Here is a 288,358-nt window from a genome sequence, read left to right on the forward strand (position 1 = left end):
GGCTTTTGATCTACCTTTACTTTGGGAATGGTCTTAGCAATGTACCTTCCTAAGAGCATTGAATAAGGCAGCCCATCTCACTATGTCTCAACCATCAGTGTGATTTCAAGCAAATGCCCCAGCTTTCCTCTCTGACAGCTTCCTGGGATATTACAAATTCCACCTTAGAATCATTAAAGTTTCTATTTTCTGAGGACAAATGTTTCATTTGAAGGAAAAGGATGTCAGCCTTCATGCACTCCCCAGTGCATTGGAACAGAGGAGTTACCAAATTGTTACCAAACTCAGGTTCGGCTGCTCGTCACTCAAGAATACAATACTGAGAGACATATGTTGGGTAAAAGATAGCTTTATTGAGGAAGCCGGCAATCCTAGGAAGAAGGTGGACTCATGTCCCGAAGAACCAACTTCCCATTGTCAATCAGAGGGCAAGAGCTTTTAAAGGGGATTTTAAAGGTGGAGGGAGGGGGCTACACTCAGAACAGCACAGTTAGTTCTGACAGTCATCTTGAAATTGGTCATGCAGTGGTCCGATCAGCATTATCTTATTGTTTTATGTAAAATTAATCTTTAGTTCCAGGATCCATTTGTTCCTATTTTTTTTGAAGATGGTTCTCAGAAATGTGTAAGACGGAGCAGCTTCTGTCATGGCTACAGTCTGGTCCTCATGTAGTTAATTTCTTCCACCTGGTGGGGGTTTCAGTATCTACAAAACAGCTCAAAGGATGCGGCTCAGAATATTATCTATAGTCCTTGAGGAGGAACTAAAAGTTCTTGACTTTGTTTAATGACTAAACTATGATTTTTTCGTGTTAGACTGCTTTTCTTTGCTTCTGCATTTTTTTTTTCATTTCTCTGATTGAATATATTCTTTGGCTGAAGTTTTTCTACAGGCAAAAGGTAGGTGGAGGATATGAGGTGGGGTGTCTTCCTGGGAAGACCCCATAGGGTCCAGCTCCATTACATAATCAGCTAACACACAGCTGAGAACTTGAATGCAACATAGTCCCATTATTCATGGTGGCATAGGGAACTATCAAAATTTCTAGGCAGAGGAAAGAGCACTGACAAGGAAAGGGTTAATTATGGACTCTGGCAACTAGGAAAAGCTTAGAGATTTAGGTATAACATAGCAAGGGGCACAGTGGAAAATCAGTCTCCTTCAGATATCTTCCTAGGGTTTATTGGGTCCCTAAGCCTGGAAAAGAATGAACTTGTAAATCCTTATGCAGGATCTTAGCAATCTGTGGACACTCATACCCACAGAAGATAACTGGCTTGTTTGTCATCAAACGTACAGTCAGCAAAAATACGAAAATGAAAGCCTTGGTACAGAGCTGCCTCTTTCTGTTTCATTTAACTATATCTGTTGGGCTAACCATTCTGAAGCTTTTGACACAACTCTGTTGTTAAAGCAAATTTTCTGTACAAAGGCACAGATGTAAACTAATTCCAGGGACCCAGAGTAAAGTATTGATGGTGGGTTTTTGCTTTTTTTTGGAGGTAAAATGTCTAAAAGAGTCAGTGGTAGCATGAGAGAGTTTGTATTTTCACAGAAATCTGATGAAATATTTTCCACCTTTGCAAGCTGAGCACCTGCATATTAGAGGATGGCTACAGAGAAGAAATGCAAGAATATCTCTTGCAAACCCGTGCTCAAATCTGTTCAACATTATTTTTTTTCCTCCTCAATTCCCTTATTGATGAAATATTCCCAGTGCCTTTTTCCTCCATTGAAAAGTAAAACTTTTATTCTAACCTTTGAGGCTGCAAACGCAAGTGCAAATGTTCCTTCAGGTCACTGGTCTAAGCCTACTCTATTTAAACAGCTGTATATCAAATGAAAGGAGCACTAAGACTCTTGCCTTGTTAGCAAGGAGCCTTCTGAAGAGCAAGTCCCTAAATGTCACAACATTTCATACTTAATCTACACACTAGCCAAAAAAAAAAAAAAAAAAAAATGTTGGGAAGTTATCTGTCTTCTAGTGTTTTTAAAATGTTTCCCTCTTGTGTTAAAGAATCACATTACTCAGATAAGTACCTGAACTCCCCACGCTTTTTCTACTATGAATGTTTTATTCTAGAATATTCTATTGCAGGGAATGCCCCCTTGGCAACACACACATCCACTGAAATATTTCAAGGTTTAAAGTTCTGAAGAGGCTTTCACTGAGTCATGCTTTAAAATTCTATATTTTCATGCGGAATGGATTCTAAAATTAAACCTGATGCTCTGTTTGCATTCTGAGATATTGCATAAATTTATTGGCCTATCTGCTTCTGAGAAGGGCATCCCAGGAGCCCCAAAGCATTAAGTCTATGCCTTGAGTCATGCACAGAAGGGGAGTGGAGATGTCAGACCCAGAGAAATTGTAGATCATAGAAGTGTGTTGATATTCCGTGAAAATTAGTTTATGTTGGCCAAGCACTGTTGGGTTTTTAATATCTGCTCTGGCTGTTCACAAATCTGGAAAGTCAAGCGATGAAGAGCTAGAACTCTAAAGGCAAAAGAGTCAAAGAAAAAAGCCTTCCAAAGGCTTCACAGATCCAACTGCAAGAGTCTCTGTAGATGTAGAGGAAAGCAAGTCCAGGATAGTAGAGGAAACAGTGAGATGTTCAATAAGCTTTTAACACTTTTCTACATCAAAGAGCTGATTAAATATGAAATCATTCTGGCCAGGATCTGCCTAGGATGGCATAATTGCAAGCTCCTTACAGGGAAATGGAGATCAATAATTAGAAGTATTACACTGAAGATTAATATTTAGAAGTTTTGATTTCTCCTTGTGGAAATGTCTATGAGGCCCAAAGGCCCAAATCTTGGATGTCTTTTCTACTTTTTTTTTTCTTTTTCTTCTTCTACTGAGAATGGAATATGCTGTTGAAAACAAAACTTTACTGCTTGGAAACCACCATTTTGGCTGCCAGTAAAGTTAGCAACAGGAGGCAAATAATGGGGAATTTGTTTATGAATCTTCTCCCCACTTACATCACCTATGGGAATTTGCCAAACACTGAACATGTGGCTTCTGATTAGAGATAGTAGAAATGTATCTACAAGAGTCTAAATCCGTTGGAAAGTAAACCTTCTCTTCCAAAAATATATTCAGGCTTTAAATGAAATATGGACACACACACACTGGCACCCACACAATTCCTGATTGTCACATGGAACAAAATTTTTCTCTTCTTTTAAGTAAATTTTGCTACTTTGTTGAGATAAGCATAGCTTTAAATACATCTCTTGCTGCCTTGTTTTCTTATCACCATGACTGTGAAGCTGTCTGAAACGATTGAAGTATATAGAAGATTTTCTCTCCTTTTTTTGGTTTTCCTATCTCCCAGCAATAAGTCTATCTCACGTGTCTAGGGATGGAATATGGTGATTTTGAAAGTAGTAAAGCTTGGTTAGCTATTCAGAAATGACTGAGCTCATATGTTGTACTCAATAACTTTTTCAATGTGAAAAGACCACAGCAAGTCCTTCACCTATTTTCCAGGCAAGGAATGATGGCATTTGCCCTAAAATCCTCTGGGCTCCACCCTCTTTGCTATATGAATCCTTTACCCATCAACCTAGCTGCCAGTGGTCCTTTATTTCTGATGCCTAAGAGCCTAGCTTGACACTTACGTTCTACTTGTTCAATTTGTGTCCACATTTTATTTTCTTAAATACATTGTTATTTTTCCAAAGGCAATACATATTTATATTTATATTTTTTATCTAGCACTCAGTAGATTCTCAAATTTAAAAAGACTTAAAATCACAAATGAATAGACCAAGGCATTAAATTCTCAAGAAGCATTTCCTCAGCTTCCATTAACTTTAATTTTAGCATTAGTATAGTTTTAACTAGTTGGCTCAGTGAATGTTTTAAAATTGGGCCAAAACGTAGTATTAAAAGTCATCCAAAATACTCTCATGTAATTATAAGTGGTTGTATATTCCCCCCCAAAAAAATGTTTTGGAGAAGAAAAAAAAAATGCCTGACTTGCCTATAGGAACAAAGCCAGGATTTACAGAAATCTGGTGTGTTCCCCTTGTTCAAAAGCCATGGCTATGAGAAAATCAGATTTTCCTATGTAAGGCAGCAAAGATGGCTTTACTTTTTAATAGAAGGGAGTGTTTTTGTAGTTCAGAAATTTCTCAAGACATGTTACTCAAACCAGGAGCAAAACAAACAAACAAACAACAAAATACCCTATGAGATAAAAAAGCCTTTATCTAAACAGGCTTGGTTAACTGAGCTGCCCTTGCTCCTTGGTATATCAAAAAAGAAAAATGATGACTGTGGCCTTGTCTTCGTTATGTCTTCTAAAGCCAGAAACACCTGTTACTACAGCGCGGATAACGGAGGTAAGAGGAGTGAATTTTGAGACCAATTGTGTTAAGACAGTACATGACGGCTCCATCTATTTTGAAGCCCCTGCCCCATGACCACCAGGTACACAGCCTGCCTGCTATTCTTCCTTCCTTTTTTCCTTCTTACCTTCCTTCCGTCCATATGGTCATGCATTCTGCCACTAACAGGACTACAAAGACAAGCAATCCATGGGCTCTATCCTGGAGGATTTCTTACTCCAGCTAGACCTATATTTTTCAAACTTTAATGTGCATAAGCATCATCTGCAGATGTTTTTAAAGTTCAGAGACAATAGGCCTGGAAGGGGAACCTGAGAATCTGCATTCCTAACAAGCTCCCACTCTGCAGGTCCATGACTACACTCTTAAACACAAGCCTCTAGTATGGATCCTTTGAACCTGTGGTTGGTGGCATCTGAAAGTTCCAGGATATGGGTTGTATCCCCAACTCCAGTTTTGAAATCCAAAGAAAACAATGTTAACAGATTATCTCCATTACCAAGAAAATATCACAAATCATTGACTACCAAAGAAAGTGAATGGGTATTATCATCCTGATAAGCAATGAAGAAATCATTAGTAAACGTAGCACATGGATTATGAAGTTGTAACAAAATAAATAAGCAGGAATACCTTGAACCGGATTCAGACCTTAGTGAAGTTTTAATAATGAGCAACATTTTCCCAGGTGTCTTGACCATTCTCTTTTTGCACAACATAAATTGCACAGGATCATAGGACAATAATATGTGGTGATAAACTTGTTTGATTACACTTCCCAGGTGCTGCTGGGTCCAATTATCTTGGTGCTAAAATACCCTCTAATTGGGTGTGAAACACACATCAGAGTTAATTATACTGTACACCACTATATGGGCTTGAAATAATTAAGAATGTTTTCATTTCTCAACTGGCCTAGTAAAAAAAAGTAAGGCATTTCAAGTTTCAATCCTTAGAGATTTCTTTGAAACTCCTGAGATCAGCTACATATGAATATATGTAGATTTCTAACCGTAGGATCTTTTGAGACCATAAGCCTCTTATCATAACCTAGATGCTTTGATCTACAAAAGTATAGCTATCTGTGTCTTACGAGGAGCATGTGCCCTTTGAAACTTTAGAAATCAAAATACTATGGGAAGGTGTGTTATAGTAAAAAAATGATTGTATTATGTTATACTATACTATATTTGTCCCTTAAAAGTACTAATTGTTTAAAAGTATTGTTTCTGGAAGCTCATCTTCACAGTAAATATTATCAAGGTCAACTACTTTGCAGAATATTGGCTATATAATACATGAACAGTATTGAGAGAGTTAAAAGATTAAAACTAAAATGATACCCAAATCCAAAAAGAAAATCATGAAAATACATTTGGAATTATCTATCCCAAGGAGATCTAGTAACCTATCCTTAGAGCAAAAAATGAAAGACATGCTCTTGACTAAAGTCCTCTGTGTTATTTAACCTAAAATATAAATATATATACATGTATGTGTGTGTGTGTGTGTGTGTGTGTGTATTCAGCAGCTAGTAAATTTGAAATTAACATGAGTAGTTAATCTTCTGAAAGGGCAAATAGATGGCAAAAGGTGATAATGAGTTAAAATGTCAGCAACTTGTCTCCCAAATCCTCTTGATCCATTGTCCTGGAAGTTTATGGCCATATTGACCCTTCCTTTGTTGGATTATCTCTTGGCCTTGGTGGACTGACTCATGATATCTACAAAGTTTTTCCTGATGTGACTCTCTCTCTGGTCACTAGCTCATCCATGCTGTCATTGGTTTCTTTTGTTACATTTTACCTCTCCAGGCTTCATTCATCGCCTCTACTATCTTACTGTGCAAATAGTTCATGCTCCTTTGAGCCAGTACTTTCAGCTATTACTCATCCTACGCATGGCATGGCATTGCTTAGCAATTAAATGTTAAATCATGATAACTCATCTCAAAATATGGTACATTCTACAGCTGCTATAAAATAAAGATCACAAGATGTCTTAGATTCTTCTGTCTGTTAAATCATTTCATAGGTCAAGATTTTTGATAAGGATTTCTTTAACTTATCTTCTCTGCCCAGAATAATTTGATTAATCCTAAATATCTGAGTGACACATTTTTTACCCACCAGCACTGGAATCTGATTTTCATCAGTTTTCCCATACCATTTCAATGAACCAGCTCACTAACCTGGGTCCAAAAATCTGAAAGTAACCAGTGATTATGATTTTTCAAACTTTTAATTGTCGTTTGCACCACTGTCACTTTAGGAACAGAAAGTATTTACAGAAGGCATGTCATTTTGATAAATATATTCTTGACTCAATAGTTTTACAACATACCATTAGCAAGAATTAATGTACCTGTACTTTACCCAGTCTGTAGGTAAAGATTAAAGTATTTAGAATACTTACTGACTTTTTACTTGTTATTTCTGCAAATTTAGTCTAAATCCAAGGGAAATTGGGATTCCCTCAGCTCCTTTACGAACACAAGTAGAGGACAAAAGATGAACCTGCACTAATGCCCTCATTCATCTTAAAAGCCAGATAATTAAGCTTTTAAAAATTTTTTATTTTATACTGGAGTTTAGATGATCAACCATGTGTTAGTTTCAGATGTACAGCAAAGTGATTCTGTTATACATATACATGTATCTATTCTTTTTCAAATTCTTTTCCCATTTAGGTTGTTATATAAAATTGAGCAGAGTTCCCTGTGCTATATAGTAAGTCCTTATTGGTTATCCATTTTAAATATAGCAGTGGTACACGTTAATCCCAAACTCCCAATCTATCCCACCCCCCGCCCTTCCCCCTGGTAACCATAAATTCGTCTTCTAAGTCTGTGAGTCTGTTTCTGTTTTGTAAATAAGTTCATTTGTATAATTTTTTTAGATTCCACATATAAGCAATATCATACAATATTTCACTTTGTCTGACTTACTTCACTCAGTATGACAATCTCTAGGTTTATCCTTTTTGCTGCAAATGGCATCATTTCATGCTTTCTAATGACTAATAGACCATTATATATATGTACCACATCTCCCTTATCCATTCCTCTGTCAATGGACATTTAAGTTGCTTCTGTGTCTTGGCTATTGTAAACAGTGCTGCAATGAACATTGGGGTGCATGTATCCTTTCGGACCATGTTTTTCTCTGGATAACAGGAGTGGGATTGCAGGATCATATGGTAGCTCTATTTTTTGTTTTTTAAGGAAACTCCATGCTGTTCTCCATAGTGGGAAAGCCAGATAATTAAACTTTTATGATGAAAAGAATAAGTACTACTGCTTAAATTGGTTTTAACCTTATTAATTAGTTATTAATTAGATTAGTATTGTAATCACAAGCAGAGTCACTTTTCTGAAATAAAATATTTTCATTTCATTTTATACTGTATCCAAAATTCCTGAAATTTCTAAGATCTAGTTAAATCATGTAACATTTTACATAACTAGAAAAAGTCAACATAAGTATTTAATGACTTGTAATTCTTTTTTCTGTAAATGCTACTAGATCTATCTTCTTTAATTCATCCCATAAGCATTTATTGAGCATCTTCAACATGCCAAGTATTTGTGACACAAAGCCAAGGAGACTTAAGACCTGGGCCATGAGAACTTCTACTCTACCGGATGAAACAAGAATTCATTAAATAATCATATTAATATACCATAACAAAGTATGGAACAACACAAGAATACCAGATTTAGTCTGAAGATCAAGAGAGTCCTCTTTAATTAATGAAAATTGAAAAGGAGAGTTATCTAACCAAGTGAAAGGGAAGGCTTGCTTTGCAGACTCAGAGGAACATGTCAAAGAGCTCATGGTAGAAGGAAGTGTGTCACGTTGGGGACCACTGAGAAAGAGGGTGAGGGAAGCTGTGATCTCACTGTGTTGACCTTGTGCTCCCCAACCCTATATTCTATCTGCCCCACTCCTACCCCACCTCCCAAAAGACAGCTGGCTCTGGAAAGACAGGTACCAGATCTCCTGTGGATGGAAGACTTGCCCAGTTTGGCCTGGCTAATTCAGGTTCAGACCTGAAAACTACTGTCTATCCACACAGGTGCCCTGTCCTTGCCCAGACTCACTTCCTCAGTGTCTGCAGGGTCCTTATTATATCCAGAGTGAAGCTGACAGCACACAATTTCATAATGGGACCTGTTCTGGAAAAAATAACTCTGAATGAAAATCTGAGGGCCAAAACAGATCTGATTATCCCAAATTCTGTGGTAAAGCAAATTGCGTTGTAGCTGGCCTTCGATGTATTCTCAGAATCTAATAATAACTTACAAATGAAGACAAGCATCTTCTAGAAGATCTTTTTAAGGGTCTTATTTAAAATGCTTTGCAATGACAAATTATCAGAGTTGTGATTTAAATTGCCTTCTTCCACTTTTACTGTAGGGATGAATAGTAAGGTTCAGAAAACACATTCTTTTATATTTTGGCAGAAACCTCTGCGTTATAATCCTTGTAAGTGCAATTATAAGACACAGGTCTGGTAGAAGTGTGCTCCACATGGGTGGTAGAATAGCATGCCCTTTACAGAAGTGAATTAAACATAATAGATTTTAGATAAAAATGATAAACACTAGATTATAAACCCCTTACAGACCTAGATCATATCTTATTAGCACAATAAATGTCACAGTTTAGGGAAAAGTAAATTTGCTAAATAGAAACAATAATAAATAATTGAATGAATGGCTAGATACCACTGAGATTGTACTCAACACCCTAAAAATTTAATCAGGAGTGAACTTTAACATAAACTATGGACTCTGAGTGATAATGATGTGTCAGTGTAAGCTCATCAGCTGTAACAAATGTACCACTCTGGTAGGAGATGTTGATAATGGAGGAAGCTATGCATGTATAGGGGCAGGGGGCTTATGGGAAATCTCTTTACCTTCTACTCAATTTTCCTGTAAACCTAAAAATGGTCTAAAGGTAATGTCTATTAGAAAAAGTTTTTAAAATTTAATCTGGTGAAATAATCTTAATTAATATAGAAACCATGTTATTTTTGCCATAGTGTAAATTTGAGTTTAGAATATCCACAGCATAAGGCAGTTCATCTACCTCTAGGTCAATGGATCTGCTAGACAGGTACTGCATGGTGGGTACAGCTGGGCCATTTATACAGTGCTTCCTGTATTCTAAGCACCATGTGAGGCATCTCTGCATGAATTTTCATTGATTCCACACAAGAACCCCATGAAATAGGTCCTACCTTTATTCTCAATTTATACATGGAGAACAAGTGCAGTTCAGAGAGATTAAATAAATTCCCTGAAGTCACATAGATAGCTTCTGTCACAGAAATAAAAATGGTTCTTGCACACATCTGGGTAGCTAACTCCTAGGCTTGGCTTTTCTTAGGGCAGGATAAATGAGAAGTTGGCAGAAAGAATCTCTTCTTATTCAAATATACTTTGCTGTCCTGGAAAAATGGAATGTGGGTACTACTTATGAAACTAGATCTGAAGATAACCAGAAATTGTAACACCAGATGGGACCATTAGATCATAAAGTAAGTCCAAATTGGGTTAGGAAAGATGTACAAAAATCTCCCATCAATTGTCTCGCTGCTGTCGAAGACCTAGGCATGTTCCTCTTCTGGATATGCTTTGGGGTGAATCCAGTTTCATGGCAATGTAGACAGAAATAGAATAATATTCTAGGCACAGGGAAGCACATGAACAAAAGTACAGAGGTGTGACCATGCATATTCAGGGCACAGCAAATTGTTGTTCAGAATAAGTCTTCACTATCACCTGGAAAAGTTCCAATTCTGTTTTTTACTACAATTAAATTTACAGATCAATTTCATAAGATAGTTCTTATGAAATCCCCTTCAAAAGTTTCTGACTCTTGTGTGACTTGGTATGATCACATCAGGACAAAAGAAAGATTTTGTCAGTGTTCTCTAGGAGTTTGAAATCAGAAGAGAAATCAGGCCAATGTGAACCAAAACAGACAAATGTTTTAATTGCCTAGGTCAGTTTATGAACTACAGCAAAGCATGGCATTTACAGGAAAATCTTGGGGAAAAAAGAAAAACCACAGTAATCTAAATTATCTTCCCCACTTCCTAGGGCATCTGGGCCAAGTTCCACATCTGATCAAAAGAAGTCCAATTCTGTAATGTCTGCTCTTGGGATAATAGACTAAGAAGTAGGTGAAAAAAAACAAGCAAAGAAATTCTTTTTCATCTTCTTTTTAACAGCCAGAAATAAAGATTATTTCATCCTATCTAGGAGCTGTAGTTATTTTTCAAAATCAATTTTTAAAGATACTGTTGTCTTATGTTTACCTTCCAGGTGTCTACTTTCTCAAGGTAACAAAAAGGTTCACAGGATTCTTATCTCAGACTGATAAACAGATGCAAACAGAGCCAGACCTATCTGGGCTACCACAAGGCCTGTTTGACTAATTGCCCTGATAGATCATTCTCTGGTGCCTGATGTTGTTATTGCACCCAGCATAGCTGAGATAGCACATGTTTAACCCTTGACCTTCCAGCTGCCTCCACCACATCGCTCTGGAACTGACCGTTCTCCATCATCACTTCCTCCCCATGGCAGCCAGGGAAAGAGATCTGTTTCTAAGAAAATAGCAAAGGCTCTGACCCCATCATGAGTCACCAGTCTGTCTACCCACTTCCAAGATTCCCCCTTTATATATTTATTCAGCTTGTCAGTGTTCCTGGCGAAGAGGGTAATGATATTTGAGGTAAACAGGATTCATGCTAACTCTGGGGACAATAATTTCATAAATGGCTTCTATAAGCTTCATATGAACCAATCCATTTCATTCTATCCCCTTTTAAGGCAACTTTTTTGTTTTTTTTAACAAAAACGATAAAATAGCAAAAGGCACAGAATGAACAGAAGAAAAATATGCCAGGGCCTTTTGTTACGATGTAGGGAAATACCTAATTATTCAGTGCCTTAGGGCACTGATTTAAATTACTGTAAGATAGGCTAAATTCTATTAGTAACAGCAGAAGTGAGAAGTAAATGTATTTTATCTAGGATAGGTCATCTTTCTTTTATTACATGCTTCACACATCTTATTCACAGGATGTACACTGATCGAGTTTTAACAGATACTGCCAACACATGGTAATTCAGCTGTTGACAGTCCTGGCTGAGTATTGCTGTGCAAAAATTTCACATTACGCAACATTATAGAAACATTAAATGGGAATAACACTCTGGCAAGTGGTGTGTTTTATGACCATTTGTGTTAATAAATGAAATTATGTTGTCTTTACGGAGAGGCAGAGAATATATGGAGAAAAAGAAAAACATAATCATTATGGAGTATATTTGCATTTCTGTTCATTTTCTTTCAATGCCTCAAAGTTAAACAGACATGAAATATGATAGGCTATAGCACTGGGAAAAAAGATTCATTTTGGTACATATTGCATTTCAGTTTTCACTAAACCATTTAACATAAAATCAAAGCACTATGGCTTGATTATAAAAACGTTTTTATCTTTCCAACATTTTGTTCAGCAAGGCCTTTCAATTTCTAATAACTTTTCAACCAAAAGGAAAAAGTATACTTGTTTTGTGAAATCAACTCCTGAATACTAATATTATCAATCATTATTATCCTTCCCATGTAATAAACTCTTGGTATTTGCCTCTGTCTATTAAGAAAGCAAGATTGCAATGCTTGAAGTACTGAGTGGATTGACAAGACATTGAAAAGGCCCAAGGGACAAAAAGATAAATAATCTAAGATATATGTGTCTTTGGGTTTGCTTTGAAGGAGAACATGAGACAGAAGGGGCCCCACTATCAGATGATCTTGGTTTAGCTTCATGTAAGCAGCTTCAAGCCTATTTTTCTGAATCTAAGTTTTCTCTTGAATGGGATTCACGTAGCCATTCTAACCAGCTTTTTCTGCAGTTTAAATAAATTGCCCAGCACAATGAATGGAACTGAAGAAGAGCAAATAGTTGATTGATCCGAAGCCCCTTCCTGCCTTATCTTGTAAAATTAACCAGAGATCCCACTTTACTCCAATTTACCTTCAGGCTACTTTGAGAATAATTTAACTGACCTCACATAAATTTTGGAAAGCTTGACTCCCCAGTCAGATAACTTATCTTCTGAAAAGAAAGGACACTAATGTTAAACATTAACAAGAATTGTTTCATTTAAAAATATAAAGACTCCTAGGTGAATTTCTAGAAGCAACAACAAAAGTTAAACCACTTTTGTTTATTAGAAAAATTTGGAAAAAATGCCAAACAACAGGATCATGTGGGGATGAACCTCAGAGGCCAAAGATGTGGCAGGACAACAATTAACAACTCAGGCTCTGCTGAGGAGCAACTCTGGCCTTCTCCATTGAGAAGCAAACCTACACCTGAAACTAACACAACATTGTAAATCAACGATACTCCAATAAAATTTTTTTTAAAAATAGTTCAACTTATCAATTGTTTCTTTCATAAATCATGCTTTTAGTTTTGTATCTGAAAAGTCATCACCAAACCCAAGGTCACCTAAATTTTCTCCAATGTTATCTTCTAGGAATTTTATAGTTTTACACTTTACATTTATATCTATGATCTATTTGGAATTGATTTTTGTGAGAAGTATAAGGTCTGTGACTAGATTCATTTTTTTTTGCATGTGGATGTCCAGATTCATTTATTGAAAAGTCTGTGCTTTTAGACAGGCTCACAGATACAGAAAACAAAACTACTGGATACAGTGAGGAGAGGGAAAGGGGAGGGGCAAAATAAGGGTATGGAATTAAGAGATACAAACTATTATGAAGCAAATAGATAACCAACAAGGTTATATTGTACAGTACAGGGAAATATAGCCATTATTTTGTAATAACTTTAAATGGAGTATAATCTATAAAAATACTGAATCGCTATGCTGTACACTGGAAACTAATATAATATTGTAAATCAACTACACTTCAATTTAAAGAGTAAAAATAAATAAAAAATTTAAAAAGAAAAAAAAAGAAGCAAACCTATGGAGAATGATTTATAGAAATGTAAGACTTCGTCCGTTCACTGCAAAATGGGAGAATAATATTTGTTTTATTGAATTATTTACTAGGATTAAATGAGATAATGCAAGTAAAGTACTTAGCCTAACAGAGAAGACAGACTTAACAAAGGATATTTTAATGTATGTAGTATTAATATTAATTAATAATGTGAAATAATTCTGAAGTAATTGAAAATACTTTCTTTTTAGTGTTAGTCCTCTCACATTCTGACAGATTTGTCTCTTCGTAACCATCTCTTAAATATTAATTCATGACAATGAAGATCTCTTTGCCAATTTCCCCTTTCCCATTTCTTATCTAACTCCCAACCAGTGGCACCCATTCAAGTTAATGTCAATACAGCATCCCATGTTAGGATGAGATCCAGAATGTTGGATTAACAAGAAAATACTCCTTTCATGTATTTTATGATTTATATACGCAAAGCCTAAAATTAATCACATCTCCAAACATTTGGATCCAATAATGTAGAGCATTCGGCAAATAATTTACCTGATTTTCAGTGAATCCAAATAAGGTTTGACAAATATGGAAAAATTGTTTTCCTATTTTAAAATAATAGGTTCACAAGTGAAAAGTTTGTTGTTTGTCCTGTCCAGTTTTCTTTGCAATAAAAATAAGTTAACTATTTAGTTCTGTGATGCATTTAACAAACGTGCCCATTACCTTGCTAATTCCTGTACAAATTCATTGTGGAGATACTTCTTTTTAATGTACTAACAACCAACAGACACCACATCCCTCAGAGACAACTGTACCGTTGGGTTCAAGGGTTTAATATCCCAGTGAAGATATTTTAAACCACGGCTCTCTTTTAAATACATGTAAATAACTGGATTTTCTTCTATACAAAAAACAGTGTCAGATAAATGCTATAAATCTGAGAGCAGAAAAGTAGGGAAGAAATAATAATTTATATGCCACAATGGAGTGTTTCACAATTTTTGTTTAACAAAACATATTTTATCCTTCTTACACCTTGATCTATAGGACCCCACTGATTACAAGGCTGTAAATTGTGTGAAGAGCTTTGCAGAAAATCATAAAAGGGCAGCAAGGGGGCCTTATATCACGGAGTCACTTGGTCCCTAAAACTCAACCAGGACTTTGATATTTAGTTTAAACACATCCATATATTTTTATTAATAATGAATAGAGCCACTTGTTTCAATTTCATAAGCCCAATGCACCAAAGCTGGTGAGATTTCTATTACCCATGACCTGGATATTAATCCTTTGAATTAAAAAAAAAAAAAAAAGTATCCGATTTTCAAATGTTGACTTAATGCTGAAACAATGAGAAAAAAACTTTCCCAGCAATTCTGGCACATTGGACTGGGAAATAAAACTGACCATTCTGTTTTCACTAGAAGAGCTACTAAAAATGCTTTTGATACAGGAAATACTTTTTTTCCCCAGATAGTAGAGGATATCTTCAGGAAACTCAGCAGATTAATTACATGAGTCCTGGCTCAACTTTATTTAGAAGTAAAGCAGAAGCTTTAACACTCATCCCAGAATGTAAAATCCCTTCTTTAGTATTTCATAATGCTGATATTCCTTGTTTGAGTATTCTTCTGTTGGCTCAGAAACTGGTAGCAAGGAGTTTTTTTTCTTTTCTTTTCTTTTAATTTAAAAAATTTTTTCTCTTTTTAGTAGTGGGCCAGGGGGAGACAAAAGGAGAAAGTTGATTAAATTTGCCTGGATTTTTAACATAAAAGAAGATTAAAAATGGTAATGAATTTTCTAAATTCACAAAGTGATAGACTTAAGCCCAGAAGTTTTGAAAATCTTCGATTCGTGTTGACTTAATGACTTTGTACACGTTGTTTTTCAATAGGTTTCTGAATAAGAAGACTGTTCCAAAAAAGCAGGTGCCTCTTCATTCTTTGTTGGGTGGAGAGTATTCTGTCTTTGGCAGAGTTTCCACAAAAGCCAGAACATTGCCTGACTTTTCTAAAAGATCATCTAAGATGTGTTATTTCCTTACACTTCCAATGGAAAAATTAAATTATAGCACATATTCATTTTGCCAGAAGTCAAACCCATTCCTTTTGGCTGAGACTTAGAATAATCACACAGAAGAAAGTACGTATTTCACAATTACTGCTCTAATTCCAGGGCTAAGCATTGGGGAGAGTGGTCGGGGGCAGGCGAAGGCAATGGAAATAGAAGATCTGACATCTACTCTTAAAGAACATATTTTCTGACTGCAAAATTAGAAGTGATGTAAACTAAACAAGAACCTGTTTCTGAAGCCACACACCAAGTATAGTTTGAGGCTATGGTTCAAACAAGGCAGGTGCAGAGTAGAGAGAGTTGAGTTGATGAGGCAGTGAATTCTCCTGAACGATGCTAGCCTGAGACCAGTCTAAAAAAATGTGTGGGAGATGAGTTGTCTAGCTGGGAGGAGCTGGAGGGGAGGCAGAGCATGTAGAGAACTGAGGCCACAGCTCTCTCTGCCTACCTTGCTCTCCATATTTTCCCACTCATTCTCCATGCTCCTAGAAGCCTTCAGAAATATGAATGGAAAAAATGGTGTCAGTATATATTTGTGCTGAGACATGCAACTTCTTCCGGCCTCAACTCGAGCACAAAAGTCAAAAGTATATATGTCAAAGTCTCTTCTGGTCTACCTCCTGGGTGGAGGATACCCACATGATATTCACTTCCCTGAACTTCAGTTTCCTCATCTGTGAAATGGTACTATTGATAATAGAATTGTGAGGATTAATTTATTTTATGCATACAAAGAATTGAGTAAGTGCCAGGTACCAAAAAAAGCACTCGATACATGCTCACTGTCAGTATTAAAATTATGAAGTTTATTCCCAAAACAGAGATGCCTTGGGCAACCTACATGATGACTTGCACAATATTTTACCTCCAACTATCTGCACCATGAATGGAGTAAATGCAAAGGAGGGGTGAAGCATTTACTAACAAAAAGAGGGTATGTTAACTTAGAGATGTTTGTGTAATTTGGGCTGTGATGTCTGGGTTCTGAAATTTCATATTTTATCTCTATCCACCTTCTCCCTTCGTTACCATTACAATACTAAGTTATAACAGAAGCACGGGGTTTTACTTGGGTCCTTGATGTGTGACTCAATTCCTTGATAATTTGAGGGAATTGAAAGACCGAAATCACTCAAGATCTTCTCAAAGATCCCACAAAAAAAATCAAAGGACAAACAGATGCAAGGGTTAACCATGAACTATTTTACTGGCTAAGATAGCTTGTTTTCTAATGAAGAGCAAATGTGATATAAAAATGATAATCCTGGTGCGTGAGAATGTACTTTATCACTCCTGATTTTAGCCTTTTTTAAATTTCAGATGAAAAGCTTGAAATTTCACATCGTCTGATGCATTTATAAGAGAATTCACCACAAATGTTTAGATCCAATGGCAGTGTTTTAAATGAACTGGATATGAGAATACTAAAAACATTTTTTTAAATGTTTAAACCTCCTAGGGTCTTGGCCTGTACATCCATTTCTCAAACATTTACTTAGCTACCTGGTCTCCTACAAGCACCAGCCCAAGCCGAGAAACTTGAAAAGTAGCATTTCAAATAAAATGCCCTCAATCTGTTTATCTCCATGGGTAATTTGTAACAAATCTGGAAGAGCTATTTTCTGCAAATGAAACCACTGCGAAAGTGCAAAAGATGATTTTTTTTTTTTTTTTAAAGAACAGGTCCTAGTTATGAAACTATAAAGAGGTTCTACTAGTCAAAGAAATTGCCTGCAGTCCTTTGGGTCCTATAATTCCTGAAAGATCAGGTGCTCTGTCCCTAAAAATGTCAGCTGATGCAGGGGAAAACCAAGGAGGAGGGAATTTTCAAAGCACTCAGCTCAGTTCTAGCTGCATGTTTCCCCTTAGCCTGGCCACATTGTTTAGACACCAAATTTACATTCCCCTGGAGGAAAGAAGAGCAAATTTGGAATACATTGGTTCCTGCTCCCCAGAAAACAAACCTGTTTTTAAGTAGAAAGAGTAAGAACTGATCAGTTGTTACCTTATTTTTCTAAGCCAAACAAGTTCATTTTTCAAAAAAACCCATATTTGTGAGAGGAAAGAGAACTCAGAAAAGTGAGTGTAGGCTCTGAAACTAGATTAGACTACAAAGGGGAATTTTTATTGATACCTTTAGAGTCAAATGTTTTTTACTAGCTAATTAAAGTAATCACAAATGTCATTGCATAGCTTCCCTTGAATCAGCAGAGGTGAAAATGGCCATTCTCTAAATGCTGTTTTGGTTTCAATTTTGAGGGTGGAAATTTAGTTTTGTCATGAATGGAGAAAATATATAGTGTTTCTGAAGCATAGGTCTGCTTGTGGTCCAAGTCTAAATTTTAAGCCATCACTGACAAAATGAAAACAATAAAACAGTGTTCTGAAAGTCAAATGCATTTACTTTAAACAATTATTATTGTGTATTTCCTACCATTTTTGGTATAAAAATGTCCCATCTTTTTTTTTTTTTTTTTTAGTTTCCACATATAAGCAATATCATATGATATTTGTTGTTCTCTGTCTGACTTACTGCACTTAGTATGATAATCTCCAGGTCCATCCATGTTGCTGAAATGGGATTATTTCATTCTTTTTAGTGGCTGAGTAATATTCCATTGTATATATGTACCAGATACATGTATATGTGTAACTGAATCACTTTGCTGTATACCTGAAACTAACACAACATAGTTAATTAACTCTGCTCCAATATAAAATAAAAATTTAAATAAATAAATAAATGTTTTATAAAAGAAAAAAAAGTCCCATCTTTAGGAAATATTAGTGATAGTAAATGTCAGTTGTTTTCTCTCCTAATGTCTTTAATGCACACAATTTGAAGTTGGCTGCTATATATTAATCTCTAAATCTCTCATTTTTCTTATTTACAAAATTCAAATGTCAAGAAATTTCCAGTGTATACTGGAGACATTGGTCTTACCATCATTTAGAATGGCTTAATTCTCACACACACACACACACACACACACACACACACACACACACAAGTGCTTTTTTAAAATCTGCATTTGGGATGAAACTGTAGCAAGTACACTTAGATAATATTGCTTATCCTGTGTTTTGGTAGGTGGAAATCATCATCTGTGTATGTACAACATAGAATCATGCTGTGACATTTTGATCTTGTGAAGCTTTGAAAATTTGAGATGCTCCCAATGATGACCACTGAATCCAAGGACAATTTTCTCCTGAGATCTGCTTTTCTCCGAGGTTGTTTTGGCAGTTGCTCTTTCCTGAACAGGCAGTCTTAGTACTGTTATTTTTCCACGTCACACACACATACACGTACACACACGCACAAAACAAAACAAAACCTAACACAGACAGACACTTGCCCAGGAACCCAAAAGAGATGAGAGCCATGCTTTAACAAAGAACTAAAAGGTACCTCCAGGGAACTCATGCTTAGTCAATAGATGTGTCATCTGCCTGACACCCAGAAGTGAGGGAAGAGCTGGTCAAAGGATTACAGATTGGAAATAAAATGTTGTGGGCTGACAGGTTTGAAGTCTGATTGTCTGGTATTCCTGTCACAGTTCATAATAATGTGAAAATGATCAAAGCCTGGAAGAAAATGGAAGTCTACTTATTGTGAGTATAAGCAAATACAGGGGATTGAATGACAGAAGTTGACAATATTCCATTGCAGTTGGCCAGAGAGTATAGTGAGAAAATGTTTGTGGCACTTAGCTTGGGTATGCGGCTTCTTGCCTCTTCCTGCCAGCTTGCGGACTTTTCTATCAGGATTATGGATCAGACAGAACAAACAGGATAGGTGAAATTTAGAACCTGATGGTTTCAAGTCCCAAGAGGCACCGAGAGAGGAGTCTGACAATTGGGTTCACACCGTACAGCATCTGGTAGAAGTTAGGGTGATGTCACCCATTTATCACTATTTCCATCTCCAGTGATGGAGAACACTCTGGGTTCTGACTCTCAGACTCCTTGGAACTGCATAAATCTTTTGGTACCCACAGATAAGTGAGGGTGTTTCACCTAACTGTCTTACAGTTGTGGACATTTCCCAGAGACATAAAGGTAATATAAATGCCCAGCATGGTAGGAATTTTGAATCAAAGGTCATATACAAGTCTCTCTGCTACTCATCTAAAACACTGTATTGAAAATATATCAGCTCCTGCGGTCTGAGAAACGGCAAGACCTCTGTTAACTTATATCCCGTGCATTGTTTTGATTTTCCTAATGACAAAATGGAGGCCAATGGCTTTAAATTATTGTATAATTATCCCTAGTATGATCCTATAAAAGAAAAGAATCCACATTCTAGGGACAAACCTGTTTGTGAATTCAATAGTCTGGCTGACTTCCAATGATGTTCATTCAAGTGTTTGATCTGTAAATCCTAGTGTCTTGGGTGGGGGTGATCAGGGGACATTTCTCATCTGTCCGACAAAAGGAATTTCTACACTGTGTTGACTTTGGCTTTGGCAATGGTAAAATCTGGGGAGAGAGTTCTGGGATTCTTCCTCACTCATCAGGGATGCCACGTTCCTCTGCCTCTGCTGCTGTTTTAACCACAGGATAAAGGTTTAAGCACAAAATCATGGGAAAGCATTAGACTAGGATGGAATATTCTAGTGTCTCAGCCCAATTCCAGACTTTCTGATTTGTGTGACTATCAGAAGTTGCTTAATATCTGTGGACCTAAGATTCTTAAACGAGGGCATTGTAGTAAATATTGTCAGGTATTAATAACTTCCAGGACTGAATCTCTATAATGCTATAAAACCTCAGACCCCGTCACTGTTATCCTTCCTCTGTCCCTTGAGATGAAGGACAGGACGGTCATTAAAGACTCTTCCAGGTCTGAGAAGAGCCTTTAGTGACTCCTTCTGATGTCTTATTTAACTAATATGTATTGAGGATTTATACATGCAATTCACTTTCACGTGGACTATTTTCCTATAAGAGATAATGCTGTTCCAATTTGACAGATTTTAAAAAGTAGTAAAGCTGAGGTTAGTTAAGGAAGCTGCTCAGGGTTACATACTTACCTAGTGGCTGAGTTGGCATTTCAACTCATCAAGGAATAACTCCAAATCCATGACTCAGTCTATTATAGTGAAGTGCCCTAATTTGCATGGAAGTTGTCAGGATTCGATCTTGAGACCTCTTTTTCCTTAAAAACATTTAGAGGTGCCTGTGGCCTCCATCACTCAGAAGATAAGTAGATCAGCCCTCTCAACCTTCAAAGTTCTGCACTCAAACCAGATTTTTATTGGAATTCTCTTAGAAGGTAGCAACGTGGTTATAAATTGTCATGGAAGCTGGGAAACAAGGCAAGCAAAGATGGCAATGCCCTGTAACGGTTACCATTCCTGAAAACCCAAAGCTAAGTTTATTTTTAAATTTCTGGAGATGTTAGAATAAACGTACACAACGTTGATTTTTTTCTCAAAACTTTTCAAAACCTTCCAAGGTACAGACACTACAGAAACCCCAATGCCTTCCCTCTCCCTCCCTCAAGTTTACCTTCTCCTGGTATACATGGGAAAGGAGAGGTTTTAGCTTACAAACTTCATGAACTATTGACCATGAATTATTGCTTCTTTACCCTGCCTCTCTCGGCTTGGCCAAGGACCACCACTAACTCCTAGTAGGAAGCTGCCCTCTGCACAGGAGTCAGTGGACAGAGACATGTGAGGCCAGAATCGCAACACCTTGACACGGTTTATTGCCCGTGCATCCCACCTCAGTGAGTTACAATAAAAATGAGTAAAATAACATAAAACTACATGTGAAACATAACTTTTCCTATACGGCTAGTTAGCTGTGGCCCAGTAAGTAATATTTTTCCTGCCCAATTTTGAAACAATTGAGATAAACAAGGAAGCCAGGCATGTGGAGATCAAAATAGCTGCTTTATGCTGACAAAAATTAGACTGGAGGATGTGGCTTAGAGGTGTGATCACAGTGGATTTCCTATCAGTGAACCCCAGAATGAGCCTTACACCCCCAAGCCCTGGCAGCACTGAACAGCCACAAGCTTCCTGACATCGGGGGTCTGTCCCTGTCAAACGTGGCGCATGAGGACCAGGCCGAATGCATCCTCTTGTGAACAGGCTAATTGTCAAGAGGAAGAGCCGGAGGGGGCTGTTCTGTACTTATGGATTTCCTTACCCCAGCTCAGCATCCTGACAATTCCTTCCCTTCTCTGGAGGAAGAGTAAGGGAGTGAGTGGCTCAAGAGGCCAGGAACGTTTAGGGAAAATCTTTCCTTGTTAGAAACCAGAGAAGGGAGGAAGAAGTGAACATCCAAAAGCAGATGCTAGGTATCCTAGGAATTAAGCATCTTACAGGAGGTTCCCTCGTATAGATGTCCCCAGTTTCCAATTTTGCTTAAGTATTTGTTTTCATATCAAGCTCTGAAAATGCTACCTTCTTCTAGGCTTCTTTTAGTCTCTATTGCAAAATCAGTTGCCCCCTATTTGGAAAACCCTAGCCCTTTGGACAATAGATGGTTTACACCATGATCTACCCTATGCTCTGCCTGAGTATACTTTCCCATGTGAGTTTCTCAGACTTTAATATCTTCAAAGGGACTCATTCCAGGTAGTCAGTGGTGGCATTCGGCAATTCAGCTTCCGCAGCATAATCCAGAGGAATGGGCAATGCTTTGGGGTGAAATCTTGGCACTCGAAGGCCTTCCTGGGAGGCCAAGACGGATCCTCTCTCTGACTTCCCCCTCCATCTGTGCCCTGAGTGGTCTGTAGATACACCTTCCTATTCTTTTCTGCTGCTAGTTGCCTAGCAGTAAATATTGACTTTCTCACAGTCAGCATCCAAGGACAGATTCTTCCAGGTAAAATGTCATAGGTATAGTTTACCATTAACAGACATAATGACCAGGCAGGTGAGAGTAATAATCTTTCAAAATTTCTACAGCTAGTAGACTGTGGTCTACTGACTTAAGAGTGTTCTTTCCACACTACATTATTTTTTTTCTCTTTTGAGAACCAAATCACAGCTTCCTGGACTTTTGTATAGAATATCCAAGTAGAACTTTCCAACGGTTTAAACCCAGTTACTTCATTTGAAGTCTGCTTTGATGATGTCGTTTCAGACAACCCTTGCTGAGGACTGACTGATCTCATATAGTGCTTGTGTGTATTAACCGTTTCAGCATTCTATTATTTATCTTGGCTTCAATGAAATTTATTTTCAAAAGGCAGATGGTAAGCTCTTGAAAACACTGACCTTGTCTTATCCATTTCTCACATCTCCCACATGATGTGTTCACTGAATGCTAATTGATTGGCTGAAGAATCTTTCCTCATCTGACACTGTGTTTGTGAAAAATGCTGCCTAATTACTCATCTTTCTTTATCAGAGTGTCATGTTTTGATACAACTTAATGGGGATAGTTGGAGGAGGAGGCAGATGGAGAGGACTGAGAAACTGAAGCCAGATAATTAAAATGATTCAGCCTAAAGACACCCTGCTAGTTAGCTGCCTATGTGGGGCTGAATATTTAGTTCTCCTGGAACTTTGTAAGATGAGGTTTCCATGTCACCATGCTGAATCTTTCAAGGGTACATCCTCATTTTCCCTAGTCTGGGAAGCCACTCCTATAATGAAAATGCATATTTTGGATTATGAATCCCTGCAGTTGAGATTGAGATTTTAGGTGGGACATCAAAATCTACATTTTTAGCAAGGACCCAGGGTAATTTTAAGGAGGTAGTTTCGAAGCTTCAATCTGAGAAACACAGCTCTAGGCTTACCATCAATCTCTTTTACTATCACCTACTTATGTGTTAATTTTTTCCCCAGGCCTAACTCCAACATATATGTTGTTTTGAGTAAGAATGTTTAGAAATGGCCAAGGAACAGTCATGTTTTCAGAAAAAACAGTCTTCTATTGCAGCAAAAGGAACTCTGGTCTACCATGACCACAGCTATCACCAACACCAGCAAGAGTAACTCAAAATTACAGGCCCTTTTTCCTCCTCTCATTCATAGTGAACCCCAGGAACTAATGTGTAACAATACTCCCTATGAACTTTACAAGCGTTTACTCAGCAGCGGGAACAATTAGGATGCACTAATTTGAATGAATTTCTTGCAGACCTAATAAAAGAAATGACAACACATTCTCCAAAAGTGGTGGAGTTCAAAGAAAACAACTCCGTTTGTTCCTGTCCATTGAATAGCAGCATACGATAACTTTGACCTAGCCTCACAGCTTGAAATATCAACTTGTCCATACATTCACACTCACATTACATGCTGTGTTTCACCCCAATTAGAATATAAGCTACTTGAGGGTGGGAACAGTGCCTATCTTGCTCACTTTCATAATCTAGAACCCAGCACCATGTCTAAAAGACAGTAGATACTCAATAAAAGTTAAGAGAATAAGAGTCCTGGCGAAAACCACCATACCACCTGGAGGTTTCAACTATCCAATGGAGACACTACCATAGATGTGTGTGTGTCTTATTATACCAGCAATCAACTTCTGTTAAAAAGAAGGAAATTCAATGCCATTCTTGCCTAAGTCTGAGGAAGCAATTGCTGAATGATATTATGGCATATAGAAAGGATTGCATATAATACTGAGATGTTTAGCATTGAACCTGGCACATAGCAGGTGCTCAATAAAAAGCTACTATGATAATTATCACTGCTATTATTATAAATAGTGGGTCTTAATTACAAGGAAACACTTGGGAACTGACTTGCAATTATATGTGGTTCCTGAACCAGAGAAGCTGTCTAAGGATTAAAATCCCCAGGAATTCTGCCTCTGAAGATAATACAGATAGGGTTCTCTGGTAAGTAATTACAAGGTTTTCTCTGAGTTAACAGAACCTATGGGCCTCTGATCATTTTTAAATAAATCTGTCTCCCTATAAATCACATATACTAAGAACACTTTAAAAACATAATGAATAATTCTGTGGCACTTTATCAGAGAATATGTATTTTAGGAAAAAAGGCTGTATATGTGTGTGTGTTTATATGTGTGTTTGTACTGGAAGAAAAGAAATTTCTTTTTAATTGATATGATCTAGAGTTGTCTCTCTTAATATTTTTATGTCCTCACATTCTTTTAAAGAGAAGTATACAGTCAGAGACATACACTCCACCCATAAATTCCCAAGGTCTTAATTTTAGACCAATATTACACTGCAATAAATTCCTGTTTACCGCAGTCCAGACCACTAGGATAGGGAAATACCACTAATGGATTTTATGGGATTTTTGTGAATGCTGCCCTCCAGTTTTATGCTAAAGGCAAGGGAAGTTGTAAGTAAATACACCATTAAAGTTTTGGCCAGATGAAAACAACTTCCAGGATGTGTCAAGGATCTGCCCATGTTTTCATAACCAGTGGTTCCTAACTTTTTCTTTCTTAGGAATCACTAGGAGAACCTCATGAAAACCATGGGATTTCTCTGAAGAAATATGTTTTTACACATGTGCATAAAATCTAGCATACAATTTCAGGGTGTTTACAACTCCTGGAGAAACTGAGTTTAAGAAAAGGCTCACGCACAAGTTATTTAAAAGATATCCAGCTGAGGTTGAGTGCCATTTCAGGGGGCAACCTTTTATTGCCAAACACTACATGTTTCCACTCATGCACTCTCTCGCTAAAGAGCCAACACAGGAGCCCAGATGTGAGCAGGGATACCAGCAAGGAGACACTCCTTTCTTGGAGACCATGGAAACAGAACTGAACACATGACTCTGGCTTTCCTTAGGGGTGATGTCCCATGACCTCTTTTTCTCTTGGAAAATCCCAAGAACTATCTTTTTACTAAATTGGGATAAGTAGAATTTTCTTTATAAATGCTCTTTAATTAGCAGCATGTCAATAATATGAGATGTTAATTACAAGTCTCTACTCCATGCCTGGTGTATCTCTGGCACCGTGATAGACTCTAAGGCAGTCGTGCACAGACAGCATAAGATAGGATCTTAGCCCCTGAGGAAGTTTGAAGTTGAGTACTTTGAAACAAGAACGTAGATAATAAAAATATAGCATGCACTGAACAAATCTCAAGACATTTGGCAGTATTATGTATGTCACTAGAGGAATATTCTAGGTTGCCAAAATAGGGTATCATATGTAGGGACTTAATTACCATGGTAACATGGGGCTTAGCCAGGTATCGCCCACCGTTTTACAACAGAAGAGAACAGACTTGGAAGGTCTGAACTAGGACTGGAGCAGGGGGGACACTGCAGGAGTGAGCCCTTCTCCTCTCCCTCCTCCCCATGATAGTGGCTAACTTTGGGTGCTCGTGCCAGGCACTGTCTTAAGGCCTTTACATATATTAACCTGGTTATTCCTCATGAGCCCACTATGAGGTGGAGTCTACCTGCATTTTACCACTATTACCGTTGAGGCACACCTCATCAAAGATCCCAGGGCTAGGAAAGTGGAAGAGCCTGGATACCAGCCCAGGCAGATCTGGCTCCAGAGGCCATGCCTTTAATCAGCATATTATTCTGTTTAGGGGACAGTTAGCACTTACTGTGTGCCAGGCACAGTGCTTAACGCTGGGAAGACAGAGCTCAAAGTTAACATCCCACTGTGGTGGATGGTGTTTCCCAAGATGGTCACAGCAACATCTCTCATCCCACGTGTTCTGTGGCAATGTGATCTTGCCACACCCATCAGTGGGTGGAATCCACTCTTTCTCCCTGAAATCTGGGTGGGCTCTGTGACTGCTTTGACCACTAGAATACAGCAGACGTTCTGGAACTTCTGAGTCCAGATCTTCAGGGGACCAGAAGCTTCTGCTTGGGCCTCTTGGAATGTTCACTCTTGGATGGCTCTTGCTAAGAACTCTGCTGCCATGCTGAGAGAAGCCCAAGCCACATGGATGGGACACATGGAGGTGCTCTGGTAGACAGACCCAGCTGAGCTCACAGCCAGCAGCCAGCATCACTAGCAAAGATGGGAAGGAGCATCTTACATCTGGTCCAGTATAGCCTTCACATGACGCAAACTGTCATCTGACTACATCCAAAACAGACCTCAAGGGAGAATGTTCCAGCTGAGCGCAGTCAACCCACAGAACCATGAGAGAGAATAGTAAATGTTTGGTCATTTTAAATGACTGAGTTTGCAGTGATTTGTTAGACAGACATATAAAACTAAAGTATCTTCCTACAAGAAGCTGTACTGGGAGACAGGCGAGTGGTAATCAAATATAACCTAGAAATGCAGTACCAATTACAGTAAACATAAGAGATTCTGGAAGCACAAAGCAGCAACACCTACCTCAGCTCTAAGTGTGGTAAAGGCCCCTTAGAAGTGGCAACAGCTGAGAAAGATAAAGGGGAAGAAGGAAGGAGAAGTGGGAAAGAGGGAGATGGGAGAAGGTGGCAGGGAGAGGGATGGGAGAGAAAGGGAGGGGGTGAGAAGGAAGGAGAGAAAGGAAGCTACTGCAAAGGAGTGCACAGGAGGAAACGACTCATTCTGGGCCAGGTGAGGGGGTTGACGTGGCTGAAGAAAAGAGTGCAGTGGGTGTGTGTTGGGGAGGACGCTGATGAGTGAGAAGGAGGCTGGGGTTAGAGCAGGCCTGGGTGAGATCAAACAAGGTCTTCGCCTGGGTATGCTGAGGGTTTGGGACTTTACGCTGAAGGTAATATGGAGCCACTGAATCTCTATATAACGAAGCACAAACAGAGCATATGTGGGACTTAGGAAGACAAGTCTGCTGGCAGCAGTGTGGAATGGGTGATAGGAGAAGGCGGCTACACCGAAGGCAGGGCATTCTGGAAGCGGGTAGACCCAGAAACACCAGGAAGGACAGATGAGGAGCAAACCTAAATTTGCAGTTGTGAGGATGTGGGCGGGGTGATTTAGAAGCAATTTAAAAGAGATGGAAGCCACGGTTCCTGCAGACTGAGGAGTTGGAAGGATAAAGGGCAGGATGCGTCATGGATGAGGCCTAATTTTCAGGTTTGGGCAGCTATTGCCTGGGGCTGCTATTCATCAGGATAAGCAATAGAGACTAAGGAGCAGAAATGAGGGGAAATAGAAAGAATTAATTTTGAACACGCAGAGTCTGGTGTCTTGGTGGTATCTATGCAGAGATATCACGTGGGTTGATGAGCAGAACTCTTCTGAAGTTCAAGACAGGGGTTTTCCCAGACACAGAGGGCTGGGAGTCATGAGAACGCAAGTGCTTATTAAATTGCAGGCGGGATTGAGAACTCCTAGAGATAGTATGTATAGTGCTAAAAAAGTTGCTTAGGGAATGATTTTAAAGGATATCTGTTAATGCAAAGATTCCAAAGATACATACTGACATTTTAACATCTCTGACATCAGAAAATTTAATTGCTTCTTAAAATTAATGGAAGATCATAGTTCAATGGACAGTGCTTTTTCTTAGTGTTACCAAAAATAATTGTGTCATAAAATCAATGACATCTTAGACTCAGTGAAATAAGATGGTTTATCAAAGTAACCTAGATTACTTAAAATTTTTATTTAAAAAATTTTTAAGCCAATGAAAAATATATATTTAAAAATTATAGTGCAGAAAGTCTGCCAGTGGGGCAAAATCATGCCATGACTCAAGTGAGAAGTTCAGAAAAACTGCTCCAAGAACTTCAACAGCAGCAACAACAAGAATAACTACTATTTATTGGGCACCTGTGAGCAGTGGTTGTGCAGGCATTCCACTAGGTATTTATGTGGATTAATTCATTTCAACCTCACTTCACTCTCATCAGATAAATACTATTATTGGCCTCATTTCACAGATGAGAAAACTTAGGCAATGTGATATAACATCAAGTTCCGGTCCTGGCAAAACAGTCCGCAACAGGAAACCAGAGCAACGTGACAGAGCACATGACTGAAGTACAGCCATGGAGAAATTTGGGGAAATCAATATCCAGAAGTGGAGGCACCAGAGCCTGTCGAAAAAGACAGGAATTATCTTAGCAGATGGCAGGATTCTAGCCACGTGGCTTGAATTCATGAGCAAGACACAAATACTCTAGAAAGAAAACTTGCAAGAATCAAGACCTCAGTTCCAGGAGGGAAATGGGGCACCTAGGAAAGTTACTTCGATGAGAATAGGAAGAAGACCAAAGTGGACATCCAGATGCAAATATGATGGACCTGAATAGGGTCCTCTGGGGAAAGGCTTTGGGGATAGTGAAAGAGTAATTGTTCGGTAGACTCCAGGCCAAGAACCAAGAAGTGGCTTGGAACTGCTTCAAATTTAGTCAACTTCAGGTTCAAACTGATCCTGGAAATGGGAAAAGGAACTAACTTATAGGAGCAGGAGGAAGAAGCTACAGTTGTGAGGAATGAGAGGTTCCAGAGACCAGAGGATCAGTCAAGACTTGAAATCAGCCAGAAATGTGTTCAGGAATCCCTTGGCCATTTGATTCAATCAGGAAGGGGGGAAAGGACTCGGTACGCAGGAGAACAGCTTTCCTCTTCCCAGACAATAGTGATCAAGATGGAGGTCACTAGTAAGTTTAAATAGCTAGATTATTTGGCTTTCCAGGTTATGGATCAAAAATAATAAAGCATGGAAAATTCTTTAAAAATCTTTTGCTATATAGCCAAATCTCTCTGTTGATTAAAATAAAAAATTAGAAGTACTCATACAAATACTGTTAATGTTAATAATTGAAATATGTGTTTTTATCATGTGGCACATGCTATACATTTTGCATCCATTGTCTCGACTCTCACAACAACCCAACAAAGAAAGCCTATTATTATCACATCTATTATTACCCACAAGGAAACTGAGGCCCAGTGACATGATGTAATTTGCCCAAAGACTGAGTAGTAGAGATAAGAATCAAACTCTAGTCATTGACTTTGAAGCCCAGGTCATTCCATTATATTATATTGTTCAAATGCATTTTTAAATGCTCAGATAAAATTTTAGATGCTGACTACATAGGATAAAAAGCTGTTTAATTCAAAATGCAAGTGGTTAAGGAGAATAAAGTCTTTCAGTAGATTTCTTCTACAATGAGGAAGGACTTCAGTATTGCTTTCCTATACAGAAGCATCAATAAGTAAATAAGATTTAAGTCTTTTAAAATGAAAAACAAACTTACGTTCCACAGAGTCCTGGTTCTTATGCAACTCTGATGTTAAGAGGGAAGAAAAAAGCTGGATTCATGAGGTTCCATGTAGTCTGAGCTCAGACTTTAAATCCAGGGTAAGCAAACTAAGACCACGGACCAAATGCTGCCCACTGCCAGTTTTGTACAATCTGTGAACTAAGAATGATTTACACATTTTTAAAAAGTTGGAATAAAAACAAGCACACACACACACACACAAGTAATACCTTGTGACATGTGAATATTATATGAAATTCAAAATTTAATGTCTGTAAATAAAGTTTTATTGAAACAGTGCTTTGTTCATTTATTTACATATTGCCTATTGCTGCTTTCAGGCTTTAGGAGCAGAGTTGAGTAGTTGCAACAGAGTTTGATATCTAAAATATTTACTATCCTGCCATTTACAGAAAATGTTTGCAATCCTTGCGGTAAATGAAAAATGGAAAATTATAATTCAAACCAATCATTCATAACTCCCTTAGAAAGGTAGACCCTAGTGGTAAATGAATAAAATTCAGCTTTCAAATTAATGGGGAAAACCCCTCCCATTTCCCCTTCTACATCCTTTTTCTCCTTTAGCAACTCATATTCTCAATCCTGGTTACATTCAGTTATTTCTAGAACCTAGAACAAGATGTCTTCTTTGTCTCTACTTTGAGCTTCTGGTCCTGATGCTGCCTGCCTGGAACAATTTCCCCTTCCCCCCACCGTACCCACCCACTTATTAGCAAAATCCCGCTCACCACCTCTATTAAGAGACTGTCCCTTACCCTGTAAATATGGAGCTTCGCACCATGCCAATGCACTCTTACACTCACTGTGGCTAACTCCTTACCCTAAACCCCATCGCATGTATGGAAACTGATTATTCATTTGTCTGTGTTTTCTTTCCGGTGGTGGTCTTCTAATCTTTTGCTCTTGAACCCCCTTAAATAATTTGTAAAGCCATATAAACCTCACACAATTTTAAGATGGCATCCAAAATTTTCATCATGCATTTATATAGTTGTAAAGTGTGTAATTTGTGTGTATTATAATGTACCTTTTAAACGTATACAGTGGAACCCAAATAACAGAAATTTGACAACCCCCAACATTCATTATAAATCATTCCATCATCTATCCTAAAACTCAAAATTCCATTTCTCTTCCTTTGCAGATTTTAATCCTAATGTAATATTTTATGAGCGAAAGTCTTTTATTCATTGCCCAATAGCCTACAACAAAAATATGTAGATAAATTGAAATTTATTTTTAAATTTCCATGAACTGTAAATATATAAATATTACATTATTTTTTTCTTCTGTATTGAGGTATCATTACAATTATTAATAATGTTCAATTAGCCAAATAAGGTGATTAATTTATAAATTTTGATTAAAATAAAAGGGGAAATGTTATTGTACAAATATCCATAATGAGATGGCCTGAGGTTTTTTTTTTTTTTTTTTTTGGCTGCATTGGGTCTTCGTTGCTGTGCTCAGGCTTCTCATCGTGGTAGCTTCTCTTGCTGTGGAGTACGGGTTCTAGGCACACAGTCTTCAGTAGTTGCAGAACGCAGGCTCAGTAGTTGTGGTGCACAGGCTTAATTGCTCCGCAGCATGTGGGATCTTCCTGGACCAGGGTTCGAATCCGTGTCCCCTGCACTGGCAGGTGGATTCTCAACCACTGCGCCACCAGGGAAGTCCCAGACTGAGATGGTTTTTTTTTTTGTTTGTTTGTTTGTTTTATTTCTGAGATATACATTTTAAAGTAATAACTAGAATTATGACTTATAACATTATATCAGAACATATAAGATTTTTAGAAATTTCATGTAATGTCTGAAACATTTATATTAACATATTTCCATACAAATAACCCAACAGACTGAGATGTTTTAATATATGATTTCCCTAGGTTCATGTGTCATGAATGAATGCTAATTATTGATAAAATAACAGGGTTCACCATCAAGTTTTTCCCCACTCTTTTTCATTATTGTCTTTGATTTTAGATCTAGAACTGAGAAAACATGTTACTGTAAATAAGTAGTTGGGAATGAAAGAGATTTGGGAGACAATTCATAGACCCATCTTTTGAGTTTCATAACAAAAATTACATGGTGATTTACCATCTAAAAATATTTCTTATGATCCATCAGTCTTCAACTCAATCAGATTTTATTCATTTTTTTAATTAAGCAAATAATTGAAAACCACCAGACTTGCAAAGGGATTTGTTACATAGTTCTTATTCATTTTCCTGTTATTGTTTGGTACCTGGGAGATCTTACACCTCCAGGCAAAACTGTAGAGTCTCTTGTAACATGGAAGAATGGCTACTATGAATGGGGAGGGGGGAAATTCCATCTCATGCTGGTTAATTTTAGGAAAATGTGCAGATGAAGTAAACTGTCCACACACTGGTATCTGTAGAACTCTCCAGTCCCCCTTATCTACCATGGACGTCTACAAGTCCCCAAGGTACACAGAGCCTGATTTAAGACCACTGCTCTAATAGACACCACTATACTCATTACACTCACTGTATTCATCACTGTATCCCCAAGTGTATGGCACAAAATGTGTGAAATTGTGTTCCATAAATAGAACTTAGAGGAATGACTTATCTAGTTATAGCTTAAGATTCTAGCATTCATCAACATACAGCATTTTCTTCCTTGTCATTCACATATAAGCCAGAAACCTTTAGATTTCTCCATCTTTTAAAACATTCCAAATTTTTCAGCTTTCAAAGACACAATTATTCTTTAACAAAACCCTATGAAGAAATGCAGTGCAATGCTTCCAACCCTTTTGAGAAAGAGAAACAAGGAGCCTTGTGCTCTGTGACAATACACTAACCTCATCTTTTAAAAACGTGAAGTGGATAGCTGGTGGGAAGCAGCCGTGTAGCACAGGGAGATCAGCTCGGTGCTTTGTGACCACCTAGAGGGGTGGGATGCCGAGGGTGGGAGGGAGGGAGACGCAAGAGGGAAGAGATATGGGAACATGTGTATATGTATAACTGATTCACTTTGTTATAAAGTAGAAACTAACACACCATTGTAGAGCAATTGTGCTCCAATGAAGATGTTAAAAAAAAAAAAAAATTTAAGGGTAAGCTGGGACAAAGAGAGTGGCATGGACATATATACACTACCAAATGTAAAATAGCTAGCTAGTGGGAAGCAGCCGCATAGCACAGGGAGATCAGCTCGGTGCTTTGTGATCACCTGGAGGGTGGGATAGGGAGGGTGGGAGGGAGGGAGACACAAGAGGGAAGAGATATGGGAACATATGTATATGTATAACTGATTCACTTTGTTATAAAGCAGAAACTAACACACCATTGTAAAGCAATTATACTCCAATAAAGATGTTAAAAAAAAAAAAGATATGGCTGTTGAAAGAACAGACTCATTAACACTCCTAGAGTAGGTTATACTCACAAGGTAGAGAGCTCAATAGAGGTGGTTTCTGACCTAAATATGAGTGATAAATTGCTATTCAGCTTTGCCTACTATTTGTAGGAAGAAGTTTATTCTGTATATAAGAATAAAGCATATATTTGAGCTACCTAAATAATTAAGAAACTTGGTGCATTGCAACTTGCTAAAAATAATGATGGAATAATAGAAACACCTGAATAATTTCATTCTCTAAAAGAACTTTAATTTATGTTCTGCTTTTTTTCTCTGGAGTTACCTATTTCTATAACCAAAAACTGAAGGAGGGATAAATCGCAATACAATTCTCTTTGTTATATAGCATTTTCCCAGGGATTTTTTTCCCCCGCCAAGCGCCCTTTTGTCTATAAAAGCAAGAGTAAAATTGATTTCATTCAATTTCTTCTAAATCTGCTAGTGTAGTTTTGTAAGATGGCAAAACCAAGGTCAAAACTGTCCAGGTTTCCTGCCCTACAGTGGTAGAATTAGCTGAAGTCTCTGGCTTACTTTGTCTTTATAGGTCTACCATAAATTTCAAGACTGGCCTTTCTATATTTCTTTATTGGCACTTAAAGGCTAAAATCTCTGATCCCCATTAGATCTCTGTTCATAAAGTAAGCACTGAGCTTTTTGCTTTTCCTTTTTCTTTTAAATGGCAACTTCTGCTTTGAGGACCTTGGTTTACATTCTTGAGATGATCAGTAATTCACAGGAAATCCCAGACCATATTACTGACAAATGGGTCTAGAATGCTGAGACCCACATATGTTAAGGCTGGTTTCATTTCAGGGAAAAGTCGGCCTAAGTGTGGGCCAGACAAGCACAGTTTCAAATAATATTTATAATAATGTGTAATATTATTATGTGTAATATCTCTGTTGTATACATGTGAAACCTGAAGGCAAGAGATATAGCAAGATAACCAGAGTTATAAGTCTGGTAAAATGCAGATCGGGATTTGCTGACTCCAAATTCAATGGTCTTCTTCATATACTGTTACAAAAGCACTTTACCTCCAGAGAGGAGCACTCATGGAGAACAGTCAGTATCCAGCTCCGGGTAAGCAGACACTTCCCTTCCCTTCAGAGTAGTATAAAAAGTGCCACACAGCAATATTAGTTTGGAATTCTCCAAGGATATGTAATCAATTGAGTAAATCAAGTATTGATGCATTCATTACCCATCATGAATGAATACAATTTAAACACCTAAACATAAGGCAATTATTTACATTTGAGTTGTAGTGACTATACATAACAAACAACCTGTACAAACATTTCAAAGACGTTCATCATTTAGGATCCCCAATAACAAAAAAGCAAAAGGGCGATGTTTATACCAATAAATGCTACATTATAAATCAATTAACAGACGTGTATATTATAATGTCTTAAAGTGTCCTATAAATAACATACATTTGAAATAATCGAAAGAATTATAAAACCCATCACTTATCCTCCACTCACCTCCCAGCCCTCATCTCAGTTTCTCTGTAGCCTTCAGCAGCTCTGTTGGTCCCTCCAATGTCAAGACAGAATAAAAACAGAAAATTCTCCAACACAAGAGGCAGCTCACCCAAGATAAACAAACATCAGCTGTATCTTTTCTTCCTAGCTTTATATAAGTAGCAATATATATAATAAATTAATAGAAAAGATATATATATGTATTTGTACATATGTAAAATCTCTCCCTTCCTTCCACTTCTCTCTCCATGTCCATCCCCACTTCTAGACCTCCCTTACTGGCAGAATTCCTTGCAGATGCTGTCTGTATCCACTGTCTCTTATTCTCTCCTCCATTCTTTCTTGAAGCCACTCAAGTCAGGTTCTCTTTAACAGAATCCCATGTCACCAAATCTATAGCTATCAATTCATCAATGACCTCTCTTGTGGACTGAATTGCAGAACCCTGCCAAAATCCATATGTTGAAGTCCTAACCAACAATGTGACTGTATTTGGAGATAAAACCTTAAGGAAGTAATCAAGGTTAAATGAGATTAGAAGGCTGGGGCCCCAATCCAATGTGACTGGTGTCCTTATAAGGAGCTACTAGGAGTGTGAGAGCACACAGGCTATATGAGGACACAGCAAGTAGGCTCCATCTGTAAGCCAAGGAGAGAGGTCTCAGGTAAAACCAACCCTACCAGCACCTTGATTTATGACTTCTAGCCTCAAGAACTGTGAGAAAAATAAAAAAACTATGGTTTAATCTACCCAGTCTGGGGTTTGTTATGGAAGCCCAAGCTGACTAATATAACCTCCAGATTACTAAATTCAATGATCATTTTTTTCTTTGTCTACATCTTACTTTATGTGTCAGCATCATTCAATACAGTTGAACATTCTCTTAAAGTGCATCTCTTGGGATACCACAGTCAACAAGTTTTTCTCTCATCTTCCTACCCACTCTCTCTCAGTCTCCTTTTCTCATTCATTTCTCTACTTTTAAATGTTGATGTGCTCCACATCAACTAATCCACTCTCTTTACTAACTAACATCAGTCCCTAGGTGATCTCACTGGTCTCCTGGCTTTAGTTACCACCTGTATGCTGATGGTCACCAAATTTATATCACCAGCCTGGAACTCTCCCCTGACCTCCAGACCTAAATATCCAATTTTCTGTAAGATATTTGCACCTGAATGTTTAACAGGCAGCTGAAATGTAACATATTCCAAACTGAGCTTCTAATAAACCACCACCCCTCAACTACTCTATACCTCCTGCAGTTTTCCTACCTCAATTAATAAAAACTCAGTTCTGCTGAAGCCAATTATATTTTACTCACAACCCAGATCCTGTCCATTAGCAAGTCTCTTGGTTCTCCACTGTCTGGGGAGGCCCACTTTCTAGTTTGCAGATGGCCATTTAATGCTCACATGGCAGAAAGCAGAGAAAAAGACATAAGCAAGTTCTCTTGTGTCTCTTCTCATAAGGTCACTAATCCCATTCATGAGGGCTCCACCTTTATGGTCTCCTAAAAGCCCCATCATCTCCAAATACCATCACATTGGGAATCAGGCTTCAACCTATGAATTTGCAGGAGGACACAAATATTTAGCCGATAGCACCATCCATATTAGGATCCCTCTTCTAAGGGGACGTCTCTTACCCACACAGCTCTAAAGAGTTGGCTAAGGAAGCCATGTTTTATTCTACATGATGATGTGCCTCTTGGACCTAAATGATTAGACCAAGAATGAGCCATAACTCAAGAGCAGTTAAATCCACTATCCTGTTAACTAACCTCTCATCACGGCAGCCTCATTTTACAAAGTGAGGTGAACCAGTAAGAATCTTCTCCTCAGCAGTTGGTTTTGAGAAGCTGAGAGGTTGAGCAGCCTGATGGAGTTAAGGCAGAGAATAACCCAGAGATGATAATGATGGTCCACATGGATAGCAAAGATAGGAGGGCGCAGAGAACAATGTACAAAAGCAGAGGAAGTTAGTTTACAGGGAAATGAAACAAGGGCCAAGAGCACAGAAGCTGTGATAGTAAAACAAGGGGCTTCCTAAACATACCAGTCTGTCTGTAAGCTACTGTCTTTAAGGTGACTTGAATAGGTCTCTTTACCTTGCGTGCAACTAAGCCAGTCTAACAAATTTATCAGCTAAGTGCATAATGAGGTTATATTTATATTAACTATATAAAAAATGTATCTTACTCATGCATTTGAGCAAATGGTTGGGGTTTTTTATTTGTTTTGTTTTGAGCAAATGTTTGTTAATCAGGTGTATTTGCTTGAGGGTGTTGACAAACAACAATGTACAGAACCACAGTTAAACGCCTAAATGTTTAGGTCAATTAGAGAAAACAGTGTTTTGTTGAATGGCATTTTGTTGAAACAAGTATAATACATTTAATGAACTCTGCAAGTGATCTTCTCTGTGTAAAAACCTAGTGAAGCTCAGAATTATGCAGCCATAATTTAAATTGAACTGGCAGTAGTAAATATAGCACCTTTCTGGTCTTTCCTTTTTGTTCTTAATTTTCAAATACACTAAGCTAAAGATCAACCATAAAAAGAGAAGATGGAGGGTGATTTGGGGAGAGTGCATGAAAGCTACATTTTGATCGGTAGTGCTGATTTTGTGGCATCTTTTGTGTGAAGGGGACAAAGGGAAAATAATACTAGAGACATTAATCACACAAAATCTGTCACTAAGGAGGGGCACAACCAACAATTTTACCATCAAAATGCAATCCATAATCAGGAGAAAAGGGAATTGCTTCTCTGTGGGATTCCACCCCTGATAACGAATTAATTAGATGCCAACTGCTAAATACTAGAGCCAAGGCAGACTAAGGGTCTATTTTCTCTGTTTACAACAAAGGCATTTATCAATGGACTATATTCATTTCTTCAATTTTTCCTTTTCTTTTCTTTTTTTTTGGTCAGTTTGAGTTTGGAAATGAATCATTTTTAAAACTCTAGCAATTAAAATGCCCAAGCCTTGGGTATAAATTTGCTAGTTGAAATTTTTGAAATATTATTTATTCTATACATCTTTGAAACAGCATGGTGTGCTGCTTGGAAAATTCTGAACATTTGTTGTTACCTTGAGTTAAAAGTTAAATAAGTTTTAGACCAAGAGAAACAAGTTTAAAGTAAAGGCCAAATTATATGTATTTTTTTGTGTACACACGGTTTACATTTCCTGCTGAGAGTAACGAAGGAAGTAGAATATGAAAAAAAATGGAATAAAAAAGTTGTCCTTGGGCTTCAGACTTCAAATCCATTAAAAGATAGGTTTTAGGGAGGTGGTTGTTTTATCTGAATTTTTTTCTTTCTATTTCTATCCTAGCTATTAACTAAATTAGAGTTATTACCCAGAGAATAGAGGTCCTAGAATTAGGCGCAGAGGGAATTCAGGGGGAGCAGCTTTTGTGTATGAATTTGTGCTGTTCTGTTCAAAGCAAGCCATTCAGGCTTTCAACACTTTATCAATGTTTCAGGAGGAACAACCAAAAAAAAAAAAAAAAAGGATTAATATTGTGTGTGCATAAGGGAGGGTGGGGGTAGGTTAGTTGGGATATGAGTGGTCTGAAAGCAAAGGAAGAGGCATTGGTGGAATTTATACTCAGTGGTTTCTAGGGAAATGTTAGACCTAGTGAGATGATGTAGCACCTAGTTCATACAACTCAAAGCCTAATCTGATAAATCTGCAAATCAATTGCCACTAACCACTACCTACACTGACCCACATACTTTCTGTGATTCCTGTACTGTCTGCATCTTGAACTAAATTAAAGCCTCTTCAATCAAAAACATTAGTCATTTCTCACTGAACACAAATCATCACAACCCTCTTTGGCCCAAGCCACTGCTTTTTCTTATTGAGGATTTACCACATAACTATCCTGTGCAGTGCCTTCTGGGGGAGCTAATGTTTGTAAGGCCTATTTCCTGTCCTCAAAGAGGCCTGTAATCTACAGAAATACGCAAGAAGTAAAGTGGGGGGCGGGGGCTGGAAAGGGACAAATTGTGATGCTGACTTAAAAAGCAAAAGAGATTCCCTCATTATCGATCCCTTGATGAATTACATAAGATAATTCATATGTAAGTGACTATGGGGTGTTATGGTAAAATATAAGCTAATCATGCCCATGTTTTCAGTACTCATTAGAAAAGCTAAAAAAAAAAAAAAAATTTTTTAAATAAAATTACAGAACCTGTTCCATAGCTAGTCAGTGCTAGCCAGTTTTTCTTGATATGCCACCTTCTGTAAAGGTCTCCAATATTAGTTTAATTTTAACGATGTGGTAATGTTGTTAAGCATGAATAAACCTCACTTTGAATCCTTTTTTATTGCTCCATTCTCAGTTTCCAAGAGGCCATCAAACTGCTTAGGTTTCCATTGAAATCTTTTCTATGGTTTAAAGTAAATATTTGATTAAAAATTTATTTTTCTTCATAATATAATACATGGTGGCATATTCGAATAGACTTTTAAAAACATACCTGCATCATCTTTACTTCTCAGAACAAGGAAGTTTTACATTGTTTTTATGGTATTTTAGTACACTCCATGCTTGGGTACACAAACATCATTTGTGTTTTCAAATGTATGCAGACAGCATTTGGGTTTATTATTATACCAGTTCATTCATTAAGAGCACTATAGCCTTCATACTTTTGATATTAGTGGGCCCTTTAAAACATTGTAATAAATGGCCAGTTTTTACAAAGTTGTTTTTAATACATTTATTTGTTTCCACAACATGTTAAAAGCCCATTCCTATGCTTGAAATCAGGAAACCTAAGTCTCTACTCTCCACTATGTGGCTCACCTGTTTCCTGACATTGGGCAAATCACATCAAAATCTTTAATGATTTCTCATTTTAAAATAATAACATCAACAATAACCATAAAAGTTAACATTTATTGAATGCTTATTCCACACCAGATGCTGCATGTCTTAACTGATTTAATTTTCACTTAACTCTAATGAGGTCAGCACCATCATAATCCCCATTTACCAATGAGGAAACTAAAGCACAGAGAGACTCAACATCCCCCAACTAATAAGTGACAGAGTCAGGATATGGGCAGTTTGACTTGAGAGCCCCTGCTTTCAACTAGCATGCTATACGACCTCTGAAAACTAAACTGGCGAACGGGCCATCGATGTCTTTCTACCTCTTGCTTTATCCATATTCTCCAATAGCTCTTTCCAGAGAACTTTGACTCTAGACAAATGAAATTCTTCCTATTCCCAATATATCTTCTAATCTTTGGAGGCTGTGGGTTTTCACTAAGATTTGTCCTCTGACTAGAATGCTCTTTGCCCATCTCTACCATTCCAAGTCCTGCTCACCCATCAAGAACTAGGCTTTACTAGAAATAACCAATTAGAAGATAAATGCTCTTTATGATAACACCATAACTTTTAGCTACCATCTAAACAAAGAAGACATTTACAGAATCATAGGAGAAATTTTGAATAAAAAATGATAAACTATTTATATAGAGGATGCAATATATCATGATAATGATGTTAATTCTTCCCAAATTGTTCTACAAATTCAAGGGAAATGATAAAAAATTTCAGCTACTGTTTTTAGAAAATTGATAAAATGCCTTTTAATGTTAATATATAATAATAATGGTCTATATGTAATTATGTCAGTTTTGAAAAAAGAGAACCAAGGCTGGATTAGGTTGAATTACTTCACCACATATTAAGATATGTTACATGGTTATAATAAGACAAACAGTATTGTGCAGGAACAAAAATGTAAATGAAACAGAATGTATAGCTTATAAATAGACCTATTTATACAAAGAAATTTATGTCATGCAAAGAAATGTGTGATAAAGATGGTGCTTCAAAGCAAAGGGGACAAGATAAATTGTTTAATACATGGTGTTGGGAAAATAGTCACCTTCTATAGAGAAAAACTGGATATAGTTCTTTACCTTATGCAAAACGCAAGATCATACTCCATAAAGACTATAAAAAACAATTGAGGTAGTACCATTAAGTTATCAGAAGAAAATGTTCATGAAAAGATGAGAAAAACATCTTAAGAATTTTTCTAGTAAGAGGCAATGTAAACAAAGTTAACAGACATATAAAGAGACTGGAGAAAGGTATGTGAAATATCTAAAATAAACACACCATTACTATCTTTAATATACAAAGAACTCCCCCTTTTAATGAAAGACAGAAATACAAATGTTTTAAAGGTAAAAAATATTAAAATAGGCAATTCACAAAAGAGGAAGTTCAAATACTAATTCTGAAAAGAGAGATCCAAACTCATTAGGAAGTCATCAGATAAATTCATATTATAATGAAAAATCATGTTACTTTATAGTCATTCAAATTGCAAAATTTAGTAAGTGTTGGTAAGTGGTGTAGAGACACACTGTCAGGTGCAGAAACCAGAACAGCCAATCTGGAAAGCAGTCTGTGAATACTTAATGAAATAAGCTGAGCACATACCCTTCGACCTGCAGTCCCCCCTATTCCTTCCCAGAGGTCTGTAGAGGTTCAGCTATATAGATATTCCTTATGGCATCATTTGAGGTCATGAATTGGGAGACACAACTAGGGAAGTGAACATCAAAATGTCAAGGAAGCATGCTACGGGATACTACATATTGGAAGCAATAAACAGACATCTTTGCCAATTTTTTTGCCATTATTTTGTGTTTAGGTTAAAATTACATCTGTATATCTGCTGGGGCAAAATCGAATGAAATGGTAAGTGTCTTATTATCAAATCTCACAGATTGTCAAATGTCAGCCTGAGTCTGGAGAGTCAAGTTGGAGGAGTAGAAAATATTTTTAAGCCTTTTTCTTTTACACTTGATTTTCATCTTTTTTTTTTTAAAGTGCAAACTACTTAATGCCTCTTGACCAGGGTTTCCCCATTTGTGGATTGCAGACTCTCAAATGGATCTTAAATTAAGATTCTTTCTGGGGCCAAAATATGTCATGCTAAACAAAGCCAAGTGACAAGGTGTCTGTTGTCACTTTAACTAAATACCATCAGCCCACATACAGAAGTTCCTTGCATGTGCCAGTTTCCCCTGAATTAGCTAGTTTTCTTAAAAGCAGGACGTCTAGTGAGAGAGGTTGCTCTCTAATTTCTAGCACAATATTTGAGATTCAAGATTCAGGAAGCCCAGATAAAGCCCTTATCATTCAGATAAGGTTCAGATAAAGATCCAAACATTTGGATGCATTTGAACCTCTTAAATTCATCCCCTTCATCTAAAGTAGGAGTTGGGTATTTGTGAATAAATACGGAAATTGCCAGTGCAGATGGAGTATACAGATAAACATCAAGTTTAATGACAAGTGATGTCTTTTAGCAATTTTTTTTTAGCAATTTTTACAAATAAAAATACAAATAACATCATCATTATTTTGCTTGGGGACAGCTAGAAAATTATAAACAACCTTGTTATGTGGCCAGGAAAATTAAAGGCAGAGAATGCCAAAAGTAGCTTATACTGACTAACGAATCACCTCAGATGGTAAGTAAGTTGAAAAAATGTAGTACAAATGCAGAAAGACACACGCGTGCCAGGCTCAAATGCTTACACATGACAGACAGTTCAATGCAGACAACCAAATGTAATTATTACTTTGATGAGTCTTCATGTCACAAAACAACTCTGTAAGAAATAAAATATGAGATTTTTTTTCCTAAAGGATAAAAAAAAAAAAATCCCTGGAGACAAATCACTATGTATCATTAATGAAAGAGAAACAGAAAGAAAAAGATAAATCAATGTAGTTAAGGACTCTTAATGGCTCAATTGTATATTCGCTTCACCAAATGTGAACACTTGAGAGAACAGAAAACAAAAGACAACTTTTGCATAACAAAATCCTAGATATGAGAAAGGTCTGGGTAACCTTTGAATGGGGAGAATCCATTCTGCATCCACTCAGGTTTGACTGATAAATCTAAAATTAGGAAATAATGATGCTCACAAGATTTCCCAAATGACAGCATGTTTAGAACATCTTATTTCCTTCTTTTTTTTTTTTTTTAACATTTTTCCTTTTTTTTTCCCCTTGTCAACTACAATCAAACCCTCAAGGGACAAATAAGAACAATTCAATTAAGTTGAACTCAGTGGCTCTTTGGTGGGCATGAGACAAAGACTAGTAAATGCAAAAGTTTGATCTAGAACAGTGGTTCCTAACCTCAGGTAATTTTGCCCCCCAGGAGACATTTTTGATGGCCAAGGCTGCGGGGAGGGTATGGGTACTATTGGCATCTTGTGGGTAGAGGCCAAGATGGTGATAAACATCATACAATGCACATGACAAAGAGTCATCCAGTCCAAAATGTCAATAGCACCAAGGCTGAGAAACTCTGGACTAATACTTTATAGAAATTTCTGTCTATGTACAAGGAGCAAAACAGGTGGAAAAGGATATTCTGAGTACAGTGGGAACATATCTGAGGGAATTTTCTTTAGGATATGGAGAAGGTAAAAGAGGTATTTCCCACCAATAGTGATCTCTGAGCTATACTTTAAATAAGAATTTGGGATGACAGAGATAAAGAAAAAGGCTACTCTACGCTGAGGGAATGAATTAATCCAAAGCAGAGAGACATAAACATGAACGAGAATATCAGTGATTGCTGAATGACAATCAGGAAGACTGGGGATTGAGGAGAGGCAGATTCATTCAAAAGGTGCCTTCTGGGCTTCCCTGGTGGCGCAGTGGTTGAGAATCTGCCTGCCATTGCAGGGGACACGGGTTCGAGCCCTGGTCTGGGAAGATCCCACATGCCGCGGAGCAACTAGGCCCGTGAGTCACAACTACTGAGCCTGCGCGTCTGGAGCCTGTGCTCCGCAACAAGAGAGGCCACGATAGTGACAGGCCCGCACACCGCGATGAAGAGTGGCCCCCACTTGCCGCAACTAGAGAAAGCCCTCGCACAGAAACGAAGACCCAACACAGCCATAAATAAATAAATAAATAAATAATTTAAAAAAAAAAAGATTGTTTAAAAAAAAAAAAAAAGGTGCCTTCTATGTGCAAAGAAATACTCTCTGTCTTGCCACTAAAACTGATAAAGATAAATTGCAAAGGAAGCCTCAGGCTTTGAACACAGTAGTCAAGAGCTTGGATTTATTTTATAGCTAAAGTGAAACCATTTAGGGTTTTTGAAATCAGGGATGATATGATTAAACACATAATTTTAGAAAGATAATTTCAGTGGCAGAAAATAAGATAGCTTGAAGGTAGAAGTTTTAGTGAAGAAGTTGACCAAGTAATTGGAGCGTTTGCAAAAATGTGTTCCCGGACTTGTTAAAAAGTGTCATTGGATAAAAGTTGTCCATGGCCAGATAAGTTTGGGAAATGCTTGTTTAAACTACATCAGACAGGGTTCTCTACTATAGCACTTAGAATCTTAGTGATTACACAACATTGCTCTTCACAAGGGCTATTGTATGTAGCATTTTCCAAGTATATTTGCCTAAGGAATATTTTTCATGGCACATGCAACAGGTATCATATTCCAAAGAACACTTCATAAGAAATGTAAGGTACTATTCAGAAAAAAAAATTAATGACAATAGATTCATCTAAATATTATCTATATTTCAATAATAGAACTAAGTTTTAGACTTCCAGCTTAAGACACTGAGCAGAGAATGATACCTTAACTCTTAGGAATCAAGACGTTCTTACACAAATCAAGAAAGGCCTGGAGCTAGGAAGTAAAGAACTCTAAGAAAGGGCTAGATCAGGGGTGATGGTGCTTTGGTTTAAACTAACGTGCCAACACTGACCAACTATTGTAGCTGTCTGAAATGCTAGGTTGAGAAAGATTCTGAGGCTCCTCAGGAATCAATGAGGATGACATGAATTTAGTGATAACTTCCATGGAAGGAAGCGACATAATAAGCAGTCCTTGTGTCATGTTTGTCACACATGAATCGGAAAGTAGCTGACTCAATGTGATTTGTGTGATGGTTGTAAAAATTTTTTAGCTTGTGAAAATCTTCTTCAAAAGAAACCTCACCTAGAAATGTAAATAAACAGAATAGGTAAAATCAAAACTGTCTAAGGAATGCCTAGTAACTCCACCCACTCTATTCTCCCTCTTGACCTTCCTCTCCATTGAGATCACTACCCAGGATAGTTTCTAGAGCTAATTAACCTAGAATAAGAGAAGGCCAGCAGATGCTAAAGGAAGCTAGCTACAGTGGACACAGATACTTCTCTCTTATCAAGGGAAATACTTCTCTTTTTCTTTTATTCTCTACATTTAGTTCCTATGTGCTCTCTTTTAATATTCAGTAAAGATTTGAGAACTTCCAGAGTAATTCAGTTTTACCAATAGACCATCAAAAGGAGGGACTTTTGGTTTACATGGGGACATTATGGTAAAAGGTTAGAGTTCACAGCTGAGGGACCCAGTGGGAGTTAGGGAGTAAATTGGCAGCAGTAATTGAAAGTAGGAAAACCCAAGAGATAGCTATATCTCTGGTAGGCACCGTGGGCTCCTCTCTCCCTGACAATTACCCTTGTTGAACCTTAGAGGTTTTCAGACTTACTAAATTACTAGGGAATGATTTCTTTGTAGCTTCAGTTGTTAACTTAATGGTTTGTCTTATAAACTCACAGTGAAGTACAAAGCACAGGAACAACATATTTTAAAAGCATATTTTGTTTTGGGATCAACAGAAAAGTGCTATGAGAATAATGTGTCACTTTGACAAGCTTTAGATAGCTAATGAAATTAGGAGATACCTGTTTTAAAAAAGATTAGATCTAGAACAAAAGCCAACTGATAATTTGGAGTTGGACATTCATTGATGGGCTTTATCTGATACTTAACCTACGATTCTTGTCAACTAAAGCAACTTAATGTTCTCTCTTCCAGTTTCAACCAAACTCTGAAGCATCACAGCTAGGAGAGCTTCCTATTCAGCTTTGCATCTCCAGCACCAATCGTAGATGTCTGGCACATGCATAGTAAATTCTCAGCTATTATTTGCTGAGGTAAAGTTATTGCTTTATGAGTATCTAGATCATGTGCAATAGCAATAGGTATGTTACATCTGAGAGACTTGAACAGGAAGGAGACTGAAAAGCTCTGCTCTTCTTTTTGGAGACATTGTAGATACCTCTAAGGGCACAAGATCTATGTTCAAGTAGATGCAAAGTCTGGGTCGCATGCAGGCTATGCTTTCTGATGGCTTTTGAGCTATGGGGCTAGAGATTGCTAGGAGTGCTTTCCATTTATAGATTGATATAATTAGCAAAATTGACATGCTTGGGGTGATTTTTGCTACATTAAAAATTTCAACTACTGTAATATCGATTAATAAGCATATTTTAAGGAGTGAATCTCTGAACGTTGTCCAATGACTTGGGTAGTATCTTCCTGAGACATAACTTTAAAAAAGAACTTTTTAAGCATTGATTTTGCATTTTGAATTGTCTAAAATGTATTCCATGCACTGTGGCTACGAACTTTTGAAGAGTTACAATCTTGATCACCTATTGTGGATTTGTTTCAGCCAAAGGTAATAAGTTTTTACAACTAATTGTAAATATCGCCTTTCAGTGGCTTTAATGAACCTAATAAAGAAATATGGTAATTTGCCTGCTCTCTGCAGACACTTAGCTGTGAGAAAATTAAATTAGGATTAAGCCACATTAACTCTCATTACTTAGAGCAATGGATATTTTAGTATAACTTAAGACAATAAAACAATGTTATATATGAATCTTCAGAAATTTTCAACTCAACATATATGATATTCTTTATAGTTATATTTTAGATGTGATAGAATGGAAATATTCTTTACACTTTGAATGCAATGAACAATCTTCGGGGAACTTGGAGTTAAAACTGGATAGAATCAGCCTCATTCTAACAATATACTTGGTAGAAAGCTGGCACTTTTCTTCCTTTAAAAAAAAAACAAACTATTCTCTATTTTATTAAAATGAATCATATCATTAAAGAGAAGCAAGGATGTGTTGTGAGACCTGTGTACTTGTTTCCACATGACAGTATAACTGGGAAGATCTTTTGACGTTGATGAAAATTTTTTAAAAAGTAAGCATTAGGATCTGCTTTTTGGAACACAGAGAATCCATGCATTTTTCTTTATTTTTTGGACAATGGATTTTTCCCTCTGGAGATGTAAACTATATATATATACACACACACACATATACCTATACACATGTATATGTCTATATATACATATACATACATATAGGCTCTAAATAAACAGCCTTCAGTTGTAATCCTCCAAGTTCTTTTTCTGGGCAAGTTAAATGAAACTTTATCCGCAGACATCTGGACATACTCAGGGCTTGTCATGTTGGAATTAAGAACTTGGGATGGCATCAACCCTGCTGTCACTGGTTTTTGACATTTGTATCAATGCCCTCCTTTAAAATTGTGGCGTTTAGACAGTTCTGGGAGGGGTTCTCAAGATCTAAAGCACATTGACGTGACTCAGTGTACGTGAAAAGGAAATGTTTCATTGCTTGGTGGTGGTTTCCACGCCAAAAGTTTCCAGACGCTGAAGACACTGACACCAAGTTTCCAGAGAATGGGGATTGGTGAACTGGCAAGGAGGAGGGATACAGGCAGGATATCTGGATTTGGGATGCTAAAACCAATGGAAGGTTGAAGTACCAAGTTATATTTGCCAAGAATTTAAAAGCTACATCTTCTCCCATTGATGGTCTGTGATTGCCCAAGAGAAGCATGCCAAAAAGGAGGGGTGAAAGGATTTCCTTTACCCATAATATATAATATTTCCCAAATGTCTTTCAGAAACCAGCAATTAGGAGTTGCCAAAATATTTTAACGTCATATTACGGTGCAGCCTCACCGACTTCATGTTCATCTGAAGAACACGAAGGATGCAAGCAAAAATGGAGATGGAGAGGGTAAGAAAAAAAAATGGCGTGAGAATCCTAGGTCTTTAAAGTGACAGCAGTGACATTATATGGGATATTGGTAAAATTCCAATCTTGAAGAAAGATAAATTACAGATGAAACCACTCCCAAGAGGAAATAAATGGAATACAAAATAACTTTTTAAGGAGAAAAGGCAGATTCTTCACTCGTCTTATCTCTTAAGAATGAGATATTGCACCATCTGTTCCCCAAACACTTATTTCAGCTGACTCTGGATTTCTCCTTGGTCTCCTCGCTACGTTTCTTCGAATTTTCAGATTGGCTCTCTTCCTGTGAGCCACGTCCTTTCTTTAACTGTTTCCATATTTATTCCCCTCTCTGCAGCTTATGTGTGACTCTTTGTTAAGCTTTTCAAAATATTACGTTACTGCGTCATAATACTTTGCCTGTATCTAGCACCTTTTATTCTTAGAACTCACTGGCATTCAAATACTGTCTTCCTAACTCCTATGTTTACAAAATGATTATTCATTTTACAGGTATAAACTTGTATCACAATTTTTTAAAAAGATAGAATTACTAGCTTACGTTCTGATTCTACAGTGCTTAATCTAACTCATGATTTTATGGCCATTTAAAGATACCCTCCAAATTGTAATCACTTCTCTTACTGTGTCCTTGCTTTCTTCTACAATATTCTACGTGATATATAATTACATTTGCTTTTAATGAGTTTTAGGGTCATCCATTGGTAGTTTTCTCTCACACATTGACTGAGCCAAAAACTTGGCATCTCCCTCACCCTTATTTGTAGCCAGTGACCAAACCCTTGCAATTTTACCTCAGCAGCAGCTCTCTAATTTTGCAGACTGTGGCCTGTGGGTCAATTCCTGCCAGCTGCCTTGTTTTGTAAATAAAGCTTTATAGAAACACACACTTTCATTTGTTTGCATATTGTCTACAGCAGAGTTGAGTAGCAAAAACACAAATTGGATCTTATGACATTTAAAAACCTTCAACGACTCCCTGCTTCCTTCAGTATAAAGCTCAACTTATTAAACATGAGTTGCAAGCCCTGCTACTAATTCTGTCTCTTCTCTTTTTCCTCTCCTAGACAATAGATATTCCAAGCAAAGTGAACAACTTTACATTTCTGTCATATTTCATATCCTACCAGAAAGGACACTTGACTCCAAAAGACTGAGTTAGGTGTCTCTCCTATGCTCTTCCACAGAACTTTGTTTCCCCAATCTAGCACTCACCACAATTGCACTATAATTTCACTTACTTGTCTGAATCCTCTGCAATAATTTACTTCTTGCTGCCAACTTTGCCAGCATCAAATACAGTGCCTGGCACACTGTAGGGTTTCAGAAGTATTTAATAACGTAAGCAATAAAACAAGGATACCATGCACATGCTTCATATGAAGTTTGTAAAAGTACAAACAGAACAACCAAATTTAGAGAGATGTAGACAAGGCCCAAGAATAGTGGAAAGAATATAAATTTTTTTTCCTTTGGAAATTAGCTAAATTTGCATAGGTAGGATGCTATAGCTATGAGAAATTATGATGGAACAACTAGACATATTTACTGGATTATAATACACAAGGACCAGAAGAAAATTCCATAGCTGTAATTCACAATGCTCAGTTCATTATTCTAAGTATGTTGACATTATCACATCCATTTATCTTGTTATTAATGATTCTAACTTACCCACTGCAATTTTTCAATATACATTTTGATTAATTATTATTATTCTTAGTAATTATTTAGTTTGAGTCTCACTATTTGGAAATAATGCAGAGTATTAGTACGAAAGGAAAAAACATTTAGAAGATAGAGAATGAGAGATAGTAGGATCACTGATGAATTTGAAGAAAATCACTGTTATGGGTATAGCAAATACATGATTCATTTTTCATAAACATTATATTAATTGTGACCTATTGTTGGAATGTCTTCTATCTTGAGCTGTGGTTATGGATTATCTTAGATCAAGCAAAGAGCTCTTTTCTTGTGAAAAATGTCATCCTACTGTGAGACTCATATAAAGTTTTCCATGTTATCTATAAAGAGGGATGATAGCTTGCTTATTATATAAACTCCAACATTTACCTTATTAGACCAATGTCTAACCATCATAGCCTGGCTTTTCGTGGGGTGTAAAAGAATGGAGGGGGTCAAAAGCAAGAAAAGAAGCCAAGAAGTGAATGTTTTTACTCAACTTACTGTATCTGGACCTCCCAAAACAACTTGGAAACTGGGACTTAATATACCCCTCTTCAACTAAGTTGTAAACTTAATAGTATTAAAGTGTTCATTGACATGTTTCTGTACCAATTTCACACACAGAGCTATTTAAATGGCCTTGTTTGCATTAATTCTGTTGGGATCTGTAGCTAAAAAGAACTACATTCCAATTGATAGATGTGCTTTAAAACATTTCCATGAAGGAAATTATTAATAAAATATTAATGTATAAATAAATAATAAAATCTTGTAAAAACAAACAAGAGGATTTTAGAGACTTTGGAAGCTAAGTGTAACCAAAATATAACAAGGAACTTTGAGCAGATGAGTCCTAGTGCATACCCAGTGTTCTCTGATTCCCAAAGGTGGCCTGACTTTCTATATTGTTTCATAGTAGCTCATTCATTTGAGAAAAGACTTTGCCAATAGACTCTCTAAATCTGTAAGAAATAACACTTGCCTTTTAATCTCACCCAAAATATCCATAAGAAGGATTGTCAGCATTCTTTTTCTAACTATAACTTTATGGCATGAGTTTCCAAAGGCAAAAATAATGTGGAATATTATGGGATTCATATAAATGATTTGACTTATCCTGAGAAAGGAAACCCTCCTACTGTTCTTAATGGCGATGTGACTAGGACAAGCCATGTTTGTACTGTTTGAATACATATCCCCTTACTCCTGCCTGGTGGGATTCCTAGTCACCCACTAGGCAGGGTTAACTAATGACTGAAACGAAATCCAGTCATTTGAGGAAATCTCAAAGGCTTCCTGGAGTTAGGTTGGAAAGATGTCACTAATGACGGGCTGTGCTTTATACTTTTGCAATGTTTACAGAACCTATAACACAATGGAGCGTGATTAATGAGGCTCTCCAAATTCTAGGCCAAGCATAGGACTTTGTACTTGTCACTTCTAAAGATCAGCCCTTTATCCCCTTTATAACGTAAGAAACGTAAACCAGAAACTGACCATTTCCTAGAGGATTTACCCTGGATTTCATCCTCAAGCAAACTAAGGGGGTAAAGAGGAAACATTCTCATTTTTAATAAGAATGACACCTTTGCTTAGGGAAATGCTTTTCTCTTAGATACTCTTACATTTATCATTTTATTCTATGCTTACAAAATGATGTAAAGCAAGTTTGCCAGAAATTATTATCACCTCTGAGATGAGACGTCTGGGACCTATGAAAACTGAGTGGCTTTCCTAAATACTCAGCTAGTTGGGAACATATTTGATACCAGAACTCAGCCTGATTCTATTCCAAATAGACTGCAACCTGCTCTTATACTTAAACACCTCCTATAATGCATTGGCAAAGAACTTAGCCAATTAAGAAATTTTCTCAATACCTTCAAAACCTAGTCTTTTTCTAAAGCCTGAGAGTACATGATGTGAAAAATGAAAAATAAATGTGGTTTATATCTATGATAAAATCTTTTAAATATTTTTCATTGCATCAATTCAAGAAGTTGATCTCAAAGCCTTCAGACTTGTGTTTTTCTGTCCCTTCAGAGCTCACACCTCATTAAATGTGCTCATCCTCATCTCTCTTCCATCTGGGATACAGTTGTGAATAGGTGATGGATGACCTACAGGTCCTGCAAATCTAGTCACAGTTGTAACCTCCTTCACTCTATCAACAGTTACCCAAGGCCTGAAAAACAAGGTCTTCCTGGCTGTAAAAAGGCCATTAGAGAGCACACAAACTCGATTTCACCACATCTAGTGGGCAAACTCCTGTTTGAGAAAAATGAATGCAGAATACCAATCAGGACCCATTTTCAAGTGAGAGCAACTATGTCAGTTGTCCTGAAGCTCCTCATGTGAAGATTATAAATCTGTCCTTTAGATCCTTTTATATTGTTGAGGATAGATTATTCTTCCTGAACATGTTCATCAGCAGTACCCAGAAAAGCATGATGACAGTTTATCCCAGTGTAATAGACGTGCCGTGCCCTTATTCAATTTTCTTCTTTTTTTCTTTGTGTGCTACAGATAATTTTTTTTTCAGGTAATCCTCCTAGTAAAATGACATGTTTATCTATTCCAGACATTTCAGTGGAAACCATGGAGAAACACCTTCAGTGGTTTTGCTTATTTATTTTCTGGTTGCTCACAGGTCTGGAGCTGTTATCATTTGAGAAAAGAAAGACTCTTGATCTGAGCTACTTGATGGACAAGATGCTGTCTTTATGTTTTTTTTTCCTTTGGCAACTGATACTGTGTCTGACTTTCTTCTTAACCCATCTGTCTTATGCTTTCTTGTTTTGCCAGAAAAAAGAAAAAATTGACATCCTCACAAAATGTTATTTATATTGCCATAACTGGACAGAGAGAAAGAAGGTTCCTGATTGATGAATATCTGAAGGAAGTAAACTGTTAAAGGGATATGTTATAATAATTGGTAATTCTACTATGAAAGATAGATTTTTATTAATAAAGCATCCTGTTTCCTTGAGCCATAGTAAACAAATGTACTATGGGTTGTAAAACCAGAAGAACCTTTTGACAGAGGAGTCAGGTAAGCAGAGAACTTAACACAAAAGTCGAAAATTTGTTTTCCCTTAGTGATTCATAGACATTTTTTTTTTAGTTTATTTATTTATTTTTGGCTGCGTTGGGTCTTCATTGCTGTGTACGGGCTTTCTCTAGTTGTGGCGAGCAAGGGCTACTCTTTGTTGCGGTGTGCAGGCTTCTCATTGTCGTGGCTTCTCTTGTTGTGGAGCACAGGCTCTAGGCATGCAGGCTTCAGTAGTTGCAGCACACGGGCTCAGTAGTTGTGGCTCGCGGCCTCTAGAGCGCAGGCTCAGTAGTTGTGGCGCACGGGCTTAGTTGCTCCATGGAATGTGGGATCTTCCTGAACCAGGGATGGAACCCATGTGTCCTGCATTGGCAGGCGGATTCTTAACCACTGTACCACCAGGGAAGTCCCACAGATATTTTTAAAATGTTACTTTTTTTTTCAGAGGAGGGAGTGGAAAGGATATATCACTCTGTATTTTGTTTATTTTACTTCTGAATTTTATGGATCACATTGGGTGGATTTACTCAGATTGCAAATGACTTGCTGTTTTGAAGAAGTAGGGAGAAAGACCTGTTGAAACTTGTATATTTGTTTACTATTTCTAATACTCTCATGTTCTTTATTTATCACTCTTGAGATAATTCAAGTCCTATTTATTGGTGATGTACGAGGATCTAACAAGAATATTTATAAGATTAAATATTCATTGATGTTGACATCAACCTTCTTAGCTTTTAAAAAATAATTTTATTGAGACATATTTGCATACCACATAATTCACTCTTTTCAAGTGTATGATTCAATGATTATTTTTAGTAAATTTACCAAGTTATGCATCCTTTCACCATGAATCAGTTTTTTGTTTTTTTTTTGTTTTTTTTTTTTTTTCATGAATCAGTTTTAGAACATTTTCATCACTGCATTATGATCTCTCATGTACATTTACTGTCAATCCCCATTTCTTCTTCTTTTTTAAAAAAATCTTAATTTAATTTAATTTATTTATTGGCCGCGCTGTGTGGCATGTGGGGTCTTAGTTCCCCAACCAGGGATTGAAACAATGCCCCCTGCAGTGGAAGTACAGAGTCTTAACCACTGGACCACCAGGGAAGTCCCCCATTTCTTCTTCCCTCCTCCAGTTCCTTGTCATCCTGGCAGCCACTAATCTGCTCTCTGTCTTCATAAACGTTTCCTTTTCTTTAATTTCTATAAATTAAATCATAGAATAGGAGGTATCTTGAGTCTGACTTATTTCATTGAGCAAAATGTTTTTGAGGTTCATCCAAGCCTTAGCAGGTATCCCTACATTGTTCCTTTTTATTGCCAAATCGTGTTCCATTGCATGAATATGCCACAATTTTCCTATCCATTCACCAGTTGATGGACATTTAGGTTGTTTCCAATTTGCAGTTATTACAAATAATGCTGCTAAGGTCATTCATGTGAAAGTGTTTCGTGAATATATGTTTATATTTCTCTTGGGTAGATATAACTAAGAGTAGAATTTCTGGGTCATATGGTAAATTTATGTTTAGCTTTTTAAGAAAACTTCACACCAAACTGTTCTCCAAAGTGGTTGTTCTATTTTACATTCCCATCAGCAATGCATGAAGCTTCCAAATTATCTACTTTCTCACCAATGCTGGTAATTGTGGGGCTTTGAGGGGGGGGGGGGGTTTGCTTTTTTTTGCCATTATAGTGGGAGTGAAGAGGTATCTCACTGTGGTTTTGATTTGCATTTCCCTAATGATCTTGAGGCTCCTTTAGCTTTTATAAGCTTACTTCTGCAATTTTTTAAGCCTGTCTGCTTCAGACAGACATGTGAGGAATACACTGTGTCTTTAAAGGAATCTTTAATTTTTTTAAAAAATTGCTTTTAATTCATAGGCATTTAGGAAAAAAAATTAAGTAAACTTTGGTTTTATCCAAAGTGACAAGAAAAAAATTCCCTGCTGATGAGAGAATAAAATGTACAGCAGGGCTGTGGGCTAAACTCTGTACAGTCTTCTCAACACCTGGCATGCAGTACTAGCTGCTTCACTGGTTCTGTGACCCAGGACATGTGTGTGAAGGCAGCAGCTCTCAGATAAAATCATTAATTTAGAAATACTGTGAGGGATAAAGGTTCAAGAAATGAAGGTATTCTTTATGTTGACTGCTTGACTTTCTACCAACGCTGATCTATAATCCATATTCTTGTATCTGCTGCACTTAGTAATCTAACACTATACCATTTATAAAGCATTAAAGTGAAAAGGAGAGGAAACCTCACTATATAAACATGAAAATATAGCAGAACCCTTAAAAATAAAAATTAATACATAATCCAAGAACAGAACAATTTACTTCTTTCTGTGGTTTGACATTGTGTTTGGGATTCACTAGACATCTCTTCAAAATGCCAAGGAATGGGAAGACGTTTCAAACTCAAGGTCTTAATGACTTCTTTAGAGAAACGAGCCCCATTGCCATTGTTAATCTACAAAACAGACTGGTGAGCCACAATGGCTCTTCAGTTTTTAGGAAGCAGAATTTAACTTCTGCCCCTGTACTATTGGTAAAGAGTGAAAACCAAATGCTAATTTCATGACATATGATTTTTTTTAGCTTAATCTGTGAGGTAAAATTGTTAATTTTACCTTTCAAAAATGTTTCAAGTGGAAAAGGGGAAACATGAAATCCAAGTTGTTCCAACTGAGTAAGCAAATGAGATGACTAAATCCAGAAAACTCAAGCACTGAAATAACCCAGCCATAAGATGAATAAACAAAACAAAACAAAAAAAAAACAAAAAAACTAAACAAATAAAAGAATCACTTGAAAAACTTTAGTTCACCTCTATTAGCTAAGTGGAGGAACTTTGGAAGAAAATTGGCCAACAGAATTTTATAGGAATTTTTTAATGATACAGTGAGAAGATAAGCTAAGAACTCCCTAGGCTGAGATTGTTCATTTTTTGAGTAGTTCAAAGCTTAGTAGCAAACAGTGGTACCAGAAAATATTGTTCAGAGACACTTTGCAGAAACTTAGCAGCTCTGTACGTTGAAGCTCTGAGATAAGGTTACCAGAAAAGCAAAACCTACAACACAAGTAAAACCCATGGCTTAATGTTATACAGAGCAAAATATATCTCACATTAAATTAAACTATGTCCTGGAAAACACTATAATTATATAAATAATGAGAATTTATTCTTACTGTGGAGCTTTGAAATAACTCACCTCATTTATTCTTTATATATCTACTCTGGAAGATAGTTTTGGTTATACTTATTTGATAGAAGAGAAACTGAGTTTTCATGCAGTTAAGTGATTTCCCTAATAACGTGGCAGCAACTTAAAGTATAATACCATCTTCCAAATCCAAGTTCACGGCTGTTGAAACTACACACAACTTAACTGACAGTATATTTGTTCTCATAAAGAGAGTCAGTCTAGAAAACTGTCTCTGACCTTTTAAAGAATGCAATTTTATTTTTCTAATATATTAATAGACAGTGGGAAGTATACAAATATGTGTGCATATATATATATATATATATATATAGTGCATTGAGAAGTTATATACATATATATACATATAAATGTAAATGTATACAAATATATATTCCAATTCAGAATCTCATAAACTCATTCAATTGACTTTGTTTCCTCAGATTAAAATAGCACCTCTGTCTTCATCAGTACTACAGTCAGATATGGAAGGCTCAGTAACATTTTCTACAGTGGTTTTGACCAGGTTTGAATAAATCCCTGGGTAGATCTTTCATCTCTTCTTAAAAAGGCTTAGATCTTTACATCACTCCTATACCCTTGTTAAAAAGGTGTTTCCCTCACTTATTCTTTCCCAGTGCTGTTGGAGAGTGTTTGCTTCAGGTTTTTTACCAGCTTCCTTTTGGAACAGAGAGCAACTGCTTAACAAATGGCAGGTTTATGTAAGGGGAAATCTCCATGGTTTAACATGCTTTTGTTTCCTGTCAGTATGTACCTTCTGTTTTTGTTCACGCATAATCATCTTGTAACTTTCATGGAAAGTCAAAGAAACCAAGGCTTGGAGAAACGGATATTCAAGAAATTACTTCCACACTGATTTCCCATTTCTGGGCCCAAAGAGCTTCCCAGGAGACGGGGAACTCTAGCTGGTACCTGGGGTTGCCGCATGCACAAGGCTGGATATAAAATAAAGCTGCAAAGTCCCCTCTAAAATCAATACCTTGTCAAAAGAGCCTCCTCATCCCTTGGATGAGGTCGTCCCTCTAGAGAGAATCTGATTCAGGGTACTGAAGTATTTTGCATACACCTAAATTGTTATATTTACCTAATGAGTATATAATTATTTGTCTATGTGTCTCCACTAGACTGAGTGTTTTGACAGGATTGGAACTGAGTCTATTCAGCATATGCCTGCTACTTGTTTTGTGTTTTCTACAAATGTCTGTTGGATGAATGGATGAACCACATACTGTAGAATGGTGCTTCAAAATCAGAAGGGTGTTCATTTCAGTGTCTCCGAATCACATGAACCAAGCTGCACTCACAAAAAGGGTGTCACACATTAGGAGTATTTTATACTCATGAGAAAAATGAAAAGCCACTTCTCCCCAGTATGTTAATCATGGATTTCCTTATGATGGTTCTCATCGTAGGAGAAAGAATGCATTTCTCTCTACCTGCTGGAGGAGCTAACTCATGAAGTCAACACATGTATTTGGAGTATTTACCAGGAAAACAGAAAAGTAAGACCAACTCAATTCTTTGAGACACTTAGATCTAGTCCAGAGACAAATATAAAGATAGCTACTGTGGCTTTGAGGGAGAATGAAATGAACACCATACTATCAGAAAACCATGAAAAAAAGAGAGGAGTAAGAAGTCATGAATGTCGTCTTTCCATATGGAAGCTGGAATTCTGAACCAACCACATGTGGCATTGGTTTGGATTGGAAAGGAAAGGGACGTTAGAAAAGAACAGGATTTGGAGAATGACTAGGTTTGGGGACTGTAAAGCATGGAGTAAAGATGGGTTAAAAATACATACCCAAGAGGAGACCGTTGAACACTTTTCTAAGGACATATAATACAGGAGGAATTTCCTGGGAGATTATTCCTGGATGAATTTGATATTTCGGGTGTTTATGAGCTGCCCTAAATACTTATCTTGCGCCTTTAAAAATTCTAAATTCATGAGTGTGGGCAGGAACTAGTAACTCATTTCCAAACAATAGAGTATGGAAATGGGCAAATACTTCTACCGTGGAGAAACCTTGCACACAATACCTTAAGGAGTGATGACTTTTTCATAAGTGATGTCATGCTGATATCTTGTACCACCTGATATGATGTGATGAGAATGACATTCCACCTCCATGGCATTCTTTCCCAAACCCATAATTAAGAGTCTAATCTGGGGTCTAGTCATGAGAAAACATCAAACAAACCCAAACCGAGAGACAAAATACCTGACCATTACTCATTCAAAACTCTCAGGGTCATGAAAAACAGTGAAAGACTCAGAAACTGTCACAGAGCACAGGAGATATGATGGCTAAGGGCAATGTGGTACCCTAGATGAGATCCTGAAACAGAAAAAGGACATTAGTGGAAAAACTGATGAAATAGGAATAAAGTCTGGAGTTTAGTTAGTAGCAATATAACAGTGTTGGTTTCTTCCTTTTGATAAACGTGCCAAGGTAATGTAAGATGATGTTAGGGGAAACTATGTTTAGACTGATGTCATTTTCCTATGTTTTGAAGGCTGGGACTGTGTGATGTAATGATAATACTGTTAGCAATAACAACAACTAAAATTTCTAAAGCGCTTTCACACACACTGACTCACGACCTGACGGTATATAAGGCTGATAGAACGAGTATTTTTATGTCCATTTCATATACGAGTAAACAGTGGCTTGAAGCTGACTTACTCGGGATCAAAATTTTTAGTTCCTTGGGCTTAAACCATGATCTTGTGAATCCAAATCCTATGTTATTTTTACTTTCACCAAGTCAATGTTCATGTGCAAATGGGGAAGGGTACAAGAAACATGGAGAGGGGGGCTAAAGGATTTGAGATGACAGTCAAAGTTCAACTGAAAACTCCACTGAAGATTGAAGTCCTAAGCATAACTAAGCTGACTTTCTGGTTTTTGAAGCTCACAGATTTGCTTTTTGTTTCTCTCCTTCTCTACCCTTCTACATTAGTGATAGTTTCCCTATAAAAATAAAGTAACCTAATTATCACAGTTTTGTGAGTCTGCAAAATTATTATACCCTGGAGACCCTGAGCCACATTCTTTTGCTTCCTCTGGCCCCGCCATCATGCATTTCTAGAGCTGACTCATGGGTCATATGCCTAAGAAATTTGTAACAGTGATTCTGTTCATACATTTGGTGTGATATTTTCCATACTTCATTTTCCTTGTCCTGATTAAATAACTGCACCAATCGTCTTTAATAGGGAGTATCCTCATATGACATTCTCTTCTTATACTTCAGAAACAGCAATAATCTAACATACAAATTCTGTAGATCTGCACCACCCCCTCTCCCTTTCTCAGTCTTATTCATTTTCCCGAAGCATAAAACAGAAAGCACAACCTCAACAGGGTTCCGTTTGCCTTTAAACAAAAATGTATTCTTAAAGATGAAATAGTAATACCGTTATCTCACGTCAAGGTTTCAAAGGAAGAACCTCGTGTAGATACTTATGTACACTTACACACACGAAGTTGGATGTTTAAAAAGCAGGTAGATGAATATTTGTTCTAAAATGTGGTCACCCGTGTTGATTCTGCGGCTTGAGGAGCTATCCCTATGCTTTGCTGCCACCTTGGCAAACTAGAAGGATTTACAACGGAATTCTGCACCCGGCTGGCTGGAAACAGCGTCCCCATTGACTCGGCGGGCTGGCCTGGCTCAGAGAGGCATTTGAAATGGCTATTTTGTAGCAGAGAGAAATTAGAACATCTATCCGGTGGATTTTCTCTATTTAAACATTTTCCCTATTTAAAATAACTCAGGTTCTGCAAGATTCAAGTGTTACTCTCTGAATGATTTTTAAAGGCTCGGTCTTTCTTTAGTTCGAAACGCAGATGGAGAAAGAAGGAATCGGTTGAAGACGTCTGAGTTTGCGCTCTGGGCGACGTTCTGGCTCTTTGGGATATGACGGTGACAGCAGAGGCGTTCTGCTGTCAGTTTTCTCTTGTCTAAGCTTCCATTCTGCGTCCGTGAGATGACTCGCCTCCAACTCCAGTTAACTTCTTGGGAGTCCAGAGCAAGTAGTCGAAGATGTTTACAAAATGCAAAGCATCTGGGTGGCCAAGGCGGAGGAGGCTCATATTCATATTTTCTCTCTCTCTCTCTCTCTCTCTCTCTCGCTCTTTCTCTCTCTCTCAGGAACTGGGGAAATAATGTTTATTAAAATCCAGGCTCTTAAAGTTAACCTGCTGCTTTCAAAGTTGGGACTCAGATATATTTTCTGCATCGTCATTCTTGTTTGTATTTCCCGTTTTTTCCATTCTGAGGATTTCTCTCTCTCCCCCTCCCCCCAGCCCTCACCTATTTCCCCATTCACATCTCAAAAATCCCTCACCTCCCCGCCCTCCCCATCTTCTGGTCTCTTAATCTTATTTGAATATAAGATTATTATATTTGGCTTCTGCAGACACTGGGTGGTGGGCGACTGGGAGGCAACTTTCCTTGCGGTTTCATTTAAATTTGGCGTGAGTGGGTGGGTGCCTTCAACAATTCGTCTCGCACACGCAAAACAGTTAAAAGCTAGAGTTAGAAGGAGCAGAGAGTCCCACAACTTCAAAAGCATCGTCTAGGAAAGGAAGTAATCCGGGGGTCCGGAGGGTGGGGGCGGGGAATAAAGGAATAAAACCCAACTTCGCTGGCAACTCTAATAAATCTGGTAACTGTAGGCAAAAAATAGATTCCGAGGGCTGGGTCTGGTCCGGATGAAACGCTAGGGCTCCTTCCCATGCCGAAGTCTGGCGCTGGAAACCTGCCACTGGTGTCTTGCTACGCGAGTGTCCCCAGAGAGCAACACACCCACTGCAATCGCACGTGAACAAAGCTCTCTCCCCGGGAACCGCCGCCTGCGGTTTCCTGGTCGATTACAGCTTCTCCGGGGAGTGCAGGGCGCACACAGGGTTAAGTTAGTTCCCTCCCTGGTAGGAGGGAGAGGCGGGGGAGGGGAAAAACAGCCTACAGTCTCAGGCTGGGTACCTTGTAGTTAGTTGTACGTTCGAAACCTGTGGCCGTCACTTGCGAGTTTGGCATCTTCCACTGTCACCGAAGAGGAACGGGGGCTCGGAGATGATACCAGTGGCCGCAGTCTGCGAGCCAGGCGCTGCGCGGCTCCCGCCCCGGGGGCGTCTCTGACCCTCGGTCCCGTGAGTCAGGGAGCTGCGAGGCTGCAGCTCCGCGCCCGCCGCCGTGTCCACCGAGCCCGGGGAGCAGGTTGGCAGTTCTCAACGATGGGCAGGAGGGACCTTGGCGGCGACCCCTAAAATAATACCATGCCCCGGGAGCCCCGCTGCTGCCGAGCCAGCTTCTTGCCTTTCCACCTCCCCGACCCTGTCGGATTCGGATGAGCCCACCGAGAGAAGCCGCGGCCTCCAGGTAAAGGGACTGAGGCGCCAGGTGGAGTTTCCAGTAACCGACCTGGCTGCCGCTCAGCGAGCACCACGAGGTTTCTTAAGGGGGATTAGGAATCAGCTGGGGGTGGTCATCGGGGTGGGATGTTTTAGGCTTTATCTTTCATCCATAGAAAGGACAGACTGCTTAACTCGCCCCTGATTTTAGGGAAGGGAAGTCTACTTGCAGGTCGAATCTACCTCCTCTAAGTAGTTTCCTAACTGAGCTCTGGGTCAAAACGCAAATTAGCCAGCCAGCTGGAGCATCGATCCTAAATTGGGATTTCTAGATCCACTAAGCTTGCCTGAATCCAACCTCTCATTTCCCCTGAATGAATGCTAACTTCCAAGAGTAACAATCCCCTAGTCCCCCACCCCTGCGCCCACTCCATCTGCTGTTAATGTCACCAGCGTTATTATCCAGCGGTTGCGTCTAAAACCACCAGCCCGCCCCCTGCCCGCAATCGGGGATCCATTAGTGGCTAAGAAGATGCGGAGGGTGCTGGTTCGTTTTCCTTCGAGTTGGGGAAGGGGTTACTTTTCCCCAAACAAAGTCTTTCTCCAGCCCTACTGGTCTTCAGTAGCCTGGCACTGAGCTCCGGCCTGCGTGTCTTGTAGGCGCGCCAGTGGTGACGGTGAAGGCGGGAGGAGCCCACCAGGCTGAACTGGGATTGCGTTCCCGGCTCCGCGTGCGTGGGGCGCGGGGAGGGGGTGGATAACGCCTCCCAACGCTGGGTTTAGGGGCGAGGCGACAGCAAGGAGCGCGGGAGTGGAGCCTTGCCAGCTGCCACGGAGTCCCAGGGAGGGGTGGGAGCCGCCTGGAAAGATCCCTCCGCCACGCAGACCAGTCCCGGGCTCGTCCTCGCTCTTTCAGCGCTGTCTCGGTCGCTTCTCATTTGTAATCAGGCCCAAGATCAAGGCTGCTAGTTGAGGTGCGGGCACTAACCAGGGAAAGGAAGTATCCGGAAAGAGGGTGACTGGGGCGGGCTGGACCCACACTTGATGCCCGGTAAACTCCTGGAGCGCTTGGGGCTCCGGAAGGCGGCAGCTGCTGGTGGAGGCAGAGGCCACCGTTGCTGGCGTCCCAGGAGCTTTACTCCTGGAACCTCCCAGCAAGATGGCACTCACTGTCAGTCCTGGTTCAATTAACTCCCTTAGCCTCTCCCCCCACCCGATATTCATTAGTCACACACTGAGTTTGGGGAGAAGAGAGGCTTTGCATCTGTAAGTCAAAGCATTTTCCTAGACACCTTCTCAGGATGCAACAGGAGGAGCGACCCGCGGGCACGACCCCGGGTCGTGTGTGCGTGTGTGTGCGCGCGTGTGCCAGCGTGCGTCTCGGGCGTGCGTCTGGGTGGATCCGTGCGTGGTTTGTGTTTGAGAGGCAAATCAAGCGTTTCTCCAAGGCCGCTTAACGCGATTTAGGCGCTCAAAAAACGTGAAGGCGGTAGACACAACGGGGACGCGAAGGAAATAAAAACAATTAGGAAAGTGGTGCCAAGTGACTCAGACTTTGAACTGAGGACGGAGAACTCATCCCGAGCTGGTTGTGGCCACCGCCCCTGCCTAACACTTCTGCCGCGATAACCGAGAGGATCCCTAGGGAGTTGGTCCTAAGCCAGTTTTGAGCTCGCTGGTTGCTTCTCGCCTGGCCCCACCGACGGCGCGTCTCAGCGCAGTCCAGAGCTTGGCGCGAACTCGCTCTCCCTCTTCTGTTCAGATTTAGCCTCTCTCCAGACTTGTTAAAACATGACAGCAACTTACTGGAGGCAGCAGGAGCGGCAATGAAATGAGAGGAGAAAACCAGAAGCTTTTTTTTTTTTTTTTAACCTTTTTCAAGAGAGAGACGTGCACCTAGTTCTCCTTACATTACTCTTTAACCTTTGCAAAAGATTGCGAAGTGGAGACATAGCCTGTATGCAAATCAGGCTTTTTTTTTTTTTCGCTGTCAAACCTGTTTTCTAAATCTCTGAGGCTGAATTTGGTTGTTCGTTGTAATCTATGGGGCAAGTGAACAACGCTCTTTCCACCGGCCAGGGTGAAGGAAGAAAATGGGTGGCTTAAAATAATTATATGAAACTTCGAATTATTTTCCCTATTGAGTTACTTAAGAAGATCCGGGATCAGGGAACTAGTGATGGGGCGGGGGGCAAATCACCAAGGTTGCCTGCATTTTAAATTACGCCATCTTGGTTGAGAGACTTGTGATATATTTCTACCCTCTAATGTGACGTTTCGATCGTTTCTCAGTGTCTAAGTAATAGATCCTCTGGCTTAGATGTACAACCCCGGGCGGGCAGGGGGAAATCAACTTTTGGCGCTCAGATGGTGGCACTATCCTTCAGAGCTGGGGGTGGGAGGGTGCAGGGTAGAGAGAGAGAGGGGAAGGCGTGCACCGTCTGGGTGGCATCCGCGTTGTTAGCCTTGGCGCTCGCGCTGCAACTCTCTTCAGGGAGGACAGGGTTAAAAGCCGAGGCTGACTTTGCCTCTTGGAAAGCTTTGAGTTGCAGCCGCGCCTCCCAAGCATTCTTTAAACCAGAAATGTGGGAGGGGCTCCGAGAGGGAGGGAGTAGGGGAGGGAGGGAGAGAAAGAAGACTCGACGAGGGGAGCGCGCCAGAGCGCGAGGGACCGAGGCAGAGGAGGAGTGCGGGAGCGGCGGAGGAGATCCCGCGCCTTCATTACTGTAAACACCTCCCGGGGGTGTCAGACGGGGTGGGGGTGGGGGCCGCGGCGCCTACATTAGCCGGGCCGGGTTGGGTCGAGGCGGCAGTAAGGTCGGAGCAGCCTCCGCACCCACGCCGGGCCGGCGCAGCCCTCGGAGCGAGCCCCGCAGCCGCCCCCGCGCACCCCGCGCAGCGCCCCACGCCGGGCTCCGCGCGGTCGGCGCACAGGCGTCTGTGGCGCGCGCGCCCGCCCGGCTCTCCGGCTGCCCCCCGGGGTCCTCCGTGTCCGAGGAGCCCCGGCGCTGCGGGGCAGCTTTCCGCCGCCTTCCCGGCTCCCCCGCCTTCTTTCGGGACTCGTGGGCTCTGCCGAGGCAGAGAGGGGGGAGGCAGAGGAGAAGAGGAGGCGGGGGCCGCGGCGGCCGGAGCCGAGAGAAAGTGGCATGCTCGAGCCCTGGAGGCGGAGGTGTTGGAGGACGGGGGAAGACGATGCCGCGGCTCCGTAGGGGAGGAAGGCGAGAGAGAGCGAGGCGAGCGGGGCGCCCGGGCGCCGGCCGGCTGCGGGGAGGCGCGCGCCGCTCTGAGGCTCCGGCCTCCGCATCCCGGCGCCCCGACGCTGCGGGCGACAGGGCCGGGCTCCGGCAGCCGCCTCCTTCGCCGCCGCCGTCACCACCCGGAGGACCGAGCAAAAGTTTGGATCTGGGGGAGGACGCGACGCTGAGCGGTATTACTACCAGGGCTGGAAGGAGACCTCAAGAACCTTCGCAGGTAACGCACACCCCCAACCCTCTCCTTCCCTGCCTGCCCGCTGGGCTCCTGCTCCCTCCTAGCGCCTTTCCAGATCTGGCTGAAAGTAAGAGGGAGGCGAAGTTGAAGATCCCGGGAATGGGCAGCTAGCACGGGGAGATCTACTGGAACGTTATAGCGGGATCGAGGCGCTTCTCTGCGCAGAGTGGGCAGCTGTGCAGGGAGGCGAATGTCGCCCGGGAATGGATGGGAGCCCTCGGCCCCAGCTGGTGCCTCATCTTGTAGCTCGGAGGAAATTTAGAATGCTTATTCAGTGGCTTTTAGTATTCTTCAATCCAGAGAAATGATGCGTAGATTTCACTCACTCCACCTTCACCCTCCCACTCTCTCACCCTTATTTAGTATCTTTTTAAAAATGATACAAACCCACTCTCATTCGCCTGCCCGGTTTAGCTGGTGCAGGAAAGCAAATGGGGGGGGGGTAGTGGGAAAATTTCAAGCAAAGGGGAAAATTTATCCTTCCCCTTTTTAACATCCTAAGAGCCCTCCCTCCCTCCTTGCATTCATCTCTGGCTTCATAAAATAGGAACTTTCGAAGTCACATTTTGATTGAAGGGTGAGATGAAACACGTTAACCATTGGTGGTGTGAATTTGCAGTGATCGTCAGCCTGTGTGAGTGTGTTTAGGGGGCTAGTGGTGTTGCTGAGAGGCCGGTTTTCCTCGGTGGCCTGATGCACCGGGGCTTGGGGGGAGTGAGTGGTCGCGTTTGTGCACTAAGGCGGGGGCAGCGGAGAGAAAACAGTCACGTTTCCTGGGCAGCAGCCTTCCTTAACGCTAATAAAATAGCTCCTGCGTTTCACTCTGAGAGCAAAAAGGTTTCAGCCTCAACTCCCCGACGTCCCCTTTCCCCCAGTCGAGTTTGAGTTTCGAAGCAGCTCAACGTTTGCTGCTCTGTCTTCTTTATTATGATCATTATTTATTCACCTGGAAACTCATCGTGGCGTCTCTCGTAAATGGAAATCAGTCTCCAAGAGCTTCTGATTAATTTTAGTGGAGGAAATCTTTTGTAAAGCTTACAGTAAGTTAATCAAGTGCAAGGCACAAATCTGTGTAAATGCTCACGCAGGAGTGCAAGGTGCTGATTAGATTTCTTTACATGCTGCATTTGCTGTGCAAAGCCTGTTCTAAATGGGAGCTATTGCTCCCCGCTCAGCTGGGAGACTCTTTAATCACCCAGGGTCAGGGAGCTTTGGGGCATGTCCACTCGCTCACAGGCTTATTGCTAAATTTATTATGTCTAACTTCTCCCAGGCAAAAGGTAATATGAAGGCTACCTTCCATATCGGGACCGATATTGTCTGTGGACTTAGCGGTATGACTTTATTACATCTCCAAAGAAAGGATCCCCCAGATATTTTGAGGTAAATAGAATGCAGGTTGGCATTTGTCCAGGCATGTATTTGGTTTTTGCAGTATGAATCAGTGTGAATGTAAAATTTTAGATCAGTATCTGAAGTGTTAGAACTGGACTTTTTTTTTTTTTTTTTAAATCACTGAGCAACATGCGCCAGATACATAAGATCGACAGGCCACCATGTTAGATGAGAATCAATCTTTGGGTAATCAATCTTTCATGCATAGCATGAAAAGTTGCTTATTTTCCCACAGTGTCACTAGTCCGCGAAATACAACTTTTCTTCCTCGCCTCATCAGAAATCTCAAAACCATTTATGGATTTTTAATAATCACAGGTGACAGTGCAACACCATACTGTCATGTTGAGCTGCAAATATCTGTGACTGGAGGAGGCTGGAAGATGAAATTTCAAACATTAGTCCATGCCTCTGGCAGCAGGTACAAGAAATTGTAAAAAGACTTGAGCTAGCTGTACTGTAGCAGACCTATTACAAACCTAGCATGGAAGGAATGCTGGTTTTTAAAAAAATGCCTGTGTCTTAACACTTCAGTAGTTTCATTGCAGTTTTAGAAATTCCAGGGGATGCTTTTTACAGAAGAAGTAGATTCCCAAATGACACCATGCTGGGCTGCCTTGGGTTTCCCAAAGCAGGCATGGTTTTTCCTGTATGCTAGGTTTCAGATGATGTGCTCTTATCCGAGTTTGAGTTTGACTTTGACCGCCTGGATCTAATTTGAACCTCCTCTGATACTCGTTACATTTATATTCTGGCCTGCTGGAGAGTTTGATTTAGGATTTAGACATATCTCCCCAAAGCAATCCTATATCTTCCCAGTTTGAAGCTGTGGTTTCAAGAAAGGCTCAAGTATGTACAAGTGCAGAAGCCTTATTCTGTAGAGAACCAGTGTGAGCATCTGATCTGTCTGACTCTTCAGCTTTGTACTCACTCTACAAGGAAGAATCACCACTTCTGCGGTCCCTAGTGTCTGAAGGTAAAAACCAGCAAGGGTGCCGGGTGGCTCTCGGTTTTGCTCTACTTAGAAGATTCGAAAAAGGTCAAGGTGATGTAATCTTATTTCTATTCCGGTTAGACCTTTCTGGATAACCATCTTTTGGTATCTTTCATTTCAATTCAAGTTCATTTTTCACTAGATTACTAACTTTGTGGTTTCTGCCACAGTGATTCAAATTCAGGCCATTAGTGACCTCTGTCTGTGAGAAGTGAGCACTCATTGTTTTTCTTCTCATCAGAGTCGACAGATTATGTGTGTGTGTGCGGGGGAGGACCCAACAGCTCTGTAGTTCTCTCTGAGTATTTAGATTTTTGAACTTGATATTTCTAATACAGAGTTCAGAATGGGTAATGATATTTAACAACGGTAATAAAAATGTTACAGGCTAATAGGCCACTAAATGGTTATTCCATACAGCATTGACAATGTGATCAACATAAATAAAACACCAGTGCTGTCCACTGCCAATAAAGGGATAGCACAGTCAGGTAGACTAATGTTTCGAGACTCACAATACTGCTGGATGTAAGTGAAATTTTATTGCCCTGAAGTGCTTATGTAACAAGGGAAACTTGAGACAAGCCCAGAACATACATGTGGGATCTAGACTTCACAGTAGCAGTGCATGTATGTCTTTTTAAGTTCAGCTGTGCTTCTACTGTGAATTTATGGTCCAGATCAAGGGCGAGGTGGGGTGTGAGAAGGGTGTCTATAAACAGATGGTCTTTTAAGGAGACTTTTTAAAATCTGATTCCTAATCCAGCTTTGTCTTCTGAGCGTTTTCAAATTAAAATTTCCATTTGAGTTGATTATCCTAAATGGTAATTGAAGGCAAAGTTTGCTGGCTTTCTTAGGTGGGCGGATACCATTATCTGGCATTTTCCAGATGGCTTTTGATCGCGTGGTATTTGGGAATATAGAATTTTTAGGAGGCTTTCTCTTCCCTTGGGCAGGTTTTATGCCAGAGACATTTAAAAAGACCAATTATTATTATTATTATTATTATTATTATTACTAAACTTAAACAACTATTATAACACCCCAACTTTTTTACTTTTCCCTACCCTCCACAAATTGCTTTGCTTTTTTTTAAGTTATATTTTTCTTCTAAAACTACATGTTGGGGCTAGGAGTAAGGCTATCAGTATCTTTTTACTCCTTTCAGCAATATGACCTCCAACTAAATACTTGTTTATAGTAAAACATACACAGGTAAACATCAAGGACCATTTTAAGACAGAGATTCTTTTCAAGGTTTGAAATATGTTTCTTTTTAAAGGACTATGACACAAATATTGTAATAAAAATATCCTGTGTTCCAATGAATACAGAGACTTATTTCAGTCGCATGGAACAGTAAAACACTGTATTGGCAAAATAATCAGCAGTATTTTCAGTACATGGTCAAAATCTGTTAGAACCTTCATGGGTTTTTTTTTTTTTCCCCTTGGTGAATTTCGCATCTACTGGTCTTTTTGGTTTTCTTTGATTCTTTCTAATGTGGCTCTTTGAAGTGATTCAAAATTAAACAGTAGCTACTTTTCTCGGGAAATTCATCATGTTATGTTCAGGATTCCAGAGGAGTTAATGATGCAGAAAAAGTCCTGTAAAACGTCTTTCTAAAAGAAGTCCTTCTCTTGCAGGCTTCCCACTTACTGGCCTCCTGTAGCATTTGCAGTGAATTGGAACTCTGTTATTTATTTATTTTTCAAATACCACCTCTAACTTAATTTAATGTGGGATGTGTTTCTGCAGAAGCGTACAGCACCATGTGCTGTCCGAACAAAGCAGTGTCATTTACGGATCTGTCATAGGAAAGGTCAAAGAAAATATCCTTGTATAATTTGGGAGGTCAAAAGGCCACATTCATGATTCTTAAATACCGATCAATTGTTCTGCGGATACTCAATAAGGGCACACATTTTTCTGGCAGTTTAGTGGTTGAAGACCTCAGCCGTTTTTTTGAGGCATTCACAAAATAAATCTCAGATGCTCTTACCCGTTCAGCGCTCATTAGAACTGGGCAGTTTTTCTCACTTTCTTCCCAGGTTGCTTTTAAGGGAATGTGCGAGAAACTTGGCAAAAAGTCCTCTGTTCCCCTCAGTTCACAGGTTGTGTGCTGTATTTCAGTTCTCTTTATTAGAGCTTTCAACACACAGATAAAAGAATCTTCCAGCTGAACCTTTTAAGAACCTGAGGGCTTTTGGATTTAAACCCATCGAAAAATATCAGGTCTCCAAGTTCATCGATACTATTAGGCCTCAGAACACTGAAAGCTCCTTCCACAGGGGGTGAAAGAACAGTGGCTTCTAAAATTGGTTCACGAATATATGGTCCATTGAAGTCAACAGAGGTCACAGGGCTGAATGGAAAACATTAGACTTATATCAGCCCCGAAATAGGCCCACGTGCTGGTGTCACTCTTAGCCCCAGCTGCCCGTGGGTGTCACTTTCATGAAAATCCAGTGTCAGAATAACCTCTATGGTAGTTTTCTCTCCCACTTTTCTCCAGAGCTTCGACTCGAATATTTTGAAGAAGGAAATCATGCAGGAACTTGTAATGTTCCTCATAGATATTAGATAAAGAAACGCTGAAGGTTAAGGGAGTAGATTGGATAAACATTTGACATAGTGGTTCCAGAAAATTCTGTGTAGGCCCTGAGGGATGACATTGACTTTAAATCACATTCCTCTTGATCATTCACCCCCCCCCTCCTCTGTTATGTTTTTCAGTTCTCACATACAGTATTTCATTTATTCCTCAAAACTGCCTCTTCTGTGAGTTGGTCTGAGAAAGCCCCACTCGCCTGGCTTCTTATTGGGTAACAGGAGCCGGGAGGAAGTTGAAGGCTACCTAAGGCTGCACAGAGCCCTCCTTTAAACCATTCGACTTTGTACAAAATCATGAACATTACATTTAATAACATAGATGCTGAATTCTCTGATACAGTTTAGAAGTTTCCTTCTTTACGAACTCACCTAAAATGATCGGAGTTGGATTTCTTAAATTAAAACTGTAAAGAATCTTGCGATTGTGTAAATATTTTGATTTTAAAATAACACTTCACTGTCTCTCCCCCATTATCCTAGAGGCATGTTTGCTTGTTAGGATGGGGGTAATTTTATGAGGTCGGCTTTGTGATTTGGGACTTTTACTGCGATGGGGAATGAGAAATAGGGAGGCTGTTTTGGAGGAAAGAGAAGATGTATTTATAGAAAGAAAACCTGCATTCTCATGTCAGCACACTCCTTTCTACACTGATGACCTTGGACAAATTACTTCATCTTCTGGAGACTTAATTTCCTCTCTACAGAGTTCAACAGCGTTGTTATGGGGTCAGATAAGATTAATGTGTGTGAAAATACCTTGATAATAATTCAGTGTTATATTCCCGTAAAGAGGCATTATTCAAATTGATAACATTTATCACTGCAAGACTGTCAGGTGCTAGGATAGTTCTAGGTTTTATGTAAATAGAAGGGTAACCAAGACAGAGTGCCCTGCCCTCCAGGAGCTTTTGTTTTTGTGAGTGTTCTGGGTACCACCCAACCAGTAAAGTGTCTGGTGGTCCTCTACATCACTCCCTCCTTTCATTTAATGGTGCATGATCTTCTTCCGTGGTGAGTTGGGCACAAGGGCCAAACTTTCCTTCCTTGACAGCTTGGCTTGACATTGGAAACTGAATTTATCACATGATGGATTCCACTGGGGATCTTTTGGGAAGGAACCGTCAACATTCCCTGAAGTAAGGTTGCTTCTTTTTGGATGGCTTTATACTTTAGCCATCCAAATGAACCTTTTGCGAAAACACAGCCATTACTAGAATATATGATGATTTTTCAGACTTTTGTTTTGCAAAATAAGGCAGGCCAGTGCAAAAGACTGTCAGTAGTTTGGAAGCCTCCTGAGCCCATTACCAATAATTGGCCTCATTTATTAAGAAACAACACAGACTCCAAAGCTGGGCCTTATTTTGACTTGTGAGTGTCACAAAGCCCTTGTGGGACAGTTCTTCACAACTTATTTCTTCATATATTGTTCAGTTGTATTTTTATAATTGTCAAACCGGAGACACTTTTAATTTTAAATGTTCCAAGAGTTGAGCATGTTTATTTTACTTCCCTGATTTGTATACATGTAGGCCTCTGTAAAGGTTAAGGTTTAATTGTTTTAAAGTTACTTAATTGAAGCCTGCAGAAAACACACATATGCGAAGTATGTATTTATAGAACGTATGATTAGGTCATGATTCTTGATCAGAAGAGAATATTCCTATCAGTGATTTGAATGTGTGACAGTCTGGATCTAACAGTGTTCCTTTTAGTTCTGGATTTTCTATTTGCCAGAGTTCTGATGCTTGCTTTTTTCTTTTTTAAGTTGATCAGCATTTTAGTAGTACCTTGTAAAGGACCTGGCCACAGAACTATATTTTTACATGACAAATTATTTTCATAGTTTAAAAAAATTAGTATGAATACCTTTTGTTCTGGCAGTGCCAAATGATATAATATTTGAAGAAAAAATGTTTGCTGCTACTCTGAAGAGTTCTGCTAACAACATGAGAAGAACCTGTGGGTACATATGGGGGAGGTAGTATATGTTTGTGTGCGTCTTTGAAATGCACAGACAAATCTAAGGCTTAGATACTGTGGGATGGGAGCACTACTTTACCCTTATGCTAGGTGGTGCTAATTTAGCCCAGATGCCCCTAATATAATAGAGCAATGAGATAACCCAACTTATTTTTGGTTGGAGACTTTCACTTCCAAATAGGTCCCAGGGAAACTCTAAATAGATAAACACACACGTTGTAACGAGGGTCTATACTTTTGTGTGAATGGCGTGGTACTTATGAGGAGATATTATTCTTGTAGAGGCAGAAGGTATACATCCGATGATGAAGAAAGCTTTTTCATACATTCAGGAGATAATTTTTGCCACTTACCATGTACCAGGCATAGAGTAAGAGTGGAGAGGCAAACATTGGTAATGCAGGATCCCTCCACGGAGGCAACCCAGGCTGGTGAGGAGAGAGGAAGACTTAAAACCTATCTGCATGGCAGTTTCATCCATGATTGAAGACAGTGCCAGGAGCACAGAGTATTCATGAAAAGAGCTTTACATTTGGAGAGAGAGAGTCTCGGGTTCTAATGCTGCCTCTGTCCCTTGTTAATTATGTAAACTTGGGCACACCTTAAAAATATCTTTGAGTCTTTGTCTCCTCAAGTGGAAAAATGGAAGGAAATTCTTTCTAGTCACAGAGCTGTTCTTCTGAGGATTGAGATAATTATGTAAAATGTCTGCCTGTCTGGCACACAGTAGAGGCTTAATAAATGCTGACTGCAGATCCTTCTCTCTCTGAAATGATAATGATTCCATTATGTTACTCTCCCCCTCTACACATACCTCTGCATTTCCCTGGAATCCCAAAGAAGGCTTTTGACCCTTTGAACCTGTTCATTAACAGGATACAGCTTCTGCAGAAGACAATTTCGTTTTTTATGCACGTAACAGAGCATGAGGGGACAGCAAAGGAAAGCGCTCTCCACATAGTGGCAGAATGGGCTCATGGCTAGTGGGATACAGTGTGGGCTGATGGTGTGAGAGGGCACAGAGGGAAGGGACGGAGGGCAGAAAAGAGGTCTCAGTTTGGGGAATCAGAAGGTGGTGTCAGCTGGGTCCTGCCTGACTTGCAATGTTTTTGGTCATTGAAAGCATAGCCTTTGGCACCCCGCCCCCCCATTCACCTCCATGCCCCCTTCCAGGGTGACAGTACCTGCAGCTTGCAACAAGCCCCATGTCTAGGACTGTGACCCTGGACACAGTGAGCCAAGGTTATGATGCCTCTGCCAGTCTACGGAGATTTTTTTATCAGAATGCATTTTAAACACTTGCTTCACACAATCCATCTCGCACATGACTCTTGGCAGAGTCAAGAAGATATTTTATTGTAGAAGATTAACATGTAAATCATTGCTCTGTTTATATAATGCTTATTCTGTGCTTACAGAATGATTATACCTTGCTTGTGTAATGGTAGAGGCTCGAATCAGAATGATGCTCTTGGGTTATCATTTCCGTGTGGAAGGATTTCTTTCAGAAAGCCATTTTCAATTAATTTAAGTAAAGGAGCTTCTTACTACTTCTGTGTGAGACACTCCTGAACAGCACTCAAAGACACTGCTCAAATACACAATGCTGGGGTTATTTTTCAGTTATCATTATGATTACATGTATATATAGTATAATTTTTGCATTCTACTGAGCAGTTGAGACTTGGTTCTTTTTTTTTTTTAGCACTATGAATCTGTAAATTGATGTAGAAAGGTTATATTTAAGATGTTAGGAACCCCCAGCTTCCAAGTTTGGAAACACAGAAGGTTTTCCTGTTAAAATCACATCATATATATGCAACACATATACATATAATCAATCACATTGGAGAAGAGAAGCAGGCACTAGAGTGTATTCTGCAAGCTCTTCACTTCTTAGTAAGTAGCTTTAGAACCAACATTCCACCCCACATAAAACAATAAGACCTTGTTTTGCTTCTTTAGAACATGTAAGAGAGATTAAAATTCTTTGGGAAATGGTTTAAAATATATTTTTTTTTTACCCAAATAGGTAAGGAACTAGTCAAATAGTGCTGACAGCAATGGAATTTAAAGCTCAATTCTCATAATCTCTGAGTCCCAAAAGAATGCAAGGCAGACATCCATTCAAGTCACAAGCTTGTAACTGGGGATTTGACAAAGGTTGATTTTTTACCATGTGCCAGGCACCATGCTAAGTTTTGTTCTGAGCATTTGGGATACTCTTTCAAAGAAGACCTCATCCCTCCTCCCCAGGAAATCTAATGGATTGACCTAGAATTGCCCTTTTCCAAACTAGACTCATCCATCTGAATGAACTGAAGGAGCTGGTTAAAAATCCGTGTTTCTGGGCCTGAGGCCTGGAGATCCCGATATTTTAAGTCTGTGATGAAGACTGGGAATGTGGATGTTCAAAAGTTCCTGGGATTGGAGATCACTCACTGATAATTTTTAGAATTTTTTCCGACCCAGAGACTCCGTGGTTTTATAGTTGTCTGGTTTAGAGTAACTTGTGAATTTGTGAAAGTATTTTTCCCATATATTTTGCCCCATAGGAACTATTGCTCCATTTAACCCAACTCTTCTAGGGGAACCTTCTGAGGGACCAGATGTCAGGGCTGGTTTCACTCTTGGTAGCCACAGCCTCCTGTGTGGTTTCTCCACCATCTGTCTGTACCATTCTTGGTGACCCTGGAGTTAATCCCCTAAGAAAGCAAATCACATTACAATACTAGTCCTATGATTTGGATTTCCTGTCCCCCTGGATAAAGCCCATCCAAACATGTTTTCATGACACGTGAGATCCATGACAATCTGGGTCCCAAGCATCACTCAGACCTCATTCTCCAGCACCCATCCTCAGCACCCATGCTCCAAAGATGGTAAGGCCTCTTGATAGTTAGCCTTCCCCATGCTGTTCACCCTTTACATAGAATATTACCTGCTCACTCTCCATTTGGCAAACTCTTTTCCTTTAAGACACACAGGAATGACACATTCCCTCCCAGTCAAAATTAGTCATTACTTTCTCTGGGCTTCTAGAGTATTTTGTTTGTCACCTTATTAGTTCCCTGTTGGTGTTGTATTGTAACGTGTCTGTCTCTCCCAGTAGACCCAAAAACCTTGGCTCATTCATCCCATCTCCCTGGTACTAACGATAGTGCTCAATGCCCCAGGTTCTGCATACATGTAATTGAATGAATAAGTACATAATTGTGCTGGAAAATTCTGGAAAACAAGAAGATTCATAATCTAGTGATAGGGGCTGCTTCCTCAGAAGTGCTTTCCATACTTATAGATTGGTGGCTCAATGGGGAAAAAATACAACCACCACCATTCTGCCTTACTGTAAGAAGGTTTGTCAGGCAAAAGGCTTTTGGTTAACCCAACCCTGATCAACATCAAGCTCTCCAAACCTCACATGAGGCAGTTTCAAATGCCACACTCAAAGGTCTGTTTAAAGAAGGAATAATTTTGCTTGATGAAGTATCTCTCTTGGCACCGAGTAAAACCATCAGTTAAGTAGATGTTCACGCAGATGTGGTTTCCATAAAATGAGAAATTTAACTTACAGTGTTAACTTTGTGTCTCTTTCCTGGCAGAATTAAAGAGAGCAAAGCAAAGAACTTGTGACAGTGCTGTGCGTTTGCCCTCTTTTTCATGTTGTTGCTCTTCGTTTTTGTTTTGTTTATTTTATCTTAGGCACATTATTTCCTGATGGCGATATCTGAGGAATGAGGGCCCTCCAGAGAGGAGAAAAGAAGACTAGGAATCATAGATCGTTAGTCACTCTGTCTCCACAAAGCAGGATCCACCCTAGTCCTCATGATTTGCACAGTGAATGCAGCAAAGTACATGCGAAGGTTGCAACAGATTCTAAACTTGCATGGTTTAATGTGATCACGGTAGTGACAGAAGTTGGACTTCAAGTCCTTGTTGGCCAAGAGACAATTTGAACACCTTGCTGCATTTATGGTAGACTATCGATTGACGGACAGAGAGGACTTGCTTGCAGGTGGGGGTGGTGTATGCACATATAAACACACTCTGGTCCCTCTTCCCCCTTTTTTAGCAAAATTTTCAGTGGCTAAAAGAGTAGAAGATAATGGAGCACATTTTGATATGCCCACACCTTAACCCTTGGTCCCTTCTGGGCTGTCTATATACTGGCAACACTTTCCATGCCAATAGGCGACCCATGGATGACCTAAGATGACTTTTTTTTTTAAATTAATTAATTAATTAATTAATTATTTTTGGCTGTGTTGGGTCTTCATTTCTGTGCAAGGGTTTTCTCTAGTTGCGGCAAGCGGGGGCCACTCTTCATCACTGTGCGCGGGCCTCTCACTATTGCGGCCTCTCTTGTTGGGAGCACAGGCTCCAGACGCGCAGGCTCAGTAGTTGTGGCTCGCGGGCCTTGTTGCTCCGCGACATGTGGGATCCTCCCAGACCAGGGCTCGAACCCGTGTCCCCTGCATTGGCAGGCAGATTCTCAACCACTGCGCCACCAGGGAAGCCCCTGAGATGACTTTTGATAAAGCACTCTGCTTGAGTTCTAGGGGCTAAGCACAACCCCCCCCCACCCCAAGGATTTAAAGGGTTAATTTATGGGGCTGTTTAGAAACAATACGCTTTCCTGATTCTTGAATCATGCTGGGTATCAGTAAGGCCACACTCTCATCTAGGGAGATTAATAATAATAATAATAGTAGTAGTAATAATAATTAACAGGGGTAATTGTATTGATTATACAATTAATTTAGGATGCTGCTTATGCAGTTCATGTATATTATCATGTTTAAATATTCACAAAAACCCCGTATAAGATGTTCTGTTTAGAAATACTGCTAATAACCCCAGTTTACACACAGGGCAACTGAAGTAGAGCGAATTGCGTCAGATTGCTTATCTTATTTTGTAACTGCAGTTAATTAGTTTTGTAGGATAGGTGAGCACTAGGTAATTTCCAAAATCCACTCTGAATTTATTTTTCCAGGCCTTAAAATCAAATTCCGGGATGATTGCTCACTGTGCCCTAGGCAACATGTGGTCCAGCTTTCCATATTTGACTTTTTAATAGGTAACTATCTAAGAAGTCATTATTTGCTCTTTGCCATTTTTGAGTGAAAGCAGTTCTTGGGTCTGTCCGTGCATTTCTATAAAATGGGAAGAGAGAAGAGTCATTAATTAGAAAATAAAGTGTGACAACTTCTAGCATGTTTTCAGTACTAATGAAAGTCTGTGGTAAGTACCTAGTGATTAAGGAGTCAGTTATCGGAGAGCAGGCTCTCCATTTCTTGTCTTTACCCTTTTACCAGCACTACTAATACATAGTTAGATGGACTGATTTGAGATGCACCTCTTTTTCCCTGTGGAGGTGATAATGGACAATGGAATGGCCAAAGGGCAGATAATAACATAGAGAGAGAGGTTTCTGAGAGAGCCTGGAAATGACTGACAATTGACTGTGCTATAAATAGATCAGATTCTCTCCTTTTCTAAATCTATGTGATTGCTCAGGTGGTAGACCCTGTTGGGTGAAAAAATGACCCAGAGGTGGTCTGGGAAAGGCTGTTGCATGTTGATAATTTGAACATAAGCCCAGCGCTTACAAGTCATCACCCAGTTGAATTTGATTTTTGACCATCCCTCTTTTTTCACCCTTTCTGCTGATGTCCTCATCTCTGCATGTATTCTCGTTGCATTTTATGAATATGCAATTATTTGTCCTTCCTAGTTCTGTATAAATATTCTTAATTCTGTCTAAATTAAGTGATCCATTGCTTAATTCTTTCATTTCCCTGTAGGCAGCTAGACCATGGCTGCTGTTGTTTCTATGTTCTTTTGTCACCACATGCCCACCATCTGTCATGAGACTTCTGTGGATGGGGTGGCATAAGATGATTTCTGAGTTGGGTCAGTTTGGATGGGCTCGTGGATGGGGTGATTTATGAAAGCATGCTCTGCCCAGGTGTGACAGCAGTTTGATAAGCGGCTCCCCAGCTCCAGGGCCACATGCAAACGCCAGCTCTGTTTGGCCCTCTGGTGAATGCTGTGTTATTTCTGTCTATGGCAGAAATTTTACCTAATGCTTTGTGTCCACTATCTGTGAGCTCACTTAAGGTGAAGGCCTTGCCCAACAAATATTTGAGGAGCTAACTTGAACCAAAGCATTTGCTCTCTGCAGTTTGCAGCTGAGAAGTGATCAGGCCACGTGGAAGAAACTGAAACATACCAGTGTCAGTCTTGCTGGAAATGGCTGCCTGGTCTCTGGACCATGCACGGACCTATAAAGGATCAGCCTGCGACCCAGGGTCACTCTTCCCTCTCCACTTGGAGTGGTGGACTCACTTGGATTTTGTTGGAATTCAATGTCAGTATGTCATTTTAAACAAAGTCTCACTCTGTTTAATTCATATGTCTTTATTAAACATGATCCGCTGTCTAGAACCACTGCTTTGAGTCATCTTTGATTACTCCCTTTCACTCTCTTTCAACTGTTCTGTCACTAGTTTTATGCATCTTTCAAAAATTCTGTCCTTCTTGCCCTTTCAGTTAAACCCAGGTATGTCTTTCCTCCCCTGACTTGCACACCACAGCTGCTCTTCCTCATTTTCAGGCAGATGCTACCGCTTTCCATTATTCACAGGGCCAAGCCTAAACTTTTAAGCTTGACACTCAAGGCCATTCTTTCCTTCCGTGGCTTTCCTTTATCTTCCCAAAGAAAGTTAATCTTCTCCTCTGAACTAAATGTAGGGTGGGCCCTCACTTTTATCTTTATAATAGTCTCGTTGTGGTGTAAAATTTTACCTGGCGCTTTGTGTCCACTGTCTGTGAGCTCCTTTAGGGAGAAGGCCATGCCCAGTAAATGTTTGAGGAGCTCCACTGAACTCAGGTATCTGACTCCAACCTACCTCTGAAACTTACAGCACAAGTCTCTATCTCCATCAACATATACTACTTCCCATCATTTTCAATACTGAGCAAATTAATATTAACAAAAGTTTGCAGAAATAACTCATGAATTTGAATTTCAAAGTTATCTAATAGAAGCTTCCCTTGTTCCCTCTGTGGAACACTTTGTCAAAGCAGTGCACTCTTACTTTGAAAACAGGAAGGTAGAACATTCCAACAGCACCATGAACCCTCTGTTTATATTTGTAAAATCTGTAGTCTTTCCAGACCTCTAAGCAAGAGCAAATAGAAATAATCAGAGGCATTAGACTTGATTATGTTGAGCTGGATTCTTATAACTGAGGCTGGATAGCCAAAATTAGTGGTGTGCTGGTTTATACTGAATGATGCTTGCAATATTGCAGAACCACAGACTGCAGCTTGCTGGAATCTTTGAAGACATCTGGATGTTTTGAAAAATGCAACAATCACATGCTTTTTATTATCTCCGTAATCGTATTATTTCAAAAAGGGAGCTGCGTAACAACAGAGGGTGGGTGTAGTAGGAAGGCCATGGAGTTTGCATTCACATGGATGGCTTTGAATCTGGTTCTGCCGCAACCTGCTAGGGTAACTTGAGCATGTTTCTTCGTCTTGGGTCTACTTCCTCCATTTTTAAATGGAGGAAAAATAATATGCATCTCACAGGATCACTGTGACAAATAGATTAGGTGATGCCTGACACACATAAAGTACTAGTAAGCCTTGGCTCTCCTTCCTTTTGCACTCCAACTTGGAATAATATGAGTGCTGTGGTTTATAAATGGCTATTTTTTTCCTGCATAGATAAGGCAGTTCTGTAATACTGTGTCACTGTTTCCCTAAAGGATCTCTCTGTGGGACAACACTGCCTCTTGCCCAATTTCTCCATAACAGTATTTATGTCTGGGGTCCAGAAGAGGAAACAGTGTCTTAGAAATAGTTATCACTCTGTCTCAATTAGGACACTCACTGTTGAAGATCTCTTAGAAACACTTTGCTTCTGGGAAAAAAAGAAATCTCTCCAGCAGTCTTATCGTCTCAAAAACAGTGGGTATCATGGATTATTAGAAAATAATTACTCAAAGAGAGTGCTCTTAAAAACAACTGCCCACCGAGGAGTCTGGCTTATCAACAGGCAAAAAAAGATTTTTTCTACTAAATTTTAGCTTGTCACTATAAACATGAAAATAGCAACGCTCGGAATATATTCTGTGGGGACAATGCAGGGAGTGTTTTCACTAGGTGAAATTCTCAAGGAAGAGCTTCTAAGAATGAACATTAACTCTTCAAGAACCCCAGGGAATGACTATTAGGAAACAGGTAAACAACAAAATGAAAGCTATTACAAAGAGGGAAGCAAAACAGGCAAATCAAGTAAATAATTTTATTGTGGACCACATTGTGGAAAATATGATGGGATGTGAGGCACATTTCATTTAACATGAATGACTAATGTGATTATAATTGGCTAATGCATATGTTTTCTTTTTCAGCGTAATATTAGTGTCATCCAGAGCTATGAAGGTGTTTTTCATATCAAAACCCCACAGCCATGAGAAATTATATTCGTAGACTTATTTTCTGGTAAAAAGTCAATGTTGTTTCAGCTTCACTTAGATTTCAGTTTAAAGGCTTGTCTGCAGTCTGAAAATACATGTTAGCAGATACAGAAGGATCTATACAACATGACTTTTTTTTTTTTTTACCCTTAAAAACCAGTATCAGAGCTTATGCTTGATTGTATTTTTCTTTGTGTGGAAATCTTGATCTTCTTGTATAAAATACTTTGGAAGTTTGGAAGGGATCTCATGGGAGAATTGTAGCATTTCCTTCATCAGCGATTTTTCAGATAACATGAATAATTATCCTGATGGTTTAGCTTAAATTTGGTCTCCGATGGCAGGCGTGCAAACAAGCTGGCTTGTCACTGCCCACTCTCGTTTCATGATTCTTTATTTCTAGATCATTAATGGGATTTCTATGAAAATATATAGCAAATAGATTCCTGAAGAAATGAGTATTCAGATGATTATTTATCCTTAAGTGACAGAGAGACTTGTAAATAACGGAATGTTGAGAGAAATCTCTAATTTCATTTAATGGTAGCTTGGCTGTGATTGTGACTCCACCTTTTTACCAGAACTCCTAACAAGAAGATGAAAGGATTGCAATTTCAAGTCCCATATTTCTTTTGCTCTTCAAGATTTAGAGCACGTTGCTGATGGAGGAGTGCTAGTTGGTATCTGTGAAATGTGCTGAACAGGACCATTAGGCCATAATTGAAATGATATAAGGAACGGGATTGTTTGGAAAAATTAGGAAATGGAGGTAGACTGGAAGCTTAAGAGGAGCGCGGACATGCCGCTGGTAGAGATAAGCTTCTAGAATCTCCTTTTCTGCCTACAGTAGCTCTTAGCCTTCTCCAATGGAGAGTAATTGAGAATTCATTAAAAAATGCAGTGTTTGCTTTTTTTCCATATCACTCTACGATTTAACTCTCTAGAGCCCAAGTGACAGCGGTGGGTGCTCCCGTGTCGCCTCTGTTTGTCCTGTTTAACGGGAGAGGTTGGGAGGGGTAGTACCTTGTGGTCATCGGCACATCCAAACATGACTCCAGGTAGAGGGAATGTCAAGGACAGCACGATTGCTCAGTGTTAGAATTAGGTGGGCCTGAGTTTGCATACCAGCTCTATTACTACCTAACTGTGACACTTTGGGCAAATTATAAATTTTATCTCAACCTCTTGTATAAAATGAAGACATTAATATTTTATAAAGTTCTTATAAAGATTAAGTGAAATAAGCTATGCAAAATATTATGCCTAGTGGGATCTTAGCATATTGTTAGTTTTCGGTGTGTTTGGCTAATTACCACTGTATCTTAAGTTCTTGAATGAATGGATGGATGAGTGCATGCATGGATGGATTTATATGTATGTTCTGCCTTGAAATCCCTAAAGGATTCATTTTATTTAGGATTGCAGTGGACCCTAATGGAATAACTAAAGATTTAATTTAATTATTGCCAGAGAGAAAGCATGGCATGAAATGGAAACATGAAGATGGGAACTGTTTTTCGTAATCCTTTCCATTTTTGTAATTCCTATTTCTTTTATTTCTTAAAGCTTTCAGTTTGGTTATATCATTTTACTTTCCTATCTCCTGTAGTAGGTGGGGTGTGTACAATTATCACTATCTCAAAGATTCCCAGAGAGGAAGATGAAATGGGGAAGGTCATGTCCATTTCTGTTTCGTGTAGCTATTTACCAAATAGTCATCTTATCAACAATCGGTGCCATGAACTGGACTGGACAAGCAGTGTGCGATCATCAAAAGATCAATAGGCTAGTGGGCAGATGTTCTGAATTCTAGTTTTTGTGCTGTCTCTAAAAAAAAATATTTGATTTCTGTCAAATTTCTCAACTGTCTTGAGCCTCAGTTTCTTCATTTGTTTAAGACTGGACAGTTCCAGTAATGCTTTAATTCTCAGAATCTAGGGAGCCAGCATTAGTGGTTAGAAGCTAAGCTCTGGATCTTGTCTGCTTGGGCTTGTAGCTGCCTTCACTACTTCACAGCTCTGGCACCCTGGCAAGGTACTTAATCTCTATAAGCCTCACCTTTCTCATCTGTGCAGTGGGGACAGCAAAATTAAAACCTCCTTTAAAAAGTTGCCATGAGGATAAACAACAAGGTCCTACTGTATAGTACAGGGAACAATATTCAATATCCCATGATAAACCATAATGGAAAAGAATATGAAAAAGAATGTATGTATAACTGAATCACTTAGCTGCACAGCGGAAATTAACAGAACATTGTAAATCAACTATATTTCAATAAAATAAATTTTAAAAAAAGAAAAAAAAAACCCCAAAACCAAAAATAAACCAAAGAAAAATCATGTTAATAAAAAAATGAAAATAAATATATAAGTAATCAAAATAAATGTGAGTAGATTTAATTCACACATTAGTTAGAGATTCTCAGATTTGATAAAGGAAATAAATGGGTATTATGCTATTTATAAGAGACATCTCACCCCTATTAAAAAACTATACCTGAAGTTCGAAAATAAAAGAATGGAAGATTATACCACACAAAGAGAAATTAAACAAAGCAAACAAACAACAAAAACTCCACCATCAACAACAACAGTAAAACAGAAAGATGCCAAAGAAAAAGAAATTGATATAGCAGTAGCAACATCCAATAACTAGAAAACAAACTAAACACTTAAGAATTATAGAAAGGAAAATATAAATCATGTATAATGCCAAATACTGGTAATGACCATCACTATTATTATTTCCATATGTTTTTCCATATTTGGAATTCTATTAAATACGTTTTTATTTTTAAAAAAACAAGTTGCCATGAGGATTAAATGCATGCCGAGCATTTAGCATAGTATCCGGTGCAGTTATGTGCTCAATAAATATTAACAAGTCTTCCAACATGGCTTATTCAAAAAAAGGTAAGGCAAGCATCACTGATGTTTTGGAAAAGCAATAGACATTAATGTGTCCCTGTATTACTGACCCAACAGCCCAAGTCATGCCCTTCGAAGCTACCAAGGGCAGATGATCACAGAAGAACATCCCACAGGCCTCTTCAGTGAGAGGTGTGGTCCCTCTCGTTCCCTCTAGGAGCTCAGCCAGTGTTTCATGAAGATACTGTTGATGATTCTGCCACAGCATGGAATTTCCTGGTGTAGACAGGTAAGACACGGAGACCTTTCGGTTTATGCAGCGATTTAGAAGGCTGATCGTGAAACCTTTGATGTGAAGGAATGATTCCAGAAATCCTTCCAAGAGACCTGCACTGCTGTAACTAATGAGTCTTGTTGCTCATGTATCTGATGCTTCTGCCACTGCATTATTTCTCTGAAAATTTTACCAGCCTAACCTCTAGGTCTAGTTTTAGAAGAGTGTGGAGGAATGGCATTTCTGGATGCAGTGCTCAGGCTAGAACTCTCACATTAAATTTTAACTAGCGGATTTTTTTTAAATGAAATACTTTCAGACACAATAGATGGTGAATAAGGCAGGGGACACTGAGAGAACAGCCACCTTCCACCTGTTAGCTCTTTTCTTCTGATTCAAGTAAGATTTTACAGGTATCTGCATTGGTCTTTGTTATGAAATGCACACCTGTTCTCCTTTGCAGCATTGAGACAAAGCAAAAGGATGCAGTGGATATTGCAGTGATAAAGGTTTATTGGCCACAAAACATAAAATCAGGATGAGATGTGATGATACAATCTTCTTAAGGATGCAAACAGGGTATTTTGTAGTGGCCGACTTTCAAACACTTGCCCCCAATCATCCACTTGCTTTCTCTTCCTCTCCCTCAGTGGGCTCTGCCACTGGGACCATCTAAGGGTCCTTTCACCTTGTTGAAACCCTTGGGATGATGGCTGTCTGAATTACACTTTTATCCTCAGATTCCAGCACAGATCAGGGATATAGTAGGGTTTCAACGAATATTTGTGGCAGAAAGGAGTGAGAGAAGGGAGGGGGAAGGAAGGAAAGATTGAGGGAGAAGGTAAAAAGAAAGATGATTTCAGGACTTCCCTGGTGGTCCAGTGGTTAAGAATCCACCTTCCGATACAGGGGATGCAGGTTTGATCCCTGGTCGGGGAACTAAGGTCCCACATGCCACGGGGCAACTAAGCCCGCACGCCACGACTACTGAGCCCCTGCACTGTAGAGCCTGCATGCCACAACTAGAGAGAAGCCCACGTGCTGCAACGAAGAGCCTGTACATCGTAACAAAAGATCCCGCGTGCCTCAACGAAGATCCCGCATGCTGCAACCAAGACCCGACACATCCTAATTAATTAATTAATTAATTAATTTTAAAAAAAGAAAGATGATCTCATGTTACCTCCGTAGATGAGTATAAGTTTTGGTGGTGGTTCCGCATTGTAATTTTGGAAAAGGATAGAGCCTTTTTGTCCTACTGAAGACACGGCATAACAGAGGACCTTTGGAGTGCATTAAAACACAGCTCTGCCTATGTGCTTGACACAGTTATCCAAAAAACAGCATAGATTCAGTTTTATATTCATCAGCTTATAAGGTAGGGCAGATATTTTCAAATGTGATTTTGAGGGTTTCAATTGAAAGGAAAATCTCATCAGTAACAGAAAGCCAAGCCTCCCTTCTTGTTTTCATTCTCATGTAGAAGAAAGGGGGAAACATTTTATTTTTTTCTTTTTCAAAGAGCTGAACTTATTAGAGGGCTTCATTACCCTCTGCAAGACACCACCTATTTTTAGGTAAAAAAAGATTCATGATTGAGCCAGCGATCAACAAGTACTTATTGAAGTCCCAAATACCAGAAAGTTCTAAGTGTTAGTTTAGTGTTCTTCCTGCAGGATTTAATAAACTATCATCTTGCAAAAAAGACATTGTAGAAGATAAACATTTGTCAGTGAGCGATCACAGGGTGCAGACGCCTTTCCTGCAGAGTGGAAGTATTATGTGCTTCATTTCCTGTTGTATTAGTGTACCTAAGAAATACAGTCCAGGATGTACTACATTTTCATTTTTTTTTCAAAGTTGCCAGTGGCATACAGATGACTCTGAGGTTTTATCAGACCACGTCTGTGTGGCTTGAATATCTATTTTGAATCCTCCAACCCTTTTCCTTAACTGAATCCTGACATTCTAGTTAGAGCTGACAATGAATTCAACTCACCTAATCGGGCCGAGACTCTTTCCCTCTTAAAATTGTGATATTTCTACTTGATCCATTATTTGTAAAATTTAGTTCATTAACTTTGACCAAACAATTAGGATTGTGAATATGAGTGTGGTGTTTAACTTATCTGAGGAATGGTTATGTTTGCCATTCCTTTCTGAATTTAAAAATAGAGAGATGCTGCTATGAATTTCTGTTGACTTGGTCCAGTTAAGAGAACGATTCTACATCACTACTGGATGCCTGCTAAGGTCTGATTCTGAGGTCCTTTTTCCCTGAAGGTGGTTTGCTGTCCTGCAGTCAGAGGCGGTGCTTGATACCCATGCCCTCAGCTTCCCATGCCCTCACCCACTGGGTATAGATCACACCTGCAGAACACACTCATGTGGATTAAAGACCTATAACATCATCTAATAATGCCTTTCTAATGGAGACAGGCATCATTCTGGTAATGCAATTGTGGTCCTTAGAGACCACTTGGTATGCTAGTTTACTCCGTGTAAAAGCTATCTTTATTGAAAGGGAAGGAGGGAAAATCTAAGAGTGGCGAGATACTGAAGTCTTTTCACGTCACATTTCACAGTAGATTCAGATCTTGAGCTAAGGGGCCAAAGGAGGTTAGCAGCCCTAATAATCTTGCTGTACCTTCAGAAATGAACTAGTTAGTATGTCAGAATATGCCTAACTTCCTATGAGATGCTACAGGTCAGCAACATAACTATTTCTTCCCTATCTAAAATCTTAAAATGAATCTGGTAAGGAGAGAAGAAAATGGGAAGAACTCCAACTATTAAAAATTAGAAAAGTGATGACTAAAAACACTTTTAATAATTAGCAGGAGAAAGGGACCTCCCTGGTGGCGCAGTGGTTAAGAATCCACCTGCCAATGCAGGGGACATGGTTCAAGCCCTGGTCCGGGAAGATACCACATGCCGCAGAGCAACTAAGCCCATGTGCCACAACTACTGAGCCTGCGCTCTAGAGCCCGAGATCCACAACTACAGAGCCCACGTGCTGCAACTACTGAAGCCCGTGCACCTAGAGCCCATGCTCCGCAACAAAGAGAAGCCAGTGCAATGAGAAGCCTGTACACCGCAACGGAGAGTAGCCCCCACTGGCCGCAACTAGAGAAAAGCCTGCGCTCAGCAACAAAGACCCAACGTGGCCAAAAATAAATAAATAAATGAATGAATAAATAAATTAATTAAAAAATAATTAGCAGAAGAAATAAGCATAAAGATGTATGCATGTTTCTAGCAGTGAGATGTTAATACAATATAGATAGAAGGCATATAGTTAAGAAATTCACTATTAAGTTGATAAATTCAGTCTTGTGAATATAGAAGATTTGTACTTTCGTAAGACTGTCTGGAATATACAGTGAATTCTCTTAAAATTAAAGCAGTAATAAGCAGTGCTGTCTGGACGTTCATAATTTTCTTAAAGTTTCATACCTAGAGACAACTATATGGATTTCATCTGCAGTGTTCTCCATTCTAAAAGAATGCCCACTGGGTGGTTGAAAATTAGGTGTATATGGGTGTGTGCAGGGCACACTAATTTTATTGGTAAGAGCTTAATTTCAGAATTTAACTTACCTTTTGACAAGCTCTAGCCTACATCCCAAATACCCTGCTTTCTTTCCCTAAATTCACCTACAAGTAGTGCTCTACTAATTTTAAAAAGTTAGTGATAAAATTCTATTGCTAAAAATATTGTAGCTTTAAAAATGGAATCATAGACTGAGCTTGGTCTGAGGACCACACATGTCCCTTGGAGAAAATCCATTTTTGACCCGGGAAGTTGCGTATGTTCTATACTGCAGGGGCGCGCCAAGGCTTAGAGGCAGTTGTAGGAAATGATTAAGCTACCGCTGGAGGCGGGCTCTGTAGGGCTCAGATCCCTCCTCGTCATTGTACTTGGTTACTTGTCTCTCTGGGTCTTAGTTTTCTCAACTAGAGCATGGAGATAATGTCTACCGCATAAAGGTGTTGGGAGGATTAAATGAATTAATACTGTGTGCTCGGAACAGTGCCTGGCATGTAGTACATGCATATTAAAGTAATAACTATGACTATTACTTATAAATAACGCCTTACTAGCACAATTTCTCTACCTTTTATAATTGATCTAGTAAAAGACTTTGTGAACTCTTCCTGTTTTCTAAGTGATAAACCCCTTCAAAAAACACAGACCCTCTTACTTGATGGGAAGCTGAAATTCATAACTAATTTAGAGTGTTCTTTTTTAAAGCATTTTTATGAGGTAGCTCTGTTATTAGTTTGCTGATTCTTTGAGAGCAAGGTTCATATCATATTTATCTTGAAATACCTCCACAGCTCCGGAGTATTGAAAGAAGTGATGAATAAATTTGCTTAAATGGTTTCTTCCTTAAGTTTACCGCATTATAACTATGAGGTATTATTAGTAGGGTACCTGGATTTTCAAAAAGGAGATGGGCTAGTTAACATCCCTACACAAACCCAGAAAGTATAAAAATAAAAGCAAAACATAAAAGACACTTCTAGAACTAACTTGTGTATAGCACAAGCTCATATTAGAAGGAAAATGGTGATTATAGAAATAGTGAACCTGGAATCCTTCTTAGGAAATAAAGCACATGATGGAATTTTGTAGACAGTATCTCTTACTGTGTTCTAAGTACAGACCATAAGAATAATGAAGCCTCCGTGTAGTCTGTTTTGCTCTTGGAACGTGTATGTCCTCTGCGTGTGTGTGTATGTTTTCAATTGGGTTATGATTTTGTCATTTTGTAAGCAGAACAAGAGGCAAGGGGCTCTCCTTTGCCCCCAGAGTTATATTCAGGTCTTTTAGGGAATTAGTGTGTTCACCCTGAAACATATATCCTTGCTTCAAAAATTAATTTAAAAAGTAAGTAAATGAGAACAAACAGAGAAAACAAACTGGGTGGGTGGAGGGAGGGGATTGGAGTCATGGGAATGGGCAGGTGCTTAGCTGATTTAAAATGAGAAGTAAAGCAACGGCTGACGTTCCTGGGTAAATGTCGATATGCATTATTAAATGAAACAGTGGTAAAATATAGACTGTCAGAAGCATTTGTCTTTTAGAGACATGGGGAGAATTGAAATGCACTTTTGAAGGAGAAGTCTTTTTCAGTGCTTCTTCAATCATTTTCTGCTTGAAGCTTTAATTACAGTGCTCCTTGCTACCTAATGCTTTCAGTTTAAAATCACATCACAAAAGAAAGGGGAAGATGCAGTTGCTCAGATGAACAGCAGCTGTAGCATCAGTGTCAAGGTGTTTATTCGCCGGGGAGTTCCCGCTACATGAATCCCTTCCAGATCAACATTTTGTTTTTCAAATGCTTTTGCATCATGCGTATTGGATAGTGTTTCTTTAGAGTGATCGCGAGATGCTGTTATTACCAGAGGAGTTAATAACCTTTAGGGAATAAGGTAATCTGAAGTAAAGGAACTAGTTATTCCCATCACTTTCTCTGGATCTGGTAATGTGGGTGGCTAGTGGCTTCCTAAGAGTTTAGTGTCCTCATCAAAGAAAACTGCGTTTAAAATATATTTATGAGGCCAGATAAATACACGTAAAAGCACATGTATACACATAGATATGTACACGTGAATATGCATCCGCATATATAGACATATATAACTGTCGTAGTTACTCCTGCTGAAGAATCTGTTATTCAGCTCAGCTGACACATACTTTTTGAACACGTGCTCAGCCTAGCAGTACGGAGATGCGGGGACTCAGCCCCTGTCTCATGCTGTTCACGGTCTGGTGGTAGATGGATAAGAGGGCAGGCTGGGGTGGGGGGGTGTACGCAGAGGTCTGGAGGCAGAGTAGAAGTGGGGCTCATTTCTACTCTGGGAGTCTGGGAAGGCTCCACAAGGAAGTAACCTTTTAGCTGATCCTTGCTGAAGGAACAAGAATTAGCTAAGCCGATAAGCAGTGTGAGGTCTACCAGGCAAAGGAAGTAATCACTTTGGGGCTAAACTGACAGCAAAATGAATATGAGTTCTTTTGTTTCTAAATAGTTCAGCTGTCCTTTGAAAGGCACTACCTAGAGGAAAGGGAGCCCGGGAGCTAAACCATAGTTGCATATGGTAAAGATGATATGCGCTATGTAATATATGTGTATACATACATATATGTGTAATGTATGTACATATGAGTACATGTAATATAGATGTTGTTGTTTATAAAGTCTTTTTACACTTTTTTTTTTCTTTTTACCTCTTAGCAGCTCAACGAATTAGAGGAATAGGATCACTGTTTTTCAGGTAAGGGAAGGGAGGCTTACAGATGTGCTGTCACTTGCACAAGATCATGGGGCTCGGTTTCCCTCCAGGGAAGTTCTTGGGACTCAGCACTCTTCCCCAGGTCTGTGTCGTCCATTGCCATCCACAGGTTAGATGTCAGGTTACAGGTTAGACCCCAGACCCTGGGCTTCCCCTGGCATCAGCAGCTTTTAGTGGCTTTCCTGTCTCCTTCACTCTCGCTTCATGTCGGATGGACGGGACTTTTTATCTGTCTCAAGAAGCCCATAGGATTTGAGCAAAAATGTTGACTTTCTTGCATCTCTGCCAGAGTTACTCCCTTCTCCCCCCAGAAATTTCAACAAATCTCTTCATGCTGCTTCCTCATTTCCGTACTTCAAAGTGTTTCTGCCAGACAGACAGACCTTGTCTGTCCCAGCTCCGACTCTTCACGGATGGGTAGGTTTATTTCTTTCTTTCTAAAGTTTTACTTGTCTACTGAATGTGGATCTGTACCCACCCGGGTGAAACAATTCTGTTTTTCCTCATTTTTATAGGTGAGACAGTGTGAACATACAATTACTTGAAACTTAAGTCCAGAATCAGGAAGCACGAAGGAGAAAAACATCTTAACCTGTAAGATTTAGAAATGATATCACACACACCAGAAACTGACTCCTAATAAAGACAGTCTTCACACATAAAATCCATGCTATGTGACAAGTAATTTGTAACAGCTAAAAAAAAAGTGGTTCAAGGGACGAAAATTGAAAGGTGCTAGGTGCAGTGTGACGAGTCTGCCTGCTCTTGGGTTCTGAGATAGATGCTTATGAGAAATTTTAAAAAGTAAATGAAGAATGTTCTTTTCTCTCCTTTTTTTTTTTATACAATTAGATCTTCTTGACTACAAAAAAAATGCGGAAGAGCAATTACTCTGCTACTTTAATTACTCTCCTAATTATAACGATAACCTTGTCACATTATCGTAATTCCCAAAACAGAAAATGCAAGCTCCAAATTGCACCGATATTTGGTCATTTTACCTTGTTAATAGCTCAGCGTCAGTGCATGGAACGCTAGATTTTTTTTCCTCATTACCTTTCTGTTGCACAGTGGATATTTCTTTGCCTCCAAAGCTGATATTACATTCTGTCTAACATGCTTCTACTCCACCACCCTGATTTCAGTGCAGCTTTTTAACATCTCCTCACTGTCTCAGAAGCCGTCTACTGAGCAGTGTGTAATTCTCCCCTGGCTGTTGGGTGGTAATGGGAGCTGTATGTGTCTGGAGAGGGAAGCGCACAGCCTGGGGTGAGAAAGTAGCTGTTTATCAAGGTATCTCACAGTCTCAGTTTATGTTGCTGTAAAACATTACCGTGCATATGTTCTGCGAGATTATATCCGCTGGAAATTTGTCAGCCATTGTCGACATACTGTAAGGAGTAAGGACCCGTTTTCTTCTAGTCAACAGAATTGTATTCTGCATTTATTTGCCCTCATTTTCAAAGAGACTGACTTACCGGGGATACTTGCTTAATGGTGCCATCTGTTAGATTATGAATTGGGCAGAATGAATGCTGGAAATACACTAGAACACTCACAGAACCCCGGCAGGTAGAAAACAAGGCATCCTAATACATGGCTTTTGCCTGCATGGAAATTCTCCTCCCATTATTACAGCAGGTGATATTGTTGACACCAGTAAAATTGCAGAAAAGCTGCCTAGTATACAGTGATAAAGTAGGAGTGAGATCACATAGAATCACACCGGAAACCTTTCCAAATAGAATGGTAAATTTCCCTTATTTTAAAATGTATAATAACGGAGCCTTGAAAATCACTAGTTCTTTAAGACAGCCCCAAGCCTTGGGTAAAATTACAAAATTGTTTTGGTTGTGGCTCTTGTTGTCTTTGTATTTTGTTTCTGTTGTTTGGCTTTAGTGCCCCTACCAGTTCCAGAGCTCCCCATCCTCCCGTCTGTGGGACACTTCTGTCACCATGTTTCTTTTCTGTCCTCAAGATCTCTTACCAATACAACTGGTCTCAAGATAAGTTGGAACTCATTGCCACTACAGTGAATATGACTGACACCAATGCTCAATGTTTGTTTTCTGAAAGTATTTACATTTTAAAACTATAAATGAGGCCTTGGACTAAATGCAGATAGTTTCTGAAATGGAATGCTTAGAGCAGCTTCTGAACAACGGGGGGAGAGCATTCGTGGGAGGAAAGGCTTCATTTCCTTCTGAAAGTTACTGCACACCTGGTCAGCTTCTCGAGTCCATCTGATTCAGGTTTCCAAAGAGACACTTCATTTCACGTAGACATGGATACTTCTGAAATTCAAACCCAAAGTAATTGGAATGTAATGTAGACAATGTAAAGTTCTGATATTATTCCTGGATTCTCCATAGAGGATATATGGCAGTTGGCATCAAGAAGACCAAGTTTGAGTACAGTCTCTACCCTTTTTTTGCTGTGAGGCAGGTTATTTGACTTTCTGGAAATACAGTCTCCTCCTCTGTAAACTGAGGTAATAATACCAACTCATGGCCTTGTTCTGAGAATCAAATGAGATATAAATATCAGAGAGGGGGAGAGAGTAGATGGGTATATAATGTCAGCTACTTGAGGCTAGTTCCCAACTCTCAACCCTACTCCACATTTTTTTTTCTTTAATCAAAATGCAAGATCTCTAATTTACTTCATAATTGTCTTAAAGATTGTGATGCTTATGGGCATCAATTATTTTCCTGTTCTTTAGGACATTCTTTAGGCAACGACAGTTCAATAACAAGAAAGAATGCCATCACATGATTGCATCATGTTCTTCAAAATGAAATCTGTTGAAGGTTGAACAGTATAAACAACAAGGAACATAATCGGTCAGAGTGACCCAGGGGAAAATGGCCCAATGAAATTAAACAAAGGAAATTTTATACTGTGAGGAAAAAATCAATGGATTGTAACAGAACCTGGTAAGAAGAGACAAAGCTCTTGAATCCCAGAGACCCAGAGGTGATTGAGATGCTGTGTGAACTGGAACCTGGGCTTCTTGTTTTGCTTTTTGAAGGCTGTTTCCACTGTGCTAAATATAAAGATAAATAATAAAGACATGTATTTTTAACTTTGTTTTTTCTTAAGTAAAGTTAGATAGCTAGAAGCATCAATAGGACATCTAGTTCTTAAAAGAAACACATACCATTTTTTGAGAATTATGGTCTTCTGGACACTGTTGCCTTACTCAGTGTAACCATTACAGAAGTCTTATGAAATAAGAATTATTTCATAATTACAATTACACCCAAGTAATATCACAACAGTTACCTCTCTCACCAGGGCCACACAACCAGAAAATGATGAGATTGGAATGGGACCAGCTCTATGTGACTCCAAAGTCTATGCTATTTAACAAATGCCAGATTCATTGAATGCTTCCCAAGGGTACTTCTGTTGTGACTGACATCATTCAGATTTTCTGTTACCTCCAGACCCCAGTACTTTATATGATCTTGGGAAAGAAAAACAAAAACAGAGAGAGTTGGACTTCTCTCTCAAAAAACATGAAATATTACATATATTTCCTCCTAGGTAGAGGATGTGTCTGATATTTGTATATAACTTCATAGATGACAGTTTACTCTAAATCTCAATGAAGACATAGAGTGAAAAAGAAGACAGCGTTGACACAGGTAGAAGTCCAAGCATGAAAAGGCCCTTAAAAAAAGGTACTCCTACATTTGATGCGTGAATGGACAGCTGGACGTCAGGGCATTGATCCCTTTTCTTCAGTTGATCATAAGATGATGTTATCAAGGGAAGTATAGGGCAGGCAGGGGGGTTCACACTTCAGTGCACTGTTTTCAGTATTAACATGGTGGAAAACCAAAGTGACACTCGGCAACCCGTTCTTCTCTGCCGGTATATGGAGAATGTTATAGCCAAATAACTTTTTTTTTTCATGTCTCATGGATTGATTTGGCTGATGACTGTGTATTGCTTGAGTTGGATGGATAGGTTTAGAAGATTTCGTGATTTTTTTTTTTAACCCTTTGGTGAGGACCAACTTGGGAGTGTTAAAAGGGACACTTGTTTCCCTCATTTTAGTATAAATTGATTATCTTAAAGGGATGCAGGATAATCAAAAATTCAACAAACAAAAACTAACAACTGAGTTAGAAACATATTTAGGTAATTAAGTGCCTAAATCATTACATGTCTGTTGTTCCAACCAAGACCATTCGAAATGTATTCATGGAAGATCTATGTGAAGACATTTTGACTTTGGCAAAAAGGGCTAGTTTTCTGAGTGTTCCATTAGACTCATAGATAGCATGAAAAAAAGTATTTGTAAGTAAGTTCCTGTAACGTGAACCATTTTCTGTGTCTTTTGTAGGCATGGTTAACACTATTGCAGAAAAATAGTACTGTACCTCTCGTGATTGAAACAAATGATATGTAATTTAATGTAATAGTTCTTAAACTGTGCAGCTCTGCAAATCAACTTCTTCATCTATATGATGAGTGTTATAATAGTGCTGATCTCAAAGGTTTTTGTGGTGATCAGTTGTGAGATCCTATCTAAAAGTGATTTGCAAGTTGAAGACTATTATTCATGTGTAAGTCCTAGTGGTGATTATTATTCTGATTCTATGGGGTAGTTCATACATTAAGACACATTTCATGTGGATCACCTTGTCCTGTCTTAAGTTTGTACAGTAATACCCATTTAAATTTATCTCCTTTTGTTTCACGAAATTGTTCTCCTCATATTTCCTGTATAGCCATGAATTAGTTCTCAGCTGCATCCCTGGTTCTTACCAGAAAGCAAACAATTTAATTTTATGGTTCAATCAAGTCTTTGGGATTATAAAATATTGCTTCCTCAATATAAAAGAGAATTCAAACTCCTGAATTGTTGGGTTCCAAAAAATTTATATGATATTGAAAGGGAAATTTTGAATGTACACTGGTTGTTTCATAGTAAGAAGGAGGTAGGATATTTATCATACGATCTCTGGTTGTATCTTGTTTCTTTCTCACCATTTCTATGACAGCAGGAAAAGAGTTGTAGAGTTATGAACTATACCAGTCTTAGGAACAGAATTTATAAGATATTTTACAGAACATTCAAGATGCAAAGCCACAGAAATCCTAAAGTCTTATTTTAAACTAGACCCATTTCTGTCATTTCCATTTCTTTCAGGGATCTTAAGAAAAAGGAAATGAAATACCCTATTTTAAAAACAGTTTTGTTTCTGTTTTTATCAGGACGAGGATAGCGAAATTCTTCCTGACCAAAATGGCATGCAGTCTGCAGTGTCATATATTGTTTTTGCATAAGAGAAGTGATTTTAATATTACCAGGATGTATGGAGTCATAAAAATAGCTTTTGTCATAATGTCACTTGTGTGCTATTATTTTTCTCATAAGAAATCTGTCACATCCATTTTCAGTTAAAATGTGGATATGAGACAAGGGGATTCTGCAATTGGTTTAATGGGCTGGGTGTAAAAATAATGACTTTGATGGAGCTATTTGGAGTGTTATACAGCCTCTGGAACCCCGATAGTTTCTTAATCTGATTAATGGGAATATCACCATTGCTCCAGTACATGCATGGCTAGTGACCAAATTTATTTACTTTTTAAATTTTCAAATGATTTCAGAATACAGAGAATATATAAGATGTACATGCTTGAGGGTCCTTGCGCTCAGGTTATTGGTTTTAAAATACAGGTTGTTAGCTTTAAAAAAGGGTTGCTATTTTGGATTGTCATGCTTAAAAGATACTTAGAAATAGCATTAAAAGACTCCTAGATTAAAAGAGCTGTTACAAATCATGAGGGAAAATGTACTTGATGTGTGACACTGATGTACTCCTACCTGTTGAATCCATGGGGCCTTGGGAAGGTTTAGAACCTGTAATGGAGTTTATTACAAAATGCCTACCGACAGGCCATTATCTTAAGGGAGAAAAGCCATTGCTTTGTTAGTCCTCCAGACAGAGACTTCACTGCTTTCAATAGAGGGTGGATAAGCAAAACGAATCTACTTTTGTAAGATTCTCCCATACCCCCAGTCATTAGAATAAGAAGGATGGGTCTCTGCTTTCTGCCAGATCTAGGCCATGCTAACAGATAAACCAGTGTAGGAAAATGACAAGTTTAGGGAAATTTGCAAATGCTACTGTGCCAGCAGTAGTTTTCTCATGAATTATCCTGATGACTCATACAATGGAGATTAGAAGACAAAGTTGGATGTACCTGGACAGAGAACCACTTTCCTGTTGGCACTTGCCCAATTCACTCTGGTTGAGGACCCTAAAGCGTGTACATGAGTCAACAAACAATAGGCTCTACAGGTATTAAAGGGAAAAACATCAAAGTATTGTTGTGGGCTTGAGTATGCTGATGAGCCACTCACTCATGGGTCAGGGAAGAAGGTATTCACTGAATGAATACCACATATTATTACTACGTTCAAGACTGAAGTTGGGGCAGTTCTTCAAGAATGAAATGGCTTTGTAAAGGAATCCAGAGGATCATTTTGATTTTTCAGCCCATAAGATAACACTTGGTAAATTCTCAAGTCTAATCCTAAAAGAACCATCCTCACCACTCCCATGATTGTGTGTGTATGTGTGTGTGTGTGTGTAAGATGAAGATTTCTGCTGCTATTTTGGTGAAAGCATTTGGGAAAATGCAATATTCAGTATTGTTCAGTAGCTGATCCAAATACGTGTGGTATACTCTTCAGGGTTTATATTCCCGGCCTAGTTGCAGGGAGAAAAAATGTCATCTGGCGGCTGAAAAACAGTTGCAGTATTGCATCCTAGCAAATCTTCGGCATGACTGAAAAGGAACAGACCTCTTCAGTGTATCAGCTTCCCAGAATGAAGCAAGCGTAAATATTTTTCAGTTTGGTCGTTTGTGAATTAGTCATGATGAAAAAAACAGTCCGTTTCTGCCAGATGAAGGGTAATATGGTGCAGAACTTTCAACAATATTAATATTTGTGTTGGGACTAGAAAGTAATGAAAATAGTTTCCACAGGTCACCAAAATTTCTCATGATTCAGCCAGTGTCGTTGAAAGTTGGAAGAAGGACACATCTATTGGAACCTATTTAAAATGAAAAATGTGTTGATGCCTGGCTCAGTGGTAATCTTTTTCAAAGGAGCTAGAGGAGGTGTGTGCAAACGCATCCATCAATTGGGAGCAGGATATTGGATTTGAACTTTGCAGAAGTGCTTGCAACCAGCCCGGGTCAGCTGCCATGTTTGACACGTCCCCTCAGAACCCCATGGGCATCTGGGCAGTGTCTTGAACATCATGGTATTCCCATCATACCATGGTGCCTGCACATAATAGAAACTCCAAAGGTCGTTTGGACCTCCTTCTACACACTTCCTCTGTTAGACCAGAATGGAACTTTCTAGGAAGACATACTCTGTGTACGTGTCATATGCATGTCTGCCCTATTGCCATACTATATGGATTAAGAGCATGGATTCCAAAGACAGACTCACCACCTGGGCTCATACCTTGGCTTTGTCACTTATTTACCTAGGAGCTCGGACAAGGTCTTTATCACTCTGCCTCAGTATCTTTCTCTGCATAATGCAGACAATCACAGTACCTACTCATAGGGTTGTTGTGAGAATTTAATGACTTAATATCTGTAAAGCACTTAGAATGGGGTCTAGCATAGGGCAAAGGACTTATGAGTAAATTTCATTTTCCTATAGAGATCAGGGGAACATTCAGCTTGGTTAGGTTCTACGACAGCATGGCTTACCCTCCTCCCAGCAGGTGGTCTGCTGAAGACTTGCACAGTTCCTCTGTAGAGCAAGGAGTCTTACTGCTTATTTGGAGATTAGCCATCTCTATCTTCCTCATGGTGGGTTCTTTGAGAATTTGCCCCTTATCCTGTTTCATCAGGGGACAAATAAAGACAAGGAAGTGAGAAGGCAGCAAACACTCTCTATTCGTAGAACCTCGCTGACTTGGGGAAGGAGGGCGCTGGGAGAGGAACGTGGGTCTTTGAGGCAGAAAACATGGTTTTTGTTCCAAGTCTGCCCTAGGCTGGTCACTCAGTTTCCTGCTGAAAGTAAAGAGTTTCTTTGCCCTGCTTGGACAATGGAAAGGGCAATTGTAAGGAGGATGAATGCTGAAATTAAAAGATGATTGGAAAACCTTAACAACCATGTGTGAGGGAGGCATTAGGACCGAGACAGTGGTCATTGCTAGGTGTATTTCCAACTGAATTTAATTTTCCTCCTTTATATAATATAGATGGGGATTTTCCTTAAAAATGTACTCATGCTCAGGAAGCTGGGAGCAACTCTGAATCAAATGGCACAAAAGATGGTGACTGAGCTTCACATTTAGTTTACCTGTCGTTTCTTTTGTCTTTTCTGTTTCCATGAACTTCCTCAGGGATCCAGTGTCCTGATCCTACCCTCCCCTCCAATTAATGAGGACACTCACTGTGGAGCCCTGCCTTGGGGGCTCCCTCCTCCTATTCTTAGGCTGTTTACCTTTCTCCTCTTAGTTACTCGACCTTTTGAAATCCATTTTCATTGTCTGTAAAATAGAGAAGCCTAGAGGTTAATGGACATGGTATGTATGTCTAGCCCAGTGCCTGGTATATATTAACCATTTCTCTCTGCTTCTCATTCTTTCCATCCCCTCTCATCCCCTCTTATCCTAATGTCTTAAGGATTTGCAGGTCAGCCTTTATCTTAGAAATTCCAGCTCTGATACTAATTAATGAGTAAACCCTATCACGATCAGTAGTAACATTGTGACAGTAATTTCTTAGCAACCGCAACCCTTCATGGAAAAAAAGGAATATATTCATGGTGGACCTTTTGGACATTGTGACAAACTACTGAGGGCTCTGTGAGACCAAAGGAAGGCACTTTAGCCAGTAGAGGTGGTTATCATTTTGTTCTTGGGCACTGTTCTTGGTTTCCTCTAGAAAGAAAAGAGGAGATGTGTCTGCCCAAAGCAGCTCTCTGTCATTACCCCATGTCCTTGACAGCTGACCAGCTGTTGTTAAGGAGACCTGTGTCAGTGCAGGTTTCTAGCCTAGGATGGAGAGAAGGGCAAAACTGAGCCCCTCTGGTTCCCTGAGCTGACCAGGAAATGGCACCAGGGGCAAGGAGGAGGGTGGAACCTAGCCCTCTGTGCTGGGACTGTGGACCAGAGCAGTGCAAGAGCAACAGGAGGAAGAGATCGTTTCCTACAGTGAACACCACCCTGGATGCATTTAACTTGGTCCTTAGAGATAAACCTTAGAGACAAGGAACCAGTAGGAACCAGAACAATTGTGAGTGCGCTACAGAGTTCTCATAAAGCTCTGTAGACAGTCACACAAAGGAGTGTGTTTTAAGAATTTCAGATGAGGTTTATTTTGTCACTGGGCCCTTTGGTTACCAGTTTGTTATGGTTTTATCAGAGCTACTAAAAAATACTTTTATCTTGCTGAACACCAGTGAGACAATGGCAGGATACCAATCCTGAAATAATGTTATTAAAGCTTTTTTTTTTTCTGTGCCTTTGGAAGGATTTCGCATTAGCGATAAAATCATCACAAGTGCTGCCATTACCAAGATGTTTTCTTATACAGGTTTTGACCAGTTCAATTTTGGGAGCATGCTAATTAAATGTGACAGAGAGTCAGTCTTAGTGGTGTTGATAGGATGTTGGTATGTCCATTTCATCTACTACCATGTTCTTTAAACAGGCTTTCTCCAGATGGATATATCATTTTCAACCTTAGTAAAAAATCAGGAACAGAAAGTGACAAGCTTTCACACCACATAAGACTGTGTATCGCCACCATCACCATTCTCTAGCTTCCGGTATTGACAGCCATCACCCAGGAGAGTAGAGTTGTCATTTTTGTCCCAAATTATACCTTGGCTCCTTCAAAGATGTTCTCTTGTTCCGATGCAAAGTTTGTGTTGAATATTGAAGATGAAAGCCCTTGGTTTTCGTAGGTTTCAAATTCCAACTCCAGTTTAGAATCTATGTGAGGATATTGTAAATAACTGAGTAGATACATACAAAATTGAACATGTAATAACTGAACTCTTTTCATTTTAGGCATTAGGATTCATAGCTGTACTTTTTTACCTCAACCTGACCACAGTATTGGAAGCAGCTAAATGAATTCACATTTAGAGTTGTTTTTTTTTTTTTAAACATTGCATAGATGTGCTCTAATTTATACAATTACTGCAAGAGCAAAGAGTGAAGTGCATGGTTTTAAGGAATTCTTTATGCTTGTGTTTTCCCTTAAATTTTCATTATTTCCTTGAGAACAGCTCCGGTGTCTTAATATGTTCCTTATACTTATTTTCATTGTAGTCTGCCATGAATCAAGAGTTTAGATTTTAAAGCATTTGTTGCTTCAAGTGTTTGTAAGACTTCTCTCTTTAGAAAGTATCTGTTTATGGTTCTCAGTGATACTGGCTTTGGGGGGTGTAAGGTGATTACAGTGTATCTTGGGCCCTGGTGACATCCTAAGGATTTGGAACCCAGGGCTTTTCTTCATCTGATTTGCTCAAGGCTGAAGTTGTTTAAAATGGATATACTTTTATTTTTATCACAGGATGCTATCTGCTAAGGTTTTTCTCAGAAGCGTGCATGATTTTAAGAATCAACGTGATGTTAGCTTAGGGTCGGCTATAATGTGTTTATATTTGGATCTGCTATAACATTTTTATATTCTAGAATTTCTTTTAAAATGGAAATTATCACCCTCTTATACATTAGTTTCAGAAACTTTAACAAACTATAAATATAAAGAACTTTGTGGGGTAAGGAGGATATTGAAATATTAGATGGCCAAATAGTACCTATTATGACATTTTAATTCAGTGGTCCATAATTGTCAGTTTAAAAAGCATAACCTAATGGATGGGGTGGTGGATTCAGCCATAAGAAAGGAGAAATGGTTTATCTAATCTCTGGGCTCTTGCCTTCCACTGACATGTGTAAAAGCTGTATCAAAGATTGATTCCAAAAATGAGAATCAAAGGTAATCATTATTCATCTGGTGTTGAATATTTCCTTGACTTTCTTCCCATGGTGGAGTGGGAGGCATTGTAACAAGGTGGGCTGGGGGAGGCCACTGGAGCAGAGCCATAGGGGGACTCTCCTTCTCTGACTCAGTGCACTTGATGTTTGAAGAACACAGAGAGCACCTTCTTTCCTTATCAAGTGTCTCTTGATTTGGCTTGCTAACGCTCTTAGAGGCTCTTGTCCCAAGGCAGCCATGTAAACCATGTGTCAAGAGACTATTGTTTTGCAGTCAGTGAAATTGTGTGTGTGTGTGTGTGTGTGTGTTTGGAATTGGGGGGGGATGCTAGTGCCAGTTTACTAGGACTTTATATAATCTACAATCAGTCTTATTTATGCAACCCCAAATACTTTTGAGTGGAGCCTTGAGGATGATCACCGTTATTATCTGACAGCTGTATAGTGGTGAGACAAACAATAAAATGTTGAGAACCACCAGCCTAAATAGCAATGGTCCAACTTTTGTGCCTGGCATTCAGTGCTGCAAACAGCATGGCTAATGTACTGTGTATCTCTAAGTCATCACTTAGCCCTGTGTTTTCTCATTTCTGTGACTTTCTTGTATCATAAATCTAGGATTTCCTCTTCTCTGCTTATCTAAATCCTACTCTTCTTTCAAGTCCAGTCTCAAGTGGCTTATCTTCCATGAAGAATGCCCCGACTGCTTTAACTCATGGCAGTTCCCTTTTTCTCTGAGCTCATGGATGGGGTTATCAGTTATACCACTTGTCTGACTGCTCATCAGTGATTCATCTACTGCCCTTTGTACTTTTATGTTGTCCTTTTGTTGTTATTCAACCATCATTTTCATTAACTTCTCCAGCAGGTGTGTGTCATTTCCTCAACCAAGACATGGGGACAGGGCTATGTGTCTTACAATGTTTTGTATTTTCAACATCAGTTAATCAGGTCCCAGGTTCATGGCAGGGGTTGCTATTAAGCATATATTGGTACATGGATTATAAGACAGTTATATGCAGACAGTAAGTAGGCTTTGATATTCTTTTATTGCTCATTCGTCCTGTATGTAGCTAGGTACAGAGTCTGTGCCTAAGTACTGGCAAATACATGGTGATGGGTTGACCCACTGGGCCCACAGAAATGTGCATTCTTGCTTCTCATTATTCCCATTTAGTGAGCATGTACCATGTGCTGTGGTAGGTACTTCACACACACTAATTTATTTAATTCTCACCGGAGCTCTTTGAGTTTGCTGCTGTTGCTTATATTTTCCAGAGGGCTAAGGGGCACAGAGAGTTTGAGTAACCTGCCCAAGATCTCAGGGCCAGTCAAGATGGAATTCGGATTTGAACACAAGTCTGAGTAACTCTCAAGAGAGAACTCTAATGCCTGCTTTCCACTCTCCTGAATTCCTGCTGCATACAGACCCATGCTTCAGTTCTAGCTTTCCAGTTCTTTGCCATTCTAATGACTGATTAGCCACAGTTCCTGTGTTAACATCTTTCTTTGGCTGGGTCATCCTCTTGGTCATTTGTATCTCGTAGTTAGCAACCCAGGATTGTCAAACATAGCCTCCCTGGGAGGGAAGTTTTTATCTATTGTAAATGCAAGGGTGTGTGTGGAGCTGTAAATGGCCATTATGCCCCAGAGAAGAAATTCTGCTGATGGTAAGAGAAGGAAACACTCCCTCCTCCATCATTCCTGTCCATTTATAGGCAACACACACACACACACACACACACAGCATGTCCTTGGAAGCAAAAAGTCATCGAGCTTTATTTTCCATGAAGAAAAATTGGAGTTTTCTTTACTCGCTTTTAATGCTATGTTAGCATTTACTGATACAATGAAGACCCAGCTCACATCTGTTGAGATAATTCCTGATTCAAATGTGGATGTCGTTATGTTATACTGTGATTGGACGGTTACATGGTGGCAAAGGAGTTCGCACATTAGCTAAGGGTAGAAGAATGTCTCAGCTCCTTCTGTTGGGTGTGCCAACTCTCTCAGCTGTTCAAGAAACAGGATGTAAGGAGGAATTGTTTAGAAATGACAACATAGGGTGAATTCTGGCATCAGGTGTCAGAGGTTCTATTCTTGGTTGTGCTTCTGGGTTACTAATTTAGAACGAGTGGTTCTCCCTCAGTGTCCTCATGTGGGTAATGAAGAAGTGGTCCATGACAATATTTTCTTAACCAGGATTTGGGCTGACGTTATCTCCTTTTGACATTCTCAAGTTAACACTACCTTAAGGTTTAGGACATCTGAGTCACCTCTAAAGGCCTAATGGAGTGATTTGAGCCATCATGGAAATCTGGCTTTATTGTGTCTTCCACATTTATTTTTATTAGTCTGGGTTAAAACAGTCATTCTCAAATATGTGTGCATCAAGATTCACCTGGGAACTTGTAAACACAGTGATGTTTGGCCCACAGGAGAACTAATCTCTAGGGGAAGGTCCCAGGAGTCTGCATTTTCAAAGAGCTTCCCAGGAAAACATGAAGCACAATAGTGGTTAAGGACCTCTGGTTGCACCATTAACCAGCTCAGAAATAGTTCATTCAAAATTTGCTCATGACTGCTTGATTGTTCTATTAGAGGGTTAATAGATATAATAAATAAAAATACAGGATGCCTGGTTAAATTTGATTTTCTGATAAACAGTGAATATTTGTTTGCATGCATAGGTCCCATGCCTTATTTGTATTATGTTTTTTTCACCTGGCAACCTTTCATGCTATAGAAAACCAGTACAGTCCTGGTTCTTTTACAAATGTAAATACCAAGCGGTCAAAAAGGATCTCTAGACAAAGAGAGGTTTGCGGAAGCTGAGGTATTGCCTGTTAACTTGTGTCTTGAACCTTTGGAAGATCATTGTATTAGAAAGAAATTTGAAGATGCCTTTTTTAAATCTTTCACTCGTTTTCTTCCCTTTATGCTGCATTTTGCCAGAGCTGCATTCACTTTTATTCCTGAAATAAATTAAAGGGTTTTTTTTTTTTTAGAGTGCAAAGGAATCTAGCCACACTGCTCCTATTAAGCCATCACTTCATGTGGAAAACTGTTCCAATGTTTCTCATGTGGGTACAACTACCGTCTCCTAAATTTCAGAGCTTTATTTTGATGAGACTTGTGAGGAACCTAAGACCTCCCCGTTGACCAATGTGTTGTCTTCCCAAATAGTTTTTCTTCCAAATGGAATATTTTCCCACTGTTTGTGAATTGCATCTCTTTAGTCTACTTTGGAAAAAATTTACCCAAGACATGCTGGGTAAGGTAGGAAACAAAGGCCTTGGGCCATTTTTTAAGAGCAGACCAGGTCATGGCCAACACCACCAGGATTCATTTTCACTGAAATTGATCTCTGGGTACCACCCACGCTTAGTGATACTTAGTCTTACTGACTCAGTATCTCTGGGTACCACTCACACTTAGTCTTACTGACTCAGCAGAAAAGTCTTATGGTCATTAGGTCAGCAAATATTTTCACTTTGGCTTTTATTTAGTAAGTTTTCAGATACACTTAATGGGCACACTTGTGAATATGGCCATACTGGCACAGAGCCTGTAATAGGTGGTTGTGATTGCCAAGGAAATAGTTCAGCAGCCTGGACCCAACCTTCATCATCTGAAGGTTGTTTATTCCCAGGCTGTGCTCCTGGGCTTTTACCATCTCATTGAGATCTTGAAACCTGGACCCAGATGATCCTATACAGTCCTTATGCCTAAAACAGGCTGAAGGTAAATTTTGAATATCTACCTCTGATACCTCTGGGTACCTCGGAGCAGAGTGTGTGTGGGTAGAGGACTCTGACTTACAACCCTGTTTCCCATTTTCTGGAGCTGAAGACAATTTGTTCTTATTGAAATATTTCTTCAAACTCAACAAATATCTACCGATACCTCTGGTTCCCCCTCAAAACATTATTTTAGAATGGATCAAGTGGTTCTTCAGCTCAAGAAAAGATAGCTCACCTTTTTCATAAGTATGTGTAAGTTAAGTTGGAAATGGGGAAATGAAAGTCCTCTGCTCTGGGATGGGCACATCACGCCCCACAACGAGAATCCCCTGCCAAGCGTAGCTAAATGGAGTAAGGCGACATGAACGGTTTGGACCCCTGAGGCTCCAAACAAAGTGGTTTACAGCAAGTAGTGAAAACCCTACCCCAGACTGTGCTTCTTCCCATGGGGCAGATGGGCTAATGAATGAACAACCTGCAGCAGCAATTTCAAGCCTCTTTAAGAGATGCGGGGCTTCCCTGGTGGTGCAGTGGTTAAGAATCCGCCTGCCAATGCAGGGAACATGGGTTCGATCCCTGGTCCGGGAAGATCCCACATGCCGTGGAGCAACTAATCCCTTGCACCACAACTACTGAGCCTGCGCTCTAGAGCCCGCGAACCACAACTACTGAGCCTGCGTGCCACAACTACTGAAGCCTGCGCGCCTAGAGCCCATGCTCCGCAACAAGAGAAGCCACCGCAATGAGAAGCCTGCACACCGCAATGAAGAGTAGCCCCCGCTCGCCGCAACTAGAGAAAGCCTGCGCGCAGCAACAAAGACCCAATGTAGCCAAAAATAAATAAATAAATAAATAAAGTAAATTAAAAAAAAAAAAAAAAAAAAGAGATACAGAGAGCGAGAGGGTGCAGGAGGGAAGACAGAATGGGGGGCCCCCTTTGTTCCAGGAGAGCTACCTGCCAGCCATAGTTCCACTGCTAAGCGCCTTCACTTCTGAGTGTCAAATTGTTCATCTGTAAAGAAGCGATAATACTACCTCTTTGGCTGGACTATCCAGAAGATTAAAGCGAGGAATATATGTTAAGTGCTTAACACAATGTCTGGGAGGGACAGGGCTTTTAAGGAGTTCGGTAAACCTTCATTCTCTCTTGCCTGTAAACTTCTATTTGTGAGGACATATTTTAGAATTGGGAAGGATGCTTATTGCACTAAGCCTTTAAGAGATCATTCACGACCTCGTATGTTGTTTATATTCTGCGCTTCCTCCGATTAATAATCTGCCATTGAGTTCACCAGTGACCATTCTTGAGATGAAATGATCTTTCTTTACTTGCAATCTGTGCTATATTTGAAACTCTGTCAGAGGCAGTCTCAGAAACTCATGACCAAACCCTCAGTTATTTGGATTTCTTTCAGGTTTGCTGCTATTTTAATTATATGTGCTTTCTTATTTTCCTTTTGGGATAAGAGCTCTGTATTTTCATCACCATAGTTATCTTTTGATGCCTCAAAGTATTTGGCTGTTTTCCTCTATTTGGGCATAGAGACAGGGATGTTATAATTTGTCTAAAAGTATTTGCTGTCTCCAAACAGTAGAGAGAGTGCCTTACGTTTATAAAGTGCCAAAACATTATCATTGTCTTGTGTTTGGTGCTTGCAAACTCAGAATTTTACATGTTATGAAAAGCTTTCAACACCTTCTTTTCCTACTTTGAAAAATAATCAGCATATTGCCTAGCATTCTTTCAAGGAAAGCCAAAGACTGTGTTTTCCAACTTCTGAAAATCTAATTCCTAAAGCAATAGCAGTACAAACTGCTTGTACCTTTTGCGAGGAGGCTAACAAGTCATTTGTCGATTTTGTTTTCAAATGCATTTCAGATTTGCAGTTCTTCATATTAAAACTAATTGCTTGCTTGATGGTAGAAATATTCTATTGCGTCAGAGAAAAGGCATTATAGACACCCCTCGAAAGCGTTCCAGATATCCTTCCAAGTGCATTGACCCACTGTACTCAGAGAGGAGCAGAAATTCTGAGGGCCAATTCAGATCCTTGACATGAAATTCACACAATGCACACGTGTTTTGTATTTCTGTTTAGAAAAAGTGAAAAACCAATTCTGTCCATGTGTGCTCCTGATCTTACATACAGTTATTCCTCTAAATACAGCTCAGAACATTTGTCAGCGAACTGTGAAGCTCTTGTTAAAAATAAAATGGAAATTCAAATCTCAAAATAAATAAGGAGCGATTTGTAATGCATTGCCTGTTTTTCATTTTGGGTTGGCGAATCTGAGGCCCGTGGAATGCCGTTCTGGGTGACCCCATTTAAATAATTATTCAGAGACTATCGAATCTTATAATTCTGATGCCTCCTTTTGCTGTAGAAAACTACAAAGCGGAATCGATTTTTTTAAATGTATTTTTATATTTTGTCAATATGTCAAAAAATGGAGGAGAGGAAGTGAAATGATTCATTTTAAATGACGTATGAATCCATTTTCTCCTGCAATGCTGTTACAGAACTCCCGTCCACACTAAGGGGAGTTGAGTACATGCATGAAGAGGTGAATTCTAGTCACAGCCCACTGCTGCTGCCTTTAAAAAAAGACGTATGGATTTTTTTATTAATTCCCTGCAGCCGTGCTCTCCTTCAAGATTCTGCTTTCTAGCCAGTATACTATTTTTCAGTTTATTGGCCTCTGAGGACCATGCCCTGCCTTCAGTATGGCTGTCAACAGGACTTGAGTGAGATCGTCAAGGACAGCAAACGGCAATCACTGCCCTTAGAGAGTTTGCCACACTGAGTTGAGGAGGAAAGGGCCAGATATTTCTAATGTTGCATATGGTGTTACCTATTTTGTTGTCATCTATGCACAAAAGTACACCCAGTTTGCTGTTTAAAAAATATGTATATTGGCACCTGTTTTTTTTTTCCCCAGTCCTACGTGTAACCGTTCAGAAAGCTACTAAACATTCCATTGCAGCAGCTTTTTTGACTTGTGCCAGAACAAAAATCACAGGCATGCTATGTTAGCTAGGCAGTGTAGAAGCATATTGCATACATTATTATCAGATGAGAACATCTTTATAAGTCCATAATCATTCTGAATAATAACGGCAGCAGTAACAATGATAACGGATGGATGATAAACCAAGAATAGACGGCTAAGTGTCTGTCTCTAAGAAGTCACCTTGTAAATCAGAGGCAGAGCAGAAGGGAAGGATGCACTGGCTTGACTTCCAGGCAGGGCCTCCAACCCCCATCGTGGACAAAAAAAATAGACGCTGCAGCAAGTGGGGGGAAAATGGGGGCTGAGGAATGTTACAAACCATTTTAAGGAACTTTTTGGTTATGTCACATCTTTAGTTTATATAGCTCAATTCAGGAGCATTCTTGTAAAAGAGTATTGCTTCAAATTATAGACATGCTCAGGGTCACAGACAGCTTTATGGGCGGGTGAAATACTGCTGCCTTGTCATGGTGGGGATAAACTGAGTCTACTTGACATCTGGGTGGCCACCCCTGCTCTTCAAATCCAGCCAGGCACTCAGAAATCTGGGATCACCCTGCAAACCTGGGATCTGAGCAGCAGAAACTCATCCCTCCCAGTTGGGACCTCATACCTTCTGATCTGCCCTGGCGGTCCTGATAGAAATCAGCTTTTGGAAACACTTTGAATTCTTTTCTTTGAGCTGACCGACCTCTGTAGTGAATCTCCACTCATCCTCCACCCTTCCCTAGGGATATGGTCCCCCTTCCAGCTGGCCCTCATAGACCTTGTGCTCCTCTTCCCCCTGGAGCTGCCTTTGAAGTCAGAGGGGGCTGTGCAGTGGCCGATGGGAGCGGGGAGGTGGGTGGAGGGGAGGAGTGGGGGCCGGCTGAAATCCATGTTGTTCGATGGGATTACAGGTTTCTCCTTTGCCTCCTTTTAAAAACATATATTTACTTTTTATTTTGAAATTCGTGTCTTCTCTTGGCTAAAGTAAAGACAGAATTATTCTGGTTTTAAAGAACGCCACTAGAGCCAGCCTGTTTATGCAAAGTTGACTGTAACGAGCAGCTGCCACCAAAGCCACTAGTGCCAGGACTCGGAAATTGGACATACACCCATCCCATTTAGGCTTAGGCTATTTTGGGAGTGGAGGAAGGCTGGGAGGTGTCAGAAAATTTATAAATGAATCCTGATGCTCTCTCTTCTTTAGTGTCTCATTTTCCAGCTACCTGGAGAAAATTACCTCTCAGAACCTCAATTTTCCTTATCTGTAAAATGGAAATAAAACTCTTAGCTCATGGGGGTGTTCTGCAGATTAAAGGATGTAGTATTCTTAAGCACTTTATATAGTTGCTGGTTCATCTGAACTGCGTAAGAACCTTTGTCATTATCAGGATCATAGTTACGGTACAACAAATTTCTATTGAATGTGTACAGGGCTCTAGTGGGCAGAAATTGACAGAGTCCTCTTCGAAAGCAACACCCCTGGAGTAATAACAAATCTTTTCGTGGCAATATGCACCAGTAGTGATGGTCCAGATTTGTAGAGGCTATTGGGATTTCTTAAAATCAGTAGTTATCAAAAGGGGAGACCTGAGTCGTTTGCAGATTTGTTCTTGAGCATCTACCAGTCTGGTTTGAGTTGTCGCAGTTTTGTCACTCAGATTTGCATCTTGTCTTTCTTTCTGTTTTTAGTTGTTTGGATTTCTCCCAAAGTATTTGTGGCTAAAATTCCTTTTGGACTCTGAGCTGCCTTTTTTACATAAGCTTTGGATTGGAATCAATAGAATGTCAAGATGCCGGGCACATTCAGCCTAATAGCAGGTGGGTGTCTGCTGGACAGTGTGCCTGATTTGCCTGATAGTCGCAAATTTAGGCCAGAATTAATGATCCAGGGAAGATGTTGTTGCAGGATTTTTGCAGAGTTTTCACAAGTAGTTTTGTTTTCTCCTAATGGGATTGTGTTTGCTCAAGAAATACGTGTTCACGTCCGTATGTGTGTGTTTATTATGACATAGAGCCTATTTATTCTTGGTAACTAACATTCGCACACACCTCAAAATCTGGCTCGTAAACCTAAATAGAGTTTAGCTTAAGTTAACAGTTTTTCTCTGTCTGATTAATCTTCAAGGAGAAGAAAACATTCAAATGCTGAGTGAATCGCTGAAGTTTTTGTTTACACTTACTAGGATACTTTTCTGTTGTATTTTGGGCTAATGTCAGAAAACAAGGGGTCAGCAGAAGAGAGGTGAGTTGGGGTGGCGGGTGAAGGAATGGGGTTACAGCCAGACACTACTACGTTTGAATCTTGCTTCTACTGTTTAGAAGATGTTTAACATTGAGAAAACCTCCTGCCTTTTGATTTTCTTTTTCCTCTGGACTTTCCTTGTATATCAGGGAGTAAAAAAAGATTAAATGTGGAAATGCAAGTAAAGTACCTGGTGTCATCTTAGGTGCCCCTGAATGGTGACTTGCTAGCTGATCAGTAGAAATGCAAGACCTCAGCAATGGTTTCTGGTTTCTGCCACGTTTATACTGTAACTGGTCTTTTTGTTTTTTCATACTCTGTATCTTGCAGCAGGTTTTCTCTTGTTTCTGCTTTTAATTTCAAATATAAACCCAACTCTGGAACCCAGACCTTCTCATGATTGACCACAAATGGCCTTAAATTCACGAGACCTCCCACAGCGGGGATGATATTAAACATTCTGATCTAGATTTGGGCAGGGGATGAATAAAATGCAAATGAGGTTTATGCAAATCAGCTTCCCATTTGTTTGGAGATGGTCCGGAGGCAGCAGCAGTCATGGGGTGTTCCAGGATTCTAGAACAGAGCAAGCAGTGCTCTGAATGACAAGCCAGTGGCTTCACATGGCTCATTACAGGATGCCAGTGACCCCCAGAGAAGACCGGCCTCTATATTTTGTGGTCAAAGAAAGGAAAACAATAGTTTGACAGTACCATTGAGCCCTAGTTCAAACGGTTTAGAAAATTCTACCACGTCTCCACTTCTTGGAACAAAATGGCGGTCATTCCCTTCCTTTGGTTCAAAGCCCCAGTCGGTCCTCATGGACATTCATAGTCACGAGTCCAGTAACGTTAGCATTGAAGACTGACCCCAGGATGAAGACTTCCATTTTCTTCTGGAGTGAAAGGTTAGAAATTCTCCCTATGCAGTGGTGACATTACATATATTTTATAAAGTTTGTTTTGTAGTATCCATTATTTTTAAATTTGTAGAACTAGATTTTAAATAATAACATTCTTTATTTTTATTCAGAAAAAAATGTGTATTTTTTTGCAGGGCCGGTTTGAGGGTGGTGTCCAAAAGGTCCTTTGCCACGTTTCACTTGAGTGAAAAAAGTCTAATATTTGGGGTCATTCTGCAGTGTTATTTCTCCATATTGTCTTGTCCACCATTAGGATGTGTGACAAATATGACAAATATCTATCATTTCATTTCAACTTGGGTCGTAACCTTTGAAGGGATGAAGTCTTGGCTATGGATGAAAACTATACCTGTGAGCACAAGGTTGGCTTCCACTTTGGTGTTTCCCTACAGTGAGGGGCGGGCTTTTCTTTTCATGGAGTGCATCATTTGCACTAGCCGTTTTCTTCCTTGGGGATGGTGGCAAGAGGGGAGCATTACTAATACAGTATGTTAGTGGAAACAACACCAGCACTGGAGAAGGAGCGAATCTTAAATATTTGTGTGATCATTATTTTTATGCATCTGAGTCTTCCTGTCTTTAAATTGTTCAAAAGAAGTCTTTCTGCCATGTTCTTATGAAGCTTAAGGAAGAAGCTATTTATAGGAAGCAGTAACTCTAACAATGGAAGGTATTTACTTAATAACAGCTACCATCCTATTGTCTGTATGATTTGCCTGGTTTAAGGTGTACTTAGGTCCTGCTCTTAGGTCTACAGGCTGGTGGTAAGGAAAAACAAACGGAGTTTTGATATTCTATTCAACAGCAAGATGAGCGTTATTTTTTGTTTTTTAGTTTTTATTTATTTATTTATTTATTTATTTATTTATGGCTGTGTTGGGTCTTCGTTTCTGTGCGAGGGCTTTCTCTAGTTGCGGCGAGTGGGGGCCACTCTTCATCGCGGTGCGCGGGCCTCTCACTACCGCGGCCTCTCTTGTTGTGGAGCACAGGCTCCAGACACGCAGGCTCAGTAGTTGTGGCTCACGGGCCTAGTTGCTCCGCGGCATGTGGGATCTTCCCAGACCAGGGCTCGAATCCGTGTCCCCTGCACTGGCAGGCAGATTCTCAACCACTGCGCCACCAGGGAAGCCCAAGATGAGCAATATTCTGATACATATGCCTTACGACTATGTGATGTGTGTTTGTTTGTGTGTGTGTGTGTGTGTGTAATGGGTAATCATAGTTTGTTTTGATTTAGGAAGCTCAATGAAAGTGGCAGAAATCTTGAGTTGGGGACCTAAGGAGGAGATAGAAACTATTTGCTCAAAGACTCGTAGAGGTCTTCCTCAACCCCACTCACTGATTTTCATTGTACTTCGTGTTTGTTTGAGGCAGTAGAGCAAAGTGGTTAAGAAGTCAAGAATGAGTTCAGTCTGGGTTGAAATGCTGACACTTATTGGTGTTGATCTTAGTTAGTTACTTAACCTCTGTGGGCTCCGTTTCTTCATCGGTACAATGGGAGAAGCTAGAGAACCAGGTCCATAATGCCACTGCACGGATTAAATGAAGATGACTTAAGTAAGGTGTCTAGCACGTAGTTAGGCACTGAGTAGATAAATCATAGCTCTTGTTGTTATTATCATTACTATGATATGTATAATGGGGGATAATAGTCTTATCTTAAGCAGTCACTGTGGAGATTACATGCAATAATTATGCATAAATTTGTCCTGGAAAGAGAGTGCTAAATAAAGTCTAGCTGTTTTTATTACTAACTTGGGATGAAAGCACCTAATTTTGAGAGATGTTAAATAGTAGCTATGAAAAAGGACATCCTTTTGTAGGGTTCTGTGTATGTTAGATCAATTTTATTGTTTTACTATATATTTCCATAATATTCTGCATATTTTTTTGAGAATAACATTTGCACATCGTTTCACTGCACAACTTTGGAGGTTAAAGCTAAGCTTCCTCCCTACTCCCCTCTGTTGGCCCTTATCTAAAGTAGAAAACCATCTGAAAAAATAGTACCTAGAGAAAATTCACATGTGAGGAATAAAATTGTCCTTGTGAAGGGTTAGGGCTCTAGGAACTGTGTGCGGAAAATCATTGAAAGATAATCTCTGTAAGATTCTGAAAGTTACTGGGACGGATCAGCTCTGAAGGTTAGAATGTCCCAATCCTTCCCGTAGTAAATACTTCAGGGACATTTATTTATTTTAAATTAATTTTGATTCATTTAATTTTTTATGCTATGTCATACTAGCTAAAGAAGCAGAGGTAATGAGAAAGGATAGATAAGGTTCATCCATTTTGTTAGATCAAAACTTAAGGAAACACTTTTAACCCATTTGAAATCCTTGCTGCTGGTAAACTGGAGTGGGCAAAGTTCCCCAATAGTAACAATCAAGAAGTTAATCCAGGGAGCAACTGAGGGGCACTCTGTCCCATGAACAGAATTCAAATGTGGGTTAAAGCAATGAATTTTGGGAGCAGAACACTCCCATTTTGGCAATAGTGGCTTGAAGCCCTAGGTACACACAGAATCAGGCAGTAGATGTCATGGGGAGAGCCTCCAAGCACATCCCAGGGTTCCTACAGGATAAAGGCAAGATCAGAGCTCGTGGCTCGCTTAAAGAATGTTTCCTCAAGGCATTGTGCAAGGAAGAAAATATGTCTTACTTTATATGTGTGCTGCATGTTGATTGTACTGATCTGTACCTCCTGAAAATCAGTGAGAAGGAAGAGAAAAATGGGCCTGAAGCTAATCAGAATCTGACAATGGGTATATGGATGTTTTAAGAATAGGAGGTGATTGGCACTAGTTTTTTGTTATTGATGGGCTCCTGTGGCTCCCTGGACTGTCTTTATCCCTGTGATGGGATTTATTTATTTTTCCCTCAGGGAATATGGACTCCCCTTTATCTTACCTATAAGCTTTCAGTCTTAGGAAAGCTCCACAATTAAATTGCTCTGTTGTCCTAACCTCTCTTTTTAAGCACTGGTGAACTAGGGCTTCTTAGCTACTTGCCTCATAAAATGCAAGGGTTGATTAATATGTGCACAGGACTAGGAATTGCCTTTTAGTAATGGCATGAGCATGTACCAGGCCTTATAGTATTGACTTAGGCATTGCTCTCATTTCCTTCTCCAAATAATTAGCAGGAGAAATTACATGAAAAAATATATGCTGAAAGGTATAAATGAAAAAAATAGTGGGGGCCAATTAAAGCCATGAAAGGCATTTTTTTTAATGATGTCTTAATTCTGTATTTCTGTCAAGCAGTAAACATTCCATGCCTAGGTTAGGTGACTGGATACAGTCAGACTTGGAGGTTCTTCCTTAGACATTTCTGCAGCTCTTTCTCCCCTTCCTATCTTTTGGGACATGACAATATGCCCTCCAGAGCCACGGAGGACAGACATTCTTCCCTGGGGTCCCATGCAGTCCTGCCTGGGTTCAGTAGAGAATCACTTACTCTGTGGGAGCTGGCCTCCACCGCAGATGCCTGCTGACACAGGGTTCTAAGTGGCGCTGAAAGCTGCTTTATGAGCTTTGCAGAATCGGTGTGCACGCCTGCAGCTGCACGTCTGTGAGAATACTGGTGGGTTCAGGCATTGCTGTCTCTACCTTAGTCAGGCTTTCTGTGTGGGAGCTATATGAGGCTTCTGTACTCCTGCTGACTTTTCATTGCAAATGGGACCGCATCCAAAAAGCAGGGAAGAGGGTGGGCTTGAAGAGGGAGCATGGTAGGGGCAATGAATAAATATATGAGAGGGCTGAGGAAAGGCAAGAGACAGACGAGGGCCTCTGTGGCATCATGAAAGGATATGTAACTTAGAACTGGGAAATGTGGCTGGTGTCCTACCATGGCTGCTGACCTTGAACCCTGGTTTCCATATTTGTAAAATCGTGGTCCAAATAGCTCTCTACAAGTTGGAGGTGAGATTGAGGGAGATCATGCTTGTCAAGTTATCTGTCACCAGGACTCAATAAGTGTCTCTAGCCCCTAAGCCTTTCCAAGCCACCACTCCTCAGGTTTGACTGAGGTGAGCATCTGTCCTCTGGGTTCAAAGAGCAAGATGTTACTGAAATGTTTTATTTCTCTTACTGTTCTTTGTCCCACTTGGTTCATCGCAGATGATCATTTTTCAGGGCTTTTCCCACTCAAAGGGGGCTCAATCGTGTTCAGTTATAATGAGAATTCCAAAATTATCTCCACTTGAAAACTGCGAACCTTTTTATTTCTGATTACACATGTAAGGTGAGCTTATTTGTAGATAATTTGGAAAATCCAAAGTTAAAGAGTAAAATAACCAGCAATTATAATCTCAGTACACAGAAAGAATCATTGCATGTGTGTGTATGTGTTTTACATGGGCATGAGAGTATATATGATGGGTATTTTATTAAGTATCATATTAATATGTTATTTAGAGTTCTGCATTCTGCAACATAAGGTTTGTTGAGATCAAGGGTGGGTGAATTTTATTTTCTTCATTTTAGAATGAGACTATAAATGCATATACATTTTCCTTTCTTGTTGTTCTTCAGGAGTACCAATGCTTCAGCTTTGCTGATAGTCAGTGATAATGATTGCAAATATTTTTATGTTATTTATCTTCTTGGCATTGGTTCTACATGCCACACGCACATACATAGTTAATACACGTATAGCCACACATACATGTTATGTTTTATATAACATATAACATATATATTATATATGTATTATTTTGATTTATATATATAAATATATATATTTTATATAACATATATAACACACACACATATATATATAAAACATATAACACATATATATGATTTTTTAAATTCTTTTTGCAGAAGAGGAAAATGAATCACAGGGGAGGTTAAGTAACTTGCCCACAGGTCACACAGCCTGTAACAGTGGAGCCCGGCTTCAGTCCCAGGGGCTGTGGAGCATGAGCTTTTATCTATTCTGCTTACTGCATTGATAATGCTGGTGTAAGAAATGATGATCAATCAAGGAGCCTGAAGTTTCAGTTATGCAAGATGAATAAGTTCCAGCAATCTGTTATACAACATTGTGCCTGTATGAACAATTCTGTAGTATACACTTAAAAATTGAGAGTTTGTTGAGGGTAATCTTGCTAAGTGTTCTTACCACAATAAAATGAAATTTTTTAAAAATAAATGAAATAATGCCCCAAATCGGAATTTTATAATCCTGGTAAAATTTACCAGGATTATGTGCCAATCCTTCCACAGTTCGGGAATTGAAAATATGGTATTTCATTATATATATATCTCTCCAAGTAAAAAGGGGTCTTTGTTTAAATTTTTTTTAAACAGTTGAAACCAGAACACCAGTCAGGCAAATTCTCATGGGCATAGTAGACATGGAACCAGTTTAGTAATGATCCCATCACTTGTACAATGGGGCCGTGATATTTCTCAAAGTCAGAAGAAAAATGTTCTAATCCAAAAGATCAACACAGGAAGGTAAGCTGGTTCTCATGAAGTTGAGTTGAATCAAAGAAATTTCCAGGTAGCATGTGAATGTTAAAAATAGTAGAGGTTTTTGTTTTTGTTTTTGTTTTTGAGTTGGCTTCCCTTTATAGATCAGTATTCTCCAGTTTGACTATATGGAAATCTGCACTATTTTATATAAAGAATATCTTACTTGATATTTGGCCCTTGGTTATGTGTTAGAAAAGGTGTATTTCCAGTTTTACCATCAAATGAGGAAGCTCAGTTTTACTTTATTTTCAAAATGATATTCGAAAAAAAACCGCACTTACTTTCTTTCAGCATTTCAGGACATGGGCACAAGTAGATTTTAGCCTTGAAACTGCTTTGTCATCTAGTTTGTAGCTGGCTAAGGAATGAAAAAAAAAAAAAAAAGAAAACAGAGCTTATCTTGGTCACTCTAATTGTCACTGACAGCAGACACCAGTTTGCCCACAGTTCCAGAGAATTCCCAAGGAAGGGCTACTTCTGCTGTCCGAGGTTTTCCAGATTTGTTCTGTTTGCTCACTTGATATATAATCTTGTGGTTTATACCACCTAAAGCAGAAAAACATATTCGATTCTTAGGTCATTTGAACTAGAACTTGCTCAAGTTCTAACTATTTCAACAAATTAAAGGACTTGACTGTGGAATTTTTTTTTTTTTGAAGTGAACACTTTGCTATTACTCAAGCTCTAACCACAGGTTCAACAGACAAATGCAAACTGTCTCTTTAGATGTGGTCACAGTTGACAGCTCAAAAGAGTGAAATCAGGACCCTTAAGACTTGAAATAAAAAATCACTCTTGGAGTAAAAACTCGTATTTCAAAGGTGATACTAAAATGATAATAATTTTAAACATCCCCTTTTAGCATTAACTTCTCCTGATTAAATACTACCCACAAACCTGTAAGGCTGTATTGTCTTAATCATCCTTTTAGGGAAATCTCTGGAGCTCTCACAGGGTAAATGATTAGGAATATTCTGGAAGATTGCTTTTATTTTAGCTTTCCTTTTTATTGGTGGGGATGGGATCAGATTAAAATATTCTAGGCTGAACAAAATGTGACTGTTTGATTCTGAATTTTATTTTTTAATACTATCGTAAGCTCAAAATGCGTCTTTATTCTGATGCCCTCTTATATATTTTCCTTTCTTCATGTGCTGTTCAATGAAAGACATGGGCTTTATTATGAATAAAAATAATAAAAATACTTCCAGTTTTATAAGCATTCCAGTAACAGGATGAAGTACTTTGCTTGAATTATCTCTTGCAGTACCTCACCCATCCTTCAAGGTAGGGACTGCTGTATTATTAATAGTATTATACAGATAAGGAGGCTTGCATTTCCAGAAGTTCAATAACTTTTCAATGTCGTATCACTAATTCAGGGTTTCTCCACTACAGCACTATCAGCAGTTTGAACGGAATAGCTCCTTGTTGTGGGAGCTGCATTCTGCCTTCTAGGACATTGGGCAACATCCATAGGTCTCATCCACGGTCTCTTCCCACTAAATGCCAGTAGCACGCCCAGCCATGACTAATAAAAAGTCTCCAGTATTGCCAAATGTCCCCTGGGGAGAGGGGTAAAATTGCCCCACTGAGAACCGCTGTACTAGTTACGTAGCAGAGCTTGGGAATGTCTTAGACTAATTCCCTTCCTCTTTACTCTCTTTACTGTAATCCCGCTCCCTGTTCATATAGCACATAGCTACAGCTATCAGCTTTTCTTGTCTCTTTCTCTTCCTCTCTCTCTTTCTTTCTTCTGAACACAGAGATTTAGCCCTTAGTAAGTGATCATTAATGTCTGCTCGTTCATCTTGATGATGGGCTAAGTGCACTGACAAACACCTTTCTATTTTCTTTGTGGGTGTAGTCAGTTAAAAATGGTTTGGGTTCTGCGCCTTGTGAAGGCGATATCGTACGCACAGCAGCGTGCATGAAGAACCACACAGCAGCTGTTCAATTGCTCATCCCTCTTCGCTCGCTTCCTGAATGTGTGTTTGAGATGCACAGTCGTCATGTGTTCACTGAGTCAGACTTCTATCACTGTTTCCTCTGAGTCAGACTTCTATCACTGTTTCCTCTGAGTCAGACTTCTATCACTGTTTCCTCTGAATGGCTGAGTGGCCTTGAGCAAGTCACTGAATCATTTGTGTTTCCTCTTTTTTCTTTTTGAAAAATTGAGAACCATCCTTCTATCACAAGTCCTCTTACCTTTCACTTTGGAGAGTGGTGTATAAACGGCGAAATACTTTGAAAGGAATTCTAAGACATCCAGTTCATTGAAAAGTATAATTTTTGAAAAATAGAAGTATCATTCACGGCGATAACTTTCAAGATGAAATAGTCCATTGGTCAGCCATTAATGCATAAAATACTATCAGAAGAAAGCCACATATACCTTTTGCAAGCCATCGTTAGTTTTAGCTTTCTCAGGCCTTCTAGTAGCTGAGGATTTGGGTTAATACAAAACCATTTTGGAAAAAGGTAGTAAAAGCACATATAAGTGGTGTCTTGATGTTGTCATCTGTTCATTTCTCAGAAGCTGAGGACACATCTTGCCCTCTTCCAGTGTCGGTGCATTTGAAGTGCGTTGTGCTGTGGGAATTTATTCTCTAGGTTAGAAAGTCTGCAATGGAAAAGTGCTTGGGCTCTGAGGATCTAAAGATGCACAGGCAGGGGACAGACCACAGTCCTGCCCCTTACTTGGGGAATTTATGGGGCAGGTTCCAATTGCTCCTAAAAGGTAACCTAGGTGAACGCTTAGGTGATTAGAAATCCTATCACCTCAGGCCTCCAAAATAGCCATCAAATTATTTTTGCCAGTTGGCACATAAAATAGTTAGCTAAGAATAAAACAAATCTGTATAAATCTAGGTTAGCAGGCAACTAAATGCAATTTTTTTTAAATTGCTTTTGATTTACTGAGTGACAGGTGTACAAGGGTACCTAATTTATAAATGAGGTGGAGTTTTGTTTGCTGAATATATAGCATTTTTATTGCTTAATAAATATTTCATGAGCTAAGCCCTGACTCTTATGGATGTGGAAAATAAAAGGGCATTATACTTACATAGAATGCTATATAAATTTAATATGCATTTATCCTAGTGTTTTAAACACATGTAACAGTCAAGAAATGAATGACTCACTCCAGTAAATGGAAATAACGAAGTAAATTGCAAATTGATTTTTAAAGTGTCAAATTAAATATTTCTCTACGTAGTAGTTGATTTCACCCTGTCTGAGATGGGTCATTAAAAACAGATGTGACAAGAAGAAAACAAAAATCTTTTATATGACTATTTTTTAACAGCAACAACAAAAAGTGATAGGATAAAGACGACTTTATCTCTTAGTGTTAATCAATATATTCTGTGATGATGGAAGACAAAATAGAAAAGGAAGGAGAGAACTCTAGGGAAGGACAGAGGTAGCGCCTCCTTTTTTTCTGCTTTTTACACCCCTATAGTCACATCCCTGGTTTCTCACCCAATCAGATAGCAACTGGGCTGCAAATTGTGGGACACACAGTAAATGGAGACCTTCTCCTTCCCTTCCTTCTTTATCAGGTAAGAAGAACTGGTACATCCTTTTCCCGTGGTGGTAAAAGTGCATCAACTCTGAAAATAAATGGAATCTGGTATATACAAAGAAGTATTGGCATTACTTGCTCAATCAAAAATTGTAACCACGTTAATTCTGCACCTGTTTGTCCAGGATGCTGTGCAGAGTGCCGTGGAGGATCCAGACGTGCAGAACATGCGGCATCAGCTGTCCCGGGAGCACAGGGCTTTCTTTGTAGTCATTCCATGCTCTTTTCAAATTACATAAATGTTTCACATAATATTTGCAAATCAGTGGGTGGAAAATACACAAAATACATCTTCATCTACTCTACACTAAATCTCAATACACATCTGGATATGGGTAACATTTTCTTTTCATCTTATGCTATATAATTGCCACTGGGTTATATACCGGGTTCCTTTAAGAGCATTTAGAGGAAATGTTTCTTCAGAAGAAAGGAGAAAAAGAGTACTTGACCAGATGTCTATATACAATCTGTAGATTAACTTTTCACTTCTTCAAGTGTGGCTTTCAAATGCTTAATCAATGAGTTATTAGACTTTTCCTAAAATTTCTAGATTTTTTCTGTGATGTCTGTGTGCCCCTATTCTGTGCTGCTTTTGACATTACATGAGGCTCGTGGCTGTTTCTTCCTCATGATATTCAAGCTCTTTTTCTGTACCTCATCTCCTGGCTGCAGAGCCAGTAGGTTAATTTAAGGCTTGGTCATACCTTTCATATAATTTCTTTTTAAGTACAATTGTGAAATCCTGTTGATTTGATAAGATTAAAAATGTGTTCCGTCAAAATCAGTAGGTGCCAGTAGGAGTTTTGATATGTCATATACTTTCTGGGGATTGAAACCGAGGGATATTGTTGGGTCTCTATACTCTACCTGGGAACCAATTAATAATGTTTTATAGACTGTGAACTCTTTACGTCATTGCTGACCCTTAACTATTTCTTTTGGTTGTTTAGCATTGTTTACAGGGCTCTTAGTTACCTGTGTTTCTTGTTTTTGTTTTTGTTTTTCTTGAATTGAAATTATTTTATGCCTGGTTCTGAGCATTAAAAAGTCTCAACATCTGATTTTTAAAAATAAGATTTTAAAGATTTCTATTCGCCTTATATACTGCGGATCCTATCATTTGCCTGCTTATTTAGAACATTCCAGTCACAAGTCTCTGTTAATAATTTGTTTTCAAACTCGTCTAAAGACAATATTTAATATTAAGTATATACTACTTAAATATGATTATTTAAAACACATTAAGCAAACTAGTAATGAAACTTTTATCAGTGAGTGAATGACCACAATTGTTTTTTACCTAAAATAATTTAAGCTAAAATTTAGATTTTCAGCCATAATGAGGTTTTCAGTCCACTCCAACTGTGGTCTTCTGAATATTTTAATGAACCAACACTAGATTTAAGCTCCTCAATACAGTTTCTCTAGAAAATTCAAATTGCAGTTGGTAGACCTGGGTAATTCAGCAGCCACATGAAAAAGACCAGGCTCTGTGTCATGTGACCAACGTGAGCCTCTTTCTGTGGTTGAGAACATGAAGCGTGGGCTGGTGGCAGGAGACACAGCAGGTGGATGTCCTGCCCCGAACACCAGCCCCTCTGTTTCCCATCAGCATGGCTTCCTTCCCTTGGATCCCCAGGGCTTTTCTTCAGATAAGAAAGCATTTTACAATAAAAGTTGATTGGAAGCGGTCTCCTAACACTAATAAGCCCTACAAATGGGATGATATTGATTTCTAACTTAGATTAAGCCCAGAGGAGGTATCTTTGGAAAGGAGAAGGCAGAGGAAACAAACCATCTGACTGGAGGAGACAGCCAAGGAATAATAGGAGAAAAAATTCCACAAACACACCCTATGTATGTCAAGAGGAGAGTACACGTCTGTACCAGGAAGTGACACTTTTTGCAGGAGATTGGAAATGCAGGTCATGGTGGAGTGACTACACATGGCTGCAAGGGTTTTGTTCAGGTTCTATCTGTATTTCAAGTTTGTCCTCAGTGGAGGGAGAGGAGGAGCAATGGGGGCCACGATCACTAGTCTGGGGAGGATTGGGGATCTGTTGAGTATGGTATGGAATGTGTGTGAATGTGTGTCTTTGGAGTATGGCCACGTGTGCGTCAGCAGAGCTGCCCTGAATCTCTTCCTCCAGGTATCCATGTGCCCAGCTCCTTCCCTCCTGCAAGTCTCAGCTCAAATGCCTTATTTAAAATTGCACTCACTCAGCCCTTCACCACACACCCAAATAAATCCCTCTTACCTTATTAGGTGCTCAATAAACATTTGGGAATGTTCTCCCTGAGCTCTGAAAGAACTTGGACCTTAAGAGTTGTCCCCAGAACTTCCCTGAGGGTCCAGGGGTTAAGACTCCATGCTTCCACTGCAAGGGGGCACGGGTTCAATCCCTGGTCAGTCAGGAAACCAAGATCCCACATGCCACGGGGCATGGCCAAATAAATAAATAAATAAAGATAAAAAATAATTTGCTTCTGGTATAGGTATTGTACTGAATTTGTACCAATTTAAAAAAAAAAACAAATAGTTGTCCCCATCTCAGTCATTTTCAGTCGATAAACATACAGGAGGCTTTTATCTTTTAGCGCATTGGAGTCTAAGTCCTCCCATTCAGTTTTCATATAATCCTGATAAGAACTAAAGTTTTCTCCATAGTTCCACACACAGCCCCAGTCATTACCTAACAGGGGATACCTGTGATATGTCAGAATGACCCTGGGATTTGGTACTCACATCATCCTAGGTTCGAGAGCTGATGTTTATAATCTGTGTGAATTTGAGCAAATTATTTCACTTTACTTAAATTTAGATTTTTAACAAGCTCAATAATGAGTTACAAATAATGGCCTGCATGGGTGTTGTGAGGATTAGTGATAAGATGTAAAGAAATGCCAGAGAAAGTGCTTGGCCTGGAGAACGTGTCCATAGTTGGTAGACACATTTTGAATGTATATTCATGCTTGTTTATTTCTGTACGTGTATATGCACAGAGCTAGGAGACCTCATGGATTCCTTTCAAAGATAAGGAAGAAAGAATCTTTTGAAGTCTATATGAAAAGAGCTTAGGAATTAGTGTCCTGCTGTTATCCAAGATATAAGTGCCTACCATGTTCAAATAGCATCAATAGGATTAATATTCCTAATTTTCTTTGAAGTCCTAATACAGAAAGGCCTGGAAGCAAAACCCATAGCTATTTCTAAAGGGGGTAAGTTCTCAATACCAAGTAACAGGCCCAGTGGCACAGCTGGGCCATATCTGTGTTCTCCTGTCTTCACATATGTATTCTCTTGGTGCCTTAGAACGGTTCAGTTGACTGGCAAGAGGTAAGCATGTTCCTTGCTTGGTCTGTCGCTTGGAGTTAACTTCTGTAAGTCTCCTGGGGAGGATTTGGAGGGCTTGGAGATTTCTGCTGTCGGGACTGGACTTTCTTTTCATTCATCTTCGGACAGGCTTGTGGCGGCCTCTCAGGAAATTACAGTTCATTTTGTAACTGTTCAGGAAGGGCTTTTTTAAATACTGGCGTCCAACAAACAAACAGTCTTTCCCTGCACAGGTCAGCGAGGCCGCATCTCGCCCAGGGGCCAGGAAACAGACTCCTGTGAACTTTCCCCGTGGTTTGTTTTCACACGTTATCTTCTCTTCCAGATCTGGAGACTGACATAGAACCTGTCTTCATGGATTTAGGTGAGGTCAGTTAAATGACCACCAGCAGCCGTCATCTTCACAAGAATCCTCAAATGAATCAGACATTTCTGCAAATATTAAAGCAGTTGGACACACAGTTTTCATGTAGTTTTTTTTTTTTTTTTTCTTTTTTGAGACACTCCAGCACATTTGTTTGCTATGTCATATTTATGCCTTGTAGAACCATGGACCGAACTAGAGATTAGATAGGAACACAAGGCAGGTTTTTTTTGAAGTAACTTTTTTTTTAAGTGAAAAAGGACTTTAATGTGAGAATTTATTTTATGGATTTCTCCAATGCGCAAGTAGATAAAAGAACTTCAGATTTAGAAATTCTAAAGTAACTGAGCCCGTCATCTTTTGGAAGATTTTTCTGTTTGTTTTTCTTTGAAACATTTTCACTGTATAAGCTCTTTCTGCTTCTCACCATGGTACCTGCAAGAATTCGGATGTTTCATAGGTGAGCAGTTAGCATGCAGCTACACAGATCAGAACATGTTAGCTGGGCCTTGTTATGTGATATATTGACTTTCAATTGATTTTAAGCACACATTAAATGGTAATGAGAATGCCAGTCTGGGAGATAGCGTATGGCTTTAACGATTTGATTCTCAGAGAGCAAGCAAACATTTTAAAAGTATGATAGAGTTTTACTAGTGTGAAACTCAAGGTGAAATCAGTGTTTGAATGACAGAAACTATTTCTTCCCTCTTTATTATTATTAGCTATGCTTTATTATATTGTATTGTGTGGATAGGAAAAAAATAAAAAGGAAAACCAGAATTTGCTATCGAAGTTTGGATCAAATTAAATATGACATAAGGCTTTGCTCAAAAGGTATGACGACTGGTGTTTTTGAACTCAGATCATCCTTTCCAGCAAAATTTAATATGAAAAGTCAATTAAAATATAATAAGGAAAAATGTAGTTCAAGGAGCTGGAAAATGAGAGAAAATGTGTCAGGGCATGAAAGAAAGATGAAGAGAAATATTAGCTATTTAGGCGTGAACTACATTAATATATATAGAGTACTCAGTACATCGTCTCCTATTAACCAAGAGAAAAATGTGAGTAAATGAGGTGAGTCATTTGGACATATTTGATTTCTTTATGGGGAAAGACTTGGAGGCGCTGTTGAACGTTTGTTTTCTTTATTTGTTCTATCAGATTTTGCCGGCTGCCATTCCCAGCTAAATGATAAAAGCCTATGGGGTTATTTTTTCTTAAATTACACTGTTTTCATAGTTAAAACTGAATGCTGGAGATACCAAAATGCAGTCAACTTTAGGATATTTAGGGGTTTAAACAACTTGTGAGAAGTACGATCTGTTCACGAAGAAACCATGCTTCTCTATACTTCAGTCACTTCTGCACAAATTTAAAGGCATTGGTGAATTACACAGTAAGATGTGTGGTTTAAAATTATATACTGATAGGATGTCACCGCTGAGTGGAACTACAGAGAGAAAATGCTCTGGAGGCATTTTTTTTTATACCAGCAAAACGGATTTATTTACAGTCAAAAACATAATTGTCTACAGTTGGAAAATAAACCTTTGATCTCCTGAGTTTTAGACTCTCTTTAATGGCTTCTCTACACTTGTCACTATTTCAGTTTAGTTGTTTCATTCAAAACTGTTAATTTAGTTACTTCATATAGACACAGTCTAAGTCGAATGATGAAAATAATGATTACCATTTACTGAGCACTTACTCCATTCAGGCCATTTACTAAGTAAAAGCTTTGCATAAATGCCCTCATTTAATTTTTACAACCATGTTGTAAGGAAATTTTGGATTAGAGAAGTTAAATGATTTACTGAATATTTGCCTGCAGCGCATTAATGGCAGAGAAAGTGTTCGGACGCACACGCACACTGGGGACAAGGAGACACGAGGAAAGTTCAGTTTAGCTTATTTATGAGGTTAGCAGTAAATATCTGAAGAGGCAGTTTTAAAGTAAGACTTGACCTTACCAGTGACTCATTTGGGTGGTAAGTTAGGAGGAAGTAGGAGGCAGTGGTGACCTTTTCACTGTGAGTAACAAAGAGGATGTTGATGCCATTGGTCAAAATGAAAAGTCAGAAGAAGATCCTGAGAGAGTTGGTTTGAAGTTCCAGATAGACGTAATGCTGTTAACATCCATGGGTATGGAAATGTAGGACTGAATTTCTGATCAGGTGTTGGAACTGGGTTGAAGATTTGGGATCCAGCTTTATACCATTAAAGCCGTAACATTTCATTGTGCATCGAATAGAAGGTAAATGAGGACAGAACTGTAAGGACCGTCCACATTTAGGGGTTGGGAAGAAACAAATGGGGTCAGAAAAGTAAGAGGAAGACTGACGGGATATCAGAGAAACTGATGAAGGGGAGAGCTTAGGGAAAGGGAGAGTTGTCAGGAGTATCATTCCTTGCAGAGAAGTCAGGGTGAAGGAAGATCCAAAGGGACTATTCGATTTTATATTATGAAATCCTAATGTGGACTTTTTAGAGAGCAGTTTCAAAAATATTTCAGGATAGTTTAAGCCAAATTATAAAGATCCAGAGGGTAAGAAATAGAGATAATATAATTTACAAGAATGCCAGGAGAAAGATGGAGTGGGAGTTTGGTGGACTCCCAGCGCTGGGAAGGAGTTTTTGGAATAGTGGAGACCTGATCATATTTGCCATCAGAGAAGACCAAGTTTGAGGTCAAGTCTCTGACTTATACATCATTCTGTACGTTGCCTCATCCACGTACGTGCTTAGTAGATGTTTGTTGAATGACTGATTTAGCCTTTTACCAAACCAGAAAGATAGATATTACCTTAATTTTATAAATTTGAAAAAGCGTGTTCCCAAATAAACAAATAGAAACCATGTCCTATGGTCGGCGGGAGGGTGGGGAGGAGGTTGGATGAAGGACACAGGTTAACATCAGAAAGGAGAAGGTCCAGTTGATGGTCAGGCAGGGCTAAGGCTCAGGAAGGCGGTGAGGATGCAGGGACAGAGGCAGAAGTGCTGGAGGGAGAACAGCATGAGATTGGAGGGAAGTAAAATACGCAAGAGACCCACTGACAGGATGTGGCACAGGGCAGGCCGCAAACTGGCAGCCCAGACTGATGAGGGCTGGGTTGAACTTGCATGAACTCAGAGACCATTGCTGAGCCATTTTGTCAGCCTTGCTTACAAGCCCTATTGAACTTTAAATGACATGGAGTGATCATAATAAAGAGGTCCTGGAGCACAGCCAGGCTTCCAGGACTAAAGTTCTGCCCCACATCACCAATTCCCCGGAGAGACTGCAGGTCTCTGCATAATAGAAAGCAGCAGGCTGCTCTAGCAGCTGGGGAATAACAGGCTGCAATGGATTAATGGCCTGGGGAGAAAAGCCCTGAAGCTCTTCTCACCCCAAAGGAAAGAGCACAACTCTGGAATCAGAACACTTGAACTTAAACTCCAGCCTTGCTTCCCACTACCTAGATAACCTTGAGCAAATCTTTGAAACTGTCTGAGCCTCAGTTCTGTCATTTACAAACTGGGACCAATGACAGACTTGTCTTACAGAGATGTTGTGAAGATCAAATGAGATACATGGGAGAGTACTTTGTAAATTTTACATTCTACGCAAATATTAGTTTTTTGACCATTATCATTATTGTTGGTAAAGCCACAGCGATGTGAATGGCTAAGAAACAGTGCTAGCAGAAGGGTTGCCATGTATCTGGCATACAGTACTCAGAAATGGGAGATGTGTCCTTGAGTCCATCATGGAGTGTTCTGAATACCAGGCTGTACAGATGGGAGTTCAGGTAGAAGAGTTCATTGTCTGTGACAAACAGTACTTCTTGGTCTGTATGGAGGAAGGCCCTTTCTGCAATAGACACTTTTTTGTAAAACCATATCGGAAATTTGTCATGAAATACTTATTTATAGTAAAGGATAGTGCAGTGTATTTTGTAGGTATAAATGTTTTTTGTGTATATATACATACATGCACTCATCCTGTAAATGCATATAAACATTTACATGTATGTTTCATGAAAATACATACATAACTACCTTATTTTCTTTGCTCTCTCCTACATAGCTGTCTTTTCAAATAGTGATACATCTATTCCAGTTTCTCGAAGTTAACCACCTTGCTAAAACAACCTTGCAATAGTCTCTGGGCTCAGATTTGGAGTTACCATTGCAGAATCATTCCTGGTCCGCTCCTGGCTCTTCTTCCTTCCCACCTTCTCCACTGGAAGGGAGATGGCGTTTCCGATTTCATTACCACGCCCCGTGGCTCAGGAAGCAAATTGAAGACATCAGGATTGATTGTTTTCTGTGCTCTCTTTGTCTTCGTCAGGGTTTGTTCAAAAGCCAAGTTAGAGTTTTCAGAGTGAGAGTAGCTTAATGGAGCTCTACATTCAGTACAGAAAACTGTGATTTGGCAAAAGCTCCAATTATTACAGAGAGTGAAATAGAAAGAGTGGGTGTGATTGTGCTTTAGGAACCTTACCTTCACATCATGTTATTTGCCCTGTAGCTGAACATATCTGGCAAATTATTTATTAGGAAACAAGTTGCTAGAATGTCATAAGTGGATGGCATATCCTTTGATGCATGTAAATTCTGTGTGTGCCCTTCGTTCCTTTTTAAAATAAAACTAATGACCATTTTAAAGATATATTGCAGAGAAAATTTGGTCATAACCCCAGATTAATGATTATCTCTGTGCTCAGGTTTATTTGGGGGGGGTTGGGGGTTGTGAGGTGCTTCTCTTGTTTACAACTCAATGCGCAGTTAGAAATGGAGCTAATCTCAAATGCCACTTTTTTTTCCAAGTCTTTCAGATATTCCCAATCAAATATTCCCTTTCTTTTCTGCCTGGATATAATTTTGTTGATACCTCTAGTTATGGCATTTATGAGCTTCTGCCTTCAATTATTCATTTATCCATCTTCCTTGTCTTCCTGTCTGCTAAGTAACACGCAGGCAAGGACTTGAACTGATTCATTCTGAATTCCCTGAAGACACTTAGTGTGGAGCCCTTCACCTAGTACGTGCTCGCTTGGTAACTGCTCCTGTTGCTGCAACGAGGTAGACTCCAGAGAAGAGTAGATGGAGGCCCCTTTGCTTGTATCAATAAGGAAGAGGAAAGTTGAGGTTCTGGGCACTGATTATTAAGGAGGAAAAAAAAGACTTGTGTCAGTTCTTTCTACAATAACGGCAGTGTCTGAATAACTGATAAGCTCAAAACCAGCATATTAAAAAATGCCCCTGTCTTATTGTTCCTTGATGAGTGATGCTGTCTGCTGAGGACAAGATAAGGACAGATAAATAACTTCTGATAGAAGATGAAGGGGTTCCCTCTTTATTTTTTCTTCTCTTTTCTTTTTTATCAAATCTTGGCAGGTAATTGGGACCTGAACAAAGAATGGAGAAGGGATCAGAGATTAAAATTGTACAGATTTCTGGGTAACAAAAGGTGACTTTTCACTGTGTCTTGATGGGACCATTTTAATAACGTTAAAACGTACTGCTCTGGTTGAAATACACATCTAGTGCTTTCTTTAATATATTTCTATGAACTCAAGAACTTCAAAGCCTATCCTACCTAAATTAATCCTACCTTGTCTTATTAGTTTTTAAAAACATTTCTGTGGAGTTTTTTGTTGATTTTGGGTAGGTGGGATGGGCTGGAAGAAAAGAGCTTAGATGTAATGGAGTCCATCCTTTTCCATAAAGATGCATGACAGGATGCCCAGGGAAGTTAAGTGACATGCCTGTATCAGTGGAATGTTCAGGAGTAAAGTCATGGTCTCCTAGCTCTTACCCAGATCATCTTTCACTTATATCTTATTTCATTTATATTTCACATGTTTATCTGCTGCCTGATAATCTTCTCTAATGTGTGTATTTTCTTTATGCAACTATAGTGTACATTTTTCAAGGACTCAGATCATATCTTTGACTTCTTTTGACCTCTCACAACCAAGCCCAAGTCTTTGAACATTATTATTCACAGTAGGTCACCGTTTAAGGATTAATGATTGCTGTGGGCAGCATTTGTTTGCACAAATTACTGTGGGTGAAGAAGTTGAGTGAGAGATGGAAAGCTCCACCAAAAAGAAAAAAAAAAAATCAGAAGCAAGATAAATAAGCCTAAGGACTGTTTTTAAAACTGAGAAGAATTTTTTTTGTTCTTACTGTTTTTGAAATTGAACTAATGGTAGAGGGAATAAAAGGATGCAGATAAACTAAATTGCTCTAAATAGCGGCAGTTCAGAGCAGTCCTAGAGAAATACCTTCAAAGAGGGCTTAGAAAACGGGAAGAAATTAGTCATTCCTGCTGTGTCTGTGCAGAGGGGTGGGATGGGGGTGGTTAGGAAAGAAAATGGGAAGATCACAGTGGCCCCCGCAGCCTCCTCTGGCTGTCAGTGCCCGCTAGCAAAGACGTGGCTCTGACACGGAAGGTTCAGAATCATCACAGGTCACAAAGAAGACACCACTAAGAATTCATAGCCCTTTTGGGGCCTAACTACAGTGCACCTGATAAATAATTCAGGTAGTCAGAAGTGCCTGCGTATGGAAGACTTTAACTGTTCTTTTTCATCTTTTCCTTTAATATTATCCCTGGCCTCCTTTCCATCTGATGAAAATCTCAATCGCTCTGTCTCTGTCTCTCCCTGTCTCTCTGACTCTCTCTCTGCCTGCTCCCCTCTCTCTTTCTCTCTGTCACATCTCTGTCTCTGTCTCTGTCACTATATGGCTGTGTCTGTCTCTAGCTCTCTTTTGTCAAGAAGGATCATTTAGGAAGCCCCTTGTTTTCTCTCAGCTATGTTATTCTTTCAGTAACTTGCAAATATAGTTGGAAATAGGGAGCATCATTTATTTTGGTCACGGTAACTCTCTCCATTGGATGGAGCTCAGCACTTTTGCTTACATTTTTGTCTCAATAATAAATCACAGATTTTCCAGGTTTTAGGGCTAATAGAACCATGTTATACATTTGAAAATGTATACAGTGTACAAGTTATCTATTATCAGACATAATTGGGACAGTAATTTCAGTTAAATTAAGAAGTCATAAAAATATTCAATGAGTGATACACATACACACAAAACCATCTAAACGGACACTAACTTGGCAATCTTTTGATGTAGGGTCCAAGCTATTGCCTGCATGTGGATCCACTGATTGAGTTAATATTGTTTCCCTTCCCCGAATGCATCAACTCTGATTTCCAGTTTGCTTTCTTATATTGGAATACAAACATTTAGGCACTTGGAGAGTAATTTGAGTGTAGAATCATTCAAGATTTTTAAGATTCTGCCCTCTCCTTACCCACATGTCCCCTGATTTGCCAGAAACTTTAACTGACTTGTCCTTCATGAATGTTTCTAAGCCATTCAAGTAGATTTTCATACAATGAGTAACTCCTTTTTTGTTCCCCTATTTTATTGCATTATAAAATATTTATTCTTATATAATCACAATACAAAAGCATAGTTGGCATAATTGCTAATTATTAGAGAAATGCAAATCAAAATTACAATGAGGTATTACCTCACTCCAGTCAGAATGGTGGTCATCAAAATGTCTACAAATAATAAATGCTGGAGAGGGTGTGGAGAAAAAGGAACCCTCCTACACTGTTGGTGGAAATGTAAATTGGTGCAACCACTATGGAGAACAGTGTGGAGGGTTCTTAAAAAAACTAAAAATAGAACTACCATATGATTCAGCAACCCCACTCCTGGACATATATCTGAAAGAGACAAAGACTCTAATTCGAAAAGGTACATGTACCCCAATGTTCATGGCAGCACTATTTACAATAGCCAAGATGTGGAGGCAACCTAAATGTCCACCAACAGATGAATGGATAAAGAAGATGTGGTATAAATATTCAATGGAATATTACTCGGCCATAAAAATAATAAAATAATGCCATTTGCAGCAACGTGGATGGACCTAGAGATTATCATACTAAGTGAAGTAAGTCAGACAGAGAAAGACAAATATCATATGATATTGCTTATATGTGGAATCTGAAAAAAAAAGAATACAAACAAACTTATTAACAAAACAGAAATAGACCCACAGACTTATTGTTACCAAAGGGGAAGTGGGGGAGGGATAAATTAGGAGGTTGGAATTAATATATATGCACTACTATACATAAAATAGATAACCCTATATATAACCCTATACTCATTATTTTTTAATAACCTATAAGGGAAAAGAATGTGAAAAATGTATATATATAAAGAATGTATATATATAAAGAATATTTTTTTTCAGCAATTTTTTTTTTAAAGTATAGTTGGCATAATATGGTTTGGTAAGAGCTTGATGGTCAAGAGCACATGTGTGGAGGTGCCAGAAGATTACCTGAGCAGCCACTAACGCCCAGTATGTGCTGGGTGGTGGTCAGTGCATTTCATGAGGACATGAGACCATAGAACTTCCTGGTATATTGATTAAGTGGAATATTGGGCAGAAACTTTCTGCCACATATATCCCAGCTATCATATATTTCAGCTGTGCAATCTTGGGAAAATGACTTAAACACTTATGCCTCAGTTCTATGTCACTTAAAATAGTAATATAATAATAATACTTATCTCACAGGCTTGCCAGAAAAATTTAATGAGCTGGCAAATCTCAAGCACTTGGCACTGTGCATTTCAGTTGCAGGTGGCACTCAGTACATGTTAGCTATTACTATTCTTATTTCCTTGTTTGGTAGTCTATGACTGTGCCTCTCAAATTTTTGTCCTTATTGTCCCCCTAAGGAGATTGCTTAGATTTTTTTTCCTAAAGATCTCGTTCCCTCATAACATTTTTTGTGTGTGTGTGTGTTGGGTCTTCGTTTCTGTGCAAGGCCTTTCTCTAGTTGAGGTGAGCGGGGGCCACTCTTCATTGCGGTGTGCGGGCCTCTCACTGTCGCAGCCTCTCTTGTTGCGGAGCACAGGCTCCAGACGCGCAGGCTCAGTAGTTGTGGCTCACGGGCCTAGTTGCTCCACGGCATGTGGGATCTTCCCAGACCAGGGCTCGAACCCATGTCCCCTGCATTGGCAGGCAGATTCTCAACCACGGCGCCACCAGGGAAGCCCCCCCTCATAACATTTTAATACCATAGATATGCAGTGTATCTGCTTATGTACTGTGGCCACGTGGAGGGTCATAAACTATCATAATATCTAAGGTTTTCTTCTCCTTTCCCTAAGAAAAATTTTCTTACCCTCTGGGGACAGCATTGCCCTGGTTGGGAACGCATGGTCTACTGTACTTTCAGATGACCGTGCTCGCCTCCAACCCAAGGCATCAGGGTACTATGTTACAGTGGGGTTGACTCTTTATAATATGGGATTGAGCAAGTTTTGACCTGGGAGTGATGCTCCCTTATCCTGTGGATATTTCCCTCCTTAGATAGGTACTTTGTTAATGGATTGTCATTGGAGATATGGAGTATTATTTGTTGGCCTGAAAAGTGGGAGGTGGGTGGATTCTTGGAACTGCTGGGGGTACGACCAAGGCACCTGGGAAAAGAACGTTTTCAGTTCCAAGAATGAGAAATCCTGATGGGGAGGCCTGGAAGTTGAAATTAGGTTTAGAGTGGACTTCTAGAAGAAAAACCTTCCTTTGGTTTACAAACAAGTCTGCTTTCAGTCTTGCTCTGAGAGTTGGATGTAAGTGAGCTGTTCTTAATCACCTGGTCTTACAATTAGTTGTGGCATGTCTTTCTTTTCCTCTGTATTATGAGTTATTGAACTGAGAGTATCTCTGTGTTAGCTTGCTTGGGCTGCCATAACAAAAAGTACCAAATACTGGGTGGCTTAAACCACAGAAATTTATTTTTTCATAGTTCTGGAGGTTAGAAGTCCAAAATCAATATGTCAGTGGGGTTCTGAGACCTCCCTTCCTGGCTTATAGGTGGTGGTTTTCTCCTTGTGTCATCAGGTGGTCTGCCTACTGTGTGTGTCTGTGTCCTATAATCTCCTCTTCTTACAAGGATACCAGTCATATTGGATTAGGGCCCACCCTAATGACCTCATTTTACCTTAATACCTCTTTAAAGACCCTGTGTCCAAATATGGTCACATTCTGAGGTCCTGGGAATTAGGACTTCAACATGTGAGTTTTAGGAAACACAATTCAGTTCATAACAATCCATTACCTGTTGGGTAGTGGGCATTCAATAATAAGTGAATGAATGAATGAATGGGTTTTTATTTATATTTTTGCTCTTTGCAGAATTAGCAATTCTAGCAATTCTTGTGAGTTATTAATAAGTTTCTCAAAATCTTTATATTTCTTTCACCCTAAAGATATGCTTAGGAGATAAAATTCCAAGGTGATGTTCATATTTATTCAGCAACTGTGCACCACTCTTCTCTTCATGAAGGAAGGTCCTCTCATCATGTTAAGAGCTTCTGCCATCAGCAGGTGTAACCCAAACAAACATTAGCAGACCCCTGAGCAGCGGTTAGAGAGAGGCCAGCCACAGAGCTAATCTTTCAAAAGTTATCCATCTTATTAACAGATTGTTTATAAAATGCGTACAATCCTCCTACCATGACTGATCTGCATTTCAGAATGTCCTGGAAGGCCAGGCAGGTTTGACTTGAGAAGTCTGACTCCACCAGTGCTGCATGGAAAGTAGCAACACAGAAAGAGCTGATCCCAAGCCTCTTCTCTTCCCCACAGGGGTCCCATCCTGAACCACAAGGGGCTTGGACCACGCACACCAGCTCTGCACTCTCCTCCCCCAGATAAAAAGGTGACACCTAGAGATGTCAGAACCTCGGGAGGACAGACGCAGCAGAGAAGCCCACCCAGGCCCTGGGAGAAGGTTTGGGGCAGGAAATCATGGACCTTGGCTACAAAGAACATAGCTTAGAAGAGGCTGTACAGTCTTCAGACAGTCATACTCTTTGGCCCTGTCCACCCCTTGCCCTGGTGGGAGGGTGCGGGTCTTGGTCTGATGGTGATGCTGCGGTCAGTTTCAACTCCTTCAGGACCTTTGCACTAGTTCTGAGATTATCCCCATACTCTGACTTCCTTGAAGAGTGAGCAAGAGAGTCAGGGGGACAGAACCTTGTGAGAAAACACCAGGATCAGGGGTTAGCCACGTTCAAAGGGAGCTGTTGGCAGTGGCTTTTTCACCTGGTAATTCACCTCCTTAAGTCCTGACGCCAAATACCCCCAGTTTCTCCACGCGTGAGTCCCCGCAAAGCCCAACTCACTCCTTGTGAGGAGATGCAGCTGTAGAAACGTACGAGCAGATCTCGGGTAAAAGCAGAAACTGCACGGGCTCCCCTGGAGAGGTGCCCACCTCACCTGCAGGGAGCCAGGGCATCGATGCCACCCCTGCACTCAGGTGAGACAGCCCGGCCTCTCATGAATGTTACAGCCCTGCCAAACCCTGGACAGCACTGGCCACTTTTGTGTCACTAGGGTCACAAAAAGCCGCTTTTTCAAAATTATCTGTGGTGGTTTGCCAGGCTGTGCTCATAACTTCAGGAAAAAAAGCCAGTGTTCTTCTTCACTACATAGAATAATTTACAGGTAGGGACCAATCTACTTGCTTGGGAACAGCGGGTGGTCTGTGCCTTTCCCAGTGGAGGGGACATTATGCTAAGCAGGGTGACAGTCTTCAGTGTTCACCATAGAAGCAGGGAGAGCTTTCTCATCAATTACATGGCTGTCTTTATGCAGTATCGGTACCTTACTTTGTCCTCAAGATTCTTTAGGCAAAGCTGTATTTCTTTTATTTACTTACTATTTATACAACATCTATTTTCAAAGAGAGTTTAAGACAGATGAGAAAATGGGAGGGGGGGCAGTATTTGGAAGGCTCTCTGAAACAGGACATTTGAAGAGACAATTCAGACAGAAGTTTGGAGGTGCTTGTCCTCTTCTTGATAAAATTTCCTGTTTTTACTTCATCCTTACTTCTCCTCTCCCCAGACCTCCTTCCACTCTACGCTGTACAGATTCAGGGGATCCCTTTTCATCTTTACCATCCCTCTCTATACCCTCCCTGCTCTAGTCCATTTAATTGCCGGCTTCCAGTTGTCCTTAGAATAAAATTCAAGTGGTTTACCAAAGCCTCAAGGCCTTGTGTACCCAGGCCCATCGGAACCCTTGGTCCTTCCACTCACCCCATTCCTCACAAAACATCCCCAGTCACGTTGATCTTTCAGTTCCCGGAAAAGACCAGACTCTTCTTCCCTACTAACTTTGTGCCTGCTCTTACTAAGACCTGTACTGCTGTGTTGGCCTCTCTCCTCCCATGCACTGCCCTCCTTTGTCCCAGCTCCCCCATGGGTATCAAATGCTCATCCTTTGGGAATCCCATTCTCCAAGACGTCATCCATGGCCGCCATATTTAAACCCACACTCACAGCCTCCCAATATTCTCTATCATACTTCTCTATGTCCTTCATGACATCGCTCATAATTTTATTATTTCCAGTCTCAAGTTTGTCGTTGTTATTTGATATTTCTTTTCTGTCTTGCTTTCAAAACAGATAACCTTTCCGACTGCAGGGACTTTATCTGTCTTGTTCATCTTTGTATCCCAAGGGCCTCACACTGTGTCTGGCACAGAGTAGCCACTCAACACTTGTTTGACAAATGAATGAAGGAATGAGAAATACTAGCTTTAGGATAAAGTCTGATACACTTCACTTGATTTAGAATGTCTGCCAAGGATATTTGGATTTCTAGAGAGGGTAACATTCTAGTCCAAAGAAATTGGTATACAATTATGAAATTGTAAGTGTCAGGGAACTGGTGTAAAAAGGTTTTTGTGGAAACAGGGGTCCGTTGGGAAACCGTGTCACATTAAGCAGCTGCCCACCCACGAGTCTTTTTCCTTGATCTGTTTCTTGAGTGTTTTGTCTAAGAGAGCAGGCCTGCCATTTAGATGTGATACTTTAGAAGTTAAACCTTGTTAGACCCACCGCGGTACTCCCAAGGACCAAGGGGCCCTACATTTCAGTCAAGTGTGAAAATGTAGCTAAGGAAGGAAAGAGTAATCCAATCTGATTTCAAACATATGATTCTCCCCTCATTAATCTCAATCTTTAAAATCTGCTTTATCATCCTGAACTTCACATTACTCTCTAATACTTGAGTTTTTAGTTTTATTTACAAGTGAAGATAGGAACTCTTTTCTGAACAACCATAAAGCAGCTGAGACAAAGATGAAAAAACAGTCGAAACTTTCTTTTCATGTGATGGGTGTGTGTATATGTGTGTGTGTGTGTGTGTGTGTGTGTGTATTACTGGGATCATCTTACAGCTGCGTTGCCTCCCTCTGGCTGCCAGCTATGTGCACATGGGCCTGGGTGACATGGACTAAGTCAGACTGTAGCTTGCTTTCTTTAAAAAAAAAAAAGAAAAGAAAAGAAAAAGAAAAAATGTTATTGTGTTCTCCTGATTTTTTAAAAACTTTTTGGTGCAAGCTCTTTTTTTGTTTGTTTTAACAAAGACTTAAGTGGTTGAAATTGATTGGCAGCATATATTCAACACTTAAGAGAATACAAGCTTTTTGCATGTGGGGTAAAGTTGGGAACCTGCAGTGTTCATAAATGAAAGCAGGGCTCTGACTGCGTATTAACCTATAAAAGGATCTTCTCATATGTTTAAATTGCTCAGTATTGGGGGAACATATTTCAAAATTCATTCAAATGAAAAAGGCCACCAGTATAGACTTTTTAAAGGTAGCTTTTAAAATCTGTTGTGGGTGTGTGTTTTTATTATTTTCCTTTGAATTGTTCCTTATCTGAACTGTGTAGCTACACTGGATATGGTACTGATGGCTCTCATCTGAGGTTTTATTTTATGTCTTAGAAATCACTTGATTTAATTTTAACCCATATCTGGACATGTTCCACGGTCAGGGCAGGGGAGAATTTCCTTGAGAGAAGGAGAGGGTCAAGGATAAGGAATAATAATTTTTCTTCTGTTTCTTGTCCCTTCTCATCCTCCAGATCCAGAAATAGTCCCCTGAACATAGCCTGACACTTCTGTGTGACAGGTGTTCTGAAGATGAGAAGGTGCACGTAAAGCCTGTTTATTCAGTGAGGACATTTTATACCACTTACATTCAGAGCCATCACTATCATACTGAAATAGGCTTAAGCAGTGAATTTTTCGTTTTTTTAGACTCAAAACCAGATAACCCACATGGAAATACACACTATGTAATTTCATTTCACGCACCTAATCAATATCAGTGCCTGAAATCTGTATTCTCCTTGTGAAGGAGACACAAGATTTTCTGTTTCATTATGTCTATTACATATAGGGTGCAGTATTTTGGTGGGAAAAATAGGCCATGTTTATATTTTTGGATTCAGTTTGTTTTTTTTCATAAGCGTTTTTATAGCTCTCAAAGTTACTGGCCTATTTTGTGTTGATTCCAACTATATGGAGTGGTAAAGTGATGTGCAATTAAAACGCAGTTAAACTGTCACACTGAATGTATGTAAATATTTATAAGCTGTTGGTATATATAAGCAGAACACATATTTGCTGTAGACCATAAAGACTTACCTGAATTCAGGTCATCACCATTTTAAAACTGAGGTGTTAGGTATCTAGCATGATCAGATGTGTCTTTCATCAAACACAGTTTGTAGTAATAGATCAGACTGATCTTATGTGAGCAGTACTCTTGCTGAAGAAGACCACAGAATTTGATGTTATTTTGTAAAAGAAGTACAGTGCTGTAGTAATTACAGTTATTTTCCACTTGCGTGTTCTGTGTCTTTTCCTAAGGTCATCTAGTTCCTTTGTGTTTGGGGACTATTTATCCATCAATCTCTCCAGCTAGGTTAGTGTAGCGTAAAACCCTTGAAGCCTGTTCTGAAATATTATCTCAGTGATTCCTTATGGGACCTCAGATTGAAGATGCTGAAGAGTTTTCACAGACTGCCTCTTCAAACAAAGTAATCATCTGAAGGTCGTTCTTTGATTCGTCCATTTATTCTACAAACACTTCTTGAATGCCTGCCACGTGCTGCTCCCGGCCCTGGGGAGGGACCAGCCTGTGAATGTGTGGAGTTTACAGAGAGACAGAACACAGGATAGGAACAAGGCCCTGCAGATCATGCCTGAGTTCAAGTCCATACGTGTCACTTCTCTGCTCATCCACCTTGGAGAAGCTACTTAACCTGGAACCTCCATTCCATCTATGGGATAATAACAGTATAAAATGCATAATTTTATTGTGAGTCCATGTATGTAAGCTTCTTTTAAAGTATCAAAACTGTAAATGCTATGTTGGAAGTGCTCTTGAAACACTGAAGTAAGTCAGGTGGGTGTTTGGGTGTACAGATAAGCAGCTGAGAGGACAGTCTTGGATGGAGGCTGAAGTTTCTGATTGTATATATGATCATTTTTTAAAACTTTTTTTGGAGTTTAGTTGATTTACAATGTTGTGTTAGTTTCAGGTGTAAGGTGATTCAGTTATACATACACGTATATTCATTCTATTTTGGATTCTTTTCTCATGTAGGTTATCACGGAATATTGAGTGGCGTTCCCTGTGCTATACAGTAGTTGGTTATCTTCTTGTATATAGTAGTGTGTGTTTGTTAATCCCATCCTCCTGATTCATCCCTCCCCCCCCCCGCCATGTTTCCCCTTTGGTAACCATAAGTTTGTTTTTGATGTCTGTAAGTCTGTTTCTGTTTTGTAAATAAGTTCATTTGTATCATGTTTTTAAATTAGACTCCACATATTTTTAAATATCATATGATATCATATGATATTTGTTTTTCTCTGTTTGACTTACTTCACTTAGTGTGATAATCTCTAGGTCCATCCACGTTGCTGTAAATGGCATTATTTCATTCTTTTAATGGCTGAGTAATATTCCCTTGTATATATGTACCACATCTTCTTTATCCATTCCTCTATTGATGGACATTTAGGTTGCTTCCATGTCCTAACTATTGTAAATAATGCTGCAAAGAACATTGGGGTGCATGTATCTTTTCGAATTATGGTTTTCTCGGGATATATGTCCAGGAGTAGAATTGCTGGGTCATATGGTATTTCTATTTTTAGTTTTTCAAGGAACATCCATACTGTTCTCCATAGTGGCTGCACCAATTTACATTCCCATCAACAGTGTAGGAGGGTTCCCTTCCCTCCACACCCTCTCAAGCATCATTTGTATATATGATCATTTAAGCTTAAGGCTTGGATGCCATTTCTTACAAAGGGAAGAAAAGAAGAGTGTCTGGACCCAAACTTATTGGACTAACACTGAATGGCTACACTGAAGAGGGAGAACCTATAAAATAGGAAATAACAAGAGAAATAGGAAGAAAACCAGCAGCTGTCATAGCAACCAAGGAATGAGGATGTTTCAGTAAGGGCATGCACAAGTCTAAATGATGCTGTGAGATTAAGTGGGAGGAAGACAGTCAAAAGAAATCCCTTTGGATTTGCCAACCTGGGGCTGATTGTTAACATCTCCTAATGTAAACATTAGGAGAGAAGCTTGTGGGAGAGTAGGGGCGGGAACCAGCATGGAACGTGTTGGTGTGAGATGGATGGGAGGTGAGAAAACAGAGATATTGGTGATGGACTGTTCTTTCCAGGAATTTAGCTAAAAGGAGAGAAATGTGGGAATAGCTGGAGGGGAACTTGGGGGTCAAGGGGATTTTTTTAGTGGAAAATATTGGGGAATGTTTAAACATGGATCCAGTTTGAGAGGGAGAGATTGTGCATACAGGGAAGGAAGAGATAGTTATCTTCCAGAGAGGCCTGTAGGGCGAGGGCTCCAAGGAACGGATGATGTGATCAACCTTTAAGGAAAAGAAAGTGGTGCACATAAAGGTAAACTCGTATATTTGGCAACAGAAAGAGGTGGGAGATCCTGTCTGATGCCTTCCGCTATCTTCAGATTAAAGTCAGGTTGTCTACTGAGAGTGAGGGGAATAAGGTTTGGAGGGCTAAGATGGGGTGAGGTCTCACTTTAGGTTGGGGATTTCTTATTTACGGTAGAACTAGTCTGTGCTGTTAGATGACTTTCTCTAGTGGGAATCTGAAACTCAGGTGGACACAGGGGAGATTGGGCTTGTGATTGGGTGGGAAGCATTTGCTTGATTGGTGTAATGAAAGAATAGAGGGGAAAGAGAACCTGGGGTGTTAGCAGAAGAATTTTTGAAATGAGAGACTGTATACCCTAAACTGATAAGGAGAGAAATGTGGTGTAGTGGGAAGAGCACTGATAGTTTTTTAGCCAGGAAAATTGCGTTGCAGTTCTATTTCTAGGATATGCTACTATTTAAACTGGTGGAAGTCACAGATTTCTCCAAGCTAGTTTCCTCATTTGTAAATTAGGAATAATAATGACTTATTTCTCATAGCTGTGTAGGCATTTCACAGGACTAGTAGTGACTAGCTCTCAATAGGTATTTGAATATTTAGCTGAATCTGAACTCCAGTTGGAAATGTACAAGAGCCTAGTGGTGAATAATGTGAGTATAGTTATTTGCTTATTCCTTCTCTTGAATTATCAAGAACTGTTTAAACATCTTTTGTTCTAGCCCTGCACAGCCTGCCTTTCGGAAAAGAAAGAGAGGGAAAGGGTGAGGAAAAGAGGACAAATTCTCATTTGGGACACACATATTCAGAGTGAGCACTGCATGTTTGAGTTACAGAGTGGAAGAAGGAAAAGAAAACCGATTAGACTTCCTGGTGTCAAATGCTATTATAGGATTGCCTGAACAAAGTCTCTTGTAGAGAAAAAGCAGATGTAGAAAGATTTTCCCTAAAATTACTGTTTGGTAGCTTACTGATCCCACTTTCTACAGATTTTTTTTCACTTGGAATTCAAGGAACTCACAACACTTAACAACATTTCATTTAATTAGTATACAGAAGGTGGCCGTATGTAGGACAGTTGGCAGTTAGTTTTATCCCTTAAATGGCTTTTCTGACAGTGACCCCCACATAAAGACCTTCCCAAGCTGTAGAACGTGGTGGCAGCAAACTTGGGACTCTTGGCTATGAAGGAGGCAAGGAGACTTTGTTGTCTGTCTTGCTACCAACTTATCAGTAGCCATCTAGAGTCCTTTAGACGCCTCCAGTTTTTGGCATCTTGCTGCTGCCCATCAGCTGGGGAGCCCTTGATTTCCCATTCCTGCTGAGTCCTGGAGTCACGTGGGCAGAGCAGATAATGGGCCCCCTGGTGTAATTACCTTTTACTTATGCATCAGGCCAGCTTGGAAGTGTTACCCACTTTAAATGCCAGGCTGCTGCTAGTTTTGAAAATTTGAGCAGTGGCGAGGGGCTTTAGTTTTTTCAGGGAAGTGGATGTTGGTTTTAATACCACTGTAACTAAGACCATTCATAAAATTATACCTGAAGCTTGCATTTTCATATGGTAGATTTATAATACTATCCTCTGTCCATACCGTCTATGTGGCTTCAGGCAAATTATTTCATCTCTGTGGACTTCATTTGAGGTTGATATAAATATCTCCTGTGGGTTGTTGTGGGATTAGATGAAATGAAACATATTAAAAGTCTTCGGAATTATAAAGAGCTTTATACAAAAAGTTACTTGATATAACATGAACCTTTTCTCAATACCAAGGGCCATGTCGTAGGTATCTTTCTAGTTACCAGCTCCATGCCTGGCAGGGCATGGGCATTCCCCGAGTATTTGCTGAGCTGTACTTGGTGCTGGGAGACCTCATGAGTCTTATTTTCCATTCTGGGCAACACATGTCAAGAAAGGCATTGCCAGTGAAGACATCAGCATTGCTAAGATTCTGGAGCAAATGAAAGAAAAGGGACATTTACACAGGAAAGGAAGAGATCTCAGAGACCCAATAAACGTCTCCACATATTTGCAGGTTTATGGATGGAAAGGTGTATATGTGTATCTCCAAAGGAAAGAACTATGATAAAAATAGAGAATGAAAGTCAGAGGAAAATAAAATTTGATGAATTAAACAGAATGACTTGTCTACTAAATTAGGGACAAAAGCTTTCTAGAATAGCGGGCTTTTTGTTATTTTTTTTTAATGCTAGAAATAGGAATGACACAATGAATGTATGTTCTCCATGTGTTAGATGATATTCTAAGTGATTTATAGTCCTGCAACAACTATGAGAGAGTAATACTATCATTTTCCCCATTTTGCATATGAGTTAACTGGGGCATAGGGAGATGAAGTAATGTTCCCAAATTAGCACAGCTAGTAAGTGGGAAAGCCGTCCAGGTCAACTGTCCCCAGACCCAGCTTTTTCGCATTATACAATCTCTATCTCTCCTAAGTCACAGTTTATTGAGTGCCTAGTTGGTGCTTTTTGTTACTTTACATGCATTATATCTAGTCTTCCCAACATGAGCATGGCTTATTATCCCCTCTTGAGATGAAAAAAGGTGATGTACAGAGAGGTTAAGTGTCCATTGTCATGCCGTTTGAGTGGCTACACTGATGTCAAGCTAAATTCTGACTCCAAACCCTTTGCTCTTTCCATGCCCCTCATGCCACTTGTTGATTTGATCCAGAAGCAAGAAGGACCAGTTGTCTCGATGCCCTGAAAGCAGTTCCTGATTAGTGAGTGGCTGGGTAGTAAGACCCTAAAGTGGCTGATCATCAAACCCATCTGGGGAAAGTTGACAAAATGTACCTACCCAGCCTTCTTTGAAGACCAGTCAAACCAGAATCTGCAGGGGTGGGACCCAGGAACTTTAATGTTTCATCACCTTCCCTAAGTGTTTTTGATGACCCTTGGGGATGGGGAATCACTGGGTCAGATGATGGGAAAAATCTCTCCCAAAGTTGAGTCTAAGAAATCAGCTATTTTCTATGCCCAAACCACGAGGTGCTCAGTATCTGAGCAAGTGAATGAATGTATGAATGACTGAACTACCTCCCTTTGAAATGGGTTGAAGAGTGTATAGATATGAGCTGTAGGGAATTCCATCCTTTATGGACCATATAGTTTTTTCTTTTTATAATCCTGTTGGCGCTGTCTCAATAAAATTCTTCTCTAATAGTGTCTGTTCACCACTGGGCTTTATTAAATACCACGAAGACTCAGTCTTGCAGTCCTAGATTATACAGATTTATATGAACCCAGGGGATGGTCAGTGGGAGCTCCCTAGTGGATTGAGAGACGCCTTTGGCAGTAATGAAGGTGTCCTCAAAGTTTATGCAGTTGAGTTTTTAACATTGTAACTTGTTCTAAACTTAGCCCTATTATTCAAACCAACTGCATTGGAAACCATGTGAGAACAACCCTTCAGATGTGTTAGAGAATTTTATGCTTGTCAGGAGAATAGTTTTTCTTCTTTTTTTTTTTTTTTTGGTCCAATTTTAATGTTTTCCATTCTAGACCGACTGGAGCCAGAAAATTGTCAACTGTTTAAATAAAGTGTTTCCTTTCTTTCCTTCCCTCCTTCCCTCCTTTTCTCCCTCTTCCTTTCTTTCTCTCCCTTTGTTTTGGCAAAGAAAAATATTGGTCTAATGAGAAAAACTTCAAGGAGCTTGACTGAGCTTCAGTGAATGAGATGGAAAAATGGTTTCAAGTTAGGGGGTAGCTATTGTTATATTTTCCTCCACATTCCTATGCTAATCTCCACATCTTGGCCAGCTAACTACAGAACTCTCCTGATTGCTGTAGGAACAGTATTTATAACCTATCTTGAGGAATGTGGAAATGTGCACAAGATCTATAAATTGCTTTAGTGTTTCCAGATTATAACAAAGACATTTGCAGTATAGTTGGGCCTATGGATTCTGCACCTGTGTGTGTCGATTTTAAGCACAAACTTAACTCCAGAAGCTCTAAGTCTGATGTATCCAGGGAAACTTTTCTAGGAGGATCCCTCATCAACGTAGCTTTTTCACTTGCATCGCTCCAGGCAGTGTGCTGTCTTGGCACAATCCAGCCAATGCCGAAACCATTAAGATTTTTATTAGGTTTGTCCTGGTGTCATTATACTATGCAATCGGCAGTGCTTATAGATAATGCCTATTTTCTGTACTATGACTTTTATAGTCTGAGTTTATTAAGAGCCCCTGGAATGCAAGCTCCTGGAATTAATTTTTAAAACTTTTTAGGCAACATGAGGAGAGAAACACTTTGCAGAAAGCTCTTCCATGATTTATGTCTTTTGAGTCTCAGTTCCTATGAAAAGAGTTAAAATATAGCCTGGCATAACTGCTGCCGTTACTGTCATCTTTAACAGACAGGCAGGGCCAGAGTCTTGCTGTCTCCAAAGAGCCTTTGTTGAATGTTGTTTTACACTCAGGCTTTTGAAACTGTTTTCTGCTTTAAATGAAAATTTCTGTTTTTACCTAGCACCTTCCATTAAGCCATTCTTCACATTCTCTCATTTCCTGGAGGGGAGACATATTCAGTGCACTATTCAAATAGGAAAGAAAGAAGAAAAACCCCATAACTTTTGCTCTCAATATTTGAAATCCATCTTGTAAAGCAAAATCTTTTTATTATCAACCTTTAGAGACTTATAAATGAAATGACTAATGATTTTGAAACATGGGTTTGTTTATTAACTTCTAGAAACAGGACTATCTCTGTGGGAAGCAAAGAGTTGGGCGAAAGTGCTGTGCAGTCAAAGTTTTGTTCCTTCTCTGAGCTGGGCTGGGTTTCACCTCTTGATCTACATTACAACCGTCCATGTGCAGAACTTTTGGAATCTCTTCCCTGGCTTGCACATTGCTATCCTTCAGATCCTCATGTAGACAATCCTTCCTCTGCTGTGTTTTTCCTGATACCCCATGGACTAGATTAGAGCTTTTTACATGGGGCCATAATGTCCTGATGCCCTGAGGTTGGAGATCTTTACACAGTACCGTAATTCCCTGCTTATTCATTTCTCTCCCCTCATTATACTCTTAAGACTCACAAAGTCAAAAACCATATCAGCTCTGCATGATGGTATCCTCATTCCAGTGCCCAAGAAATATTGGCTGAATAAATGAATGAAAAACATATTGCATTTTCATGCTTTTCTGGTGGCCATGGCACGAAGCATTTATGGGCTCTGTTTATTAGAAACTTATCATCACCTTCCTCTATAAAATCAGGATAAAAATACTAACCCTTTAAGGTACTTGTAAGATGGTGTGGGTCAGTCGTTCTTAACTGGGGCATTTTGCCTCACCAGGGGACATACCTGTGGCAATGTCTGGAGACATCTTTGTATGCTCACAGCAGCTCCACAAGGAAAGAATTATCTGCCTCAAAATTTGAATAGTGCTGATGTTGAGAAATCCTGGAGGAGGTGTCAGGACAGAGAACTTGGTTGGTCAAAGGTGATTTTATTTTACTCTACATTTTGGAGTTCACCTTTTTGGATATCATTAATCATAACAAGTACGCAGAGAATAACAATTTTATTTATTATGTTCTTGCCATGTGTCAGGCACCATATAACTTTTCACAAATATTATCCTATTTAATCCTCTCAACAGTGCTGTTGAGTTAAGGACTATTTTATCCCCATTTTTCAGATAGGAACTATTTTATCCCCATTTTTCAGATAGGGAGACTAAGACTTAAAAGGTAACTAATTTATCTAGCTCCTAAGTGCCAGAGGTGAGATGAGAACTCAGGGGCTATGCTTTCGACCATTATACTATACTACTTTCTCTATAAATACAGTCTCCATTTTAAGGTCTAAAAGGATTTCTCCCCTTAGTATTTAGTAGGAATTACAGTGGAGAATATGGGGATTTTAGCCTTACTTAAGTTTAGAAAAAATCATTATTGCCTAGGTGGTTGCAGTTTTACACTTGCACTAATTTGAACAAAGATACAGTCTACTGGCTGATATAATATGTAGGCAGTTGTTGATCCAGGAATTAGGACAAGTCTACTATGCACAGTTATTTTATGGAATTCCCAAGAAGCACAAAGAAAACCTTGAAAGTTTGTTTTCTTTCAACACTGAACTTGCCATAGCTGATCAACACAGTGCGATCTAGATGGGACTTTTCTCCTACTGAGGTGGATAAACAGTGACAGTTTGCCCCATGTAATACCATTAGGAGCTTTCTTCAGGACCACATCCTCTTCTTATGTAATTATACAAGAACCAGTCATGAGTAAAGTCCACCTGCCAAGAGAGCAAGGCCTGGGGCAAAGGGTTGGCTGATAGGGCTTTTTCTCTCCTTACAGAGGACACAGCTGAAGCAAGTGGAAGAGTTGCAATTTGGATGCACAGTGATGGTCTCCAGTGATCCCTGAGTACTTTGTTAACTCCCAATCATTATTGCCTTGAGGCTCTTCACTGATAAAGTTTCTAAACAAATTCTACCATCTTCAAGCACTGGTTGGTTGTTTCTAGTGCCTTAAAACTTGGCTTGTAAATGCAGTTAAGAAGCATGGATTCTTTTTACAAAGGAATTTAAAAACCCTGGGGCAGCTGTGTTTTCTCCCTTGGAAAATTCCGTTCATTGTGTGCTATTATCACACTTTGAAGATTCCCATGGAATACTCAAAAATGTTAGATTCTATTCTTTTAGTCTCACTCTCCTACCTTTTTTGAAGAGTAAATGCTAATAGCACCAAACAGACTTTTGTTCTTAAATAAATCATGCATTATGAAAGTAGGCCCCCTCTGATTACAAATAGCTCTTTAAGCTCCTACTGGGTATTAGCGCTTGTCATTCAGACATACATTTTCAAGGGTCTGTTGAAGCCAAGTGATATATTTAGTCATTGCACTACTCTACCTGTAAGATGTCATTTACATATAAGATGCAATTTGAGACCATCTCCTGGGGACGAAAGTGATTAGTATGCCTTATGCTTTTACTCTTCACAAATGAATCATTTGACATGCTCTTGCATTTATTTTACATTTAAAAAATTAAAACATTTGAAAAATTAAAGAAGACGGCACTGTGTTTAGGGCGGTGTTTCTCAAATTTTAACGTGTACGCCCTAGGCTCTTGCTAATGTGCAGATTCTGTTTCCAGCAACTTCCCAGGTCAGGCTCATGCTGTTGGACCAGGGATCACAGTTGAGCAGCAGGCTATTAGGGAACATTGAGATGGTTTGAGAATTTGAAACCTGAGCTAGGGATGGCATCGAGGTGATGGCATTAAATTTGCTTTTCCTGCACTACCCTTAGTTGTATTATAAATTATTCTTTAAGCGTATAGGGAGATTTGGGGCAGAGAGGATGACTCCTGTTCCATGTGCTAAAACATATATTTGTAATTTTTAACAAATTAAATAATGCTTAATTTTTAATAAAGTATCACATCCATCTGTTTTGCCTGGAAAGAGACTCCCTATACCCCCTCTTTTTTTTTTTTTAAGTTTTCTGAACAATAAAAAAATGAATATTACCATTTCTGGTCATCAAAGGCATTTTTTAGATGGCTCACAATCTTTCAAATTGTAGAACAAATTTACAATAGTCTGGACACTTAAATAGCAGTTACAATGTTTTTGTTTTTGTTTTTCTTTTTTAATTACCTTTCTAAAGATAGCTAAGGGAACAATTTCAAATAGTTCCTCTGTGCTTTAGATATAAGTTGTTTCAATTGCTGTGTATTGGTAAGAATTAAGAGACTTCCGGCTTGCCATGTCCTGTCAAGTTAGCTTCTTTTGTAGGGAAATCAAATCTGGCACCTTTCAATTAACTTCTTTACCTCTCTAATCTAAAAATAGATGGAACAGTTCTGGAGGAGGAAGGTCTGATTACTATCTGTAGATTGCCTTTACTTCCCCAACTGTGTCTTCTAACATTTCAAAGTTTACTGAAAGTCCTTTTCTAAAAGCAGGAAAACACACACAGATGGGAGGAAGGTTGAGCTGTTGGCAAATAATTTTATTCCCAGTCATGAGCTTGTCACCTCTCAAAGGAATCACAATGGTGTATCTCATCTGAACCTGGAGGTCTCAAAAGAGGGGATAAGTGGAAATGTGTCATGGACTGGAGTTTGGTCATTCTAGTTGGTAACTCAAGTGTGGGCTATTTGGGAGGCAGAGAGAGATGAGAGGAGGCGGGGAGTGGGGAAGAAAAGAGCAGTCTTCTCTCTGACTTGACATCACCTCTGTTTCTGTGCATCACCTTTAAACTGCTTCATCACAGTGTCAGATTAAAAGGATGCATCTTTCTAAATAACTTTATCAGTCCCCATTTTGCATTTCTTTATAACTGGAAAGGGTTTCACATTTTTTTTTCCCCTTAAATTGTATTCGTTGCTCAGTCACTCATTTCATCTTGAAATATGACTGTGGCCAGTTGCATTTGTAGATGGTCATCATTGATTCAGTGGATTCAGCCCTGGGCCTCTTGTGCCTGTCTGTTTGGATATGCAAATAGATCTCTGAGAGAAGATACTGACTGTGATGTGAAATTCACAATATGATCATTGATAGTGAGAGGTAACAATATGGTTTCCGTTTTGTTGATAAAGATAATTGAATCATTTTCATTTCCTGAATACCTTTTCAACTGAATTATTATTATTTAGCATGTCACTTAATGCCAACTCCCTGCCTCTGGGCATTTAGTCCCAATCACAGTGATCATTTTTTTTTTTTTTAACATCTTTGTTGGAGTATAATTGCTTTACAATGTTGTATTAGTTTCTGCTATATAAGAAAGTGAATCAGCTATATGTAGACATACATCCCCATATCCCCTCTCTCTTGAGTCTCCCGCCCACCCTCCCTATCCCACCCCTCTAGGTGGTCACAAAGCACCGAGCTGATCTCCCTGTGCTATGCAGCTGCTTCCCACTAGCTATCTATTTTACATTCGGTAGTGTATATATGTCCATGCCACTCTCTCACTTCGTCCTAGCTTACCCTTCCCCCTCCCTGTGTCCTCAAGTCCATTCTATACGTCTGTGTCTTTATTCCTGTCCTGCCCCTAGGTTCTTCAGAACCATTTTTTTTTTTTTTTTTTTTTTTTTTTAGATTCCATATATATGTGTTAGCATACGGTATTTGTTTTTCTCTTTCTGACCTACTTCACTCTGTATGACAGACTCTAGGTCTATCCACCTCACTACAAATAACTCAATTTCATTTCTTTTTATGGCTGAGTAATATTCCATTGTATATATGTGCCACATTTTCTTTATCCATTCATCTGACAATGGACACTTAGGTTGCCTCCGTGTCCTGGCTATTGTAAATAGTGCTGCAATGAACATTGAATCACAGCATTCTTGAAAAGCCACAGTCAGATCAGCACTTAATCCACTCACTACCCTTAACTGACTCTTTTCTCTCTACTTTCCTACAACAGATTGCAGACTGAACTTAACCAAGTTCATAGGCTGATCCACACTGACCTGACCGACCACAGAAGAAGGGATTCTGCCTACCCAGCTGGGCCCCTTTTGACCGCTGATAACTTGACTTCACTTGTTGCCTGGGTGGAAAGTTCTCCTTACTGAAATTTTTTTGCACATGGAGGACAATAGCAAAGAGGGCAACATAGGCTGATAAGACCAGAGACCACAGGAAGATTCTTTGACCTTAGCCTTGGGGACTTTTCCTCTAGCTGGAGTTCTGGACTTTAACAGAACTGCGTTCAATCATTTTGGTTTTGCTATCTGTTTTTTTTTTTTTTTTCTTTTTCTTTTCACTACCACATCGTATTTTATTTCTGTACTTCAGAAATGGGCCTACATACTACACAGGGGCCCAGCCAGGGGGCTTTTTTCCTGAAATCTTGGCTTCTCATTTCCCTGGGGCTCTACTCACAAGTGTCAAAACTCCTGGCGTGCCCTAGCGTGTGTCGCTGCGACAGGAACTTTGTCTACTGTAACGAGCGAAGCTTGACCTCAGTGCCTCTTGGGATCCCGGAGGGCGTCACTGTACTCTACCTCCACAACAACCAAATTAATAATGCTGGGTTTCCTGCAGAGCTGCACAACGTACAGTCTGTGCACACCGTGTACCTTTATGGGAACCAACTGGATGAATTCCCCATGAACCTTCCCAAGAACGTCCGAGTTCTCCATCTGCAGGAAAACAATATTCAGACCATTTCACGGGCCGCCCTGGCCCAGCTCTTGAAGCTTGAAGAGCTCCACCTGGATGACAACTCAATATCCACGGTGGGGGTGGAAGATGGGGCCTTCCGGGAGGCCATTAGCCTCAAATTGTTGTTTCTATCCAAGAATCACCTGAGCAGCGTGCCCGTGGGGCTTCCCATGGACCTGCAAGAGCTGAGAGTGGATGAGAATCGAATTGCCGTCATATCAGACATGGCCTTTCAGAACCTCACGAGCTTGGAGCGTCTGATCGTGGATGGAAACCTCCTGACCAATAAGGGCATCGCCGAGGGCACCTTCAGCCACCTCACCAAGCTCAAGGAATTTTCCATTGTCCGGAATTCGCTCTCCCATCCCCCCTCTGATCTCCCAGGTACGCACCTGATCAGGCTCTATCTGCAGGACAACCAGATCAACCACATCCCTTTGACAGCCTTCTCGAATCTCCGGAAGCTGGAACGGCTGGATATATCCAACAACCAGCTGCGCGTGTTGACTCAAGGGGTCTTCGATAACCTCTCCAACCTGAAGCAACTCACTGCTCGGAATAATCCTTGGTTCTGTGACTGCAGTATTAAATGGGTCACGGAATGGCTCAAACACATACCCTCATCTCTCAACGTGCGAGGTTTCATGTGCCAGGGTCCTGAACAAGTCCGGGGGATGGCAGTCCGGGAGTTGAATATGAATCTGTTGTCCTGTCCCACCACGACCCCCGGCCTGCCTCTCTTCACCCCAGCCCCAAGTTCAGCTTTGCCCACGACTCAGCCTCCCACACTCTCTGTCCCGACCCCTAGCAGAAGCTATATGCCTCTAACTCCCATGGCATCGAAACTCCCCACGATTCCCGACTGGGATGGCAGAGAAAGAGTGACCCCGCCTCTTTCTGAACGGATCCAGCTCTCTATCCATTTTGTGAATGACACTTCCATTCAAGTCAGCTGGCTCTCTCTCTTTACTGTGATGGCGTACAAACTCACATGGGTGAAAATGGGCCACAGTTTGGTGGGGGGCATCGTTCAGGAACGCATTGTCAGTGGTGAGAAGCAGCATCTGAGTCTGGTCAATTTAGAGCCCAGATCCACTTATCGGATTTGCTTAGTGCCACTGGATGCATTTAACTACCGAGCTGTAGAAGACACCGTTTGTTCTGAGGCCACCACCCACGCCTCCTATGTGAACAACGGCAGCAACACGGCTTCCAGCCACGAGCAGACGACTTCCCACAGCATGGGCTCCCCTTTCCTGCTGGCGGGACTCATCGGGGGCGCGGTGATATTTGTGCTCGTGGTCCTGCTCAGTGTCTTTTGCTGGCATATGCACAAAAAGGGGCGCTACACCTCCCAGAAGTGGAAATACAACCGAGGCCGGCGGAAAGATGACTATTGCGAGGCAGGCACCAAAAAGGACAATTCCATCCTGGAGATGACAGAAACCAGCTTTCAGATCGTCTCCTTAAATAATGATCAGCTCCTTAAAGGAGATTTCAGACTGCAGCCCATTTACACCCCAAATGGGGGCATTAATTACACAGACTGCCATATCCCCAACAACATGCGATACTGCAACAGCAGTGTGCCAGACTTGGAGCACTGCCATACGTGACAGCCAGAGGTCCAGCATTACAAACGCGGACAGTAAGACTCTCGAGAACACACTCGTGTGTGCACATAAAGACACGCGAATTACATTTGATAAATGTTACACAGATGCATTTGTGCATTTGAATACTCTGTAATTTATACGGTGTACTATATAATGGGATTTTAAAAAAGTGCTATCTTTTCTATTCCAAGTTAATTACAAACAGTTTTGTAACTCTTTGCTTTTTAAATCTTAAAGAAAAAAAAAAAATAGTTGCTGAAGTACTGTACAGGGTTGTACAATGAGAACCCAATGCCAAGGTAAAAGAACGAGTGATTCTTCCTCCTGATGCAATTCACCACTTTGCTGTTGAAGCTTCAGAACAAATTCCTTTCCTAGAATTGGTGGTCAGATGAAAGGGCAGGTTAAAATGGACTCATCAGGGTAGGATAAATAATAGGCATAAAACCAGAAATGACCCCAGATATCTTCACGCTATTTGTATACTTCCTGGTCTGGAAGAAAAGTGAAAACTTCTAGAATATAAGAAAGGAGGTAGTCACCCTGATTTGACCCAAAGGAGGAAATGCAGAAAACATCTCTTGAGGAAGTCAGTTCCTGTGAGATAAGTTAACCCATCCTGGCAGAATCAAGAAAATGAGATAAGATTTGAAAAGACAGTCAAACCCAGGGGTTGGCTTTCTGATTGGGACCTTGAAAATCACTCTTCAGGCTTCCCTGGCCCTATGTGAAACAGTGAGAGACCTGAGTCTGATTTCAGTCATCTTCGGGGGCAGGTAGAATGTCCCAGCAAGAAAATGCCCTTTAAAAGTGTTACTGTTCAAATCATATGTCAGGTTGAATCACATTCAACAGAGGTATATTCTAGAATACTTTTTTTAGAAGAGGCTAATAAAATAATGGGAAGAATTATATTGAATGGAATTATTTTTGATAATGAGAACTATTTGGGTAGATTCACTGCAGCTATGTCAACATGATATTTAGACCAACAAGGGATCAATGTTTGGAATATACTAAACTTGTTATGTAAAAATTATTGATACCATTTAGACAAAAGCAAGTGATCAGTGGTTCTGTTATACTATATCAACTAACTTTGTTAGTATCATGTTGAAATAGCTTGAATTAATACCTTTATCCCCTCGGAAATTCTTGTCTTCCAACCACCTCACGTATATTTTCGTAATTAGCTGTAGAGGCAACATTTGTCGTTCCCGCTCTGCTCAAAATTCAAAAGAAAATCATGGATGCCAGTCTTGGTTGCACAAAATATCCATATACACTTTAAAATGTATAGTAATTCTCCTTGCTAATAATTCTGTAAGGACACATCAAAGCTGGCGAAATAACGTATTTGTTTAAAAAGCAATACCAAGTTTCTGCCTTGAACTGACTTTGACCTTCTTCCATTTTTTAAATTTCATTTATTCCTTTTCAGTCGTGGATGTTCTTCTTCTTTGGGAATTGTGGAGGGATAATCAATCTTATATTAACAGCATAACAGATGAAAAAAATGATCAAGTCTGAGAGGGAAGACTTGTTCCCCTAATCTTGGCAAAGCAGGGCATAGAACAGAGGGCATAGAGAAGAGAAGGATGTCCAGACTTAATTCTAGATATTTTTTGAAGCAACGTCCATCTTCAGAAAGCATGTATAATGTACTTCTTTCCATCCCTTAGTTGTAGAAGGGCTATCAATCACATACATATATTATCTAAAAAATACACTCTTGGAAAATTCTTTTTAAAATCAAATTTAGGCATTTCAGTCTGTGTTGCATGTTTCCTTGATCACCGGCCATTATTTTAGGAACCTATGAAGTTAATGTCACAATCATTTTCTTTCTCTTCCTCTATCCCTCTTACTTTTAACAAAATAGAACTGTGATGTGTCTACTTTGTAAGAGTTTAGGTATAAAATGCTATGCAAGTTTTTCTTTAGAGTAAGAGCTTTATTTTCTTTAATAATATATCCCCAACTCATATGTTTTAATTTCCCTTGTCCCTCAGAATAAGCAGAAAATATAACTGAAGTTATAATGTTATAGACACAAGAATCGAAACTGTGCAGTCAGTTGAGCTGAAATTAACTACTAATTAATTTGAATTAATTTTAAAGTGACTTTGGTTTCCATTTTAGTTTATTAGCTAGCTCATTTTGGCTGTTGCTTTTTTAAAGCTTGATCCACACACTGAAGGGATAAGACAATCTGTGAAAGTGATCAGTGTAGCAGTAAGCCATCTGAAATGCAGGACCATGACATGGGGTTTTGTGTATTTAACTGGATAATTCCCTTCCACTGTCCCTTTCTCCTTGGCTGTGTAGATAAAACTATGTGTTCAAATTATGGTACTTTGATTTTTGAGGTTTTTTTTTTTTTTTTTTTCCTTTTATCCACAAAATAATCATTCTCATTTATTTGTATTGTGTGTATAACCTCCAGCTGGATATTTTGCTGCTGAAGCAAATGTTTTTGCTTTGAGCCAAGAAGACCAAGGTTAGAGAGATTTCTATAATGTCTTATGGGATTCACAGAATTATCTGGGGCTTAAGTCCTACGACGGAGACCTGGTCATGTGAAATGATTAGGATGATCTGAAATGGTTCCTTTGCTAGAAGACATTTCTGAAGAGATAGAATCTAGTTATAGGCTTAATTCTGAGCTTGTGCACAACATGACAAAGACTGTTAAAATTGAGATCAGTCTCCCATTTGTAACAGTGTACCTGGGGCTCTCACCTACACCAGGATAGAAAGCACATCATGGAATTTGTAACAACCATCAGTGGTGGATGATGCTTTGAATGGTGTTTTTGTTATGAGAATGTTTTACTGATCCATCAACTCTGTATTTTGGACCTCTCTTGCACTCATACATTATTATGCATTTTGAGATTAGTCAAGAGTCACAGTTTAAGGTGCAGGACAAGACCATGAGCCGGTACCAAGCCATACGTACTGGCTTGTAAAGAGCTCGATGCTGTCTGACCAAATCGAATGATTTCAGATACTATGTGTCCACTTTCAGAGCTAGGTAACTGTCACTGTGCAGAAGAAATTCCAAAAGGAAAAGGCATAGCCATGAGCACATAGGTATTACTGACCATTATTCATACCCAGGGTTGTCATGAATACCTACTTGTTTGGGGAGATATATTTGAATAGCAAGAGGCTCTTAGCTTCCCTCAAACTGTCAAATGCATTAACAACCTATCGCATGGGACAATCAAAAGCAGAGACACAAAGGGTGTCCTCCTGCCTATTTTTCTGATGTGAGAAGTGGAAAACATTCTACCCTGTGAGAAATCATGCAATTTCTAGTTATCTGGATGTTTGCTGAAAATATATTACACGTTCTCCCGGAGATTAAAAAAAAAAAGTATAATGTGACCAGTCTGGTAAAAAGGATGAATGAAATAGCTAAGGTCATGGCTCCATTTCCTACTAGATCATAATTGTCCTAGTCATTCCACAGGGGTTAGAACTTCCTTCCTCACTGAGGAGAACAAGCTCTCCATGTTGTGAACACAGCATCCATTCCAGAGACAAGACGATACAGTTGCCATCCACAGGGAGCAGATAGCTTGGTCAGCTAACCTCACTTGCAGAATCCATTACAACTTTCAACAGTGAAGTGATCGATTTCCATTACTTCTTAGCTTCTAGCATCTTTCTCTACCCTATAACAAGGAGACATTGTTTCACTTTAGAATATGAGGAGAATAGTTTTGCTCATGACTTACCTTTCCAACTTCATGGGAAAGCAGAGCAGAAAATGGAGCCCCAAAGAGAAAGAGATAAATACATAAAACAAACCAAAAAAACTCCTCTTCATTATTAGTTTTGTCCAACCTTGCCTGCTGCTTTTTTTTTTTTTAAGTCAAAATACTAATGTAGGAAGCAGTAGTTTACACCCCTCTCTAATTTCTTCAGTGGGGTCAAAAGACAATTGCTGACAATGGGGGATGCTTGTCCCTGACTGTGAGGAGAAAGTTTTGTACATGTTGTTATAACATGTACTGTTACACTGTTATTCTGAGGATACTGTTACAACAAAAAAATCGCATTCTTTTTGCTATAGTTTAAGTTTTTTTCTTTTTCTAGCAGCACACCCACCAGAAGAGCACAAAGCAAGGCCATCACAACAGACATTTTTTAACTAGTATAAAACACACACTTGTGTACACACACACACCACACACAGGCGTATCCGTAAAGACATCCATGGGATGTAAGATTTTTAACCTTTCTGAGGCAAGTTGAAGGCGTCGCCACTGTGTGTCCCTCGTGGGAACAGTATATATTCGCTGAAAGTTAATCCTGATGATTTGTTATTGTTTGAGCCGTATGTTGATTTGCTTCTGGTTTCTGTGTAGTGTGTTCTCGCTGACAAGGGACTGCAAGGGGCTGGAAGATTCTGCATCACACATCCCCTGAGACCCACTGTGTCGCACACTTTGTTAACTACAAACTTCACTCTACACTATACAGTACCTTGTTGATATACTCAGTAAAGGCTTATTTTAAAAAGAAACCACATTGTGTTTATCTGAGTAAGTTCATTGGGATACTACCCATCCTTGCTTGGTTCATGTCAAAGAGAAATGAGGGGCACTTCCTGATGCAGGACCATGGATGGAATGAAGGAGGTAGTAGGGTTTTTCATTTTCTCTTACCTTGAAGACAACTTCTGTGTTTTAAGGCCACTTGACTCTTTTTGTGTGAGGGGTTTATATGAAATCTTCACATTCTTTTCTATTTCCTGACTAAATTGTTTGTTCCTATGAATATCTTTTGAATATACACACATACATGGAGCATATTATTTTGTGTTTGTGAAATCTGTGTTGTTTAGAATATAGATAAATGCCAATGTAGTTATCTCATCAGAATAGTCTTTTTCCCTATTTCATAATATACACTGTCCATTTTAAATGTCACTTTTCCTTAAGAATCTTCATGGTATTTTCTACTTCAGAATTGTTTATAGCTCATCCACCCGTACTTTCAATAAGCACTCATGAAAATGTATGTATTCATATGCTCAAGTTCAATTCGGGATTAATCTCCTGATTGTCCAGAAGCCCTTTCTCTAACCCCTCTTGGCCATTTTACTAATAGTGTATTTGACAGAGACTGAATCAGGAAATAAAATGATGACACTCAGTTACTACTATTAATGACTTGCAGAATCTCTGTTGGAGAATTAACTATGAAAGACGGTTGTAACAGGTGATTCATATTACATCTGGGAGATTTTATGCAAAATAACGTCTATGTGTTCTTGGTTACTTTTGCCAAGAGTTACAGACTTTACTCTGTGGAGACCAGACCCTTAGTCAAGGAATACCTTTCATTCAAGAGTTTATGAAACAACTTTTACTAAGTCCCGGACACTGGTCTGAGTTCAGAGGTTTCATAGAAGAATAAAATACAGTCTTAACCAAACCAAGTGTATTTCCGACTCCACCATGTTTCTAAAAATGTTTTTCATCCAATATGTTTACTTTTCATCTACTTTTTACAGAGTACTTTCTTAGGTTCTACCGGGGATTCAGAGAAAAATATGACTCTGCTGCTAGGAAGCCCACAGATCGTGTAATAAACTTGTTTTCTAACACGTTCCAGTGTCTCAGAGCCCATGTAATAACTTTACGTTCTCTCATTAAACTCAATGGAATATCTAAGAGAACAAAAGAGACATATATACCTGTTGGTAAATTTGATAATGCATCAAATTTCTGTATTAGATATCTAGAGAGAAAGAGGTTAGATGATCTTGGTGTTTAATAGATGAAACAAAGAGAGTGCTTTGATAAGATCGGAATTCAATTGAATTAAATTTTCAAATTTACACCGAGTAATTGAAAATTTCGGAATTGTATTTGGTAATTACAAAAGCAACCTCTTAAATTCCCATTGAGTACCAGAATGGAAATCAATCCAAAATAATAATCATAATAATGGTACCTGGCTCCATGGACTCTTCTTAACTGTTTTCTTGCCTCTTAATCAATTGACTAGCCTTAAGACTGACTAGCCTTCAGGACAAATTCTTAGTGTTTAAGATTTTCAGTGATGGAGATACCACAACTTCACCCAGTGGATTCATCCATTGATTGTTTGTGACCCATCAAGGGAGTATTTTTACAAACCTCAAAATATCTATGTCTTTGAACTCCCTTGGTCATCCATTCCTATATTTTAATAGTAATTCTGATTTTGTGATCATTTGATACCTGCACATGGATTTGATTTGAAAACTTCAGATGGAATCAAGCAAGCTCTGTGTATATCCATGGGGTGAGCTGAGAGAACTATTCAAAAAACTTGAGTCAGGTTATTTTTAGTAATGAATTTGTTTCATACTTGAGAGGTTGCTCTAAATATTTTGTAAATCCTACTGAAGATGCTCATACATCAGAATCTATTAGGTTGTTAGCAAACTGGCTTCTGGATTTATACCTGTATTTCATAGCACAAATATAGAATGTGTGCTTTAGAGGATATTATACAAGCTTTATCTCATTTGTTATACAGAAAGTTAAGGATAAAGAATTTTTAATGTTAAAAACTCCAAACTGGACGTCACTGTAGGACACACACCAACTGATGATACCGTCTGTCCAGGTTCTTGGTATGAAGTCTAAACTAGATGAACATTTCAATATACCCTTAGGGGGATTCTTATCATTTGACATAATAAACCTCCATAATGGGTCCATCTTTTTCTAATCAAATATAAAAATGTGATGGATCAGAGGGTCTGTTAAACTCCCTGGTTTGGGTAATTTACTTTTGTTTTCATTCAGCAAATATTCGCTAAGGCCTGGTAAGTTTTGGCGCTGAGTAAGACAGTTTTCCAGGAGACTTAACTTTGTATCATCAAAAATCTTTCCTGGAAGCCGCTGGTATTCAACTCACAGCCTAGGCTATTCCCCACACTCTTTGATTTCTTGGAGCGCTCACGCACCTATATTTAAATCATCAGCTAACAATACTAGTTCTGGCACTTACACACGCTCTCAAATGTGTTTTCCTCTCTCAGCTTCCTAACCCTGACATGGTTAAGACCCTTGCTTCAGTCTGTTCCCACTTCAGCCTCGTGTACACATTGCAGGACAAAGGATAATCTATAAAGAATGCTTGGTGTGACACTGTCTCAATTTCAAAATATTCCATTATCATTACTTTAAGAGAGAAGTCAAACTCCTTGTGTGACATACGCGTCCTATTACACATTGCTGCCTGGTATTCCTTACCAGTATTTCCTCCTCATTCATTATGTGCTCTAGGTTAGATATATATTTTATTTTATTTTATTTTATCTCTCTTTTTTTTTTTTAACATCTTTATTGAAGTATAATTGCTTTACAATGGTGTGTTAGTTTCTGCTTTAAAACAAAGTGAATCAGTTATACATATGTTCCCATATCTCTTCCCTCTTGCATCTCCCTCCCTCCCACCCTCCCTATCCCACCCCTCTAGGTGGTCACAAAGCACCAAGCTGATCTCCCTGTGCTATGCGGCTGCTTCCCACTAGCTATCTATTTTACATTTGGTAGTGTATATATGTCCATGACACTCTCTCACCCTGTCACTAGATATATATTTTAAATTAAAAAACGAATGAAAATCTTTCAATCTATCTATAAGAGATCTCAAGCTCCTTGTCTGGTTGACTATTCAAGATACAATTCAAATGCACACCCACCCCCAACACTTGGAAAGCTTCTTGAATCATACCTGTTAATGATCTGACCTCTCTGTGCAGTTAATCTAACTTTGAAATACTTTTATTTGTGGCACCTATGCACTGTAAATTTTCATGGGTCTGTTTCCTGACTATACTCCAGGAGAGACAGAGCACATATTCTGTCAATTGTATCTCATCCAGTGTTGAGTATGGTGTCCAGCCCCTGGCAGCTGCCCTGTATGTGCTTTTGGAGAAAGTGTGATTGGAGCACAGGGGGCCGCGTGGTGACATCAGGCTCCCTGAGGGATCAGCTCTCCACACACAGCATCACCTCAAATAACAGCTACCCTGTCAATCTCTTGTGGCTGGATAATTTTTTTTCAAAGCCTCAGAAAGAACTATAGAATTGTGAATTATGCACAATAAGCTTTGCTCAAAGCAAATCATATATTTTCTTTAACATCTCTTGGTTACCCATTACTATTTTTTACAGAAATTTTGTTTTTATGATTATATGATAGCCACACATTTATCTGATTTGGAAGCTTGAGATGGACTCAGGATATGTTTACACCCACAGGGAAGGCTAAGAGAACTGTTAAAATGATTTGAAGAATACCCTTTTTTCTATTTACACACAACCTTAAAACTGAGCCAGCTTGCAAAAGGCATATAAAGAGCTATCTTAAAAAAAATCGTCTTGCAACAAAATGTCACCATCATGAAAAGTACGCAAAGTATGGGGAGACACAAAATCAAATTGAGGAAAACATTTTGACCGTTTGCTAGTCAAAATGAATTCTTCACATGTAAAAAGCAGAGGTAGATTTTTTTTGGTTGTTTCCATCAGCAGTATCAAAAGGGACAGTCATTATTCACTGTGTCATACCCTATATCAAAAATACGGCATATATCATTTGAACGTTCACATTGTATTATCTTGGTTATTACCATGAGAATAAATAGTCTCTCCTAGAAATGATGTTCCCATAAAGAAGGATGCAGTAGAGAGTAGTGGTTATTGAAACTTGAATGAGGCTGACTTATTTTGGAAACCTGCCTTTGCCATTGACCTGCCAATTGGCCTTGTTAATAACTTACACTTTAGGGTCATCAGTTTCTTTTACTTAAATGGAGACAGTGAAGACTAACATATATGGTGGCTGTCAGAACTGAAAGCAGGTATAGAAGTTAACACATTATCTGGGGTGAATAAATGACATCAAGCACCATGTATTTTTCAGGCAAACCCAATTCACAAGCACGGGGTGACATATCGCCAACTTTATATGATGAAACCAAGCTTCTTGAGGATTAAGATCAGAATTATATGCAGGAATCATTTATTTAAAGGTAATTAGCATCCAAAATTCCACATCACATTGTACAACCATTTTCAACACAAGTTTGACAGGGAGCTTTTCATTTTCCCTATTCTTTTTTTCTGGAACAGTTGGGGAAAGTGAGATCCCACAGGGTAACACAAAACAATACCAGGTCCTTTGTCTCATGGTGAGTGGGATCCATTGAACAGCACAGTTGAACGGAAAGAGAATAGACTTCTTTGTAGTGTAGCTATTTCCTCTCTGATCTGCAGAGGACATGTAGGCATGGTTATTGCTGAAAATTAAATCAGGAAATGTATCAAATGGGTGAGTATCAGAATGAGTGTTCAGAAGACACTGGGAAGTTGAACCATTAAAAAGATCAAGGTAATAACTTTCTGTTTCAAAAATCTGTAATGTTAAATGACATAGTTTTTTTTCATTCTACTGTCCCACAAACCGTGGCATCTACATCCACACTTGATTGGTAGTGGGGAAGGTAGCAACCAAATGAAAGAGTTCTTTAATGGCTCTGCAATGCAGATGTGATAGTCTACCAGCTGTCACATAGTTCCTTTTTGCAATCAATACCATTCTTGATTTCATAATCTAGCTGTAATTAAGAAACATGCATCCTCTTCAGCTGGGTTGTGTTTTTTTTTTTTTTTCCTTCTGTACACTTTCTGTTTATGGTAGTTAAAATAGTCTCAAAGCAGCTCACTCACTGGGGTCTATATTAGCATTATTTTCCTTTTAATCCCGCATTTCCTTGATCAATAAATACAGAAGATCAGATATCCGGATGCTAAGGGAAAAAAATACTTTATATTCCAGTCCTTGACTGCAGAGTTTAATTGGTTTCAGGGCAATTATTTGGTAGGTGTAAGTCAGTACTACCAATCCCATGGTCTATAGCCAATTTCTATTCTGTTTGGGCCGGTATCTGTTTTGAAAGATTGGCCCACAGCTCTTTCTATTGTTAAATATTTTACATAGCGTCCCTGGTTAGTTGGAATACAGGATGCTCCTCTAGTATATCTGAAGTAAGGGAAAACCAGTTGCTTTGTAATGGAGGCCAATCACATCTGCTAGAGACCAGCAGTTTCTGTACAGCCTATTGGGTGAGGAGCTAAACTGCTGAAAGGTGGTGAATCCCTTTCAGTCTGAGTTCAAAGCTATCTAGAGCTAGATTCATCCTTGCTGCAACCCATACTAATCTTGGGCCCTGGACATGTTTATGCTTCAATTTCCTCATCTGCACAAAGGGTAATTACAAAACTTACCTCAGCAACAATAATACAGTGCCACGCTTGACACATACAAAGTGCTCAATAAATGTCACTTACTTTCTGAAAATATGTGGAATTAATGTCCAAAAGTTGGGCTACATAGCTCAGGTCTCTCTTGCATCTTGGGTAAGACCATTAATCGCTCTGGCTTGTTTCTTATATTTGAAAGCATCAGAGTTTGGTGGATTTCTTAAGATCTTTAAACTCTAAATTCAGTTTCCTCCTTGTTAATTTTCCGTGAAGTTTAGCTCTATTTAATTGGGCTGCTTTATGTCCTATGTTCTTATAAATTTTAGAAAGATGTGTATGGACTAGAAAACAGGGAGCATTCACTCAGTTTCATTAACTTTATCACAAAGACTGACATGTCCCTCATTAGCTATAACGAGAGTAAACTCAATACGTTTGGGAAGCAACATGCACAATCATTAAAAGTAGGAGTCGTGGGGTCATAGGAACTCCTAGTTTGTATCTGTGTGATATTATTTAATGTCCCTGAGTCTCAGTTTCCTCATATGTGAAATGGGGTGCTAAAACTTATGAGGAGCCAATGAGGTAATTTATTTCCAGTGTTCAGTGCAGTGACAGGGATTCATTCATAACCATTATTGCTGAAAAATGACAAATGAATGGAAAGGGAAGAAAGTGGAACAAAACTCATTCTTATTAATTCAATTACCCTTCCTTCAAAACAGAGGAATTCAAGCACTATTACTAAGTAGACACACTTATAAAATACTTAATTTCAATACAAAGTATCAAAGATAGATTTCCCTACAGTAACAATCGTATAAAGCAAGATTGTTTCTTAAAATATTGAGTGCATCTTATGTCTTTGCAGGCCTTTTATGTAATAGCTATTAAACTTTAAATATTCAACAGAAAGTTAATTATGAGAAGAATACCCAGGAAAACAATGATTGATAAATGTGGTTTATTTTAGATGAAATAGAACAGATTCTAGTACTGACTCTGCCACTTCTTATCTTTAAACCTTGAAAAACTATACACTTATGGTCTAAAAAAATTAAAGGACAAGGCATTTAGAATAATTAGGAATTACTTCTTTTCAGGACCTTCAATATACTTATAAAACCACTGCTTAACAGGTAATAATGGGATATTAATTTCAAAATGTTTAACCTTGAAGTGGTTGCCTAAGAATCCCTGCCAGTAAACAATACCTTTATTTGATTACACCATACACCTGAATTGAATAATGATATATTGTTTTATTAAAGATGTTACATAATGCCAACTTTCCAATTTATAAGACTAATGATTGATATTTTAAATGAATGACTTTTTAATTTTTATTGGAGTATAATTGATTTACAATGTGTTAATTTCAAGTGTACAGCAAAGTGAATCAGTTATATATATACAAATATTCACTCTTTTTAAAGATTCTTTTCCCAAAAAGACAAATATCATATGATATCACTTGTATGTGGAATTTAAATGAATGACTTTTAATTGTATAGTTGGAAAGTCATCCTTGGGGCTCAGATTGAGGTACCTCTACGTGTTTACCTTTTTTACAAGCTGTTATTTATGATTCTCATTCATTAGCTCTTTGTTATGAAATTTTAAAAGTCCATTAATTCTAGAAAGGGAATTTAATAAAATGAAACCAAATTAGTAAAATAATTATTTTTTGATGTTAGTTAAGTACTACTTTACCTTTATAAAGGACCAAAATAGCATTTAAAAAATGATTTATCAAAGTAAATATTATGAAATTATATAATAGTATTTTTTTCAAACATTAAAATTCTACCTAGCAGTTCAGAAACATCCCTAATACTGCTTAAATATAAATAAATCAAAGATGAAGTCACCTCAAGGAAAAACACATTCTTATTAATCTTAACTAATTTTCCATAGTGAGTGAAATTCAAAACTTCAGAGACAAGTTTTTGAAATCATTTATTTTAATAAAGATAGATTTTACTAATGAAAGAATTACTATAAAGTGAGTCTGTTTTAAAAAGCTAATGTAACCTGAAAAGTAAAAAAAAAAAAAAAAACAAAAAAAACAGAAACAGCATAAGGAAGAAAGACATAAAATGTTTATGCAACATTACTAATAGTTTAACAAGCAAAAACATACACAAATAAAAAACATAAACACATATATTTTACAGAGGAGTGATCAAAGTACAGGCAAGGAAACTGTGGTGTGACATACTTCTTTTTTGTTTTTAGGGAAAAAGAAGCAACATGTTTTATGGACATAGAAATAAACACATTTAAACATATAAATCATTTGTGGCATGGGTACAAGTTAAAATAATCAGGGTTAGTTTAGAAAATATGAGAAAATTTACATCTCGACCAGGAAGTTATTAAAAGCATTAACAAGTAGTTTAAAATGTTAACCCTCCAAATACTAGAAAGTTGAACTGCTGTTATTAAAAGTTGTTCAGAATCCCCATGGCATATGAGTATGAGATGGTGGAAATAACACAGGCTTTGGAGTTCAAATGTTGGTTTATTCACTTACCAGCTGTGTTCCTTAGCCAAATAACTAATTTCTTTAACATTTGGTTTCTTATCTTTAAAAGGTATCATAAAAACATCTACCATAGTGTTGGTATGAGAATTCATTTAAAGTTACCAGCAGAATGCCTAGTTCATAGTAGTCGCTTAGCTGCATTAACTACATCCAGCATCTTCCTGTCATTTCTGGCCTCTTTCCTTTCCTTTGCTAGCACTTCTTGTAGAACTAAGTGCTTTCCTGTACTCCTGTAATGAGTACTCACAGTCTGCCCTCCCCTGAGATCCTCAGATAGAGATGCTGTCTCACGTGTCCAGGAGTCATGTAGCTTTCAGCAAGGATCCATCAATCCTGCCATACTCTGGGTACGCTCATCTATTGCTTGAATTAAATTAAGATTTAAAACATAGTCATTTCCTCTGGCATTTCTGTGGGTGTCTCCGGGAGAGCTGGTGAGGCACATGTGCAAATTTTTCATGATGTAATCGCCCAACAGTATAACAGAAAGGTTAACTATACGCACCCCTATAGTTAGCTCATTTAAAAGAAGTTCAAATTCCCTGTTGTTCTTACTCTTTGTTCTGTAATGCTTCACCCTGCTTGGAGTTCCCACCAGTGTCTTCATTCCCTTGATCTCAGGCATCGTTACCAAAATGAGTACGTTACCAAGATTTTCAAGAAGTGACGCGTCTACTAGCCGTTATGAAAGGGTGTTGGGAGTATATGTCTTATCCCAACATAACGATTAATGATAGAGAATGGGACGAGACAATTGAACTGGAGAGAGGAGAGATGGAAGAGTTTGGAGCAGAGGCCTCTAAGAAGGACAGCCACCAAGGGGGATCCCAAATTTGGGAGCAACGCTAAGGAGAGCAAGATATGCCTTTGTGGCTAGCACTCCAGGAAGTGCTCTAGTGCTATTGGTAGAAAGCTTGAGTCTGAAGAGAGGGTGTTCACTTCTGTCCTCTTCTCCAGATCACCCTTACCTGATGACTGGTAGCCACGGGGGTATGAAGGTCTGGGTATCTTACTGCAACTTGGATCAGCTCTGTAAGGCGCTGCTTACAAATGGGCTGCAGCCTCAGTTTAGGCTTCATGTAAGGTTTTATAACGGCTTCACTTCTGCCTCTATCCTGTCCTTCCTTCTTTTTCATCTGTTTCACTGTCGATTGCAAGAGCCCTTGCAAATAAGCCTCTTGCATGTTAGTCTTACACGCTTCTCTGGAAACCCTACTCGCCATAGCCTACTTCACATTTCTGCTCAAAGTTTAAATTTCACCGCAGATAGGACTATCATTTTAGGAAGGTGTGAGACTGAGTTTAAAGGCGTTCCTTACTTGTTGAACAATGTGGAGTAAACTTAACTTCATGTTATAACCTCTGACTGTTTAATTCTATGCATATAAATGATGTACATGAACATATACGAGGCCCAAATTTTGCTGCATGTTTACGGCAAACCTATTTTGATTAATCAGTATTTGACTTTTTCCCTTCTGCGATGACTATCAAATTTCTAAGTAAATAGCCCTAATGTACCCTAAAAGTGAAAATTTAAAAACACAGAGTACAAAAACCAAAAATAGTTAACATTCAATTCTTTGAAGCCAAGTGAAACCAAGTTTATCAATTCTATGTCAAAATAAAAATGTCTAAGAAAAAGACAATCAAAATGATCATTGTGTTAAGACAAGTGTCTCCTGTGGATAGATAAAAACGGAAATGAAACCAAAAGAATTCCCAAAGTAGGCAGCCGCTACTCTGTAACAAATTTCTCTTATGATGCAATTATTTTAAGCATCCCTGCAGGATCCCCCAGATTTTCTCAATCATTGGTTGAAACCTGGGAAATGGTGCTTCTCATTCTCTGTTGTGCTGTTGCCTTCTTCCAATTCTAATACTCCTTGACAAATTCAGTTAACCAGATGGCAAGTTGTTTATGAGAATGCCTTCTCGTTAAGTTGACAAAATCTTGACAGGAGTAAAAGCAAAGTGAATTATCTTTCTGAAGTGGTTTATACTTTTAAAATAAGCAGCTCTTCTTGAAAGCAGTTTACCTACATGGGCAAAAAGAAAACGAGTATTAAAGCCCATCAGGTATTCAAGGTACCACATTTACTTTCTGTAACGCAAGTAAGTAGAAGAAGGGTCCCCACCAGTAATTCAGAGACTTATGATTCACTTTCAGCTACTTACCTTTTAATGTGCCCAAAGAAAGGTAGCAGTGAATGGTTTGTCTCAACCCTATTGGAGAGCTTCTGAGTTTTCTTATCATTGATTTTAGCTAGAATTAGCGTGTGTATTGAGAATTCATATTTATGGACTCTTGCTATCATCAAGTGCATCACTTAGTTTAAAGATGAGATAACTGAAGCCCATTATAAGGGGCTTGTGGTGGACCATTCTGCAGATAAAGCCAAGGAAATCTAAAAATGACCAAACTGAGCATTTTATTTCCAAAACTATATATTTTAACAGGATAGCAAGGCACTCCATGGATTAATGACCCAACCATCCTGCTGACTACATTTAGAATCATGCAATTATGAGTTTTTAATGCAGATCATGACCCAGATTCTCTTGGGAAGTAAAATTTAGTCACCAAAGTATTTATAGCAAGTATTAAATATCTTCAGATTTTGTTTTGTTTAATTCTTGGGAAAACCATGGAGAGCTTTCTCTCCAGAAGCAAATTAGAAGAGTCGGAGTTCATTAATAATAATAAAAATAAAGACTAAGTACTCTCATTGAGGTCTTTGCCATTACAGAACCATTGGCTGCCATAAATTGCATACTTTTTAATAAAAGTATGCAATTTATGCATACTTTTTGCAAGGCAAGTATGTGCCTTGTGACTATTGCCTTTTTTTTGCAAGGCAAGTATGTGCCTTGTGACTATTGCTACATCTTTATACATGTTCTGGATTTTCATTGGTCAGTCTGTCTCTCCTATTAGAGTCTAGAATCTCTGCAAAGAAATTTAAACTCCTTGATTAGAACATAGCAAATTACTTAAATGACCCGGCAAACACTTCATTAGAAGCTGCCTCCTATTCTCTCTCACAAATAGCTTGAGGGAATGTGTGAACATTTCTAAAGTATAGATCTCACCTTAGGCTTTTCTGCAGCACAGCTGAGTTGCCTGTGTGGAAATCCTGACCTGGCTTCTTACTAATCACGTGACCTTGGGCAAGTTGTTTAAACTGTAACCAAAATTTCCTGGTAGATTTGGTGTAAGTGCTAAATGAGTTTAAATACACGTAAAGCACATACGACATCTAGTGCAGTTCTCCATAATGTGGGTCCCAATTGTACTCCTTCCCACAATGCATTTAGTCTATGATTTATTTCTGCTAAATCCCACTAAAGTGAAAACTAAAAATAGAAAGGGCTTTTAAAAGACATAAAAACCTCAAAGGAGAAAAGAAGGGAATACAGTGCTTGATGCTGGGTGGCAAGTTGTGAGAATCAACTTTTTTAGACAAACCCCTAAATATGGCTGATGGCTTTGGTATTCATCATTCTCAATTTATTATATACCTTTCTCTCCGGAAGAGTCAACCACGTTTATTGGACTCATTTGCATCTAGGGTTCTATATGTGAATTAGGCTCTGCCAGTTATGTGCATGTGCACAAAATTTTCAAGGCAGAAGTGAAGTCGAAACTATCTGCCTTTTGATGTTTGGGCTTCAGTACAAGTCAGGCAAGGTAGCCATAATCAGCGTTCCAGTGTCTGGTCACTAACTTCACTGAGGTCACGAAGCAGTAGCCGGAGAGCCCTGCTTTCTGGATAAAGGCTACAGCAGAATATCCTTGGATATAACAGTTTAAGAAATGGCACTGGATTTCTTCTCCCACCCCCCCATCCCCAGGCTCTTTCACTGATTTTGTACACAACTAATATTTGTATTAAATCCTCTCTTGCTTAAAATAACTAGAATCATTTCCATTTCTTACATTTTATCCTATTGGCTGAAGTATTTGATTCCAAAACTGGTTGCAGATCTGCTTATTCAAGGATATAAAGTTGGAATTGCCTAACCCGGTTGAGTATGAAAGAGGAGAAAATCCTATTAGTGCATAATGACACCTTGCTAATTCTTGGCTTGTAATTATTACCTGAGGTCACCTGGAATGAAGTACCTATGAAAACCAAGGTTTTGTGTTTTCTTCAATAGAATTTTATGATGGGAATATAAACATAATAATTGTAAGGTAGGCTGGCTCTCTCTGACTGGCCTGATTGTACAGAGAGAAAACAACAAACCCAGAGTTTTAAATACTTTTCTCAAGGCAAGTCAGGAGCCCAGGGAGCGTCCATGACTACCTCCTACAATCTTTTATATCTTGTAGCTGTAGGGCTGCTGATGGCCAAAAAAAAACCACCTACACAGCGTCTGATCTTGTTTATTGCTAAATTGTAATGTGAGCTGAATCTCAGCCTCACCAGGCCTCCTCTGTGAAAGTTACAGCATTGGTTGAGAAAGACTGAGAGCTCAGATAACTTGAATGGGAACATTAGATGGATTTAGAGTATTGTAACTATACTGAATGTCCAAATCCACTGAACCTTCCTTGCCAGTAGAGGACTCCTCATCCCTGTTTTACTAGGTTGATTTTTCCTTTCTTGGAGAGCTAACTCACCTGCAGTAAGTAATGTATAAGGAATGCCGTTTCTCCTCACGGTCTGTCCTTACCACCTCACTGCCTCCAGACTTGTTAGAATTGGTTCCCAGTGTGTCAATAGAGGTCAAATGCAAAGTGTGAACCAGGAGGAAAAGCCGAAAACATTAAAAAATGTCAATAGTTTGTTATTGTTTATCAGCAGAAACCTGAGGAATGTGTGTGGCAATATATTTGAAGGGAGCTGCACCAGATAGGAAAAATTATAAACATACTGGGCCAAATTAACCAATATGGCTGCACATACCAGAGTCTGCATCTAATGTGCTGGTCCAAGAAGCCAAGAGGGCTTATAACTGTTTGATGGGTTGGTTGACTGAAACCTGGACTTAGAGATGGTTCCCACCAATTGAAGTTAAGATGCAAGAAATTCCTCAGCATATCTGTAGAATCTGAGACTTGGGGGGATAAGAACATTGGAATGATTTATCATGTGACTCACTTTAACTTCTAATTATATCACCTAAGCAAGTTCAGAGGGTATTTCTTTCACCAAGGCATTTAGCAATACACTGACGTCCTCTCTTGGACAGAGATAAAGGTGTAGATGCTGCCCTTGAAAGGGGCTTTGTGTTTAGATAGGAATGATGGACTCCTGGAGTGACAGATGTCAAATGGCAATATTTGTTGCCAGGTATAGGGTGGGCATGATTATAATAGACATCAAGAAGATAGTAGTAGGGCTTCCCTGGTGGCGCAGTGGTTGAGAATCTGCCTGCCAATGCAGGGGACACGGGTTCGAGCCCTGGTCTGGGAAGATCCCATATGCCGCGGAGCAACTAGGCCCGTGAGCCACAATTACTGAGCCTGCGAGTCTGGACCCAACACACCCATAAATAATAAATAAATAAATTAAAAAAAAAAAAAAGTAGAGGAATTAAAAAAAAAAAGAAGATAGTAGTAGAAAAATGGTTTAACTCATTTTCTAGGACTGGATAATTGCTCATCATAACTTTATGAATAAAATAGACGTTCAGCTAGCTTAACTTGTATTAATTTGTACAGCTGAAGAAATGACCCGGGTGTGACAAATGGAAGCCTAACTCTAATTATCACAGTGGAATGTCACAGCCACTTACCCAGTTCCCAGACTTGAGGTGTAAGGGTAGTGATTTCTATGATATCCCCATTTAACTTGCTTCTTTCAGCCATGAAGAAGTTGGCTATGTTTTGGAAAATAGCAGATCAATGTAAGCTTAATCAGGTGGTGACTTCAGTTGCTACTGTTGTGGAAGATGTGGTCTCTCCTAGAACAAAATCAACTGGGCTGTGATATCTTGTAGCTATTAATCTAGAAATTTCTTTATTTTTATCTGAATAAGCAAAGAACATCAAAATGGCTTGCTTTCACCTTAATTAATTTTTCTCATGGCAATGGCGTGAATTACCCCAGGGCCCTTGATTATCTGACTATGCCAGAAGATATCACAGAGGTTTATTATTTAATGACATCAAGTAACTTTTCAGTCACTTGGAGATCTGGGAGTAAATTTAATTCTAGACAGCTTGGTAATTTGTATACATGTCAGAAAGTAGAGACACCCCCTTCCCCATGAAAATTCAGGGCCTGCCATCTTTTTCAAATTTCTGAGAGTTCAGTGGGGCATGTCTTTATATCTCTTCCAAAGAAATAGGCCCAGTTTTTGTGGGCTTCTTGGATGTTTGAAAGCAACATACACTATTTTTGGATGTGCTTCTTCAATACTTTTACCGAGTAATCACTATGGCTGAATCTTCAGTGTGTTGCAGAACAAGAATAGACTCTCCAGCTCATCCAGGCTGTGGTGCAAGCTCTTCTCTCTGCCACTTGGCCATAATGAGTCAGCAAATTCAGTAGTGCCTAAAGTGTTTGAGGCAGATGGCTATGAAGTTTGGAAAAATCTTGCAAATCTGATAGGAGATTAATAATGTAGACCTTTGGGGTTTCAAAACAAAATCATGTCTTCTTCCTGAAATTACTAATCTTCTTTTGAAGGAAAGATCCTTCCTTGCTAATAGATCCTGGGAAAGACTAAAACACTTGACCATTGGACCCCCCAAGTGGTCATGCAACCATGATTATCATGTTTTTTGACCAACCCACCAGAAATCTGAGCTTGAGCAACAAACCACCTACAGCAAAAGGAAACAGGATATATAAGATTGGCTGAATGCTCAAATTTGTCACTCGAACAATTTTTTTACCCTTGAACAATTTTTTACCCTCTCAATGGACTTCATTTTGTTGCATTGCCACTTCAATCATCCTATTTCCCAGAAAAACTATAGAGAAGAGAAATCTTCTAAGTGCACAGATCTTTGAGTGGCACATCTGTTTGCTCACTTTGCTTGGAAAAAAAGGTTGCCAGAAGTATGGATGCAATTTGGAGGATTGATAACAAGGAGTTGTAGGGTAGAGGTATGTGGAAGGACCTTTCAGAACTGACAGAGCCTATGTGGCTATTAATGTCCCAGGTGATTTCTCTTTAGAAGACATTCCTAGATGAGGAATCTCTCAAAGATTACATGAATACAATGACCCATTATATGAATGCCAAGGATTTTGTTTTTGTTTGTTTTTAAATGTCAATATATGCTATTTAAATTTATTTATTTATTTTTATTTTTTGGCTGTGTTGGGTCTTTTTTTCTGTGCGAGGGCTTTCTCTAGTTGCGGCAAGTGGGGGCCACTCTTCATCGTGGTGCGCGGGCCTCTCACTATCGCGGCCTCTCTTGTTGCGGAGCACAGGCTCCAGACGCACAGGCTCAGTAATTGTGACTCACGGGCCCAGCCGCTCCGCAGCACGTGGGATCCTCCCAGACCAGGGCTCGAACCCGTGTCCCCTGCATTGGCAGGCAGATTCTCAACCACTGCACCACCAGGGAAGCCCCGTTTTGTTTTTTTGTTTGTTTGTTTTTTTACCAGCCACCTTCCCTTGCTTGCTCAATGGAGTCAAAAATAAAGAGTTCAAAATAGCAAGGATGTAAGTTAAATACATTTAACAGCATGGCTTATTCGGTATGGCCAATACTGAGTACCCGAGCTGCCAGCCTCAGGGATAAATGCTGATACTCACATTACACCATTCAAAGGGGGACCAGTAATCTATCTGATGACAGATAATGACATGGGATTCTTTCCATTATGGAAAGGGCAACTATTCATTTTAGGATAGACAATTATTCTGCATATGGATTTGCCTTTTTTGTTACCGTGCCTCTGCATCTGTTGATTTACTTAATGGTACATCATCATGGTGACACATACAACATTGTTTTTGATCAGTGGATTCATTTATAGGAGACAAATTTTTTAAAATGGGCTCAAGTCAATAGGATTCACTTGTGTATCATATGCCACAAGCTGCCTGAAGCAACTGGCCTCTTAAGACAGTATAATGAACCAATGAAAACTCATTTATAGCACCACTTGGGAGAAGATTCACTTGGAGGTTGAAGGCACTGTCCTTCAATAATAGGATACATGATCAGAATTAGTGACCAATGCATGGCACTTTTTTTCTATATTTGAATGTCATGTGGGGAGTTACCTGAAGCTTCCCAGAGGTCATTGAACAATGTCATTGAACAGAGGCTCACAGACCAAATTAAGATGCTCAAATCAGATGGCATATTCAATATAAAACAAATGATGAGAAGTAAAGGGAAAGGGCTGAGTTCAGTTAATGTTCTTCTTAGAATAGATGCCAGTGGGCTGAATGGATCCTAGTGTTTAATCTTCACTTGAATATATTTGTAGCTTCTGCCTCTTGAATGGATTAGCCTTCAGCCTTCCCATCTGATGGCATGGTAATGAGGACCAGAGTTGAGGTTTAAGGGAGGGTCCCTAAGATATGGAAGTTGTCCAGGGCCAACACACGCTATCTAAGATGCCAAGGGGCATGTGCACCTGGATAAAGCTGTAGCTTGCAAATTACTGGAGGAGCAGCTATGGATTCTTTTTGCATTTATGGTCCACAGGAAACATGGGTTTGGGATGATTATCACTAATGTTTGGTTGATCAACAACCTTGTACATTTTGAGTACCTCATATGCTTTATGTACATTTAGTGTGTCAAGAGCACTTGGTGCCTCAGGTGCCTCATATATTTACTATATTATGAATGTTAGGTGACTCTTGTTCTTCCCATCCCTTTATGTCTATGTTCAGTGCACACAAGATGTACTTGCTTTATCTATGTTTAATATGTCTCATAGGTTAAAAACTTACACATCTTATGAGTTTTTGTGTTTCTTACAGCAGAATTGAATATTGTCTAACAATATGACATATGCAAATCATACCAAAGTGTATATCTGGAAACCAAGAGATGGAACTGGGAGAGGAGATAATTATCTATCATCTAAAGATCATTCACAGTATTTAGCTTTCCATCTACATGACTTTGGGCTGGGATGGTTTAAAGGTCTTAGTACTCAAAGGAGGAGTGCCTCCCCTCCAAAATGACACAACAGCGATTCCTTTGAACTCTAAGGTTATTGTTGGATAGTTTGCTGTTTCCATGACACTGAACCAATAGGCAATGAAGAAGTTAACTTCATTGGCTGGCACAATTGATCCTTTATCAAGGAGAAATAGAACTGTTTCTACAAAGACAAGGAGAGGTATATGTGGAACCCAGGGCATCCTCTAGGTGCACCTCTTACTACTTCCATATTTTTTGTCAAATGTTAAATAGGGAACAATAACAATCCAATACAGGCAGAACCACCAAGAGGAAAGATCCCTCAAGAATGAGGATTTGGGTCCCTTACTGAACAAAGATTCCTAACTAGTCACAGTACTGGTCAAAAGTCAATGGAATGGGAAGAGAATAAAAGGCATCGTAAACAACAATTGTGATCTTGTGACCAGTTACAGAGTAAGGAATTAATAACCACTCCTCTTTTCTTCCTTGCTCTGCTGTGTATGTCCTGTCTTTCCTTTTTACCTCTTTCCTTTCCCCCTACAATTTTATATCAATTGTGATGTTTGTAATTTGGCCCTCAAATTACAGACTATCAGGTTAGAATTATGACTGGAGCTGAAGGATGTTGATAACTCAGCTACAGATGCAATGACTAATAAAATTTGGGGAGAGGAAAACCTACGTTTATTTGTATAAGGGGTAATTGCTATATGATAGGCAAGTGCATGTTGAAATTGCTATTTTTTTTTTAAGTTTAAGATATGGTCTTGAGTAGCCAAAGTGTCTAGTCCATTGGCACTCAGCATTCATTCCCATATTCTTCTGGGTGCCATCCTGTACTAAAGAAGCTGTAAGCCTAAAAATGCATTTCCATACCCCCTTGTTACTAGTCGTCTAGATGGGAATTTGGTTCCACCATCAGATACACTCATACAGTTTGAAAGACAAAAATGAGACAGAGGCCATCCTTATGTTGCCATTTCAGTTAGGAAGTGCACTGAGACATGAGTGTCAAGGGCAGCTGTGATGGGGATAGTGCCTGGCAATACAAGAGTGTTTTTCTAATTCCCAGAGTGCAATCACTCATTGCTCTCTTGAACTTAATACTTCCATTGGCAGTCCCCTTTCTCTGCTCCTTCAATTCTTCATACAGTTTTCTAAGTACCTAATTTCCCTTCTTGCCTAAATACTTAGAGTAGGTTTTATTTCTTGAATTGGACCTCGGACTAGTTATAGATAAGAAGTTCTGTCTGCATCCTTAATTGTCCCCAGTACTACAACAAGGATATCAACTCTAAGTGGTCATCTATCTCTGTGATTATATGTTCAATGCCTATCATCTCCCATTAAAGGATAAGATCCATGAAAGTAGGGACAACAGTTGTTTTGATCAGAACTTAGCACAATATTTAGCACTGTCGAAGAGAACCAGAGCCAGACAGTAAAGTAGTAAAAATAGATTTTATTTGGAAACTATTGCATTAAGGGGAAAAGAGACCTCAACATAGAACAGGGCTCAGTTGTAAATACAGCAAGGACAAGTGGGGACTTACAGCTAAGGAGCAGAGTGAGGGGTTATTGATGGAAAATTAGTACAAGAAACATCCAGGGCAGGGGAATTCTTGCTAAATCGACCTAACAGGATTCTTCTTGTACACAGGCCAGGGCTGTCAGATATCAAGGCTGGGAGATTCTCACCAAACAGGCTAGCAGGATTCTTCCTACAACTAGGACAGGTAGGCTTTAGGACAAGACCCAAGGATGAGGCCTATTGAAAAATAGGGCTCAGAGGAGACAGTCTAAAATTTAACCAAGGAGAGATACTGTCATGAATAAGATCTAAATTTTTAAAAAATTGATTTAAATTTTTTGAATGAAGAGATTTTAAGCCATGTGTAAACAGGTACAGAATTTGTATTTCTCTTTATAACTTACCCATTCCTTTGAACTCATAGCATCTTTGCAGTGTATTTTGCCCACAGACATTGCTCCATAACTGATGTGGACAGAAATCCCATATCTCTGGGGGAGAATTGATACTGTCCCTGTCAACATACCCATTACCTCAATGTGACTTGACTGCCCTGAAGTCTGGCTGCAGAATCATAAATGCAAAAGTATACATTTTAGACATGACGTAAGAATCTGGAAATGCACTAATTATTAATTTTCTATTCTACAGTTTCCTCCATAAAGTCCCAATGTATTTATTTTGGGTAACAATTTACTTGAGCAGAAATCACTTGACCCAAATTTTGATGACTTAATAGCTCATCGGAAGAACTAGCATGAAGCAGATGACAAAATCTGTCGCAGATGCTGTAACTCCTATTTGCAGCCTTTGGTTCTTTGGTTTATGTGCTTTAATAATTTGAAAAACAAGAAGATAATCATGAACCAAGACAGATATGTGTGTCTCGAGACAGAACTTAATTCAAAATTGTACAAAATGTTTTGTCAGATGAACTCCTTAACCACATTTATTATCAGTGGCACAGAATATATTGGGTTAAGTGTTTGAATAACATGCAAGAATGGTGTCAGATTGATCTTCCCAAGCAAAAAGCTCAGCCTCAAAAACAGAACCTTGTTTCTATCAGACTAGTTTTAAGCAAAAGATTTTAAGATGAATTCTTTCACAATGAAATTTCTCATATTGTCTATACTTCCCCTCATTATAAAATTTAATGAAACATATTATTGTTGTGTGTCAACTTTGAGTTCTTCATTTATCTTTAAACTGTGTCAACAATTTCAAAGAGACCATGTTTTGGGCAGAGGCAATAATCCACTTATTTTAAAATATATACCTTATACACATGTAGAATATTTTCTCATATTCTGAGGAAGAACGTAGTATTTCTGTTCTAGTTGATCATACAATTTGTTGCTTTATTTTATTATTTCTTTATTATTTTATTTTTTATTAGGAAATTATTATTATTTCACCACATAGGAAAGTAAAGAGAGTGATAATAGGAACACTAATGTACTCATCAACTAGCTTTGATCTAAATAGTATTCTAAATTTGCTTCAGATCTTTTATTCATTAAAAAAGTTACAAATATAGTTGAAGCCCTTGTGCCCACCTGTCACACTAGCCTCTTTCCTTTTGCAAATATTTACTGTGTTCTTGTATATAAATAAACAGTATATAATTTTGTTTTATGTTTTAAATTTATATATAAATGGTTTTATAATCTATGAATCATTCTGCATTTTGCTTTTTTGTACCCAACATCATATTTGTGGAAATCCCATGTTGTTTAATTCACTCATTTTCAGTACAGAATAGTATTTTACTATATAAATACAACATTTAACAAATACATAAGAATTTAGATTTTACTTTAGCATATTGATGAACATTTTAGCTGTTTTACATTTTTCAGTATCATAAAACTTCTTTCAGTGAACATTTTTTAATGTCTTGTATCATGTATGAGAATTCCTTAGGTATATATATGAAGGATTTGAATTGTTAGATTGAACATTTAATTTTCATTTTTAGCTTTAGTAGATACTACAAAATTGCTCTCCAAAGTGTTTATACAAATTTTAATTACCACCAGTAATATATAAGTTCTCATTTCCACATGCTTGATATTTCCTAGTCTAAAACATTTAAATGTTTGTCTATCTTAGGAATGGAAATGGTGTCTCCTTTTGGTTTTAATTTGCATTTCCCTAATTCCTGTTGTGTTTGAGCTTCTTTTTATTTATTTATTATCTATTCATGAATTTTGTTTATTATTTTTTTCTTATTGGTTCCTCTATATGATGAATAGTAGACATTAGCTTGCTCTAATCTCAGCAGTAACTTTTAAAGTTTTTTCTTAACATAAGACTATATATTTCGCTCTAAGTACTAATTTAGCTGCTTCTCTGAACTTTTAGTATGTAATTTTAAATTAATATTCAGCTCTTAAATTTTTCTAATTTGATTGATATATATTTTTGATCCATAAATTATTTAGAATGTCTCAATTTTTTTGTTTTATAGATATCTTTAATTACTTATTCCTGATTTATTTTCATTTAAGTTGGAGAATATGGCCTAGAAAATATCAGTTCTTTGGTATTTGTTGTGATTTGTTTTATGACTTAATAATTTGTCGATTGCTTGCAACGAGTGTTCTTTTCCTAATGTTGTCTACAGGATTCTATGTAACTACATTATACTGAGCCAATATTACCTCATTTTATCTCTTACCACTTTTGTTTTGCCTGCTTGGTCTATCAATTATTGGGATAATGTATTAAAAGATTGTGCACTGTGTCATAATTTGACTATGTTATCCAATGCATAGATTTTAGAATAGTTATATAGTTGTAATTCCTTTTGTAATTATGTATGACCCATTTAATTTCTCAGAGGGACATTTTGTATTATTGCCTTAAATTCTATTTTGATTATTATTAACATAATTATACCAGCTTTCTTTTGGTTGATATTTTCATATCATTTTTTTCCTCTTATTTTTAATCTTTCTATGTTCTTATGCTTAAACTGTGTCTCTTATGAGGAAGGTTTTTTTTTTCTTCCTCAACTGATTTGGAAGATACATGTTCTATTTCTATTTCTTGTAATGGTTTCCTGAAAATCTCAGCATGCATATTTGACTTAAAGTCTAAAATTAATCAATGCTTTCTTGTTTCTCCTAAATAATAAAAGAAATTTCAAATTTGTTATTGTCCTTCATCACCTGCCAGCTTACATATACTTTCTCACTAGGGCTGGGAGCTCACATATATTACATCTTAAAAAAGATATCTGTATTAAATACAGGATTTAAAACAACACCAAGAACATAATCTAGATTAGATAGTTCTCATTAAAGAAGCTGTTTATAAGGAAAGCAATGAACAAAGAATACAGAGTATTCTTTAGACATGAGGACAAAAATAATATTTTGTTTTGTATGTTTGGTGTTGCTGAAGATATCTTCATAAACATATTATTTAAAGTCAATTAGAATTCTGCTTTAACAGCCTTATTAGCTCAGAAGATATTTCAGTGATTTGTACTAATGTATTATTTGGAGAATCTTTAAATAGCACTATTAGATGTTCTCATATTCAGAAATATTTATATTGGAGAGCAGCTTTTCTCTGATTATTTGGAAAGGAGTTCTATTTTCTGACATGCTTCCTTTCCATTGAAGAATATCCAAGATAGCAAGTTTTCTTTTAGAAGCAAAGTTCGTTTTCTACCTTGAAGTGGGTTTTAGTTTTTTGTTTGTTGCTGCAGAAAATATTTCCTGAGAACTTTCTTCTTGTAATGCTCTTCATCTGATTAAACAAACAAAGTCACCTTCATTTTTAGGCTATAAATCTAATAAAATATTATAAAACTTTTAGAAGATTGAAAAAGAAATCATGGCTTTTATTTTACAACTTAAATATAATCTTCATCTATTACTGAGCCAGTTGTAAGATTTGAACATTTGACTTTTTGTTCATGTTAAATATGTCAAATTACACTATGTTGTACACCTGAAACTAATTTAATATTGTACATCAACTATACTTCAATTAAAAATTTAAAAAGGCAAAAAAAAATGTCAAATTCGTTGCTCAAAGTGAATATGTAACTAAACTAATAAGCATAAAAATACATTTAGTGATTTACAAAAACCTAGAAATTAACAATGAATTTGATGTTTTTGTTATTTTGAACAGTTTTTCCTTTACAAGTCTCCCCAACTCTTTTTAACAAAGGAAAGAAATTGAGAATATTCTTTGGACATTAATCAACAGAACAACACCCTAAAATCACTTACCTCTGAAGTTGTGGAAATCTTAGCCCTTTGATTTGGCCTGTTTAAGGTATGTCATAGTGCATGCTGTGAATGGAAGTTGCCTTTAACTACATGAGAACAGTGAGGAGAAAGTCAAAGTTTTAACCTAAGGTGGCTGTTTTGCAATGGCTGTGATAACAGTCATTATCTACAAGAGAGAAAACAGCAAACAAGTTCCAGACATTTACAGTGATGCACCTAAACTCAAAACACAAATTAAAAAGTAAACATTTTCAGTGGTGATCCACTTGAGGACTTGCATAGATAGGCTGGAGGTATTTTCTGAGTCACATATACAAGTGGAAGGTTTTAATCAAAGTTGGAAAAAAAAAATCGCAATTCTACCCACAGAATAGTTTTGCTAGGGAACAGATGTAACTTGGAAAGCTACCAACTTGGTCATCCAAGTTGACAAATCTTCTGGTGGCATCAGTGGAGTGCCATTTGGCTAGTCATGCCAGGGTGAAGAATATCCAGAGATTCTTATGACCCCTCACTGAGGATGATCCATTAAGCCATTTAAACAAAACTTCCTCGCAAGTGATGTCTAGACTCTCAATTTAACTGTATCCTTTGGTGATTTCAGGAAAACCTCTATCAAAGCTAAAAATGCTTCTGCTGGGGGACCTATTAGTAATCTTCACAGTGCTACTCAAACTCACTGCCTTTTCTTAGAAGCACATGAAAGAAACTCAGATCCAAGTATGCTGTGTTCCCCTCACCAAAGCCACCTTGGAGAGAGCCCGCCCTGCGATATGGAGACCTGGGCTTTATTAAGAGTTCAGCCACACAGTAACTTTGATTGAGTCACTTAACCTCTGTGCTCTTCTAAGCACCTTCCCTGGCCTGTTTTGCAGGGACATTTTGAGAATAAGTCCATGTGTATGAATCCTTCTCTGTGTGTTGCTTTTAGAGAGACATGGGGATTGATCTGAGTAGCAGGCTTTCTAAAAAATGAATGAGGGAAACAGAAAATTAATGCCTATTTTTTTTCTAAATTAAAGAACAGAGAAACTGTACCCTTTAGTTGTTTTTCGTGAGACTGAGAGTATGATTCTAAAATTTTATCTCTCATCTCATATTAATGTTAATTTGGTATTAACTGATTGAGTGTCATTTATTGTCTGGTTTTTCAAAGTCATCTGATGATGAGTTTCTGATGGGATGGCTGCAATGAAGAGACCAGCTTTTTGGTTTGTGATCTTTCTATGAATAATAGCATAGATTTGAAACAGCTATGAAAATTTCATGGGATTAATTTGTAAATCACTTTTTCTCTGCATATAATTCTAACATATATTTTTTGTTGAAAACCTAAAGAGCACATAAAGTACAAAATAAAAAGTACCCATGTCTCACCAGCCAAAACTAATTAATGTCACCGTCTTCATATCTGTGAGTATATTCTTTAAAAAAATTAAGTTGGGATAATCCATTTAAACAGATTTGATTCCTACTTGAACAACTCATATTCATAAAATTCACTTTGTGAATGTAATATTCCATCTTATTGATGTACCAACATTTATTTAGTCAGTGGTCCGGTGAAGGATATTCAGATTAAATTTTTTTAAGTACGATGTATAAGGCAACATGTACATCTTTTTGCTTGTACACTTTGAATAATTGGGAAAGTTGGGAAAATGTATGAATAGCTTTAAACTTTTATTTCATATTATCATATTCTTTCAACAGTTTGTACTAATTTACAGATTTACCTGCAGTGTACGGATAGCCGGTTATACTCTGGCCTCATAACACATTGTTAATGTAACAAGGCTGGAGATGTTGCTCATGTCTTCTTGGTAAAATCATAAAACAGACTTCAACCAGATGTTGCAATAACACCTGGGTATTAACAACAGTTAAATAGAAGAAGTGTCTTTAAACTCAATCCTGAAAGCTCTTCCTCAACCTTTGAAAAGCTTCGGGCAACAGAAGAAGAAAGAATGCGTTAATTTGAACCTAGGGGTCCATATGCTGTCTACAAATCAGACCCATTAGCTTTGCTCACCTTATGGTTTGACTATCACATGGAAACTGTCTTGACTGCCAAGGAGAGATAAAAGTGTACATTAAAAATACATTGCACCTTATCTCACGGAAGCAGGTGAAGAGGCTTTCATTCTTTAAGCAGGCGAACTCTACTTTTTTGTTGCATGTGTTTAATAGGGACTCAACACAAATGCTGGCCACATGCAATCTGAGCTCGCTGTTCCAGGAGCAGTGTCTGCCATCTGCTTGGGCTAAATGGAACTGCCCAGTCCTCGCCTCCCTGCCCTTGAAACTTGACTATTGGAATTTAATTACATGGTTATATGATTAAATCAACGAGATTGAAAGGTTAAAGCTAACTTTCCTAGAGGTGAAGCAGGCCTCAGGCTTCTGAAACAGCTGGCACTGGGGAACAAGGTCCCTCCTGGCATGTCAAGAGGAGGAAAGGTAATGAGCTCTTCTGGGGGTGACACTGATTTTGTTTTATTAGATGTGGTGCTGATTGGGAGAGAATAGGTCCAGAAAATGAATTTGAAAGCTTTTTATTTTTTTCTTAAGTCAAAGTGCTCAAACAATATTTTTTTCCCCCTGATTTAGCTCTTTGATTCCTTTTGCTTTTTTAGAGTAATTTTGAGAGTCTGGAATATATTCTATGAAAGTTAAGGAATTAGGGAGGCAAAAGGGAATCTGGGACTCATTTTTAATAGATGTGCTGTCTCTCTCTTACCTCCAACAGTTCAATGCAGTGCTGGTCTTTGCATCAAAACAGATATTTTCTGATGGACTGTGACCTTGACAGTGACATTCTTTTCAGAGGACCCATCAGAAATCATCCAATGAAGACAGGTATCAGTTGCAAAGGATCTCCTGGATTTTACAGTTTAGTGTGGCACAGAGCATAACAAGAGGTGATAGAGCCCAGACTCAGGAGACTAGGATTTGTACTCGGGAGCAAAACCTGCGTTTACCATTTACTGGAGCTGGCAAATTACTTAACTTCTCCTTGACTCAGTTTTCTCATCTGAAAAATGGACTAATAATAGCACCCACATCATGGAATTGTTAATCAGGATTTAAATGGCTAGTTACTGCCAGGTGCTTAGAATGAGGTAATTGTAAATATGAGTTCTTATTGCTATCAGGTCAAATGAGGGAAACTTCTGATTTTCCATTTGATTCTTCACATACTTGCAAAATACTCCTTTCTGAGAGGTCTGTGTGGCACTACTATGGTCCTTTGACAAATTCTATTATCCATGCAGAGTGTGCTATGAGAATTTGAATTATTGCATGGATTTGTGGCAGACCCATATGACCTCCTAGCCACAACTATGGAATTTTCAGCATCATTTTGGTGATGAAAAAATATTTTGGCCAGGAGAAGTGTATTAGAGGAGGAGGCTGTGTTACTCAGAATCCTTCCAAATTCTCAATAGCAAAGTTCACCCCTCATCCCTCCTTGTACCTCCCTCAGTTTAGTTTCATTGGGTCCTGTCACCTCGATGCATCCGGCATTTGTTACTTTTGTGTATAAAACACTTATTCATAAAAGTTAGGGCAATGTGCTTCTTGCACCTGGGAAGCAGTGTTTTTTACCAAGTCAACAGTTATTTGCAGAGATTTAGGAGGGGGGCGGTGACCAATGAGCTCTAGCTCTTGACTACCGAGATCAAAGGAAAGATAGACTTTAAATGCAGAATGACACAGTCGTTGTAGGCATGGGTGAGAATTTCCCAATAGTGAGCTTGGTGACTATTGCAAACCTTAATTCACTCATTTTTTCCATGGGTTAATAGGACTTATATGTTAATAAGTCTATATAATAATAAGGCTTGCCTGCATTTCCACATCTAGAAAGGGATGACACTTGGTTTGAATCTCAAAGCTCTCATTCCTGATGATGCTGTATTGCACCATGCAGAACAACACAAGTGCCAAAATAACAATTACGCCAACATGTATGGAATTCTTCTAAAGCACTGTAATGTACCTTGTGTGCGTACTCACATTAAAAAACAAACAAGCAAACAAATATGACATTAGCTCCACATTACAGATGAAAAAACTGAGGGTTGATATCTAATGAGGCCAGACTCAGACTCAGGCCCTGAGAGTCAAAGCCCATTTCTTCTTAATCACATCATATAATGAGATATAAGTTTAGTCAAAGGTCTGGGAGAAAAACACCTTAATGCACCTTAATGCAAAGCATTAAGAAGCAATAGAAAATGACAGAAAGAATTTGTCATAAGGGTCTGGAAACCCAAATTCTGATCAGCCACAAATCTCTGTGTCAACTTGGATAAACCAGTTAAATGTTCTATAAAATGAGAGAATTCAATAGCTGACTATTACACATTCTGCCCAATGACCATTCTGAATATAAGTACCAAATTGTTGTTATTTATGCCAAAATCCAGCCTCTGTGCACCAGTGCTGAATTGAATCTTGGAGACAGAGTTTTGGGTGAAGTAGAAAAGAATAGTTTTATTGCTTTGCCAGGCAAAGGGGGACACAGTGGGCTCATGCTCCTCAAAAACTGTGTCCCAACCCGGGAGTATTTGGTGAGGAGTTTTATAGCAATGGTTCAAGGGAAGTTTTGCTGATAAGGATCAGGGTGTGTGCAGGGCCTGCACTCCTTTAATCTGGGCTCAGGTGGTCTCCTGATGAGCTTCTGTTATCGAACTGTGACCTTCTCTCTGGAATGAAGAATGCTTCATCAAGTAGATAACATCTTCCATTTGTTGGGGGTTTTAGTTCTGCAGAAGAGCTCAAAGATATTGTTATATGTATCCCTTGAGGCAGAACCAGGATCCTATCCCAAGGCTGCACTATTGTTTCTTGACTGCTCCCACCTTGTCTCTGCATCCCCTCCCTTCCCTAATTAACAACTGTTTTAACCTGCCCTTCACAACTCAGGGAAGGTCATGGATGCTGAAGCCTATTCCCTACAAACAAGAAAGAGAGGACACAGAAAGGCTTTCATGCCAAGGAGCCCTGTAGGGTCCTGCTTGGTTTCGCTACCAATCATAAAAATTAAGATGATAAGGAAAGAGACCTTCTTCTGAAAAGTATGGACTATAATGGACGTTCTTGCTGCTTCAGTTGTCTTTCACTTTTCAATTCACTTTTGCAATAGGTTTCCTTTATTCTAAACACTCCATAGAACTACTTTGACAATGGTCTCCAATGACTTCTATTTTTTATTTCTAATTTTTAAATTATTATTATATCAGTTAAAAGATCATTTTCTGTGCTAAGAAATTTGATTATTTGAGATTCTTATGGAAACAATGTGATCTTTCACTGTAAAATTATACTATTGCATAAAAACATCTCTACATAAATTCTCAGGTGACCCACAGTACCAAATACTATATGGCGCTTAAGAAGAGTGGGACTAAGTAAAGTGCTTTGAATTTGTCAAGAAGAATTTTGTAAATCTCAACTGTTAAAGGTTGGATAAAAGTCAGATTACGGGGAGAAACTATTTGCAAATGAAGCAACTGACAAAGGATTAATCTCCAAAACATACAAGCAGCTCAATATCAAAAAATCAAACAACCCAATCCAAAAATGGGCAGAAGACCTAAATAGACATTTCTCCAAAGAAGATATACAGATTGCCAACAAACACATGAAAGGATGCTCAACATCATGAATCATTAGAGAAATGCAAATCAAAACTACAAATGAGATATCACTTCACAACTGTCAGAATGGCCATCATCAAAAAATCTACAAACAATAAATGCTGGAGAGGGTGTGGAGAAAAGGGGACCCTCTTGCACTGTTGGTGGGGATGTAAATTGATACAACCATTATGGAGAACAGTATGGAGGTTCCTTAAAAAACTAAAAATAGAACTACCATACAACCCAGCAATCCCACTACTGGGCATATTATACCCTTAGAAAACCATAATTCAGAAAGAGACATGCACCACAATGTTAGTTGCAGCACAATTTACAATAGCCAGGACATGGAAGCGACCTAAGTGTCCATCGACAAATAAGGAAGATGTGGCACATATATACAATGGAATATTACTCAGCCATAAAAAGAAACGAAATTAAGTTATTTGCAGTGAGGTAGATGGACCTGGAGTCTGTCATACAGAGTGAAGTAAGTCAGAAAGAGAAAAACAAATACTGTATGCTAACACATATATATGGAATCTAAAAAAAAAAAAAAAAAAGGCTCTGAAGAACCTAGGGGCAAGACAGGAATAAAGACGCAGTCATAGAGAATGGACTTGAGGACAAAGGGAGGGGGGAGTGTAAGCTGGGACAAAGTGAGAGAGTAGCATTGACATATATACACTACCAAATGTAAAATAAATAGCTAGTGGGAAGAAGCTGCATTGCACAGGAAGATCAGCTTGGTGCTTTGTGTCCCCCTAGAGGGGTGGGATAGGGAGGGTGGGAGGGAGACACAAGAGGGAGGGGATATGGGGATATATGTTTACATATAGCTGATTCACTTCGTTATACAGCAGAAACTAACACACCATTGTAAAGCAATTATACTCCAATAAAGATGTTTTAAAAAAAAAAGTCAGATTACAAGTGATTATAGAGGAAGGAATTTGAGACAATGGATGTATTAGAAGTTTGTGGAATTTCCTTTAGGAAATAGAAGGATACAAATAAACAATGTTAATCCTGGACAAAATTAGAAACATCTTGTCCAAAGTCCTTATTTTACAAATTCAACAAATTATCTACAACAATAAAAAAAGAACTTTGATATTGTAAAATTACTTGACTAGTTTCTCTCTAGTTTTCCCTTGTTCCTCCTCCCCCAACCCCCAACATAAAGCCATGGTCATAGGAAATTATACATCTGAGTCTCAGATATGTTACTGAGACGTAAAGTATATATGTATATATGTAGGATTTCCATTTCTTTCAAATTTCAGTTGAGTTATTGCACCAGTATGACACAAAGAGGAGAATCTTGCAATCTGTTTTGGCTTGAATTTCATCCTCTGTCTATCCATGAGTTTAAAGGGATAGTGGAGAACAGAGGACTAAGTGCCATCCTGTTATCTGCAAAGGAGAAAGAAAAGATAAGGAGATAAGCAGAGTGATAAATAGCTTGGGTGACTAACATATGCTGACTACTGCTCATTTCTCCCCACTCAAATCAGAGGTGACATCCTTGCTGCCTCATTTCACCAATTTTTCTACCATTGGCAGGGGCGGGCAGTATCAAGTGGATCCATATGAATGTTGTTTTAACCACTGAATGAATGACTACGGGCAAGTTGCTTAATGACTCATCATTTGCAAGTTTGTCGGTAGGTTTTAAAAAAGTTTGTCAAGGTCTCAGTGTAATTCCTAGCACATAAGAAGTATTCAACCATGATGGTTTTCACTGTGATGATGCATCAAAACACTTTTAGGAAAATCTCTGCTGATGGTGTAGTACTTGTTCAAAGCAAAAAAAAAAAAAAAAAGTTATATAAATTCACAATGGGAATTCAATTTTCTACTTTGAAAACAACAACAACAACAAAAACAACATGTTCTGTAGGTGTCCTCCACCACGCTGTGAGAAACTCAAGTCACACAGGTGGCCCATCAGAGCCAAAATGTACACACCACAGTATTTAAATTTCAACTCTTTTTTTTTTTTTTTTAATTTATTTATTTATTTATTTATGGCTGTGTTGGGTCTTCGTTTCTGTGCGAGGGCTTTCTCTAGTTGCGGCAAGTGGGGGCCACTCTTCATCGCGGTGCGCGGGCCTCTCACTCTCACGGCCTCTCTTGTTGCGGAGCACAGGCTCCAGACGCGCAGGCTCAGCAATTGTGGCTCACGGGCCTAGTTGCTCCGCGGCATGTGGGATCTTCCCAGACCAGGGCTCGAACCCGTGTCCCCTGCATTGGCAGGCAGATTCTCAACCACTGCGCCACCAGGGAAGCCCTCAACTCTTTTTTTAACCTTATGTTATAATAAGGTCTCTCTCTCTCTCTCCATGTGTATATATATATATATATCTATATATATATCTATAGTGTAGATCCAGTCCAAATGCAGGCAAACTGGAGACCCAAGAAGAGCTGATGCTGCAGTTCAAGTCTCAAGGCAAGAAAAAGACCAGTGTCCCAGCTCAATGAGTCAGGTAGAAGGAGTTCCCTGTAATTCAGGCTTTTTGCTTTGTCCAGATTTTCAATTGATTGGATAAAGTCCACCCACATTAAGGGAGGGAAATATGCGTTACTCAATCTCATTTAGAAACACCTCACAGAGACACTCAGAATAATGTTTGGCCAAATGTCTGGGCACCCATGACTCAATCAAGTTGACAACATAGAGCCATCACGCCATAGAACTATATCTTCTTGGCATTTGAGAAAGACAGAATTTGCCTGACTCTGTATGAATCAGGTGTTTCTTGGGACTTATTTTCATAATCTGAAGGCTGCCACACAGAGAGACAGAGCAAAGTGGCAGAGACTACAGTCACACAATTCAGGGCAAACAAAAATAGGTAAGACTCACTCCCTACTGAGCTTTGCTGTTCCTAAACCTGATCACAATAATCAACAAAGTTCAGATTCCCTTGTCCAACTCACTGGAGCCATGACAGTTAACATGCACTCATCCTGAAATTTTGCTTTGCCTTTCTTGAAAAGGGATTAAATCCCATGAACAAAGTGGAATTTGGTCATGAGGAATCCAGTAGTGCCCTGGGCAAGAAGTCTATCAAGTTGACTCTGTTAGGTTTCCCTACATTAATTTGGAAATCTACTAATATCATCCCTAGACCTAATCCATGCACTTCCTCTTCGCCTTGCTCATCCCCCATCTTTGCCTCCAACAGACCTTAAAAAGGCTGTGCCAGCCATTTTGAAATCTGGCCATTCTCATGAAAAAAGTGAGTGGTACCTTCATTTCTATGAACTAGTCAATTCTTAACATGTTTTCTGAGCATGACAGGAAACATATGTCAACACCTGACACAGATCTTTCTCTTGCTTTACTTTGAAAAACTGACTACTGGACCAATCCCACGAAATCTACTTATAGTGGTTATCAAATTATAATAAATTTAACTGAAAAAGAGCTTTGAATGAAGTTAAATGATCACCTTTGATGTGAATGTTTTCACAGTTTTTTTTCCTGTCACCAGCAATATCGAGTACACTCTGTTTCTCCCTCTTTTCCTTATAGAGCCTTTACTTGAGATTTTTACTTTAGTTAAGATTTTCCTGGTTTTCTTTTCTTTTCTTGGCAGTAGGAAGAGTTGTGATATCCAGGGTATCAAGGCTTTAGCTTTGGTGTGTCATTTGGTGATGCTATCACACCTCATTTTGAAAAGAGAAAATTGCACTTGTGCCCACAGGCCATAGACATGTCAAAACTACTGAAGAGTTTGATCCTCCCGATAGTTTGGAAAAGCTCTCTGAAAAATCCCATGGATGTAACAAAAGAGCGAGAGAGGAAGAAGAGAGGGAGAAAGGGAAAAAAGTAATAACTGTATTCATTTCCCCTAAACTGATGTGGCAATCAACTGTGCAATTACCAGGATTTATTTCACTGGACTTTATAACTGGAAATGAAATGAGTGAGAAATGAGACTCTCTAATGAAGGCTCAGGTCCCCACCCTCTGCGCTATCATCACATGCCACCGATTTCAACATTCGCTCGCCAGCTTTGTAATTTGCAGCTTATTTTCTCACAGCTCGCCAAGAGATTCACATTCATTTACATTATTGCCGTTTAACATGCAGACAAGGAGAAATATGGTTTCAGATCTGATGGGCTCGGCATTTTTTTTTTTGTCTAGTTGAGTTTGTTTTGCTGCCTAAAACAAACGTCTCTGGAACTCCGTTTAATTTAGCATGTCAAACTGCTTCCTTCAAAGGCGATTTGGAAAAGCTTTATATATATGATAGACGCAAAAAGCCAGAAAAAGCAGTGAGGAGTGATGGTTGAATGAGGAACGATGCAAACATAAGCAGGGCTGCCTATCAACTCAACTGATGTTTCCACTGTTGTCAGAAAAACAACTGTATTCTGGAACTGAAATAAACTGAGGAGAGAGGCACGAGGCATTTCAAAACCATGAACTAATAAAAACATTTCTTAGTTGGCCTTTCTTTTTTCTTTTCTTCTAATTTTGATTGTTTTAATTGTAACCTATTTGTGGCAACCCAGTATTTGTTCATTGTCCCAAACATACAGATTTTTCAGAGGTCTCTGGCTCTTGGAACTCCCATTGTTTTTTTTTGTTTTTTGTTTTTTTTACTCCCATTGTTTGTATGTTCTTGATATGAGGTCTTTATCAGATATACGATTTGCAATTATTTTCTTCCATTCTGTGGGCTGCCTTTTCACTCTCGATAGTGTCCTTTGATGCACAACAGTTTTTAATTTTGATGAAGTCCAATTTATCTGTTTTGTTCATTATTTATACAACTCGACAAGCAGGTCTCACACAATTCCCTGAACCTTAAGGCATTTAATAAGCGTTCTTTAAAAATAGAATCTGCATGGACTTTCCAAGAAGGAATGGCATTTAATATTGAAGTCGTGGGAATACAGGTTGACAATTTCTCATCACCAATTCCCAAATCTGAAAAGCTATTGAAATGGAAAGTTTTCATAATTCAGTTGTTAGTAAAACCTCTCCTAAACCATCATGCAGCTGGAGATAGTCTTTATTTACCCCACTTAATGGGAATATTTGTTCATTTTGCTTCAGAAATAATAATGTCTTTAATAATAGGACGCTATCCCAAGCTCCACTGAATCTAATAATTGGCATATAGATTGAGTTACTTTTTCCCCCCAGGATGCTACTAAACTATTTTTTAAGGTGAACAATGCCATAATTTAATATACATATACGTTGTGAAACGATCACCACCATCAAGCTAATGAACACATCCATCAGCTCGTATAGTTACCATTTGTGTGTGTGTGTACGTGTGTGTTAAGAACACTTAAGATGTATTTTCTTAGCAAATTTCAACGGAATTACCTTTTTAAAATCAAAAATATTCTGAAGTTTGAAGAGATTTTGAATGGGCTTATGAACCTGCAATGATAATAGCAGCTAACAAAGGTTTAATGCCTTTAGTTTCTAAAAGGATTTCCTGTATTATCTCACTTGAGCCTCACCTAAGATTTTTATAGAGAGTGTTATTCCTATTTTACAAGTAAAGGTACTGATGCTCAAAGAGATTGTGTTAAAGAAAAACAGAGCAAAACAGAAGTTAAAACAGTGAAGATACATTTTATTAAAAAACAAAACAAAACTTTGCAATAGCAAAAGAGACCTCTATAAAACTGGGTTCAATTCCTAGTATAGCATGGGCAAGTGGGAATTATAGCTGAGGAGTAGGATTGGGCGGGGGGCAGGGCAGTGGATAGAATATTACTAAGAGGAAACCTTGGTAGCAAGGGGAGATTCTGGCTAACCTGACTTAACAGGATTCTTGCTGAAGGAGGGCCAGGTAGGAGATTTGAGTGGATTTTGATGGTGATCAGGTGTCCAGGAAGAGGGTTCTTTTTTTCCCTACAATTTAAAACGTTATTTTATTTTATTTTATTTTACATTGGAGTATAGTTGATTCACAATGTTGTGTTAGTTTCAGGTGTACAGCAAAGTGACTTAATTATACATATACATATATCTATTCTTTTTCAGATTCTTTTCCCATATAGGTTATTACAGAGTATTGCGTAGAGTTCCCTGTGCTATACAATAGGTCTTTGTTGATTATCTATTTTATATAGAGAGGAAGGGGATTCTTGCTAAACTGAACTATCAGTATTCTTGCTAAAATTGGATTCTACAAAGAAGGATGCGGAAGCCCAAAACTGAAGCCTAGTCAGAAAGCCTGACAAAAGTGTGGTCCGGGAGAGAGTGCTTGTCAAATGACTTCCTCAAAAGTGATGAAGTGTCAGAACTTAGAGGTTAGATTTCATGTCTTCTGACTACAAATCCCAGTGGATGGCACAGCTTCTATTTGTGAAGCACACAGGAGAAGATTTACTAAACAAGGTGACCCCCATGCAAAATTCAGGCAAAACGATTCCTGTGATGATAGAAAAACTACACAATTCATTGAAAGAGAGAAAGGGAGAGGGAGAGGGAGAGAGAGAGAATCTATACCAGGCACCCTGTGGATGTGACTGACAATTGTAATTTTCTGTTACTGAGGACCAGGCAGTGGTGTTGATGGAACAGAGAAGATAAACAGGCTTGCTCAGCTAGCCTGCTCTGGATTTCTCTCATGGGACACTTCCTAACAAATATATAGAAGAGGTCTACAAGTTTAGTGAGATTTCAGGTGAGAAATTTTAGGGAATTTGGTGACCCTTTTCTCTGACCCTTCTTCACCTGTCAGCTCACTGAGCATTCTTAAAGGTTTAACTGGTTTTATTACTGATCTATCAAGGGGGTGATAATTGCTACAAGAGGGACACGTTAAGCCATTTCCGCCTCAGTGTGAATAATATTTTTAAAATCCTTGTCTGAAAGCATAAGGACTCCGAATTTGAGGTGGGGAAGGAGGCATCAAAGAACCCTGAAATTGCTCTTAAAATTTTGGGAGTTCCAGCCCATGTGGTTGGGATTCTGATGGGATGTTACTTTGTAACTATGTTTCTTCAGAGAAGTTAACTTCTTTGAGCCTTGATTTTCTTTGTTTCTGGGGGAAGCTGTAAATTTGGCCAACTTCCCAACTTTTTTTTTTTTTTAACATCTTTATTGGAGTATAATTGCTTTACAATGGTGTGTTAGTTTCTGCTTTATAACGAAGTGAATCAGTTATATATATACATACGTTCCCATATCTCTTCCCTCTTGCATCTCCCTGCCTCCCAACCTCCCTATCCCACCCCACTAGCAACTTCCCAACTTTTGTAAGGCTCAGGCCTGATGGCAAATATTTTGGAGACTAAGAACTCACTTTGTACATCTGCCATTTAGGGGGGCTGCCATTGGAGGATAGATGTAGTGAGTGGTTGGTTGTGTAAATAGTCTGAGCTTGTTTCTAGTGGAAATTCCATTTGGAAGTTTTGGAGAGATTCCATAAATCAGGACACCCATGACTGTGTTCGATTTGGGTCAAACTGAGATGGAGGTTGGCAGTGGGCACCACTGAACCAACCCCTGTTCCCTCCTCCCAGTTCTTCTACATCTGCTTTAAGGAAAGAATTGGACAAGTTCACTGCAAACCAGAATTTACAAGAAGATTTCCTGTTAAAAGAAAAATGTTTATAAGTCTTATAAGCTACTGACTACTTTGGATCTCAAATATACAGGTAGGAGTGAGGGAATAAAACTTGAGTGGAGTCTTCCTGATTTTGCTTGATTCTAGCAAAATAAGCCATTCCCATAGGTACATAACCAATCTTTCGTATAAATCCATCTCCTCCAGGTTTTGGTGAGGATACAGGAACCTGAAGGTTCCTATCCATAAAGAATGTACTATGCCTGCATTGCAGTGGCTGAAGGCAATTCATTCCCACCCACATCCTAGCCTTTTTTTTCTTTTTAAACAAAAACTTCTTTACCACCAAGGTTAGGATTATCATTTGCCAGCTAAACTCTTTTTCTTTTTTTTTTCAGGAAACAATTCTGCTGAAACTAATCATGTCATATTAAGGTAGGTAGGTTAAGTAATGTTTAAGAAATTTCCCAACTTATATTAGTTATAGGGTGTCAAGATAGGAATTCTTACAAAGAAAACCAAACATTTTTCCTTCTGTGGGTCTTATGATTCTATTATTTGCAGTGGTCCCACCATCCTGACATAGACTCATTTCTTCTCTCCCTTGGGCTGTTAAGCCAGAACAGGAAGCATTTCATGACGGGCAGGATAGATTTCCAGAACTCCCTGGTGCTTCCAAATCTCCTATTTTGGCTGGGGGAAATTACCCAGCACAATTTGTAATATCAGACAGCAGTGTAAGGAGAGGCTAAATGTCAGGGCTGGGGAAGCAGAATGATGAGGGATAAATGTGATTGCCTAAAGCAGTGCTGAAGACGATCTCATTAATCTTTCATTTTATGGGCATTGGTTTCCAAGACAGACAACAGGAACACACAGAGAAGAGGTATGCTCTGGGCAACTTAGGGGAAAAAACCTTCCCACCTTGACCTAGTGAGAATGTCATGTGACCCTGCTGATGCCCATATTTAAAGGATTCGGATGTTCTTTGTGTTGCCTCAAAGACTGTATTAGAAGAATAAGGGTGAACATCCCTTAAACCTCTGTGGAAAACACTCATGGTTTGTGGACCATTAGAAAGTTGGGGTTTTTGTTTTTTTTAAACAAATCAGCCTTGTTTCAGATCATGGCAATTAAGAATAACTTGTGGTATTTTCGATTGTTTATACTTTAGTAAATCTGGACCCCAAAGCGCCAATGCCATAACTGCTATATCAAAGCCCCTCTGTATCTGAATAAACAATTTCTTATGGAGTCAGTTTAGGTCACAGTCAAATTTTTATCATTTCACATACCTCATTGACTGGTTCTGAACAGTCAATCTGAATCCTGGATTTACAAGTGCAATTATTTTATTTGCATATTTCTTGAGATGGTGCAGTGGACTAAGTGTTGTGGTAGAGAATCAATGTCTAGTGCAGAAGAACCCTGAATAGAAAACTACAGTAAAATGTGACAATGCCTATGGTTGACAAATGAATACAGAAGCAACATGGCAGCCATGGGAGAATGTATGCTCACGTTGACCAGGGGAATGAGAAAAGGCTTCTCAAAGGAGGTGTTGTTGAGGTTGATTCTTGAAAAAGCAGGAGTTTGCCATATGCGCAATTCAGGGGGAGCTTTTCCTGGTATAACAAACATTATACAAATGGTACAAACAAAATGAATATTCTGATAGATCGAATATTTCATCTTGAATGCACTAACATGCATATAGCTCAGCTACATAAAAATAACAGAAAAATAGTTTAGGTTCTGTCATAGTTGAAGATATATAAGTACTTTCACACATTATACCTCTTCATGTGCATAAATTAACTAATGATCAGATTCTGTGCTCTGAGAATTGTGTGATTAGTCATTTAGAGTATCATATGAGAATATCATATGAGAATATCTCATATCTCACATGCTAATAACCATATATTTGTTTTAATTTGTCCCTTTGTATGCCTACAATACACTGAAAACTTCTATAACAATTGTAGAATTCTGAAGTGATTTCTGACATTCTGGAAAAAATTTAAATTATACCATACAGTTGTAGTGTTGTGGACTTTCAAATATATTTTCCATCCTTTCTTAAAAAAAAAAAATTCTTTAACTTTTGATATAATTTATATACTACTAAAAGGCAAAGACTACATCTTCCCAAACTTGATTTCTTGTGCATTGTGTAAAAAAGTGTTCCAAGTACACTTGTCAAATTGTATTTAATGCAGTAATCTTGTTTACTAGGATAGCTAATTAAACTACACAAATTATTTTCTAATTCTGCTGGGGAATCTGGTTCCATGGGATTGGTTGTGACTCTTAACTTTTTTATAAATTTAACAAAATTTTTAACTTTAATTTTAAAATAATTTCAAAATATAAAAAAGTGGCAAAAACAGTACTGTACGAATTCCCATTTACCCTCCTTCCAGCTTTCCAAAATGATGACATCTTTACGTAACTACAGTTATAAAAAGTGTTAGGAAATTGTTAATTTCCTAGTTTAATGGTAATAATTAACAGCAATAATTAATTACTTAGTGAATCAATAGACCTGCACAAATAGACTGCAAGAAATCAAGCTTGCGATCACTCTGCTATGTCACAACTAGACCAACTTCAGTTCCCAACTTCACTTCCAAATGTTAATCTTGGGAACGGTTGTTGTTGAGATAACAGTGTATGAGTTCTGGTTGAAAGAGACAAGACTGTTATTATCTTTTGAACTCCATAATTGAAACTCTGGAAACCAAAACCCAGGTCTAAAGTTTTTGTGTAAGTTAAAGAAATCAGCACGTGGTTTCTCTCATTAATTTCTTTCTCTCTCTGGCCACAATTGGGCAAAATCCACCAAGATAACAGGACTCCAGTATACTAGCCACTATCTTTTCTTTCTAGGAATGGAGCAGTGTGGATCCTATTTTCCCAAGAAAACTTTAACGTATACTTGCAATTCTTCCATTTTCAGCCTCTTAGTATAACAGTCAACCCAATACCTTTTTTTTTTAAGGAAATGACCTCTTGCTGACCCTCAGTTTCCTTTTAACGTTAAAGGATATTGTAAGGTTGGTATATGTAAAGAGAAAAGAAGACCAATGGCCCAGTTCATAATGACAGGAAACAGGAGAGATAAAAACAAAAAAGTACAAGAGCTGCAGGAAAAATTATCAAGTTTAACTATACATGATTCTGTGTGGGAAAGAACAGTGAAACAAGACTCACCCCTCTCCAAATCAGGAATTCAGTTGGAAATAGAAAGAAAGACGAAGGTCATGCAAATGACAAAGAGCCTAATATGAAAGCACGTGTGAAATTAAACTGCCCAGGTTCATCATTACATAATTGCTGTGCTACTAAGGGCCCAGAACATTGACATTCTGTTCATGTGATAGAGTTGATGAGATCATTTTAGTAAGACTATATGCCCACTCTAGACACTTTGTTCTTAAAAGCAAAGAATGTTGGTGCTATGTCACAATCCAAGTACTGTGTATTATCAAGTTAGGAAGTATAAAAAAAAATGTGTGGTCTTCATTTGCGGTTCAGTATGTTTATAGAATCTATCAGGATTTATCCCTGAAGAAACATAGTAAGTAGGTGACATGGAGTATTAAACCATGGCTATCTACAGTTTCTTAAATGAAATCAGTGGGGAGAAACCTCTTCTTTACTGGCTCTAGGATTCAGATGATTTAGCTGGATACCTTGACCTCACCACCACCACATAAAAATGAGCTGGTCCCTTATTCCCAAGGTCTGGTCCAGGGTGGAGAAGCAGCTGAAATCCCTGCATCCCTTCAATATGCAGATACCTGAGGGACAAAATGAGAGAGGTTTAGTCCAAAATGTACTCCGTGGATCTTAGCTGTTTTTAATGTTCTCTTTTAAGCTCATCCGGTCTCAGCATTTTATACCAATATCAACAGTGAATGTTCATTTCACAAAACACATTCATAACTACTCTATATTCCATCTTTCTTGACAGCACCATTCAATTATTAACCTGTCGTTTTGAAAATGATGCCATAGAATTAAATTCATGAGCTGTTTTCCCCGCTGCGGTTTCGAAGACGTTTTTAAATAACAAAATATCCTCTGTAGTTATTTAATACTTTCAAAAAGGAGTACATTTTTCAGCTACTTCATGATTAACTATTGAAATGTGTAAGCCTAGGAATTTAGCAGGTCTGCAAAAATCCAACACCTTCTAAATCTGTCTTCCATTTGAAAAACTAGACTACCATTTAACTCTTGTTATAAGGGCCTTAGAAGATCATATATTCTGAATACCAAAGAGAAGTAAATAGATCCCATGAAAGGAATTTCTCTGGCTGGCTGCTTGGGTTTGCTCTTGTAAAATGCACGTTTTTATTTAAGTTAGGCAAATGGCAAGGTTTCCTGCCTAATGAGACCGTGAGTGGTTTGGAAGTGTCACCTCCACTCTTTATCAGATCATCATAATTAGGGTGAATGAACCAATCAGGGAATTGGAGAGCAAGTCAAAAAGTGTTCTGAATGGAAACAAAAAGGACCTCCAACAAGCTGACCACCAGGGCGCAATCAGGAGGAAACATCTATAGTGAGAACACAGAGCTGGGGAAAAGCTGCCGGGCACCAATGATGTGACTGCTGAATTATAGTTCATAGTAAGTTTGAGTCCTGACTGTCCAGATTGCCTAAACAGTTCTGTTTGAATTAGGTCCACTTTCTCAATACAGCCTCCCCAAACTCAGCCTTCCCCCTCTTTTACTGTCCGTCAAAACAGCCCATGACGGATTTAAATTACATTTGTCAATGAACCTATTTACAAAACAGAAATAGAGTCACAAATGTAGAAAACAAATTTATGGTTACTGGGGGGAAAGTGGAAGGGAGGGTTAAATGGGAGATTGGGATCGACATATACACACTACTATATATAAAATCGATAACTAATAAGAACCTACTGCATAGCACAGGGAACTCTACTCAATATACCGTAATGACTTTTATGGGAATAGAATCTAAAAAAAGAGTACATATGTGTATGTATAACTGATTCACTTTGCTGTACTGAAGAAACTAACACAACATTGTAAATCAACTATACTCCAGTAAAAATTAATTACAAAGTAAATAAATTGCATTTGTCCTTTTATGTGCTAGTTGCATCTTTCTGCTCCAACTTGAGAAGTCTTTCAACAATATAGGAATTTCTCTGCCTTTGTTCACAAGAAATCCTCTGAATCCCTAATTGTACCTCTTTGGATACATTGTAGAATCCATATGAGGTAGAAATAACTGCTCTAATAACTTAGAATAACTAAGTCCCCTTTAAATATCTGTTTTTACAATGTTTCAGTACATTGTAAATGTCTTTTTCTTTAAGGAAGATTTCTGAGCGGAATTTCTAGGCTAAGCCAGACCAAGAGCTGAACTCTGATTCAGTAAACGTGTATGGTAGTACAGGGATAGACAAGCTCAAGGTCAAGTTATTTTTCCAAATGCTGGAAAGACAGAGTTGAGATAACTGTGTAATTAATTTGAAGGAGGCATGGAAGTAACTTTGGAGGGCCTAGTGAGTCAAGAAAATGAAAAGGAGCAAACAGACTCCAGATCAGCGAGTAGTATGAGTAGTAGACATCGGAATGATAACACATGTCTATTCCCCAAGCTCATTTTCCAGAAATTTGATTTCTGGTAAGGCACAAAGATCTGCATGTTTTAAAGAACCCCAAATGATTCTGATTCATGCTGGCATCACGGAGAATGCCTCTAGGGAACACAGTGCTGATATATGATTGACCTCTTTCTGTGGCAAGGAACATAAACCCATCTCAAATTTATTTATGCCAAAGCAGCAGGAATGCATTGATGGAAGTGGTTGAAATGTTCAAGAGCAGATCTCTGAGGTTAAGGTGAAGCTGGACCCAGGTGCTGAAAGGAAGTCATCCAGAAACTTTTTCTGTCTTCCGGCTCTGTTTTTGTACTTGTGGGCTTCATTCTTAGGGAGGCTTTGACTGGAAATGGTATCGATATGGTACTAACAAATCTGGCTTAAAAGCTATTCACTTAGCAACTCCATTAGAAAGATAGCTTCTACAATTAGTTTGACAAATTTCCCTTGATTTAACTGTATTAAATTAATTTGTCGAATTAAGTAAATTAATTTATGGAATTAATTTGGTCCACTAAAGCAAGTGCAGTGATCAGGAAGAAGGAACATACTAATTAACTACTTTTGAGAGACATGTTTCCACCTGGATCGTGGGTTGGGGTCTTTCACACACAAATCAGTACATGAAATATGAGACAATCTTGGAACAATGCTTTGTTTAAACACAAAACAGTGAGTCTAAAATGTAAAGTAAAAAAAAAGATGGTAAGTGGATATGGCAAAAATTGTGAAGGCGACTCATGAATGACTGAAATTTTGATAATTTATCATGTATTCAGGAAGAAATGAGCGGGAAATAAACCCATTGCCAGGGAGAAGGATATATGTAAATCAATTAAGGTCATAATTAGACCTAAGAAATGTCAGAATAAGAGGTTATAACACATTGGAAGGAGAGAACTAATGTAGTCCTTATTAAATACATATGCATAAAAGAGACATGTGAAAAAGGGGAATTTGCCCAGTTTCAGCCAAGACTTAAAAGAGGTGATAGAAATTTTTGCCTCATTGTTCGCAGTACTGACTTCAGATTCCCTTTCTGCCAGAATTAGCTTAAAGAGGGTGTCTACAAAAAAAAGAAAAAAAAGCACAACATGAGAGTTGTGATTAAGTTTCATTTGGGACAACATGAAGACTACAGCCTTTGAGACAGCATCTCAGATGGTGCTGAGGTACCAGCTCCAAAGAGGTGGGGGGAAGGTCAGTATTATCTGTGATTTTAGTGAAGGGGGTATGTTCAGTCAAGCACACATATTGGCAGAGGCTTGCTGCCAGTCACGAGGAGCAGACGTCACTGTTAATGATTTTAGTGCTTTTCTAGATACGAGGAGTTGCAGGAATTTGGGCTCATAAAACCTCCTGAAAATATCTAACTATCTGAATGCCTGTTCTGTCAGTTTTTCCCAGAGCACAGAGCGCTTCATTCCTGATCTCCACCCTGAACTCCTTTCAGGGCGTGTTGAAAGTCAGCGGCTGCAGTGGCTAGTGACCTAATCCTCGTACAGGAAGATGACAAGTGCCATTTTTTAGTTGACAAGGGTGAAGTGATTTTTACATTGAGTCCTTTCAGCGGCCCCACCGTGTTTTCTTGATCATTGCCAATCTCAACCCCCAGTGTTACGTTCAGCATATTAACACTGCATTTGTCAGATCTATGGAAAAGGTAAGTTAGTTCCTAGCAGTGTATTATTATTGTTTTCTACTTCAAAACTTTTTACATGACACCCAAACTCTAGGTGTTAACTGTAAAACTCAGCTCAAAATACTTGATTTTTTTTTTTCTTTACAGAAGGGGAAATAGATGTGTAATAAACAGGCACTCATAGGTATCCCCAAAGAAATTAATGAATCTAATAGTTTATTTTTGCATATGTGATATTTGGTCATTTCCTATGGTTTATCATTAATGAAACTTTTTAATATTTCGTATCATTTTCTCTGTTACAAAGCCAGAATGAACATGGAAAGAAATGAAAAACAGGATATTTTAATAGGAAATTGAAAAACATCACTTCTTAATAGCAGAAAGCCATTTGCTCATCGTGTTATACTTGTGAGGATTTGAGCTGAGAGCATCACATAGGCATATCTGAATGTACTTCAAATCAGCCTTTCTTAATTGTCTGCTCATGAGATATAGTAAAATGGTAAACTCCATGGTTAAGGACTTTGCCTAAAACTTCTGTACCTCCACAATTCCACCCCAGTTTAGATCCATCGAAACTGCTTAGTAAATTTTTGTGGATGAGATAATGTATGTTCATTTTAATGAAAGATCTGAAATTTCTAATAGAGCTTAAAAATAAATATCTCAAAAATTTTGGTGAGGAAAAGCTAGCAGTCTTTTGAAAGTTAAGGCTTATGTTTTGTAAACACAGAATTAAAGGCAGGCAATTTTGAACATTTTAAGAGTTTATGTGAAAGACATAAAAATATTTAGAGTTTATGTGACAGATGTATTATAACTGAGAATATAGCATCCATTTTCTGGATTGCTTAGTCTTTTTCTTTATTTCTCTTGCCATAACTAAATCCATCAAATTATATTCTAGATCATTAAATTTTATTACACTTCCTAGATTTCAGGGTACTTCTGATTTTTGAACATATTAACCTCATATGTAAGTATTACAAGGTCAAAGCTGATAATTCCTAAAGAAAAACAGGCTAATTTTACCTGTTCATTTAATTCCCATTAAAGCCATCCTAAATGATTTATTGAATATTTTAAAAGTATAAATGACACTTTTCACATGGGTCACTAAGATGCTGGAATCATGAGGTATGCCTTTGATTATTTTTATATTCAAAAAGAGTTAAGGGCTTCCCTGGTGGCACAGTGGTTGAGAATCTGCCTGCTAATGCAAGGGACACAGGTTCGAGCCCTGGTCTGGGAAGATCCCACATGCTGCGGAGCAACTAGGCCCGTGAGCCACAACTACTGAGCCTGAGCGTCTGGAGCCTATGCTCCGCAACAAGAGAGGCTGCGATAGTGAGAGGCCAGTGCACCGTGATGAAGAGTGGCCCCCGCTTGCCACAACTAGAGAAAGCCCTCGCACAGAAACGAAGACCTAACACAGTCAAAAATAAATAATAAAAAAAAAAAAAAAAAAAAGAAAGCTTGACGAGGGGAGGGGAGGGTTTGTGTCTGCTTCAGAACTGTATCCTCCCCCACAAAAAAAAAGATTTAGTAAATCTGCTTAAAATTTTAATACTTAGAAGACTTTTTATAAGTAAAAAAAAAAAATATATATATATATATATATATATATATATATATATATACCATCAACATTCTCAGATTCTGGAGCTTATAAATTAATATTTTTCAAAAATTGGTATAAAATATTTGAAAATACAACTTAAAATATTGATGATAAAATCTTGAGTGAAATATGGACTTATTAACTCCTATTAATGTTATATGTTTAAAATTTTATTTAAAAACAGTATCATGCATTTTTTAATATTGAGCTGCATGAGCTGTTTATATATTTTGGAGATTAACCTTTTGTCCGTTGATTCGTTTGCAAATATAGAAAAACAAACAGCCTGATCCAAAAATGGGCAGAAGACCTAAATAGACATTTCTCCAAAGAAGACATACAGATGGCCAAGAAGCACATGAAAAGCTGCTCAACATCACTAATTATTAGAGAAATGCAAATCAAAACTACAATGAGGTATCACCTCACACCCGTTAGAATGGGCATCATCAGGAAATCTACAAACAACAAATGCTGGAGAGGGTGTGGAGAAAAGGGAACCCTCTTGCACTATTGGTAGGAATGTAAATTGATACAGACACTGTGGAGAACAGTATGGAGGTTCCTTAAAAAACTAAAAATAAAATTACCATATGACCCAGCAATCCCACTACTGGGCATATACCCAGAGAAAACCACAATTCAAAAAAGACACATGCACCCCAATGTTCATGGCAGCATTATTTACAGCAACCAGGTCATGGAAGCAACCTAAATGTCCATTGACAGATGAATGGACAAAGAAGATGTAGTACATTTATACAACGGAATATTACTCAGCCATAAAAAGGAACGAAATTGGGTCATTTGTTGAGACGTGGATGGATCTAGAGACTGTCATACAGAGTGAAGTAAGTCAGAAAGAGAAAAACAAATATCATATATTAACACATATATGTGAAACCTAGAAAAATCGTACAGATGAAGCAGTTTTCAGGGCAGAAATTGAGACACAGATGTAGAGAACAAACGTATGGACACCAAGGGGGGAAGCGGAGGGGGGGGTGGGGGTGTGTGATGAATTGGGAGATTGGGATTGACACGGATACACTGATGTGTATAAAATTGATGACTAATAAGAACCTGCTGTATAAAAAAAAAAATTAAATTAAAAAATTTAAAAAAAGAAAAAAAATGTATTAAAAAAAAGCAGTATCACGCAACATTTTAAAAGCATGTTTCATGCAACACTTTTTTACATAGTGTTGCATTTTATCATAAATCATTACAAAATGTTTTATGATAAAATGATTTAGTGATTGGCACAGCCACTATGGAGAACAGCATGGAGGTTCCTTAAGAAACTAAAAATGGAGTTATCATATGATCTAGCACTCCTTGGACATATATCTGAAAAAGACAAAAACTCTAATTCGAAAAGATACATGCACCCTGACGTTCATAGCAGCATTATTTACAATAGACAAGACATGGAAGCAACCTAAATGTCAATGACAGATGAATAGATAAAGAAGATCTGGTATATATATATATACAAAAACACACAATGGAATATTACTCAACCATAAAAAAGAATGAAATAATGCCATTTGCAGCAACATAGGTGGACCTAGAGATTATCATACTAAGTGAAAGAAAAATATCGTATGATGTTGCTTAAATGTGGACTCTAAAAAAAAATCATACAAATGAACTTATTTACAAAACAGAAATAGACTCACAGACTTAGAAAACAAAATGATGGTTACCAAAGAGTAAAGGGGGTGGGGATAAATTAGAAGTATGGGATTAACAGATACACACTACTATATATAAAATAGATAAAAAATAAGGACCTACTGCATAGCACAAGGAACTATATTCAATATCTTGTAATAACCTGTAATGGAAAAGAATCTGAAAAAGAATATACATACATATGTATAACTATATATATCTGTGAATCACTTTGTTGTACACCTGAAAGGAACATGACATTGTAAATCAACTATACTTCAATTAAAAAACAGGGGGGAGAAAAGGATTTAATAGTCCAAGAAGTTTCGCATTTGTGTTCCGGTAAGTCAAAATATATATTAACATATTAAGTCTATAAGGCAATAGGATCACTCTAACTTGTCTTCAAGTTGAACTTTTTGAGTTATTTTTGTTACATGTGTACAGCTTTCAGAACTGATATTTGATAAAATAGTAAAGGAAAGCCATAGAATATAGTGTTTAAGAAAACACTCTGGGACCAAAATGCTTGGATCGAAATCTTGCCACCTAATTCTTCACCTTGGAGTTTCTCTAGCTATAAAATGGTGATGTTGGTATAATAGTATCTGTCTCATAAAGTAATTGTGAGTATCATATTAGTTAATATATGTAAATACTTAGAATAGTGTACTGCACAAAGGACACTTACAAAATGCTAACTATTATTATAATTCTGTAAGCTATTTTGGGACTTTGAAGTAACCCACAATTGATTCATGTGTTCTCATTCTTTCTCTTATTACATATGTATTTATATGTATATGAAAGTACATAAGTGTGTGTACATACATGAATAACTATGCATACATGTACATCTATCTATTTTAATATCTTACTTCCCCCCAAATTACAAAATACTTCCAATGAAAAAATGTAACTTAAAATCAGCTTCATCCCTGAGACTAAAATATTTAGTTTGCTAGAGAGTTATTACATTTTCTTAAAATATAAATAAAATCATGTCCTTCTGTCCAGGAACACTGTGTCTAGATAGCCAATATGAATGAGATAGCATTTTCCAAGGACTAACCCAACTTTGACTCAGAATACTCATTTCCAAGTCTACTACACAGAGCTCCTTAAATCTTTTGATTTTGAAAATAAAATCTCTGATCAGACACTTGTGTTTCATACCAGAGTATGTTTCTTGAGAGTATTTTCCTAATACAATATCTGGTTGCTTGATACATATGGTCTGTTCAGTTTTCATTTCTAGGTTAGATACTATATAACATTTTCATTAAAATCTATACATTTATAGTAAGATTGAAAGAAAAATTCTACATTGCCCATATATAGCTCCTACTGTTCTCATATTCTTGTAGAATGATAATCATGGAAAATAACTCAGAAGCAAAAATGTAAACTCATTTATGCTTCATTTTAATGAAAATGAGTTTTATTTTTTAAAGAATGAATCATCAGTGTAATATACTTTGCCAAAAAGAGAAATTTATTGGCTTACATAATTGTATTATTCAAGCTGTGAAATTTGCTTTAGCTACCTCTGCATGTAAAGCCTTAAATCAATGGATCTCAGTGGGGGATGTACCACTCTCTAGGGTACATTTTGTAAATTTATGGGGGTTATTTTTAGTTATCACAACGCTTGGGGGAGGTGGCTAAACCAGAGCTGGTGAGTGGGGCCGGGAACGTTAGACATTCTGCAATGATCAGGATTGTTCTGCAAAAATGTATAGTTCATTTCAGCAGAGCTCTTAACTAGCCTTCATGTAGCCAAAACAGATGTTTATACCCAAACCGTAGATTAAAACTCCAATTTATATATAAATTCAAACAGTCTTTTTGGACAACTTTAAAGCAAACTGAATAACTAAGGAATGCAAATATTATATAAATCAAAGGAAGGTTGTTCTGTTTTAAACTTTACCAAGAGTTGTACATCGTTTTGAATCTTTTATTATGTGTGGCCACACTTCTCATGGAATTTGAATCTGTGTCTCAATTTGTAGATTTTGCATGCAATTTTTTAACAGGAGAATATGTATGACTCCTTTTTATAGCCAGGTGAAAATATTAAAATTAGTGGAGACATATGAAATATAGGCATCTCATTAACTTTTATCAATAAAACTTGTCTAAAATTAAATAATGTTCTTGATTTTTTAGTTTTGAGTATTTCTACAGCACAATGAAAAATCTAATTGTTAAAAACCATGTTGAACTTAATTTTTAAGTTTGTATTTTCTATACCAAAACTTGTTTTCATGATGTTTCTGGAGATGTGAATCACCATGTCTTCATAGACTTTTATTGCTATTCTTTGTCCCAATATATTCTATGTCTCCTGTCTTATATCGATCAATATGGGCTCCATGGTCGTTTTTACATAGTAGAAAAAATTATATGCTTCAACATATGACAGAATCTTAAAATAGGAGATATATTTTGTGATTCTTTGATTCTGTCCTATCCCAGGTGATTATATTATAGCATGACAATCAAGGGTGTCGACACTGGAATATATATATGTATAACTGAGTCAATGTGCTGTATACCTGAAACGAACACGACATTGTAAATCAACTATAATTTTTTTAAAAAAAGAATGCGTAGTTTCAAATCTTGTCTCTGCTGCTTACTAGCTATGGATTCTTGGGTAAGTTACATAACCCTCTGTGTCTCAGTTTCCTCTGCAAAATAATGATTCCAGTCTCACAGGGTAATTCGCATGAGGAGTGAATGAGTTAATACATTTAAAAAGCATAGGATTAAACAGACACACAGAAAGCATTATATAAATGTTTGATAAAAAATATAAAGAATTATTTTCAAACTACTCCTATATATAAGGTCTAAACCATCTGCAAATATTTTGACTTCTCATTTTCACCATTAAACAGTCTGTGGTAGTTCTTGGTGTTTTACACCTATATTGATTGAAGTCATTTTCATCTTTGTCACTCACAGATAAGTCTATTCTGTTATTTACTTCTCCTCATGCTGAGTTTTATTCTAATGTCCACCTGTATCTCTGCTTTTATTTTCTGTAAAAATTGTACAGAATTGCTTCTGATGATCTTTCCCTTTTTATTCTAAGTCTATTATAATTAGTAAAATAATCTGATGACTTTATTATGTCTCCTAGTATAGTCAGTCTGAGCATTTCCAAACTGAAACGGAATATTTCAGTATAAATTACTTTATTGTTATTCTTCTATGTAACACTTAGGGCTTTAGATTGACTTTTAAGAAAAAAAGACATGTGTTATATGTGAGTTTTACTTCAGGATAAGAAACAACAAATTAAAAAATATTGTTATAAAAAAGGTTTTTCAATTTGGTTGAGAAATATTGTGTGAGAATATGAAGAAACATCAAAACACCTCTTCCCTGAGCCGCTGGACTTTTAGAATCACGCTTGTAGATAATATTGAGAGATGCCAAAGCTCTTCTCAGAGTCAAGTGACTGCTCTACAACCATGCATCTAATACTGTTACAGGAAGAAACAAGAAATCAAGTTTCTTTACTGCTCATAAACTCCATAAAACTATAGTTGACCGTAATTATCATATTAAGTTTCAATAAAGTATATACACTGAATGAAAATGCAGAATTAAGGAAAGTAATCAAGAAATAAATCTTTGTCTTAAATTAATTCTTATCCTCTTACATTTTAAGGTGAAACATGTGGCTTCTTCAACTTTTCTGATGACTCCCTTTGACTCTGTGAAAAATATCAGAGCACTTTATCTTAGTTAATTCTACTGTCCGCTTTGAGTCCTACCTTAGGGACCTTAAGACTTTACACACCTTAAATAATAACTGGAATCATGAATCATTTTTATTTCCAAGTCAATAAAGACCCATTTATGTAATGTGTTGAGGGAAAAACAAAATCCCCAACCAAAACTCCAAATCACTCTGTCTTCAGGATTAAACAGTCTTGAGCATTATTTCCTTTGCTACTTCAACAGAAAGAACATGGGGCCAAAGGCAGTTTAACAAGGCTTGAATGAAATTATAAAGTATTTTTAAAACCAATTTTATCCTCCTGAGTTTTAATAATAAAATGAGCCTTATTCCTGAAAAATATTATCAGAATTGTGGTCTAGAAATAATGTGCAGTGACTAGCCTATGTAATATTTGAGTCGTGGAATATTAATTTACTGAATGACTGCTTGCTTATTACAAATTTGGTTGGACATTTGGCAGTGCCGATTCTGGTACATTCTCTCTGTTCATTATCTTGTAGGCACATTGCCTAATAAAAGGGTCATAAGAGCAATGTGCTATAACTTGGGCTTTCTTGCAGCTGCAATTCTACCTAATTTGTACTTTGGCACTCAAAAGATTATAATAAATGAAGTGCTGTTTTCAAAGTTTCAGACACACCGATTTTTCCCCCTGTTTGGCAAAGGTGGATTTAATTTGACTTTCACGAGTGCAAAGTCCGTCTCTTTAGAAGTTGGTCAAACTACTAATTTTATGGCAGGGACAACTGAATACAGTAAACCTTTTCACAAAGCCAGACAGCTTAACCTAATTAAAGGGTTGTTTTGACAGGTGGTTTAAAGTAGGATGAATACTATCAAGAACATTTCAAGAAATGAGGTTGATGAATAACTAGTATGTGCCTGCAGGTGAAAATGTGTTTTGGAAGGGTGTGATGGCAGGCCTACGTTCAAAACGAATACCTCAAGATTCATCTGTGTATTCGTTTGGCAATTTATTTCTCTTATATAGATATTTTAAGGAGATGGATAACATCAAATCCACATGAATATCAAAAGATATCGAGAACTGACAAGGACTGTTAAAATAACTTGCAAAATAACTTGCTTGCCTCTTAGCAGAAATAAAGTATTCCTTTAAGAAATTGGAGATGAATTAAGGCAAAAATTTAAACTTTGAATTGAGATTTTTCTGAATATTAGTAAAATTTCTTATGCCTGGTTTCTACATGGAGTTTCTGAATCTTAAGATTTGACACACTATAGAGATACTGCATTAGCCTGTCCTATGATGATTTGACCAGTTAAACACTTTTCCACAGCTTTTTGTGTTCTTTCATGCAGCTTTCAATAATGAGAAATAAATTGATGGATCTTCAAGTCTGTGCCTCAATAATGTGCTCTCAAGAGAAGAGTCTGTAGGATTTGCTCTGACATGGTATTATGTGGTCTTCTACTCCATATAACAAGCCCTGGTGCTCAGAATGTTGAATCTTCTTGACACATTTTCATTTTCCACCCTCTGTTTCTTCTCCTCATCTCTTCAGCAGAAAATGTAGTTAAGGTGGTACAAAGTTCTGGGTCCCAGAAAGTCAAATGATACCAAATCAATATGGGCGCTCAATAGTCATTTAATAATCTTGTGATAGTATTATCTAAAAAGTGATGATTTCTTTAGAGTAAACTTAAAACATGGATGGTGTCAAGAGTTTCAGAAGGACCTGCCTTAGACAGCATAACTCTCATCAAACTGCTTCTGCATCTCTCTGATACTGGATAATAACCTCTTAAAAGTAATTTATGAGAATTTCTATTTTCATTTTTTCTGTATTTATAAAATTTTAAAAACTCAAACTATCAATAGCTGAAGTGGCATTATTGTTGATGACAAGAACAATAACAAAACTGAGGACAAGTAACTTGCTCAAAGTTACATACCACAAATTAATCTGAAAATTAATCCCTGAAAGCTGAAATTCATTCCAAGTCCTCAAAATTTGAGGCATATTCTCTTAACCACTTGATTGTCCAAATATTTACTCTGAAATTTTACACTGTTCAAATTTAATTTAAAAATTTAAAATAATATCAAAATGTAACATTTTCCCATTCATTCTTTAGGCTAATATGGAGCTAACCTAAATTCTAACACATAGCTTCTACATAGTTTATCATTATAAGGACAAAGAAATAAGATGAAAACTTTTGTGTATATGTTGAACTAATACACACAAAAACTAATGCTAGAACCATAAAGAGTTTTTACTAATTTTAAGGTAACTATTGATAGAACTAGGGGGAAAAAAAACTGACCTAGGTTTTGACCTGGCTTTTTGGGGGGAAAGGTGTCACCTGAGAAAAGGTAGAAAATTCACGCTTCTGTCATCATATCAACATGAGCATTGACTCATGATCTGGGCTCCAATCACAACAAGACCCTGAGCTATTACACTTTGGATACTGGTTTGCACTGCTTACCTACACCAAATCTACCCTGTACACTAAGCAAGATGTTACTAACAGGAAAGGAGTTTTATAAACCACATAAAATAATGGGCAAGAAGTAGAAGTAAAACTGGGAGTTTTGCATGCATTCTAAAAGTTATAGATCCAGTGAAGAAAGAAAAATTGTTGAGTGCTAAGATGATCCAAAGGAAGAATTCTTGATAGCAGGTATCTTAGAAATTATATTTTAACATTAAGTTTAACAGCTAAGAATATTAGAAAGCAAGGTATTAGAAGTAAGAGGTAACAGGCAACTTCAGGAGAGTCCAGCTTGTTTGGATCCAAAATTTAGAATGGTGTTATGTCCAATATCTTCTCTCTAAATGTGTGTTTAAAGAGTACACACACCCTATTGGACAGAAAATAGGAACAAAGTCAGTATCGTTTTCAGTCCATGGATGTTGAGTGAAAATTGTCCTTTATTAGATTAAACGATGCGGTCAGGAGAAGAAGTGAAAGCATGTACACACACACACTCACTAGACCCTTATCAGATAAATGATTTGCCAGTGTTTTCTCCACTCTATTTTTCATTCTCTTAATAGTGTCCTTTGATACACAAAAGTTTTAAATTTGGATAAAGTCCAATTATCTTTTTTTTTCCTTTTTGTTTCAGTTCTCTTCCATTGTTTTACACAACCCACACATCGTCACTTAATAAATGTTTTTAAAAAATGGAATTTGCATGAACTCCCCCTCAAAACAAATGAGATTTAATACTGAAACCATGGAAATACAGGTCAACAATTTCTCATTGCCATTTGCAAATTCCAAAAAGTTATTGAGATAAAAAATTTTTGTAACTCAGGTGAGAGTTAAATCTGTCTTAAATGGTCATGAAGTTAGATTTGGTCTTTGTTTATACCACTGAGTGGGAATATTTGTCTATTTTGCTGCAGAAATATTAATGTGTTTCGTTATGAGTTGCTACTTCAGATCTCACTGAATCTAATAATTGGAATATGTACTGAATCACTTTTCTAAAATCCAAAATATTCTGAACTTTGAAGGTATCTTTTCCCAGGAGATTCTGAAAGGCTTGTGAATCTGCAGTTACTATAGCAATTAACAATGGTGTAATACCATTTTAGTTTCTAAAGGGCTTTCCTGTGTATTATCTCACTTAAGCATCACCAAAATTTTTGTAGAGGGTTTCATTCCTATCTTACAGGTAAAAACACTAAGTATCAAAGAAGTTAAACAACTTTCCCAAAGGTGATAAGGTGTAAGAACTGAGAGACTGGATTCCAGGTCTTCTGACTCCAAATCCCAGTGGATAGCACGGATTCTGTTGGCCAAGCACATTGGAGGAGATCTACTAAATGATTTGACCCTCCCCGCCATGCAAGGTAATTCCCTTCAAAAAAACAAAATAGTAGATGTTGATTATATGAAATAGTCTGAAAGTAGAGTGGAAAAAAAGTGTAAAAGTAAGAAGATGTATTTTCAGGAAAATAGAAACAGAAAAGTGTACTATAGCTCATACTTACAGAATTCCAAACCCTCAGAGACATATTATGGGGACTGTACTGTTATTATCCCCACTTTACAGGTAAAGAAACTGAGGCACAGTTATGTACTAACCTGTCTGTGATTATCTAGCTTAAGTAAATAGCAGAGTTGGGTTCCGGAGTTAGTGCTATTATCACTATTCCGTACAATGTCACACTGTTGATATCATGAGAGAAGTTTTAAGGCAAAAACATCAAGCAGAATAAGTAAGTATTTTTAAATTAGTGATGGATGTAATTCACAATGATAACTAAGTCACTTCAAAGAAGAAAAATATATTGAATATGGTCACAAGGCAAAGTAATTAGAAAAGTAAGATGAACTTGACAATGTATGTTAAAAGTCAATTATATAAATTGACAGTAATGTATTAATTTATCTTTAACAGATATTATAGGTTATAATTAATTACATGGATTAATTTAATATATTTGTATGTAAAACTATGTTTTCTTTATACAAAGGCTATAGTTCCCTTTCAAATGCCTATGGAATATTTCAAAATTTGATCTGTGTGACTCAAGGAAAATATCAGAGTCCCTGAAGCAGATGTTTTAGAGGCCATGTTATTTGACTGCAATAGAAGAGGACTTTAAATTAATAACGTTAATCATGCTCCTATTACCCTTATTCAAAGAAATCAATAAAAATTCCCCAATATCTAGAAATTTAAAACAAATCTACCTAAAACATTTGCCAAAGAGGAAAAAACCCTACTATTATAATGACAATAATATATATAAAAACTTACGGTATTTATTCCAAGATGTATAAAGTAGAATACTGATATCTTTTAGTGTTTTTATTATTAAAGGAAAAATTAGAATAAATAAACCATGCCATCGAGAGAAGAAGCACACAGACACACACACACACACTCCTATCATGCACACCTAAGGAGAATAGGTACTAGTAGAAAGTTAATGGAGTTTACAAATTGAGATAAGAATATATTTTTTGAAGATAGATCATTGACAAGGCTATTTATAAAAAAAAGAAAGAAATATGAAAGCTTACTATTATAAAACGGTGGATAAAACCACACATTAAAATACAGCTTTTAAACTGAATAGGCCAATAACATAAAAGATATTCAAAATGTGACAACAAACAAACACACTTTATATCACCACCATGCCTAGAGAACTACGCAGAAAATTCTAGGAAGCCATCCAAAAATAGGTACTTCTATATAATTTAATCAATATCAAAGCTTAGAAAATAAAAAAACAATATGAACTATTCAAATGATAAAATATTATGTTTGACTATAGATTTTCCAAGATTTAAAAATAGTGATGCTACCCACTATTTGTGAGCCAATTAAGGAAAAAAATTGTATCTGGCTGGTGAATATAAAAATGGATTGCATTTTCTTCTGTAGGCATTTGCTGCAGAAATACTGCAGGACAATTGAGCCAATAATACATATCTAAGCATTTGATGTGGGGAAGTAGTGAAAAACAAAGTGTGTACTCAGACATGTGTATAAGGATCTTTATTACAATGCTGTTTTTTTAGTATCTAATAATATCACTGTGTTTAAATCAATTTTGGTGCATCCCTATGTCTATACAATACATTATTATGAACTCTTCAAGAGAAATGATGTAGAGATCTATCTACTGATATGGAAATAGCCTCATCATTTACAGGAAAAAGACAGATAAAACTTTTAAAGTTATTTCTATACATTTTTAGCTTATCTATATCATCTTATATATATTATGTACACATATTTATTTATTTATTTATTTACAATAACAGTTAAAGTAATGCCCTTGGCGTTGGTTACACATCCACCAGAAAGGAAAGACTGGGGAAGCCTGGTTCATAGAATGCTTACAATTATAACTGATTTGTAGAAGGACATTACTAAAAGGAGGAGAGTATAAGCAAAATCCTGGAGTCAGAGTGAGATGTGTTTCGTGGTTGACCTACACTGGATGAGAAAATGAAAGAAATCAGGTTTGTGGTCAGTTTACACAACACTTGTTCCTGCATTCTTCATGAGCGATCTGTGTTTATCTGGAAACTTGGTCTTCTGGAGTGAAAAATCTTTTCTCTTGCTCTTCCCTGAGACCCACTTGACTCTTTTAGAAACACTGTTTTTTGGGTAATTGATTCAGTAAGATTCTGTGGTAGTTTCTGCCAGAGCACCTGGCACCCATTTGACATTTGATAAATGCCTCTCAAATCTGAGCAGGACACAGCAGGTGGGCTAGCTCATGGTGGACTGTCTGCATCTTTGTAAATAGCCTCTTCAGACTGTTTTCAGGCAGGCACACACCATGACAAATTGTCATTTCCTTGCCTCTATTATTCTGTTGAAAGTGCTGATGAGAGATTCAAATAGAAACTGGGCCCATGTCAATATTCTGTATGATCCCAACTTTTGTCCATTACAAATTATGATCACTGTGAACATCCTGCACATATACTTTTATTTTCCTGCGTGAATACAGCTGCAAGATAGATTCCCAAAACTGGTCAAAAGTAGTACGTGCTGAACACCTTTTGTTGCTCATCTGTAGTTCACCTGTTGGCCATTTATATGCCTTCTTTTGAGAAATGTCTATTCATGTCCTTTGTCCATTTTTCATTAGTTTTTTTTTTCAGAAAGTGTTGGTTTATTTTCGCTACACTTCCCACCTCCCCAAATACTTGGCCATCACCCTGCTGGATAATTTCCTCAATCTTCTCCTGGGACACAGATCCCATAATATCAATTAAAATGTGCTAACCAAAGTTAATCTTGTGCATGATTCATCTGTACCCTATTACTATTTTCCCAAAAGTCATTAAGAATTTATCTCAAAGAATATTTCTGAAGCAAAAAACGTATTTCTGTAGCAAAACACATAAAATGTGTTAGGTTTACTTTTCTGTTGTTGTTACTGACTTGCTTTTTTTTTTTTTAACATCTTTATTGGAGTATAACTGCTTTACAATCGTGTGTTAGTTTCTGCTTTATAACAAAGTGAATCAGCTATACATATACATATATCCCCATATCTCCTCCCTCTTGCGTCTCCCTCCCACCCTCCCTATCCTGCCCCTCTAGGTGGTCACAGAGCACAGAGCTAATCTCCCTGTGCTATGAGGCTGCTTCCCACTAGCTTTCATTAGTTTTTATTTTTGTTTTTATTTTTCCTATTAAATTGTTTGAGTTCCTTATAAGTTTTGGATATTAACCTCTTATCAGATATGTGGTTTGCAAATACTTTCTCCTATTTCATAAACTGCTTTTGCAGTCTGTTGATTGCTTCCTTTGCTGTGCAGAAGGTATTCAGTTTGAAGAAATTCCACTTGTCTATTTTTATTTTTGTTGCTTGTGTTTTTGATATTATGACCAAAAAATCATTGTCAGGACCAATGTTGAAAAGATTTTCCCCTATGATTTATTGTAGCAATTTTACAGTTTCAGGTCTTATATTTAAGTCTTTAGTTCATTTTGAGTTGATTTTTGTATATGGTGTGAGATCAGGGTACACATTCATTCTTCTGCATGTGTATGTCCAGTTTTACCAACACCGTTTATTGAAGAGACTATCCTTTCCCCATTGTGTTTATTGACACCCTTATCAAACATCTGGTAACCATGAAAATGTGGATTTATTTCTGGGCTCTCTATTCTATTCCATTGGCTGATACGTTTGTTTTTATGCCTGCACCATACTCTTTTGATTACTATTGATTTGTAATATATTTTGAAGTCAAGAAGTACGAAATGCAAATCAAAACCACAATGACATTATCACCTCACAAATGTTATGATGGCTGTTATGAAAAAGACAAAAGATAACAAGTGTTGGTGACGATGTGAAGAAAAGGGAATTCTTGTACATTCTTGGTGGGAATGTAAATTGGTATAGCCATTTCAGAAAACAGTATGAGGTCCCTCAAAAAATTAAAAATAGAACTACTATATCACCCAGCAATTCCACTTCTGGGTACATATCCAAAGGAAATTAAATCTGAATATCGAAGAGATATCCACATCCACATGTTCACTGTAGCATTATTCACAATAACCAAGATATGGAAACAACCTAAATGTCAATGGATGAATGGATGAAGAAAACGTGGTACACACATACAATGGAATATTATTCCATAGTTAAAAAGAAGGAAGTCCTACCATTTGTGACAACATGGATCAACCTAGAGCACATTATGCTAAGTGAAATAAGCCAGACACAGAAAGACAAATACTGCATGATTTCACTTATATGTGGAATCTTAAAGAGTCAATTAAACACATAGAAGCAAAGAATAGAACGGTGGTGGCCAGGGGTAGGGGGTAGGCGAGAGAAAAGGAGAAGATATTGGTCAAAGGATATAAAGTTTCAGTCTGCAAGATGAATGAGTTTTGGAGATCTAATTTACAGCAGGGTGATGATAGTTAACAATACTATATTTTATACTTGAAATTTGCTGAGAATATATCTTAAATTAAATCTTCTCAGCACACACAATGGTAATTACGTAGAAGTGATGGATAAGTTATTTAGCTTGATTGTGATGCATTTTTCACAATGTATACAAAAATTAAAACATCAAGATATGCAGCATGAATATATATATATATATATATATATATATATATATAATTTTTATATGTCAAAGATATCACTATAAAGTTTTAAAAAAAGAAGGGAAAATACATGCATGCTGTAAATCTCATTTCCTTACTTTCTCCTCTGGGTCTTTCCACCACACTTAGTTTTTATCACCATCATTCTGTGATAGCTAACCTATTGTGCTTGTAGACATTGAAGTGGTAACTGAAAAAATGAGGAAAGCTTATACACAATACTTCTACATCTTGGCAGTATTAACAGTAACTACAATGAATTGTCATAAAATGTGATTGAGTCTCCATGGACTTTGTTAACTTTTCAAATTAAACTTTATTATGTTTTATAGCTTCACATTGAGATTTTACAATGCTGTCTTTAGTGAAGTTATTTTATAGAACAAACCCTGTGAACTAAATTAATTATTTTAAAACTTAACCCCATGCAAAAAAGTTCTCTGGTTCTCAGATGGAAACATGTGCAATGAAAACTTAAACAATCTAAAGATTGTTGAATAAAATGTATTTAGTTGAATTATTTATTAAGAATGTTATGATTTATTAATAAAATTGGTATTTATACAAAAATTTCAAAGATCACAGAATAACCAGATGATTGGAAATATAACATGTTTTTCTAGGTTTTGCTTCTAACGTTTAGATCAACACTGAGCTCAGATAAGTAACTTTTTTCCTAGGTAGATGACTTACTACAGTAAGTAGCCATTCTTATAATGAGTGGATCTAGTTCTCCATAGACAGGAAAGAATGGTTGCAGTGAGTATCTTCCTGTTGAAGACTAAAAATCTTTAGGGCATTAAGACATGTTAAGTCATGAGTTTTATTTGTCTCCTTGATTGAGTTTTATAAGAAACATTAAAGTAAAGGAATTGGGAGTCTCATGGATGACTGATAAGAAAATAATCCATGGGGTGGGTTTGTCTCACAACATGGAGATCAACTTCAAGAGGAGATGTATTAAGTAAAATCTGACTTATTATTAGATTGGACTTAAGTAAAGCTAATAAATATTCTTCACACACACATTATGTTAACAATTTATGTAATATTCTGTAAAGGGGACATTCATAGATTCCTTTAACTTTATAGTTTCAGTCTTGAGGGATTTATTCTCACAATGCTATTGACTACATTTTTACTTAAATCTTTATTGAAGGGGACTTCCCTGGCGGTCCAGTGGTTGAGACTTCACCTTCCAATGCATGGGGTGCGGCTTCGATCCCTGGTTGGGGAACTGGGACCCCACGTGCCTCGCGGCCAAAAAACCAAAACAAAAAACGGGGGCAATGTTGTAACAAATTCGATAAAGACTTCAACAATGGTCCACATCAAAAAGAAAATCTTAAAAAAAAAGATTTACTGAGATATAATCAAATATAATTCATCAATTTAAAGTATACAATATGATGGTGTTAGTATAATCATATAGATGTAACTATCACTACAATAAATTTTCATCACCCCTAAAAACACCCTGCACACGTTAACAGTTACTCCCTTCCCATTTCTATCCAACTCTACCATTTCCTCCTCCCCAGACCTTGGCAATCACTAACTTACTTTCTATCTATATATTTGCCTATTTTAGACATTTCACATAAATGAAATCATAAAATATGTGATCACACTTAGCATAACATTTTCAAGGTTCATCCATGCTGTAATTTATTCCTTTTTATTTCCAAATAATATTCAGTTATATGGATATACCACGTTTCATTTATCTATCCAATAGTTGATGGACATTTGAGTCATTTCCACTTTTTGGCTATTATGAGCAATGCTGCTGTGATCATTAATGTACACTTTCTTTTTTTTGCATGGGTGTGTTTTCATTTTTCCTTGTTATACATTATTGTCTCTTATTTTACTTGTAGTCTGTAATTACCTAGCAGCAGTATGATGGAGCTGAAAATAAGTGAAAGGAAAAAATCTTTAATAAATTATACAAAGGTACAAAATTTTAAAAGATCAGAGCCCCTGAAATGATCATTTAAATATATTGCATTTCCAACCAAGGAAAGTGCAAATTTTGTTCAATATACTCAGTTTGAGAACATAAGAATGAATGTACTCTATGTTTGAAGTACTTCCACAAAAAAGGATTAACATAAAATCTTGTTCTGCATAGACACCCAGTTGCCAAGTTCGGTTGACTCTATCTTTACAATATCTCTCATATCTACCTCTTACTCCCTATCCTGACAGCAGCTGTACGTTCTCTCTAGAAAATTATCATGGTCTTCTTTCTCCTCATTTTATTTCCATTTAGATCCCTTCCTGATCTAAACCCTCTACAGAAAAATTCTATAATGTTACTCTTCTGTTAAAACACAATAAAAAATAAAGCCAAAAGAGCACTCAATGTTTCAGTATTGCCCACAGAATAAAGGGAAAAGAGGCAAAGTATGAAGGTGTGGCAGTCCATTTCTTGGATATCAGCTTGTGACTGAACTGGTTTATTGGAGTCACAAATTGAATAAATGAATTCTGAAATACATTTCTTTTAATTTTTTTTTTATGAAATACATTTAACCACTGTCCTAGGGCTTATATTTGACACAAAGCATATATGGCTTTAGTCATTGTGTTAGTCCAGGTTCTACGAGAAGCAGATGCCAATATTAGATTAAACATACAAGACATTTATAGATAATATCTACTTAATATTAAATAATAATATCAATATTAATTCAATTTAAATAAAGGAGAGTATCTTATTTATTTAGCATGTCTAGTGGTCTTCATTCATATCTCCAACCATGGTTTCACTTGGTAGTTTCCTTCTGCTTTGAAGGGCTTTGTTCATCATGTCCAGTGGTACAGGTCTGGTGCTGATAAACTATTTCTGCTTTTGCATGTCTAGAAGTCTTTATTTTGACTTTTCTTTTGAAAGATATTTTTGCTGGAGATAAAATGCTAGATTGACAGGGGTTTCTTTCTGTACTTAAAAGGTGTTGCTCCACTCTTTTTTTATCACTCGTTTTTTTTTTCTGATAATAAAATGCTGTCAAGCTTTTGGTTTTTTTTCCTTTGAAAGTAGTGTGCTTTTCCACCCCTGGCTGCTTTTAAGATTTTCTGTTTATTACTGGTTTTGAGCAATTTAATTACAGCGTGCCTTAGTATAAGTTTCTTGTCTTTTGGGTTTTGTGAACTTCTTGGATCTATGGATTTATTAGTGTTCATCAATTTGGAAAAATGTTGGCCACTATTTCTTCAAATTTTTTCTGTTCCCTCCTTTGACGATTCTAATTCCACATATATTAGGATTCTTAAAGTTGTCCTACAAGCTCCCTGATGCTCTTTTTATTTTTATTTGATTATATCTCTGTTTTTAATTTTGGATAGTTTCTTTTGCTATGTCTTAAAGTTTATGAATCTTTTCTTCTGCACAGTCTAATCTGCCTTTAATCCTATCAGGTGTATTTTTCATCTCAAAAATTGAAATTTTCATTTCTAGAAGTTCATTTACAGTCTTTTTATTTCTTCCAAGTCACTACTTAATTCATTGAACATGTGAAATACAATTATAATAATAATCCAAATGGCCTTGTTTTCTAATTTTAATATCTATGTCTATTTGGGTCTCTTTCAGTTAACTGGTATTCCTTCTCAATACATATCATGTATTCTTGCTTCTGTGTATGTCTGGTAATTTTAGATTGGATGCCTGACATGAATTTTACCTTTCTGGGTGTGGATATTTTTGTATTCCTCTATATGCAAAAATTCCTATAATTATTGTTGAGCTTTGATCCTTATAATAAATTTCTTGGCTTTTAGATTAAGGTGGGTTTGGATAGGTAGAACTGGTAGGAACTAATGGTTGTGAAATACCAGAGGCTGCTTGATAATACTTACATTTGCCTAGAAAGATTCCAAATGAATTATGCCTGTGATATTTATTTATCTCCTGCCAAAATAGATATACACATTATTAATGAACCATTTAGTACATGGCAAGTTACTAATAACTATAACTGGCCGAACATTTTCTTGGAACTATTAAGATCCAGATCCAATTGTCTGATTCCTTCACTTGAAAAGGTAGTAGTTCACACATTTAATATTTCTCTGTAACATTATATTCTCCCCTGACACAATGATGTAATTGTTTGACTCTCTAGATTATTGAGAAAAATACAGAAAGATACAAGGAGAAACCTATCAAGTGCTTTGAAATATCAAAGTAGGTCATAAACCTATGCCTTAGATTTTCGTATTTTTTTACCTTGCATTCATCACTCCCATCATTGACAGACTTCTGCTTGGACCATCTCCAAGGCATTTTGACATTTTACTGAGTCTCTGCCTATCTGCTTTTCAATGGTTATTGAAATGTATTTACTTTGAAACTCAGGGAAAAGGCCAAGAAAATTTATGCTCAGCACTGTGATGATTCAAAGTAGTACCAGAGGTTACTTTCTGTTTTGCTTTTCACATTTGCACATACCCATGGAGGAGTGAATATTTACTATCTCACAATGAAAAGACTATTTCTTGTCCAGTTGAGTAATAGTTTATAGTTGTATTTACATAACATCAGTCTAGTGAGGTAGACAACTTCAGGAGTCAGAAAGAAACTTCACATAAGTCCATTGGAAATAATAGTGGAAAAAAGAGCTGTGTTTGCATTGTATGAGTTTGAAGTCCAATTCCTGCTGCAAACATAATAAAAAGGATTCATGATTAGTTTATATCTTATGAACATCTAACTTTATTTGCTTCTAAGAGATGTGTATCTTTACCTACTTTCTTTGTAAGAGAAAACTGTTTCTTTATAGTAATAAAATCATGTTTTAATTATGAGACTTCAAAAATTGTACTTATTGACCCATTTAAAATCATAGAATGTTTAACGTGGCTTTATTTATGAAAGACTGTTTTTCAGATTCCTCAGTTAATAACTGCAGACTCATTCTTTCGAAGAGATAGATTTAGTAATAATACTTCTTCAGTGGTTCCTCTTTATTTGAAGGGCTATATGTCCTGAAATGAGGCAAGAGATTTTCCATGACTAAAAGCAACAACTTCCTTATATGTTAGAATATTAAGCGATAACAGTACTCTAAAGCATTACTTATCATATTCTTCCTAGGCTCAATAATACATATTTTTATTTTTTTATGGTAACTTTAATAATATGTAATTTATTATTTTTTGTTATTCAGGAATGTCTGTTCTGATGTAACCCTTAATTCTTTCACTCCCAGATGAATCATATTTAAAGACTTGTATAGCAACATATTAACTTTCTGTAAAGAACTGTTTGTCAAAATTTTTATTGACTCTGATATAAAATATAATGGATTAATAAAACAACATCACACTACTTCATAAAATAATGCCACAGTAAGCTGTAAATAGTGAAAAGAAAAAGTGTGGCCTTTGAGGCAGAAATATTCTTCGTGGAACTATGAACCTGCCACTGTACATGTCACCAGTTTGTAGACAGCATATTTTGGACAATCAAGTTTTCCACTTGGTTTTTGGTGAATCTTCCTTCCCTGAAATGAATCACTGCTTTCTTTGATCAGTTCATGGGAGCAGCATCTTGCATAAGACAGAAGCGGAATCAGAGTTCAAGCTATGTAATTTTCTCAAAGAGGTTTTCTTCTGATGCATTACTTTTTATTATACATTTTCTTTACATTTGGAAAGTGTGCAATAAAGTAGTGCAGTATAAAAGTAATGCATTTTTGCATTGAGCATGTATCCCAAATTAATACCCTTTGCTACAATTAGCATGATATTCCTTGACAACTGAAAAATAAAACTTAAAGGGTAGAAAGTAAATGGAAGGCTGAATGTTATACAAATGAAAATTCATGATTTTTTTGTTCATATAGTTTTGATGTGTGTCTACAGAGATTTATGATACGGGAAAGAAAGAAGAGAAATATTAAGAGATTACTGAGAGGGGAAGATGAGAAAGGAAAACAGTATAGCACTTTCTACCTGGGTAACAGGGTAAAGGAAAATAGTTGGAACATGAAGCAAGAGGGCTGAGCGCTGGGAGAAGGTGCCGGCAATGAACCTGATTTGGTAGCAGGTTTACAAAAGACAGAAGAGTCTCAGTCAAAGGAAGAATCCAAACTATACTCAAGGGAAAGACAAAGGTCCATAGTAAGAGGAAAATCAAGAGTCAGGATCAAGAAATGAGACAAGGTAATTATGGGATCCAAATGCAGGAAATTTCAGATCAAACAGGATGCAGAATCCAAAGCAGGTTGGAAGAAAGTGTTCAGAATTAGCTGTTGGAAGCCTCCAAGAAAGTGGTGATTGCATCAGGTTGCAGATTTCTTAAAACTAGCCACTTTGCATCTCTTGCCAGTTGACCTTCTGGTCCAGCCACACTAAATTTCTCTCTGATTTCAAAAAGGCCTCACCAAGATTATCAAAGGGCAATTAAAAATGTGATCAGTGATATAAGAGAAGCAACCAATACTACGGGAATCTGTTGGAGCGTCACATGGTTTCTGTGTTTTGTGTTTGTAGGAGAGGATTACAAGATTGTTTAGCAAAGTCTATGTTTATGAAGTGCCCTCGATCTGTTCTTGAATATCTCCTTATGTGGAAGTTCTTCAACATCTTCCACCATGAAATTATGGGAACTTAAAACATGATATAAAGGAAAGTTGGGGTCTGATAATAACAGTCAAAGAATAATTGATATTATGGTCCATTGAATTCCAACAAGAATAATTGTTTTGAAACACTTAACCATTTTATCTTTTTGAATAATCTTACTTCATTTCCTGCAGCCTTTCCTGTTAATTGCCTCAGAGAGAGGTGAGGGCAAACGGGAAAAAGGATGATATGGCATGGGGGAATTTACCATAGGAAATAGAGAAACTCCCAGTGGTGGTGGAGGATAGGGTGAGAAAGTTCAGGTTCAAAAGAGGACAGAGCATAGCTGGAGGAGAGATGTGAGTTTTCCTACTGTCTCCTTTATGTTGAACACCTTTAGGGTAGAAGAGGAGAGGAGCACGTAGAAACTCCCAGATAGGTTTGGGACGATGTAAGAAGCTCAAGTTTAATGTCTTACCTCCTCTTTTTTGGAGATTGGAAGCTTTCTAAAGAAGTCCCACTTTTGGCATGGTGCCATGACCATTACAGTGAGAGCGGATGAAGGGGAAGCATTGTGGAAGGAGGCCCAGATAGATCTGCTAGAGAGCACTGCAGGTTCCTACAGCCTGGATGCACCATGGGGGAGATCCAGAAATTGGTGGGGGGGTGACAAAGTACCAAGCATATCTGTGGGTCTGAATAAGCCATAATTCAGGGAAAGGCAGGCATGCCTCGTGACCAGAGGCTATACTGTAAAGGGACCATGTATTTTAGCGTGGATGTCATCTGTAGGCTGTTCTGCCTGGTTCCTCTCTGGAGAACAGCTGACCAGCATGTGCAACTGAATTCCTCACACTCAGAGATATCTTGAGAAGGTAGAAGGGGTAGGAGCACATTTGAAGAGGCAAAAAAAAAAGCCTTAATATGAAGTCTGCACCTTAAGTGTACAGAATTTTCAAAAAAGCATCTATTCTAAACCAGACAAGATAGAGTTACTACCAAATAGCATTTTCCCATGCAGGAGAAAGGCATTTATATTTGCTTTAAAAAAAAGCACTTCCATACGTACCTAATGAAGCAGTATGTGTAAAATATGCATAAGGAGGACAAGAAAAGAGATTTAAGGTCAAAGCTCAAAATAAACTTTGTCTGTTTAATAGCTTTTCTAGTAAGCGGAAACAAACAAGACTTCTTTCTTCTATCTCAGATTTACTTCCCAAATAAGTTGACCATAAATTACATTCTATGCATCCTTGACTTTTTCGTTTTTGTTCTTTTTCTCTTCTCTTTCCTTTTCTTCTTGCCCCCTGCCCTCCATCCCTACTCTTCTATTGGACAATACTGGGATACTTTAATCTGTATTTTGTTTCTTTCACCATATTAACAGCTATAGGGAGGGGCCAACCTGCTCTTTTTGTGGGATTCAAAACCACTGAGGCATCTGTCCACAACTTGATGCACAAGGAGAGACTGGCCAATATGTTAAAACAGCAAAACATCAGAATCTGAGAAATCGAGGCTTGAATGTCTCCAACCACTTGGAACTGTGCGACCATTTCCAAGTCATTTAAGTCCTCAGCCTCAATTTTGCCATCTCTAGCATGGGGACAACAACACCCTCTTCTTACAGGACTCTTATTTGGATCATCTTAAATATTCCTCACAAACACTCAGTAAATAGAAACAAGATGATAATAATGCATGACACAGCTGCTGGAGCTAGTATCAGGCATATTCAATGGTTGATTGGAAATTGAATTGCATAGAAAAAAATAATGGTTTAAAGAATAAAAACAGACCACACCCTTAAAACTGAAGTGCTTTCCCAAAGTAATCTCCAGTGATGACAAGCCACAAAACCTTGTAATTTATTCAGTGAAAGTCTATGCTGAACTGTTCTGTTTCTCACAGTATTTGTGGTAACTCTTCTTTTCTGAACTTTGTTCTTCGTGTCAGTCTGAGGAATGACTTGCTCCATGGTTGGATGTGTGATGATAATATTTTACGAGTGATAGTTAGCTGTATCATTTTCATTAGAAAAAAAGAGTCTATAGATCCTTTGAAACTAAGTTGCCACAATCAAATGAACAGCTCACTTGTAACATCATAGCAGGCCAAAGGCACACAGCAAAGACAATGAAAAATTAATAGCTTGGAGTCAGTATTTTTATTCAGGGTATTATGAGATAGGTAAAAGCATTTCATAATATATGTGGGGGAAAACTGGACAAAAACATAAGAGGATTGTTGTAGATAGTAAAACAAAATCATCTCTTCAGTTTTTTGATTTGCTAATTCATTAAAGATGACCAAGATTCAAGTGCAGAAATAATTACACAGAAAATAGTCCATGATATGGTGAAGTGGATAGACACAGTTAAGTGAAAAAAAATCCAAGCCCAGAATGGCAGAAAATATTTGAAAAATAGATATCTGATAGAGGACTTGTATCAAAAATAGTCAAAGAACTCTTAAAACTCAACAATAAGAAAATAAACAACTCAGAAAAATGGATAAAAGATCTGAATAAATATTTCACAAAAGAAGATAAAATATAAACAAAAGATGACAAATAAACATTTGAAAAGGTGTTCAACATCATTTGTCATTAAGGAATTAAAACAACACCATGATACCAAGACATTCTGATAGAATGGCTAAAATTTGAAAACTGACAGTACCAATTGCTAGCTGGTGTGTGAAGCAATAGGAATTCTCACTCATTGTTGGTGGGAATGAAAAATGGCACAGCCACTTTGACAGATAGTTTGGCAGTTTCTTACAAAGCTAAATATACTATACAATCTAGTGATTGTGCTTATCAGCATTTACTGCATTTATTTGAAAACTTATGTCCACGTAAATACCCGCACATGAATATTTACAACAGCTTTATTCATAAAGCATCAAAAATTGAATGCAAACAAGGTATCCTTCAATAAGTGAATGGATAAACAGTGGTTCATCCATACAATGGAATGTTACTTAATGACAAAAAGAAATGAGCTATCAAGCCATGAAACAGATGAATCTTTTTTTTTTTTTTTTTAAATAAATTTATTTATTTATTTATTTTAGCTGTGTTGGGTCTTCACTTCTGCGCGAGGGCCTTCTCCAGCTGCGGCAAGCGGGGGTCACTCCTCATCGCGGTGCGCGGGCCTCTCTTGTTGCAGAGCACAGGCTCCAGACACGCAGGCCCAGCAGTTGTGGCTCACGGGCCCAGCCGCTCCGCGGCATGTGGGATCCTCCCAGACCAGGGCTCGAACCCGTGTCCCCTGCACTGGCAGGCAGACTCCCAACCACTGCGCCACCAGGGAAGCCCCAGATGAATCTTAAACGTATATTGTAAAGTAAAAGAAGCCAGTCAAAAAAAACTACTAACTGAATGATTCAGATTACATGACTTTCTTTAAAAAGCAAAACTATAGAGGCAGTAAAAAGATCAGTGCTTGCCGGTGGTTTGATTGAAGCTTGGGAGGAAGCTTGAATAGATGAGGCACAGGGAATTCTAATGTTGGTGAAACTATTCTTTCTTTATTTTTTTAACAGATTATTATTTTTAATTAATTAATTAATTAATGGCTGTGTTGGGTCTTCGTTTCTGTGCGAGGGCTTTCTCTAGTTGCGGCAAGTGGGGGCCACTCTTCATCGCGGTGCGCAGGCCTCTCACTGTCGTGGCCTCTCTTGTTGCGGAGCACAGGCTCCAGACGCGCAGGCTCAGTAGTTGTGGCTCACGGGCCCAGCCGCTCCGCAGCATGTGGGATCCTCCCAGACCAGGGCTCAAACCTGTGTCCCCTGCATTGGCAGGCAGATTCTCAACCACTGTGCCACCAGAGAAGCCCGAAACTATTCTTTATGATACTATAATGGTGAATACAACACATTAAACACTCATAGAACTTTACAACACAAAAAGTAAATCCTAATGAAGGTGAACTGGAAAAATCATTTAGGAATTTGAGGGATCCCAGAATATAATGCAAAATGCATTAAAGAATCCAAATATATTAAAAGTACTTTTAAGAACCTCACTGTATGGGGTAGAAGGATATGGTACTGTAAGTTTGAAAATAAATTGAGTCTGTAAAACTGAAGGAAAAAAGAACTATGTATAAACACTGTACTCCAGTTAATAAAGTTGTTTCCTACTGGGGTATGAATTAACAACTCTGAAAGTACTATATATATATATATATATATATGTATATATATATATATGTGTGTATATATATATATATATATACACACATATATATATATGTATAGAGGACTTGAACAATTAATAAATGGATGACAGATGGTGGGAGCTAGTTTTCTCTCTATGGAGTGGGAGGTTACAGATAGGGGAGTAGGCTAGACTGATACATGTGGTAAATGGATTAGAGTTGGAGACATCAGTATGAACATATGTTTAGGTTAAAACAGATACAGATGGCTACATACAGAAATATTTATTGATATGTGTGGATATACATTTTAGGGTCTAGAAGCAATGGAACCCCAGTAGCAATTGGCACACCTAGTGCTCAGACTTTAGTTTCGAATACCATTATCAAATAAAAGGAACCAGAGCTCCTTGGAGAAATGGCACATTCTAAGATCGGGGCAAAAAATATACATGATGAGCTTCCAACAGCTTGTAATGCCAGAAAATAAGAAAGTACTTAAATAAACAAACAAAATGCAAAACCAACCAATCAAGCAAACAAACAAAAAAAAAGCCACAATGATAAGGATAAATTAAAAGAATACAAGAACCAATTGAAAGAGCTCCTGGTGGCCAACCCGGACGACTTTGAGCAACAAAATAAATAATTAGTATTGGATTGTAACCTAAATAGTAAAATAAATAATTATAAGTCCATACCGACATGAATGATTAAGTAAATAAGTATGCAAGAATAGACAAATCTCTTATGCAGAGAATCCCAAATAATTTATGTAAATATCCACCCATAAGGAGGTGGAGCTTAATCCCTGACTCCTTACGTGTGGGCTGCACATAGTGATTTTCTTCCAAAGAGTATAGTATGGAGAGGAGGGGGAAAAAAAAAAAAAAGTTAACTTTACAATGTCTAAGTCTGACAAACACTGTCTCAAGACAGCTGATCAAGGTTAACAACAATGATATATTATGTTGATAGTCTGTACCCTTGATATGACGTGATAAGAATGAGTTTACCTCTGTGATCTTTCTCTCCCAAACATATTATGCCAGTCTAATCATGAGAAAAACATCAGATAAATGCCAATTAAGGGACGTTCTACAAATTACTTGACCAATATTTCTCAAAACTATCAAGGTAATAAAAAAAAATGCTGAGAAACTGTCACAACCAAGAGGAGCTTAAGGAGACATGACTATTAAATGTAATGTGGTATCCTGGGTGGAATCCTAGAACAGAGAAAAGATATTAGAGAAAAACTGAAAAAAAAGGAATAAAGTATTGACTATAGTTCATAATAATATATCAATATTGGTTCTTTATGACAAATATATCAATAATATAAGATGTTAATAATGGATGAAGCCACGTGTTACAGTATACGGGAACTCTATACTATCTTCACCTTTTTATGTAAATCTAACTCTTTACTAAAAAGAAAGTTTGTTAAAATAATTCTAATTCTAATATTTTATCTGTTGATGTTTTCTGGTTCTCTACATACACAATCATGCCCATAACAAATAATAGTAATTTTATATGTTCATTTATAATCTTGGTACCTTTTATTCTTTTTCTTCTCTTATTATCAAGGACCTCCAGTACAATATTAAATGAAGCGGGGTTTCCCAACCTCACTGGGAATGTTTTCAACATCTCACCATTAAATATGCTGTTACTGTTGTTATGCTTAAGGTACACTTTCATTTGTTCACATTTTCTATAATCGAGAGTTGAAGAAGTTTTGGAGGTAGGGACCGATAATCAAAGTTGCCATTTTTGACTCCCTATTGTGTAAGGACACTATACCAGACCCTTTACCTAGAACTTTCTGAATCTACACAATCAAAAGGTAAGAAATTTTGTAACTGTTCAACTTACTAGGAAAGTAGGTCTCAGAGAGGCCAAGCAATTTGCTTAGTGTCATGAAACTTGTCTAACAGATAAAATTCCATCCAAAGTAGCATATACTTGAAATAAGTGATTTAAGGAAAGTTTAAAAGTGTAGAGGCATTTATTTGTCAAAAAAGGCAATTTAAGAGTTTGAAAATGAAGGCATAGAAGGAAACAGAGACTGAGTATGGAGATGAAGGGGACCTGAGAAGGAGTCCACAGTGAAGGAATCGATAGCTCAATGGAGTTATATTTTAGGTACAACTTGTGGATGTAACATAGCACAGATCAGAATGAAGAGCTAGAGGGCAGGAAGAGAAATGACAACACTAAATAGAATCAGAATTGGAAATGACACTTTGGTTTCAGGTGTGGTTCGTATGCTCTGACCCTCATACACAGAAATTGTAGCAGTGAATATAATCATTAAGGAAATAACCACCCAGTCAATCATACTTGGTTTCCATACCTGTCTCCACCAACTAAAGCTGTCTGATGTTACATAAACAATGTACTCTCTCTGAGTCTCAGTTACCTGATTGCATAAGGGAAAGAACCATGTTAGAAACTTCATAGTGTTATTGTGAGGGTTAAATAAGGTAATATGTGTAATGTACTTAGCAAAGGCAAATGAATCTTCTATAAAGACTGCTCAGAAGAGTGAGTAATGGAAGAAATGCAAGGACTTTGGTAGACAGAAGTCTTCTGGGGAAAGGGGCCTTGGATGCCTCTGAAGCAATATTTTTCAGTATTGCCTGCACATTGGAATCATATGGGGGGGATTCAGAAAATATTGATGGCCTGGATCCAACCCCCAGGAGTGTTTTTTTTTTTTTAACATCTTTATTGGAGTATAATTGCTTTACAGTGGTGTGTTAGTTTCTGCGGTATAACAAAGTGAATCAGCTATACATATACATATATCCCCATATCTCCACCCTCTTGTGTCTCCCTCCCACCCACCCTATCCCACCCTTCTAGGTGGACACAAAGCACCGAGCTGATCTCCCTGTGCTATGCGGCTGCTTCCCACTAGCTATCTATTTTACATTTAGTAGTGGCTATATGTCCATTCCACTCTCTCACTTCGTCCCAGCTTACCCTTCACCCTCCTCGTGTCCTCAAGTCCATTCTCTACATCTGCATCTTTATTCCTGTCCTGCCCCTATGTTCTTCAGAACCTTTTTTCTTTTAGATTCCATATATATGTGTTAGCATACGGTATTTGTTTTTCTCTTTCTGACTTACTTCACTCTGTATGACAGTCTCCAAGTTCATCCACCTCACTACAAATAACTCAATTTCGTTTCTTTTTTGGCTGAGTAATATTCCATTGTATATATGTGCCACATCTTCTTTATCCATTCATCTGTCGATGGACACTTAGTTTGCTTCCATGTCCTGGCTATGGAAATAGAGCTGCAATAAACATTGTGGTACATGACTCTTTTTGAATTATGGTTTCCTCAGGGTATATGCCCAGTAGTGGGATTGCTGGGTCATATGGGAGTTCTATTTTTAGTTTTTTAAGGAACCTCCATACTGTTCTCCATAGTGGCTGTATCAATTTACATTCCCACGAACAGTGCAAGAGGGTACCCTTTTCTCCACACCCTCTCCAACATTTATGGTTTGTAGATTTTTTGATGGTGGCCATTGTGGCCCGGGTAAGGTGATACCCCATTGTAGTTTTGATTTGCATTTCTCTAATGATTAGTGATGTTGAGCATCCTTTCATGTGTTTGTTGGCAGTCTGTATATCTTCTTTGGAGAAATATTTATTTAGGTCTTCTGCCCATTATTGGATTGGGTTGTTTGTTTTTTGATATTGAACTGCATGAGCTGCTTGTATATTTTGGAGATTAATCCTTTGTCATTTGCTTCGTTGGCAAATATTTTCTCCCAGTCTGAGGGTTCTCTTTTCATCTTGTTTAAGGCTTCCTTTGCTGTGCAAAAGCTTTTAAGCTTCATTAGGTTCCATTTGTTTATTTTTTATTTTATTTCCCTTTCTCTACAAGGTGAATCAAAAAGGATCTTGCTGTGATTTATGTCATAGAGTGTTCTGACTATGTTTTCATCTAAGAGTTTTATAGTGTCTGCCCTTACATTTAGGCCTCTACTCCATTTTGAGTTTATTTTTGTGTATGGTGTTAGGAAGTGTTCTAATTTCATTCTTTTACATGTAGCTGTCCAGTTTTCCCAGCACCATTTATTGAAGAGGCTGTCTTTTCTCCATTGTATATTCTTGCCTCCTTTATCAAAGATAAGGTGACCATGTGTGCGTGGGTTTATATCTGGGCTTTCTATCCTGTTCCATTGATCTATATTTCTGTTTTTGTTGCAGTACCATACTGTCTTAATTACTGTAGCTTTGTAGTATAGTCTGAAGTCCAGGAGCCTGACTCTTCCAGCTCCATTTTTCTTTTTCAAGATTGCTTTGGCTATTCGGGGTGTTTTGTGTTTCCATACAAATTGTGAAAATTTTTGTTCTAGTTCTGTAAAAATGCCATTGGTAGTTTGATAGGGATTGCATTGAATCTGTAGATTGCTTTGGGTAGTAGAGTCATTTTCTCAATATTGATTCTTCCAATCCAAGAACATGGTATATATCTCCATCTATTTGTATCATCTTTAATTTCTTTCATCAGTGTCTTATAGTTTTCTGCATACAGGTCTTTTGTCTCGTTAGGTAGGTTTATTCCTAGGTATTTTACTCTTTTTGTTACAGTGTTAAATGGGAGTTTTTCCTTAATTTCTCTTTCAGATTTTTCATCATTAGTGTATAGGAATGCAAGAGATTTCTGTGCATTAATTTTATATCCTGCTACTTTACCAAATTCATTGATTAGCTCTACTAGTTTTCTGGTAGCATCTTTAGAATTCTCTATATATAGTATCATGTCATCTGCAAACAGTTACAGTTTTACTTCTTCTTTTCCAATTTGAATTCCTTTTATTTCTTTTTCTTCTCTGACTGCTGTGGCTAAAACTTCCAAAACTATGTTGAATAAAAGTGGTGAGAGTGGGCAACCTTGTCTTGTCCCTGATCTTAGTGGAAATGGTTTCAGTTTATCACCATTGAGAATGATGTTGGCTGTGGGTTTGTCATATATGGCCTTTTTTATGTTGAGGTAAGTTCCCTCTATGCTTACTTTCTGGAGGGTTTTTATCATAAATGAGTGTTGAATTTTGTTGAAAGCTTTTTCTGCATCTATTTAGATGCTCATATGGTTTTTCTCCTTCAGTTTGTTAATATGGTGTATCACCTTGATGTATTTGCATATATTGAAGAATCTTGCATTCCTGGGATAAACCCACTTGATCATGGTGTATGATCCTTTTAATGTGTTGTTGGATTCTGTTTGCTAGGATTTTGCTGAGGATTTTTGCATCTATGTTCATCAGTGAAACTAGCCTGTAGTTTTCTTTCTTTGTGACATCTTTGTCTGGTTTTGGTGTCAGGATGATGGTGGCCTCATAGAATGTGTTTGGGAGTGTTTCTCCCTCTCCTATATTTTGGAAGAGTTTGAGAAGGATAGGTGTTAGCTCTTCTCTAAATGTTTGATAGAATTTGACTGTGAAGCCATCTAGTCCTGGGCTTTTGTTTGTTGGAAGATGTTTAATCACAGTTTCAATTTCAGTGCTTGTGATTGATCTGTTTATATTTTCTATTTCTTCCTGGTTCAGTCATGGAAGGTTGTGCTTTTCTAATAATTTGTCCATTTCTTCCAGGTTGTCCATTTTATTGGCATATAGTTGCTTGTAGTAATGTTTCATGATCTTTTGTATTTCTGCAGTGTCAGTTGTTACTTCTCCTTTTTCATTTCTAATTCTATTGATTTGAGTCTTCTCCTTTTTTCTTGGTGAGTCTGGCTAATGGTTTATCAATTTTGTTTATCTTCTCATAGAACCAGCTTTTAGTTTTCTTGATCTTTGCTATCATTTCCTTCATTCCTTTTTCATTGATTTCTGACCTGATCTTTATGATTTCTTTCCTTCTGCTGACTTTGGGGTTTTTTTTTTTTTTGTTCTTCTTTCTCTAATTGTTTTAGGTGTAAGGTTAGGTTGTTTATTTGAGATGTGTCTTGTTTCTTGAGGTAGGATTGTATTGCTATATACTTCTGTCTTAGAACTGCTTTTGCTGCATCCCATAGGTTTTAGGTGGTTGTGTTTTCATTGTCATTTGTTTCTAGTTATTTTATGATTTCCTCTTTGATTTCTTCAGGGATCTCTTGGTTATTTAGTAGTGTCTTGTTTAGCCTCCATGTGTTTGTATTTGTTACAGATTTTTTCCTGTAATTGATATCTAGTCTCATAACGGTGTGGTCAGAAAGGATACTTGATACAGTTTCAATTTTCTTAAATTTCCCAAGGCTTGATTTGTGACCCAAGATATGATCTATCCTGGAAAATGTTCTATGAGCACTTGAGAAGAAAGTGTATTCTGTTGTTTTTGGATGGAGTGCCATATAAATATCAATTAAGTCCATCTTGTTTAATATATCATTTAAAGCTTGTGTTTCCATATTTATTTTCATTTTGGATGATCTGTCCATTGGTGAAAGTGGGGTGTTAAAGTCCCCTAGTGTTACTGTTGATTTTCCCTTTTATTGCTGTTAGCATTTGCCTTAGGTATTGAGGTGCTCCTATGTTGGGTGCATAAATATTTACAATTGTTATATCTTCTTCTTGATTTGATTCCTTGATCATTATGTAGTGTCCTTCTTTGTCTCTTGTAATCATCTTTATTTTAATGTCTATTTTGTTTGATTTGAGAATTGCTACTCCAGTTTTCTTTTGATTTCCATTTTCATGGAACATCTTCTTCCATCCCCTCACTTTCAGTCTGTATGTGTCCCTAGGTCTGTAGTGGGTCTCTTGTAGACAGTAATATATGGGTCTTATTTTTGTATCCATTCAGCCAGTCTATGTCTTTTGGTTGGAGCATTTAATCCATTTACACTTAAGGTAGTTACTGATATGTATGTTCCTACTACCATTTTCTTAATTGTTTTGGTTTTGTTATTGTAGGTCTTTTCCTTCTCTTGTGTTTCCTGCCTAGAGAAGTTCCTTTAGCATTTGTTGTAAAGCTGGTTTGGTGGTGCTGAATTCTCTTAACTTTTGCTTTTCTGTAAACCCTTTAAATTCTCCATTGAATCTGAATGAGATCCTTGCTGGTAGAGTAATCTTGGTTGTAGCTTTTTTCCTTTCATCACTTTAAATACGTCCTGCCCCTCCCTTCTGGCTTGCAGAGTTTCTGCTGAAAGAAAGCTGTTTACCTTATGGGGATTCCCTTGTATGTTATTTGTTGCTTTTCCCTTGCTGCTTTTAATATTTTTTCTTTGTATTCAATTTTGATAGTTTATTGATATGTGTCTTGGTGTGTTTCCTCTTGGATTTATCCTGTATGGGACTCCAGGAGTGGGTTTGGTATAAATGGTTTGAAGTGCAGGCTGGGCTACAGAGAAACACTTTATTCCTGCTTCACCTTCTTGCTCTGCATCTGCTCCTCTTCCCCGTAAAGTCAGTTCCAATTTGTATTTGGGGTCTTACCCCCTCATTCCTACTCAGTCAGGTGGTGCCAGCTAACACAGATCTGGCCAATCAAGATCTCATATTCTTCTGTCACAGGTAGATATTCAACACTGTCAGGACAGTGAGACACTATGAGGCCTTTGAAAGACAGATACTCTAACTTGCTGGATTTGAAGCTGAGAGCTTTTAAGTTTTGTAGCTACAGCACTCACCTTTCTACCCTGAGAGAGAAACTAAAAGATGGAAAGAAACCTAGTTCTGAGCACCTTAGTCAGCTGTGCCTGTAGCTACTCTAACTCCTGCACATTTTTAACTGTGACAATAAAAAAGGCATTTTTTATTGAAAAAAAAAGTTATTTTGTACTATGGCACAAAATAACTGAATCATTTTACAGGAAGACAACCCAAATTGTAATTTTCTTCTTTGGGTCAATATGCATGTAATACTCTGTAGTAACTAATTTATTAACATGTAAGTATCTATATGTAAGTATTAAGACATACAAAGATATATAAATATACAAATAGATGATAAATGTAACACTTTTAATTTTAGCTTTTATGTATAATTAATTTATAAGCATATTAAATCAAATTACATTTATTATATTGACCTTATAATCTTTATCATGTGCAACAATTTCTTTGATAAATAGACAAATTATGTTTATTATCCTATCTTGATATTTGTATTTTTCTGTATCTACTGCTAAGCTATAAGGATTGCTTCTACATCAAAGCCTAAGAAACAGTAATAAAAACACCTGTCAGTAAACTCCCGCAGTTTTAAGTGAATCGTGTTAGTATGTTCCCTTCTTTGCTTAAAGTAGTTTGAATCAGGTTTTCTTTTACTTTTGGAAAAAAGAAAAGAGACAACTGATACATTTCTTTCTTCCCCATACCCAAATTCCCACGTTTTTTACCTACAGGTTAGTCTTGACATGATTCCTTGTAATAATGCTGCTCAAATAATTTAGCAAGAATTTTCTTTAAAGGGCCACTCTGGGTTAAGCATGAAATTTAATTAACTCATTAAAATCCAAGATGCGTTCTCTCTAGGATGCTGGCTGCAAACAGAAGCCTGGGTAAGCCACTCCACTATATCTCAGAGCTCCCCACTTCCATGTTATACTAGAAAAATCAGGTTTTTGAATCTGAAGTGGGAGCTGCAGTGAAACTTACATTTCACAAAAGAAACGTGCCTTAAACGTGAGTTAGCTGTCTGGATGGTTCTGAAACATTTAGTTTCTATTTGATCTTTAGCCAGAGTAGTCAGAAAATAGCTTGGCTAATGCTACTCAGCAAATTCTCTCAAGGGCAAGGATTCACACCATGAATTTTTCTCAGGTCTGATGACTAAATCTCCCACTTCATTTATTACTCAGGCACTATCTGTTCTCTGGAGGCAGCACAGAATAGAAAGGAAACACTTTTTAGAGAGAAGTTGGGTGATGAGTGTGTATGTCTTTCCCTAAAGCTGCATTTTGTCACATCAACTCAGAGTAAGGACAGTGACTGAAGAGCTTCTCAATGTTGTACTGTAAAAGATAAGGGAAGGACACCATGAATGGTCAGAGAGCAGGAGAATTCACTTCAGCTTTCTGCTAATACTCACGAAATGGAATACCACCCCTGTCTTCTTTTAACTTCGCCAGTAAACAGTTTTGCAAGGGTGATCGCAGATTTTGGTGGAGAAGTTAGCCACTAGAGGGTCCCTCTGTTCAAAGTCATGCATATAATGTTGAAGGATTTGCACACAGACAAACAGAGAGAGAAAGAGAGAGAGAAAGAGAGTTAGAGCATTGAAAATAGGAATAAAAATGAAACAGAATCATAAGGTAGTGGGATTGCCTTATATCATTACTATCCTCCTGTATTCCACTACATGCTGTTGGTCGTGCACCTTAAATAGAATTGCTCCTTTTAGGAGAAGGAAATGATCTTGCTATAAAATGCACTATAGCACATTGATAATTATTGATCCTTACAGGCTACCCTATTTAACATCAGAGCAAGAGATTGTTTAAGGACAGGTGCTTTAAGGCCACCTCCACCCCCATGGAAACCCTGATAGCTAAACTGAAAAAAGGGTGCAATATTGTGATTTATAAAAAAAATATGTATTTTGTGTTTCAGATGGCCAAAATATATTTCTCAGATTTTGGTCTTTGTCCATAGTTTATGGCTTACAGCTCCCCAAATCCCTGGAATGTCCTAAGTGATAAGAGCCATGAAGATGTCTTTTTGTTAGGTTAATGAGGTGACTTTGGGACCCCAACTGAAGATGAGAGGTGGTTGCCAGGAGACCCAACCATGTGATTAGCAGGTTGCAACTTTCAGTCCCACCCCCCTGACCTCTGGAGGAGGAGCAAGGGGCTGGAGTTTGATCCAATTGCCAATGGCCAATTATTTATTCAGTCATGACTGTGTAATGAAGGCTCCAGCTTGGTGAACATGTGGAGGTGCTGGGAGAGTGATGCATTCAGAGGACATGGAAGCTCCACACTCCTTCCCCATCCCTTGACCTCTACATCTCTCCCATCCGGCTGTTCCTGAGTTACATCCTTTTATCATAAACCTGTGATCTAGTAAGTAACATTTTTCTCTGAGTTCTGTGAGCTGCTCTAGCAAATTAATTGAACCCAAAGAGGGGTCGTGGAAACCTCTAATTTATAGCCAGTCGGTCAGAAATAGAGGTAGTAACAGAGGAAAATTGCTTTTGACTTGAGGTGTTAGGCTTAGAAACAACTAATTCAGAACACCTATGAGCTTCTGCCATCAAATGAATTGTATACCCAAATAACATCCCTCTTAAATGTCTGAGTGTTTACATGTGTGGCCCAAAGAGGTTCTGTCTTCCTTGATTTGGAAGTGGCAATGAATGGACAAACAAAGAGGTCAGATCTTAAACATTTCCCACTCTCACTTAGAAACTTGAGGGATGCAGATTGTTGTCAGAAAAAATCTATCCTAAGACTGAAGTCTTTCTCAGCATTGTATGTCTAAAGCATTTTAGGTCCATTTTTAGCTTTGCTGACAGTGGGAATGTATTTTGAGGCTGGCAGGGAGAGTGAATCAGATTGGAATAATTGTTCCTGTGTGGACAAACTGATTAAGCCAGGGAAGATTTCATGCCTGCTGTTTTTGTACTTTTGTTCATATTGGTTTTTTTGGCCCCCATCAGTAATGTTCTGAAGTCTTCCTTTTTCATGTCCTTAAATGTAATCAATCTTTTAAGACCATTAGAATCTTAGAACATCTTAAAAGTATTTAGTTCTCCCAGATGACTTATTCTACTGAGCTAGAAGACTCTTTAACTTATGCTTTCATTTGGCCCTTGGTGATGTGCATATCATCTTAACATGTATTATTTTCATTTTTATTATTATTATGTAAACTACCATTAACTATTATTTATAGAGATGTTTGTCGTGCATATGAAAAGTGGAGAGCTGAGTTTAAAACTATGTCTGCTTGACTTTTGTACATTAAATTATTCATCCATTTATTCAGATATTGAGTGCTTAAACATGGAAGACTGCACTTTTCAGAGAGCTCCCTATTGGCTATGATTGGTCCCTACATCAGACTCCATTAAACAGTTCTCATGTTGAGTCATATGTGTTTGCATCTCTGGCCCTCTTCTGCATGGAAACGGAGGAGACCTTGAGGGAGAGACTTCTGTCTTGTTCATCTTTATATTTCCTGCATCTAATGTAGCACAGGTGACATTTTAGACAATTATCCCTTCTTTCTCTTCTTTCCTCCATTCATCCCCTTCAGGTCAATCATTTATTATATTTCAAACCCATATTGAAGTTCTACTCTGTCTCTAGTTTCTAGGATACAAAAATGAGTCTGGAATAATCTCTGCCTCCAAAGTCATCAGCCTGTGGTGGGTCACTTACATTTAAACAAGCAGTAAAAGAATCTAAAAAAGAGTGGATATGTGTATATGTATAACTGATTCACTTTGCTGTACACCTAAAACTAACACAACAATTGTAAACCAACTATACTCCAATAAAAATTAAAGCAAAACAAAACAAACAGTGCAACATACCATTTTGAATACAATGATAGAAATGCACAGACTGGGCTTCCCAGAGGTTGAATTTCAAGCCCCTATTACATTTTATAATAAAAATTTTAAAATGCCAAATCAGGAATTACAACAAACACTAGTTTATTTTAAATGCTTCCACATTAAACACATAAAAATACAATGAAATATAATTTTGCTACTTGCAAATATTAAGAAGATTTCTAAAATATTGATAGACTACTAGAGGCTGAGCCTACTTGGGATAGAACTGTGTATTAGGCATGTATACCCATACATAAGGGAGATATGAAAAAACCAGAAGGATTCGCCAAGGGAATATACACAAGGGAATCTGGTGATTGCTGTTCAAGAATTGTGCTGGGCGTGGGACCACATGGGAGTGTGAGGTTTGGGAAAATAATAATATTTTCCCCTTGTCAAACTCTTAGGATTAATGAGAATATGTGCTCTCCATAAGAAGGGGCTGCAGTAGGGGGACTGGTCTTGGAGGGAGGAAAGGAGAGGTGGGACAGCTGAGAAGACAGTCTTGATCTGAATCTTTCACTCCAACATCTTTACGTATCCTCTCTGGGTCATTTTCTTATTTTCGATTTAAGACTCTTTTGAGTCCCAGTTGACCAAGATAGCAGTGATGGGAGGAAGAGGAAATGAGACCTCAAATCCTTTTTTAAGTGTCAGTGAAGTATTTGACTCCCTAACTTATTGCCCTTATTTTATTTGACAAAAGGTAGTATTCTTACCAAAATTGATATTATGTATACTTATCTCTTATAATTTAAAGACAAAAAATATAAAATAAAATGAATAATAATGAAAGCATTATTAACCCTTTGGTGTGTGAGACTGTGGAGATGGGGTGTCCTGCCCATTTGAGTTAATGACAAATTGCCAAAGGACATTTGAGAATCATTCAGAGCTTCAGGTGGTAGAAATGATTATCAATCATAATTGTACTGAAGGCTCACAAAGTAGTGTTTTGAATACAATTATATGATGGAGAAAATGTCCCTACCCCTTCTTAAATGCCATTATGCTTTCTGAATTTGATGATGATCTTTACATAATCTAAAATATCTTGGAGATGAGAGTCACTACGTTAAAATATATCCATGTTCCAGATGTGTGGCAGTATTACTGCAGCAAGATATTCAGTCAGAATGATCCGAAGGAGCTCTGATTTATGCTGCATGTGGATCACTGTAGATTTACAAAGGAGTTAGAAACCAGATCCCCCTCCATGAAGGGTTTGCAAAAACCCCTTTCCTATGCAACAGACCAAGAATAGTAACAAAGAAAACATACAAAGAGTTAAATCCATGCTACCTCAATCTTCTCACTGGATTGATATTATCCACATCACCCCAGTCTGGGTAGTTTATTTTTTGAATTTTTTTTTTTTTTAAAGAAAACAATGTGTCAGGGAGAGAATTATCTGACTCCAGTCAGATCTAATTTTTTTATTTCATAGAAAATAATGCCATTAGGAGGCAGGTGCAGCAATGTTTTATTCTATTTTATATTTTTCTGAGTTTCTCTCTTCTCAAGAAAACATTCTGAGCTTTTGGGTTAACAGTGGTGAACACAGAAAACAAACATTGGGAATAACAAGGCTGAAATCAGTCATTTTTAAAGGACATCTTTCCAAATTGGACTTGATATAAGTTCTAATAACTGGTATGATGGCTGGCTGAGGGCGGCAAATCAAGAAATATGACAAAAGACTAGGTAGCTGATCTTGTTTTACATCTTCATTAATGATCAAAAAGGAGCAAACAGCACATTGAATTTGGATGATATTAATTCAATAGCTTTTGAAAGCCCTAGTGAGGTCAGGGAAAGACTTTTTCTAAAGGCTTGTAAAACTTAGAGTTAATGAAAAAAGATTGAAATAAGAGAAAGGAGACTTCCCAGAGCTTGAGAACAGGTAACGCTCAGAACCAACACTTAATGAAAAGAGCATATTGTTAACGAGAACTATTGAATAATACCTCAGATTTATAATGGGAAGAAAAATTAATGGAACTTGCAATGTGAGCTAAGGATGAAAAGATAAAGATAATTAGCATTTTTCTCTAATGCATGAAGTTAGGAATGTGGGCATTTATACAAAATGAAGATATCACCCACATATATTCTTCCACAGTTCAGTCACCACAAATAAGGACCGGAGGACTCTTTGTATGTGTCAGTCATCCATAACACCTAGCCTTAAATTCCCTGTTTACTTCCAAAGCAACAAGAATTATATCCAGGTCCTCCTATGACTTATAAGCCAATGACACAAGGTGATATTCTATCTACTGGGAATGCAGCCATGAATAAAACAGGTGAAATCCTGTCCTTATTGAGCCTATATTCTAGTGGAGGGAGACATAAATAAATGAGTGAGAATATGTCCAATAAGTTTAGAAAAAAACACTAAGGATTATTAAGAATAAAATTAAATAAGAAAGTAAATGTATACTTCGAAAAGTGTTGAAAATTCTATACTAATTACATATGTATTAAGCCTTATAGATACAAAAGTTAAAATAACAAAGTTACCATCTATTTTAGTTATCTATTTGTATAACAAAGTTATACAAATAGAAATTTATAAAGGTCTTCCCAGGTTCATCCCAAAGTTAGTGGTTTAAAACAATAGCAATGATCTATTGTTATCATCTTGGACATTCTGGGGGATTGACTAGGCTCAGCTGGGCAGTGTTTGCTCTTGTTCTTTTCACTGTTTGAGTCAAACTGTGGCCAGGGTTGAAGTCACCTCTAAAGCTTCTGTGCTCGCTTGTCTGATATGTGGGCTGGGAATGTTCAAAGGGCTGGGTGCTGTAACAGCTGAAACTCCTCAAGTATCTCTCTTCCTATGTGGTCTATCCTTGAGGGCTCTCAGCATGGTGGCTTCACAGTGCTCTGGCCGCTAAAGACACATAATCTCAGAGAGAGAATAAAACCAGGTTGATAACCATATTGCCTTTGTGATCTAGTCTTGGATTAATCAGTGTCACTTCTACTACAGTCTTGTGGTTGAGAAATTTATAAATGTCCACCCAGGTTCAAGGACTGGAAACATAGACACAATCGCTGGTTTGGAGGAGCTCCATGTTGAAAAATTACACATAGGATGAGATATATACTGTTATCATAGTTTTTGGAAAATACTATCTGCTATATCAGATAATAATGGCTACTCTATTATGTACCAAGCAAGTTGATAAGTTTTCTGGTAGATAAACTCTAAGAGACTGTGGCTTAGTACGGAGAAATATTACCAAGTTACAATGAAAGTTAATAAATGTTATATAAAAATATAAGATTATAAAAGAGCTGGCACAAGACATTATATGATTTGGTATGATATAATTTCATAGAATAGATTCCATAAATTTGGAGGAAAGAGATCACTGTGGACCATTCTGAGAAATTTCACGTTGGAGAAGGACTTTGATCCTCCAGACTGGATTGTCGATGGAGAAATAGATAAGACATTCTCCAACTAGAGGAAGAATGAATAAAGGTAAGAGACGAGAACATTCTTAGAAAGTCTGATCTGAGGACAGTGAAAAGACAAGAAAATATCCTCAAGAGAGTGATTAAAACAATGACGACAACAAAAATCCAGAATAGAAAGACCACAGGACATAAACACCTATAATATGTTCTACGTTGTAATAGAGAATCAAGGGATAAGAAAACGGAAAATTAAAATCTTGGCCCTCCTTGAGTTGTCAACTGAAATTTGTTAAGGAAATTGGCGACAAATTGTGGTAGGATATTTGTACATTAAAAACTTGACACTATGACTAGGTAAAAGGAAGATACTGTTATTAGAAATGACAGTTTGTGAAAAAAGTAGAATGAAATATAAAACATAGGTGTGTCCTGAGGGAGAGCCAAGTGGTAGCTCTGTTGGCTTTTATGACCTGGTTTCAGAAGTCCCTTAGTGTGACTTCTGTCACATTCACAGAGATCTGTCTAGGTTCCAGGGATGAGGCTTTTCATAAGGCTTCTTAATTTCATATGAGAAAAGAAAAGCCAGAATGAATTCAGTTTTTGCCGGCTCTAGAGTGTTTATATGCCAGACAGGGAGACTCCTGCAGGTAGAACCCATGTTCTAGTCATCTTTCTGCTCAGTAGTTGGCACTGTGCTGGGCATAATTATGTATTTGTTGAGTGAAAGAAAGCAGTAGTCCTGCTTGGATAATGGTTCACTTAGTGTTTCTTTAATCAGTTCTAAGATCCCTATAGCCATCTTCCTATTTCAGCTGGCGGGTTTAGCCACATATGGACAACTCCATTGGTCAGATTCTCCACCCAAGTTACAATTATGTGTGCCATTCTCTAGTATCTGTTGGTTTGTTAATTTCATTATATATATATATATATATATATATATATATATATAAAACATAAATATATACTATATAGGTATATTTTTCATTACTCTTACCATTTTGCATGTATAGAAAGGAGATAGAACTTTTTGTGACATTTTGCAAAAGAAAAGAACTGTTTTTAGATTAAGATCAATGTGAAAAAGTCTCTCCTAACTTAAACTTATGGCATCTGTGATTCTATCTTCATAAAGAAGTTGAGAGTCCAATCTCTAATTGGACATTATTTCATGTTTATATTCTATTCTTAAGTGTTTTGCTCAAAGTAGCCTGTGTCCAGTAGTTCTAGTGGTATTTCCATCAGTTTTGCAGACTTTGCACAATTGCCCCAAATATTAACAGTCTTTCAGAATGGGGCAAGAAAAATGTAAACAAAATAGTGCAGATGATTATTATAAGCCTTTCCCACTCCTGACATTCCCTCACCTCAGAACCACCACTGATGGAGCATTACTTCCCCATTTCATTTTTGAATTTTGAATCAATAGCAGTGATTCAATTCATAATGTCACTTTTTAGCCTGTGGTGGCCTTTCCTTTCTTCCTTACAAGTTCTATCAGGCAATACTATAGACTAACACACTTTCTAGTGTTTTCTCTGAGAGGAATGAAGATTAGATACGAAAAACAAACATAACAGGCTGAAAAATACTGTTTCTCCTCCTCCCTCCTTCTATACAGTGCTTCCCTCGGAATAATTTCTACCACAAACACTAGCCTTCTGAAACCTGAAGCAATCAATAAGGCTCACTTAAATGCCATTGCTTCCAGGAAGCCTCTCCTAAAATGATCTAATAAACCCTTGGATATTTGAGTGATTTGTTTATACTTTTGATTTTTAAATTATTCATTCAACAAGTATTTATTGAGCACCTAATATATGAAGACACAATGCTAATCAATGGGTGCATAAAATCAATGGGTAAAGAAAACAGACTTGAACCTTATTTTACAAATTGGATTAGTGAATTGACAGAAACAAGTAGGGGTCGTATGATGACAAAAATGTGTGTTTCTGTGCGTTTGTATGTGTGTGTGGTGATGAGGGTGGCTTACACAAAGTACTCTTTAAAAGCTTCTTAAAAGAGGTGACATTTCAGCTGATACCTGAAGATGTTAGTCATGTGAAGGACGTGATTAGGGTTAGGGATAGGAGAATGGAGCTGGCAAGGTCGAAGGAAGAGCATCCGCTAAAGCTCTAGGAAATGAAGAACTCACTATGTTCAAGAGATTGACGGCCAGAATGTTTGGAGAGGCAGCAAACATGGTGAGGCTGCATTAGGGACCAGAAATGGCAAAGAGTTTAATTTTAGCTCAAAAATGCTGTAGAAAGCCATTGCAAATTTTTAAATAAGGGATTTCATGCCATTTCATAATGAATATCTTTTCTCTCTTAAAGTTTGCACAGTTGTTGCTAGAGTGTTTGCCTTATTTCTTTTTCCAAGTGATAAGCTACATTTGTGCTAAGGCTTGGTCATTGCCTACCAGTGTCTTTTTCTATTATACAGAAAGTACATGTTCATGAAACAGTTGCTGAATCAAATTGAAACAACTAATATGACTACTTATTTTTTCTCAGATATATCCATTGTTCGATTATACATTAGTTATCTTGTGCTATAAAAGAAATCCCCCCAAAACTTAGTAGCTAAGTCAACAATAATCATTTACTATCTCCCACAGTTTCTGTGGGTCAGAATTTCAGTAGCAGCTTGTTTGAGAAGTTCTGGCATGGGGTCTCTCATCAGGATGCAGTGGATGGGAGCTGCAGTCAACTGAAGGCTTGCTTCAGGCTGAAGTATCCATTTACAAGATGGCTTACTCGTGTGGCTGGAAAGTTGGTGCTGGTTGCCAGTACCAAAGTCACAGTTTCTCCCCATATGAGCCCCTCACAGTCACTGCCTGGCTTTCCTGAGTGAGCGTACCTAGAGACCAAGTTGAAAGTTGCAATACTTTTTAGGACTTAGTCTTGATTCAGTGTGGAATAAACAATCACATGAACATGGATGTGAGGAAACGAGGCTTCCTGACATGTGGAAGTCATCTTGGAGGTTGGGTAACACAAGTTATAAGCACTTAGTACAAAATTTGTTTACCGTGGATTGCTTTGGGACTCTTCATACCTTGTTCTCTCTTTGCTTTGTTGGCTGCACCCCAGCAGGGATGCAGGTAAAACTAACTTCTCTGTTGCAAAGATGATCTAGAGATTCTAATCCGGATGTCCTATGCTGTGCAAAAGCCTACCTCTGGCTGCTGAATGCAATTCAGTCTCCCTTCTGCCCTCAATTTTATTTCCTTTTTGCCACCATGGGAACCAGATAGTAAGCCTCTCAGGAGTACTGGTGGCTTTTAAAGCATATTTACAAGATTACAGGAGACAGCATGTCTTTAATTTGCTATTTAGCTGAAGAGTAATATGTTTCTCTATTTGGAAAATGGTTTCAAGGTACCAGCACGAAGGATAGGAAATTAGAATTTCTAGGATCAATTTTCTAACTGACTTACGAGTTTCTGTGTACCCTTCAGCAAAGCACCTAATGTGCTTTTCTGTAAAACGGGGATAGGAAGAATAAGTCCCTACATCAAGGGAATGCATCGCAGTTGAATTCATATTAATATAATAGGCTTTGAAAAATTCCACAAGAAAAGTACTATGGAATGCAAATTATTATGGTGCAAAGCTCTTCGGGATACAAGGTGCTATGTGCCTGCAAAATACTAAATCACTCTATTTTATCTGCTTTATGATATGGCTTTTTAATTTCAAACAGTACGTAATTTTCTTGAATTGTGACAGGACAAAGGGAAAGCTCAAATCTCATTTTGTAATTGATACATTGTTTTGGTAGCTGTCTTTCGTATAATCTTAAAAGGGCTCTATCATTCTCATATGGAACTCATCCCTAAAATCAAATAACACCATTCAAAGATGAAAATTGCCTTTTACTCCTATGCTAACAGTAAAGGTATATCACGTAATACCCACATTTTCATTTGACTGCTTAAAGTGTAATTTAATAATTACGGAAGTCTGGGGGAAGGTAAAGGAGGGGGGGAAGCTAAACTTTAAGCCCATAGCATGATTAGCATGTGTAAAAATGTATGTATTGTGTGTATATATATATATATATATATAATCTATTGTGTGTATATACATATGATATAATATATATCACTTGTTTTGCATTTAGTATTTGGTATATAATATTCAGGTTCTTATAAATTATTTTGGGGTTATCGTCTCTTAGAAAAGGAGAGAGGAAAAGGTAGATGTTTAATATTATAGAAGTTTTACACACAATTCAATCATAGGAATTTTCCACAGTATTTACGTGATATGCACATATGATGAAAGTCCACTGTTGGCAAAATTTAGAATAGTTGGATTTCTATTTTAGAATTCTCTCCCTTCCCCAATACCATTTCCTATTTCTAATCAGTTACACTGACATGCTCTACCTTTAGGCATCCATTAGTCTCATGCTGTTTCTATCAAAATCTCTTTTTGAGAATGGAGCTGAAAGTTCTTCTCATGAAAAGCACAAGTGACAGAAAACCGTTTAAAATATGACCTCAGCCTATGGAATTTGCAATTTAAACAAGAATGAAGGTCCTGTGGTAGAAGTTGACAAATGACCCTAAAGTGTTTCTTAGTGACAAGGAAGCTTCTTCACCCATAGCAAGTATGATTGGTTTTGCCCACAACAAATCCAAGGCCAGTTTGGAATCCTGGAAATAGAGGGAAGAATGAGAAATGGTAAAGAGGAGGCAAATCAGATTAAGAAAAGGGCAGGAGTCAGAGCTACGGCATATCAAGCAAATCTTCCTATCTTACATGTATTCTTGTCACCTCTAACATTTAGGAATTATTTTTCTTTTTCTTTCACCAGGAAGGAAGAAACTCTGCTAATAGGAAAAAAAATGTGACTTTCATTTATCAGTTATTTTTGGGTGCACAACAAATCATTCCAAGACCTAGTATTTAAAACAATAAACATTTATGTTGTTTTTTTATGGTTTTGTGGATTGACCACATGTCTTCTGGTCTGGGTCAAGTTACCTGGGGTAGGATGATTTTGGATCACCTCATGAACATATCTGGTGGCTGGCAGTGGTTGGTCTAGGGGTACCGCACTTGCCTGTCTGCTGGCTGGCTTGAAGTTACAGGTGGCAAGTCCACATCTATCTCATCAGCATCCAGCAGGATAGCCCAGGTTCACTTTCATGGAGGTTGTAAAGACCTCCCAGCAGCAAGAACAGGCAAACCCCAAATGCACAAAACTTTGCTTATATCACATTCACACATACCCCACTGCACTAAGTAAGCCAATGGCTAGGCCTAGGGTTAAGGTGTTGAGAAACTGACTACTTTTTGATGGGAGGAGTCTCAAAGAATTTGTGGCCAGTTTTTTAAATTTTTTCTTCAATCTGCCACAGACTGTAACTTCTATCATTATATCCTGAGTCTTTCCTTTCTTATTGGTCCCCCATCATTAAACATATATTTCTTCACTGTTTCCCAGTGGATACCCAGTACCAATGTACTCTCCTTTGGTTCTCCCAAATAAAAATATTTTCTTAAGAAAGGATATAAAAATTTTGTTTACACTGAGATGAGTAATCATCTTCTTCCTACGTGGTTTATCATTTTCACATGGAAAAAATGTATTGAGCGTAAAGTCATCACAATATGAATAGAACCTTAGATTTCTACAGACTGATCTGGAGAGAGAGATTTTAGCATAAAGCTAGGACTTCCTTTTGATTCTGAAATATTATCATATACGTTCAAAGTGGTAACAAGTAGTGTTTTTAAAGAGTCGCTGCTTATCTTGAGAAGCCAGTCTCATGCCTGCCCTTCAAAAGCAGTACTGACAAAGAAGGACACCATCTATTGGAAATCCAACTACCATAATATCAATTTGTCATTTTCCCATGTCTTTTTCCCTCATCTATTTGTGTTCTTCCTGATATGTAGCTACATGAATGCAATCTCGAATATGTCCAACTATCAGTACATTCATTTATCCATCCATTCAATAATATTTATGTAGCATGTACCATATGACTATTAATATTCTAAGTTGCTGGGGATACATCAGGGAAGACAATGGACAGTATCACTGCCATAATGGAGTTCACCTTCTACGGGGTGAAGCTTTTTCCTTTTGCCCTTCTAGATTGACTCACTATCCTTTCTCACCTTGCTCTATACTCCAGACTCTATCAATGTGATCCCTTGCCCTTTAGCTTTCAGAGGGATTTGAACAGTGAGAGGCATCAGCAGGATATCAAAGGGTATCATTCCCAAGACTCAATGTTTGCTAGGTTGCCACAGGTTGGCTTCACTTTTCTACCAAAGATTCAAAGGCAACATTTACCATTAGAGAAAAGGTGGGCTCAATTATAATGATAAGCCACTGGGCAAAGTGGTAATCAGAGTTTTTGGACCCACAAGGATCTGTTGTGATAGCTAACTGATCATGGAGTCCTGAAGAATCAAATAGATGAGTAGTTTCCTAAGATGCTGCTATATAACCAGGCATTTTCTAAGTCTGATAGAAAGAAATCAAACTTGAGCCACTGTCGTAGAGATCGTGGTCCTTACCAAAGGACATAAACTAGTTAATAGCTCTATATTGCTGAGATAAAACCCTGGTGCCATTGAGGAAGACCCTGTAGGTGGCCACAGATATACACTATACATCTTCCCCCAAGACTTCCCCAAAGTGGTCAATGGGCATTTCCAGAGTGACAGCGACCTCAGAAAGGTAAATGCCTGGACTTTTTTGTTGATATTACATAGTGACTTTGAACTTATAATAATCACCAGAACTAAAATACCACTCTGGCCCACTGGCTGCAGAGGTTTATGAAGATTAGGTGATAATTGGAGTCTTAGATAAATATCATAATCTCTCCAGTACCACTGAGGGTCCATCCATTGTTTCCTTTTGTTTTGTTTTTCAGATCTAGACTATATGGTAAAAATAAATACACTAAGTAAATACTTGAAGGAATCTCCACAATGGTTCCCTGAACTATGTTCTTTTATAGTAGAAAAGGCATGTGGAAACCCCTAAGAATTGCCCCTCACAAGACAGTAAACCCAAAGCTATATAGGATCCTTAGGAGAAGAGCAAATTGGTACTTTTATAAAAGTCTTGATAGATGTAAAAGTCTTGATTACCATCTCATCATTATTTAACTTGCACATTTTGGTCAATAAAGAAGCTAGATTGTTCATGAAAAGTGCCTTAGGTTATTATAGACATAACCAAGTCTTGCTATAATTCACAGTTATAAATCCAAACATGGTGCCTTTACTGAAGCAAATAAACAGAAATTTTAGACCGCGGTATACACAATTATTCACCTCAAAAATCCTTTTCTCTACATCCCTAGTATCAAAGATAATCAGAAATAATCTTCAACTGGCATGGACTGCAGTATACCACTACTCTCTTGCCTCTGTGTTATGGCAACTCTCCTATTATCTCATTTTATAATCTAGATGGAATTTGGTTATTTTTCTTTCTTTTTTTTCCCCTCAGCTTTTGTGAGGCATAACTGATAAATAAAAATTGTATATATTTAAAGTGTACTACCTGATGTTTTGATATATGTATACATTGGGAAAGGATTACCACAATCAAGATAATTAACATATTTGTCATCTTTTTATTTACCATTTATTTGTGTGTGTGGTGAGAATACTTAAAATATACTCTGTTAACAAATTTCAAGTGTATAATACATTATTATTAACTATGGTCACAATGCTGTACATTAGGTCTCCAGAACTTATTCATCTTATAAGTGGAAGATTGTACCCTTTGACCAACATTTCCCCATTTCCCCTACACAACATGTCCTCATAACCACTCTTTTAACCTTTTTCCATGAATTCAGCTTTTTTAGATTCCACATATAAGTGAAGTCATGCAGTACTTTTCTTTCTGTGTCTGACTTATTTCACTTAGCATAATGTCCTCCAGGTTAATCTATGTTGTCACAAATGGCAGGATTTCCTTCCTTGAAAAGGCTGAATAGTATTCCATTGTATATACATACCATGTTTCCCATATGTCCATTGAAAGACACTTAGGCTATTTCCATATCTTGGCTATTGTGAATGAAGATATCTCTTTGAGATAGTAATTTTATTTCCTTTAGATACATACCCAGAAGTGAGATTGCTGGATCATATGGCAGTTATATTTTTAATCTTTTGAGTCATCTCCATACTCTTTTTCATAATGGCTGTACTGGTTTACATTTCCACCAACAGTGTACAAGGATGAACTTGGCAAGCCTGGTCCATTATACTAATGATATGAAGTTAATTGGGCTGAGTGGGCAGGAAGTACGAAGTACTCTAGAAAACATATTAAGTTTCATGGGTGTCAGATGGTGACCAATAAAACCTGAGCAATTTCAGAGATGCTGCTTTGGTGATATTTCTAGGAATCTAGTTGTCCAGTGCATGTCAGTATATTACCTCTAAACTGAGCAACAAGTGTTGCATCTACACTTTCCACCACAAAGAAAGAAACATGTTTGTGTTTGTCTGACCCATATACTGTATAGCCTCAAGGCTGCAAGTTATGAGTGGTGTTCAGAGCAAAACAATGGCTTTGAAGAAGGTACATACTGTGACCCAAGTTTCCCTTGGGTCTTATAACTCAGCAGAATCTATGGTAATGGAAGTGTCTGTAGCAACGTTGGGAGCAATGTCTGGTTTTCCACTTCATGTGGAAGAAGTCTTGGCCTGAGGTATGAATCTACACCACTTAATAGGCAGCAATAATGAGCTTGTCATAGGATTAGCAGCTTAGAATAAGATTGGAAGATTAGTGGCAAGGAGATCTGGGAAGACGTAGGTGAACAAATATCTCAGGATGTGCAGACATTTTAGAGGTATTCAAGTCCCATGTAATGCCCATCTGTTTTTATACACTGTAGGGGAGACTCAAATAATTCAGTGGAGTAGATGACTCACTATGTGACATAGTGAGCTTCTTTTCCCAGACATCCTAGCGTTAAATCAATCAATAAAAAGGGTGAATAACTGAAGAAAAAAAAGGTGATACATGGACTTAAAACCCTGTGTATGGGATGTCCCATATCAAGGTTAATCTGGGAATCACCAGAGCTGAGAGCCAATCTACCAAGGCCAGAGGTATACGTTAAATTACAACATAATACCATACTGTAGGGAATTCAGCAAACTTACTATGTCAGGGTGATTACAGTAGCCTTCTTCCATCACAGAGAGGGGAGAGATATTTTCCTCTTGGGAATATAAAGTTCCTGGATTTTCAAAACGTCTTATCTATCACTATGGTAGCCAGGATACCAATGTCTCTGTCCAGGGCATGTTCTGGAGAAGGAAGAATGGCAAAGGCTCATGCCCATGGAAAGCACATGCTCCTCCTCCCCGTCATTTGTACCATGACACTGTTGAATGGCTTGATGAGGGCTGAGTTATGACACTAGTATTGTGATCTTTGGCTTAGTGACTGTCAAGATCCTGGGGCTTAAATGATAAATGTCTTTATCAGGCAATATAATCATAGTTCCCAATCCTCTTAAATTAGAATCTGAGATTGGCTTTTGGGTTCTTTGTGCCACTGAACCAGCAGTCAGGGATGGGAAGCTATACTGGCAGAGATAATGATCCTAATCACAAGGGGAATATTAAATTTCTAATTCAAAATGAGGGGAAGGAAAGCTATGTATTGATATAGGGAGACACTCTGGAAAGCCTCTTAGTGCTCCTTTGCCCAACAGTGATGATCAGTTAAAACCTTTTGAAATCCAGTAACTACAGGGATGCCAAAGGCTCAAATTTTATAGGAGTGAGGGTTTGGATCACCCCATTAAAATAAAACACTCTTTTCCAGCTATAGTGCCAGCAGTTGTTTGAGCCGTCTACATTCTGACTGACATTTTACCTAGTTTGTTGTCAATTACTGAGAGAAATGTGTTATATTCCCCAACTATGATTGTAGATTTGTCCATTTCCCTCTTTAATTTGGTCTAATTTTTGCTTCATGTATTTTGAATTTCTGTTATGAGGTGAATATGTGTTTTTAATTGTTATGTGTTACTGACACATTTACCCTTTTATCATTTAAAGTGTTCCTGTTTTGTTTGTGGTAACACTCCTTGTGCTGATATATATTTTGTCTGATATTAACATAGTCATTTTAACTTTATTACAGTTACTTTTCCTGTGACATATTCTTTGCATTTTTGTTTTACTTTAAAACTGTGTTTCTTGGATTTAAATATGTCTATCACAGAATATAGTTGATTCTTTTTAAAAAAATCAGTCTGATGGTCTTTGCCTTAAATGAAGGTTTATTACATTTATATTTAATATAATTTTATATAGTTTTATTTATGGTTACCATTTCAAATTTTTCTGTTCTTCCTTTCCTGCATTCTTTTTATTAATCAAGTGTTTTTATGATTCCATTTTAATTCTATTTTATTAACTAGTGGTTGCTCTAGAAATTATGCTACTTTAAATCATTAAATCTACTTAGAGGCAATAATGAATTGCCTCAGGCAGATATAGGAAACTTGCAATAATTGTTTCTATTTACTCTCCCCATACACTCCTTTAGTACTATTGTCATGCATTTACATCTATATAGGTTATAAGCTCAGCAATTCAGGGTTACAATTGTTGCTTTTTAACCACATGTCAATTTAATTAATTAAGATAAAAAGAATATACACACAAATATACATTCTTATATAGCCTTTTATATACCAATTTAATCTTCATTGTTTCCTAGAGGCCTGAATTGCTCTAAGTGACATTTATCTTGAGCCTGAAAAATTCCATCATTTCCGGCTTATTGGACATGTCATTATTTTGTCTTCATTTTTACTGTATCATTTTGCTTGATAGAAATTTTGGATACAGGTTTTTCTTTTTTTTTCTTTCATCACTTTGAAGACGTTGTTCCAATTTCTTCTGGTCTTTTGGTTTCTAATGATAAATCAACCATTTATAATAATTATTGTTCCCTTATATGCAAAGTTATGTTTGTATGTGGCTGCTTTCAGGATTGTCTTTTTATCTTTGGATTTCAGCAGTTTGAATATGATATGCCTAGGAGTAGTACTTATCTTTGTGTTTATCTTGCTTGAAGTTTTCTGAGACACTTGGATCTGGAAGTATTAAACTGCCACATTTGGCAGTTTTAATCATTACATTTTTTTCCCTGCCCTTTTCAATCCTCTCCTTCTAGAACTCAAATTACGTGTTTGTTAGGCCTTTTGATGTTGTCCACAGGTTGGGTTGCAAGGCTTCAGGTCTCTGAGCCTCTCTGTTCATTTTTTCTTTTTATTTTACCATTTTTTCTGTATTCTTCGAATTGAGTACTTTCTATTTATCTCTCTTCAAGTTTTCTAATTCTTTTTTCTGTTTTCTCCAATCTGCTATTGAGATCATCTAGAGAACTCTTATTGTCAGTTATTTTACTTTTCAGCAAGCTAATTTCCACTTTTGATATATCACAATTCCCTGTTGAGATTTCTTATTTGTTAATACTTTGATAACATACTTTCCTTTAATTGTTTCATCATATTTAAAATAACTACTATGAAGCTGTTGCCTGCTAAAGTTAACATCTGGTTCCCTTAGATTCAGATTATTTTAACTGGTCTACTTCCTGACTAACAGTATTCTTTCCTGAGCTTTGTCTTAAAAAATATATCTAATTTTTGTTTGAACAGTGGATATTGTTGATAATATATTGTAGCATCACTGAATTGTGTTGTGTTCTGAGAATTGTTTTTTGTTCTACTAGGCAATTAATTTGCTTGAGTTCATCCAAAAACTTTGTTTCCTTCATAATATATAGCAGCTCATATTTCTGTTCTGTATTTTTGTCTTCCAGTTCCTACCTCTCTATTCTGATCCCTGGGGTCTTGTCTATGTTTGCATAATTTGATGGCCAACCAAAGATTTGGCCAGAGATTATTCTCAGATATAAGGATTTAATGTCTATGGTTTTCTTCTTCCAGGAATTCTCCCCTAATTCCCATCTGCTCTGTCAGCCTTGGGGTCTAGTCTCTAATGCCTCAGGTCAGTAAGCTCAAGCTTTATCCTAATTAAGCTGCAGACAACTGCAGATTCTCTCAGTTAAAAAAGACACAAATTCACAGAATTTGCCTAAGTGTGGCTCCTTGAGCCACACTGTCTGTAACAGTGTTATAGACACTGTTTTTGTCTATAACCCCAGGGACCCTTGTGCATGGGTGTTTTCTTTGTCAGTTATTGATTTGAGCAGTTTTCTTGGTTTTGTAATTGTCATCCATGGGAGAGTTTGCATGACCATATCACTCCACCACCTTTGTCATGGGTTCTTCTTTTCCTTGTGAATTTGCCTCAATTTCCTCATGATCATCCTACTAAAGATGTAATATCAAGCACAGTGGAAGATTCCAGGACACTGTTACAACACTGTAGTGTTTATTCTAATTGCTCATTCCTCTGTCATACCAAGAGCTAAATCTTAATGCCACTCCTGGTCATATAAATGCCATGAAGTACCCAGGAAATAAGAAGAGCCAGAAAGAATAAATATCACCCCTATTATTCTCAACATTATTGTTAAAGTGATCATTTTAAAAGACATCTGATCAAATGACTTCTCTACATGAAATTTGCCTTTAGCTTCCTACTTTCTACAATGTAAAGTCCAAGCTCTCTATCATGTCATGTAACGTATATATTGTACTTACTCCATGTCTAGGACAATGGAATAGATTCAATGCACTGTGTATGACATAGTGGAATTTCAGTAAATTTCTGACAGAGTTGTCTACAGGATTTGGATGGTGCTACTTACTTGGTGAATTAATGCTATATTGGTTGCATAAACTTTTAAAAGAATTTTTCTTGTCTCTGTAACTAGATTGGAACATCTAGAGTGTGATGGTTGTGTAATAACTTGACTAGGCTACAAGGTACCCAGATATTTGGTCAAAACATCATTATGGGTGTGGTTGTGAGGGTGTTTGTGGATGAAATTAACATTTAAATCAGTAGACTGAGTAGATTACCCTTCCTAATGTGGATGGGTCTCATCCAATTAGTTGAAGGCCTGAATAGAACAAAAAGGCTGATGCTCCCAAGTGAGAGAGAATTATTTCTGCCTTATTGGGACACTGCCCTTTTTTCTTTCTTCAGACTCAAACCAAACATTGGCTTTTCCTGTCTCAAGCCTGCCGGTTTGAGGGCCGGAACTACATCAATGGTTCTCAGGTCTTTAGCTTCATACTGGAACTATACCACTTGTTCTCCTGGACCTCCAGCTTGACTCACTCTGCAGATCTTGGAATTGTCCATATCCATAATTGCATGAGCCAATTCCTTATAAGAAATCTGTTTATATATGTCTATCTGTATCTCTATCATCTCTATCTCTCTCTCTCTCTCTCTATCTATTTATCTATCTATTTATCTCTCTCTCTCTCTATCTATCTGCCTATCTATCTAGTCTCTAATTGGTTCTATTTCTCTGAAGAATCCTAATACAGAGTAATGAACACATATTAAGAAAGTACTCACTTACTGAATGAATAAACAATAACAGAAAAACCAGAGTCACTAATTCATATTCTTCTTTTCTATGTAACTACAAATACCTAGTTTGAGTAATTCAGTCACTGATCTGTTATTTCTCTAACCCTTATCATTATTATTATTTTGATCCCCATTACTGAGTTAATATTACTGAGATCTTGGCACATTAATGGTAATAATAAAAATAGCTAATAAAATTTTTAAGAGAGCACCAGAGTTTATTCTAAAAGCTTTATCCATTAATTCATTTAATCCTCACAACAATTATTAGTAAATATTAATGTTACCCTGGAAAAAGCAAATAGAATCTGTTAGGCATCTCCTCTATGCCAATCCTTATGCTAGATGCTTTATATAAATTATCACATTAAAACTTCACTATTAACCTACAAGTTATAGATGCAGCACTAATAGTCACTGATTTTAATAATCAGGTTCAAACAATGAGGGATATCAGTTTGGAGTCCATGTCTATGTAATTCCAAGGATCTTTCCCTTGTATTATTCTTAAGGAAACATGCTCTTTTCACCTAAATAAGCACTATTGAACTTAGTGTTTTGGGCCCATGACAACTTTTTCAGGACTTTTCCAGGGTCTGCTTGGAGAGAACATTGTAAGCTTATACAAGGGTCTGTGCACTCTAAATACCAAGTGCTTATCGCAGAAGATTGGTGAACAGTAAAGAATGGGAACATGTAGATCTTAACAAGCAATAGTCTAGAAAATTCACAAGAAAATGGAGTTTGAGCTACAACCAAAGTGAATCTAAAGCAAGTGTAAAAAATGAAACACATTCAAACCTGAATATCTGCTATTTCATAAGCTTCCTCCATAGCTTTTCTCTCTCTTGAGTACACTGTGTATTTATTTGTATCTGAACCATTACAGAAAGTCTTTCTTGGCTCTAAGTTGAGTCACTATCCTTAATAGCATAGTGACACATCTATTAGATTATATTTCATCAATGTACAATTCCATCCATTGTGTACTTTGTCTAATTCTCCAATTAATCCGATGATATGTTTTTCTATCTAATCATGTTTCCAAATATTAGTAGAGATAGAATTGTCTGCGTCCCTAAGAAAAGACAAGCCTTCATACTTTTATAAGTCCTTTTTAAAGGAACAGTCCTGCTGGGTTTTGCCCTGAGGCATTTTCATTTCTTGTTGCCTGCTCGAAGGCCAGGTGACCTTTGCAGATGGAAGCTGCACCTGTCCCTGAAGGGCCACACATTCAGTAGTTGCCATTTGGTTTCTAGTTCAAAGAACATATCCCTGTTCTGGTGAGTCTGTGTCAGAAGGTTTAGCAGATGTTTGAGCTGTATAAGTCACAGCAGGTGTTTTCCCCTGTATGTAGTCTTTTCAAACCAGATTTCATGCTCCAACCACTTATAATGTTTTATTAGAAAATAATCTCTAAATAGAGCTCTAAATTAAATTTAAATTTTGCAATAAGTAAAATTAAGCTGACATAGAATATGATGCTGAAGATACTGCTTCTTAGAAGTATTAAGACTTTGTATATGAGAGTAATAATCACAGTTGGCATAAACCCATGTGAAGATCTCAAAACAGTTTTACATTTCTTTAACATTATCTCAGTTTTGTTGAATTATTGTCTTTTGCTAGTGTTTGATTCCAGTTGAAGCAGATTTAAGTAACAGTATATCATTAGTAAAACATAGGATATTCATATTTGGCATAGTTCTGGAGATCTTAAAGAGGTATTCATATTCCTATAAAGAGGTAAATATGAAAATATCCCCTCTCTTTTCTGTGGATAAAAGTAGAGGAATTTGGAGACATATTCTGAAAATAATGATCATTTCCCACTGATGACCATATTATTTGATGAAAGTAAAGAATAATTCTGGGTTTTCACTTATTTTCATCATTATTTTCTTGGCATCTACACAAGCTTTGCATATTTATATATAATGCATGATAATGGCTAGGAATGTTTTCAAAACTATTCTTGGAGAGAAAAATACCAACATAACTTTAGCATCATGATATATGATGTAAGGTTAAGACTATGAATAAATTATTCCAAATAATATGAAACCTTATTCCAACTTGTATTTGATCTTTTTTTAAACAAAATACAAAGTTGGGGTGGATTCTTGATCTTTCCGTCAAACAACTGTTAATATGAGTATTTAGGATCAGAAATACAGAACAGAGTTTTTGGAGTCAAGAGAGCTTTGGGGGAAAACTTTAAACTTGATGCAAACCACCTCTTTCATATCTACAGCTCTTTGTAATTACTCTAGCTAAAGTAGAGAATGATGTGAAAAATATTGTATATAAACATGGATAGTTAACTTAAAAGGTAGGGTCCTATTAGTCAAAACATAAACATATGCACTATATTTTCACCTCAGTAAACTAGGTGAGTTAATGACAAAAGGGGTCATAGCTGAAAACATTAAGAGTAAGTTGGGGCACAAATATTTCCCTAAGAGGGAAATAATTATAATAATATAAACATTATCTGTCAAGACATGGGAACTGCAATACAGAAAAAAATAGATGGAACAGCCCCTTAAACAGGTCTAAAAGTTAAATCATTAGATTTTAATTTGATAGCATGAAAACTTCTATCAAACCACCAAAATAGAGACCTCCTTTTTTAAAAATATAGGTTGAAATTCTATGGGCAGCACCACAATTTTCTCACTCTTTTATGTATAACTGTTGGAGATCTGTTGGGACTTGATACATCAGTCGTGAATTGTGGGTGGGGGAAGAGTACGGAAGATAGCATTTCATTGTTTTAAGACAAGACCCAGGAACACAAGATTTCCATGCCCTTCTCATTCTTGTCTTTTTCATCTCCCTTGAAAAAGCTGATTTCCTGGTGAAAAGATATGAGACATATTAACCAGGGTCCTGGCAGGAAACAGATGGCATATTCAAACCAGTAATTTGAAGAAATTTATTAAAGAGATGATTTAAAAGGGCTTTGGCAGAATTCAGAAAAATCAATAAGGAGAAGTGGAAGACCCTGGGGCTAGAAACTGTTCTTTAGGGACAAAACTTTGAAGAAGTTCAAGGTAGCTGTTAGGACAAGAGCTCTGGTTGAGGAATGCAGCCAGACATCAATCACCTGGCAAGGAGGAAGTTGGCCTCACACTCTTCTCACTTTCTCACCTCCAATTTATACCTCCTGTTGGCTAAAACCACACAGTGACAGAGGGCAGGGATCCTCTAACGTAATCCAAAAGGCTCATCATCCCAAGCTCCAGGGTAGGGTGGAAAAGGAAGAGGTGAAGATTTGCAGGGGCAAAAGTGATATTTAACACATAAGGGTAGAATAAACAACCTTTCAAAGAATTTTCTCATCTGCCTTGAGGCAAAACTATCTGATGCAAGGAATATGATTAATAATTGTTCTTAGATTTTTGGAATTTTATTGTAGTCAATCACAATATTCAATATAGAATCAAATATAGAAAAGTTTTATAGAATCAGAAATGGAAAAATCCACAATGTAGAAGGAGTTCAGAGATGTTGGGGGTAAAACAGGAAACCCTGTAGATTTAAGAGAGCAGGCTGCACTGGTCTGCAGTGTGAATAGGCACCTGGCTACCCAACATAGAATTCTCTGGAATCTGGTCTAGGTTTGTGGGTTGACTTCTGCCTGACTTTGCTAGCTTTTTCTGCTTTTATCATCCTGTGTTAGGATTTATTGAATGTTTTCTGAAATTACAGCACATGGCCAGTTCATCTGAATTTTTTCTCCACTTAGTCTTTTTTTGGTGTAGAACCTGGTGGTGTCTTCACAGTCTTCATCCCATCTTTCCTCACCCCTCTGACTGAGTGTTACTTAGCAAAGATTTCTGATATGAGCTGCAATAGAGGAGGCAGAGTGAGCCCTTGAGGTATTTATTCTCTTTACTCAGAGATATTTTTTGAGCTAGTCCTATCCTGTAAGTTGCTCTAAGAGTGGTACAGTAGGTGGGGCAGATATGCAAACATTGCACAGGCATCTAACAAGAGCTGTATGAGAGATGTCCAAGGTAAGCACCTAGTATAAACAGGAAGGGTAATTTATAAAAAAGCAATTTTCAGGACTCTATGACAACCTTTATAATAAGTTCAATTCAACAATATGTTTTGATATGGTAGCTTGAATTTGCACTCAGTGAGTTGTTAGTCGTTACATAGGGAAAAATGTATATAATATGTGGTCTGTCCATCCAGGACCTTTCCAACTAGTTAAGAAGACATGAAAATCCATTAAACAATAAATAACACATTGAATAGCATGGTTGTTTAAGTGCCCAGGGAGTGAGTATTGAAAGAAAACTCTACATAACAAGAAAGACTCGACAAGATGAAGGTCAAATCATGACCTTAGCAACAGGGACTATAAAGATTGTAAGAGGAGATGGTTTTCCAAAGGAAACGTAGGCACCTTCCTTTACCACTTTCAAACTAGAGTGATAAAGAATTATAGCAGCAGTGGAGTTGGCAAGAATAACAAGATTCTTGACCTCCAAAATCTTCCTTATCTATAATTCTCATGGATTTCCATCTGTCTCAACAAAGATAAAAATATGAATTCTTTTGCAGTGTGGTCCTCTGTATCTGATATGTGTCATAATTTATAGTGTCTAAGAAGTCTGAAACTGTGGCCATTTGGGGTTCACAGTAAATCTAGAATGCTTGTACTAAATCTGTGTATTTGTGTATATAAAATATTGTATTTCTAAATATAAATATATGTATACACAAATATGAATATATTTACAGTGGTATCAAGTATTCTGAGTCTGTGGGATTATGAATTAGACATACAAATACCACCCAGGTTTTAAAAGCCTAATCAATTTTATATAATCATTTTAAAGTATCTTAGGAGAAACTTTCAGTTTTCCTTTGCTTTGTTAACTCTTCATTCATATTCAGTTCTCATAAAAAAAAAATAGTATGTTTTTCCTGCTTGGAGTTAGCATAATTTCTCTCTTCATGTTTGATTATTTAATTCAATATCAGGATTGCTTGGTTTGGCAAGATATTTTAGCATCCAGGAAGTTAAAATCATGCATAAAAAATTACATTCTGCTTCATTAGGGGGGCAGGTCTTATTTTTACGTGTTGTCTCTATTATAGCACATAGTAAAATATAGTCTTTCCTTTTGAAAGTTCATGCAGATAAAGTTATTTATATCCTTTGGGGCCTCTTATGAAAATGTGAAGCCACCAGAATTAGAAGTCAGATTCCAGATGCTCTTTGTTTATTAGCATTCATTGCCCTAGTTCAGGTCCATGTTACTTTTGTCCTGAATTTCTGAAGGCACTTTCCATCCGCCCCACCTCTAAAGTGTTTGTGAGTTTAAAACCCCCTTGTTTATACTCATGGCAAATTTCTGAAAACCCACCCACCTCTGTTAAAAATGCATGAGTGGCTCTTAAATTTCTATTGTTTTAATTTCCTAACATGACATTGGAAACCTTTCACAATAAGATCTAACATCTCTTTCACATTCTTATTTCTCAGTACACTCATTTCTCCATTTACTATATAGACTGGCCAATAAGGCTATGCAGCTATAACTGAACATGTCTTGTTTTTATCTGCATGTATTTAGTTATATGGTACCTGTTTTCTAAAATGACATCTCTCCCTCTCCTGACATTGTAGTGGCTGTCTTTTTAGGCTGAAATCAAGTCTCTCTGGTCTTAAAGTTTCTCTCTTCTATATATTCGTGTTCCATTTATATTCCAATAAAACGTGTGTCTTTCTTGTTCCTGTGTTATTATAATTTATGTGAATATCTCTCTTTCACTGTCCAGTACTTCACTCAATAACATTTAATATGTCTCTACTGTGAGTCATGCTCTTTTATAAGAAATTTTGGAAACAAAATAGAACACAACAGAATGTTTGTGCTAATAGAGTTTATATTGAATTTAGTGGGTCAACAGCTAAACACAGCTACAAAACAATATGATATAAGTGATCACAAAAGAATACATGAAATATTACATAAAAAGATAAGAAAAGGTACCTAAGTCTGCCTGCAAAAATAAAGGAAGTCTTCATTAATGGTATGTTAATATAAAACTGAGACTTTAAGAATGAAGAGAAATTTACTTGTCAGGCAATAATGAGGAAAGACTCAGATAAACAGCTAAATTGAGAGAATTAGATTGTTAAATGGGCCCAAGAGATTCAGTAAAGTTAGGTTTAGAGTGCATATAGAGGAAATGCAGTATGAGTCAGGTCATAAAAAGCATTTTGTGTCCTACTAGGTCTGTAAGAAATAAGAAAGGACTGAAAAAATACAAACAGAGATTTGCTTATCTGAAATACTGCCCAGACTGTGGTGTAAAGAGAGGATGGCTTGGAATACATTAGACCTGAAAAGGGGAGTGAAATTAGATGATTGCTTCTGTGGTTCAAATGAGATATGATTAAATAATGAACCATGGTGGTGGCCTTGGACATGGAGAGGGAAGGCAGATTTGGCAATGGAAAGAGGTAGCAGATAGAAGTGGCAGGATTTTGTGGTTGATTGCTTACAGGAAGGAGAGAAGGAAGGTTGAAACCACTCTCTGGTTTTGGCGAGGGCAGCTAAAGAAGCTGACTTTCCAGTCACCAAAACAGGAAATAGGAGAGGAAAGGCTGGTAGAAGCAGCAAGAGCCTGAGGTTGTTTTAGGACAGGTTGAGTTTGAGGTACATTTAGAACTTTATGTTGAGTTGTCAATTTGGAAGTTGGAAGAAATGTTGAAGAGCTCAAGAGAGAGATGAAGAGAGATCTCAAAAGAATATGAAAGTGTTGATTCAGGACTTGGAAACAACACAGATAATTAAAATAGTTGCATGGAATGATGGAGTGTCCAGGCTTAGATAGAATAGGATCAGAGAGCACTGAAAACTCTCAACGTATAAGGAGCAATAGGAAGCTTATGATTCATTAACAAAAGACTAAGAAGGATGTTTCAGGGGAGTGTAGTGTAATGGAAGTTGAGAAAGGAGAAACTTTTCAATGGCGTTGCGTGCTAGTAACGATTAAATATTATCCATTGGATTTGGGAATTAGGGATCTTTGATTACTTCATCAGGTCATTTTCAATGAGGGCAAATGCAGTCTTCAATAACTTCAGAAATGAAGAAGTGGAAACATCAGGTATTGTGTTCTCTTTTGATAAGGTAAGAAATGAAGAACTATTACGTGATAGGACAATAGCCAAAAGCGAACACAGTATTGTTGAATGTTTTATTTTTGTGGGTTTTTTTTTTATAGGTGAGAGATCTCAAGTATGTATATATTCTTAGGGGAATGATCCAGTGGAAAGCAATAAAAAAAAACCCACTTGAGTAAGAAGGTACTTGATAGAAGTTATTTTCAATCAAGATGATTTGTACGTTTTAGAAAGAAAAGGTGATGGAATAGTCTTTGAACAATGTATGGACAAAGGCAAGATCTTAGGTGAAGAAGTGAAACACAGTTGTTTTTTCTTTCTGTGAATTAGGAAACTAGGTCATTTACTATGATATGTTGAGAGGAAGGGGACTTTGAAGAAATGGATGCATATTTGAAATAACTACTGTGTAGATTTGGAGGACTTAAGTGCACGTTGCAGGTTGTCTGAGCAGTGTTCAGGACCCATCTGAAGTGAGACACCATGAAGTCTTCATGGTACCTTTATTAAGAGTTGGGGGGTTTTCCTGCAAGGCAGAAATAAAGAATAGTTTGATGTAGATTTGAGGAATTTAAGTTTGAAAAAAATTGAAATATTGTGTAAGGGATGTAGAGGTGATACTATGAAAATTTGGAAGTAATGAACCATGAGGTCTTGAAGCCAGGAGTAGATCTGATGGCCTTAAAAGTGGGTGGTAGGTTCAGGAAAAATGAGAATTTCCTTTTGACTGAAGCTGAGGTGTGTTGCTCTCAAACCTAAGGGTATATAAAAATAATCAAGAATATCATGTTAAAAGTGCAGGCTTTTAGGCTACCCCCACAGACTTTAGGGTGAGTTTTTGGAATCTACATTTTTAAACAATCCAGATGAGGATGTAGGAGGTCTTCAATAACAATTAGAAAACAAACACTGGGAAACAACATCAGTTGAGAACAAAGATTAAGAATGAGTCTGTAAAGGTAAATGGGGGTTGTGTTGTCATGAGACTTGAACATTTTTTGCTGAGGAATGTAAAATTCTTCCTTCAGATAAAATATTAGGCCAAGGAACTTACCAAAAACTCCAAGAACTAATAAGTGAGTTCAGAAAGGTTGCAAGATACAAGATCAACAAACAAAAGTCAATCACACAGGAAGATCAGCTCCATGCTTTGTGACCACCTAGAAGGGTGGGATAGGGAGGGTGGGAGGGAGACACAAGAAGCAAGAAGGAGGAGATATGGGGATATATGTATATGTATAACTGATTCACTTTGTTATAAAGCAGAAACTAACACACCATTGTAAAGCAATTATATGCCAATAAAGATGTTAAAAAAAAAAGTCAATCACATTTCTATATGTTGACAATGAACACATGGAAACCAATTTAAAAACACAGTACCAGACTTCCCTGGTGGTGCAATGGTTAAGAATCCACCTGCCAATGCAGGGGACACAGGTTTGAGCCCTGGTCCGGGAAGATCCCACATGCCGCGGAGCAACTAAACCCGTGCACCACAACTACTGAGCCTGCGCCCTACAACTACTGAGCCTGTGCTCTAGAGCCCACGATCTACAACTACTGAAGCCTGCATGCTTAGAGCCAGTGCTCTGCAATAAGAGAAGCCACCACAATGAGAAGCCCGCACACCGCAGCGAAGAGTAGGCCCTGCTCACTGCAACTAGAGAAAGCCCACGCAGCAACGAAGACCCAACACAGCCAAAAATAAAATAAAGCAAAAAAATTAAAAAACACACACACACACAATACTGCAATCACTCCAAAGAAATGACATATCTAAGTATAAACTTAACAAAATATGTACAAGATCTATATGCACAAAAGCACAAAATAGTGATGAAAGAAGATCTAAATAGAGAGATAGACATACTGTATTCATGAATTGAAGGAGTCAACATGGTAAAGATGTAAATTTTTCCCACATTGATATGTAAATTTAATGCAATTCCTATCAAAGTCCTAGCATGATTCTTGCAGACAAGGCCAAGCTTATTCTAAAGTGTTGTTGAAAGGTACAGGCCCTAGAACAACTAAAACAATTTTGAAAAAGAAGAATAAAATGGAAGAATTGCAGTGCCAATATTAAGACCTGTTGTATAGCTTGAGTAATCAAGATTGTGTGATCATTGTAGACAGACAGACATTTAGACCAAGAGAATTCAGTAAAGAACTCAGAAATAGACACATACATGATTTTTGGCAAAGCTGCAAACCAATCCAATGGAGGAAATTTTCAACACATGGTGAATGAGCAATTGGACATCCACAGGAAAAAAAGAAAAAAGAATCTTGATTAAACCTCACACTTTACACAAATGATATGCTAGGTAAAATGTGCAAAAAAATGTGAACAGATTGTTTTTGAAACAGAGCTGGCAGGCCTGGAGTCTTTCTCTCCCTGGCTAGAGCCCCTTGATAGGATTCCTTCACTAGCCACTGTGACTCCAAGGTACTTCCATGGTTCTGCTAGGAAAATAGATCTCAAAGGTTAATGTGCACCAGTATCAGCTGGAAGCTTTGTTTGAAGACAGATTGCTGAGCCCCACACCCAGAGTCTCAGATGCTCTGTAGGTCTACGAGAAGAAGCAGCGATTTACATTTCTAAGTTGTTCCTAGGTAATGTTGATGCTGCAGGTATGCGGACCCACCTCAAGAACCACTGTTCTAGGTATCCACAGAGCAAAGGTGAATATTACTATTCATGTGATAAGGAACCAAGAGAAAATTTTGAGCAAGTGACAAGTGTCACTTATAATAATAATTTAATACATATTTGGAAGATAACTCTGAGTGAGAAGAGAAGACCAGTGAAAAGAATGCTACAGTGGTCCAGAAAAGTGAAAGGAAGGGGCATATTTAAGGAGCCAGATGTCTAACTGGCATCTATGCATGACAGATTGGAAGTCAGCAAAAAGAAAGAGGTGGGATTAGCGATGTACCGAAACATTTTAGCTTGAGAGCTAAGTTTCCTTTCTATGATGTAACCAAGAAAATTTATCACTACCATTCAGCTATGCAAAAGGAAAATACGGTTATTTATTTTCTATAACTGATTTAACTTTCCTCCTAAGCTCCTACTGCACCAAGTATCAAAGGATGACTAGAACATTAAATGGTCAATTAGTGGAAATGAGTCTTTAGAAGGGGAAAAATGTCTCTTTCAAGAAGCTCCACCTTTTTCAGGTAAAAGCTCAGTATCCTGTACATTCTCTTTCTCTCTGTTCTTCTAAAAATATGTCATTTTGCTATTTGAGGAGGAGTGAGGGGTATTGTAACTTAGAGATATCTGAGTGTCAGTGGCATTGCCACCTCATGGTCTCAGATGTGGTTGTTTTCTGCCATCATCCATGGTTATTGATATTTGTATTCATGATGGTTTCCTCTTTCTGATGCAGGTTGTTGTTGGTCCAGCTGCCCTCTCAGCATCTCTTGGTCCTATTAACAAGACAAGTGGTAACTTCCGGTGTCCTGCATGTCATGTGTTGACCATGAACAATCAGCGTTGTAACCCAGCTCTCTACTTAAGCATCTTCTCCCAAATATGCCATTCAACTACTTCCACACTGCACTGGATCTAGATCCCAGCCAAATCACCTCCTTTGGGAGGTTAACAACCTACCCAGGCTTTTCCCAGGAAATCAAGCTATAATGTTCTCAAGGTCTTCATATTTTTTTCTTCATATTTATAACCCTGGGTGTGAGGAAAACAGAGTTAATGGGCTCTTCTCTTACCATTTCACTTCTTCTTCTCACATGCCAAGGAAGTAAAGGGGGGTTCTCCATTTTCTATCAGTGTTGGGGAAGGAATTCCCCTGTATAACATCTTCTTCATTCCTGAGGTGGTGTTCATCCTGCCCCTTTTCCAGAAGCCACAGTCATGGATGAATACAGGTGAAAAATGATTATGTTAATAATATAAGATACATTAGAAGGCATGAAATATGCAAAATATCCCAGCCACAAGGAGATAGAGAATATGAAAGAGAAGCTACTTTGTTAGAAAAGATGGCTTACTCTGCTTGAGCGATATTGAATTTGTCTTGCCATCAGTCATCCAGATGGAGATAATCCAGCAGAATCTGGGGACATAGACCTGAAGTTCAGAAATAAGATTGTGTTGAAAGTATAGATATAATAATTCTCCAAGTAATTCTTCAGGTTGCCTGGCCATTTAATTTAAAGCAGAACAGTCAGTTAATTAAAAGCTGTGTCCTTGGCTGGAATATATTCAAGCTAATTGGAGTGGTTTTACCGTCATTTTTTTTTTTTTTTTCCGGAATGTCAGACTAGTTAACTATTTTGACTATAACCATGGAATACACTCTATGTTTAATAGTTACTTTTGACGTTTGGAGAATTAATTTCACATAGTAAAATTACAGATAGTGACAGAGTATTGTAGAAATGGTTCTATTTATTTATTATGAAAGTGATGTGCTTTCAACTTATTTCTGAGTTGCACTGAAGAAGGTACACATTTATACTTACTCCTGTTCATAGTTACAGCTCGAAGCTTCTGTTTGATGGGGGACTTGAAAACACATTCTGATGGTGATGAGAGCTCTTCTGGAGTCTCCTGTCTTTGCTGAGCTTCCATCATTTCCCTGCTCTTTCTCCTTTCTGTCTCCTACCCCATCCCACGCCAGAGTTTTGCTCTATGATCCTGTTTTCCTTCTCTCTTATCCACCAATTTTCAGATTTTTTTTCCCTTGCTTTTCCATGTATTTCTCCAACGTCTGAATGTTGGAGTCCCCCAGAGCTCTAGGCTGGGCACTTTTTTTTTTTTTTTTTTTTCTCTTACCCCTAGAGATCTCCTCCTGTCCTCCAAATTAACTACTGTGTTAACCATCACAAATCAGCAGATGACTTACATTTTATATCTCTAGTTCTGACCTCTGTGAACTCCACATATTTCAACACCTGTCATCTTGGCTCAGAATTATAAGAAATCTCAAATTGAAAATATCCAAGACAGAATTCTTGATACATCTTCTGTATTAGTCTACTCAGGTTGTAATAACAAAATACCGCAGATAGCATGCCTTAAACAACAGAAATTTATTTTCCCATAGTTCTGAAGACTGGAAGTCCACGTTCAATGTGCAGCAGGGTTGGTATCTGGTAAGGATTCTTCCCTTAGGGTGCAGATGTCTGCCTTCTCCCTGTGTTCTCGCCTGGCATTTCCTTGGTGACTTTGTGCAGAGAGAGAGAGAGAGGGATCTCTTTTTTCGTATAAGGTCACAAATGCTATCAAATCAGGATCCTACCCTCATGACATCATTTAATATTAATTACTTCTTAAAAGCCATGTCTCCACATACAGTCACATTGAGGGTTAGGGCTTCAATATGAAATTGCGGGGGCGGGGGACACAATTCAGTTCACAGCCCCATTTCAGGATTCTGAAACTTCTGTTATAGGGGAAGTTGAAAGCAGATGCTACTACAAGGATGATTCCATTCTCTGGTGTCTCTTAGAAGAACACTAATCCTATCAGATCAGGACCCCACACTTACGACCTCATTTTACCTTAATGTCTTCCTTTGAGACATTATCTACAAATGCAGCCACACTGGGTTGGGGGAGGGCTAGGGCTTCAACTTATGCATTTTGAGGGGACACAAATATTCAGTCTATATCACCTTCCCACCTTGAGTCTTCTCCCACAGTCTTCCGTATCTCAGTCAACGAAGGCATCATTATTAACTCCAATCCTCCAGTCATGTAATTGGCTGTATCCTGAAAATCTGTGCTGAATGTGATCACATTTCCTTTCCCCACACTTGTCTCTCTAAGCCTATTGCAACAGACTCTGAACAGGACTTCCTGCTTTCGCTCATGCTTGTCAACATTCTCTTCTCCACAAACATAAATCAGATCATTTCACTCTCCTGCTCAAAACATTTCCATATCTTTCATGTCACTTAGAATGCAATCCAATGTTCTTGCCCAGATTTTGATGCCTTACATGATGTATGAGGCTACCAACTGCCACCTCTTTCCTACCTCTGTTTACTGTGTTATTATACCCCACTTGCATCAGTCTTCTTACGAGTGCTCTTGCTTCTTCTTCTCCACTTTTGCATCTACTCTTTTCCCTGTCTGGAATGTTCTTTCCCTCGCTCTGTGCATGGTTTGATGTCTTCATTCCAGGCCTGTGTGAATAGTGTTTGCTCCTGCTTCCATGTCTCCATCCTCCATTCACATTTTAATCCCTTGTAGCTGGGTACCACTTTGGGGAATCTGCTCTTACTACCCAAAATGCTAATCTAACAGAGAGGTTTCAGCTTGTGCATAACTAATGCTCGCTGCAACACTTGACTCTTGGGAACTCTCTTTCTTGAATTATTCCTCTTTGCCTTTCATGACACCACTTTCTGAATTATTTATTTATTCAGGCATCTTCTAGGCATTGGGTGTGCAATGAGTGTCATTCATAAAACTGACATTCTTCTGAGGGCGAAGGTAATGAATAAACAAGTGAATGTATTGCAGGTCGCCTTTGTAGAAGAGACCTTTTCTAACTACCCTGTCTAAATAATAGTCCTCCTTCTACTTTCTACTTCTTGGCTCTGTACTTATCACCACCTTCCATGCTGTTATACCTAGAATGTAAGCTCTCTGAAGGCAGGAGGTCAAGAACTTTTTTAGCTTATCTTTGCTATGACTGGTTTTCAAAGCACTGCTTAGCATGTGGTCCTTGTGGCTCAATAAATATTTTCCAAGTTACTAAATCATTGCATTATTAAGCCAAACAAATATCATTATTTGATGCCTTACATCTTGGTGTCATTTCAAGTAATTGTCTTTTCTTATTTTTGATGTGGACAATTCAAGCATTTACAGGTTGTTAGAAAGTGTGTACAGCATCTACATGGTCCCGAGGGAAGCTGGGTGCAGTTTACACCATTACAATAAAATTGGAAAGAGAATAGAGAGGTACGAGATTACTCCACTGCTTGTCCCCAGGGAGAGGTTTATAGTGCAAAAGGTAAAGATGAAAACTATAAACTATTTTTTCTTGATTTGAATGAAAGGGTCAGCGTGGCTGAACAGCCTTGCGTACCTCTATGGTTCATTGAGGAAGAAGTCAAGGCAAGTTCACATCCAGTTGATTCCCTCTTTTACAATTTCTAGAAATAATTGTGCCATCATTCTTGTTGTTCCTAAGAATGTTTTGGTCAGTTGCGGAAAACAAAACTAATTCCTCAAGCTTCTGAATTTACTGGCAAACTCTCAGTGAAGCTGAGGAGCTTATAAAGTTTTAGAAAACCACGACAGTGTAGACTGAGTGAAAAAATGAATGTGTTTTTTGTTGGTTTTACTGTTAGAAATATATCACTTAATGAATTGTAGTGTGTAAATATTCCCTTTTGAATCCATAATGAAATCCTGGTTTCAGAATGTAAGACTCACACACACACAGATACACACAGACATATTTAGAAATGAAGCATCTTGAAGATCAAGCGTTGAAAATTGCAAACTGCTACATGATACCACACCCTCCTGTTCTGTTCTTTTAGTTGGAAGTGGGAAATAAAACCTACTGTCATTGCACTGATGGAAGCAGCAACCCAGATGCATCAAGTCCTTGGCAGGGTATTTCACCCAGCCCACCTCCCACATCTGGCATTAAATATGCCCCAGTGAGTGGTCTTCCCTCTATAATAAGTTTGAGAAGTTCTCTACCTCATCCTCTAACACCACTGCCATCCAAAGAATCCTCCTAAATTGTGGCCCTTCAGCTGTATGATTTGTGCCAAGAACTTCAAAGACAAAACCCATTTTTAAACAATCTAAATTTTGCTTCATCGCTACTGTCACTGCTATCTATGAGGAGGTGACTGGTGGTGGTCATGACAGTGGCAAATCTCTGACTTGACAAGATGCGGTAGGCAGTATTTTGAGATGACCTCCAAGATTCCTACCCCTCCAGTGTGTATAATCTTGTGTAATTCCTTCCTCTTGAGGATGGAAGGAATCTGCAATTTGCTTCAAACTGGTAGAATATGATACAAGTGAAGAGGATTTTTTAGATGTGATTAAGGTCCCTAATCATTTGACACTGAGTTAGTCAAAAGGCAGATTATTCTGGGTCGCCCTGACCTAATCAGGCAAGTCCTCCTATGAAGTTAGAGACTCTCTCTGTTGCTGGCTTTGAAAAAAACAAGACATCTTGAATTCTAAAGCAGAAAGGAAATGAATTCTGCTAACAAGCTAAGGGAGCTTGGAAGCAGATCCTCTCTTAATCAAGCATCCAGATAAGAACATAGCTCAGCCAACATCTAGTTTCAGTTCTGTGAGACCCTGAGCATAGCGCCCAAGTAAGATGTATCTAGACTCCTGACTTACAGAACCTGTGAAATAATAGACATGCTCTTTTAGGTTTGTAGTAATCTATTACACAGTATAGAAAACTGATACACAAGGGTAAAGGAAGTTAAAAATGGTCCCTGAGCAAAGACAAGGATTCAAGGCATTAGATGTGCTATCAGGGCAAAAGGAATGAAGAATACTGATGAAATTCCAGATTTAAAGTTCCTGATAATCTGAGGTTCTAGATGGTGCTTTAAATTTGTCTACTTATAATATCATTTATACAAATCTCACATTCTCATTCTCTAAACCTATGTTATTATCTTCCTTTGTAAACTCACTAGACAGTGCAATTCCTTTGTTTGTCAAGTATAAGATGTACCACCATCTGGATAAAAACAGAAAAAAAATCAATGATTTGGAGAGCTTCAAATATACAGATGTTTAGTGTTGAATAAACTATCATTCTGGATGGGTGACTGATCTGAATTTCCTTTTATTTGGATGTTTTGGGACCATGCAGATATACCACCTGAAGCTGTAGATAATGATAAAAAGCCAGATTTGTTTGTTAGTGATGACAATATGTAATTTGATAACATGAATTAGAATCTTTCTAAGCCTGTGCCCATGTGTCTGATAAACTGTTTCTATTTTTCCATTATACCAGAGTTTAATATATACTTTAAGTGAATTATAATAATACCTACAGCCATTCAAATAATCAAATTTACATTAGTATTTCGCTTCCCATAAATAGAGCTTCTTATTTCTTTCTCTCTTGTTCATTGCACCCCAGTTTCATTCTTAAGTGACCACTCTTGTTGGCAATGATTTATTATAATAGAAGAATATAACACTTTAAAAAAAGAAAGAGCTAGGGATTCAATTTGGCAGAATAGAGAAATTCTTATTGCTTCTAGCTTAGAAAATTCTGATCCTGCAGGATAGCTAGTAGCCTTCAACATTCAGAAAAACAATTAAGTGTTTACATATATAACTGGGAGGATTTTTTGGCAATACCACATTACTGGTCACTGAGAATAATTTACAGATAGTAACACAAAATTCCTTCCTTCAAGTTTTTTCAGTAAAGTGGATGAGAGAATGCTATTTCACAAATAATACTAATTTAAGTGAATGTGACAAGAATCTCCCTTGTTGATATATAGGGACTGTGGTAATTCAGAAAAAGAAAGATGGGAAAGAAGGGGTTCTATTCGGGGGGATAGAGTATGAGTTCTCAACCAATTTTAAAATTTAATTTGTTATAAATATTTGGTGTCTGAATTTCTCTGGCATATAGGAAACCTTTTCTTTAAATTGTATTGAGCACTGGAGGTTGTATATATATTTTAAAACTGAAAATTATAAACCACTCAAATGAGTTTTTAGTTTGCATGTTTATGCTTTTATCTGGTAGATGAATAAGTGATCAGTTGCATTATTGGAGAATTGCATTTTGGGGGACTGCCTTCTAGACAACCAATCTAGGTATGTTCTGGGATTGTAGGACACTTGCTTCTAAGAATCTGATGGTGGCAAGAGGCATGGGGTGAGTGAGAGGGGTGGAATGAGAATATGTTACTCAGAAAAGTTCCTGGATTAAATGTTTTTTATATTAACCTCTAAATGTATGGCCCTTTCAGGCATTTCTCATTGCAAATAAAAACCACTGTCTCACTATCAAGAGTGACACGTCATACAACGAATACTTGAGTTTTAAAGTGCTTCCATATATGTTATTTCAAGAAGACACGATCTCCTTTAGGAGGAGAGAAACATTTCTGTTTTTGTTTCTGCTGAAGGTCACCTTGGGCGATTGAAAAGAAAAGCATTCCTATGCATCCAGATTCATCTATTTTTGGCATGGATTTTGTAGCAGAGAAAAAAACACCAATTCCCCACTGCTTCCTGTTCTTAGCAGGTCCAGCTGTCTGAGGGGTGGTCTGTACAGTGATGGGAGCAAAAGCTTGTCACACGAAGAAAGGAGTTGCCCGTGGTCTTTCAGCTTGGGGTTCCTCAGCTGGAATTTCTGAGATTTGGCCCAAACTCTAGGGAGAGATTCTAGATTGGAAAACTCCTCCCTTTAATTAATGACTGTGTCTATATCTTGGTACAATTCTTCCTTGTTTGAAGCTATACTTACATTTACGTATTAATTTTTAATATTGGTTTTGTTGCGACATTACCTTAAGATAATATTTCTACAAAAAAAGGAATTGTATTTCCTATTTTTTTGTTCCAAGTCAATGTACAATGACTTTTGTCTGAATTAATGGGTAGTTCGGCATCATATAGATTATAGGAATGAGACGGTGGTCATTTCAACTTAAATTTTTTAAAAAAATGGATGAAAATTTTCAAATCAAATATTTAACTTAGAAAATATAAAGTTGAATTTATGTTAAATTATTAATATGAAAAATGTAAATTTTATACTTTTCTATCTAGGCTACTTATTTGAAGCACCAAATTTGTTTCAGGAAGTAAACTGATATAATCTAGTCTTTGTGCTATTTTTTTTTGTTTGTTTGTTTGTTTGAATGAAACTTCTATCTCCAGTACTATTTTATTCGACAACTGTTTGAGATATTTTGTTTCAGAAATGGTGCTATGTCCTGGGCATTAAGAGATAAACATGATGTACCTGGTACTCAGAGACTAGTGGAAGAAAATAGTGCACTCTGATAGGAACAGAATGAAGGAAGTACAATGACTTTACAAGACAGATTGTTTTAATCTACTTTTTGCGCCAATGTGGAAACGAGAAAGAGGAATGGCTCACTTACCAGCAGTTAATCATGTTCAGTAAACAGGTATTGGTTGGTGACCCTTTGGCATTTGGCTGACCGTGCATGAGTTATTATTAGGGATGAGAGAGCAGAACATTGAAAAGGATGGGCTTCAGAGTTAGATGGGGTGAGTGTGAATTGCAATCTAGCCCTCCCTTCCTATCTCTGTGACCTTGGGCAAATGATGAGGTCCCCAGTGTGCATGACTTCATTGCAATAGGAAGATAATAATAATCATACCTACCTCATCAGATTCTGGGGATTAAGAGGTGATACACATAAATCACTTAGAACACTGCCTGAAGTATTAATAATGAACATGTGCTGTTGGTTTTGAACTGCAAATTCCATGTAAACCTTACAAATAGAAAATTAAAAAAATAAGTTCTTGGATCATAAGACAAAATATTTTGATAAAGACAAGATAACCTATTTGAAATCAACATTAGATAAAGTATCCAGTATTTGGTGACATTGCACTAAACAATAAGAAATCTAGCAGGATATCAGTGACAAGAAAGATGAAAGGACTCTGGCAAAAAGTTAATTATAGACTTTAAACTTATAAGAGCATTTTCTACACTTGAAATCATGGCCTTTGATAGGTTCTTTAAGTAATCTAGTTTAATGTGCACAGGAATCTTATGAGATTTAAAATATTATCCCCATTTTACAGGTGAGTAAACTAAGGCCCATATAGCTAAAGTGAATTGCTCATAGTTATACAGCTAGCAATACACAGTTTCTGGATTTGAACCCATGACTTTTGACTCTGAAACCTGAGCAATTAACTACTTCTTACCTCTTTTGGGGAGGTTGAGCATGGCCTGTGCTTACACAATAGAAATTTGGATAAGTCAAAAGAGAAGGGGCAGCCATCTCACACTGGGAAAAAAGCTGGAGCAAAGGCACAGGGATGAGCAAGCTGTGGTTGGGGGACAGTGAGAAACACAGCTTGATTGACATGGTCGGATTGAACATGAGATTGATATAGTTGGGGATGCAATCAAAAGCATATAAGAAACTCAGCTTAAAGTAAGAAACTAATCCGTTCTTTTCCACATAACAAGAAGTTTAAGAGTAAGTGGTTACTAGGTTACTAGGGATAACTTAATGATGCTACCAGGGCTACCATATTTTATTTTTATTGTTTCTCTTTTACATTTGTAATGGAGTGAATTTTTTCCAAATGCTTGTCATTTTATGGTTATGTTACAGCTCGAAGTAGAAAAATGGAAGAAAATTAAGGAAGAAGCCTTAAAAATCTATGCCAGACACATCTGTCTGCTTTCTTTAGGAAATCTATAGAATTCCCAAAATGACTACTATCCCAACCCCCGACCAAGTAGACTCTTGCCTAGGTCTCACTGGCCTGAATTAGCTCACATAGTCACGCTAAACTACCTGGAGGCTGGTCAACTTTCAGTATAATTGTTAGCTTTGGGGTTATATTATGTTAACAGCAGCACAATGACCTTCCTTAAATCTTGGCGACTTTAAGGACAAGGGAAAAGAGAGCATGGAAGAGCTATAAGATTTTTTAAAGCATTGATTTGGAAGCAATGCTTTTTATCCTTGGCACGTGCTCTTTACCTGACTAATACAAAAGATTCTATTTGTGTTGAAAAATTTAAAAACAAGAAGAAACGGTATTAGGAGGTGAGAAACCCTTATTCAAATGCTGCTTCTGCCATTTCCTGAGTTTATGCTCTTATTTACTTATTTGTTAATTAAGAGGAAGCCGTAGAGGCAAGTATTGGGTTAGTGTAACATGTTTTCTGAGTAAATCCTTGTGGCTCTGAGAGTCAGTAAAATATGGATTTAGATCACAAACTTTACCATATTCTTAACTCTATGACCTGATTAACTTCCTGAACTTCCCTAAAATTTAATTTCCAACTCTGAAAAATGAAGGTAGACCCTCCTGTGTGATATGGGAAAACTGACAGGACAGGTGACTGGCAAAGGAAGGAGACTATTCTAGCTTACTAGATCCCTGCAGTTTTCAGCCATTGTGTTGCCTGCACTACACAGCCCAGGACCAACCTCAGTATGAATATTTAACTGAGTGGGAATGCTTAGAAATCAGGAAACCAAATCCTGAAAGGGACTCACAAAGTCTAACTCTGGTTTGAATAATCCACAGCTAATCTTGGAGATGGCTCTGGCACTGATTTTCGTGGGAGTGCATTCTGGTCCTGCATTTACATCCCTTCCTCACGTTGTTCACTTTCACACCTGCTGCTTTAAGTATTGATGACCATTGCCTCTTGTCCACTTACTGTTTCTACTGCTCAGAACAGGTTTGGCCTGTGCTATGGATTAAAAGTTTCTTTCTTCCCAACTCTTATGTTGAAACCTAATCCCCAATGTGATGGTATTTGGAGGTGGGGTGTTTGGAAGGCAGTTTGATCATGTGGATGGAATGCTCATAAATGGAATTAGTGCCCTTATAAGAAGAGCCATGAAAGAGTTTGCTTTCTCTTTCTCTCTCCTCATCAAATGAGGATATAGCAAGAAAGAATCCATCTACAAACCAGGAAACATGTTCTCACTAGACACAGACCTGCTGGTGTCTTGATCTTGGGCTTCCCAGCCTCCAGTACTGTGTAAAGAGACCACCTCATTTTTTTCTCAAAGATATTCCTTGTATTTAACATCATTTCCCATTCGTTTTTCATATAGTAGTAGTAGCAGTTGTATTTGTTGTCGTAGTAATTTTAAGACAGAGTTACAGAAGGGATAAGGAAGCAAAATAGGTTGTCTTAGACCCAGGCAATACAGGGCCCTTCCCAAAGTCCTGCACTTTAGATGACTCTGTACCCTGGCCCTCCTTAGCTTTGTGCCGTAAGACAAGAAGTGCATGGGTACAAGGGACCTCTTCTAGGTCATATTAAATTGCTTGCAGCCCTAAAATTGCCTGACTCAATGTCCCTGAAAGCACTTCTGGTCCTGCACAGGCTTCTTGAAGGCCCAGACATATAACCATTATAGCCTCTGGGAGGAGCAGGTGTATGGGAGTGAATGGAGCATGGATTTTAAGGGATGGGTGTTCACACACATGGGCAGGACATCCTTCATGCTGAGGAGCAGAATTGGAGGTGGGAAGGGAAGAGGTGAAGTCAAGGGGTCTCTAGTGATATCCTTGTCTCAGGCCTGGCAAGTTTTTAGGGTAAGCCTTATAGTAGAGAGAGAGGGAAAACAAGAGGGTGTGGGTGGGAGGGAGGAAAATGCAAAGGTGCACTTGTCATTTCAGGTCCTTGAAATTGCATTCCTATTTATTAGGGAAAAGAGAGCTGAAACTTCTGTAAAGAACTTGGTAGGGTCAGATCAGGGAGCTTTCTTTGGCTTTACTGTGCCCTGACATGAAGGAAGCACACATAGGTACAGTGAAAGAAACGAGAGAGCAGCTGAGTTTTAAGATGATTATAATTGCTACTGGGAAACCAAAGCTACTGTTGTATCTTGACTTAAGGAAACAAAACTGTCCAGTTCCATGAGCTTTTAGATGCGGCTACTGAAGCAGCTCTGTGTTTCCAATCCTCCCCAGTGTATCCCTACAATTTAATCCTAGTTCCCTGGGGCTCCATTCAGTTTCTTGCAAATTCTGTTTCTTATAACCTAGAAGAGCTGGACTAACACAGTTGTCTAGGGGAATAATTATCGCCAACATCACTGCTGCTCTCCTCATGCCTCCAGAGACCCATCACTAAGATGTTATGAGAGATCCCTATGTTTGGGTTTGAAATTTGCAAGATCAAAACACTTTAACAAACTACAAATCAGCTTCCTGTTCCCTTCAGCTGATTGGAGGCAAATGCTACGAAAGTCCAGCCCATGACTACTTTGCAGATGGAGAAATTGACCTGGAAGCAGTTTTACGGGCCCCAAGCAGTGGCTGAGTCTCCACGCAGTCCTAGGCACCTGTTTGACCCTGCTTCCTCCCTCCATCTGTGCATTCATGTTCCTTGACTGTACATTTTAAGTGAGCAAGCTTTCCTTAGTCTATTTCAAAAATTTGGTACCAAATACAGTATCTAGTTCAAATCTTTTCCCTGACTTTCTTTTTGGTTGCTTTTGCGGAGTGCTGAGAGATTCAGCTCATTGACTTTGCTGCACAGGCCCATCCTTCCCCGCACAGTTCTAATTTCTAACTCCTATTGAGAACCATTGTGTGAAGCATTGTTAGGCTTCCATGCCCACTCCATCCCCAGCCTTTCTTCCTAAATTGCCAACAGCGCCAATTAGTACCACATGTAGTGTGAGTTTGCACAGTGCCTGTTGCAGCCAAGTCCTTAAAATGTGGCCAAAATGCAAACTGGCCTGTAGACAAGTTCTTGAGTGTGAGTTTAGGGGAAAAAGTTTAATCACTGCAACATAAATATCAGCCCTTTTATTTCCCGTCCCTCCTGGAATGCTTTACACCTTTTAAGTGAAATAGGCAAAAAGACTTGGAGTGCTCCAAAAGAGAAAATATGACAAAATACTTAAAATTATAAGAGTAAATCATTTCAAACTTAGCTGAGGAGCATTAGAGTTTTGCACCTGTAACCACTTATCATCATGACAGAAGTAAGTCCAGATCTCCCTGCCCCTCACAACCCCTTGGATCTTTTGCCAATTACAAGAAATCCCTTTGTTTGGGTCAGGCACCTTTTTTTGTGAATATGGACATCTAATCCTGATTTCCCTGTGTGTTTCTTCCCCACAGATGTGCTCTATCATTCCAAATTGTAACAAATCCCCTTGAGGGTTGTTTTTTTTTTTTTTTTTTTTTGCCACATTTTCTTCTGCTGTAGTTCTATCTTCATGCTGAACTCAAGTTTGGCTCTGTCTTCCCTGGAGAGTTAATAAAGATTCTAGACAAATCTCCTTATTCGTCTCTGCTTCAATCTGGGAAAAGCGTGGGGAGAGTAATGACATAATAAATGGACACTGTTAAATGCTGGAGACTCTCATAGGCACTTTATTATATCATTGATTTAATGATCAAATGATCCCTGCAGTGTAATTATTGTTCCCCCCATTCTAAAGATGAAGAAACTAAAGTTGCTCTAATTTATACATTTATACATGAAAGTCAAACCCAGGTCAGCTGATCTGTACAGTCTCAACTCCTTCATTGTGCTAAACTTTCTGCTCCATTAAGAGGCCCCAGTTGTTTGTGAGACACATTAGTCATTGGGTCCCTCACCTCTCAAGAGGAACACCAGGGCTAAGTGGGACATCACAGCTCCAAGGTGTCCTATCAAGAGGATATCTGTAAATCACTGGTTCTGTATGTTCACTTATAAATTTAGTTCTCATTTTTTGCTTGTATTGGGTTGGCCAAAAAGTTCATTCAGGCTTTTCTGTCACTTCTTAGGGAAAAACCCAAACAAACTTTTTGGCCAACCCAATAGGAGATCAGCCAATGCACTCTTCAAGAACCCTGAAACATCATATCATGTTTCTTAAAATAAGCAGAAAGCTCTCAGTCCCTGAACACTGGTTCCCACATTGCTATAAGATCCTGTTTCCCCAAGTTTCCCACTTATATGAAATTGCTGGGGCAAATAGGGCATTCAGGGGGGAATGTTCCCATGCTCTCTTTCTGCCTGATGGCAGGTCATCCTCTTTAAATAACCAGATGTGGACTCACCTTGTTACAACACTGACATCACTCAATGAAACATATTTGTCGTTGTGCTGGCCAGCTGGCATTTTGGCCAAATCAGAATTGAATTATTTCTCTGTGTTTCTTCTGCTGAGCATGCCAAGTGGTTGTCCAGATCACAATTTGGGCTTTAGCAAGAAAAGAAAAATCTTGCTGACCAGATCAACTAATTTCCCTAATGTGTCAAGCTTTCACCTCAATATTAAAAATGATCATTCTTGATCCAGCTGAGTATAGTCAGTGACCTGGGGTCTGTGTGTATCTTATTACCAACACCCAGCGGCGCAAACCACAGCCTAAGTATATGCATGGAAAACAACCCTAACCAAAGATTACGCGGTTTGGGCTGGGAAAAGCAATTCGTTCCATTTACAAACATCTGCCGGAAAGGTCAGACATAGGCTGGCCAATCCCTGGGCTCTGATTCTGGAGACTATTTTGGTTGCAAGTACTGTGTCCAAGGGAAATTAAAATTCAAAGAGAACCCAACCTCGGGCAGAAATCTTTGACAGTTAACTCCAATTCAGTCCAAAGTAAGATTTCACAGTCTTTTTCTAAAGGTGTTAGACCAGAGAGACAAGCGAGAGAATTTATTACTTTTATTCAATTACATAGAGGAACAGTAGAGAGAAAGGGTGTGTGTGTGTGTGTGTGTGTGTGTGTGTGTGTGTGTGTGTGTGTGTGTGTGTTTCAGAGAGGGAGAGAGGGATATTACTGTTAGTACATCTTAAAGCCAGGATTTTGTTTCCTTGTCTGTAAAAATGAAATTGTTTTCAGGTTACCAATGTGCTGCTAACAAAATATGGGGCGTTTTAATTTTTTTCATGGAAAGCTATGCTACCACTCAAGTTAATTTAAAATAAAGTCCCTCATAATAATGTGCAGTTTAAGCAATGAAAACAACAGAGACTATCAGTTTTCATTTCAGAGTATTGGAATGAAACATTCTTTCAGCTTGGGGGTCAGTGAACACATACTGTTATAATTCCATACAAGCCTGTGCTCCAAAGAGCTCATTTCCCTGATCTGATCTGAGCAGGGATGTATCTGTCAGGGAAATTCATTACCAGTCTCCCAGAATTGCCAAATGAAGTGAACCGCTCAGCAGGGCACACTGCACATGTACAAGAAGCAAAACCTACTACTATTTATTGACTACTAAGAGAAATTTCCTTTTAGGATCCACAAATATGGCTTTAATTTAGTGGGGTTTATTTTGAGGTGGTGGGGAAAAATGGGGGGATAAAAGAGGAGGGGTAGTTTCAGAACACTTTTTCTCATGTAAACGGAACAGCATGTTTCCATTCCTGGTCTACCAACAGGAGAAAAACACCAATCTAGCAATCTTTCTTGCGGGTATCAAATTCTCACCTCTGCATTTGGGCTTGAGCGTGGTAAGGGCTGAACCCAGACGGTGCCTTACCCTCAATAGCTGGGAAACGGCATTTATCATCTATCTTTTTATTTTTACTGTCTTTATTGTTATGCTAATTATAATCTAACAATTCTTTATCCATCAAAATGAAGAGACAGAATTTGTTGCATTTACGTTTGAGGTTGTGCTTGGATTTGCATGGGTGTTTGTCATAATGGTATTAGGTCTTCAACCTTAATCAGAATTTTAGCGCAGAGAGCTTTTGTTGGCTTGTGATTTGAAACGTATTGTGATTTGAAGCTCAAAGCGCTACAAGAGTGTGGTAGATTAAAGACAGCTGTAACTTCTTTGAGGGATGCAGTCTAATTCTACTCCCCTTAGGTTGGTCTAAGTGACTTATTCAACTAATAAGATGTGAATGAAGTGGCAGCTGGACATTCCAAGTTTAGGTTGTAAGAAGTCTGGTAGTTTCTTCCCAGGTCTCTTGGAATGCTCACTCTGTTAGCCCTGAACTGCCATGTGAGAAATTTGACATTCCCCACCCCAAACCAAGCCCATCATCATGTAGGCCCTTGGTCAACATCTGAGCTGAGTCCAGCATCTGGGTCATCCCTGCCAAGGTGCCCGAGATGGTTTCTATCCATTGGACCAGCCTGTCTACCTGCTGGATACCACCAAGGTGACAATGCTGGTAGTAAGAAAAATTTCCCAGCTTATCTGTCCATCCCAAGAACCATGAGAGCTAATAATAAATTGTTGTTTTAAGCCATTAATTTTAGGAATGTTTGTTAAACAGTAATAGATTACTGAAAAAAGCAAGATTCAACAATAGAAGCATACTACTTTATACACTAGAATGGTCATCTAGTTCTTGTCTTTTTTTGCCATATTTTTTTATCCATTGAATCTCAGATTGATTCTCACTCCCTCTTAAAGCAACCTCTGTCCCTACTCCTGCCCAAGACAGATTAGATTCTCATTCTCTTTATTAAGCCCTCCTCCCTCAAATTCAGTGCCTTTAGGGGAGGCAATTTTTTTTAAATTAATTATATGTTTATGTAGGAAACATAAATTATATATCTACCAATGTAAATCATCATGTTCACTGCTGGAAAAATTTGGGAGCCTCTCAGTTTCTTTTCTGTATTCCTCAAACCTAGCACACATGTAGTTGGAGCTTGACATATGCTAACTTTTGCTAAATTCAAACTGAGGATGTACTCTCTTTTCATCCAGTTAATTGGTTTGATCTGAATTTCTGCATTTACTGTTGCACAGTAGGATGATGTACAGTGATAGCAAATAGAACCAAGTGCAAATCCTGGCTTGGCCGAATATAAGGTGCAGGAATGGAGTGAAACTTGTTTTCGCTTTCTTTCATGATGAAGGTAAGCTGATGAAGGCAGAAGACCTGGGGGTAAATCCCAATTCCACCACATCGCAACAGTTCCTCAGTTTCCAATTGGTAGAGTAAGAATAATATTATTCAACTTCTAGGGTGGTTATGAGAACTGAATAAACTAATGTGTATAAAGTGGCTTAAAACCATGTCCTATACATAGTAAGCACTAGAAAAGTGTTTGTTAAATAAAGTTATTTTAAAATGTATAACATTTAGAATAGTACCTGGTATATGTAATAGACATGATGAAAAATATTTTGTATCATGCCATGTTCTTATTTTGCCCTTTTGTTTGGCCTATTGGCACTTAAAAAGAAGTAACAAATTGATACATTGTTTATCTTTTTAAAATCTTAAGTAATGTGTGGATTGGAAAATAATTTGGTTTAATAATACATGTCAAATGTATGTATGTATGTGGATAAATCCAGCTGTTTATTGATCCACAATTGGCTCATATGAGAAGGCTCTCAGGTGGGCATGAGCCCAGTGTTTTAATTCTCCATCTTTTTTTTTTTTTTGAAATTACCTCATTTATTGTTGGTTTGAAAATCTAATACTACTGAATGGTAGTGAGTGATACTTGGTCAAAATCTCACCAATGCATCTACTGTATACTTTGTTTTCCTTGAAAATTATTCCAGTTACTTAATATTTGAATCACTGCTGGGAAGAGAGGCAAGGGCAAGAAAACAAAGAAGGGAGGTAGGAATACAGAAAAAGCAGATACATTATATATTTCCTGGAAATTCCGTGTCATTGGATCCAACTCATTCCTGTTTCATACCAATCTTTATACTAAAGTCATAGAAGTTTAATTACATTTAACTTGCTAATTATATTCTTTAACTTGGGTAAATATAGAAGTAGGAATTTCTAATTTTTACAATTACTTATCGGCAGATAGATACCCTAGGAGCTGGCAATTGTACTGGCAAATTATACTCTTTGTGTATAGCTACATAAAGATGAATATATACATAAATGTATACATTTATTGCTCTGAATATATTACTGGCATTACATGTTTTATTTAAGCCAGTCATGCCCCAAGTAATATTCAACAGCCTATAGATAGAGAAACATAAGGGCTTTACAAAAAGTACAGCTAATTTCTAGTAAGACATCAAATGGTGATTGACTTAAAAAAAACAGAAAAATGAGACAGCAGTTGCAAAGGCATGGAATTAAATAAAGCAGCTACTGAACATTGTATAAAACAAATATTAAAAGTAGTACAGATGACTGTAATGAGTGAGGAGTCGGGGGCTGTTCTCTGAGGGGTCATTCTGACCTGTCATTTTTTTCTCACATAGCACCTTACATTCTGTACTCTAAATGTTCATACTCGTGATTTATTTTCTATCAGACTGTGGATTCTTTAAGAGATGAATCTCTATGTGACTTGGTTTTAACTACAGTGTGTTGAGATGATTTGTTTACCGGGCTGTGTTCTCCACTTGCCTATGATTTCCTGGGGGACTTAAAATACATCTTACCCTTACCCAGCTTATTATCTCAGAAATCCAGTGCATGTCACAGAATTTCAAGTGGAACTTTTCTTCATGTCTGAATTTGTCTAACGACCTAAAGCTAAAGATAATTGGTGACAAGAAATCCTGTGTTATAATGAGGGTTGCTTCACACATTCCCCATGAGATTTAGCAAGAGCTCAGGAAACTGGCTCTCTGACCACCAGCACCCTTACTCATCTTCTCTATGTATAAGAAAAGGCTAGAAATTGAAACTTTAAAAGTGTTTTTCTTTTTTTTTTAATGAAAATACAGAGAAGAAAATGCTATTTGTGCCTTCTGTCCTCTAAAGGTGAGGGAAAGAACCAGATATTTCTCCCTCTCCCTTTCCCCACCCCCAGGCTCAATGAGAGGGAAAACCAGAAGAACCATTCATAAACACTTGGGATTTTTTTTCAAAATGATTTTTCTTTTCAAAATGGTGACTGACCTCTTCATTCCCATGTAGACGTTTGCTGAGATGTAGGTCGATCCCATGCTGTCACAGGAGCATGGGAGTGTTCTCATGAGAATGATATGTAGCTATGAAAAGACTTGTGCTTGCTTTTTGCCTGGAAAAGCCAGAAGAAGGGAGAATATCAGCGGTAACCTGATATTCTCAGGTTACAGAGCTGGACAAGAGGGTAGATCTGCAATAGGGACAGCCATTGTTTTTATTATGTACCAGAGAAAGAAGAGCTAGTTACTGGTGACCAAGTTTGCTTCAGGAAGGAAATTGGGCTTCAAGTTCCCAACGGGCCAAATGGACCCTAGCAGAAAGAGGCTGTGGGTGTACTGTCAAGGTCAGGGACTGAGGGCGTCATGCAGGCAGGGTCCATCACCTTGTCAGGAAAAAGTGCCATTCAGTCATTGGTGGGGAGGTGGAGTAGGAAGTGCCTTGGAAAAATCACCCACAAGAACTCTATGCTCAAGCGTCAGTATTTTGATACCTGACATAGAAGAGGTACCAGTCACCTGGCTTTTCATCCAGGACTTTACTCCTTTTCCTGTAAAGACTCCTAACCCAGGAGATCCCGGGTATTGGAAGACAAATTCACAGGAATGGGAGAAGAGCAATGGAAAAACTAGATGGTGCTAAACATTGTACTAAACATTTTACTAAAGAGCACCTAGTTTTATTTTTATTAATTAATTAATTTATTTATTTTTAACATCTTTATTGGAGTATAATTGCTTTACAATAGTGTGTTAGTTTCTGCTTTATAACAGAGTGAATCAGCTATACATATACATATATCCCCATATCTCCTCCCTCTTGCGTCTCCCTCACACTATCCCTATCCCACTCCTCTAGGTGGTCACAAAGCACCGAGCTGATCTCCCTGTGCTACGCTGCTGCTTCCCACTAGCTTTCTATTTTATATTTGGTAGCGTATATATGTCCATGACACTCTCTCACTTCGCCCCAGATTACCCTTCCTCCTCTCCATGTCCTCACGTCCATTCTCTATGTTTGCGTCTTTATTCCTGTCCTGCCCCTAGGTTCTACAGAACCATTTTTTTGTTTTTTTAGATTCCATATATATGTGTTAGCATATGGTATTTGCTTTCCTCTTTCTGACTTACTTCACTCTGTATGACAGACTCTAGGTCATTCCACCTCACTACAAATAACTCACTTTCATTTCTTTCTATGGCTGAGTAATATTCCATTGTATGTATGTGCCACATCTTCTTTACCCATTCATCTGTCGATGGACACTTAGGTTGCTTCCATGTCCTGGTTATTGTAAATAGAGCTGCAATGAACATTGTGGTACATGACTCTTTTTGAATTATGGTTTTCTCAGGGTATATGTCCAGCAGTGGGATTTCTGGGTCATATGGTATTTCTATTCTTAGTTTTTTAAGGAACCTCCATACTGTTTGCCATAGTGGCTGTATCAATTTACATTCCCACCAACAGTTCAAGAGGGTTCCCTTTTCTCCCCACCCTCTCCAGCATTTATTGTTTCTAGATTTTTTGATGATGGCCATTCTGACCAGGGTGACGTGATAACTCATTGTAGTTTTGATTTGCATTTCTCTAATGATTAGTGATGTTGAGCATACTTTCATGTGTTTGTTGGCAATCAGTATATCTTCTTTGGAGAAATGTCTATTTAGGTCTTCTGCCCATTTTTGGATTGGGTTGTTTGTTTTTTTGATATTGAGCTTCATGAGCTGCTTGTAAATCTTGGAGATTAATCCTTTGTCAGTTGCTTCATTTGCAAATATTTTCTCCCATTCTGAGGGTTGTCTTTTCGTCTTGCTTAGGTTTTCCTTTGCTGTGCAAAAGCTTTTAAGTTTCATTAGGTCCCATTTTTGTTTTTAATTCCATTTCTCTAGGAGATGGGTCAAAAAGGATCTTGCTGTGATTTATGTCATAGAGTGTTCTGCCTATGTTTTCCTCTAAGAGTTTTATAGTGTCTGACCTTACATTTAAGTCTTTAATCCATTTTGAGCTTATTTTTGTGGATGGTGTTAGGAAGTGATCTAATTTCATTCTTTTACATGTAGCTGTCAAGTTTTCCCAGCATCACTTGTTGAAGAGGCTGTCTTTTCTCCATTGTATACACTTGCCTCCTTCATCAAAAATAAGGTGGCCATATGTGTGTGAGTTTATGTCTGAGCTTTCTATCCTGTCCCATTGATCTATATTTCTGTTTTTGTGTCAGTACCATACTGTCTTGATTACTGTAGCTTTGTAGTATAGTCGGAAGTCAGGGAGCCTGATTCCTCCAGCTCTATTTTTCTTTCTCAAGATTCCTCTGGCTCTTTGGGGTCTTTTGTGTTTCCATACAAATTGTGAAATTTTTTGTTCTAGTTCTGTGAAAAAAGCCATTGGTAGTTTGATAGGGATTAAACTGAATCTGTAGATTGCTCTGGGTAGTATAGTCATTTTCACAATGTTGATTCTTCCAATCAAAGAATATGGTATACCTCTCCATCTGTTTGTATCATCTTTAGTTTCTTTCATCAGTGTCTTATAGTTTTCTGCATACAGGTCTTTTTTCTCCTTAGGTAGGTTTATTCCGAGGTATTTTATTCTTATTTTGCAATGGTAAATGGGAGTGTTTCCTTAATTTCTCTTTCAGAATTTTCATCATTAGTGTATAGAAATGCAAGAGATTTCTGTGCATTAATTTTGTATCCTGCTACTTTACCAAATTCATTGATTAGCTCTAGTACTTTTCTGGTAGCGTCTTTAAGATTCTCTATGTATAGTATATCATCTGCAAAGAGTGACAGCTTTACTTCTTCTTTTCTGATTTGGATTCCTTTTATTTCTTTTACTTCTCTGATTGCTGTGGCTAAAACTTCCAAAACTATGTTGAATAAAAGTGGTGAGAGTGGACAACCTTGTTTTGTTCCTGATCTTAGTGGAAATGGTTTCAGTTTTTCACCATTGAGAACGATGTTGGCTGTGGGTTTGTCATATATGGCTCTTATTATGTTGAGGTAAGTTCCCTCTGTGCCTACATTCTTGAGGGTTTTTATCATCAATGGGTGTTGAATTTTGTTGAAACCCTTTTCTGCATCTATTGAGATGATCATATTGTTTTTCTCCTTCAATTTGTTAATATGGTGTATCATATTGATTGATTTGCGTATATTGAAGAATCCTTGCATTCCTGGGATAAACCCCACTTGATCATGGTGTATGATCCTTTTAATGTGCTGTTGGATTCTGTTTCCTAGTATTTTGTTGAGGATTTCTACATCTATGTTCATCAGTGATATTGGCGTATAGTTTTCTTTCTTTGTGACATTTTTGTCTGGTCTTGGTATCAGGGTGATGGTGGTCTCATAGAATGATTTGGGGATTGTTCCTCTCTCTGCAATATTTTGGAAGAGTTTAAGTAGGATAGGTGTTAGCTCTTCTCTAAATGTTTGATAAAATTCACCTGTGAAGCCATCTGGTTCTGGGCTTTTTTTGTTGGAACGTTTTTATTCACAGTTTCAATTTCAATGCTTGTAATTGGTCTGTTTATATTTTCTATTTCTTCCTGTTTCAGTCTCGGAACGTTGTGCTTTTCTAAGAATTTGTCCATTTCTTCCAGGTTGTCCATTTTATTGGCATATAGTTGCTTGTAGTAATTTCTCATGATCTTTTTTATTTCTGCAGTGTCAGCTGTTACTTCTCCTTTTTCATTTCTAATTCTATTGATTTGAGTCTTCTCCCTTTTTTTCTTAATGAGTCTGGCTAATGGTTTACCAATTTTGTTTATTTTCTCAAAGAACCAACTTTTAGTTTTATTGATCTTTGCTATTGTTCCCTTCATTTCTTTTTCATTGATTTCTGATCTGATCTTTTTGATTTCTTTCCTTCTGCTAACTTTGGGGTTTTTTTGTTCTTCTTTCTCTAATTGCTTTAGGTGTAAGGTTAGATTGTTTGTTTGAGATATTTCTTGTTTCTTGAGGTAGGATTGTGTTGCTATATACCTCCCCCTTAGAACTGCTTTTGCTGCATCCCATAGGTCATCGTGTTTTCATTGTCATTTGTTTCTAGGTAATTTTTTTTTTCCTCTTTGATTTCTTCAGTGATCTCTTGGTTATTTAGTAGTGTATTGTGTAGCCTCCATGTGTTTGTATTTGTTACAGATTTTTTCCTGTAATTGATATCTAGTCTCATAGCATTGTGGTCGGAAAAGATACTTGATATGATTTCAATTTTCTTAAATTTCCAAGTCTTGATTTGTGACCCTAGATGTGATCTGTCCTGGAGAATGTTCCATGCACACTTGAGAGGAAAGTGTATTCTGTTGTTTTTGGATGGAATGTCATGTAAATATCAATTGTGTCCTTGTTTAATATATCATTTCAAGCTTGTGTTTCCATATTTATTTTTATTTTGGATGATCTTTCCATTGGTGAAAGTGGGGTGTTAAAGTCCCCTAGTATTATTGTGTTACTGTCAATATCCCCTTTTATGGCTGTTAGCATTTGCCTTATATATTGAGGTGCTCCTATGTTGGATGCATAAATATTTACGGTTGTAATATCTTCTTCTTGTTTTGATCCCTTGATCATTATGTAGTGTCCCTCTTTGTCTCTTGTAATAGTCTTTTTTTTAAAGTCTATTTTGTCTGATATGAGAATTGCTACTCCAGCTTTCTTTTGATTTCCATTTGCATGGAATGTCCTTTTCCATCCCCTTACTTTCAGTCTGTATGTGCCCCTAAGTCTGAAGTGGGTCTCTTGTAGGCAGCATATATACAGGTCTTGCTTTTGTATCCATTCAGCCAGTCTATGCCTTTTGGTTGGAGGATTTAATCCATTTACCTTTAAGGTAGTTATTAATATGTATGTTCCTATTACCATTTTCTTAATTGTTTTGGGTTTGTTTTTGTAGGTGTTTTCCTTCTCTTATGTTTCCTGACTAGAGAAGTTCCTTTAGCATTTGTTGTAAAGCTCGTTTGGTGGTGCTGAATTCTCTTAGCTTTTGCTTGTTTGTAAAGGTTTTAATTTCTCCATCGAATCTGAATGAGATCCTTACTGAGTAGAGTAATCTTGGTTGTAGGTTTTCCCCTTCATCACTTTAAATATGTCCTGCCATTTCCTTCTGGTTTGCAAAGTTTCT

The 288,358-nt window shown here is 38.1% G+C and overlaps 1 protein-coding gene across 2 annotated transcripts; it reads left to right on the forward strand.

Annotated features, from left to right (window-relative positions):
- Positions 1-60,743: 60,743 nt before the first annotated feature.
- Positions 60,744-157,069, forward strand: FLRT2 (fibronectin leucine rich transmembrane protein 2). Of its 2 annotated transcripts, none has more exons than XM_036844850.1 (2): positions 60,744-60,788; positions 149,126-157,069. In XM_036844850.1, the coding sequence occupies exon 2, from the start codon at positions 149,502-149,504 to the stop codon at positions 151,482-151,484; it is 1,983 nt and encodes a 660-aa protein (XP_036700745.1). In that variant the 5' UTR covers positions 60,744-60,788; positions 149,126-149,501; the 3' UTR covers positions 151,485-157,069. The 2 variants fall into 2 exon arrangements, with proteins under 2 accessions (XP_036700745.1, XP_036700744.1); XM_036844849.1 differs by lacking the exon at positions 60,744-60,788 and adding an exon at positions 64,137-64,231.
- Positions 157,070-288,358: the final 131,289 nt, after the last annotated feature.

The sequence above is a fragment of the Balaenoptera musculus genome, chromosome 2, assembly GCF_009873245.2.
Source record: "Balaenoptera musculus isolate JJ_BM4_2016_0621 chromosome 2, mBalMus1.pri.v3, whole genome shotgun sequence".
Classification (NCBI taxonomy): domain Eukaryota; kingdom Metazoa; phylum Chordata; class Mammalia; order Artiodactyla; family Balaenopteridae; genus Balaenoptera; species Balaenoptera musculus.

Coding starts and splice junctions, on each gene's coding strand:
- FLRT2 (XM_036844850.1), top strand. CDS start 149,502: ATGGGCCTACATACTACACAGGGGCCCAGCCAGGGGGCTTTTTTCCTG.